This window comes from Paralichthys olivaceus, chromosome 21 (genome assembly GCF_024713975.1).
Source record: "Paralichthys olivaceus isolate ysfri-2021 chromosome 21, ASM2471397v2, whole genome shotgun sequence".
NCBI classification, from domain to species: Eukaryota; Metazoa; Chordata; class Actinopteri; order Pleuronectiformes; family Paralichthyidae; genus Paralichthys; species Paralichthys olivaceus.
This window is the reverse complement of record NC_091113.1, coordinates 9,738,262-9,992,431: the sequence shown is the minus strand read 5'-3', so window position 1 is coordinate 9,992,431 and position 254,170 is coordinate 9,738,262. Positions and strand designations below refer to the sequence as shown.

Genomic DNA, 254,170 nt, shown 5'->3' with positions numbered 1-254,170 from the left:
TGTCACTGGATAACGTGGGCTAATTATTACTTGGCATTAAAAAATAAAAAAACATATTTATATGTTACATATTTTTCTTCAAAGTATTTTTTTAAATGAACTATAGTTACCAGTTTCTAATAATGCATCATTTGAATGTTAAACATGACCATCATAAAGCATTTGTATAATCAATTGTATTAATCCTGAATAAGGTCATTTGTTACTACTAACAAAGATCTATAAAGGTTACCATATTATTATAGATTATTGTTATTATTATTATTATTAAGTGACAACAAGGCAAGATCACACTCAAATATTTCAAACCCTTTGTGATCTTACTACATGTAATTTTATAGTATTTTATGTAAAATGTGATCCCTACATTTTCTGTGTGTTAAGATGGATGCTGTCACCTACAAACACAAAATTTAACCTTCAAGTGATTAAGATTCATCCCAGAGGCTGATACCCAAACCCCACGTACACATACAGCCACATACACCTGACATCCGAGCTGCTGCTTCACAGGTACCTTCGCTCTCTGCCGGCTCCTGCTGATGCCCTTCAACTCACCACTGAAAACTACTGTGTCACTGTACAGAAATGTGAAACGTATCCATTTGCCTAAGTGGGCCAAACGCAGGGGCACGTTGGAGCCCAACCGACTGATAATTAATTGCTGCTGGCAAGAACCCCACGGAGAGTGGGTTTGCTGTTGTGGGAGAGGAGGGGGTGGTTAGTGGAGAAGGTTATAGCAGGGGAAAATGGGAAAAGGAGGCCAGAAGATAGAAAGGAGAGAGAGAGAGCACTGAGGGCACTTGAAATGACACTGAGGTCTCAGTAAAAATAAACAGCTTGAGCCCCTCTCAGCACACCCCCCCTGTTTATAGCGACAGCCGCTTGGGGAACCCCGCCTGTTTACTTTCCCTCTGCCGACTCATCTTAAGTCAAGATGGCATGTTGGCGTTATTGTATACATCCTCTCACACACTCACTCATCCAGGGCTCAGCTGCCACTCCACTTCAAAGACCCGGGGCCTGAGTGGGAACGGAAGAGATATTAATGGGTTTAATACCAGCATGTCCTTGTGCGACGCGTGCATGTGCATGTGTGTGTGTGTGTGCTGGCCTACACTCTCTCTCTGTCTCTCTGTGTCACACACTCACATTTCTTGGGGTGTGCGGTATCAACGTGTCAACATTAAGGAGAGAGAGCTATCAATAGCTCTTCTGCCAGTATTATGGTCCCATCCATCATTTTGACATCACCCCACTGAAGGTGGTCTCTTCCCGGCTCACACTGATGACTCAACCGCAGAGAGTTTTTAAACGAGGATACCTTGAGGCCACAGCGAGGAATCTGCTGTAACCCAATCTACACTCCTGAAGACGCAGAGGATGTGTGTCGGTCTCAGTGTGTGTGTGTTTGGGGGGTTACTGTTGACTTGCTGTGGGATTATTTTGGGGTTTAGCTGTCTACATTTGACAGCCTCGACTGTCCAAGATGATGGAAGGGAAATTGACCTTCCTAGTCAGTGTGTTGTGCATGCATGAGGAAAACGATTGCTTGGATGCATGTGTGTGTCCTCACATACATGTATGCATGTCTACTTGTAGAGAATGGGGGTTCAGGTAACTCTCTGGTGGTATTTGGGCCCTTCATTTGTGCGGAATCCAGCATCATTATCCCAAAGTGTTGCCAGCTGGAAGTGCTTGGGAGTTCCCATTTGAACTCAATGTGTGTTCTGAAGATGTAGCGGGCGCGGGAGAGTCGAACAACTCTAATGAAAGCTCGTGTCCTGGTTCTCATTCCGCCCTGACGTTCACGAGCAGCGGAATCTGGCACCGTCTTGCCGATTTGCTAATAAATTGTGCGGCTACAACAATGCCACCCAAGGCTACAGAGCTGCTTTATGAATTAGTTGTAATCCAGTGAGCTGGAAGTGGATGATGATGGAGGTTCGATTCAAGCACAGTGATAGTAAATAATGACCAAATAGATCTGTGATCAATTAGAAGAAAACCTTAAATGTTTCAATATTTCCCCCTTGCTTGTCGGAGCTCATCAGGATCAAAAATGGTAATTGTTACCAGTTTTACCAGCAGCATTGTTTCGTGACCTGTATTTTTTACCAGTTTTTTTCTCTTATGCCACCAGTGAGCAGATCAAAGTTTTCCCTTCTCAGTGAAATGTCCTATATTGGATGAACTGGAATAATATTTGACACAGACACAAACGTAAAGATGGACGATGCATCTCCACTTCCTTCCACTATCCAGAATTGAAGGAAATATTGTGGATATGACCACCGACCATCTTGTGCATTTAGAGCCAGTGTGTGCTTATACACAGTGCCTGGCACAGATGTGCTATGACTTCTCTTCTCACTCCACCATGATTTTTGACACTTTTAGTTATTCTTAAAATGTCTCAAGAACCATTGGATGAATTACCATGACATTTGGTGCAGGTCAAGCTCAAGTGTAATCATTTTGGTGATCCCCCTTTTTGATTTAGCAACATGACCAGTTACAATTTTAAAGTTTCCCATTGCTCTTGTTTCTCATGATATTACTGAAATTATTAGCATGCTAAACTTCTGTAAGATGGCGAGCATGGTCAGGCATTACTTGCGCTTAACATCAGGATACAAGCATGCACAGCTTCACAGAGTCATAACAGCTGTGTCCCAATTCAAGAGCCACTTTCTTCAGAGGACACGGTCTATGCAACCCACAAAGGAGGCAACCTCTTTAGGGTTTGCAGACAGTGAAGGCCCAAACAAAATAAGAGCGTCTGGTCTCCCGAGGATTTCCGTGATCTGCATCACCAGCTTGTCCCACCCTTACCGCTGTCACCTAGCAACAGAGCAGCAGTTGGACACCAGCAGAAAATTTGAATGTCCCCTTGGATTTTTTTAACAAGTGTACCATGAACTGTTCAGTTGAGTTGAAGCCTGACGGTTTGATTTAAAGATGTAAGCATTGGACGTTTCTTTACTTGCCACCACCATTATCTCCTGGAAAAACTGTGAATCAATGAATCCTGAGACGGGTTGTTCTGTGACGCATCCACCCGTCTGAGCCTTCTTTCCTCTGGGACGAAAGGATGCTTCTTTTGGAGGAACCTTTGAAATGCGACAGCCTAGTTGCACCATGGTGACGCAATCAGTTTTTCCTCCAAAGAATTGTGACACAGCTTGTCTGCAACTGTAGATTGTCTTCTTTAAGTAGAGCACCCTGAAAATTATCTTAGGTGAACTGCAGGATATTCAGCCTGAGTAACAAACTGTTGCAAAGTTTAACTGAGGAAAGGGTTGGAAAGAGTAAGAAACGATTTAGATAATCACATTATAAAGTGAACTGGGACTCTGAACAGACCAATAATGTTTAAGTTAACAAACCTTTAAACTGCTTAATTCCAACAACATGACATTAGCACAAAGGTCAGCTTCTTTATTTTTTTTACTGCTCATCTGGGATCATGAATATCTACACTGTGATCAAACAGGTCAGGGATAGTACAATCATTTAACCACTAGATGGCAGTGTTGTTCTAGTGTAAAGTGCCCTTCCACCTGTTGCAGGCATTCCCAAGCAGGTTAGAGTAGGAGTGTTCTAACCCAGAAAGTCAACATTTTCAAAAGTGAAATTGCCTCAGCGCTCTGATTTAAGCCTCTGTCATCAATGTAGGACTCCGCAGGTGTAAATCCTCAAAGAAGGAGAATTTAATTTAAGACCGTGTAAACCTGTATTAGTGATGAGAAACACAAAAAGTGAAGGGAGTCAATAAGAATGTGTGTACGACTTTGTATCCACCTTCACCAGGTATATTGATATTATCTAACCTTGTACATTTAGCCAATGTGGTGCTGGTGTTTTCTTCAGGTTTAAGTCTCAAGTATCTGGAGATAAAATGATTCATTGTTGGTGGTCAGCTTTCCGTAGTCATTTCCGTTCACAAAAGGGGTATTTACCTTCAATACGGTTTGCATAAGCTGTAAGTAGGGTCGGGCCGGGTCAGTAATTACAATGCAATTCAAAACCGGCCTTCGCCTCTTAAGAAAAGGATGTTTTGTTGAATATTATATTAACAGGTAGGATGACACAAAATTATACAATGTTGGCTATAAGAAACACAAGTTGAATTTTAATGTTTGGATTATGTTTCTGCTTTAGGGATTAGTGTGACATCACCATTTAATTTCATTCAGTTTCACCCAACAAGCGAGTGTGACACGTTGAGTTTTTCAGCGAACACTATGGGAAATTCACTCGCCAATTGTGCAGCCAATTACCATAGTATTACATTGTCTTGCTCAGTGTGGTCTCTTTCAGTGTAACATGAACTATTCCTAAATGAGACTAAATGCCCTCTGATTCAAACAAGTTCATAGCAGTGTTCCCATGGGGTCAGCCCTTGTGCACTTTGAGCTGAAAAGCATCCCATTTGGCTCTCGCTTTACATTCAGACCCTATTGACAAGTCCACACACTCACGCACACACACACACATGCACAGACTCTGTCTCACACTCACAGAAACCTGTCCCCTTTGAGTCTAAACCTCTATAGCCATATATGTGCATTCCCTAATTGGTGGTTCTTCTTTCAAAGGAGTGATTATGTGTGTATGTGTTTAGAGGCGTCCTCTCTGTCCAAGGCTTGATTCAGTCCATCTCCAGTGCCAGAGGGGACAAAAGAGACACCCGTTCCTCCTCTCAGGGCGAGGGGCCGTTGACACCAATAAATCCCCCCCATCCACTTCCTCCCCGGTGTGTTGGGGTTATGTCAGGAATGTCCTGGGTCCTATTGTCCCCCGGTGCTCTGTTTTTGGTAACCCATCACCAAGCATTCTCTGCCTCCTCCCTCCCCCTTACACACACACACACACACACACACACATACATGAACACATGCACACACGTATGTCCACACCCCCTGTGCTGTGTGTCCCCTGGTCCCTCACTCTGAATAGACCACCTCGGCTGAATACGACAGACAGGCAGGCGTCAGGACATCAGGTTCAGCAGCCCAAGTCGTGCATGGCGGCCCAGTGGGGAAAAATGAAAGCCAGTTATTTTCACCTGTTTGCTCCGCTCGCGCTCTTTGTCTAATGGGAGAAAGAAAATAAAACAATGGGCCGAGTGTTTTTAGACTCCAGACTTAAAGTCTGTTCTGTCCTTTCAGCAGAATCGAGCACACTGCCCCCTTCATCCCTTTTACAGTGGAAACATTAAGTTGTACATCAGAGCATGAACATTAAGTTAGCATGCTCTGATGTACACTTATTTTTTATTCATTGTTTAATTGTTATAACTTCTCACCCACACAAAAAGACAAAGCAAAAAGTAAAGTAATGTTATACTAGTTGGTTTCTAACATATATTTTAATTGAAGTCTACTGCATCCAGCTGTAATGTGTTGCACATCACCCATTGGAAGCAGCCACTTCACTCTTTATCAGAGCACTACCTTGTTAATGAAATCACCTGTTTGCATCAGCAACAATCAAATGATTTATATATATTTTTCATTTCTGGGTCCAACTTGTGTTCAAAACCCAGGGGTGGATCCAGGGGTAAGGCCATGGGGGGGCTCTGGCCCCACCTGGTATCTGGTTGGCCCTTGAAGTACCCTTGTCCTGTCAAAGGTCTTAAGTAACTTAATAACAATAATATTTGAAGTACACAATGTGCTTGAACAAGGAACAGTTTTCAAAATATATTCAATGATGTGTGGCTTTGCTCAAGCTATAGAGCTAACAGTAAACAAGGGATGACTTAAATGTGCACCTTACTGAATCAGGAGTTGTGCACATATGTTGGACATACAGTTTGATTGGCCCCTGTGTGTAAATTGGGGTCCCTTTATGGCCCCTGATTTAGAAAAACCCTAGATGCAGGCTGTCATGAGGAGACCAAGCCTCATAATTCACATGGCTCAGCAACTGACACCTGACTGAGCTCCCTGTCTGACACTAGAACATGTGGCGAGGAACAAAAACCACAGCAAAGAACAGAGCAGTCAATATCACAACATCAAAACACTGCGTTTTAGTATTAAAATACTGCGTCATTACACCCATTACTTCGTATCTGTTTCCTTTGTTCTGCCTTTAGTAACCATGAAGGCGACCGTCAATTGAAATAATCCCCATCTCTTTTAAAAATGTGACAAGCAAAGAGTCATCTGTCATCAGAATTCCTGCCCGGACTGTTTTCATCTGCATAATCTGTTTAATCTGAGTACACTTCATCAACTCCCTCACTCTCTGTCTCGCTCTCACAAACATGCTCACACACACATACCTGCACACGCATTCACAAATCTTTTCAGTTGCCTCATGTCACACACTGACAACCATTCAAGACATCGTGTGTCCATTCATTGCAAGCCCTTCGTGCATTCATTCAGCCTCTCATAGCACACATACACTTCTCCCTGGCCTTATTTTTAGCTTCATCTGATCCATTCACTCTCGTCACAGAAGGAGGTAACATCACATTCTCTTGGAGATGCTTCCTCGTGTCACCTGGCGGCATTGGAGCTGGCGCTGCTGCCAAAACCCCAAATACCAGAGGTTTGATTTGTTGTTTGGTGGGAGCAATGTATGTTTTCCGTGCGTGGGTGTGTGTGTGTGTGTGTGTGTGAGAGAGGGAGTAGGTGGGTTGTACACATGTTACGAAGCGAGGCGCCATTGCGGCCTAAAAAACTATTAGGCTCTGTAAATACACACTGTGGCGAAAGTAAACATTCTCAGCATGCCATCTAGGCGCACAGAGGGGTACTGGGAGACAGCCGCCCGACAGGCTGTGAGGGGGAGGTGTGTGCGTGTGTGTGTGTGTGTGTGTGTGTGTGTGTGTGTGTGTGTGTGGACAGTAATCAGTGAGCTGAGAGGGGATGGATATGGAAAATAGAAATTTTACTTGGGGGAAAACTCAAGTGTGTGTGTGTATAATCAAGCCAATCATGATCATGTTGAGTAAGTAAACAACTTAAAGATAGTTTACCTGTGTGTGTTGTTATGACGACCGGGGACCAATTATTCATCAGGAGCACTCCGGGAACACCTAGTGTTTGTGTGGGCCGCTGATGAGCGCTGTCAAACGCTAATGTCTATCTGGAGATTTTCTGTGTGCGTTACAGAAAGAGGGGAAAGTGTGTGTGTTTGTGCTGTGAGTTTACTCCTTGTTGCACCCGAGGGCCATGAGTTCAAAACAGTATCAACTTTGTGTCCCATTTGACAGATGAGCCAGGTTTCTGATTTAATGGTGAAGGTGAAGACAATAAAGTCAGTTGTGGTTAATGGCGTATTTGTATCCATGCATTTTTACACCCGGGCCTAACACTTCCACAATTCACAGTGTGTGACTCCAGCGTATGTTCCAAACATGCTCCACAAACTTTAACGCACACTTCATGCTGAGGAGAAATCGTGAGAAATAAAAGTAAAACTATGCTGTTCTTATAATAAAAACACGGCCATTGATGCAAAGGGACTATTTTCTGATTCTGAGACCCATGCATGCTGGCAATGGGAGAAAGTAACCATGGAAACAGAGCTCAGAATATGCACTATTCCCAGCACTGCGAGCGCCACGCTACCCACAGCTCTATTTATAGGCCTTACTTTGGGCTTACAATATCTGTTACATCGAACGAGAGTTAAGCTGAGTAATCAGCAAGCGTGACTATACAGAAATGTGACTCTGACACTATGCGTCTGATTGACGGCAGAAGAGTGCGTATGGCAGGAGCACGAGGCTCTTTCTGCAGCCTTTTGATTCTCTTGCTCCAAGGATGCGGCTTGAAACTAAAAGCATTCAGCTGGTTATTGCTTTTCAAACTGCACAAAACAGATGAGGGATACATAACCTGGTTTCAAGAGGATAAGAGAAGGCAGCAACAACAGCGAAAGTAATAACACAAATCATTATGTGCAGGGAGAAACGCAAGAGATGATTTCAAAGCTGAAGGAAGGCTGAGGATGTTGAAGTGGAGGCCAACTAGAGAAACTCAGGCTTGACATCACACGCCGCTCCTCACAGTCCACAGATTTACAGCATACTGAAGTTACCAGCCATGTGACGATTAATCCACAACACTAACTGTCAACCAGTGTCGAGAAAGTCACAGTAAAGTAATGCAGTCGTGTCAGTGATGACTGCACTCATGACTCTGTGTGCCTTTATATGCATTTCCTACTGCTTTGCTTCATCGTGCATAAAATGCAATGGTGGGGTTTGATTACAATCACCTGTCACTTGACAACGGTCACCTGTCGTTTGGCAGCAAAGATGGCCACCGTGTTGATGTAACGGCATGTTATAAATCATGGGGCCGCTCCTGCTGACTCCAGGTCAGGTTTGTCGGCGCTTGATGGGGATGGATGGTGTAGACCAGGATGATTTCGGATATTTAAAACACACATTTGAATTTCAGGTGGAGTTTGGTGAGAGAGGACTAGAATCAACCAATCGGGCCTTGTGTGTGTACTGTGTGTGTATGTGTGTGTGTGTGTGTGTGTGTGTGTGTGTGTGTGTGTGTGTGTGTGTGTGTGTGTGGAGTGACCAATCAACTGCACATTTCCATCAGCTGCATCTCTATGTCTCTCTCTCACGCACACACACACATACAATGGTTTGCATGTGTATACGATGTGCATAAACATGAACCTTGTCAGGACCAGCAGACCTCATGGAGACCAAAGCCTGGTCCTCATGAGGCGAAATGTAATTTCTGCGGTCCTGGATAAGGTTAGGGGTAATACATGAATTGTGGTTAGGATAGGGGCTAGGGGGTGGGCATGAATTGGTCATGGTTAGAGATGAAGTTCCGGTTAGGCCGTCCAAAATGAATGGAAGTCAATGCCAATGAAGTCCTGACAAGGACAGCTGCACACACACGGCACTTAACACATCTCTTGCTTCTTCTACAATTAGTAATATTGCTTGACGCCCACATCCACACACACACACACACACGCACACACACACACACACACACACACACTCTCTCTCTCTCTCTCTCTCACACAAACACACACATGTTTCCAGACACCACAAGCCGGGGCTGGTGGTCTGGCCGAGTATCATCTGTGGTGACTCCATTTGTGTGTGTGTGTGTGTGTGTGTGTGTGTGTGTGTGTCTGTGTGTGTGTGTGTGTATGTGTGTATGTGTGTGTGTATGAGTGTGTGTGTATGTGTGTGTGTGTCTGTGCATGCCCTCCCTCCCCTCAGTGCTCCATCTAATACCCTGTCATCATCAATAACCTCAGTAGTGCTGACTCATTGGCTTTTACAACCACGGGGTTTGGGCCTTACTTACAGCCACAGACCCATGTCTCCGTCTCTGTCTGTCTGTCGCCCGCCGCACACACGCCGGAGATTTTGCATGCGTGCACGTGTTTGCCTGAGCACGATTGTAAACTCACACTTGTACTTACGCTTTTATTCTTCAGTGTAGATGTGTCCACACAGGTACGAATGTGTCTTTCAAAGGGGTTCCTGCGATGAAAGTCACCCACTCGTTGGTGCGCCCCAATCATTCCCAGTACACAACCCAGGAAAAGAATTGACTCTCATCAGGAGACAAAGCCTCATCATAGTTTCTAAGCATGCCACCTCCTCCCCCTTCCCTCTATCCCATCATGCCTATCCTAATAGTATCCAGGCCTTTATTTAATTCTCCTTACAGGCATTAACCATGGGTTTTATCTCATATTCACAAGAGGGTGTAAATACATATAAGCTTCCAATTATACCCAGCAGTCTTTATCATTGTGGGGTTGTTGCAGTTGAGTTCGTCAAAGGTCCCTGATGATGAATGTGGAGACAGGCTGCGTCAGACAGTAATGACAGCGAGCATCACGACACCGTACATGCCCCCGGTTGTCTTGACATTTTTATGGACAGTATGTGAACGTGGGCTGTTCTGACGTGTCAACGCTTCACATGTGGCCCACTGATGGCGCTGATGGGGAGATGTTCTCTGTGCACCGTGTCACTCATAAGTCTGTGGCCACCAGGACTGTAAATCTGCCTCCAGGAGACGTTATGATGAAGTTTTGTGATTTTGTTTTTATTATATGAAAGTAAAGATTTTTTGAATGGTGCGAAGTCAACAAATACATTTTGCACAAAGTGAAGACAGAAGTGTCTGACAGTTGCTCATTTGAGGATTGGCATTTTTTTCCCCTTGCATGTAAAAAGGAAAAAAACAACAACCACATGGTCCACATTTAACTTCCAACCGTGTTTGAGGCTTCTATATTAACTCTGTATTCAAAAGCTTTCTATTTCTAGGTGGGATTAATTTAGTGGATGCAGAGTGGATTTGAAGCTGCGGGGCTGGATTTTGAACAAATAGCCAAAGTTAGAATTACTGGGAGCTTGTCCAATCAGACACACTTTCAGGACAGGGACATTGAAGGTTATGAAATAATAAATGATATAGAATTACACATATGTGCCCTAATCTTATTTTGTTTGAGAGACAGAGAACCCCCCCCCCCCTTATTATGTGTTTAATAAGCAGCACTGTGACTGATAATGAATACACAGTCAAAATTTGATTATTCCTACTGAATTAAGAACTTTGCTGAAATTGAACTATTCTTCATTTCAAGGAGGACCCCCTGGAATTCCCTCAAGGACGACCTGGAGGTCCCCGGACCCCACTTTGAGAACCGCTGATCTGACTGGCTGGCTGGCAGGGGTCTGATTCTAAAAGGTGCGCACCTAACTGGCTGGAGCCAGGGCGGCGTATTGCCTTTCACACGCTTCTAAAATACTCTCCGGGCAGAGCCTGAAAGGGTTACTGTTTCCCAAAGTGCCTCATTCTGCGCAGTCGAGAGGGGGCGGCTGAGTGGCGCCGTCGAGTCAGAGACGCAGTTTCTAAAAAACCCCGAGACATCATCAAGAAAGAAGCTGACAGTGAGGAAAGCAGCCCCCCTCCTGCTCCTTCTCCTCTTCCTCCTCCTCCTCCTCCTCCTCTGGCACGCTGCCGCTCCTCTCCTCTGCTTACCAAATCCCCTCAGCGGTTCTGTCACAATAACCGGGCGGCAAGTGTCAAATCCAAACTCTGCCCGCAAACGCGCAAATCACTTTAACGCACACAAGATGCGCTCAGTGGAATATACTACACGGGCTGCTTTGAGCTTTCAGACGTTTAGTCATGGCTCTGTTTAACTCGTTGATTGTATTTGAGGAAAAATATAAACACCATAAAAGCCCTACTTACAGAAAATCACTCCTCGCTTTGATTCCATTCCCCTGCGCGCGTCTCCAAGCGCGTTTAATTGGCCGTATCTCTTAAAGTTGCAGACAGCGCACCCCGGCTCTGCAATTAATAGTCTGCTAACGTCAAAAACAGTTGACCATTGTTTTATGGGCTTTGTGTTTCTCTCTCCCTCTCTTTCTCTCTCTCTCTCTCTCTCTGCAGGGCGGTCAGACTTGAATCGGCGCCGGTCTGCTCCAGTCCACCTCTATACAAATACCTCAGTGGAACTTTCTGTGGCGCTTCCAGCGTAAAAAAGCGCAGACCCCAGACGCCCCGGGCTTGCGCGTAAACGCAGGTCATTTCATCATCTGACACTGTTTGAAATGTCTGAATCATATTTTACCCATTATGTTAACACCTCGCAGCCCTGAGAGGGGAATGTGCGCAGACAGGGGGGGGAGATGAATGTGCGTGGCCTCTCTCCACTCTCTCTCTCTCTCTGGCTGAGACAAATGAATGCCAGTTCTGTGGAGGCGCTTGAGGTATGTGTTGCGCATTACGCAGCGTAGTAAATCAGCCCTTTCTAAAATCACTGTGACGGCGTGGAGCATCAGGCAGTCCACACACAGCCACTGAAGCCTGGACTCACTGTGCACTTTGTAACTCCACTCCGCCTCGGAGCCTACACTGCAAAAAATGTCAGTCTGGCACTATCTTATCCTGTTTTTGTCATAAAACGTGGCTGAATTTCACTTTGTTTCCAATAAAAAACTTATTTTAATTTAAAAAAAAATAAAACAACATAATAGAAATCCCTTTGAACATCAAAGCCCAAATGGAAACCAGTGGAATCACCATAGAGATCAGCAGACTTCTCTTGCGAAAAAAAATCTTAGTATTAGACAACGTGTTCAGATGATATTTTTTACAGTGTACACGCCCCCTGATATAGACACTCGTTGTAAGCAAATTGGCTTGAGACTAATACATGTTGAAAAGATAGACTTTATTGCTAAAACGTGTAACCATAACATGTACACTGATATGTTTTACTTTTTTATTCTTTTTTTTGTCATTTTAAAAAATATTCAAGTAGACATCTCCCATATTTTTTTCTGGTATACTCTGCTATTCTCTTTCCTTATGCTCTATACTCACAATCGTTAAAATAATAAATAAAACATACAGATTTGTTTATTTCTACAATACTATATATTCCAAAAAAAGCTGAGTTCACGCCTTTATATATATCTTTAACCTCAACTTTTTTTTTTACAATTTAATTATTATTGATATTAATATTATACAAAAACTCTAGGCAGCATTGCAGTGAAATAACAGTCAGCATCAATGTTCAGTTGAAAAAAAAAGAAGTTCACCTCTTGGAGAAGTGTAGCATATGCATTCCATCTTCAATGTCTCATAAAAATATCAACAAAAAAGCTCTTCCTTATGAAGTGCTCGTGTTCCCCCAAAAAGCAACGTTTCAGGGATGAGAATAAAATATGGTCCTGGTTCAATTAGAAAAAATAGCTGCATTTTTCTTAAATATGTACAATGTTGGTATTTCACTTAAAATGCTATATAAAAAAATAGATTTGCTATGGTGCCCATCTCTGTAGAGAGTTAACAGTGCAATAGTAACCGTATTTCCAGTCCACTTCCCCCTCGACCACCGCTACGTCCTTAGAGAAAATCAGCACGAACACTTGCACTCTGAGATGATTGGGTATTGCACCTGTATCCACGTACAGTATTTCTGTCTTAGAAAGCCCTGACAGTACCACCGCAGGAAAATCTTGTTGATTGACTTGACGGGCTTGCAGGACATCCCCTCTGGGAAGGAGCAAGAGCGCTCAGAGAAACAGTTTCCCTCCTTGATGTAACGTGGCCAGAATCTCACGCCCAAATCCTTCCAGGTGTACACCACCGGGCAGTGCGTATAGGTCCACAGCCACTGCAGAAATTTCCTGCGGGCTTTCTTCCCCACTTTTACCCGCTTTCCATAAGGGGTCTCTGTGAGGTCCAGCTTTTTAATCTCGTTGGGCATGGGCCCCTGCAGCTTCACCTGGTTGTCTGCCGCGGAGAGGTTCACCAGCATGGGTGAGCTGATGGACATGAAGTTGGGGTCGAAGTTGCTGCCGAGCTTTTTCCTCAGTGTCCTCTCGGCCAAGTCCTGTTCCCGGGGGTCGTACTCCGGGTCGGGGTCCTCCTTTAGGTCGGGCACAGGGAGGTTGTCACTGGGCGATGGACGGAGGCGAAGGTAATGCTGGGAAACTCCAAGGTGAACGCACACCAGCACGTAAACGAGAAGCGTTTGTGAGAGGCCCATTATTCCTGGCTGCTTTTACGCACAGGCACTTCTCGCGTAAATGATATTCAGTTCTTTTCCCGGTTACTGTGATCTCTGCAATGCCGAGCCCGGGGCTTCATAAATAGTAGAAGTTCAGTCACAAGCAAGGCGATACTTTTAATAGACCACGTCGGGTTTGAATGACATGGAAGCGGAGTGCTTTGCTGTTTTGGGCTCCTTCAACTTTGCAATTTGCCCGCTGGTACAACTCTGCAGCGCGCAGCGGTGGATCTGCTTTGCGCAAAGTGTTTTAGTCTAAACCAGAAGAAAAAAAAGCACAAAACAAATGGGGGGAAAACTCTAGTCACGCTCTCTCCGGCCTCACCCCGCTCCCTTTGGATTCACTTTGGGTTTCTTTCGGTTGTCATGGTTACCCCGGGGACTCGAAGCCACGACGAACTGTCTACACTGGATGACAGCGGCCGAGGCGAGAGCTGCATGGAATGAAGTGTTTTCTAAAGAGACAGAATAGATCCGCAGCGTCCCGAGAGAGAGAGAGAGGGAGAGAGAGGGAGCACAAAAGAGTAACTCACCAAGTTTTAAATGTCACGCGCCCGGCAATGAGGGCTGCCTCGGCCAATGTTATTTTTACGCACGGCTTTTATAAACGTGGCTTCTCTTAACTACGCCTGACGCGCGCAGGTTTGACAAGGTCCCAGGGCGCACAGTCCATGTACTGAGGAGTAAAGTCTTGTGCAGCCAGTCCCCTGTGGTATTCCAGCAGTCGATATGTACACCCTCTAGAAAATGTCCAAAAACTTGCGCAGGAGTGGCATGCAATCTCAATTTAGGAAACAACAGCCATTTATCTTTCCAGAGGATGTTCCAAATCGCAGTGGAGTGTTTTTTTTACATGAAAGTCTCAGGCTGTAATATTCCCTCAGAACTCTCTCTCTCAAAAAGCGGCTTCACAGCAAATTGCGCGCTGCAGAAAGCCAGAACACGTTGTTAGTTGAGAGTTCCCTTCACTGTGGCATCGCTGAATCCTCTCAGAAAAGCTCCAGTCGCTGCACGAAGAGACAGTCCGTACTATGGTGCTGTGTCTCCCGTCTGATCGGCGGTCAATTCCTGAGGGAGCGTTTCTCCTCCTTTGATAACTGCTACAGAAGCTCCTACTGAGTCGCTCCTACTTCAGGAGTCTGAGAGACTTGGCGCTGGAGCGTTTCTTTGCTTAGGCACACTGTGTGTGAGTGTGTCTGTAGCGAGCGGTGCTCAGTCCCAAGTTAAATATCCCCCTCCGACGGTACAAAGTGTCAGAGGGGCCTGCCCACCCCGGCCACTTTCACTATGATTGACACCCCCCCTCCGGGCCACCCCCTCCTCTCACAACGTGGAAAATATCAGCCACAATCAGGAGGATCAACTGGGTCCTAACGCACCAGATTTCCCCCTGTCTTACAGTGTAATACTCCACACCATGAATATTCTACACATCACAGAATAACAAATCACGCACTATAAGCACAATTCTTTCCCCCTGTGCTCCTCATCAGCACACTGTCTGTGATGCACTAATAGGTTCAATACGCTGTCAATACTCAGCTGAAGCCTTTAAGAGTTTCCTTGGCATGAACTTTCCCATGAAATTGATGGGAAACGTTTAGAAGCTTGTCTGCGGAAAAGGGGGCATCACATTCCACCTTTGTTCATCAGGATTTGGGTCCACACAGGAATTGGCCCGTTGAACTCAGGGGTCACTAAATAGGCGCGTAATTAAGGGGCTATAAATGGCCATGGATAACTAAGCGGTACCTTTCCCATGCTAAGCAGTCATTAGGCCACGCTGGATTTTTTTTTGCATCTTGGTCTTTTCATAAAGTTACTCTATAAAAGGATTCAGGTACAGTTAAGGCACAAAGAATCAATTTTACGCATTCTAATTTTAATGTGTAAAAACGGTGGTGGATTTGACTTTCACTCTGATCAAGCAGCAATTTAATTTTAACTAATTTAACAACTTTTAAAAACACACTTTTAAACACATTTTTCTCATGGTGTCATAAAAAATCAGTCACACCATGTGGTAAACATGTGTTTACACTGTTGTGAAATCTGTTGTATTTGTCCTTTGCGCACTATGTGCTGGCCGCTGTTAATGCATCCATCGACTTGTCATTGTGTTTTCTTTTGTAGTGGTCACTAGAGGGCGTCGATCCAGCACGGTGTGGACCTGCAGCCAGGGCCTCGCCACACTCTCTCCCTCAGTGTGACTATGTGCATGTGGAAGGAATGTGCGCTCATGGGTTTGCTCATGTGAAATTGCTCACCAGCATTTTTGTGATCAAAGATGAAATGTTGGAGCAATTTGACCAAAAATAAAGTAATAAACCTTAATAATCCTCACTATGAGTCTTATTAAAAAAACAATTCTCCTGTTGGAGGATGGTGCTCTAATTTCAGTGTCTGCCATGATTAAGAGAATTCATTAACTAAGCTTAACTGCCCAAACCACATGCAAAGAGCTGCCTCCTGCATCCTGTGTGTAGAGTCCTGCTGACCTGTCCAACATGCATGCAGATAAAAAAGTAATAATCTGGTTAATGATTAGGGTGCCCGTGCAGACGGAGCTCAGTGGGCAGCGGGGACAGTAAGGCTGAGCTGGCTACTGTAGAATTGGCCCTTTCCATTGTCTTCCTCCACGGGTCTTAAGGGTGGTGGGTGTGAGAGAGAAAACCCCATGCAGGGAGAGACACTTCCCTTCCTCCTAGTCCTGGTCTCAGGCACTAATACTGTCGAGCAACCCGGCAATGAGTCTACCCCCATCCCCTGGCTAATTACCTGAGATAAAAACAAGAAGAGGAGAGAGGAGGGGACCGATGAGCACAGTGGGGAGGGATAGCAGTGGTGGTGATGAAGATGGTGGTGGTTTCAGCAAAGAGAAGAGGATTGGGGGCGGGGGTGGGCTGTGGCGACGGTGGTGGTGGTGGTGCCGGATGGCAGTTTGCTGTGGAATGGCTAATTAAATAAAGCCATAAAAGGAGCCCGGCTCGCTTTAACGAAGCTCGTCAACCTCTGTTGAGTGGGGCCGGGGTGCTGGGGATGGGGGGTGGGATGCACCATGGAGGAGAGAGGTGGGGCTGGTGCTGAAAACTGGGCTTGTATAACAAGGGGACTTAGCTCTTTGGTTTTGCAGTGATTGTTCACGCTTCCTTAGGTCTGAATAGGGCGCATGGTGAGGGTGCTTTGGGGGGCAGCCCTTAGGCACAGATAGGACCCCCTTCTCCTTTTCTGCTGTGAATGCTTAGCACACATACACATCCACACGTAACACATACACAAACATATATACACACACACCATCACCCCCAAGGCTCTTCACAAAGGCCTCTACCCAAGGTCCAGGTAGGAGCTTATCCAGTGCAGGGGCACAGCAAGGGGCAGGCCTGGCCAGACTGGCTGACTGTGCCCACTGGGGACTGGTAGAATGGCTCAGGGGGGTGGATGGAGACGGACAGCTGGGAGAGGACAGAGGGGAGTAAAAAGGAGAGTCTCGGAAGGCCCAGACAGAGCAGAGCAAATTCAACATTGATTTCTGCATTTCACATCACTTTCTTGCACCATTAAATGAGCTTACGTCAGGAGATAAGGATGGTTGAGGAATTTGGCAAGGTGCTGCAGCCGTGTGGAAACAGTCCGGAGTGGCAGAGTGCAACTCTGAAACCCCAGAGCCTTCCTCCCCTTCCAATCAAACAGATATGTCTGGAGCACGTCTCCTAATTAGTTTTGTGTTGAGGTGTGTCCAGCAGAACACTCTCTGTCTTTGCCAGGACAACAGATTTCAGAACCAGCAGAGCCTTAACAGGTTTTTTGGAATCGTGAAAACCTGCGGACATATTTTTTAGTATTTCAAACCAAATACCTTTTCCAAGATTGGAACAACAGCGTGTTTGTTTCTGTTCCAAAATACAATAAGAAAGCCCACGTAAATATTTTTGTTGTAAAAGCTGCATGAACAAGACCGGCTTATTATATCTCTGGACTGGTAAGATACACACCAATTCTCTTTTACACACACACGTCATGTCACAACTATTCAGAAAAGAAAGGTTCGCAAAACAAATAAACAATGCATTGCCTGTCAATATTACCTTCCCTCTATTCCCTGCTGCCATTGCCATCTTCTCCAGTCTTACTCCCCTCTCCCCCCCCCCCCCCATATTCGACTCTGTCTCCGAGCCTTAACCCAAAGCAGATGGCTCGGGAGGCATGTCAAAAATCTGTCTCCCGTTAACACTACTTTTGAAGCCCCCCCTCTACATTTTTTTTCCACTCCCTTAAAAATCATCATAAAGCTATTTTTGCAAAAATACCCAGTAAACAGCATCAAAGCCATATTTTCCCCCGTTTCCCCCCCGATGACAAGAGGAAGAAAAGAAAATGGCACTAAGTGTATAGCTTGTCCTTGTTATTGAAAGAATGCCACACCATGCTGATGTGCAATCTGAAGTCAATCTGAGTATGGCGCTGCATCCTTTGTTTCTATTACAGCTTTGGAGAAAACGCCGCTCGATGCTCGTTCACAAGCTGTGATTAATGGTGATCATATCGGAGACGGGTCAGCGGCTTTATGATGTGATGGCGGGGGCCCACTTTGAACCGCGAAGGCTGATGAATTCAAGCGAGGCCAGGAAAACATCACTGTGGCAAACACACATGCAGTGAATATAAATGTTTCTTTTAGGTTTTGTTTGTGTTCAATCACTCATTACTGGAGTTGTACAATTTGACTCTTAAGAAGATCCTGCATAGTTGAGCTGAAGTAGAAACACTGTTATTTGCCTCAAAGCGTACTTTTGGATTCTTATGACTAAAGCTACATCCATACTATGTTTTCATTTGAAGATGTATTCACTCTGGATACGCCTGGCGTCCACACTACTCCAGAGTTTTAGAGACGTTTTAGTTTGAAAACTGCTGGGCTGTGTTATAGAGCCCACTTCATGTGGCGAGGCAAATCTCAGAGTGACTTCGCATGGAGTTCAACTTTGGTGAATTATGATCCACGTAATTCGCCTTGTAACGACGTATTTATGACCATGCCCCCAGTCCCGGTGCAGACAGAAAGGGAAAAGTTTTGCAATAATGCAGACACTCACATCTGCTTGCTGATTGGGTCCTTTCCTTTATGACTTATACCTTCGCTGATATGTCCGGCTCCTATCACATGACCCCCTTCTGGAAGAAAACAACCAGCACTAGCCTCGGCTTCTCGGTAGAACGCAACGTGATAGTGGTCACGTGATATGCATATTTTTCAAACAGAAAGGTAGAAGCATGCATGTAGGTGTTATAGGCACTAGATGTAAAGTTAAAAGATCATCCTGAGAGGTTAGAGCACTGTAGTTACATTTGGTCGGAGTGAAAAGTGCAAACACGTGCATCCACTTGGAATCAGTGATTTGGGCCGGTGGGGTTACTTGCAGTCAAGGATCATCAGTTTCCGTAAGCCGTTCCCCTTCTCTCTCCATGAATCACGACTATTCTTCTGTAATGACGCCTGGCTACTTTTAATTGGGAGGTCGGTGTGACCTCATCCAGGACAATTTGCCGTTTTCACTTCTTACATTGTTGAAATAAAAAAGGATCCCAACCACTCAGACCATCCCCATGCTCTACCTCTTTTTCTCTCCAGTCGTTTTATTTGATGCCCCCCATTTTTTTGATACAGCCAGCAAGTTCCCCATCCTCTTTCAATTCTTTGCATCTCCTCCCCCTCCTTATGCCCCCTCTCCTTAGGGGAGCGATGAGGGTGGAATTAAATTGATCACTGCCTTCCGGAAAACAACAGGAAAAAATAGTGCATTCCGAACGCCAGGAGGGCGTTCCCCCTGGTCTTCCCTATGGCAGGATGACATCATTGGCCCGCTGCCCAGTTCCCACCGTTCACAATAGGGTCACTGTTGCCTTCTCCACAGTGGCACATCAGCCAAGAGAGGCAGAGAGAGCAAGATGCACAGAGAGAGAGAGAGAGAGATAGAGAAAGAAAATGGAAAAGAAGGAAGGATGCCAGCCATGTTAAGACCTAAAGGCCTTTGCTGTACATTGTAAAATGCAAACACACAAACGTCTTCAGACAACTATGCGGACTGGTGCTCTGCATTCCTCTGGTCTGTTTAAGATGCCAAGCGGCGTTTGAACGGACGCCATGGCTGAGACATTAGAGCTGTGATAGTGGAACACACAGTAAATCACAGTTTATTTGGAGAGTTAAGTCATCTGTTTTCGCTGCATGTGAATCCTCAAGATCCAATCTGTCGTTTTAATCGACTTTCTAATCAATGAAATCATTGTTGGCATCACACTCTGTATGCTTGTTTTTATGAAATAACTTTGTACGCTCTTGGTTTACAAAGAGATGACAAATGGAAAAGTAGCCATGATGGAATAAAGATAGACTTCAGAAAAAGAATAATCCGACATGAGAACTCAACAGTTCCACCTGAAACACTGTGTCAAGATGAATCCATCACAACTTTTTTCTCTGTCGCAATTGAAAGAATAATTTGATGTAAAATTTTGACCACATGTCTTTCAGAAGCTCCGTCCAGCTTAGGTAAACCCTGACCACAGCACTGGCACCTCGGTCATCCTCCCAGCCACGAAGCCATTGTGTTGCCAGAGGCCATCCTGTCGAAATGAAACGGTTTTGCCCACAGCCACTGACCACAACAGATGTTCCCTCGCCCGACACTCTCCTCAGCATGTGTGTTCTGTTGAGTCTAGAGCCAAGATACTTTCATAGACTGGCAATGCGTAACAAAAACAAAGAGATGGGAATTCTACGATGGTGTCTTCGTCGGCCCGTGACAGGATTCAGATTGAGGTTGCCCTGTTAAACCTGGCAGCCTGTTAAACTGCATTTAAAAACTCCTGAATCCTGGATGGAATGCGAGTCATATAATCACTGCAGGTCGCACAGACAAGACGGGCCGCACCGGTGTCGCGACCTGAACGAGTCCTGCCGCGCCCCCCCAGCCCCAATCAAGCATGTCGACAAACGGGCAGCGCTGGCCCCCGCTGCCCTTTGGCCCTCTGGTATGTTTGTGGAACACGCAGGAGGGTAAGAAGGTGACAGCCTGTTGAGATGCCAGGAGGACTGGGAAGGCTTTGGGAAATGTCTCGCCAATGTGCAAGCGCGCACTGCCGCCCGGGGGGTGCCTGCCTGCTTGGGAAACGGACAGAGAAGGGGGACGGGGGTCTGACAACAGGCTGAGTGTGCGCTGAGGGAGATAGTTTGTCCAAGGGATGTACCAGATGTTGACTCACACTGGTTTACTAATCGGGAGCCACAAGCCCCTGGAGCCATGAGTAAACAGGAGCGTCTGCCTTTCTCTGTCACCGCAGGGAAATGGAACTGGGCCTCGGGGGTGTCCCTGGGCACACGTGAAAACTGAGAGAGAGTAATGACATGACAAAGTCATGAGGAATTAATGCGGTGCTGCGGTTGAAGAACAGCAGAACAATAAAGCTCCCTCAAACCTCAAGCCCAAACGTCTGATGTCTCAATCAAGGATTAAGGTGGTTTTTTAACTGAGACCTCAGTGGGAGTGGGGAACACCCATTCCCACCCACCTGTCATTGTAAATAAGAATCTCTTCTTAATTGACTGCCCGCTGAAATAAATGACCGACAGGGTTCCACTGCACAATGAACTTTAAATAACGATATCAAATTTAAGTCGAATGTCGTCTTTATTTACCGATAACGATACAGTGACTTTAGGAAAAATGGGTGTAACAAGGTTTAAACTGTGACTGTTACAGTATGTTGTTCAGTTAGAGAGATTCAATTATTCCATTTTAACAAATGAGTTCCTACAGCTCGACATATTGTTTCCCGAAACCTCATAAGCTCCTGACACAGATAAGTATGAAACAGGAGGCAGACAACCAAGAGCACTCACCCTACACAGAGCAGCAGACAGAGGCTGTTAAAGGCATTTACACTCCAATAACTTTCACAAGTCAGAGGGCCCACGGAGAGAGAGAGAGAGTGTGTGTGTGTGTGTGTGTGTGTGTGTGTGTGTGTGTGTGTGTGTGTGTGTGAGAGAGAGAGACGGGAAACTGCCTGGCCAAATAGATCAACAAGGAGCTATTGATACCAGAGATCTGTGCTGGTGTCAGTCTGAGAGCTAAACAGAATCACAATTGTGGTTTGTGCCAATAACCTTGTTGACCTTATTTAACCTTGGATTTGGCCGGTCGAGAGCCCAGACTACAAGTGTCCATTCACAAAGAGAATCGAGAAATCTGTGTTTGTGTAAGAGCACACTGAATCCGACCATCGATTTTTAATTCGAGGCCAAAATGTACGTGGCCTCGTCTTTCCAAGCTGACATCATCTTTGGCATTCTCTATATGACACCTATTTTTTATCCTGAGACATTTGTATTCTTTTTGTTTCATTTCAGCTTTGTGTCTCACGCCCACGTGCTCGTTGTGAATCCTCCAGACATTATCCTGCCCTATTCTCACATGGGTTTATCTGGACATTCCTCAGAGTTTTTACAAGGCCGGCAGGAGAGACTCAACAAAGCTCGAACATTTGCGTTCTCACATACAGCTCCTCATGATCAGAGGAGAATATCCAGAGTTCATTGCACGTCTGAAAGCATCTCAAGTTTGGTGTAGAAGAATATCCCTTGAGCCAGACTCCACCTCGCTAATGCTTTTGTTGCTTTTGTTCTCATTAATTGTGGACAGTGCCAGTGCAATATAAGGTATACAGGTAGTGATGTGCCTTTATGTGATAACGTCGAAAGTAAAGGTGAAGTTTTAGTGGTTGCCGAGCTCAGGCATTATTCTTCAAACTTTGTCCAATAATAGCATCCTCATCAGGTAACAGGGTGGGACTGAACTGGAGCAAATCAACAGCCAGCGTTCAAAAACTTGTGGAATTCTGTTCCAAAAGTTGAAGCTTTCATTTCAGGATGTCATTGTCCAATGTTTGTGACATGAGAAGTGCTGAAATTATCAAGTGACCATATACTTTGGTCATATTTGTATATACCTATATATGTTGTTATTACATTCATCTGAAGTGCAGTTAATGTAGCACATGTCTCTGCTTCTTTAATTGGGGGTAAATGTTGTTCTAAAGCTGTTCAGGTGTGTGATTGAAGATGTAATGACAGATATAAAAGTGTAATGAGACGGACGGACAGAAAGAGAGAGAGAGACAGACTTCAGGAGCCGGACACCTTTCTCAGGCTGTCTAGTAACTGTGCAGGCATGAGTGTGTGTGTGTGTGTGTGTGTGTGTGTGTGTGTGTGTGTGTGTGTGTGTGGTGTAATTACAGCCAGGTCCCCGGCGTGGAGCCCAGTAGAAGTATCGTCAGTCTGTCTGTGGCATGCGGTGGTGCTGACCTTCCCTCTCTCTTCTCCTCTCCTCAGGCCTGGTGACTCTCTGACTGGCTCTGGCTCCACCAGACGCCCCAGCGCACCGCTCACACTCAGGTGCTAACAGGGCGGGCAGTCCTGTGTGTAACATGTCCGGTGAAGTCTCCTCTATGCACATACAGTATATCATTAATAACACAAATCCTTATGTTTGTTGGATGTTGATGCGTCAGGTGGAATTTAATGGTAGAGTAGATATCCTCCTGATATGAGTTCAAAACATTTCAATATATATATATAACGATAAAAGTGTTTGTGAGACAGTCAGAGAAACCTGTGATTCCTGTCGGCTCCGCTCACTGTTTACTTCGGATTCAAATATTTGGTCAGTTGATGTAAACATTCAGCTCTTTACATCTTCATGCTGGGCTGTACACACACACACACACACACACACACACACAATGACTGAGTCTGGCATTAATCTGAGGGGTTTGGTCCTCAGCAGGGCAGCTCTCAAGGCCTTGATGATGAAGCTGAGATTGACACCACAGAAGAAGAACGGAGGAGGATTATGGGAAGTTCATCAAACCGTCTGGTCATGATAAGTCATGACGATCCTCGGACGTGTCTCAGTCATGCTCGTTTTTCTGCGTATCTTGAATGAGCGCTCGTTTATTTGCATGTGCGAGCGCGTTGCTCGCAGTGTTGAAAGCGTGTGTGTCAAAGAGCGTGTCTGTACAATTTTACATGTCTCTGTTTGTGTATGTGGTGTGTGGGTTTAAGTGTGTGGGTGCAATCAGCCGAGCCTGGAATGTCTCAAGACATCGTGAATCCGGATGATCAACATCGTGATCCTGTGTTACATGTGCTGCGTGCTTGGGGCGCGTTTACCATGGACTGTGTATACAGAGGCGTTATATATACAGAAGTGAGATGAAAGTACTGATACTTCACCAAGTGACGTTTCATAGGGAGGGGTTTTATTCTGTGGTTTTCATATCAAAAAACGTATTTATGACAAATGGAGTGGAAACATCTTAGGATTTGTCTGAACCACATAAAAAAGATTTCCATCATCTATATCGACGTTTCGTCAAATACCAGAATAGAGCATTGTGAGCAGTTCATTCTCCTGTCAACCATATAGCCGCCATTGTTGCTAATGTTTCTGGCGCATGCTCATTATACACAGTGAAGTAAGCTGTGACATCATCATTTACCGAACATTTACCAAGTTTTTTGAAAACCTGCACTTTTTAAGTTTTAGTGGCGTAAAGAGGATGAGAGGCTCAAACGCAAAGGAAAAGGTTGTTCGGCAAATATGTGCTTAAGCATGGACAGAGAAGTGTTGACTTCCTTTGTGTTTTTCAGTTTAACTGAATGAAACTTGTTGAAGAGCTAATCAAAGTGGAAGCTTTTATAGTCTGTGCAAATATGAAATGCCTGTCCCTATAGTTAAAAAAGTCCAAATTATAAAACGTACACTGCAGTGCAAAAAGCAAATCTCAACAATACAAACACACAATCGTGTCTCAAACTCCGGTCTGAAGATCAATCTGTTCATTTAAAACATGAGATAACTCAGGTACACATGTTCGGTGTGTGTGTGTGTGTGTGTGTGTGTGTGTGTGCCTGCAAACCTCCTCAACTCCACCACCACCCCCTCATCGCATCCAGGGGGATTTATTTGACCCCTTATTGCCAGCGGTGAGCCTGGGGCGGAGATGAAAGCATGCCTTCCCAGTGTGGCCCCAGTTTCTATAGCTATGGACACAAACTCACACTGGTCGGGGACAATGGACGGGGGGCCCTGCCACTCGCCCCTGCCAGAGCCCTCTCTTCCACCCCACCCCTCATCCGTCACCGCAATCATATTTTCAAAACAATAACACAGCCGGGGGGGCGGCGGCGGAGGCAATGGAGGGTGGGGGGGCATGATTGAAGTGTGTGCGTGTTTCAGTCGGTATGTGTGTGTGTGTCTTTGTGTATGTCCTTTGTGTGCGTGCATGTGTCGTTATTTTTAGGCACGCGTGTGTTTCATGTGAGTGTGAACATGCTCGTTTGACTTTTCGTCAGAGTGAGTGTCTGTGGGTTCGTACATGCAGCCTGTGTGCACGCATACTTTTGTGTGTGCACATGCGTGAGTGTGTGTGTGTGTGTGTGTTTGCTGTGAGCCGGGCCTTTGATGGCGTGGCCGGAGCGTGCCTAATGTGACTGCTGGCTGGGCCGGGGTGGGATGGAGGGAGGGGTGGCAGCGTTGAGCCTCCTGCCCTCGAACTGTCTACCCTGCCGTGGCCCAAGGCTCCTCCTGCAAACTTGAAAGGACCAAAGGAATCCCCCCCTAAACCCCCTCGACGCCGCCCCCCCACATGTTTTCAGAAGGCATGACATCATCCTCTCGCACAAAGGGGGCTGGAACTGGGGGTTAATATGTGTGTAGAGTACAAGCCCATCAGTCACAGCACTCAGGCGAAACCAAAGATTTGTCCGTTTGCTTATTTCCTCGTGTTTTCTGGATCTGAGGTACCTGAGTCCAAATCACACGTACACACACTCATGCACACAAATCAGGCCAAGCTGGTGTTTTTCTCTTCTCTCTTTCCTTTCTTTTTTGAGACCCTTTTATGTGAATGACTAACATGGATTCGATCCTAAATGTCTGGGGAAAGGAAATAAATTGCTTTCAGGTTGTTTGCCAGACGCAGGAGACATTGACAGTGAACACAGAATACCCTCGGCCGGCTGCTCCTCTCTGACCCGTCCTCCTCTCATCTTTGTCTACTTCTTGGAGGTTTTCTTCATTGGCACTCAATGGACCAACCCCTCCGACTCCTTTGCATGCAACCCGCTTTGAGTGCAGAAGACCCACAGTGTTGTTTTCCCCGCAGCATTCAAACATGGGGGTTGCGGGCGAGGGGAGTTTGGAACGCTTTCAAACAAACCAGTGGGGTTCATAACTGTGCATGATGACAAATGGCTGACACGGGAAGCATCGGGGGCTGCAGTCAGACTCCACGACGATGCTGAACTGTTTGTTCAGGCAGTGTCAACATGTGATTTCATTTTATAGCTCCTATAAAGGCCGGGGAATATAGTAATAGATTATAAGATGTCTCTGTTTCATGTCGGTAATTGTGGTTACATTAAGGAACATATTTTAAAACCTCAAAAATTCATAGAATTATTCTCAATTATCTCTGTGGTTTTCAGGAGCGACCTCGGCCTGATATGGTTAAACCACGTTAAATCACAAAAACAGCTGGAATTTAAACATAAAGAAGTAATTTAAAAGCCTTTACTGTCGTCTTTTACGAGAAATCAAACTAGTCTGAAGATGACTGAGGAGCTTTCCTGTCAGTGTCTTGATTAGAAGGTGAGAATACACACCTCTGTGACAATGAGGGCTGTCACAGTCAAAGCCACCAGCACGGCTAATGTCATGGTCAGTGAGATGTAACTGCCACTACACAGACACACACGTGCGCACGCACAGACACACACACAATCACACACACACAGAGGACTTGACTAACCCTAAACCCCAAACCTAACCATAAAACATGTCATCGCCTGAAGATTTATTGATTTTATGTTATGGGGACTTGATTTTTGAAGTCCCCATCATGTGACTGTAGTGAACAGGTTTAGGTCCCTACAACATGAGTAATACCTGGGCCACACACAAACACACAAACACACACACACACACACACTCACACACACACACACACACACACACACACACACACACACACACACACACACACACACACACAGAGTCTATATTTCTTGACTACTTTTATCTCCATCCCCTCTCTGTCACACACTCTGCTCAGAGGTGAGGGCTGGTTGCCCTCGCCTGTTTAATGGGCCGTCCGTTTGCCAACTGTTCCTTTGAGGGGGCTGGTGCGTCGGGCGTCGGAGCCGGGATTTGGGAAGGAGGGCCGGTGCCGCTGGATCAGACAGATGGAGGGGGGTCCGGCTCCATTCATTTAGCTCTATGAGAATAACAGAGCCCCACTTCAAACAACAAGGACACAACCTGCTGGCCCCATCGTCTGCGAACGCATACACAGGCATATGCAGACACACACACACACACACATATGCTGCAACACATGCATGCTTCTGTTCAAGCACACATGTATTAGAGCTTTCTGATCATGGATTTGATCAGATGTGTCTGAAAATACAAAGAGTTTGTGAATGCAACACCCATGGAGGAGGTTGTCAATTTGCATCTTCTGCAGCTCATCTGTCAGTGTACATACACACACACACACTCACACACACACACACACACACACACATTCATGCATCAAACAACACACATATGCATAGGGGGGCATAGAAACCCAGGCTCCACAGTGCCCACCCCCATTCCCAGCCCTTCCTTCCCTGGGACTCCCTCCTCTGCTACCACCCAGCTACCCCCCCCCTCCCCTCCTGAATTCACTGGCACTTCCAGAAAGCTCAGAGGCGCCAGCGGAGCGGGGCTCATCTCTTGGGAACAATAAAGCCAGATCTTCATAAAAACTTCAAAAAGGCCTCGCCAAGTGTTTTATAGGTGCTTTAAAGGTTTATGGGCCCTGGGGAGGGAGAGAGAGAGAGAGAGGGAGAGAGAGAGGGAAAGAGAGAGAGAGAAATGAGTGATGCAGTAGTGGCAGGCTTCACTTTTCCCACCCACTGCACACACACACTAACAAATGCCAGCATAGACACACATACAGTACGCCGCAGCTAAACCGCCAGTAAGTGCCAGGCCGAAATCGGCTGGTGGTCGGCAGGGTGGGGCAGGGGGTGTGAGGAGCTGGGGTGGGGGGGCAGAACAGGTGATCTGTATCTGCATGAGGACAATAGAATAAGACGATCGAGCGATGTCACTGTGACATCAGCAGCAGCTCACATTTGTGATGCGAACTTGTATTAGATTCAATGAAATTTGTGTTTTGTGTGAGTTGAGAAGCACATGTCATTTCCTCCAGAGTCACATGTTCAGGCATCCGTCCAGAGGAGAGAGTTGCTGGGTACGTTTCTAATTCATGTAAAGTGAGATAGAAGGTTGTGTATCTTTGGTGCGTGTGTGTGTGTAAGATTATCTGACCATGGTGCGGACCAACCCACCGGCCCCCTAATCCTCATCGACCTCAGGGAGGGTCAAGTCGAAGAGCACGGAGGTGGGGTGCTCTGAGAGACGGAGCTCGCTGCCCTGGGCCTGGAGCCCTGCTCACTTTCAAGACGCCCCCAGTTGCTGTTTCACAGGCGTATCAGTTTAGCTGCACACGAGCTGCAGAACAGGCTCACATGCAATTAACAGTTTGGATTCTCCCTTCTCCAACACGGCGGCTTAACAGCCACCGAATCCCACTCGTCTGCCAAAGTGCTGATGAAATCAACTATCAAATGATTCACTGCTTCGCTTTGTCGCTGATTGGCTGCAGGTATTTCTGATGAATCATGGGTTGCTGCGACCGAGCCGAGCCCTTGGCCCTTTTGAATCTCTTTTATGAGCATGAATAGCCACTATTCAGCCTGTTTTTTGGAATGTTTTCTTTATAGGCATTCAGATATATACCGGGGGTTATATTTAGCTCGGGTCCTCCTGGAGTCAGAAGGTTTAAAATTAGGAGGTGTCAAAATTCCAGTACAATTCTTAAGTTACTGTCAATAAACGGTAAAGGGCCGCTCTTAAAGGCGTAGTGTGCTGGCAGTGATGCATCGTGGCAGGATTTGCATGTGATAAGCTGCTTGGGAAAGCGCGTGTGGATCAGTCTTGATATAGTACAAAAGTGTAAATCTTCTACATGGTATACATGTGCATTTACACATCTATATATCAAGATTCCTGCATGTGTGCAGCTTGTGTGTGCCAGTGTGTGTCCGTCTGCACATTAGTGTTTGTAGGATCTGTTGACAGGGAAGCATGCAGCATTTTATTTGCTCAAGGGCTGAAAAAACACATGGCGCTGGTGAGGGAGCGCTGTGATATGAGCCCGCTGAAAGCAACCTGGCCGGTCAGAATTCAACACCAGGATCATGATTCAACTGAACATTTTAACACACTGTATAATAACAGAGCTGTGCAACATTAAGAATTATCCACGCACATGCAAAGATATACACTCCGCTGCTCACTGACAGCTCTGCAGTACGTAAAGGTTTTTTTTTTTTTTGCACCACCAAGCAGGTTATGCAGAGTTTGGATTTCAGAATTCACTGTGAAAAAGTACATCTTTCTTTTTGAGTCTTTATTTTGAGTCCAAGATTTTTGCACATTTAAAAATAAGTACAAGCTCACGTTGTGTAAATCTGGTTTATGCTTCGACTCCGAAACCTTTGAAACTTCATGTTATAAGGTTTTTGCTGACGGCTTCTCAGGATCGGATGGACCTAATGTTTACTCACTCCCTGACTCCATAAGTAGAGTGCATACAAACGCATACAAAAAAGACAGACTTAGTGAGCTGATGACTAACACACATCCCTCTGACACTGGTGGAGGGGATGTCATCATGTCAAGGATTTTACATAAAACCCATTCAGTGACATTGAAAGATCTACGTTAAAAACACTCCCTCAACATTTGTAATAGTGGATCATTGTTCATCTGTGCTGAGTGCACGCTGCAGGCTTCATGTGCACGCCCACCACTTACACTGTGATATTGTGTCTGCAGCTGCCCTCCGTTCAGTTTTCATCAACTGGTCGGCAAACACTGGTGAGGTCATTGCAATATAGAGTCTGTAGGAACAAGCGCCCTCTATTTGTCCTTCACTCTCATTCGTATCAGAACGATTCAACAGCTTCTGGGAGCAATTCATACGTGTAAACTAAAAGAACGATTCCCAGCTGATCTGCAAGGACTTGAAATAGACGATTGTAATGGTTCTTTATTGTGGATGAGTTGCGCTGAAATATTCTTGAGGAATCATCGGCCTAAACTAGGTGTGGGACACACAAGAAGGTTTGAAACTTCCTTCACTCATGTGCAGCAAATAAAAAGAGAAGAAAAGCCACACAAACAACCAAGGCTTTTATTTTGTAATATTCATTTATTGTTCAATAAAAATAGATTTTAAAAAAAGTGACGTGATGTCTCCTTCATGACTCGGCCTGATGGATCTGCCACCAGCTCCTTGTAAACATGGGGCTTAATGTTTTCGACTGGAAAGGGAATTTAAACCCCCTCTCTTCCCCCTCGTGCACAATCTAGAGACAGACTCCTGCCCTGTAGCTTCACCGACCTTTGACCCCTGTGGTGATATTACAGCCCCACATTCACTTTCACATTTTGGGCAGATACAGTACATTCAACCCCTGGTATCGTTTGTCTATTTACATGCTTCGGTTTGGGGTTGTGTGATTTGTTTTTTTTGCAGTCGGCCCTCGTAAAAAACCCTTTTAACAATGCAAATAAAGAAGACGTCTAAGCTCTAACACAAGTTCAAGCCATCAGTAAAACCAATTACAATTTAAAACATTAGTTTGTGTTAAGACATCTTTGTACAGTAGTTACACATAAACTCATTTCTGAAGGTGTGAGGAGAATAAACTCTGTAAACACTTTGAAAGACACTGTTGAATCGCTGTCACAGGTTCAACACCCTCCTGTGAGCCTGGAATGCTACGGAAACTGACGCCAGGTCCTCTGACTTCACCCATCATGCTCTCGTCTTCTGGACCTTCCTGGTGCTACATTTGGAAATGCTGCAGGTTATTATAGTGGTATGACATTGCTGAGCCTTGTTGGTTTTTTGGAGTAGGCAACATAATTAATCATAAACTGAAGGATGGAAAAAAGAAAACACAACTGCCCGAAGAGTCTGTTAGCGTGAGATGTGGAAATCAGTGGATTCAAAAAGGTAATGTTAGGAAGTTTCACAGACTCTTACGTGTAAGTGCAGTGTGAGGAGAGAAAGCAAAACGTGGCACAGGGTCCCAAAAAAAGAGCTAAAAAGGATGTTTAGATTGTTAAGAGGCCTGATTCATTGTGTAGTTAGAATGACTGCGTAGTATTTTTATCAGACTTGTGGTGACTGAGGTTACGACAGTGTCACAGGAAACTGTGCGGACTGCTACATCTTGCGAAGTGAGGGTCACAAAGCTGTTATTATTGCTAGCGAGTTAATTGGCTTGCATGTTTACTGCTAATAGAAAAAAGGCTCTGTTGTCTGTTATATGTCTGTCTGCCTCGCTTTCTTGCTCCTTGGACTGCAGCCTGCATTTATGGAGTTATCATACTGACTGTTTCAAAAAGTTTAGTTTTAAGTAGTTCTTTGATGCTATGAAAACAAGGCGAAGACAATTGGTTGAGCAGGAGCTCGCTACCACAGCTCAATCTGTGATTGCTCCTGCGCAGAATCCTAATGCGTAAAAAAGATGGCAGCATTCGTAACCTGGATATTTTGGCTTCGTTTCTGGATCATGGTATAAGATATATCGTCCATTTTTATTTACTGTCTTTGGCTGCTACAGAGAGACTGCACTATTTGGGTTTGATGGTTTTGGTGTTGGGAGGTAACACGGTGAATTTACTCAAGTACTGTACTTAAATGCAGAGTAACTTCAGGGGTAATTACAATCTAGTAATTAACTAGTCATATTTTAGATTTATATGATTCATACCGACCAGGATCAGTTTATGAATTAGAAAGCAGGGTTCTAGAGTTTTACGATTTTCCCAGGATAGTAAAATTAAATTCCCTTTGCTGTATATCTTCTTTTACAGCACAAGAACACACGCTAACAAGGCAAGAAAAAAACTGCAGACTGTCAGCTGGATGCATGACCCTCACCTAGCAGGTCATTGTGGTTTGTCAAGAGTCTTCCATGTGTCACTGGGGCTAAAATATTTTCTTCTGGTTAAGTCCTTTCTTATGTAAGTTATTTTGAAGCACTGTGGGAGACAGTGTGGAAAGTATAGTATGTGGCTTTGCTTACAAATGTCTGGCCTCCTAACAACTTAAGTCATCCCTTTCACACTTGAATCCCTCTGGGAGACCCGGCTCTAGACTGACAGGCACCGTTTTCTGGTGCTTCTGGGAATACCACTGAACCCAAACACAACAAAACACTAAACCGGTTAACTTTTAGTACAGCATGACTACAGTACTTCAGATGTACAATTCTGGAAGGTTTCACATGCATTTTCCACCAATTAGACAAACAACAAGAGGCGGGGTATTGCTTGTTTTTTTTTCCGTCTGTTGTGAAAATCCAAATGACCTGGTTTTTATTTTGTGGTACTTTCACAAGATGGCATGATCATATTAGAGAGCTACACTACGACTGAGTCTATACTATACAGAGGATTTGTTGCTGTAAAAGGGGGAAGAAGAGCTCAAGAGAGACGGTGCCAAGTTCTAAAAGATGCAGCCTCCTCCTCCTCTATTCTCTCTCTCTCGCTCTTTCTATCTCTCTCTAATTCTCTGTTAATCTCTCTCTCCCTCGCTTGGCTTCCTCGCTACCGGACAGCCTAAGTGGCCAAGAGCGGTTGAGTGACAGGCTAACAGGCCAAATCGTTGGGCTGATTGCGTCCCCAAGCGAAGACGCCAGCCCCCCTCTGTACTCCTGCCTTCCTTCCCACCCTCTGGTCCAGGTCCAGAGCCCACATCCTGGGAACAAGGGGCCGGGCGGCTGCAGCCGACAGCTCTCTGGGAATGACACAATGAGAGAGTTCACGTCCGTGTGTGGCGAAGATGCTGCCCACGTAATTTGGCAACGCACGTGGCCTGATGTGCTGGCGTGGATAATGCCAAAAGTCAAAGTGACGCTCCATTAATCCTGCTGCGCGTCACAATCTTTTTCCCAATGATTGCTGACAGCACGAGAAAACTATTTTCTCTTTGCTCCATTTTGTTATTGTTCATTTGGTGTCCATATGAGGCTCACTGATGTTCATAAAAAAGGTCTTCTGTACGGGAGAACACATTTCATGGAAACAGATTCTCAGAGTAGTGTTTTAAGATAACAAGAACACAGCAGAAGATATGACAACATGTTTCAGTCGTTGACAATAACACATTGAGGGAGAAAAAAGAGTAAAATGTAGGAGTCTGTGGACAGATTGTACAAATGTAACAGTTCCTTGATTTCAATATGCATTTATCAAAAGAGAATGTGAACTCTCTCTCTATCTCTCTTGGAAGCATCACACTGTGGTGGCCAGGCTGTGTTTCAGTGCTAGTGGTGAATACTCCTTAATGCGTACACATAGTTTGCCCCTCAGCCAGGGGTTTTGGAGCTCCAGTGGGCAGAAATCATCCTGAAGCCACTTTTCTCTGTTGCCAACAACCAGCACGAGTCCAAAGTGCTTTAACTGTTCGGGGCTGTAGTACACACACTGCTCCTGGTCACCGCTCCCTTTGCCGCTGCCAAGCAGGCGCCGAGACACGACGTTCATCTCCTGCACCACCAGGTGGACCATCTCCTGCGCCGACGTGCCTGATGTTACACAAAGCTGTCGCACAGGAGGAAAAGAATGAGGTCAGATTTTGCCGGCATATTAAAAGCACAAAAACAGAAATACTTTTTCAGATTAAAACACATTGATACCTTAACACTGGTCTCCTTAGGCAGGCCTGTGCGATACTGTGGGTACACTCTGAGCGTGGCGTGACAGCCTTTCCTGAGGGCAGCAGGTGATGGCGAGGAGAGTCTCTGGGTGCCACTGTCCTCTGATAATGTACGAGCTGGTGGAAGCTGTGGTAAGCAGTGCTCAGTGGAGCAACAGCGCTCAACTGATGATGGCCTATGCCACCTTCGCTGAGGTGATGTGGAGGGTGAGTGGCATGTAGTGTGGGAGGAGTAAGGCTGTTGGGGGGATGAGTTGTTGGACGGAAACTCCAGGCTGCTTGTCCTCACGCAGAATGCCTGCCTCTTCTCTGTGATGTGCAACAGCTCAATCTGTCGACTGGGCAGGATGAAGTCGCTGTCGAACAACTCCGGTGCCCCCCTCCGCCTGTCTCCTCCGCACCGGACTCCACCCCCCACTCCGCAACGATCACCTTCCCTCCCATGCGGTGGCTCCGAGGCCTGGAGGACATCTGGCGTGGAATCACTTAGCACGCCTCCTCCATGTCCACCCCCGCCAATACACATCCCTCCCCCAGAGCCGCTTCCATCGCTGCGCAAGTAGCCATGAGGCTCCAGGGGTGCAGAGGATGACAGTGGGGAGGGGGGCAGCAGGTCCAGCTCACGTGGGCTCTGGGCTCGACTGGAGTCATAGTCACTGTCAGTGGTGAGGAAGACCTCGGAAGAGCCTTCCTCATCTGATAGTCCAGCAAAATCTGCAGGATGCAAATCGCGTATTGATAAATGGACAATTTGAGCAAAATCATAGACGAACATGAGAATTTTGTATATTTTAATGTTTTTGTAACTTGTACAATCAAACATGTGTATGTTGCGTTGGCGGATTGAGATCAGACCTGAGTGCTTGCGGCAGGGTTCGGGTGAGGGCATCGGCGAGGGCATGAAGTCTGGCTGGGAGGAGGTGGAGGGAGGCTTGTCGGGCATCACTTCAGTGGAGAAGTCAATTATCCAGGTTATGGAGATGCCTCCTATTGGTTGCTTGTAGCGGGCGTACTGCAAGGCGTCCATAATCCACCTCGCATCCCGCCACACCTCCTCCATTTGCTGTAGTAAATTCATAGGATCATGAGAGTTTATCTCAGTAGTAGATAACAAACCATTCAATTCATTTGGTTTCAATGGTTTAAATTCAGAAAACAAAACTACAGCAGTGTTTCCCTATGTAATCTCTAGACGGTGGTATTGTAATTTGTCCTGCTATAGTTCCATAATGATCCCAATTTTTTTTTTACACTTTTATAATAATATAAGAGATCTCTCACTTGGTCTTTTGCTCAGTTACTGCATTGTATAGTTGTGAGCAGCACTATCATCCATAAAGTTTTTAATGTCCATGCAGACAGTCAGACCTCTGCTGCACGTACCCGCAAGTGGCATCAATGCAGTTCTCTCTCTCATGAGAACTTGTCTTTCACTTCACACATAAAGAAATGTAGCAGTGACGAACCTTCGCCTCCCGTTCACTTCCATTCTGTGTGAGTGAGGGGACAAATTAAATATTTGCTTGGCAAAGCAAATCTGCAGCGTGACTTCTCGTAGAGATCAGCTTTTGTGACCGTGACCTAAGTCTGTGTACCTGTCACTCATGCATGAGAGGCACCTTCATGGAATTAATTCCGTGGGAAACGCTGCCTGCAGCATACATACATAAATATAAGACGTCAGAGGAGTGTATCCTCGTCCTCACCGGCGGACTGGTCCTACCTGTATGTGTTCCTGGACCTGCTGGTGTTTCTTCTTCGCAACAAGGAGCTCGGCCTCAGAGAAGGCCTCCCTCAGTGACTGCTGGGACATGAGGGACTCCAGCTCCAGCAAAGCCGACACTCTGCAGTACTGGCCGATGAAACTGGGGCAGTAGGCATTGAAGTGGACTGTGGGAGAAAAGGAAATTCAAATGAGAAAAATCATATTGTGACAATTTTCCCATTTATGCTTTCAATGTTATCTACTGACCTAGCTCAAAGATCTGCAGGGGGAGGGTGAGGAAGCCAGAGCGTGGGGAGTACGGGTTGTTCTGACCAGGGGCTGTGCACACTTCATCTGATGGTGGCAGGAGGAGCAAGAAGGACACGTTCTCTCCAAACTCCACAACTTCCTGGCTGTAGATTCGGAAGTCCTGCGCCTACACACACACACAAACAGGCAGGTCATCTCAGTGGGCCTGTGTTAGTTAAAACCTTCAAGTAGAGGCAAAACCCCACTTTGTTTCCTTTGAGATCTCCCTATTTAGCTTGATATGTCTTTTTCATTATTTAAAAGTACATTTTTACACCACTTCTGCCTTTATTTTATAGATTGTAATAAAGATCGTAGTAAAGGTTGCACTCAGACCGCAGATGTCACATTTACAGCGTATGTATCAGACTTCTAGGCCACCATGAAGTCAGTTTTCACTCATTTAAGTATCTCGAAAGTAGAACCAGACGCCCAAAACTCCAATAGTGGAATGAAAAGAATATGCAACTGCATGGTTTGCTATAATTAGAGGTTATCCCATATCACTAATAGACTGTTGGGCTCTATTGTGGAACAAGTCAAGGGTAGAAGTCTCTTAGAGCTAAAGCGATATTTGTTGTTTTTAAGCTTTTTCAACGTCCATCTTTAAGCTTCCAGTTTAACATTGTGATGATAGTCGTATGTGTCGATACGTATGGACACACTCATGTTTATTTTCACGTCACTTTTCATTGTGCGTGGAAGCAGCGTCCCATAGGGGAAACCGTGGGTGGTAGAGGTTTAAAGCCAAATGGACGATGATTGCCTTTGTGCTGGAATTCAAACCGTGTTCTTTTACAGAAATCATGTAGAATTAGTGGTCTAACCAGAGCTGGCTGAATATCATTTGGAATCTTTTCAGTGCTTTGAGCTCTTGCTACTGCCTGCCTCTGGAACCTGGCGCCTTTCCACTGGTTCCATGGTATCAGTCAAAATGATTCTACACAAAGTATGACAATCTTGCATTCCAACTATAAAACCTTGTTTCGCTTATTGATGAAGTCATAAAGTTGGGCTTTATTTTTCAGTTTGCCTCTGACCTGATTGCCGGGGACGTTGATGTGGGACATCAGTCCCTTGATGGCGTTGCGTAGCTCCTGTAGGAGGCGATGTGGAGCACTCTGTATGTCGTTATCCATCTCCAGTGACTCCTCGAGACAGCTAAGGGCCTGCAGCCACTGCCACTCCTCTCTGGAACCATCAGTTGTGTTATAACACACTCAGAGCAATGCAACAAAGCTGCATGATTTCACGTACATTGCCTTTCATTGTTTCACCAGTTTATTCTGTTGTCAGGATAAAAATACTTTCAAACTGCACAGAAACAGCTTTTTCCCAAAAATACAAACACAACCCGCTGCACCACATGACTGGTTTCAGATATGCACTGAACTCCAAATGTTTTCTGAAACAGTGAGCCTATGATAAACAATACAAATATCTCAGGATAAAGAGGTCAAAGACTTAGAAGACGAAGAAGACGGCAACAAGATTCAAGAACTTTTGGAGATAATGGCTTATATTATGTAAACGGTACATTTCTGCAGCTAATTTTACACGTCATGTCCTGACTCCTGAATGCTCGATCCAATATGTTTTTGATATTTTCCTGTTCTTTCTTTACCTCGTTCATGTCTGAAAACAGCTTTAAGTCGGCCATTGTTACTCACCTGGACACGTTGCTGTTGTCCCGAATCTTCGTGTGACAGAGGACGTTGGGGAGTTTCTGAGGCACCAGCGCTCTGATCTGCTCCACTGATGTGCACAGCTTCAGGTATCCCAGGTATAAACCTGGAGACAATAACTTCCTGCTCCGCCTGTGATACGCCAGCTTCTCCTGAGAACAGCAGGTAGACAGAGACAAGGTGAGAAAGAAAAAAACTCACTAAGACTCGGCAGTGACGAGGGTTTGTCAGTTTTTGGTGCTTTTGTGACGTTGAACATGACTCACCGAGGAAAAACAGAAAGCGACTATATAATCCTTTTTAGGGGGTTTACCCACATTTAAAATAAAACAGCATAGCTTGTAATTTTGGTGTATTAGAGGTATAATCATGGGGTTCATTGTGTAAAGACAGATTTTAATTAGGGTACAATTCACTTTCTCCAGATTTTTTACGATGGATCTTGATGAAACACATCTGGCACATGACGGGAACTGATATCTATGAGTGTGTGAAATTTGTGCAGTTTGATTGAAGTGGAGGAGATTGTTGAGCATTGGCGGAGGTTTCTGATCTACTGAGTGTCATTCTAGTTTTGTCTGTGTAACAATTCCTCACATTCATAAAAAAATTTTCATGTTTTCCTGCTGTTCGTCCTTGAGAGATTTTGTCAAAAGTTGTTCCAACAGTGAAAGTCAGCACGGCATCAGCATGTTTTTATGTATTTCATCATACAATTTGTTCATAACTGGCCACTGAGCAAATATTTCAGTGAACTGTGGTTTTGCAAAAGTGAGTCTCCACCATTGTTTTCAAACCTCAAGGACAAACCAACTTACGCTGGAGACAAAGCAGCGTTGCAACAATGGTATCAGGTTCAGGGGGTAATATAGACAAAATCAACTTGTGGTTTGGTTCCGGATTGTGGCCGTCGTGAACAAAGCAGCCACACAGCATTGGTTACAAAACACAACAGCAACAATTAGCTAATTTATCATCATCATCATCATCATCCTCCTGCCCATCAAGCTGATATTTAAAATCAAAACACCAGTGTCTATATGAACAGCTGATTTACATTCATGGTGGAAATTCTAGATTTGACCAGAAATCTGGCATTTTAGTTGATGTAATGGATAGTCAGTTCAATACATGTCTTTACAGAGACAGTGATAAATGGGAGCAGACAGTGGTGATGATTAATGTTTGTCTAAATAAAGAGCAACTGCACATACAACGCTCCTTATTCCTAATTGGAAGCACATTTCAATTTAGAGTCCTATTGTTTAAGCCACGGAGTCTCTTGTGTACTGGTTTCCTGCAAATGAGAGTTTCAAAACATTATGGCAATTTCAATAAATCCAAGTTTTCCAGTGATTTGGGGCATTTTATCTTTTTTGTCAAAGCCTCTTACACTACGCTGTTTCATCTACAATCTCTGGGTAACACAAAAAAATGCAAAGAATGAGCCTGATGAAAACCACAACCACTGCGGACAAACCCTCCCACCATGTCTAACTGTTGGAAACAGCCTGTCTCCAAAACAAAAGCAGAAAATAACCAGTTTTCCAAAAGTGAACTTTCCATACGACTCACGTGCAGAGTGATGAGGAGCATGTCCAAGGCGGTGGGCTCGTCAGGGGAGGAGATGGACTTCCGTTGGAGCTGGAGTTTACAAAGCTGCGTCCAGCGGACCCCGTCCGGGTTGGGACAGGCGCTCATGTCCTTCAGGAGCACCAGCAGGGCATTACCGTGCTTGTCTTTAATTGGCTCAAGATACACCTGACCAAGGTCCTGGGTTCCAAGCATTCCCTGAGAAAGTAGTTGGTAGGAATAATTAAGGAAAAAGACCAGAGCAGATGACTAGGAAATTTGTGTTCTCATATCCAACACCTTTGCAAATTTCGGCGATAATGTCCGGGGTATGTGAGTCTATTGAGCGTTGTAGTACCTGTAGCAGGGAGACAGCCTGCAGCATTTTGAGGCGTGTCTGTAGAGTGCAGGAGCAGGATGACTGGGATGGACTGAGACACTGCTGCAGCCAGGGAATCTCCTCCCACAGATACGACACCTGTTGCAGGGAGCACACCAACGAAATTACACCATTATTACACATAGTTTGTAGTATTTTTTCTCTCCCTGCTCCCTTCAGTCAGTCTGTTTACCTTGGTAAACCAGAGGAAGTCCTGCATGAGTGAACTGGGGTACGAATCTTCAACCTCCACAATAGGAATCTGGTCCTCTGGGGTCACCAACACGTTGTCATCTCTGTAGAATATGGATGTCAGGTAGAGACCCCTGGAAAATAACAAAGTACAAGATAAATTCTCAATTAAAACATTGAGTGAATTGAGTATTTCAATTTGCACCCATATTTAGGTAAGTCAGTTTTATTTAAAAAGCACATGTCATACACAGAGGTTGATTCAACAGAGACAAAATTAAAAGAAATCAATGTAAAATCCCAAAGGCACAGTTTAAAACAATTTTTAAGGGTAAAGATTTAAAAGCAGTAGAACAATGAAAAAAGGTAAAAGATCTGTGTAAAAAGATTAATTTTTCCATTATATAATAATCATATTATTATATAATGGATGAAAGTTGCGACAGAAAGATGATCTACCTTTTCAAGCTTTTAACAAATTTGCTGGTTGGTTGGAAGAGGTGGCGCAGGCTCTTGGACACCGAGTGCTTCCTGGCCTGTGCTGGAGCTTTGCACTGTTCTGTGTCGACAAGACAGAGAGAGGAGGCAACAGATTCATTTATTTTGAAGTGAGTATAATGATGCTCTTGATGCAGCCATGACAAACCGACTTTCTCGCCATACCTCTGTCCTGACGAACTCTAGAAATATATTTTCCAGTGACAGGCCGTTACTTAATTGACAACAAACTTGACATGTCCAAAAACACGGTCGGAGGGGAATGTTTTTTGACATTTCGTGCGCTCCAGTGGCGCGGCACAGTCGTGCCGGCTGCCAAATGCAGACTATGGGCCTTGAGGGAACCACTAGCTCTCAAGTCCCAGAGGAACACTAACTGTGTATATATGCTTGTGTGTGTGTGTGTGTGTGTTTACCTGCACATACTATAGCTGCTGGAGCATGGCATGTCTTGAGCTACAGCCATACGAGTGGAGCCAAGGAGCTGTAGTAATTTGTGTGTGTGTGTGTGTGTGTGTGTCTAAACCTTTGCCACTCACTGACAGGGAGGTCAGTTAAGTCTGTGGGGACATGTTTATTTTTAGTGGGCCTGGAGGGGGTTGGAGGCGAGAGAGGGAGGTGTGGGTATATATGTATGTGTGTGTTTGTGTGGGCGCCTGTTGGTGAGATAACGCACCTCCCAACTCATTAGAAAGCTTGGGTCCCGAGCCCTTCGCAGATCCCCTCCCCTCTCCTCCCCTCCCAGGTGATCTTACTCCAGCCCCAGGCCACTTAAAGTCAATAAATCCCCCCATTCAGGGCCCGAGAAGAACTAATTTTCTCTTCAGGTGGAAGAGTCGAGGTGGCGTAACGAGAAAAAACAGCGCCCCTCGACCCCTCTCACCTCCCCAGCCTTCTCTCCACTCGCAAGTCTGTTCAGCTCCAGTCCTCCCGGCCTCGGCTCCTGCTTGACACTGAGTAAGACAGACAAGTCGGGCCGACTGCTGGGGTGCCTGTGTTAGTCAAGGCCTCTTTCAAAGTTTAATTAATAGTGTTTGGACAAGAGGGAGAAGGTGGCATGGGCTACAAGACGGACTGGGCTGCGAAGGGGGGGGGCGCATGGTCGTGTGGGAGAGGGGGCAGAGTTGAAAGTGAGCATGTACATGAATATTTGTGTGTGTTCGTGTACATGTGTATCTATGTGTGTGCCTGTCTATCTCTCTGGGTGTATATGTATGGACAGTAGACGGGATGACTGGCGGGCTGTTGGGGGATGGCGGCTGGGGGGGGAGGCGGCAGCAGTAGTCAGTGTTAATTTATGCCCTCTCCTGACTCTAGCCCAAGACTCGTCTCTTACAGGAATAACAAACATGACCCCGGGACACGCCACCTTGGCTACCGTGCCTGAACTCTCAAGCTCAATCAGTCGCCGTCTGACGGACCAAGGGCCACTCAATACTGACTATTATATTGCGTCTCACACAGTTGCAAATACGGTGTGGCCACAGTGGACAATGGTAAGTGGGTGAGTGTGTTTGGGCGACTAAGTTCGATGCTAAATGTAGTTTGCCGTCATGTAAGAGAGGCAGTGTGGACAGGTTTTGACACTTGTGGGAGCGACTTACAGCCGGCAGTGTTTGGAGATATAAACAGCTCGAGTGTGAGAGAGGTTGATCTGCATTTTGTCACAGAGAGAGAGAAGTTTTCAACAGAGGAAGGGCTGAGTCATGGAAAGACGCACGCTTAAGGGGGTGGCGGGTGTTGAGACAGAGGGGAGGGTATTATTTTTGAGGTGGCATGCCGTCTTGTGCATGGCCCCCGGAGTACTTGTCGTGCCTGAGATTGTAAAGTGTCTGTCAAGGTGAGATGGAACACAGCAGTTGGTGGGGACGTGTTACACCTGCAAGTCGAAACCGCCGGCCGCTCGTGTTTGTGTCTGTTTGCGCTGAGAGAATATTTCTGAAACGCGAACGAGACGGGGGCTAAAAATTCAGACGTGTTTGTTTAAAATGTGACAGGCGCAGTGAAAATGAAGCTCAGGTTAATGTCAGGAGCTCATACCGCGGTTCAGGGTCAGTTTCACTTCAACTGATACCAGCACTGACCCACGCTAGGGTCAAGTGTATTTGTAGTCATGTAGTCTCAAGTTGTTATTCTCCCCAAGAATTTACTGCATGTAATTCCATAGTTAAAGCCAATGGTGGTTTTAAACATATATTCTAGAAGGTATAATGTGTGCTCATATTTAGTTCAATGAGTGCGTCAAATCACTATCAGGTTTGTGGGGGTTCGGTTTCACTGGGGCTCAACGCGCTGTGACGCAAACCGCTAAAGCTCTCGTGTTTCTCTCGTAGGTGAACAGGTTCATCGGAACTGATCAGAAAGTTGTTGATACCGTGGCAGACGCAGTGGCGGTGAGCTTCTTTTATCTGTCCGAGCAGCTGGTCGAGTGCCTCCTTCTGGCCTCTCTGACGTGGAGCGCGGCCATCGATGTCCCTCCAACCTGCGGCCACAGGTAAAAAAGAAAATATAAGAACAGAGCAGGTATATAATCTCCAGACAAGCTGCGTCTGGGCTGTTATTATGCAAGACTCATTTTTAGCCATGAGAGTGTGAGAGCCCCACGTTGAATACTGCCAATCCTCTGTGTGCGTTTTGGAGACTTTTATTACAGCCAGGTTGCTACTGGAGGAACGATACAGTCTTTGGCTAAGATTGTGCTCACAGTGGAATGTTTGAATACATCACCATCATTCCGTTTATTTGAAATCGGCGAATCTGGATCTATGGACCGTGGAGCAATAACTTTGCAGGGATGAAAATAAACTTGACATCTTGTTTGAACTTTCATGGAAAACCTGCTCATTTGAGGCATGTGTCAGAATCTCACTACTCAGCAGCAACCTCCCAGAGACAAAAATGATTTCAGTGTTGAAAGACTCAAGCTAGTGATTTCATTGTAGTAAAAATAGCAGTGATGTAGATTATCCTTGGCTGATACGTTCACTGTTGTTTGGCTGTAGCGTGTTGATGCATACATCAGGGGGATCAGTCAGAGGGTTGGGAGGGGGTTAATCAAATTCTGCTCAGGACCTCAAAAAATATTATCGCCCTAGCTCATGTTTCTGAGGCCTCCAAATGAAACCAGACAGGGCAGATAAATGAAAATAAGACAAAAGGAGAATAAGAAAGGTGAGGTTGGCTGACAGACAGATCTCCTGAGCAACACTGCAACAGGCTGCCCAGAACATACTTGGGCTGAGATGTCAGCAGACACACACACACACACACACACACACACACACACACACACACAACCACACACACACACACACACACACACAGGTCTCTCTATAGTTGTGAGGACACTCATTGACATAATGCATTCCCTAGCCCCTAACCTTAACCATCAAAACTAAATACCTAACCCTAATCCTAAAACCAAGTCTTTGTGAGAACCAACCAAAATGTCCTCACAATGATGTCCCTAACAACTATAGATAGACTCACACGATCTCTAACACATGTAGAAACGAAAGTTATACACAATTGTGCTACTAACTCCAAAACAAAAAAAAACTCAAAATGTATGCAGCCTCAATCTTTGACTCCCTCTTTCTCATTGTGTGTCTTTGTCTAGTTTTGTGTTCTACTTTCCACATAAACACACAGACACAGGCTCATACACTTTCTCTTCTCGTACACGATCAGCTTTGCTGAAAACTAATCTTCAAAACACTCTGCCTTAGCAAGACCAGCATCCTTGCTTGCTCACTGAAGGATGTGTCAGCGATAACCCACCTCCCCCCTAACACCCTCATGCACCGCCCGCCCCACCCCATCGCCCCCATCCCAACCCCCTCTCCCGGAGCCCCCCGGAGGGCGCGCGGGGCTGAAACACGGTGAGCTCTATTCCCGGAAAGGTGCCTGTCCCGACAGGACAAGCGGGCCCTTTAATGGGCGTCCATGGGCCTGTATAAGGCCCCCACTGTTGGGACTGCGCCGCGCGCTACAGCACAGACATGCAAATATTTCCAGTGGTAGGCCCAAATGGAAAACACAAACACGCAACATCGAAATTAGCTCTGAGAGAGGGAGGGAGGTGGACAGTAGAGAAAAAAAGAGAGGGAAAGCCCAGTTTCTTAAAATGAAGACATACACACACACACACAAACACACACACACACACACACAAACACACACACACACAGACACACACACATATATATACACACACACACAAACACACACACACACACAGACACACACACATATATATACACACACACACACACACACACACACTTGCTGAAAAACACAGTGTGCTGATGAGGACAAACATGTCCATGTGTTCTCCAGATGTGCCATGAGTGTGCCAACACGCCCACAATCACAGCACCTATGTTCACTCACTCTCAATAGGTGTGTACTCACTCACTGTACAGACTTTACATCCTCCACACAAACAGCAACAGCATGAGAATCAAATATACATTGAATAAATGTTTATACATAAATAAATAAACTGACTCACAAACAAACCATTTATAGTATTTGGCATAAAACATGAATATAGCTATTATAATACAGCTATAGAATAAAAAAGAACACATTTTCTCAATCTGTTTCTTATTTTCCTTATTAAAATTCAACAGACAGACAGACAGACAGATAGATAGATAGATAGATAGATAGATAGATAGATAGACAGACAGATAGATAGATAGATAGATAGATAAGGGAGGAAGAGGGCCAGAGCTGCTGTGGTGAGTCAACACCTCAGCTGTTGCTGCACATGACTTCACGGTTAACTTCTTGGCTGAACCCCGGAAGGCTTCTTCTGCCAGCCAGCCCCAAACACCACCCTGAGGCTATGGTTACACTCACTGACGTCCGCAGCGGGGGTCCCAATACCCACCCAGCCTGCTGGCAGAGGAGAGCTGACCAGCTGTCACCCCCGTAATATCATCAAAGCAAACGTTGGAATGACGTCAGACGAACCAAATCAATTGAGCAAATGAATGTGAGGTGATGCAATGTCCAAGCGCCTTTTATGTGTGGGAAAGTTACGAGTGATTGAATAATTTATACATGACTGACACACACACACACACACGCACACACGCACACACACGGTGGTGTTAATTTAGTGGTCCCAGCCAGAAAGCCCTCAGGGAGGTACTTGTTTGCTTCTAATAGCTGGAAGTTTTATGTTTGTTCTTTGTGTAAAATTTTGGCACATGTGAACATACACATATGTATACGCACAAACATCAGAAACTTACTGGAAGGCGCAGCACAGACAGGGGTTGAGACTTGTGGAGGCCCCCAGCCCTTCATGTTGTAGGCCGAAACTTGGATGTAGTAATATGCCCCCTGGAAGGAGAGGACACATGACATATAACAGTTTACTCGAAATTCAGTTGCACATGGCTACGACCAACAAGCAAAGACCTACATAAAGATAAAATGTAAATGTTTTTTTCCCTGTCTTTATTGGAGAGCTTCATCTTGAGAGCAGGAGATACTGATTTTGAAATGCTCTCGCTCCCTAAGCTTCCACTCAAATATACCCTGCTTGCACTCAAGCTTCAACTATTGAAACTGGTGAAACGTCTGCTCTCGTATTTCTCTTCTGCTCTTGGATTTTTTCTTCTGCACTTGGAGAAGTGTCATGAAATTGAAAGTGTCCCACCGAGGAGGAAAAGCGTTAGGAGAAGAGCTGAAGCTGGTGCGCAGGAAGTCGAGCAGGGTATATTTGAGTGAGAGCATCACAAAATCTGAATGTGAAATCAACAAATCCTGCTCTCAAACTATTAGATGCTCTTGAATAAAGATGGAATAAAAACCTATATAAATGTACATTTAGGTATAAAATCACACACAGTATGTACAATATGTGTGGGTAAGTCCATCTGTTTGTCTTATTCTAGGTCCATTCTTGTTTTGACATTAGTGTGTGTGTGTGAGAAAGTTGAACGCTCTATCTAGAAGCTCCGTCTGTCTCCGTGTCATCCAGTGTGCAGACAGCAGGCCGATGTCTCTCCTTTCTCAGCCAGATCAATCAAACCAGACGCCGACACTTCCTGACCTCGCCTTGACCCCTGTCTTGTGACGGGAGCTAGCTCTGGCTGGCAGCGGGGGTCTTACATGGTGGTGGGGGAGAAGGCCTTTTTTCTCCCACACAATAACAAACAACCAACAGAGTGTCCATTTGTCTACATGCCCGCTTAAAAATGCCAAACATAAATCAGGTGGCAGGCAACCAAGCTGCTCTTTTTATCATTTTGGAGGCTGTTTTGCAACTGTTGTGTATGAATGGTCAGTGGCCAAATAAATTGTGTTTTGAGCAGGGCCATAAGTCTTTCACCCCCGTTGTTTGGGACTGATGGTGACTACAACTCGTGTGTGGTGTTTGATGTGTGTTATAAAGAAGAGTCACTAGGCAGATGCCTTCAAATGTCGCCAAAGCAAACACCTTCAGGCTCGCATGTAAATAAAATCAGGGGCCTTAATGTGGTAGAACCGCCTCTAAATGTTTTCAGTGGTCAGCACCAACAGCTGGAGAACCCAGAGTTCAGTGGTTCTTTGTGTTGCTATGTCACCTATAAACCTCGTTATAAATCAAGATAGTATGTTTTTATCTGAGTTGGGAAAAGAAGAAACTTGAATGGCAGCAGAGCACATACCTCCGCCAAGAGTCCCCTTGAATTCAATCAAGCTGCACAAAAGTTCATACACTCATCAGTTCACCTAAATGTGACTGATTTAAAAAGAAATTGTGGTGGAGACATATTCTGGCAGAACTTACAGAAGTGAGTCCAGTGATGCTGCAGTGGAGCAGATCAGTGTCCTCCACCACTGTCTCTCCCAGCAAAGGACTGAAGCATGGAGCAGAGCTCCAGCTCACTGCATAGACACACAAACACACACAGTCACAACAAATATACACTTTAAAACCTGTCCCATTCAATAACAAACATACAAAATGTATACATTTGTTTTGAAAAATGCTCAAATGGACCTTTTAAAAAGTTTTGACACCTCATTGTGCGCCATCATTCTTCATATTGTGATACTGAGCTCTAAATGAAGCAATGGGATGGGCACAGCAGCTGACCTTTGTACTTAGTAACCACAGCAGAGTTAACACAAAGAGGTTCCTGGAAGTCCACCGTCAGACTGGTGCTGCTGCTGACAGACAGGGAAACTGCACTGGGAGCGTCTGGAGGGCCTAAAGAGGCACAGCACATAAGCAGAGAGACAGATGGATAAACACAAGCAGACTGAGATGCTATGTTGCATATTATGACCATTATAATTGCGCGGTTTCAATTTCAGAGTTGGAAAAAGTTAAAAAGGTGTCAAGCAATTTACTGTCAAAATGACAGCAACGTCACATCTGCACTCTGCCATCTTCACAAATTAATGTCAACGCTGAGCGAGGATGTCACCGAATGTGATTGTGAATACCACTCCATAAACATCGTTTTGACATGTGGTGTGTAATTTCCATCGCTGTTCACACAACGTATCTCTCAAATGACACGAGAACGTGGAATTATAAAGTAAGGACAGATTTGTTTGGTTGGAAGAGGAGGAGGACTGTGTGCGTGTGAGTGTGTCTGGTGGCTGTCTACCATGCCACTAAGCGTGTCATGGAGCGACTATAAAAATTTAAAGCAGGAATACAGACGTACGCACACACACACTTGTCTGCTAGGCATCTCAGTGTGGAAGCATTTAACTCAACCCAGACAGAGAAAAAGGTGCAAAAATGAAAACCGAAAACGACTGCTGGTAGACTGCTGCTATGGTGTGAGCTGTGAACTTCTCTCAGCATGTGAAAAAAAAAACACATCAAAGTTTCCCTGCAGCCTTACTCGCATGCTCGAAGCCCGTCTGCATGCGTCTGAAGAGCCGCAGCCTCCACTCCCAGGCTTTTAGCTGCCTTTCCTGGTCAGATCCCTCACGCTCACAAGGGCCCTCGCTCCGCACTTGAGCCTGAAGCTCCGACACCTTCTGTTCAGCCTCCTGCACCAAGGTGGCCAAGTGCACCGCTCGGCCCTCCAGGCTCACAACTAGGAAACACAAGAGAGAGAGAGTGAGAATTTCAATACCTTTTGGCACATGTCAAAGTTACTACGACTGTAACACCAAGAAAAATACTTGTTGGTATTTTCCCTGACCTTCATGTCTGTGAAACTTCACGGATAAGTTGCTACACACTTACGACTGAATTCCCTTTGACTAGTAAGGGAGTATGAGGGGACTTGTAGGAAACCTGCATATCTTGTTGGTATGATACAGTTTGTGAAAACAGGTCAAAGGTTAGGAGAGCTGGAGTGCAAAATTGAAAGCACATTTGTAAAATAAAATTCTCAGGCTCAAGCATGATTTTTAAAAATAGACCCAATAAATCCAGAGGAGGTCAATAGCGTGTTTTGGGGGTTTTCTACTTTCATCAAGTGCATATAATATGCACATGGTTTTCCTGATATTGCAAAGAATCGCCTGCAATGTTGTAAATTGCTTTTGCAAGCCACTTGTTTTTTAATGTCTTTGTTTGTGGCAGATTCCCTCAATAAACTCCATTTAATGCATCTAGGCAGTCCCTCTTTGGAGATGACATCACCGAGAAAATGCCGCAGAAAATGGGGCAATGAAAGCGAGAGGAGCGGGAGAGGGAGGAGTGTCCTTCATATGTGGTTACGAGGGGACACAGAATGGTGGGAACGTGCACAGACATCGTTTTAAAACTGCCATTGTAAAAGTATTTTCCTCCAAAAGCCGTGGAAAAGTGTGTATCACCGATCTATTTTTATCGCAGCCTCACACAGCCTCCATCAGAGGAATGTTTTTCTCAAAGGTGGTGGGGGGGTTTACTAAAGCAATGTGAACAATGATGTTGACTTAAACAAAAAAACACATCACTGCAGTAGATGAGATGTAACACCCAATAAAAATATTTTAATCCCGACTTAGCGGTCAGCAGTCGTGGCTGGTGGTGGCAAAGGTCTGAGGGTTCAATCACCGCAAATGTAATTACAAGTGCATACAGATCAGTAAAACTGTAGCAGAGGTCATTTAAAGCTGTCCAGGTCACAAAGGACAGTAGCGCACTGTACTTCTTCATTGGTGGCTGGTCGTTCCTGGAGTGTTTGGGACTGGTGTGTGTCTGTGTTTAGTCTGTGTGGTCTGTGTTTGTTCGTCGTAGATTCCACCGTTGAGCGTTAGATTCCACTGTTGACAGTAAGTTTAAAGCTCCGTGTCAAAATGTCCATCTGGGTGTTTAATTCTGCGGCTCCCTCTGTGTCTCCTCAGTGGCGGAGTGCTCCTCTTTGAATCCCCAGTGTTGGTTTTGCTGTTCTACTCGGCCCCTTGTGTGAAGACTCCAAGGTCTTTTGTCACTTTTAGAGGAGGTAAAAGAGGAGAGTTGGGGGGTGGGGGTCTAGTTTGAAGGTTCAGGGTTGAAGTTAGGATTCTCAGGGAGGATTCCTGGATGTATAACTCCTGAGGGTCCACTTTGATTTACATTACCAGCCCTTTCCAGGCCAAGAAAGTGGTCCCAAGGCTGTCACTGGTGTGTATGTGTGTCTTGATTTGTCCTTATTTTACATCCAGGCCTGGATCCTAAACAGCACATTAAAGTGGTTATCCTATTGAGAGCTGTCAAGTGATTTATAATGTGAATATGAAGTTACTTCAATTTTCTTTCTCGTAAACACACTGTGAAGTCAAGCAGGGTGATATAAACAAGCATACAAATCAATAGGGTTTGAAACTTAAGGAAAAATCTGCAACACACACATGACTTTTCCTGGAGACTCACTCTGAGAACCATAACTTCTACTACCCTTAACCGTTATCCTTACCTTAATCTCTGTAAACTGATTCTACATGTGAATATGAAGTCTTCTGATTCTACTTTGACCAGTCACCTTTGAGCAGGCTTTTTCCGTGTGGAGAGCAGATGAGGCCGAGCACATTGGCTGATATGCAAACATCGTCTAGACTTAAAAAAAGACTTGAGCCGGATCTTCGCTGTCAACACTGGAAGCCCAAAATAATGGCCATTGCCCCCAGATGCTGATTCATCGTCAGACGATTGCCAATGGGCTCTGAGATTGTCCCAATTTTAACCAAAACCTTATCTTTCCACTAACTTTAATCATAGTTTCTACTGAGTAGCCTAGCCCTCACCCTTATCCTAATCTTAACCTAAGCCAAACCATAACCCAAACCATAACACAAACCATAAACATATCTTAAGCTTAAATTTGAATGATTACGTTATGGGGACTTGGTTTTTGTTCCCATAAGGAAGACAAGTCCCTATAATGCAACTGTGTAATTCATTTAGGTCCCCACAACATGAGTAATATTTGGACCACACACACATACACACAGACACACACGCTAACAGGACTCGTGAGCTATTTAGGTTGTGGAGAGAGAGCAAAAATCAAAGAGCAAACTTCAGTAAACACCACTTTCCATTCAAGTGTTTTCAATTTAATGATACCTTTATAAGACGTCTGGCTCAGCTCTAGTGAAGTGTGTGTGTGTGTGTGTGTGTGTGTGCGTGTGTGTGTGTGTGTGTTTGCCCAAGTACAAACACAAACAGTGTAGGAGCCTCGCTGGCGAGTTCTAATCATTAACAGAAGAAGGGAGCGGAGGCTCAGCAGATCACAGACAGTGAAAAAGTGCTTACAAAGATGACTAATATTGCATCATGGTTACCAGCCCTTCATCGCCTTTATGCGTTTTTGCTGCCAGCGGAAAACATGAAAGAAATGTGTGAGTTTGTTAACATGAATGTGTTACAGGTGTGTATGGTAGGAGAACATATTATTGAGATTTGTGTGTGTGGGTGTGTGTGTGGGTGGTGGTGGTGGGGTGGTTTGTTGCTTTAGGCAACACCTGTGGCAGCTTTGGTTGCAACTAATGCAGTTGTTATAGGAGCTAGATTCCCACAGAGCTGCTGCTGGAGCTGAAACAAACATTTTCTGGTAGCACATCTGAGCTATGCTAAATACTGAGATCTACAAAGGGAAAACAATGATTAAAGATCTGTCAGTCAGTGACAGATGTGGTTTTGGGCCTCACTCGCATCATTAGCTCGGAAAGGGAACAAGTTGTGTTAGGCAGAAGACAAGTTACTTAGGACTTTTTCTACAAATCACACAAGATTCAAATGACATCTGCTGTGGTGTGACTCACCTGTAGGGAAGCCAAAGTTATATAAACAAAAGTAAAGGTCTGTAAAAACTTAGATTAATAAATTAATAAAAAGACAGAACCATGGCTCTTATTAGTACAGAGTTTATGTGTTGGTGACCTGAGAAGAGATTTTAATTCATTTAATTAAGTTAATGTAATAATTGTGAACTTTATGTGACATCCTCACTAAATCTTTTAATCCTTAAGGGAAAACAAACAAAAAATACTTATTATTTCCATTGTGGTGAGAGAAAAAAAAGGAGTTTGTGAATCATCTCCGCTTGATCGACAAATCAGATCAGGGTTTCTGCAGGTTTCAACAAGTAAAGAAAGACTTTTAAGATCTTTCAGGAACCATAATGAATGAAATTTAAGAACTTGTGGAAGTCCGGCAGATCAGAATGTACCAGGTGAATTGTGATCCTCTACTCACAGTGGGGACTCTCCTTGGCACCGGCTCGCAGGAGCAGCTTGGCCATGGGCACGTTGTTGGTCATGATGGCGATATCGAGGGGCAGGAGGCCCTCGCTGTTCGGCGTGTTGAGGTCCAGCTCCTCCAGACTGTACTGGGAGAGAAGCAGCTGCACCAAGTCCAGCTCCTGGTGCTCCACTGCTTCAAACAGAGCTTCACTACTCTGGAACTGTGGCACAAAGATGGTTCACATTGAGTTATAACAGAGTAACAATGAATGGCTGATAATAATCTCATATTATATTTCTGACATTTTATCAGTGAATGCATACCCAGAATGCCTCTCTCCATATACTTATTCTACAACAGTTAGATAGATATGCGTGTGATGTTAATATCTGACGTTGTCTTACTGTCCAAGTCTATATGTTTCCTCAGACTATTTTTAGACTACAATGTTCCTGGGCTTATTATTTTTTCCTCGTCTCCCTCTCTGACTTACTATGGTGGTTTTGCGCAGCCTCTCCTTGTCTCCTCCCCGTCCTGACACCACGCTGTCCTCCAGGGCAGGGGGGTTTGTGCCCACACGGAACTTTCCAGACAAGTTGCGGTATAGGCGGCGAGCCGCGCTTGGCGAGGACAGGCTGGCTGCCTTGCGGGCTGGGGCTGGCTGGAGGGCCTGGTCGCCCCTCATGGGCTGCGTCATCTTGGCAGAGTCAGCCCTGGAGGAGAGACAGGTGGGTTAAAGAGTGAGTGGAACATGACATTTCGTACAGCATGTGGACCATGTGATCACTCCTCGTCCATTATGAGGGTTTGCAACTTTAGAAAAGATCACAAGGCTCATGTGGAAATGCTACAATGCAAGTTCAACAGAGCAAGTTATTATTAATTTATTAGCAATGTTATTATAAAGTTATTATTACTTATGAACTTTCAGACATTCTTTGTGACCTGATGCCCCAGTGATGGTCGGGCGAATGGAAATTTGGCATTTACCTCAAATTAGTATTCATGCTTTCCACTCGTCTCAAGTGTTTATAACTTGCCAGACTATAAAACAAACACAGAGCAGCCGAGGCTAATTAAATTTGAATATTTAGAATAAAAGTTTCTATAAGTCAAAGAGCATTTGTGCTTTATGATGAAAGGAAAACTAAAAAGAGCCTGAAGGGAAAGAAGGACCATTCCTGGGTTCAATTACACCTGTACTACAAATCTCAGTTTAAACCAAACTTAGTCTGGGTTTCAATTATAATCCATTCATGCAGGAAGTTGGAAAACAGACTAAGATTTGAGGAAAGTAGTTGAATTGTAATGACTTTACGCAGAGCAGCGTCCACTCATGGCTCATTATGATGCACTTTGTACAGAGAATGGTGAACAACTAATCTAAGGCTCTTTTAACCCTTTAAAGCTAGGGTTGGTAATCCTAGAAAAGCCAGCAAGAGCAGGCTACGCTTTGAAAAGATGGAACCAATACATCCCACTCCCTCCTTTTGGACTCGTTGTCAAAGCTACGGCCAAAAACACATGAACGTGTACTGTCTGACAACCGCTAGAAACTTTTCTTGGACTTGCTAACTAACTTCTGGCTGTCCTGTCTGCCTCACTGGTGTAAGTTTCTCCATCTGAAGACTCCAGTCAGTAATTCATCCAAATGAAATGATTGGTTGTGTTTGTTACTTTATGGATTTCAACAAATAAGATAATAACCAACCCTAAATTTAAAGTTGTATGTAATTATCCAAGTTAATAAAAGGGAGATACAAGTTTTCAGAGGAAAGATACATTAACATTGTTCAAAAATTATTAAATTAATCCCATTAATACCACAACCCACACCCAATCTTCAACCCAGACACATGGCGGGGAACCACAGGTCTACGGCATGGTGATAAATTACACTGACCTGCCAGATGGACACCATGTTGGCATTATCAGTTCTCAATCACAGGTGCCAAATGAGTCACCCTGCACTGTCAATGTCAGCCTGGTCACCACATCGCCAGGATTATTCTGTAACATCACATGTGCTTTTTTATGAGTTTTAAAGATCAGCGTCTTGTGTCACTGGTGTCTTGGCATCACTGGTATGATGACTATGCCGGCCCCTTCCGTTCCGCCATGGGAACTATGCAGATGATGGTGAGTTTCTGAGGGTGAGTCTGGTACGAGGTGTTCGCACACACTCGACTGCTGAAGGAAATGTCATCAGGACTCTAGAGGCGATGGTGACAGACTCGGTGACGGGTCCCACAAAACAGAGGCAGGGAGATAAATGAATTCCTAAAGGGTGGACATTTCAACACCTTTCCCTCCTTCTGTTCCTCTCTGCCCTCTTAACATCTTATGATCTTGTTTCTCTATTTATCATCCCCCTTGTCCCTCTGGTTTTCTTCTCTTCCTTCTATCGCTCCAGGGTTTTCACTCCTTCCCTTTATGTCCTTGTCACGTTCTTATTTCTTCTCCTCTGTCCCTAACACCTCTCTTCTGGCCTTGACTCAACTCTGAATCTGTATTCTATTGCTGTATGACTATAGACCTCCATATTCACAATTTCTTGAAAAGCGAAAAAGGTTATGCTGAGTTTTCCAAAAGAAAATAAGGTTTATCACATATTCAATATGAATGCAAGCTGTTACATCTTTTCGTAACCTAATGATTAAACAGCTACGCAGCAACATGAGGAATGATTTAAATCCGTGGCTGCAGCCATCAACCCGTTTGTCACACAGTCCTTAAGAAGCGCTCGCTTGTTATCGGTCACTCTGGAAAACATCATCAGCTACATACCACAAATGTAAATGTTGTTCTTCAAAAGTGAAGGTTTGAGCAGGGGCAGTGATGGGTTGAGCAAAGTAAATAAAGGTTGAGTTAGTTTGGGCCATCGTGCCATATGCCAAGAAGTATCACACAGGCCAAGAACAGATTTGTCAAGGTGAGAACATCTGTAGGAAAAATGTTATTTATACTCCCGCTCCGCTATGGACGTGTGAGCCCCCACGAGCATGCACGAACACACATATACACACACCCTCCCCCAGCACATGCAATTTGTACAACAGCTGACAGCGGCACACATTGTAGACTTTAAAGCAGCTCCAAGCCCCCGCAACAAGCCCTTTTTCACAGCGCAGATACACCTAAAATACCCCCCGATCCCCATCCCTTCCCGCTCTGTCCCCTCCATCTCCACTCCATCCCGTAATAGAGGCCTTATTTTAGACATCCTCGTGTTCCCGGCCGGGCCTAACCTATTCCAGGGTTCCAGATAAAGTGCGGCAGGTATTTGGAATAATTTTTCCATGGGCCTGGCCCGGAAGATAAAACAAGAGATATATTTGTAATGCGTGTGCCGGTTTCTCATTTCAAAGAGAAAGCCCATTGGAATCTCGCCCCGGGCTTATTGTTATTTGCCTGAGATGGAACAGACAACTTTTTTCTGTCGGCAGGACGGTGCCCCATCACTCTCTGACGACATTACATAGTGTGTAGCGCGGCGTGGTGTGTGTGTGCCTTCAAAGAGATGCTGCATCCTATCGGGATGTCACTCCCCAATGACATGCCCCCTACCCTATAATCAGTCCCCTAAACATGCCGGATTGTTTTCCCATCAAACTCCATGAATTATGTCAATGAATATGTCAATGAAAATGTCAGTGTCTCGCAATGTAAATGTTAAATAAAATCCCGGATACGCCCCTTGATGTAACACCATAATTTAATTTTTCTGTTCTTTCTTGGCCCATGTCTCATACGTAATCTTTGCTGACAAACAAACCAGCCAACAAACAAACGTCACAAAATCTCCCTCACTTTGACGAGTTTTTGGGAAGCAGGAAGCAGTTGTTCTGGGAAACCCAAGTCGCCAGGCTCCATGTGTAGCCCCTCAATAATCCCACATCAAATACACCCAGTCTGCTACAGTGAGCTCGCATCAGCCCGCTGTAACACTCAACACCCCCAAAACGCACACATGCAGTCACACGGCATCTGCTTTATTAGTTGTATCAGCCTGTTTACACAAACAGGCTGGTCCTCCAGACAGTGAGTCACATGTAAACAAAGGCTACATATTAAAAATGTGCAGAGAGAGTCTAGACGTTGACTTAGTGCTGGACTACAAGTCAAGATGGGAAAGACCCGTGATTTAAGAAAATGATGAATAATTGTCGGCATGGCAGAAATTGCCAGAAGTGGGATTTTTGTGCTAAAAGGCGGCCACAAGTATGCACATAAGAACAACTCAGAGACACTTCAAAGCTGAGCTGAAAAGTGGCAGCAGAGTGGAAAATGTTGCTTGGTCTGACAAATCCCATCTTATGTTGCAACATAAAGTACACTAACCGGTCAGAACTGTAAGAAAGAATGAATCCATCCAACCTGTTGCCAGCAGTGTGGGAGTTACCACACACACAAACCCATGGAAACACACACATACAGCATCTGACTCAATAGTATTAGATTCCAAAATTCAAATTTGAGCATCGTCATGGACTCTCTATGAAATCTCCAGCAGGAATTAGACACGTACGGTTCTGATGGTTGAATTTTGTCAGATGTGGGATCAGAGACATTTTTTCTTTCATGCTCATCAACACCACCATTTTATTTGTTGTTCTTATTATATCATGATAACATCTGCAACATTGCGAAATAACTACTAGCGCGACCGAATTAGCATTAACTGAACATTAACAGAAGACCAACTTAAAGATCTAGTTTGTAATATTTGAAATATTTAAGACAAATCAAAACCTATCTTATGTTATAACATAATACAAAATCAAACATGGAAATAATAAGAGCAACAGATGTCCCCACTAATGTAAAACACAGCAGAGATGAGATAACAATGAGACTGCATAGTTGTAGTTTTATATTTATTTGTTCTTTCCACCTGCTTGATGTAAGAATGTAACAAATAAACAGAAAAAATGCTTCTGGCTATCGCTTCATTAAATATAGATAATGTTAATCTTAAGTTTAAACTGTGAATGTTTCTTCAACAGAACAAAAGCACAAAGCTACACATAGCTTGTGTTGCATGTTGCATAGTGGGGTATTTACGGGCATGTGTTTATGTGTGTGTGTGTGTGTGTGTGTGTGTGGTGTACATGTGTGCGTAAGCATTCAGCTGCCAAATTAGATACATGAACACATGGGAAGTCATTTTATCAGTCAGTAATAACAATACAGTAATATCAAAGTGACAAAAGCACACAGTGCAACTATATGGTCAAATACAAAGCCATATTTGTCTCAAATCCATTCAATGCATTGAAGTAGAATATTTTACAACAATGTACTTTTACTACCAAAATAAGTGACATGCTTTTTGTTTTCTTCTCTCCTTCCTCTTTGTTCATATTCTAGGAAGGTAGAAAGATGGATAGAGACGCAGGAAAGGCAAAAAGCGGCACCAGAGGGACAGTGCTCGCTGAAAACATAGTGGTGGGGGTCAGATAGGCAGACAGTGAGAGGGGAAAGTTGCACAAAATCACTCACTCACACTCACACACACACACACACACACACACACACACACACACACACACACACACACACGCACACAGAGTACGCTGGCTGCTCTAAATGTGGCTTGTAGAAGGAAATTCTGAAATCTGAGTCTTGGCACCAGACAGGCTGGAAGCAGGCAGGCTGCTGGACGCACAGAGGGAGAGAGAGGGGGGAGAGAGAGAGGATGGGGGGGCAACATTGCTAGAATTTATATAGCTGTACCCTCTGTTTGGCTCTTATCAGCTTATAGGCAACATGAGGCCACGCCAACACTGGGACCTGTAGCCCCTCACTCGCGCTAGTTGGCATGGCAACACAACAAACTCAGGGATACACACTCTTGCACACACTGCAACGCATGCACGTGCACAGCACTGTTTTGGGGGCTTTCACGTGATTATATAACCAACAAAACAAATAGAGTGCTTCTAAAGGCTCTTCAGGATCGTATTTCACAGATAAGATTTCCCGAGAGACGTATCAGGTGTGTTCGTAAGAGTTTGTGAAAAACATCCTCTTTCGCTTTATTTCCCAAGGTAGTGAGATGCGGATGGATGATCCCAACAGATGTGCATTTGACAAGCAGCATACCTGATCAGCAAGTTATTCAACAAGGACTGTGGTATTCTAATTATGTTCTTTGGATTTTCCACCATCAAGACAATATTCTTCCGCTGTTGAGTCATCTAGTTTTTGGTAATCCACTCTCCTCTGTAGCCTCAACTTCCTCTTTTTGATTAGATGAGTGTGCTGAGATGGTTTTCTGTTGTCCTGAGGTGATTCACTTTGTCTGGCACTGTGATATGCTACAGTCTGCGCTAAGATCACTGGTGCCCAAGTTGTGCACATCTGTTAGAAGCCATCGTGTCAAAAAGTGAAAACCCCTGTCGGCATTCTGCTTTAAATATAAACACATCTCACTTTGAAGCTTAATCCGTGTGCATTATTGGACACCAGGTACAGACCATACCGCCTGCTGCCACATCAACACACTCGCCCTTTATCTCTCTCCTATTTACACAGTCCTTATTCTGTCTGCCCTTTTATCTTGTCCTCTTCTTCTCCCTTTCTCTGTCGCTCTCTCCCCCTTGGGAGAGTGGCAGAGAAAGAGTGGGCGGTCCGCTGTATGTTTAACCTTTGAAGTGGGCCTGCTGCGCCGAGCAAGGCCTGCCACCTGTTGGCTCTGTGTGTGTCCATGTGTTGTGTGTGCACGCAGAGGTAAATCTCTCTAATTTTGATGGTGGTAGCGTTGGAGGGGGGGTGCGCGCGATGTTCTCAGGAGGGGGGGGTGGTGCTTCCAAAGGTGGGGATCACACACACAAGCATACATACAACCCCTCCTCTGTCAGGGGCTTGGTGACACCATGTCTCCCACGGCGATCGTGGGCCCAGCCTGGGTGGCTCCAGGCCTTCTGTGTGTGTCTCTCTCTCTCAGAGTGTGTGTGTGTGTGTGTGCGTGTCACACCAAAGGGGTCCCTGTCTGGGCCGCCATATGCCACCCACCCAGCCAGTGAGAGGAGAGAGGCGGGGGCGACCCCTGGCCACTGAAGCCACCAGTTGGCCCATTCTCTCAGTCACACGCCGGTCGGGCGCCATGTTTATCTGGAATAGTGATGGAGGGAGTTGGTTGGCTGTGTGTGTGTGTGTGTGTGTGTGTGTGTCAGTTGGGGGGGGGGTGTTGACGACAGCCATTGATCATTTGTTGTGCAGTGCCCGTTTTAAACCTGCCTGTTTGGAATGGGCCTGTGATAATGCTGGTTGAAAACTGTAAAAGTGACCTGTAGACATTGAGCAGCAGAAAGTGAAAACTGGCTGTGGGACTCAGAACCTTGAAGCTGCGCCAACGCTGCTGCACAAGGAGCCGTTCACCTGTTTATTCTCGACTCAGTACGCAGAACTACGAATTGGTTGTCATGTCCGTTGATGCTTAGGTTGATGAGTCCCAGCTGCCACTGCCACAGAAAGCTGGTCACTTGTTTATTCATATTATCAATAGTAGTTATTAATATTAATACACATGCCAAGTTTGAGGCCAATAAGATGCACAGTTCTCAAGATATGTGAGCTACAGCAGACAGATTCCTGGTAAAGAAGACAATATTCATACTCTTACACAAACATACTGTATATACACATCCTCTTAAGTGGATGTATAGATGGATGATATTGGATGGTAACACATGCTCATTAGACATCAGTTTGTGTGTGTGTGTGTGGGTGTGTATGTGTGTGTGTGTGTGTGTGTGCTTGTCAGGCCATGAGCCACACAGGAACATCCACAGATGAAGTCAAGACATTGTAGTTGAGTCTTTTGATCTGGATGGAAACCTGGACTGTTTCCTAATGAACTCACCGGATCCTAAGCTGGACACACTTTAACTCTGACTGGCTGAAGTAAACCACTGTCAGTCAGCTGATGGGGGACGGTGGGGAACGAAGAGACGTTAAGTGAGAAACCGACATTAGTGCAACCTTTTACTGGCTCTCATGGTGCCTCTGTTACATTCCAGTGTTCAGTGACGCGGGGTGGACGTCTGTACTACCTGAGCTTCCTATCTCAATCTGTAAACCATTTTCCAAGACGAGTTTCAAACCACAATCCTCCTGGGTCCCCGACTGATTTTCCCTCTACCTCTGACCCTGAATGCAGTCCACAACCCACAACTCTCACAGAAAGTAGGCAGAGGGGGCACAGGTCCCCCAGCCTCAGTTTTCTTTTATCAGCTTATAAGCAACACATGGAGCCACGCTCACCCTCTGACCCACTGGCTCTGCACACGCACACACACGCACACACATGCACAAACACATACACACACAGACAGACACACACATGCACAAACACACACAGACAAACCACATTAACTGCACAGCTCATTTTCTCACGTGCTTCTTATTTCTAAACCTCTCCTTTTTTGCGCTTCAGCTTTCAAAACTCTTCGTCACCCTCTCTTTCTGTCTCTCTCCATCATCTTATCAATCTGTCTCTCCATCCACTTCAGTCTCAATCATTCTCACTCTTCCTCCTTCACCCCTCCTCTCCTCCTCTTCCACCTCTTTCTACCTATTTCAGGCTTCTCCGACGGACACACAAACATATCCTTTTCTCTTTCAGTCCTCCTTCCTCCCTCCATTCCCACTCCCTCCGTCTCCCTCTGTCTCTGTGCTGAGTTGAGGTTTGGAGTGGAAACCAGAGTATCAAGTCGGAGACACACAGGACAAGAGGGAGCCAGCCTCATAAATCTCCCTTAGTGCAGCAGCCCACAACATCCACAGTCAGGAACACTGTGTGTGTGCATGTGTGTGTGTGTGTGTGTGTGTGTAGATGAAGAGGTTTCTGTGTACATGTATTTGTGTGTGCAAATTATGCAAATTCAAGTGTGCATGTGTATTTGTAATCATCTGTAGTGTATTAATCTGTATGTGTGTGTGTGTTTGGCCTATCCAACAACAGAGAGGTAAGCAGACATTTTGCTCCCTCATGTGGACTGGAATCTATCGTCTCTCATCTCGCCAACAGTTCAGCTCCTACAAATTAATATCACAGGCAAAGAAGCAGCCGAGGTTAAAACTTGACAGAACAAACTGAAACTACGTCAATAAGCAGCTTAATTCTGAGGGAAATCTTTTCTGAATCCTTGTGAAGTTTTTAATAAAAGCTTAACTCTTATCTGAAAAGGTTCATTTAGTGGGCTACTGCAGCTTTTCTGGAGCTTTTGATCATGTTGCATGACCTTCATGGTAAATGAAGTAGCCCCAGTTGTACTGTAACATTTTGGTTTGACAAAAAATTAAGTTAAGAATACTGATAAGCTATTATGTCCCAACAAAAACAAGGTAATATATTAAAAGAAGACAATAATTTTCTAGCTTTGTATTGCATTGTACTCTAAATTGAACGTAGGTGTGAATGTGATAGTGAATGGTTCTTCGTCCCTGTATGTTGGCCCTCCTGTCCAGGGTGTATCCCTCCTCTCACCCAGTGTCAGCTGGGATTGCTCAAGCTTTCCCCTGCGACCCTCCAAGGATAAGCGGTACAGATAATGGATGGATGGATGGATGGATGGATGGCTTGCAGTTTGTATATCATATATCTAAATACAATTTGTATGTATTAATGATTTGCACCATTAGTTTTGGTGTTTAATACATTTTGGGGTTAGGATTGTAATGAATTAATGTCCCTGTTAATGCAGCTTCAAAGCAGAAATAACATGACGGAAAGGCATGAATCAGTCCTGTGACTTTAACTGTGTGTTCTGATTTCTAAAGAGAAAAATTGCAGGCTTCTATAACCTCCTCATTTGTCCGACTCGTTTGAACTGACAGATCCCAGCCACAGAAGAAAGAAGAAAACTGTAAAGAGAGAATGAAAAAGAAAGAGTGGGGGGAATATTAATTTAAATTAGAACCAAATGAGGCGAGTGCCTCACTGTCTAAAACCACTTTACACCCGGGCCCCTTGAGCATTGGCCGTCTTTTTCCAGTAAGACTTCAGTCATTTGTCTGTGTTCATTTGTATTCCCTTTGTGCACTGTTATTAAGGATTAACACTTGGTAACACCCATTCCTCAAAACACACCCAACCTAACATACTGTAGAGCTAACTATTACAATGTGTATTTGCTACTATATGTGTGTGAGCATGAATATCCATTCAGACCTGCAGGAACGAGTTTCTGTAACTCTGTATGTGATGTGGTAATATATTGACGATAGGAAGGAGAGGCTGGTTTCTTTCCCGACTTTGAAGTTAAGACATTATAACGCTTTCAGCTTCGACTTATTCTTGAAGACAGGGTGGCACCAGGCGGAGCAGAGAGATTGAAACCTTAACAATCAAAGACTTTCTGTGGTGGTACCAACTGGACATGCCTCTCTGCCACCATGTGAAGGTGTCCAGTCCATCCATCCAGTACCTACACTGCTTATTCTGTATGAATCATGGTGGGGAGAGGTGGGGTACCTTGCAGAGGTTGCCAGTATATCGCAGGGCGACATACAGTGACGAACATGTGCCCATGCAGACACAAGGAGAAAATGCTAACTGCATACATGGAGACCTTAGGAACCTTCTTGTTGTGAGGGCTAACTACTGCACCACACAGGAAAAGAACCATTGGCCCAAGTATTGACACCCAGACAATCTGGGTGTCTCCTGTGTTCAAGTCATGCACAGAAAACCAGGCAGCAAATAAAGTTGCCGGGGGAAACAAATCAATGTGGGAGTGAGTTTAGAAATCAAACAGTATTTTCTCACAATGTTAAGAATTCCCTTAGTGATGCTGAGGTAAAAGTATGCAGGTTTGAAGGATTTAAAGTGCTAGAAGTAGAAATTGGTTTCCATTTAGAATCTCATGAGGCATCCATGTTTACCCAAAGACGTCAATGATTTACATTATGATCATTAACATTGAAGTTTTCCAGGAAAAAAACCTCAGCAAACCTATAGCATAGCAAATACTCTTTTATTCCCCCTTTAACACTCCCTTAAACCCTTTACCCCCTACTACTCTTTTCACCAGACCTACCCCTAGAGCCCATTTACCATGATTACCAATAACAATAACTCTGCCATTATCTTTTATTATCGTGTTTTCCCAAGGTCCTGCCAGCTCACACACACTTTGATAAAGCTCCTGTTTCAGGCTTGTATATGTGGCTGCCTAAGCTCAGAATTCCCTTAATAGTCTCAGTTTGTTTGTTTATCTGATTTGAATCGACATTAATGTCAATGGTCCACTAAATAGATATAGTGTGAAGTGTGAAGCCACCTGAGATCGCTTTACTTTAATGTGCAGACTGCTTGGTACATGTCCGGCTTGGTGTTTTACATAATCTTTGACTCACATCAAAAGTTTTGATTCAAAGAGAGAAAGGTGGGGGGAGAGGGGGTATATAAACATAATTAAAACTTAATTTAAAAGTACTTATTGACGGATAGCATTACCACATTTCACTCTTATTACAGGCAAACACATTCCAGTTATTTTCTAAACATTTTACAGCCACTTTCTCAGGACTGAAAATTCTCTTAAGACCCAAGAAGTTCTTAGACAAAAGGGGCCGATATAGATCTGTCGAATCAGTACTTTAAATTCTGAGTCTTCACCATAAATGATATAGTAGTTTATGTATATATATATATATATATAGTTTATCACCACAGAAACAAATACTATTATCACTCATCAATCCAAATATAAAACAATTTTGACCAATTTGTCTTTACCAGCTCATAAAGCAGGGTCATGTCCAGATTTAAGAATCACATCACAACTCTATGTATGTCACAAGTACACTAAAAAGAAAAATATAGCTCAATTACTTCTGAAAAATGGTCTTAATCACTGAGAAAAACCATAGAGAATGATAAATGTAGAGCAATTCCAAAAATGCAGCTGACTCATGGGTCGGTATGAAGTGATGTCGCTGGCACATGTGTTTTCCTTCTGAGTGCATTGATGACAGTGCATTCCAGAGGAGCTGCGCTGGTCTTGTCAGGAGCTGAACTGACCTTGTTTCACCTCCCAGTCTCATGACTCAGCCTTTAACCTTGAGTCTCCCCTTCTGGGGTCGCTTGTTTATTATGTCACAAAAGGGCCGGTCGCACTCACGTAACAGAGGTTCGGCCCCGGAGAGAAAGTCAGAATCCAGCTGTAGCCGAGCCCACCCCCACCCCTCTCCACCCCCCCTGTAAATGAGCATGTCCAATCTACCCACTGTGTTTCATTAAAACCAGACCACATCAATCAGGGCTTGAACTTTAAAGGCCAGGTCCCCTCTCCAGCAACATAGCAGGAAAACATGGAGCTGTTAAAGCGAAGGACCTCACACTGCACATACAACACTCCAACCGTCATACACTTAACACCGCAATTTTTGCTGGCGGACCACACATCGCAAAGTCAGTCCGAGACCACACAGTAGGTCTCATAAGGCTGACAAAAGACCTCGTAAGACCTCACACCAGGCCCCGAGCATGATTCGATAGGACCTCAGAGATTCCAACACCTGTAACTCCCCAAACCACATAGTAACTCCCCTGAAAAGCTACTGTAGTCCCCACGCTGCAATTAGAAACCTGGGAACTGTTCAGACCCGTGACTGTTTGGACATTTTTTCACTTGACACAATTACGTGCAAAGGAAGTGTAAGATCCGCTTTAACCTGGTGCTATTTTCGCAATTGTGAGAGAAGTAAAAGAAAAAGGAAGAGCCAAGGGAACATAGCAGGAAGTTCAGGGGGGATGCCAGATGGACAGATGGCAGGATGGATGGGTAGATAAACGAGTGGAGGCCAGGCAACAAGAGGGGAGACTGGGAAGGATTCCCATGGGTGGAGATGGGAAGGCAGCCTTGTGATGGAAAGCTTTCAAACTCCTTTCATCGGCTGCCTGAGGACTGGAGCTTTACAAGAGCAAGATGAGCCGGCGCCACTGGAGCTGCTTGGCGCTCTTCAACGAAACCCAGACGCAGAGGCAGAGCAGGACCCTATCGCCACTCCACCCACTCTCTGCCCCCGCTTCGAAATCCAGCCCCCATTCCTCATCCTCAGCCTTAACTTTGTACACAGACACATCACAGCAAGGCTTACTCACAGTTGTAGTTGTGATGGGTAAAAAGAGAAATCTGCTCCTGATACCCATTGACTAAGTCTTATATCACCTCATAATGTCTATGTGTGGTCACTGCTTCCTGTCTTTTATCATAATTTATGAGAAAATGTAGTGAAGGCCAAGTACATTAACGTAACCTTCAATTTTATGGATTTTGAAGGAGTGTGATTAAGCAGATGTAGAGAAAGTATTTGGTCTTACCAGTCCACACTGAGAGATCGTCGCCTGTAGGACGGTGGTCTGTCCGATGAGGTCTTCTCTGTCTTGGCCGGACGTTCTTTGAGGGATAGACGATGGGTAAATTTGGTGATCCCCGACTCTAATCTGTGGAGCAGGACAAATACAAATGGTTATGACTGGTAAGGTTTAGGCCCATTTCTTGCAAAAGAGTTCAGGAGAAGTTCACATCCACTTGATCGTTTCTCAGTATAACTGTTAATAGAAAGCAAGTAGAGGGACTGACATACATTGGTTTTAATACTCAAAATGTTAATCCAAGGTTTGCTGTTCATCCATGTTTGCTTGAAAACAGAAATATATCAGTAAAAATAAGTTTCTCTTCTGCTTAAACCTACCTCAGAGCCTTGGAACTTGTGCTAACATCGCCTATGAAGTTGATAAACAGTGTAACAATACGGCAGTTCCCACAGGAAGCATTAGGATTCAGGGAAAGCCTCATACTTCCTGCCTAATTTTCTCTAAATCTTTTTCACAGGAAAAAAAGTGAAGTCACACACATTTTAATATCCTCGACTGGGCTGCCAATGTCCCAGTTCCACTTTTCTCTCAAAATTAAAAACAGGAAATGTAATATTTCTTCCATTCCAGCCCAGGACAGATTTAATGAGACTTAGCAATGCAATATTGCATTTTTAACTGTGGGGACTAATTAAGATTTTTTAGAATATTCTCTATCAAGGAGTCAGGTTCACAGGAACATGTATGTCATGTAAAATGCACAAGACTTGAAGGAATAAATAAATAAAATATGTAGCCCAACTGAATACAAATCTGTGGATGACTATAAGGCCATCCAAGCCATTGCAAAATTGAAGGAATATCCTAAGTGTTGCGATACACTTCTATAAAATGATGTCCATCAAAGGGCAATATTCCTTGCTCACCTAATGTCATTCACATGCTGTTTCGATTTCATAATGAAATGATAAAACATCCCTAATAATGACTCATACTTGCACACCAGATCTACTCTCAACCTGAGCCAAAAAGTGTTTTAGTCTCCATGGTGAGCTCTGTTGGAGACAAAGTGCAGGCACAGTTGGATTGAGGATAGCACAGACTACTGGGGTGCACACCGCCACTCAAAGACAAAGCTTCTAACTGCCATCTCTGCTGTAAGTTTATGTAAGATGCTCGAGAAATAACAGATGCCACATTGCTTTGATAAAACAGCATTGATGAGTTCCTCCACAATGGTTTGTGCCATTAATGTGATTTCCGAGTAGTGGTTGAATGGGAGTGTGGTGATGTGACGATTGTATCGTGTCCCATCATGTCAGGATCTTGCACGAGTGATTCATACATTCTTGTCACGGACACAGCTCCAGGACAGAATGTCTGAGAGTGTCCTGTCAAGGTTAATGCTTCTGTGAGAGACTGATCAGATCTGAGAAAATGATTAACCAAAAATATGAAATTGGATTAAGACCTTTATTGCATCATAGGCTTTTAAACTTTTCCATTGAGGTGAATAAAAGATTGACCTGATTTGGGAAATAAAAGAAAAGTTACATATTGATGCCAAGTGGGAATTCTGCTAACTTGCTCTGATTGCCCCTTTGAAACTGAAACAAAGTGAAATCGATTCAATATAAAAAAAAAGGAAATGTTTTACCACAAAAACATCGTACAAACACCAACTTATAAAGCAAAGATAAAAGTTGACAAATGAAGACTACATTTTACTATTACACAGAACATTAAGTGGACATTGAATAAATCAATCATCAATCTAAATCATAAACTACAAACAAACCCATAAACTATATGATCATACTTACAATATGATATAATAAGCTATAAAGAACTGGGATGTTTTTTTCCTCTGATGGAAATGAACCCCTGAAAATATTCTCTCATGCTGAACAACAGATTCCTCTGAACACCAGCTGTTTCTCTATAAAGACGTTTCTGAAAGCGCAGATGAAAATACATCAGCTCTCATTCAAAATGACCTCATACTATGGCTTATCTAGATGAACAACCCCCAACCCTGCTGCCTTGGTTCCCACTCCTACACCCTCAGCTACTGTTTCCTGACCCAGCGCCAGCTTCTCCCAAGAGTTGGTTGAGCTCGAAGACAAAGAGGCATATTTTCCTGTATGAATCACACAAATGGGGTGTGGGATTTTGATCAGATGGCAAAGTAACCCCTAATTGATGGTATTAAGCTTGGCTGTGCTTCTTCTTCAAGGGCTTCTAATTGAATTAGAACCACTGCCCTGTGCATGCCAGCCACTGCAATCCATTGATGTCCCTTTACATAAACTGCAGACCTGACGGGTCTAAGAAATACCAATTCTTTAATAGCTTACATGGATGATTTTTCATCATCAGTGGTTGAGAATAATTGCTTTTGTTTGTCCAGACTTAATATATTTGGCCTCTGACCAAACCTTACATGAAGAGTGCCCTGCAACATCAAACAAACTTTTGGATAAAACATGCGACACGACATGACCATAGGATAATGACTTCAATGCCATGAAAACACGTAGGATCATGACTTCAAAGACATGGGGGCCATTGGACACAGAAGAGGACTCAGGGAATCCCTTTGAGGGGTTTAGAGGAAAACTGGACATGCGAAGCAGGTGGGGTCTCTGTGGAGGGGATCTGCGGGCAACTGCTCAACCCTGGCTCCACCCCATGCAGCTGTCCCTGATAACATCATCACAGCAGGCACACTGTGATGACGCAGTCCCCTTAGAGGCCCAGTCAGGATATCCCCGTCCATTATCCTCTCATCAGAATCATGTGTTCTCTTTCTTTTCCCTGGTTTCAAGGAATCAGGCATTCGATTCATTGTTTTCCCTAAAAGAACTGAGGTTGGATGAGGTAACATTAGGTCAAATATGACCTTGAAGCCTTGTGATCCTTTTGACACAACCTATGAAGCATTTGACCTCAAGCATCGCGAGTCAAGTGCATACAAAAGAGCAAACTGGTGCTTAACCACCTGCTGAGCCGCCCTGCGCTGGTTCAGGCTACAAAGCCAGAGTACAAACACCTGTATGTGTCATTGTCTTGTCGCTTTCTATCTCACACCTCATCCACTTTGCTCTGTTCTCAATGAACACACACAAAAGCTATTAAGCCACTTCAGACCACATGCAGAATGGATGTGGATCACTTGCTGAGCGAAGCTGCAGAGCATGTGCACACAATGGAGAGCTGTCCTGGTGTGGGAGATTTCTGCTCCATCTATTTTCTGTAAGTAGTAGTAACAGAAATATAATGTAAAAGGCTTTTAGTCCGTGGGTGTTCAGACTTTACCAACTCACTTCTTATCCTCTTGACTGATTTTTGTTCAATGCCCTTTTATTTAGTTTATTATTTGTTTGTTTGTTATTTTACTGGAATCAGCTTTAACATTGTAATATCTATATATTTAACTTTTACACTGAATTTACCCTCAAGCCTTCACCTTTGAGGACTTGATGCCAGTCTATTATTTAGCTGGTAAAGTTATATAGAATTTATCAATATTTAATGGACTGAATTAAAAGGATGTGTTGTAATGACTTTGGTTATCCCTTGACTTTACCTATTTGTGTCCTACTATGTCCTAACTATTGGATTGACATAAATGTAGGTACAGACACATTTTTTTATGATTTAAAATATTTTGCTTATTTTGCTTGAATTAATATTTAGCAACAATTATCATGCTAAAACACTGTGGTATACATGGTCAACATTACCTGATGACCATGAGCATGTTAGCTTTGTTATTGTGAGCATTTAGGTTTTAGGAATGCTGTGTAATTTGGTGCAGCTTGATTGAATTTAAGGGGACTGAAGGGCCCTGGCAGAGAGCATTCTAGTTTTCTATTTAGCCTCATTTATCATCAAATCCCTTTTCCTCCCTCTTGTCGCCTGAGTGACTGCACAATATAATAAATGTTCCTAATACAGTATATCCCTTCGATGTGAAATCCCACAACTGCCTCGCTGCAATGTGCCTTAGATTATGATCTTGCCACAGCATTAGTAACTTTCCCCAATCCAGCAGCATAAGAGCGCTTCTGTCAACTCACAAGACACTTGTGTGGTGGTACAGAGAAAACTTTGACCTACCCTCACACATAGGCTGCCCCAATTTCAAGCCCCTGCACACACGTTCACACCGACACTGCAGAGAGTTGCTTTCTTGTAAACAACTCATCTAATGTCACCTTCCTTCCCTGTCCTGTTGTCATGGCAGCAATTAACGCCTCAGATGTATTAATGTGCTGAAGCTCCGCAAAAACATTGTTCTCACTTGCAGCACCTCGCTCATAGCCTCAGTAAGCCACAGCCACTAGACAGCCGAGTTGAGACTTGAGGGGAATTCTAGCAAAACCACTGCAGCTCAAAGACATTTAACAGCAAACTACAGCTTTTTTCCAAGTTGAAAATATTAATCTGTGTTATTACTGTTAGAACTAAATTATATGTATAAGTCATGAATAAATATTAACAAGCCTCTCACACTCCACGTGTTGTGGGTGTTAACTGTTCAGTTTATTGTTGTAGCAAAGTGCTTCCAAAGTCGTTAAAGTCATTTCTTTGTAAAATGAGTGATATCACTTTACATTATTATTATTATCATCATCCCATCATTAGCATTTTATATGACTGTAATTTGAATTCTGAATTAATGAGAAGCCTTGATATTTGGAGCTCTAAATGTCTTGTAATAATTGCATAACTTTGTTTAATATAGCATTCCACCTCTCCTAAATGTATGATACAATGCGTTCTATTTTTATTCATAATAAAAGGGAAATAATATGGCGAGCATACTCTAGTACTCAAATCATAAAGAGCTATTTGTATGAAACGTGTTCATAAACGGCATCCCAGTGCAACCAGCAGAACGCTATGCATTACACAATCTATGTGGTCTGTCTGAGGTCGGACTGCCCTGAACCACAGCTCTAATTTCAGATTACTGGGGCACAGACTCAATAGTAAATCATAAGCAAGTCAGACAAATACCTGACCTCGTTTCAGCAATTATGGGCAATGGCTGCCTACCTAAAACAACTATTTTGAAAAGGAGCGAAAACAAAGTGCTAGGATTTCTTTCATCTCTCTCTCCCTCTATGGCTTCTTGTCCCTGCCAGCGGAACTCTAATACGCCAAAAAGAATGTGGGCACTCGCCCATTTAATAGATACATGCAGATGCAGTGGACACGAGCTGCGTGTGCTCGCAAGCGTGTGCACACACACGTACACAAACACGGTTTAATTCAGGAACATACTCCTCAATGTGTTTCATTAGGCAAACAAAAAGGCTTTCAGTGGTCCAATCATAAAAGAGCTCAGCCAAGCTATGAACGTTGCTAATTAAAATCTGCTCAAAGAAACCCTTGTTTTCCACTCGCCATCGCCATCCAAACCCATGTCTGTGTGTGCGTCTCTCTACATGCTTTTATTTCACTTGGACCAACGTCTCACTAATGAAACATACTGATATTTCTTCAAGCGAACAAGTTTTTCCTTCAGTTGTGATATGATAGCATTATCTGATTTGCTCATGGTGTAATGTTTAATCGCTGGTAGCAGCGGGGGTCAATAAATGAAAAGCAATATCGCAGCAGTCGATTGCACAACACCTCATGCACTCTGGAGTCAAATGAATTCTGCTTGCTTCTTGTTGCTATAAAATAGTCTAATACAATGCATCGGAAGGCAAGGGGAGGCATTTCAAATCCAGATCATTGCCTTGATGAATAAAACTTAACAATAAATGCCCCAACTTCAAGTGCTAATGAACTGATCATTAAGCTACATACCCAAGGAAGGCACTCTGTTATCACTCTACATACATCTTTTCTTATGCTGCCCATCCACCCACTACAGTATACACACGTTTCCTTCTCTGCTCCTTTCCCGCAATCCCTTCATTTGCACGTCTGAGTCGGGCTCGTTTCATCTTCATCTTTTTTTCCACATGTCTCCCTTTTATTACTTTGCTCTCTCTCACTCCTGTTTTCCACAAAGTCGGCACATACAGAATTTGTCAGGGTGACAAAAATGAGGGAGGAATTTGATGCCTTCTCTTTTTCACTTTGGTCAGCTCCCTGCAGTGCTGGGTTTGATATCATTCCCTCTGTGTCGCCCTCTGCGTTTGATGTGTGGCATAAGGCTGAGTCGGCACAGTGAGATATACCGATGATGGATCTGCAGTCAAATTAATGTTGAATTGAGCTGACAAGACAAACGTATGGGAGCCAGAAAACTATCAGAGTCTGTAGTTGGAGTACCACAGTACAGAGAGAGAAGGGGCAAAGCGAGTGCCGCCACAGGCACTTTTCTCTTTCCACTCGCTGTCAGTTAGGTGGGATGAGATAATAACGTGAATGTGATTTGGCGGAAACCGATCTGAGGTAATTTAATAGCTATCACATTGGGGAGATGTGGTAACGCCAAACTTAAACAAACAGGAGTGCGTACGAGGCAGCACAACACACTTATATGAAGACACACATGCGCAATGAGGAATAGAGGCATTTACTCAAGCTGCTTTCAGACATGCATTGAAGTCCGGACATGTATGTGGAAAAACGCAGTTGCTCTGGATTTTCTGGAAAATATCTGAGTGAGCCCATGTGAGAATACAGCAGGCAATGGTTGTCAACTGGAAGAATATACAAATAACATACAAAGACATTTCAATGCCTAGAAAGACAAGAATATTGGAGAGATGGTGATGACAGCTAATGCCAGTGTCAATGTGCTGTGGACAAAAACACTTTCAGAATCAACAGGTAAGGGACATGATTTTGGGGCAGGAAGCCTTCTAGTTTCTGTTTCTAGTTTGACCAATCACGTTGAGCAGGCCGTGGTTGCCCCTTCGTTGGAGAGCGGTGGAACACATTGAGCGAAATCCATCGGTTATTGTCGTTTTCATTTGTTTCCATTCATATTCAGATAATTGTTGACTGAGAGGAGCCTAAATGACGCTAGTTGTGAAAAATCTAGTAGTAGATGTCATCTAGAGGTAGATGTCCCCTGAGGTTAATTCTGTCATCAGAATAGCCGATGGCCTCGTAGGTTTGGCTCTACCCAGACCCCAACCCCTTGTCTGAATGTTCTGGAAATATTCCTGTTGTTATTTCCCAGCATCAGTGATTTATTGGCGGGCTATGATGTTCAATGTTGTGTCTAGGGAGTGGGATTTCTCTGGGTAACCCTGAAAGCCTTATAACCGCTGACAGAAATCTACCCTAACCTGACAACAGTCACCAGATGGCACGTCACATCACATGACATTGTAACCCACTAATAATTCTGCACATAATCTCATAATTCACCACAGAATCTTCACATAAAACTCAGCATCAGGCTCCAGCTGCCCTCCTCTAGGACAGAGAAAAGCTGATAAAACCTTGTGGAGCCTGGATCTTAACCCCCTGTATCAGCGCACTCCGTATCGCAGCACTCTTCTGAGGGTGTTTGGTGTTTGGTTGGCTAAAGGAGCGAATGAGAGAGAGCGCATGTTTGCCAGTCTGAGTACATCTCTGTGTGATTTGAAGTAAATATGTTATCATTTAAGTCTGCTTATTGTGAGGCCATGGTTGTGCATCTGTGTGCCAGCCTTATTCTAAACTGAGGTTTTTAGAGGCCTGATCTAACAGAGGTGGACACTCCTCCGGTATTATGTTTATAGCCTTGAAACAGCTTCAAACATAGACACACACACACACACATGCAAAGGGCACCCCTCTTTCCCCCATCAGCCCACAATTGAGCACGGCGTCGAGATTCCAATCAGGGTTGAGCCAGCAGACTGAGGGGATTATTTATGCTGGAAAGGAGAAGGGAACCTCGAGGAGGGAGAGAGATGTGTGTGTGTGTTACTTGCACTTCTACACTTATGAGGACCACAGGGCTTACTTAACAAATGAGAGGAAAATTCCTTCAATGAGAGCATTAATTCTTCCAGTCACCATTTGAAAAGCTAATTTACAGTTAAACCTGGGGTTCGCACTTTAAGTTACAAGAATTAGGTTTAGGTTTGGGAAAGTGTTGAGGTTAAGTAGTTGGTGTAAGACATAGAAACCGGGAAACATACACTCACATCCCCATCCAGACAAAGTAACACACACAACAAAAAATAGGTGTCTTGGACACAGACTTTAATATTCAGAATGGGAATTCAAATCATATTACTGAGGAGGTCTTTACGTCATTTAAGGGAATATTAAAAATTGTACAATTCTGGTAAAAGGGAAATGTTTTACTTGAGGTGCAGGGAATGCATTTGTTTTGCTGAGGTTATAGGCAATAAATTACACTGATGCTGTTTTGAATCCTTTTCAGATTTAGCAGAGATGGGGGTTGATCCTGCAGGTTTCCATCCACCTTGCAAAAGAAAGGGAGAATGAATCTAAAGTTGCACAGGCACCATTAGGATCCTAATATCATCAGTAGAAGACAACATGGAATTATGTGCTGGAGGAAAACAACTTAAATCCAAAACGTCTTTTTGTGACCTTGGTGGTTGCAGTTTTAATGCTGAGTGGGCTTGTATGTACCGAATTGAACTTTCACCATGAAAAGATTTGCACTGTTGTAAGGCAGCAAACTCTAAAGTGTTTAGATGTTTTTTTGTGAAAACTAATCAAATTTTGATGTGTGGGCTCGAGCTGCAGGGAGCGGCTCAGTGAAGGATTCAACTTGTTGTGCAACAAAATAACAGAAACATTCCCCCTGAGAGCTCCCTCAGCTTGTGTGGTTGTGATGTGAAATGTTTGTATGTTCTGTTGTTACATGTGTGCATGTGTGTGTATGTGCGCGCAAGTTCTAGCATTTTAAGCCAGAATGGAAAAGGCTATGCTTCACGGAATAGCAGTGTTCAAGTACTCTGAATTATGCTCGCTTTGCATCTCTCTCTCTTTCTCTCTTTGTCTCTCTTTCTCTCTCACTCTCACACTCTCACAGACACACACAAACACACACACACACACACACACACACACACACCCACACACACACACACACACACACACACACACACACACACACACACACACACATGATTATGGCCAGGATGCCTTACCAAAACAATGGCTGTCTCTGCCTGCTCAGTTCTTTGGCCTGGCAGCTTGCTCTTGGGAAGTTCTCAAACAACTCAACATCTCTGCAGCCAAGCCACATCAAATAAGCGCGCGCGCACACACACACACACACACACACACAGACACACACACAGACACACACACAGACACAGACACACACACACACACACACACACACACACACACACACACACACACACACACACACACACACACACACACAGGTTTGCGCAGCTATCCTTTTTAAGACTTTACATTGATTTCCATTCATTGTGAACAGCCTGACCAAAACTCTATCCCTTAATGTAACCATAACAAATTCATGCCTAACACTAACCTTAACCTAACCACAATGCACATCTTACCATTACCCTTCACCATGATCTCAGAAATTAAGATTTGCCTCATTAGGATGGTCCCCATGAGGTCTACTGGTCCTGACAGGGCCAATGTTTACGCTGGAAAAGCTCCTAAAATGTAACAAAAACAAGTACACACACACACACAAATACAGACAGAGGGATAAATGCCGATGACACTCACAACCGTACGGCTACAACCACACACTTTGCAGTTGACAACATGCACGCGCTCACATACACACTAGAGCAACTGTACAAATATTCCCACTCAGATAGCGGAGCCAGCAGCAGTCTCCTCCGGCCCGCTGAGTTAGCTCCCTCCCCTACCACCATTACCACTATTGTAAATACTCCTCAATATGTATTTACACTGGGATTTCAGAGCCCTGGAAAGAAAGAAAATGAGGTGAAAAGAAAAAAATGGCTTGGAAAAATGAAGGAATGTTTAAGTCGGTCAGACAGCAGGAACCCTCAGTTCTTATTATCTTTCTGCTCGAATTTGCCTTGGATTGTACCTCTGGGGGATGAGAAATAGTGATGTGGTGGGTCGTCTCTCTGCGTCTGTGCACTCTTCTTTCTCTCGCTGCTTATTTCCAATTGATACAAAAGGCTGAGACAGAAAGACATGAGGCTTACAGTCTTACATCACTGTTTGGATTTGTTTGAAGGGGACAAATTTCATGTGTTGCATTCAATCAGCCCCGTTCAGGACCGTGTGTACTGTGCGCTGAATGAAAGAGATTAATAATGTCACATCATCAACACTGGGCCATAAATTAAATGCTGCAGGGGGCTCTGGCTCCTGTGCCACCTGTAACCACGGCAACAAACCAGCTTCTACTGGGAGGACAACTCCCTCAACTGTGGGGAGTGTGGCAGTCTGGGTGCGAAATGTGGCGGGGGGGCCAGGGGGTGTCTGGAACAAAATCTTTAAAAAATGATTTGTTATTTTGCTAATTATCATTAAAATGTATTTTTTAAATGTTCTTTGTCCATTTTGCACCGGCAACCCGTCTCTCCTTCAGACACACATTATAGATTATATTTCTAGTATCATTGTACTGTTCCGCATGTCCTCCCTCTTCACTACCCTGCTGCCCTGCCCTCAATTCATACATCAACCATAAAAAACACTAATCAGAAGTTATTAGGATCCGAACAGTACTGAAGTTGACTTTGTGTCTGTTTGATTTGCTCCAGAGAACACATTGCATAACACTGAAGCACTAGGTGGGGGGAGGGCACTGGGTATTTCGCACACGTAAAATAAAATAGCATCTGAAGGTTATCTCAGGAACACAGGGGACATGACCTTTAAGAGAAAGAGATGTTTCACTGTGATGACACGAGATTCTGAAGACTGTTTCTGTAAATGTTTTGAAAATGACAGATGTAATCTGTTTTCCTCTCTTGCATTATTTTTTTTTTTGCTGGTGAAAGTTACATTAGTGGATGGACAGCTCAACTGCCAGAGCCAGAGGGCGCAGAGCCCGGCCACAGCGCCACCAAGACCGGGGCAGACACCCAGGGAGCCATGCTCAGCTCCACCAAGTCAGCTTACAGTGTTATTATGGGTCTTTTCATACATGTTTTACAGTTTTTACTGGCTCTTTCAGTAATTGACTGCTCCTCTCTGTCTCTATCATTTGTTCTGCAGACTGCCAACTGAATCAAGCCAAACCCAGCGCGCCCGACCATCTCCTTCAGCTCTCCATACAATGCCTAAGTTCACAAATTCTGTTGTTTTTACCCAGGCTGGGTTAACAGTCTGATGACAAGTGTGTGTGTGTGTGTGTGTGTGTGTGTGTGTGAATGCAGTAAGCCGGCAAACTGCGGTGATATATTGCTTTATTGCAGCGGTGAGAAAAAAATCCATACCGTCACAGCACTATCTTCCGCTTATCCATGCTCAGGTCCCAGAGGTAGCTGGACGTCCCTCTCCCTAGCCGCAATTTCTAGCTCTGCCTGGAGCATCCTGAGGCGAGTTCTGGGTCTGCTGCATGGTCTCCACCAACTCAACTGCCCCCTTTGGACATAAAGGAGTTCAACTCCAAGCTTCAACCGGATGTCTCAACTAAGTCTCTGAGCCCAACTACCCAACGGAGAACTCATTTCGGCCACTTGTATTCGCAACCTCGTTCTTTCGATCACTAACCCGAGCTTGTGACCAAAAGTGAGGGTTGGAATGTTGATCGGCCATCAATCAAAAACTTTGTCTTCAAATCCTTCAAACCATTCCTTTGCATTTCTATAATCTATGTATTTTTCTTTTAAAAGTTGTGAAAATTATTCATCATCTACGCCAAAGTTTCTGAAGGTTAACTTGAGGAAACCCTTGTTCAAATCAAAAGAGAGTATAATATAGTGTGGAACAATTTCAATATGTGTGGGCTGCCAAATATTTTAAATCTTAACTAAAATGTGGTTTTATTATCTAAACAAAACTTTAAATCAGGCACATAGTTAGTGAACAAATATCTCCTCTTACCCACCTTAAGTTATTCCATCTCACACACACACACACACACACACACACACACACACACACACACACACACACACACACACACACACACACAGACACACACACACCTACGTCAACCCCATATGAGAACAATTACATGGCCCGCTCCTGTGAATAAGTTAGTCTAATCAAGTTCTCTCTTCCCTGACATCCGTACCTAAATCCCCTGCTCCATGAAAAAAAGCATCCCCTACTTTCCGAAGACACCCCGGCACCCCAACCTTCCATTATTCCTTCCTTCCTGTACTGTCTGCACCCAGCGCACGTAGGAAAGACAAGGTCAGAATGATGACAAAATTTTCAGAAAGAAAAAGTTAAAGCTTTGACTTAATTTCAAGTTTTAAATTTGCACAGGAGACATATAACTTAAGGGGTTTTTAGCTGCTTCTTAAAAGGTATCCACATAGAAAAAGAAATAGGAAAAAATTGAAAGAAGAGTTTGACAGCCGCGACTTAAAAAGTGCAGTTGGTTTTAAAGCTGGAGTAAAACTAAGCAGCTTAGGTTAACATACATATTTATTTAAACGATTAAAATTCTCATGATTTAAAGGTTCAGTGTGTAGAATCTAGTGATATCTAGTGGTGAATTTGCATGTTGCAGCTGAATACCCCTCACCACACCCGGCCCTTCCAAGCATGACAAAGGACCTGTGGTAGTCTTCGGTTGCCATAAAAACTCAAAACGTGCTTCATTTGTCCAGCTTGGACTACTGTAAAAAACATGGCTGACTCCATAGAGAGGACTCACTCCCGATGTAAATATAAACGGTAAAGAAAACAATTTGTACAATTTCGATGATTACACATCACTAGGATTATTTCATATTCAATTTCTGCCAATAGATCCCTTTCACCTAAATCTGACACACTGAATGTTCTACACAATCTCATACAAATATCCTCAATATGTACAGTCAAAAAAGCAATGATAGTTATGACAGTGATTTATTACCCAGTAAATATTATATATTAAATTCACTCTTGTTTTTAAAACTGTTGAGTTTGGTAAGATTACATAAAATGGAACTTTAAGTCCCAAGAATCTTTATTCAAGGAACTAAAAGGTTCCCATAGACCATTAATCACCTGCTTTCCACATCGGTCAAACGCCTGCTGACGTCTAACAAGTGACAGTTACAACGAGCTCTTCCACTCCAGTCCACTAGGAGGCTGTAATGCAGAATACTATAAAACAAAGGTGATACTAAATACACCAAACCACAGTATGATAACAGTAAACATGGAGGAGACTCCAACAATGCTGTGGTTGCTCATGATTTGTAAATGGGAATATTGAGTCGATGTTGAAAAAGAGACAAAATGCTTGACTTAAAGTAAGAAAACAAGTTTCAGGACATAGTACGCTGAGTCATAATCTGCAGGAAGAACTTCTCTCCTGTCTGCAGGAGTGTGTGGGACACTCGCTTCACACAAACTCACGATCACATTTATTTAGTTATAATCGATGATGTCGGATTATGAATCCAGGTGGATCCAATTTCAATTAATTGCCCAGCCCTACTGCAGAGGCTCATAGTTCCTGGGAAAGGTTCCTATGGTGGAAAGGCAGCAGACAGGTTGTAGCATAGCGCCTTTTAGTGCACCTGATAATAAGCTTCACAGTGACATTGTGAATCGCATTTTAATGATCCAGTGATCACCTGCTAAGTCACAAAAAAACGAACAGTGCAGTAGGACAAAATGGAACAAAGAGCCAGAGTTCAGCAATATTTCCTCGTTAATAACAAGTGGAGCAAATCAAATCCTTCAATGAGTGAAATAGCCTGACAGGGGCATGGGTGAGCAGTGTCTGGAGTTCACCTGCACTAGAATCCAGGAAATAACTGAATCATTTAAGTGATTGTATAAAATATTTATGTTGATTTTCTAAGGCTGAGTTTGATTACATGTATCTGACATAGTAAAGATAAAGATATACCTTCATAAAAACTACAAGTCTTCCCAACAGAGAGCAAAAGAGAAGGTAGAACAAAGAGGACGTGATAAAATATATAGTGGGAGTGGAGATAATAAAGATGGGATATTACAGAACATGCACTAATACTCAGTCATGAAATTCCTGTATTTTGTTGTTATTCTTCCGGTTAATGTTAATTTTCAGATGAAAAACGTGTACATGCATGTGTGTGTGTGTGTGTGTGTGTGTGTGTGTGTGTGTGTGTGTGTGTGTGTGTGTGTGTGTGTGCATCCTGTTTGCCAGTTACCCTGCTGTCTGTTTTCACCTCATGTACATTCACGTGTCTAGTGCCATAAATCAACATGTGACAGAGTGCAGCTAAAGCTCCCATGATTCCCTCATTCTAGGGCCAACTCTCGCTGCTCAACATCCCATGATGCCTCTACTGGGTCTTCAGTACAGCTGCTTGTCTCCTGGCAACCAATGTCTCCCATAATGGCACACTGAGTACTCACTGTGCCAGCACACATCGCGTGTGACAAAAAAGGGTAAAGGCTTCATTTAATTTGTGATGTGTCCAACTGTCAGTGACTTCCGGACCAAAGAGAGTTCAGACTCAAACACAGTACACACTTATGACTCAGACGGTGGTCATCGGCTGTGATTCATCAAAATTGGGAAACATTTTAATCGGAAGTCATCCTGATTACATTTCTCCATTTTGGATCCATGGCACAAAGACGTCACACACATCAGAGTCTCCTTGCACAAATTTAAACAATCCAATTCTTCTAAGAGAACCAAAAAAAAATCCAGTCTATCCTCAGTGAGGCTTTGATTCAAAGCAAAGTTGGGTATTAAAAATAAGACTGCTGAAGAAAATCTTCTAATTGGTTTATTGGTCCAAAGTTAAGCATCATGATATGTCTTGCAAAGAGACTAAAAAGGATAACGACCTTTTCGCTAACTTATGAACAATTCACACTGAGAAACCGTTGGTGCATTAACTGTATACTATAAGAATCAAACACAAGAAAGATACAGTATGTTGTGACAGGTGTCCATGGCTTTGGTTGCTGGGCAACTAAAATATACAGCTATTTTTGTAAGATTAAAGTTCAAGCTCTGCTTTAATTGTGTGCCAGTTGTGACATCACAGTGACATGTGCTGCTCAAAATGCAGAAACTACAGATTTTCCATTAAAAGGCTGTTTATTTGGTCCTGTCATTAGCCTGAACATAGTAGAATAAGGGACGTTAGTGGTAAGCAGAGGTTGCTTTAGACTTTGTAGTTACTCCTCAATATGACAGAGAGGGTTCGAGAAATGTCATTATAATATACAGTTATATATTTTTGTATAAAATTGAGATAGGAGGGTTATTCAAAAGCATTTAGTTTTCAAAACAATATGATCGTATTAATATTTAATATGAAGAACAAACAACAAACAGATTATGCATTTATGCAGTCAGAGACTTCAACTGTGTGCTCACTTTTCATTTCATTTCTCCATCAGCACATGAGGGATTTTTTCACAATGTCAGTGTAGGAAGAATAAACACAGCATCTGTGTACCAAAACAGGCAAGTATGACCAATTTACAAGAACTCAAATTGAACTCCAGCTGTAGCCGATCCTGAGCTCAAATCATCCTCATTGTTTGCATCCGACTTATTATGGATGTTTGCGAGTGCACTTTTAAACACGTCAAGGGAGATTTCTGCCTCTGCAGCTGTTTTTACGTCGGTCTCGAAAACAAGCAAAATGGTGTTTTCAAATTTGTGCTGAAGGCGATCAGATCAGAAAACAGGGCTCTCACTTATCTCAAATAATGCTATGATCCTCTCGCTGTTGTGTTCACTTAGCAATCTTCGTCTGACAGCGTAATTTGTTGAAATGAATACCCACACTGAGTGTCGTCACGCAGAAAAAAAAAGGTGTGACTCACAAATCCTTAGAAGGTGTCATTACATCAAGGAATCACTTGATGAGTTCCACAAAGCAACTCCTATTTACTTTCAACAGAAAGTAAATTTCCCTCCTTTCCAGTAGAACAAGGTCTGGAAGTGCTTTCGTTCCATGTGGCGAATGAAAGCAGATGGATTATGAGTCAAGCTTAGACAGACTTAACTTGCTTTTCAAACACATGCACACACATTGGAATTCATTGGCGTCTAAACACAGAGGAATCAGGTCAAATTCTTTAGGAGATTTTGTTACCTAGAAATAACTACTGAAAACGGAGCTACCTGCTGTTCTTTAACCACGATCATATGTAATCAGTTACGCTAATGAGTTCGCTAGGACAATTAATGAGGTCTCACGTAACTCAAGATTAAAAGGAAACCGTAATGTACGATATGGTATTACAGCAAAACAGAATATACCGTATTGAGCAAGAAGGAGTTTAGTTGTTGTTGGCACTACAATAAAAGACCATGAGTGATGTTATATAAAGTCTGGAAGCCAATGATTTTTGGTCTGTTTTCCTTAAATGAAATTAGGAGGGAAAATCAAATTTATACAAAGGAGAAGAATACAAGGATGGATGAACGAATGTACAGGCAGAGGAAGAGGTGGGACTTACTTCTTCTGCTGATTCTCCTTCCTGTCAGCAGAACCCAGACTCTGTAAATAAGAGAAGAAAAAATGGCATTAGATGCAACAGGCTGCACACATTGTACTTGCCTTCAATTCAAACATCAGCATGTTGATGAAACTGAACTAAATTCATTACAGTTACACAGAAACAGAGTTACCCTGCTTTCTCCCCTTATGGACTTTGATTTATTACAGTCAAGGTGAACAATATGACTCGGCTCACCCAGCAGTCTGGACATTTAACTTCAATAAAGCACAGAATGATCAATGTCACCATGTAAGAGCCAATTACATGGGTAATGACCTCGCCTTCTGTGGAAAATAATTAGCTCCTGGGCTGCAATTACAAACACTTATCCAGTCAATTTATTTTATTCACATGCATTTATCAAAAAATGTGAGCGCTCGTGAACACACAGAGAGATGAGCTTAAAAGCCTTTTCTCTGTCGATGAAACTGAAGTGTGAGAAAAAAAACGTCTGCCTGTTCTGATCGACAGGAGCCGATCACACATTTCCCCCCCCCCACCTCCTGTCCACATCATCTGGAGGTGTGTCACTCTCAGAGGTGACACATGCTATGACACACAGAAACACGCACATAAGACAGAAACACTCAATGCTTACAAGTGGCTGTGTTTGTCCAAACTATCGCCACCTCCTACACACCAGTAGCACCTTAGAGACTCACAGACGATCTGATGCAACTATTCTCAGCCATAGCGTAGGTAATTGTGTAGAGGTGTTGAGAGATGAATAAAATCTACTCAACCAAATAAAAAATATGTGATGCTCACACTAAAACAGCACAGACGAATAATATGTAAGAGGTCCAAATTAGAGATGTTCCAAAACCTATTTACTTTCCCGATACTGATGCGTGTATGTTGAGTATTGGCGGAAAAGATACCTATTATTTATAATAGGTATTTTAACAACTGTATGCTATTGTGTTTCACTAGCATACAGTATACGTTTAGGGTATCCGTCACCGTTTTACTTTCTGGGACATTCCAGTGTGAAATTTTGCCAAATTTCTGCTGAAATTTTAGCTCACTCTGGCTAATGCAACACTGCCCAAAGTAGAATAGGAGTAGAACGCAGTACAAAATCATACAGACCTTGTCAAGCCTATATTCATTGAGTAAACTGAACAAATGTTTGTGTCACAGAATGAATCAGATCAGACAAGTTGCTCATCATGCGATTACACCGTCAGGCTTCTATGCATCTATGTTCTTCTGAAGCTTGGAAAAATGCATCATCATTTCACAGCCTCTTGTGTTTCTGCCAAAAAGTTGTTGTGGGCCACCGCGTGTCACATGGCCTGCAACTGACTGTGGCCACAATGTCCACATTCCCTCTCATTTAGACACTGTTACTAACCATAACTCTACATTGTGAAACATCATATATAATTTTGCCTGAACGCGAAAGCCACTAATGGATATCCCTAAAAGTTCTTATGTGTGGACGAGGCATTCCCTCAATTAGAATCTCAAACTGCACATCAGTGAGAACTGTTGTGTTTCGAGTGTTCATTTAAATGAGCAGTGTAGTGATGTTTGGATCATTGAATGACTCCTCTAGTCTGCCGTTTTGAGCAAGTGCTTTTATTCATGCAGTGACATTTTGACCAGCGATCGACTTCACCGTGTGTACAGGGCTGCGGACGAGCATCATCCTCCTGGTGGGACAGGATGTGGCACACAAAGCGACTGACCTTTTTACCACCAGCTCCCCAGCAGAGCCCTCAGGTAATGTCAGTCCAAGACCATGACTATCGTTTATTATAACTATTGTAGAGTCGTCTAATAGGCTGAAATGACGCCATACGAGCATGACTCAGCATGACTCACTAGGAAATAGTAGGTGGTTTGATTTCTTGAAGGCAGACTTACTAAAATACTTTTACAACATAATTACATTAAAAAGACAATGAATTGAAGTCTGCTGAAATTACATTGACATTGAGTGATAAAAACAATATTTTCTGATCATTAACAAGATTATTATGCCAAAGAATCATCATATTAACTACCTGCTTGTTCAATTTTCTTATTCCCACTCAATAATGATTTGAAAACCCATTATATACAATAAATCAGTATATCGAAGTACACCCATTGAAATGAACCAGCATCATTTCATATCATCAAGGCAGATTTTGTGCAATTAGAGATTTGAATTTGATTTTCATTGTCAGTATTCATTGATGACATCTTTGATCACATGTACAACCAGCCACTAACTTGTATCATAGTGTTTTTGCAACTTGTCTTTTGCACTCACTCAACTTCACCCACAGAAAGCATCGCTAACCATCATCTCAGAACAGGAGGAGGATTTAAATCAGGATTAACGGCTCAAACCTTTCTCTTTTCACAAACTGTGTACCATGTCTTACTCAATCCCTAAACCCCCAAGATAAAAAGTAAAATATAAACACACCTCTCCATATCTAACCACAGTCGTACAGGCAACATCACACCTGACAACTAACAGATCCTCTCTTAACACCCCAAATAACTTGACAGATTTCCGTTCTAACAACAGACTTGTTTTCATGCGTGTGTGTGTGTGTGTGTGTGTGTGTGTGTGTGTGGGGGGGGGGGGGGGGGGGGGGGGGGTAAAGCATACCTTTACAGCAGGTGCCCCCCAATTAAGACATGTCATTCCCTGGCAGTGACATTCCTGACATGATTCTATATTCTGCAGTTTTTGCTGACACATAAGCAAACACACACACACTCATACACACAAAAACACCATCATATATGCTAAATACCATCAATTTGCTATTCCAACACACACACACACACACGCACATACCTGTGGAGTGCAACCCAGTAAACCCAGTCGCAGAACGTTACTCCACTCCCCTTGTATTCTTTCTCTCTCTGGTTTCCACAGCCCAAAGTGTTCACTTCAGTCACAGCTGTAAGTGCTGTTCACCTGTCAAACTCCACATCTGTAGCTCTCTCTCTTTTCTCCCTCCGTCTAAAGCTGTTGGTCACACGGAGGTTTGCGAATCTTTGCTCTGATGGTGGTTGCTACTGCCACTGACTTGTTGTACTTTAATTGTGGTTGCTAAGCGATAAGCTTCTCCAATTCTGCACACAGTGAGAAGGAGCGGACACGGGAGAGAGCGAGAGAGAAAGAGAGAGAGCGAGAGAAAGAGTGGGTGAGGGGTAGGATAGGTGGTGGGGAGGTAGGAGGAAATGCTCATTATAGACACAGTAGCCTGAAGAGAATGATCGGCAGTAGGAGGGGGGAAGGTTCACAGGAGTGAAGGTGCATGAATGAGAGACATGGATGGATGGAGGATAGGGGACCTCACATAGCAGGTGCACTACCTCTCTCTTGGGCAGCCTAATGCAACTTGAAACACTTAAGCCGAGGCAACCGCTCAGTTGGAGGATTTAACATAACTGCTTTAAATGGACAAGCATTTAGAAAATGTACGTTGAACATATTTCCTCCAAGCCCTGCCCTGGGTTTGGTAATGTTTTCCAATCAGGTTTTTAAGGACAATCCAGATGTGGAGTCAGCAGTAAATAAGCAGTGAGCTAATTAGGTATTTGTGCACTCTGCCACAGATCAGCGGTGCTAATTAACCATCTTTCATGTACACGTGTTTAAAGCTGATGAACTGCTCAAAGCGTGTATCTCTGCTATCAACAGCTGTGATGCCTCTTTTACTCAAAAATATGCAGGTTAAAGGAAAACAAGGGAACATTTCCCATTACCAGTAAAGGAATTTGCCTGTGTTTTTCATGAACGTTACAAAAACTGGGAAAGTCTCTCACTTCACTGTCTTGCCAATGTTACACATTGCATGATATGAAGAAAGGAAAGCTGTTGCACGTTGTTCCCATGATGATCGTTTATGTAAAGAACAAACAGTGCTTATTTACGCACCTGGGAGTTCAAAGAATGCATTAACGTTGCCCTGGAAAAAGTGCAGTGTCAGCATCTAGACTGCCAAAACAAAGAAGAAGAAATGCTTGTGTTCATCCACGTGTCATGTATCTATCACTGCCAATCGGCACCAGGGCCAATAAAAGCCTGTGTCTACTACAGAGTTATTTGATCAGGGATTGAATTCCTATTGAATACATTCCCAGACAAAAGACATTAGTGACCAGTGGGGAAAACAGGATCACTTGTCAGTGATGATGAGTGCTTTAGATGACATTTTTATTTAAAGTAAATAAGAATATAATTCGGCACAGTGTGTAATTACCAAAGTAAGGAATAGCATTTAGTAATCCGCAAACAAGGGGATATTTTAATAGATTTCCACTATGTCATTGTTTAAATTCAAAACTGAAAAGAGTTCTTCTAAAATGTAGTTTGGACCATCAAAGAGACCCCTCAAATTTCTATTAAGTAGAAACATGTCTTGTCTTTTTGCACAAACAAAAACAATCATCTCCCTTGGAGCAGGAGTAACAATGTAGTGCCAGACTACAGAGTCTGCCAGCCACTTTTACCTTTCAAAACCAGCTCTCACATGAAGCTCAGTCACATAGGACCTGTTGACGTATTCGTCAGGTAACCCCTTAAATGTAATTTAGGCTGACTGAGACCCTTAAACTGGCAGTCACCGTCTACTGTGCTTGTCTGATGTACCATCTGCATTCAATCTGACTAACGTCTAAATCTATTCTATTCTATTCATCCAGAATGAAAGAGGAGATGAATAAAAGCAAGTGCTATTACAGTAAATTGTGTATAAACGATGTGTTTTGTCTCATTTTGATCTTTCATGGATTTCTGGTAAGAGTGATAAATAATTTACAATTAATTTCATATCTCATTATGTTGTCTAGTGCACTGAAAAGAAACTAATAAAAGATGCATTCAGAAGAGCTGCAAATTCAGAAGAGCTGCAAATGAGTCACCTTTAAGTTGGTGACCTTTAGAATGACTGTGGCTAAGCTCCTGTGTGTGTGTATGTACTGTATCAGAGACTGCAGCAGTGGTTGTTTTCAGTGTCTGGCTGTGGACGCACAAACATATCAGCCACCTCATTGTCCGGTGAGGACTGTGTTGCATAAGGAACATTACTCACAGTTAAATGTCAAACATGCTGGCATTACTCTAAAAAAAGGATGCACAGGAAAAACTGTCATGCCATTCCTATATGTCCGTGTCTTCACCTGTGCACCAGTAGGTTTCCTCAACAATGAACTCCACCTGCCAATTCATGGGGCTGGGACTAGACGAGATGCAAATGCTCAGCGTGCACCAGTGAGGGGGCTCAGCAGGTTGTCCCAACACCTGTCAGTCAGGAGAAGCTTTTCTAATTATACCACCTACTCGCACACATGCACATCGCCACGTAACGTCCTTGAAGGTCTCTCAATGGGTTCCTAGTGGCCTTTCAGTGTATCCTTCCTGTACAGACTCCTGGGATACCACTGTGACAGCTGGCTTCAGGATACACACTGGCAAGGATACACCGGCAAGCCTCCAAATGAACTGCCACTGCTTATAATAATGACTACAACTACTAAGGTGAAGGTACAGTCATTAAACTACTGTCAGACCTAAATTGTGGTGCTAGTAATGAGTATTAGAAGTTTGAATGATATACTGTGGAAAATATATTGCTCTTAGTGGAACAGAAAAAATATGCCTGTGTCAAAAAGGACATTTATTCACATAAAATACAGCTTTAACAATAAAAAGTGAAACAGTTTTTGTGATGGATTCTCACAACATTTCGTCCAACAAGCATCATTGGCCAAATCGAACTAGCTATACTCTGACTTTTATGACATTTACAACTATAAAGCTTGTTGCAGTGGACTGAGGACCTATGCATCTGGGTGGCCAAAGAATAAAAGATGGGTGATGAGGTGAGAAGGGGGAGAGGGGATGAAGCTGGAGTCCGATGAGAGAAGGAAGGGGAAGGTTGGAAAATCCAAGCCAAATAGGTGAATTTATGTATGCATATAGAGTCAATGCAATAGTGAGGCCTAGACCTTGGAATATCATATGGTCAATATGAAAAATTTAGACTGTAGTTGAAAACTATTGTGATACCACAGAAGCATTTTTCCTCCAAGGAAGACATTTGCACTGGTCATACTATATTAATGTTACTGTTAATGATAACATTAGCGACGGCTCTTACCCGTGCCCCAGTGATTACTTTCATTATTAACAACATTATGTGTTTTTCCTCCTATCACATGTCACTGGATACGCTAATTAGCATGCTGATCAAGTCATCACAATGTATTTGCATGCTGCAAAGTGTCAGTCCATGTCAATCCTTTATCATTAGAGTACACATATTTATATCGACAGAGCCAGTAGGGTAAATTCTCCCAGTTCAACTGATTAGTGTTCACTCATGCAGCTCCACCAGTCCACTGTTATGAACTGCAGGTAATGTTTGGCCAAAAAGTCAAGAGAAGGGTTTCATAATAATTAAAATGAGCTGAGCACAAGTTCAGTCAGGAGGACTTTCTAGATGTCAGTCATTCACAATTCTCTTTCACACCCCCTGTCTCTCCAAATCAGCAGACTGTTGGATGTTTATGTTAATCAGATCTTGCTATGATCTCAATCAGCAAATTATGTTGTTGCTATCAAACGTTGAATCTGTTCTCCTCCCCCTCGCAGTCAGGTGTCATTTCAGTGATTTGCTGCGACCCTCCCATTTTCTATGATTCCATCAACCACCATTAGTGTCTAGACCCCGAGGGAAGGGAGTTCCTATACTACACATTTTTAGCATTGAGAAAAGCTGCATTTTGATCACATGATCCAGGTTGGTGACAGAGAGACTGTACCAATTTCAGAGACAGAGAGAAACCATGTTATAAGGTCTGATCACCATCCATGGGATTTCATTTTAAAAATTCAGCCTCCATCAGGCTTCCTGGGGCCATCCCGTAAATATCTGGGGTTTTTATTTTGAAAGTCCAGCCTTTATTAGGCTTCTTAGGAACATTCCGTAACTATCTGGGGATTTTATTTTGAAAACCCAGCATCTTTCAGGTTTCCTGGGAACATTCTGCAACTATTTGGGGGTTTTATTTTGAAAATTCAGTGTCTTTAAGGCTTCCTGGGAACATTCTGTAACTATTTGGGGTTTTTATTTTGAAAATCAACTCTTTTACCTAGGATCAGTAAATATAAAGAGGAGTCTCTTCCTCTGTGTGTGTATGGGGTTGCTATGGATACTCACTGATTGGATTAGGAACACCTGTCTCCCACTCTTTTTAGAGAGACGAAGAAGCTCCAGAGCAAATCTATAAGTCCTATCTGTGATATAAACACATCGTGAGAATCCCAAGACTTTGTCCGATGTACACATGTGTTTTTGAAATGAGACCATGAGAGCGAGGTAGAAATTTAGTTTTCTCATCCGGAATCAACTTCTGAGATCAACATTAGAGTCAGTGGGGAAGCCAGAGTGCTGTGCTCTAGTGCCAGTCTTCAAACAAATGCTTGTAACTCAAAAACTCAAAGTCCTGTCTGTGAAATGAAAACATCGTGAGAATCACAAGACTTCCCCGAACGTACAGATCGTGGGAACGCGGGAGCGAGTTAGAATTTTTTTTCTGTTTTTCTCCTTTCTGACTTTTTTTTCAAAAATTAACATGGCAGTCAATGGAGAAATGAAAACGGAAAAAATGTTCCAGCCTAAACTATAGTTCTGAGAGATGTCAGAGTGACATGTGTGCATAGGAAACAAACTCTATTTTAACCTGATGTAAAAATCATGTCTGTCGGACTCCGTTAGTGGTTTGGAGAAGTGCACAGGTACATGGGCAGGTGTACACAAGAGTGAACATCTACTTGGCATGACTCATGCATAAGTTCTGCTCCCTGATTTCACTGACCAATCAAAGCATGTCACCAGCACTGCATGATGAGTGAGTGACAGGGTGGGTCTCCTGTCCTTCTGTCATATTGTCTCCACTTTAACAATGTCATTATTTGTACAGGATTCCCCCTCCCAAGTCTGGGGACGAAAAAATCAACGCAGCAGAGAGAGAGAGACTATGGATATTTACCCATAAATCATTGTGGCGGAGCCACCTACAATCAGACTAATGGGGCTGGAAGACGTGCTGTCATCCAAGCCATGATGTCACCAAGGCTGAGCCTGTGGGTGTTGATGTTGGGGATGGATCCCTGATTCTGCATGTGTGTGTCTGTGTGTGTGTATTGGGGGGCTGCATATGTGGCTGTCGGTCTCATTGTACATATCTGTGTGTGTGTGTGTATGTGTGTGTGTGTGTGTGTGTGTGTGTGTGTGTGTGTGTGTGTGTGTGTGTGTAGGGGGGTGTCTGAGTATGTGGTGGTAGGTCTACGGCTGTGCTTGTGTAAGTGTCTGTGGTAAGTGTGTGTGGTGTATGTGGGAGGTAAGATGTCTGTTTATATGGGTTGGCAAATGTGTGTGTGTGTTTTAGTGTGCATTTGTCTGTCGATTTATACTTTCATCATGTCTCTGCTTCTATGTACATTTCACATTGGTCTATACATACTCACACACATTGTACATCTTAACACACATACAAAACACACACATTGTCATACAGACGCGTGCACAAACACACACACACACACACACACACACACACACACACACACATACACACACACACATTGGTCTTGCGGTTAGCACTGGCTTACAATGGGTGTGGGATTCCATAGAGAAAATCTAAACAAGTCGAGCGGTTAGCACGGGTCTGCCACGTTTCCACACAATGGTGCTCATTGACATAAATAACTGGGGACTTTGTGAAATGGGACACCCATTAACTTCTCCTCCACAGATAATTGCCCATTAGATCTTGGAAGAGCGCTGGATTGAGAAATAACTCAACTCTGACGCTAAATGCAACTTGTAATAATAAAAAAGTCACATTGTGAAAGGGGCCTGGAATCCGTTAAGATGCGTTGGCTTTTTATACTATCATCCAGCCAAGCACTTGGACGATCAACAAAGCAAACTATGGCTTGTTGTAGGCGCTCGGCAGCTTGTGCCTTTGCTTAAGCTGCGCTTTGAACATGGAAAAGATGATGACAACGAGGGAGAGAGAAGACAAAGAAGAAGAGAGCTACAAATTAGAAAGTGAGACGAAAGGCAAGACTAGATTACTGTGGAAGAAACTGAAGAATGTAGTAAAAGAAACAGAAGCAGGAGAGTGAAAACATGGAAGATTAGGGGAGAAAGTGAAGAAAAATAAGCAGCAATTGGTTTTTGAGTATGAGCTTCATTGTTGAAAAGTGAATGTAGGTAATTATGATGTTTAATATACGTCTGCACTGCGCCTGGTGCTGATGTCACTAGTGACTCACACAATTTACTTATAGAGATTCGGAACAACAACCTCCACCTTTTATGAATCACAACACATGGTTTTGTAGCCAGCTCCACACATTCTCTGTAAATTGATGTGCCCATGTCAACACTTCACTTCCACTTACTGTCGTCGCCTTACGCAGGGCGCATATTCCCGTCTGTGCCTCACAACAGCATGGGGAGAGGACAAAAGATCTGGACGTTCATGACTCATTCATAAAAATCAAATGCCTCCTGCCTACATCCTTCAGAGAGTACTGTGCCTCACACGATGTTTAAAAACAGCCACTCGCCGCCTCACAGGGTGAGTCAGTTCTGATGTAAAATATGACAACCGCCATCATCAGCACTCAGGTCTGTTTGAGAATAGATCTGCTGGCAGTGACACGTGAATCGCGAGGCTGATTCTCGCCCCTCTGCATCTTGTATCAGATTCGAGAAAATCTCAGTGAAACCTTTGAAACCAGGTACAATTCCACATAGTTCATTATAACACCACACTGTTTACCCTCAACACACTGCACCAGCAAGGTGTATAGATTGTTGCTTAATGACCGTCAGACTGACACAGATGGAAACAACCCACACACTCACATATATATTCACTCCACCTACACATGCCAATGGCCATGGCTCTATTTATTTTCCCTCATTAGTTTCAAATGGCCCATCCAGACATTACTGTGGCCCCTGCTTTTAATCATTGGAGAAAGCTACGCTCAGCACTGGCTTTGTCCTCTTTGATGTCCCCTTGTCAGTCCGCCAGCCAACCAGAAAGCCAACGTCTTTTTCTGACTTTCTGCTACTGCAAACAGCAGCACATTCTGCTGCACTTTGCACAGATCCTTTCAAATTTAGACGCACATTTATCAAAATACCACAGTAAGTATTTAGATCTCTTTTTAATTACTGGGAGTTGCTGTGTCTCTACAGTGCATATTGTACAAATTGTACAAACTGTGCAGCAACAGAGAGACACCAGGGATAAGACAGTTACTGTGCATATAAATAAAAATGCTAACCCTGACCCTTTTTGAGGTACCAAAAATATGAACTAGAAGGGCACAGCAAGAGCATATACTGTACCTCCGCCAGGGCTCATGCTCTATCAGCCATATGTCAAAACAATGTTTGCCATTAATTATCTAGACTTTAACTGTCCTGCCACAAATTCACAATGATCGAAATATTTTTTACACTTCTCATAAAAAAATAAGAGATCTCTAACGCTGTTAGAGGCTATCATCCATGAAGTTTTAACTGTCGTCAGACCTCATAGTTTCAGCTACAGTTGTGTGCATACCCGCAAGTGGCATGCAATGCAGTTCTATCTAATGTAAGAACATGTCTTTCCCTCTTTGTTCTGTGTACCTGTTGACGTTCATGTGAACACACATGCACCCCCACTACCAGCATAGATTGAGTGAATTCTGCTGCAGAAAAAGTGAAACAAAATTTCAGAATCTGCCGATTTTTTGGATCAGCACCAAAATCAAATAGGTTTTTTCTTGATCCATACCACATCCTTCCACCAAGATTCACGATAATCCATTCAGTAGTTTTTGCTATTACCAGACAAAGTGAAAACCTAGCTTCCTTGGTGGAGGTTGTAATGACAGTATTAGTTTAGCTGAGGCTCTTTACTTTCTTTTAGGTGATTAAGAGGGACACTTTAATGGCAAGGACCTACTGAGTGTAATAAGAGAAAGCTTCCATCAGCTTCTCATTTGAGCTCATTTATCAGTTGTTAAATAAGTTGCCACACAACAGTTCTATTTTAAGGACTTTGGCTTAATGTAATATCATTAAACCACAAGCGTAGAAACTGAGATGCAGCTAACGACTGAAGACGTCTTTGAGGAGACGTTAAAAAGTCAAACAAAACATTTATTTTCCGGGGAATATTGATTATGTCTGTGGTTTGCAGCTTTTAAACTAGACTGAGGTCAGACAAGTTGCGAAACAGATGATTTGACAGGTGAATTTAGTTTTTTAGATGATGTTCTTAATTATACCAGTATTACAGCTCGTGATGATGTCATCAGAGATGATCTAGCGACTGTTAACAACTCCAATAAACAGCATTTCCAACCTTTCCTTTCCTGCCAGAGAAAAGGCTTTGTTGAAAACTGTGTCCTGAAGCAACAAAAGATTCACAGAACTACGCAAGATAAAGATTTAACTGAACACTGAGAGGCTATACTTGCCGATGCAGCTCCGACTCCTCATTGTTTCCAGGCTGCTGCGTTAGATATTCCATTTATTCCAACTTTGCATGAAATTGTGGGAAATAATAATAGGAATGTTGCATTTTCGAAGTAAAAGAGGTTTACTGACAGCTGCTCACATAAATGTTAGGATTTGACATCATATTTGGATGGAGACCAAGCTTCTCTACTGCTCAAAAAATGTTTCCTCCACTCATGGACAAACAACACAAGTGTTAGACTAAGGTACACCCACACACATACAGAAAAATAGCTAAATAATCACGTTTGAAGTTTTCAACATCTGGCGATATATGAGATTAGTGCCTGTCTGTACAGTGTCTTCACAAATATAGAAAAACAACACCTCCATGTGAGTGTGTGTGCAAGCCCTGCATAATATCGGGAGGTCACACCACAGACACTCGTCCAACGACAAAGAAGAAAAACAAGCTTTTGATAAGAATGAGATCATCACAGCCTGACCTGTTTTGAATTTCTGACTGGAGGCCTAAACATACACTGCTGGCAAGAATAGCACTTTATTGTGGTGGGTGGCTGGGCTCCTGCCTTGATTTCATTACAAGCGAAACGCAGTCATAAAGACAAACTGGAGACTAATTGGAAATTACAGTCTGAAAATAGGTAACAATTCATTTCAGTTTAGCTCCACGTCATCACCACTTTCACTTCATTTCTCGAAGGAGAGAAAATATTATTTTTAAATAATAATGTTTAACCTGTCTTTTCAAATCAGGTGTTGAGAAATATGGAGTAGAGGGGCAGAGTTAAAACAGCAGGTACATTGGTGTGTTCGCTGCGATGCTACTGGGTGGCACGGCATTGCACCAGAGAGTGTGTGTTCTCTCCTGATTCCTGAAGTGATTTATTCCATTTTAATACTGCATGTTTGCTTTGGAGCATGATATGTATTTGGTCATGAGACATTAATAGAGTAGAAAACATGTTGAAAAATGAGCTCGCTGACGTGAGTGTTTGAGTACTGTATGTGCTTGAGTGTGTGTGTTTGCGTGCCTGTGTGAGTGTGTGTGAGTCTTGAGGCCCATGCTGTCACTCAGCCCAGCTCACAGGGTGGTCCAAACACTGAGCCCTCTTTACTCAGTCGCACACACACAAGCACATGCACGCAAACAAACAAACACTCACTGGTGTACATGTAATGACATACATAACAAAGTATATATAAATATATGGCCGTATATATGACCATAATGAAGCAATCATATAACCTCAGCGCTTCCCCTCTTCCTGTCCCAAACCGTACACCTAAATATACGGCCACAGACTCCATCACACAGAAACGAAGAGTCAAGAGGAGAGGCGCAGCGCTGTACACAGCAACCCTTTCATGCTTCACATTTTGGTGTGGCAGAGGGTTTCGCTGGAAGGATGCTGAGTTTGACAGGGCAGCGTATTACCCAGTTAGTGACTGTCATTTTGCAGTTTTATGGTGGTCCGCAGGGCAAATTAGCAGCACTGACGCAGAGGTAAAAAGGGGTAGACTTGCTAGGCCAAAAACTGCTCCACAAAAGCAGCATTGCTTTCCGATAAAAGCTCTCGTCAGTTAGAGAATTCCGTCTCAAAATGTGCGGGTCGCTAAATTTCCAAACGTCAATTAACACTTGTACTTCGGCTGTTTTTGTTTTTCAGTAAATTGGACCGGAGTGACATTGCTTTTGGCCTGCAAACACTAAGCTGGGCAAGAAATAATTCTGGTTCCTGCAGCCAGATACTTAACATGTGATCAGTCCCGAAGATTTCACAAATCTGAATATCTAAGATGACAGCATTTCTTGCATAAATAGAACACAGCCGTGACAGTTTGAAATTGAAATATTGACCTTGTTTAGCCTCAACACTCACCACCAAAAGACACACAGCGCTGTGATTACTTACAGAAACACTGCACTAACAAAAAGTAGGAGCGGTTGGAGAAAATGCTCTATTTGAGCGTGTGAGCAGCAGAGGAACGTGGAAGCTCGACTGGGACACAAAAGTCGACAATGTGCTGTTTGTTGACATGTAGAGAACCGAACCTTCATGTACACTGAAACATAAATCAGAGTTTATGCTTAGTAGTAACAAAGAGTCATTTTAAAGGAAGACCAGACCATGGCTTGATTTTCCATATCTGTTGCTCAAAAAGACAACAAGCCACAGAGCGAGCTTACCAGTGATTTATTTGGGCTATTAGCACTGATGTATCTGGATTAGCTCCACTCTCGTCTTCCAGGTGAGGGGGAAATGAGTCGTTAATATTTGCGCTACGCTACAGTTCTCCTGTAGTATCACAGCTCACGCAGCAGGAAGCACGGGGCTCCCTCCCCTTTGCCGCCATTAGACATTCACTGAACAAATACTGCAAATGAGCCCCGCTTCCCCCACAAAATGGTAATAAGGCATAATTGCCTGTAATCTGAATACATTAGTCCTAAGAGGGTCCTGTTGCTTTTGTGTGCAATCATGGTAGAGCTTGAAAACTAAAATATGGTGATGAGGAGGGTGTAAGACTCATGAGATACTGTATATATTAAATGTTTTTTCCACATAAACTGTATATAAAGATAAACCAAGCGTCGTCACTCCCAGGTACAAAGGCTGCCATCTTGGGAAGGAGCTGCGGTAGCGAGGGTCCTGCCTATACATGTGCTCGTCTAATCAGGGATAAGTCAGCTGATGTTTCAATCATGATGTTTCAACCCATTTAAAATGCATCAAATAACTAATTGAAACCAAACTTTTTGGGGAAAATTATCACCTGAACAAACATCAGTGTGATAAGAACCAACTAAAATAACAGAAAACATCTTTGAGAAAAATGTATTTGACATTGTTTTTTTTAGTTAAGACCATGTCCCATCAACTAACATCGAGGAGGCATTATTAATGATCAATACTGCAACCAGCAAACAGGTGGCGATCACGACCCTTTGACTTCACATTTGGGGAGAAGTCACGTCGCCTATGGCTTAAGACCACAGAAGGGATTTTTATATTAAAAAATAATTATACCTCCTCTTTGTGTGTACACAATGTATTAACATTGCTACTCCAAAAAATTGTATCTCACGATAATTATCATTTTATTGCACAACCCAAAACCAAAGCAATGTCAGTACAACTGCAGCACATTGAAACGCCTCAGAATACAGGAACATCAAATTAAAAATGAGCTGCAAATACAAAATGTGAAATGTACAGCACCGTTGTGAAATCAAAAGACATACTTGATAACAGTCAGGATGAAATTTGCATCACCCTCTGCAAACCTCTTTATTTTCCCCTGGGGAACAAATGTCTGTGTTATTTATTTTTGTTTGTTTTGTTGCGTGTTTTGCTAAGTGTGTCCTCCTCATCATGTCAGTCTGGAGGTTGCCACAATCACTCGTCTATTTTCTCATCGCACCCATTTCTCTCTGAGCTGCTAGAATTGGAGGCGCCATTGTGTGCTTGCGGCTTGTTTACGAGGAGCACTGATTCACCCAGTGAGGTTTGGCTTGCTCGCACAGGGAGGGGGGAGAAATATGAATGAATTCACAACACCCCCAACCCTCCACTTCTGCCCTCTATTCCCTAATTCTCCCATCATCTTTCTTCCTCTCTTCATGCTCCTCAGCCACCTCCAGTCACACTTTTCCACTGGTGTGTGCGTGTGTCAGCGAGAGTGTATTTGTGTAAAGCCAGAGGGGCGGCCAACACTGGCCAGAGGCTCATTTTTGTGGCCGGGCCAGTGTGTATCCCGACGGCTTGCAGGCGTCTCGGGGGCCAGCTCCTCCTTCCAGCTCCATTCCCTCACCCTAGGGCCTCTCCAGAGAGTCTGCTTAGTCATTTCTATATCCTCCAGGACAAAAACCAGTGCTTAGTTTCAAGCGTTTATTAATAATGACAGGCTGTGTTTGTGAGACCTGTCAAGGGGAGGAGGATGAGAAGGAGGGGAAGAGACGTGTATCCAAAACTGGAAAGAACACTCAGAGTGGGCTTCATAGCTGGGTTGGCTATGGGAAGTCTTGGACTAACTTGTAATGATATCCCTCCAAAAATGTCAAGGTTAAAAATGTCCACCTTCCCGTCTGCCTCTCTGACTGCTGGTGGCCATGTTCTCGCATGTACTGTATCTCTCATGTGCAAAGCCTGTGGTTGCCATAACGACCCAGAATACTGCCTATTCTGGTACACTGGCATATTATAAATACAGTAAACTTGCTGGAACTCAAACGCAAACATCCTGAATGGAGGACAGAATCTATATTTATCCGCAACCTGCAAGAAACATCTAAAACTATGGGACACAAGGTGAAATGTTGCAATTACAGAACGTGTATTAGCTTTATAATATCTACGACATGGAACTAGAGCCAGCAATTGGATGCTTTTGTGTGGTTAATGAGATCCCGAAAGGAATCGTCTTTTTTTAAGGGCCTCGTTCAGGCATGAGGAGCTGAGTGCAGCTTTTGGCTCACCTCAATCGTTCACGTGGCAAACAAATAAAACGGCACATGGTTTTCAGAAAGTTCATGAGTTCAGGACATCAGTGAAGGAAGGGGGTGGTATTTGATTTCTCGCTGACACAAGAGGAAAATGTTGGGGGCTGATGAGCGAGAGCATGAGGGAGAGTGAAGGGGAGAGACAGGGCATGGAGACAGCAGCATCCTCCGCCTCGCACCTCATCTTTCCCACGGTATTTGGTTTGTTTACAAGCAGGAGTCAGTGACAGGTTCATGCCTTGCGTCCTGGCTCCGACCAGCACCAGGTAGGAGGCAGCCAGGCTGGACTCGGAGGAGGCCTCCCCGCTGCTCGATGCCGCCACGCAGGCCGGCATGACCAACAGGCTGGGATTTCATGTCATAACATACCCCTCCCTCACCCCCAACTGACGCCAGGCCTTTCTCCTTCCTCTTTGCTGTCTCATTCTCCAGCCCCCCCCCCTTCCTTCCCCTTATTGCCATGTCTTCCTCTCTCCGGGGGGCTACAGTAGCTGCTAAACAGTGTGATCCACACTGGGAGGTTTCTCCACCCCCCCACCCCCCACCCCCCACCCCCACTCCCCCCTCTCTCTTTTCATTTAATCGTTTCTCCAGTTTGTGCTGTTTTGGCGTCTGTGTCCGGATGCTGATACCCTAGACCGCAAACCTAACCCCTGCTGACTCTACATTGCTCCACAGTCCCAAGAAACACCCCTCACTCAAATCCTTTCAACCCCTTCCTCTCCACAGCCCCCATTCTCTCCTTGACCCTTCTTGCCACCTGCAGGCCTCTAATTTACAGTGTTTGTGCGTGCTGAGATATCCGTGAACGGCTGGCTATTCTGGGCATGTGGAACACGGCATCAATGCCAGATCGCATCCATGCAATTGCTCCTATCTCTAGCCCACTTCCACACCAAACCCACCATCCCCTACAGTAGCTGGCTCAGGTGTCTTGCCCAGTAGCAGCCACAGAGTCTAGAGAACATTTTGCCTTGTCACAACAGGGTAGAGAAGTGATAGCAGCAGCTTTGGAAGCATTTGTATCTGGTGGTTAATGGGGGTGACCCCGGTCTAGATTGATGGAGTATGTCTCAGACAAGACTTATTGGGCTTATTTCTTTCGCTTCATATTAATCTCTGGACAGAAATTAAGTTGTTTACATAAAAGCTTGAGAGCATTTTAAGACAACAAACACGTGACATTGCATGAGTGACTCAGAGTGTGTCAATGTGGCTGAAAACAGAGTGAGAGAGCAACAGAGAGAGAGAGAAAGAGAGAGAGAGAGAGAAAAAAAGAGAAAGAGTCAATGAGAGTAGCGGGGCCTAAAAGATTCTGTGTTCCCCATAACATGCCTTTCCATCCCAGGCATTTGAAAGAAGAAATACCACAGTCTCTGCAGCGCTACAGCTCTTGTAAATAATCCGAGTCTGGGCGCCACCTCAGAATCCCCAGCCTGGTCCCCGGCCTGGTGGGTGCCGTGTCAGTTCAGGAGGAGGGATTTAAAAAGAGGGGGTGGGTTTGTTGAGAGAGGAGCGAGTCAGGAAAGGGAAGGGAGAGGAGGGAGAGGAGGGAGAGGGCCAAGCCCGCTCTTGCATCATCACTGTAGTAGTACTTTGTGCATACTACCTGTGGCAGGGAGAGGGGTACATGAGCACATTTATGTCTTTGTTTATGTATGATACAAAAATTATGAATTAGTGCAAATGACTGTATTTGTTGGGAATTTCATTTACTCATGTCTGGTTCATGAATTCCAAAACAAGGAATGTTTACAGGCTAGACAAGGGTCTGACTATGACTACGGAAAACAGGTTCTCGTTTATGGTTCTGCCATAATGGAAAGAGTGGGGCGTGAAAGAAAAAACTTGAAGGATGAGAGACAGGGGTAGATGAGGAGCAGAGGGAGACATATCCTTGGTTCCCGTCCAAGTGTGGTGCAAAATTTGAAATTATTTAACAGGAAATTGGCAAAACAAAATGCCTCTTAATGGCTGTTTCCATCTACGATTGCTGAGTGAATATAAGGAGTTGATTTGTTCAGATGAACAGTTGGTCGTGTTCATTTTTTTTGTTTGGAGCAATTAAACCATTGCTGAAAAAGAGGGGTGCAATCAGATGTAATAATTACGAGAGTCCCAGTCAAGCCAGTAAAAAGCAATGCAGAATATATTTGTATTAATGAGTTTCAAGTACTTGACAAATTGTACAGCTTTTATTCAACCAATCTGATGTTTTTGGTCTCCTGAGTGGAGCAGAAGCCTAAGTGGATGTTTAGTCCTCATGCTCATGTATTTCCAAAGTCTGTTTTCATTGCACCTAATCACATTTTGCTTTTATCAACACATCTACTTTTCCCCAGCCAAGCGGAAAAACTCTCTTGTTGTATTTCGGAAATTTTCTGGTCTTTCCTGTCAAGTTTTTTTATGCACAGATGAAAATCCACCGACTGGGGAGATTAGAGATTGTGTTTCTCTAGGGCTCAGGGCGAGAGTGAGAGATACATATTATACTTAATCGTACCAAAAGAAAGTCTTAGACGTCAATTTATAAGAGCACAGAACTCTTGAACTCAGTGCTCTTGTCTCAGTAAATGTGATACACACAAACACACACACACACACACACACACACACACACACACACACACACGTCGAATTCAGCTTCTGGAATGAGACGGCAATGACAACTGTGCATATGCTCTAAATTCCGCAGGGCTTGGAGCAGCAATCAGAAAGGCCAGACAAATACAGTACATAATACAGGGGAGGGGCTAAATGAGCTCCAGGCTGCAAAGGCCAGGGAAGCTAAACTTGACCTGCCCCTTGGCCCCAACATGAACACAGCTGCCAGGCATCCTGATTTCCAATGCATGGATAGGGGGCATTAACTTTCTTTCACTGTGGAATCCCATTTCCAATCCAGTTGAAAGCATGAGAGCTGGTTGTCCATATTCTCAATCTATCTTGCTGCTATATCTAATAGTTGACATTAAAACAAAAGGTTTTATACCATATCAGTAACAATGTGAAGGGAGTTAAGCAAGACTGGTAAATGTAGGAACTCAGGGATTTTAATTCTGTTTGGATGAGAACACTATTGTGCAGAAACAATGAAAGCTACAAAATAGCAAATAGAGCTAGCATTTAAAATTATTATCTTAACTGTGCATCTGTGCAAAAGGAAAACCTGGTAGCGACACAAACACGACAAATTCCAGACGTCACAGTCGAGTCAGTTCGAGTTTCCGTTTGTGCGTCTCTCTGTAGGTTTGACATCTAGCCACAGAGGAACCCAAAACAAGTTTCCTGCAGCTAGGTAGATGCAAATGAGAATGACTGAAGTGAAGTGTGTTCCAGGCAGCGGGCCTCTGCACCTCAGGCTTCCCGAACATACAGGTCGTCTGCTTGGCTCGTGGGCAGGGTGGCAGGTGAGAGCCCCAGATGGTTGGCACCACCACTGTCCCCTTGTACTGCGTCCAGCTTCTCAAATTCCATATTGGGCAAAGAGGTAGACACAACAACAATTATCCATTCATACTGGTATGATGCTGGCACTTCTTTGGCAGCACAGACATGAATGGAAGGTGAAAACTGAATAGAGGTCAGTTGTGGCTCGTGGCAGCTACCGCGGATAAGCAGGTTGATTTGATGAACGCAAACACTTTGCATCATATCTCTTTTAAGGAATCCAGAAAATGCTGTCAATTGTTGAGCTACACAGCTATACACATGTATCTGTGGGGGTATTTTGTCTTCCTCCGCAGAGTCAGACAAACCGATAAACCGAAACAATCAAATCAACCAGGTTGTGCAACAGCTTTTTTCCACAGGTCATAGACCAATAAGCACCTGATACGTTGCTCAGATCTCTGCTCTTTATATAGATTTTATTCCACAGATTGCAAATGTATCATATTTAGTAATACAATTTCTTTTTGTGTGCATATATGGGTGGGAATGACAATACAGCACCCTTAAACTGCAAGGCAACCTTGAAATGTGGAAATTTCACAGGCTCCTGGTTGAATCTAGTAAGAATGTTGCTTGCATGAAAAAGAATATGCAACTCTTAATATGAGTGATTTTGTTTTAAAGTTTGCTTTTAATTTGTGTGGCACTATGGCTGTGACAAACTGTGGTTGGTCACAGCAGTTTGTCAGCCTCTAGTGGTTACCTGTAGAACTATCAACACTCTTTACAAGTAATGCAGCATGCAACAGCTTTCTTCTCAACAACTGGAGCCTCTACATTACTATTGCATACATGCACAAATTACATATGATAGGTCATATGCTGTCCATTGTCCACTGTACACTAACATTTCAACTCATCATGACTACAGCTGAGATGGGCGGTCAATGATGAGGCACATCCTGTGTGGTTTTCGGCTTGTTTACGAGGAGCACTGATGCTGAGGCCCTGATGACTTTCTATTACTCAGCCTTTTAACTCATTTAAATACATTTTACGTGCAACTCATTCCTATTAGATGGCAGAGGAGCGGCACTAATATTCTAGTACCTGTTGAATAATACAGCACACCTCTGAGTTCAGTGACATTCTTCGTTGACAGCTTCGTCTTCAAGTGAAAATGTGTTATTGATTAACACGATACCCACAGAGGTACATCCAACTCCAGTCATGCATCGCGCACGTTGAAAGGCTGGAATGGTGAGATTCTGTTGCCTTTCACATTGTTTCATACATCAACTTCCATTCATCAAGCCATTCATCTTTCACACTCAACCCTCCTTCTGTTTCATACTTCTGTGTCACTGTCCCCAGTGGGTTAGTGTCTCGAAGTTCCATCTGTCAGCACCATCCAGGGGGGTGACAGAGCGGATGAGGCCCAGGGGAGAGACATCAAACGTGGGATGCTGGCCTTGGTCCCCCCCCCCACCCCATCCCATCTCTATTTGAGTTGCTGCCCCCCCCAATCTGTCTGCGCATGATTTAGAGCTGGCTGTCGCAGGAGAGAAAGAAAGGCCCACTGCCATTGACAAATGACAATCTCAGAATAAACACACAAGTGAGGGAGGGGAGGAGAAAAAGAGCTGAATCACTCTTTCATCATCCGTCAGCCTCTGCTGGTCTTCTCATTAACCTCTGATCTCTACCCCTCACTCTCTTCTGGTACCTGTCACTCATTTTCTTCCAAACTGGTAAAGATAGGAGGCTATTTTTTCTTTTACATTTATGGAATTGTTTTTCTTTATCATCTTTATCATTGCATGCAGTCACAAAAGTCTCAGTTCACTTTTTTTCAACCTTCACCGCAACTTAATAACATCACTTTAGCACACATGTGTGTGAGTTAAAAATGTGGCCCCTGGCTCTCCTGAGCTGTAAGTCAAACTTACAACATGCATGCATGTTAATGCTGGAGATATGGATACCACCGGCAGTGCAAATTGTGAGCGCATACCAAAAGTACGCCAACTCGCTCTCTGCACTAGCTCTCAGCACTGGCTAAAACCCGCAGCCAACAGCCGAGCTCTCCTGATCCCAATGCCGGCTCAACCAAACACACACATGACAGATGCCTCCTCTTCTGCAGCACAGGCATTCCGAGCATCTCCTCCGCCACCAAAGGCATATTCCTTTTATAACCAGCAGGGATTAGGGCCCATTGGAGGAAGCTAGCATGTGCGCTGGCCTCAGGCGGCTTGTAGATAAAAAAGCATCTCAAATTGAATCAATAACCACCAGCCGCCAACTAATCCTGGCTATCCCCCATAAACACCACTACAGCAGTCCCCCACAAACCCCTGCCAATGCCCTAGTCCAGCCCCACCCCACCCGAGCTCCAGACCCCTTCATCTTTTTATAACTGCACCCCAGGGCCACGCAGGGGTGCTCAGGTGAGGGCTTTAAGCCAGGGTAGGGTGAGCTGTATATTCAGAGCAAAAGGGGATGAAGGGGTACACTCATTCGCCCAGGTAATCCATCAGCAGACAGGCCAGCTTTGGATTGCACGGCGACTGGCAGCCAAGGAAAAGTGGACAGCTGATGTGGGACAAGCATAGCCACAGCACGCCAGACGGGATAAAGAGATATAAGCCCCCCCTCGCTCACTGCTCCCCTTCGTCCCCCAACCATAGACCCATGTCATCCCAAAGCTCTTTCATCTTCTAACCCAGTGGGTGCTAAAGCAAACTTTCCACTTTGGCTCTCGAGGGGCTGGGCATTGTGGCATTGCAGAGAGACCTGCTCTCTTCGCACGGTGCCTCAAAGAAGGGGTGCCACACCCCCTTGGTGGATTCAGAGAGCGGTGACATCTTAGCAGCATCAACAGGAGGCTGCAGGATCAGTCCCATATGATGACTGTATAAAGCTCACCAGGATGAAAGACACAGCTAATTCCAAATGGTGTTATGGAAAAGTAAGTGTTGTACCATTAACAGTTTACAATAGGAACTGCAAACCACCAGTCCCTTCAGTTATTTCCTGGTGTATGTCAAATGAAGATTATACTGTATATGAAAACTTCATAATTATTCATATGTTTTTACAGTGAAATCAAGTTCTCATCATCACTGCAGCTCACACAAATTCCTCTGAGCTCACTTCTGTCTCTCCCCAACATTAATATCATTTTCCTTTAAATTTTGGGTTGGGACAGAAGATGCAAGCTGAGACGAGGATCAAGCCATGGAGTGGTGGGATTTCCAAGCTGTCAGGAAAACTGAGCAAATCCTATCCCCAGGCCACTGGCTCCACACAGGAATGTGGGGCGTCCACTTTAATTGTGCTTTTCTCCCGATCCCCATCTCACAAAATCAAATTTCCCTTTTCCCACTTGTGGATTCCCTGTAGAGCTTGATGTAACATCTTTAAATGCAACTCAAAGCCACATATAAAAGTCACAGTGAGCTTAAAGGAGGAGGCTTGGATGGTTAGATAACTAAAAGCTTCAAAGTCAAAAGGACTATAAGAGACAGCCGGACAGTAAATCAGGGAGACACTTCAAAGCAAGCTATGCAGACAGCCGTGCAGATAGACGAATGGCAGAGAAAGACAGACGTTCAAATTCAAAGGGAAGGATCAGGGAGCAATTCAAGATGGCAGACAAAACAAACAAACATCACCATGCAGGGACAAAACAGACTAACAATGAGCTATGTAGACAAACTATCAAAGTAGAAAAAATATGACCACCGGTCACCCGCACAGCTGTTTAGCAGCCAGTCAGGCAGGATGACAGAAAGGCAGACAGACAAACAGAGTTAGAGATCCCTGTGTGAAAGACAAAGGAGGGTACAGTAGTGGGTAGCCGCAGCCAAGGGAGACTTCATTAGTGAGGTCAGTGCCCCTGGGTACTTAGTGTAACACTGGAGGCCTATGCAGCCACCCCCCCACACCCCCAAGCCCTATGCCGAGGTGGATATTGCATCTTTGCGATAACATCTCCCTACATAGGAGGGGGCCCCAGCATCACAGCATAAAGACCCCTGTTTTCGGCAAGTTTGAAATAAGGCTTTGTTCCCCCAAGGCCTCGGTCCCCTCCCCCCCACCACCTTCTCCTCCTACTCTTTCCTCTTGGGTGGGCCAGAGACTTTCCAAAAAACTGAGCAACTTGTGTCTGGGGATAGACCCCCCTTCTAGGCATATACAAACGTAAAACACACTCACACATGCATTTATATAGGCACATGCACACTTACACACACGCATACACACAAACATCTTCCACCACCCTCAACCCCTGATCCCCGTCAGTGGCGTCCCCTGGCTTTTGGCCACGTCTGTGTGGAGCGGTTGGTAAGAGAGGTGGAGATGCAGGGCTGCTGGGGGAACAGCTCTAGGAGGGGCCTTGGTGGGCTCATCTCACCCAAGGGAAAGTGGGGGGCACACAGAGAGAGATGTGTGTGTGTGTGTATGTGTAAGTGTGTGTGTGCGAAGGCCTGAGGGGGCCTAGTCCTGGTCAAAGGTGCCTGGCTGCCTGGGCACTCCAGGGAGCTCCAGAGACAGGCAACCTTTACATGGAGCCCTCCTCAGTACAGACGCTCCACAGTCACTTACATACAGCTTACTGTAAAAGCCCCCAGCACTCATCAATAGCCACACTCAAACACAGACAATAATAGCAACATTCATGAATCAGCACATTAATTTTCCTGACAAACATGCTTCACATTCGCGAACAAAAGCCCGGACAACTTGGACCATGACTTTCACTGCATTAAAGTAGGATCAAAGCAAGTCTGTTAGTTTCCTTGTCCATTCCTGACATGTGAAGGGTTTGTCAAGGTCTTAAAGTAGGATGGACAGTATAAATATCCCTGTTGTGATGGTGAGATGGGTTGCCAGGTAGGAAAGACATCTGTGCCCCCATTTATACCCACATCAGCTGGTGGATTTATAGGACCCTTAAAACAGATCAATCATTTTCCACTCCCAGGTCTCTACACCTCTCATCCCCTCTCTCCACACTTTCCTTTTTGATTGTACACCTGTGTTGCACGAGTGTATATGTTTAATGTATCTTTTTGCGTGCACATACATGCAGCAGTGATTGCATATGCGTGTATGCACAAGGCTGTATGTGCTTAGCGGCTCAGTCAACTACCAGCGCTGGGTGCTTTTCATGTTCATTATCACTTGTTTTATGGTGGAATATTAAAGTCGGGGGGCCTTGGCACGGCTGCAGCTATAGTTAGAGAACAAAGGAGAGCGCTGGGGGTGTCAGGAGGGTGTGGCATGCCGGAGCGCAGCACAGAGCTTTTCAGTAAGTGTTGCACCCCACACTTCATGGAAAGCCAGGGGGGCTGGCCAGGCCAGCCGTGCAGGCAGACGGAGCTAAATTCAACTCATTCCTGTATTAATGGGAGCTTATGTGCCATTCCACCTCACTGAAGAGGGCATTAGTCAGAGCGAGACAGCCAGGATACACCTCAAAATATCTCCTCTCTCTGGCCTTCTCTCGCTCTGTCTCTTTTATTCTGTACTTTTTTCCTTATACATAGGCCTATAGCTGTGTCTGTATTGACATGGTGTTTGATCGGTATATTTGATTTCTAAAATTCAGTAAATTCATTCCAATGTATGCACACCATGAGACCTACTTGGTATGTGAGTTAGTTGTCATAAACATTTATAAAACGTACTAAACAAAGACAGGGCATTCAGATTCTCAGACGGTGTGGAACTATAAGCTGACACCACCTGCTGAATAATATAATATATTGTTGAGACGGCTATTTTCGAGTCTTGTGGGCGAACTTGCCTGACCTCTGTGTAAGAAGTGCAGTTAACCTAGACTGTAGGAGATCTGACATTTCTCCACAAGAGAGGAGACTGCAGTTTGTACAGTTGCAGTGAAATCGCAGCAGACGTAAGCTGTGGCTCAGAATACATATGGGGGTGGCTGGCAGGAGTCATATATCAGAAAAGGTGCAAAATGTTGAACAGCACATCGAAAATTGAGGGGAAAAGAAGCAAAGTAATTTATAAAATAACTACAAAGAATATGGGAATCAGGGAAGTAACATTTTTCCTTCAGCCACTGTTTAAAAGGAACACCCACCCTCACAGGATGGATATTTCTATGCTGCTGTAACCCAGACGAATAGATGATGCAATGGCATAGGGCGTACGACAAGGTCAAGTTCTGACCATTTGTTCTATGGAGCTGCTATCCTCATTGGACACTATAACTATGTTATGGACAGTCGATATATAAAACCCTTCTATTGTATGGGTATGATTTTGTGCGAGCGTAGCACAGGGAATATGTCACCCTTTCCTTACGCATAATATATATATGTCTAACTGTTAAGCTTTTACATTGTGAGCTGTCAGGAATAGATCTGAAGTTTATTGTTCTGCTTTGTTGTTTCGCTGGCTGCGTTTTTCGCTTGGGATTTCTGTGTCCTAAAAACTTGGCACAAGTCGAGTGTATGTGTGTGTGTGCATGCGTGCATGTGTGCTGTGCGATGGAACGAGCAGAGCAGTTATTAGCTGGCAGGGATAATTGGACTCTATGTAGGTGGCATGACCCAGCTGTCTGCAGCAGGAAGGCCCAGAGCTGAGCGTGACCTCAACCGCTGACCTTACAAATGCAATACAGTGACCTTTGACCCTCCCCACATTAAAGAGACAGTGTTGTCTTTCTGCAGTCAGCCAGCAAATTAGAGCACAAGCGGGGCCAAAGAATCTTCTCCTATTCTGCTTGTTCAGACTGGTGTTGCGTCCTGTTGTATTGTCATTAAATTGCGACACAAAATAACTGGGGCACTTTTGACTTGTGGCAGGAAGCAGTGAGGTGCATTTTAAAAGTCACCTTCACTGTGACACTGCAGTTCCTGGGATGCAAAAGTCAATCTTGATCACATGCATTCCTAATGCTCATTTATGCTCAACGTTAAGAAACGTACAGAGCTTTCTGTTCATACTCTGCGTTAATTTTGTGCATGTTTTCTGAAAACTTACGGATACGGACGAAACAGATGAAACAGAGCAGCACCACTGGAAAACGTGGGGGCATTGTAGCCAATAGTTCAATTATAAGACAATAAGAAGATATTTAAATATGGCAGCACTTTTTGAGGAGAGATTTTTGTTGGTAAGTTGGAACAGTGCCATTTACAAAGCTGCCACTTTTCCTTCTTTCTCCTCCACCGTCGCCATGTTTGTTGTTGTCACAAACTCTGACTCTGGGCTGTGGCTTTTAGACTTCTGTTGTGAAATGAATAAACTGAATATTATAATGAATAATGATTGAATAATTCACTCTGAGGACTCTTTATTTTACTATGTTAACACTGCAGGAAACAATGATCTGATACCTCAGTAAATCCCCTATTGTGTAAAGCCATGTGGATTTAAAAAAACAGTGCAACTACTGTGATGTTTTTTTATCAAGGAAAAAAAAACTTAGATTTCATCCCATCTCTCACCAAGTAATTACAACCAGATTATCTAATGTTACAGAATGTTTTGATGGAAAAACAAACAAACCATGAATGTTTCTTAGGGACTAAACTGAGTGTGGCGTCAGCAGAACTGACTCTAGTCCAAGTCATGGACACACACACAGACACAGACACACATGCACACACACGCGCACACACACGCACACACACACAGAGCACAGAGCGCACAAACACAGAGCGCACAAACACAGAGGGATACACTTACATAGCATATGTGCATCTTGAATTTGTGGTACAGTCTTTCAGGAGATCCCTACATGTCCCTCTTGTCTCACTCTGTGCATCAGTCACCAAGAGGGCAGGTATGGCCTCTCTTGGGGGACATTAGCGGAGAGATATCTGTCAAGATGGAAGCAGTGCTCCTTTCGGCTGCTACTGAGCGACAAGCGTGTCCCTTTGCCTGCTCTCCTGTATCACAATACTGCTGTTGAGTGATCGTACAGCCCTAATGTCTGCAGGTATCTGCTGTTTGCCTGATCTTCTATACGATCCTTTGGCAAAAAAAAGAGATAAGGGGATACCTAAGGGGAGGGAGAGAGTGTGGGAGTCGTAATGTGTTTAAACGTAGGAGCTGCTTTGATGGGCAACTACGTCTGATTTGGTAGCTTGTTTGCTGGTGTAAAGAAAATATAATGAGGACATGTGTGGATGTGTGTTTAGAGAAAAGAGAAAGTAGGTGTACACATAAGTAAGTACAGGTGTGTGTTTGTGTTGTTAAGCGTGTGTCCAGTGTACACATATAAGTGTGTGTTAGGTCATTATTGCAGCTTTAAAGGCTTGGCATCCCTGCTGACAACTGCAATAAACCAGAGGAATTCAACAACTTACAAGTCATCACGGTGAAACGTTTACCCGCCAATTCATCATCTCCATGAATGTTTCTCAACCTTTTCAGCATGCAACCCAAACAAACACTGCATGTGGCGGGCTCCAGGACCAATCTCTCAATTTTCTAGGTTTTACTTGATTATTTATTTTAAAGTAGTATCTGTTGACCTATTGATTGTCGTTTCCAATAGCAACACAAATTACCATCACTGTCCTGTAATTCTCATTAATCTCCTCTGTACTGTATGTCCCTGCTAACAGATGCCATTAAAAAAGATTATCCTTTGGAACCAAATAAACCTTCTTTGAACATCAGAGCTAAAAATACTCTTGTTTATTTTTTCCAATTCTCAATGGTTTACCTCAAAGTCAATCATCATAAGAGTTTAAGGGTTCAGGCAATTCAGCTGTTTTCCCAAATGTTTCCATTGTGTAGAGAAACTGGGCGAAGTCTACAAGAGGTGCAAACTGTAGAAATGTTTTACATTCTGTAGCACCCAACAAAACCAACACCTCAAAACGGTTTTATAATCTTATTCTCTGGGTCTCATATGCTCACTCACATGGACCACCCTGATTCATCCCATCTTTCATTTCACCATCCAAATCCCTCTTTCCTCTTCACTTTATCCTTTCCTTATCCAGTCTCATTTCTTGCGCTCTTCTCTCTCTGGCCTTGCATTTTCTCCCCAACCTCTCCTTGCTCTCTCTCACTCACCTTCTCTCCCTGTTGTCTTTTTTCTAGTTTACTCCACTCATCCATCCGGCCTCTTGACCCACATGCTGTCTACAGACTGAATGAGCTATTGCCTAGCAACCCAACAGAGTATTTTTTAGAAAGAGACAAAATTCCAGCCACTTAAAGGTGAATGAAAAGTTAAATGATTGGGAAATGGCCAACGTTTCAGAATGTTGAGACATTTGGGATAGAAGAGGGTTGTGAAATAAAAGAGTTTCGAAGTGAAAGAAAATACCCTGAATATCAAATGTTGGACTTTTTGTTGTGGCACATGGGTGTTTAGAGGTCAAAAAGTCCCTAATGAAAGATGCTATTACTTTGTATTGTGGGAAAGTACATGGTAAGTGCTAATAAGGCATGTGAGGGTGATAGGGGTGTTCAGAGAGAGGGGGTGCTCTTAAAAGAGATGCGTCTAAAGAGGTTGTTTGGGGAAAAAAATCGCCCCTGCTCCGACAACATTTGGTTGTTGTTCCACGAGAACAGTCTGGACTGTGATTGCCTTATGTGCAACGATGGCAATGCCCGACGACATTCCTTGGAGGAACGCAATGGGGCTTTCGCTCCAATGACCTTCAATAAAAATAGTTTTCCAAGAAGGGGTGTGAGTTTGGGGAGGGGGGTATAGAGAGACAGGGAAGGAGAGAACAGGGGAGATGAGATAAGGAGAGAATGAATAGTAAATTGACAAAGACAGAAAATCAGCAAAGAAATAGAAAAGTTACAAGGGAATGTGAGGCAACAAAAAAAATACAGAGAAAATGAGATGGCGGAAAGATGTTGAAGGACATAGAAAATGGACAGATTGTAGATAGAGGCAGAGTGGATGGCGCGACCCTATTGTTTCAGGCTAATTTCATGGGATCAAACCAAAGCACAGCCCCAGACATAGACAGAGAGCAATCTGTTGGGAAATCTCCCCTCTAATTGGCCCCATGGAAAAGGCCACCACCAGCGCTCTGCAACTTTCTCGTGATTGCTTTACCTCCCCACATAACTGTACAAGTGCGGTACTGTACAAGCAGCTAGGCCTGCCAATCAATCACCACAATGGCAGCTTGTTGCAGCTTAGAAGGCACACAAGGTTAACAGTAAGGGATTATTTTATTGTGTTGGAACAATGTGTGCCAGTTTGCTAGAATAAAAGTGATAATTAGGGCTTTCTCTCTGAATCAGGCAGTGAACACACTCTCAAAGTGATGGAAAGGGTGTAAAACGTGTGCGTGTGTGACAATGTGACAATGTGGGAGAGTGACAAGCTTTTGTTTTGCGTTTGCTTCATAATGAGAGAGCACAGCAGCTGAAGGAGGAGACAACTGACAACTTCATACGATGCGTTTATAAGCATCCTCCCTCTTTGTATAACTCACCTGTCCGTCTGTACATCAGTGACAAAAACCTCCCTCTCCACACACACACACACACGCACTCACTGTGGGCAATGTCTGTCAGCATCACATATGATGAGGTCATGGTTCGAATATCTCTCCATTGGCGACAGCAAAGAACAATGCAGCTTACCCAATGATTGGTGACAGTGTGTTCGTGTTGGTGTGTATATTGCAGTACTGTACACCTATGCTACCTTCAAGGTTCTAGGAATGTATATATATATATATATATATATATGTACACACACACAGAGACACACACACACACACACACACATATGTATACAGGGGCCGTTGCTACTGGCCATCTGGTCCTTTCATAACCAAAGGTGAGAGCTGCGTCCAAATCCTCAGTGAAACATTCCCAGTAGGTGTTCGACTTAAGTGGATGTTGCTCCTTAAAATCAACTGTTTGTGATATTCATGGACAGTGTTTCAAAATGTAGCCACAGTGACGAGAGCGTCTGTTTTGGGAATCTCTGAATTGCATCCCAGCATTTTGCAGATGATGTATTTCTGTTAGCTGCATCCAGCTGTGACCTCCAGCATGCACTGTGGTGGTTTGCAGCCAAACGTGAAGTGGTCACGTTTGAGGCCATGGTTCTCTGCTGGAATACGGTGGATTGTTCTCTACAGGTTGGGGCTAGTTGCTTCCAGATTTGCTTTCAGATTTGAATGCCTCCTGGCCCATCAAGGAGACCCTGGGCGGACCCTTTACTTGCTGATGGGGACAACATATCCCATTTGGCCTGGGAACACCTCGGATTCGTCGAAGATGAGCTGGAAGACATTGCTGGAGAGAGGGACATCTGGAGCAACCTGCTTAGCCACGACCTTCAATACGTGGAAGAAAATGTATATACATATACAGTTGCATAATAACAAAGATGGGACCATCTTGCAGAGACAGGCTGTTGGGCCCAGATTGGGGCGACAGGACTGTTCAGGGGTGACTCATTGTTTCCAAGACCTCTCATGTGTGTCGCATTAGCAGGAGATGACAGAGCATAGCTCTCCCCTTGCTTCCTCCTCCACTTCCTGTTTTTTCCCTTTCTCCCTCATCTCTCAGCATTTTCCTCTTTCATTTCCTCGTCAATCGCTTTTTTTGTTTTATTTCTTTATTCATTGGTCTGCTCCTTTTCAGGTTTCATCCAGTTAATATCTGACAAATGCACGTATCACTGCTCTTATCTACCTTTCTCCCCTCTCTTCCATCCTTGTTTTCTTACCTACTATGTGTTTTGTTTCTGTTTTGGCAGCAAATTAATTTGTGTCTGGTATCTGCTTACCATCACCGTGTTTATAATTGGGCTCAGACAGCCTTGTGATCCTATCAACAAAACTTTTTCAGACCACAGGACAGACTTCATGTCTTTTTCTCTATTCAAAAAGATGGACCAGTGTTTAATACCTTGTCAGCTGAACTACAGGTATCCCTGCAAGCATGTGATCAAATCATAGGTCCCCCTTGTCCTGACAACACAAACATTGTAAAATACAGGTTTAAAATGAAGAAAAGATCAGTGAGGAGGTTAACTAGATGGCGGGATAAGGAAAAGTCCTGTCTGAGCTCAGACGGCCAATAACAAGCAGCTTTCCAACAAGACTGCCTCAGTTTGTGTGAATGTGTGTGTGTGTAATGATGCGTGCGTCCCTGGTGACAGGCACTCTTAGTGACTTACAGTATGTGTATGTGTGTGTTATGAGTGTGTATGGGAGATGGGAGGAGAAGGAGGGAGTAAGCTCTTCTAAATATGCATCTTAATGGCTGCTCTGTTCCCACCATTCACACCGTGTGATGGAGAGAGTGAGGGCGAGAGAGGCAGGGGACGAGGAGAAGTGGTGCTGCATGTTTTCAAGTGGGCAGCCAAGACAGCGACGCAGACAGAGAGACAGCGAGTTGAAAAGACAGAATGGTGCAAGCAAACGTCAACAAGAGACAAGCCATGTGAGGAGCTGCCATACCTGACTCCTTCAACCGTGGCCCCATTCCACAGTGAGACACACACGCACACACACACACACATGCACATGCACACACACACACACAGATGCACACACACACACACACACACACACAAACAGGCCTCAGCAGCAGTAGTATTGAGGAGCAGAGTGGAGAACTAGCCTCCTCAGGCAGTAGCTGTTTGTCGCTAAATGAAGGCCAGCATTCTTTGGTTTCCCAGGGAGCTGGGTGCCTGCCAGTCCCCCGGCCACTGAGTGCCATTTTATTAAGAACAAAATGGAGCCCCTATGAAAGGAGCCCAGCACTGAGCCTGCACAGGTCTCACTGAGCTGGGCCTCGGCATAAACAAACACCACCTTAAAGAGACAGGCTTGCAGAAAATGAGGGACAGCAGGGCCCCGCAAGAGCCGTCTAACAGATACAGACTACTTTGGGATTGGCGGTGGCTGTTATTGATAAGCAAGAATCACCTTACAGGGAAGAGGTGAGGGGTGAACTGAAGAATGCGATGATAAACAAGATAGATCCCCTGTCAAAAAACAAACTCACCATTTCGTTTCGCAACCATAGTGCTTGAAATGGGAAGATGATATAGACGAGATAATGACACAGAGGTAAGCCTCTGGAAAAACAAGTGCCGGTAAATAACCAACATCCACCTCGAAACTTGACAGTACAGAATCTATAGTCAACATGGGATTACAGCGAAGACAGTGAAATGAGACAACAGTGCTACACTAAAAACCACATATGCAAAGACATAGACAAACAAACAGAGGTCTCGAGTCTTGAGTGTTAAGTTCAATGTTTTGGAAGTTGGTACAGCAGGAAAGTTGGCAAATAAGAAAACACCTGTTTTTTTAGATCACACCTTCAACCCTTCTCCTATTCGTCCTCCTCCTCCTCACCTTTCTATACTCTCCCTTTTCCTGAGGCACACCACATCTCAAGAGCAGGAGAATTGATATTAAGGTAGATATTCACTCGAGATGAGTGTGAATATGCATGTCTTGTACTGCAGGTCCAATTCACTTTGTAACCAGGAGAGGTCAGTAACGCAGTATCTGATCACACCACTGTTGACGTGAGTGTGTGTGTGTGTGTGAGTAAGGGTCTTTGAGAATGTGTGTGTGGTGAGACTGAGAGAGAACCTCTTCTGTATGTGTACAAGCAAGTATAGAAATGTATGTGTGTGTGTTTGAGTGAGAAAGAAAAAACCTCTCTAGTCTGTGTATCCAAGCAGGAATGGATGTGTGTCTTAGTGTGTGTGTGCGCGTGTTTGAATATAAGGGTCTATAATTGTTGTTTTTTCTTATTCTTGGGAAATGACTCCGTTCATGTCTAATCTCTGAGCACAATATAAACTATATATTGAACTATGTACAATTTTTTTTAAATCAATAAAATTAGTGAATTGATTTGTCAGGTTTGGGACAAAAAAGAGCGATGGAGAGATGATTTAATCTCATAGAAACTAAACAATAAATAAAAAACACAAAACCCCACAAAATGACTGGTTCAATAAAAGAGACACTCTCGGCCAAATGCTAAAAGAGTTGAGGCTGAGTTATTTCGAATTTCTGCACATTTTTTAATGCAACAAATGAGCGACAATCATCTACGCATTTAAGAATTTCCAAGGAGACGTGTTCCCATGGATCTGCATATCAGTGCGCCCCTTTGGTTTCTTAATTACACACACACACGATAAAAACACACACGTACAAAGTAAGATGGGACCCGGGCCAACATCTGTCTTTGATATTATTTAACTAACCGCTTATTGTGGGAGCCCACCAGCACCACGGATGGCGTCTAGCGCTGTGTGTGTGTCAGTCTACTAGAGCGCTACGGCGTCCCTTCAGACGATTTGGCAAGCTGCTGTTGTGTTGTTACATCCTTTGGGGTGAGCGTTGTGTGTGTGTGTATGTGTGTGTGTGTGTGTGTGTGTGTGCGCACATTAGTTCAGTATGTGCGCCTGCATTTCTGAGAATGTGACTGCATACCAGCGCGCAATGTGTGTTTCCACAGACATGTGAGAACAGTGTGAGTGTGTGCGGTGGCTATCCCCCTCCATAGTGAAAGCCACAGCCTCTAACCACATCAGAGAGTGTGTGGGAGACAGAATGACAAGGCCAGGAACCAGCTAGCGTCTGCCTGAAGCCACACACAGACGCAGACACATGCTCACACACTCACACACACACACACACACACACACATACACACACATACACACACACACACACACACACACACACACACACACACACACACACACACACACACACATTGATACTTACATATTTATCACACTTACCAACCTAGTTATTGACACACGCTGACTCTCACTCTGTCTATTACTCTGCTGAACACACACACGCACATTCGTTTAACACCAACAGTCATTACACCACAAGTCCCATCCAGTGGTCAGTGTTCAGGCCAAGGATGCAGTCTGCAGCAGAGGGAGATGTTTGTGTTTGCATACTTTCTCACAGACACACATTGACGGAGCGGACGGCAAAATAGGCTTTCTACTGTGGATTTGTTTTAGCATCTTGTCATGTCACTGACTTGTGTGTGGGGTGACTGCAAATGAAAATATTTGAATTATTTTGTGAAGACCACCAAACAAGGTACAGAAATAAAAGGCCTATAAGCATAAAATAGGTTAACAATGCATTTAGTGTTAATTAATCCCAAGATGTGCTCACGTTCATATTAAGGAACACATGAAGGCGTTTCAGCAGCAGAGTGACGGAGTTAGGAGTAAGATGCGTTCTTTCCTTCTTACTCACAAATAAACAACAACAAAAAACTCACTGCTACTGCCAACGAAAGACCAATTTCTCACGCTGACACACACACATGCACACGCGGACAAAGACGCAGCGCAAGCGTGGGTCATCCATGGGTGAGTGAAAGCTAGAAGCTGTGTTTTTCCTTGCGGTGGACACACATCAATTTCAAGGAAATTGCTCGCCCCATTATTGGAAAGTGTTACCGGAATGTCAATTAAGGGGGAAGTTTTTAACCTCGCACCGCACAAATAAACACTGCACCCCGCTCCCCCCTTATTAAAGGCAGTGTCAGTGCAGACAGAGAGTCTGGAGGGGGCAGAGGGGAGGAAAGAGGGGACGGAGAGGGAGGCCGGGATGGAGGATGGGAGGCCCCGGGAAAGGGAGAAGAGGAGACAGGAGATTTGGTGCTCTTAAAGAAATGCTTTTGGCCTTTCCTTTTGTGCCCAAGGGTCCTAGACCCTGAGAACCACTCAAAACCCGGGCTCCGGCCCCGGCTCCGGCCCACTTAAGGTTAACCTCAACAGGCAGGGATCTGTTTGACAGCTGGTTGGATTCCGTAGGTGCAACTGCAGCGGAGCGATTAAGGGCAGGTCAGCGAAGGAGGAGGGGGAAGCTGGAAGGGGGGTGCATGGACATAGAGGTGGGAGACTGAGACGGGAGGATGGAGGGGCAGATGGCAAAGAGAAGGGCTGGAGCACAGAGAGGTGAAGGAGTGTAACGATGCGTGAGAGAAGGACCGACAAAGGTGGGAGGAACGACGGAAGGGAGGGAAGAACATACGTCGTGTGGGAAGGGATATGCAAAGAAGAGGTGGAGCGGGAGTCAGGAGCAATCCATAGTGTTTGTTCAATGCTGAATTACTTCAATAGTGGGCACTAAAGAAAATAAACCTTTAAAATTAAACATGTAGATACAGGAAAAGAGCCGATCTTCACAAATAACAAAAAATGTGATACAGACACATGAAAATCTATGAAGTACATATTGTGATCTTATTTCTTAGAGAAAACAAAGTTCTCCAATGAGCCTCAGGAGCATTTTTTTCCATGATTAAATAAAATGAATCAATTGCATGTGTGTGTGTGTGTGTGTGTGTGTGTGTGTGTGTGTGTGTGTGAGCCTGCTGGCTATGTCTGGATCATGATGATGAATCAGCTCATATCAAGTAAATGACCTTTGGAATTTGGCGACACAGTCAGACACCACCCGGGTGAGAAGGGAGGCTTCAGAAAACAAATGTCGGTGCAGTGCGGCAGCAGAGAGAAAGATGAAAAAAGAAAATGATTTGTGGCTGAAAAACTGCTTTTTTCCCCACAGAGGAGGAGGAGGAGGAGGAGGAGGACATGATGTGACAGCAGCCACTTACATGAGATCAGCTGAGCATCGGCATGAAACAGAGGCAAAGAGCAGCAACCCTCACACAGCCACCTGTTCAGCTGCCTCACCCTCACCTCTACTTTAGCCCAACATCTATACAGATGGCAGGTAGGTCACCAAAATAGCCATCGCAATAATTAATCTACAACCTTTTACCTATTTCTATATCTCTTTACCTATATCTACCTATTTCAATCATTCAGGCCAGGCACAGGAATGAATTCCCAGAGGAGGCTGATAAAATTGCAATGGGGCATTTCAAAAAAATAAAGTTAATTTATGAAACCACAGAAATCGAGGGCAGGGCATTGGAGCATTTGTGCAGTGAGTTAGGTGAAGCGTTTTGGGGGGTGGTCTGCGTTTGCATGCTCACAGGCACGTGAAATGCCTTCACATAGCCAATGTGCGAGCCTCTGTTTGGAAAAGGGCTCGCCAAGAGCCCCATCACCATGACAGATGAACAGCTGCTGGTCGGCTGCATGTTCCCTGAAGCTCACACACAGGACTCAAGTGACGCAGTCTCTCCTCTCACCCTGGAAGGAAAAGGTATAGAAGACGAGGCCTGCGTGTAGCACTGCTCTTGACTAGCTCATAAAAATAAAACTTTATTGTCCTGTGAGGTAGATTCCTCCCGGCCCAACCTATCCCAGAATTCATTGTGCTTTGGTGATGAACCATTTTTCAAAGAGATGAAATGACTAGACGTCCAATGCTCAATGAGTATCACGATTCTCAACCAAACAGCTAATGGTTAGCATGGTTAAAAACCAAGGGCATTAAAACTTTCTTGTCGTGTCCAACCTTGGCTGTTTCTGGACAACAGAAATAAGGGCGAGACGGTCTGTTGACACCGAAAGCCTCTGTCCCCCCAGACGGTCTCATTTTTTGTTTGGCCTTCCAAGGAGAAGATGGTCTTGGTGGACTGAGTAGACAGCGTCCTCCGAGGGATGCAGCCCCCGAATTGAGACACAGCTAATATAGAGTATATGGTGCTTTAATATGGAGAGAAAACTGTTGAATAAAGCTGTTATGAAGGGAAAACTTCCTATAAAGTTGAAAGCGAGGCTCTGAGAAGAAATCTCAGAGAGTCAGCTCCGTCAGCCTCCGCCACCTCACACCCTGCACGAAGCATTTAAGAAGACACTAGTCAAACACCAGGAAGTGTTAAGGGAAGAGGAGGTGACGTGATCTTTACCAACTGACGACAACTGGAAAGTCAGCTGAGGTTACCCGAGGATGCCCGAGGAAACGAGGTCCACATCATCAAGTTTGTCATCAGAAGCCACACGTCTCCAAGTATAGTCACAGCACCGGCGCTGTGCGAGTGCAGCAAACGCCCTGCAGCCACACCAACTGCTGTCGGAAGACAAGCATCTCTCACAACTGTGGGGAGAAAAGACGTGAAGAGCAGAGACAGAGAACGAGTGACAGAGAGCTGGAAGGAGAGACGGATCAAGAGAGGAGCAGTTCTGAATCTACATAGTTAATGAACACCATTTCACTGGTTTCCACCGGCAACTCAAGTGGCCGCAGAAAACATTCCCGTGCCATTCTCGGCCCGATTCGGTTGATCGCGTGTTCGTGCACATGTGTCAAAGAGACGGCTGAGTGAACAAGTGCATTTAAGTGAGTGGTATTTTTCTCACTGATTTTTACGAGTGTGGTTCTCCTCTTCAGCCAAACTCACATCCATCAAACCAGAGATTCAGTCTTTCAGGAACACGGGAGGGAGAGGATGGCAGAACATGGTGATGTATCATGTGCGATGATGTGAGTTGTGTGTTCGGGTGTTGAGGTGAGTGCTTAAGAGTGTGTACAAAAAAAAAATCCAGCCTTCACCAACCTGACCATAACTGCACTTTCCAAGCAAAACCATGAGAGTGGTGCACTCTCCTGAACCAAACTTTGAAATCGGAATATTTGGGCTCCTAAACAGCCACTGATGCCGTTAATGAAAAATGATGTGTGGAGTTTGCTCAGTTTAGTGGTTGCCTTTGTTTGTTTATTCACATTCATCTCTTTTTTTTACGGCCGTGTTTAACCATCTTACATCTGTGCTACAGGGCAGAGTGACAGGCACAGGAACATGAGAGAGGTGGCCATGCACAAAACTTTATGAACCAGACTCAAAGCTGTGATTTCAGTACTTTAAGAGCGTGAGCCTGCTGAGCCACCAGCTCACAGCCCTGATCGTCAAAAGCGGTGTTCAGCGTAGGAATGCTGAGCAAACAAAAATACCACTGTTTTATTTTTACAAAGCAGCCGAGGGTCTGGCTCCCCTCTCTCGCCTGTTTTTTTGCCCGCCACTGTGCCTTCCAATAAAAGTCTCCATAGATAATGAATGCTAGCGGGGCCATCCCGCAGCCGAAGCTTGGCTCCGATGGCAGTTATGACTGTCCACTGTGGTGTCTGTGTGTTAGTCATCTCAGGATGAATGAGTCACCAGAGAGAAACCTCAAGCACCACCCAGGTAACAGCTCAGCCACACACTCACTCACACACACACACACACACACACACACACACACACACACACACACACACACACACACACACACTCACACACACATACACACACATAGAGGGACGCTCTGAGACGAGCAAAGTGACAGGGCTCTGTTGAGTGGCATTATGCTGCCACCGTGTGGCCAGAATGAGAATGAACAGAGGCAGGCAGCTGCAGAGTTCAACAAATCTTCCATCCATCCATCCATGTAAGGGGTCGTGGGAAGGGGCTGTAGGAGCCAATCCATGAGGAGGTCGCCCATGTAAGATATAGAGACAACCATTCACTCCCATATTCACACCTATGGCCAATTTAAAGACTCTAATTAACCGACGTGTGGGAGGAAGCTGGAGTCCTGGGAAGCAACAGTGCTAACCACTGCAAAACCATGCCGCCCACAAAGAGATTAAATGAGTGACTGTTTCTTAGTCCAGTGGTGCTTTTCACCTTGGCCCGTTTGAGTCTGATGAGAAGGCGGAATTTAAAAATAAGTCGTAAGCGAGGAAGACATCACAGGAGGGACAAGCACTTGGAGGAGTTCCCATCACAATGTCCTCCCCTGACTCCACGTGGGCCACGTTTGTTGGACTAATTACCCAAGTAATTACTGCGCTAATGCTGCACAGGCCTCGAGGCTGCTGCACTCTCGTATCCTGTTTTGACTGAAGCCACTGGAAGCTGGGCAGCTACGGAGGGAAATAGCGGAGCGCTGAAACTCCTGCTGCATCATTCAGCATCCTCCATCCCTGGCCTTTCAGTAGATGTGTCAAACTAAAGAGTGGCGTACCTTTTGTTTTTTTCTTCTCATTTAATTGCAGTGGAATTCATTCTCAATCCAAAATGGGCAGAGCTGCTGTTGAAGCTCCATCAAGTAATGATTTTGATTTGAATACCGAATCAAATGACATTCTTTAATCTGAAATGGTTCAGTTTCTCGTATAATTTATACTCTACACATCCTCTCCCCTCCGACAAGCTACCTGATGATCACACTGGCCAGAATCCTAATAGAGAAAAAGCAATATAAAAGGAGCAAAGAGTGTAGACAGAAAAATATCTGGCATTTGACAGAGAACCAATTTTGCAGGCGGTTGTTAGACCGAACCAGATTTTTAACAAAGCAAATATTAGGCTTGAACTCTGTGGACAATTGGAAAATGGATGCCAGTTTCTGGTTCTGATTTAAGTGAGTGCAGTCTCTATAAGAATTGTTATTTGCATTTCTCTTTGTCAGTCTTTAAGTAGGATTACACAAAAACTACTGGACCGACTTTATTTAAACGTGTGTTTCAAAGTGTGAAGGTGGGATACGAGTCAAGGAGGAACGTATTATCCTTTGGAGAGGATCCAACTAAGGGAGAGGACTCTCTTTAACTTTGCAAGATGGTGTGTTTTTCAAAACCTTTATAATTTCTCAAGAAATAACAAATAGATATTGATAAAAAGAATGAGTCAAGTGTAAATGGCTTATCTATGGTGTTATCTATGGTGTAATAGGTGAGATTTGGTGCGGCTCCAGGTAATGAGCCAGACGTAGCTGAAAATGATGGTGGCCGAGACGTCTTACAGAAGCATGTTAACAGAAAAAGCAACTGCAAAAGCTACACAAACGGAAACACAACCACAACAGAGGTAAGTGAAAAGAGATGTTGACAATGAAACAAGAATGAAACTCACTTGACCAACGAAAGAAAAAATATTTAACACACAAAGTGTTGTTTGTTTCTGTCAAGACTCTGAGATCTGTGATCAAGAGGTTCTGGATTTTGTCGGACACTTTTCATTATGGACTTTTTGTTTGTGTTTGTATTTGGTTGGCTTTCCCCCTGAGTTCTCCACTTCCTGTTTGATTTTGAAATGATGCTCCTTGCGTGTCTGTAACTTTATTTCCTGTCTTTCTCCTGTTTCATCTTTGTGATCGTCTGCACCTGTTCCCTCATGTGTTTCACCTGTGTTCAATCGACCCTGCCTCTCGTGTGTGTATAAGTCTCTGTGCTTCCCTTTGTCAGTTTGGCGTCGTTCACTCATTACGTTTTTCACTTCGTGTATTTTTTGGATTTTTTTCTGCAATTGTTCAATTAAATTGCTTTTTGTTTTACTACCTGAACTTTGCTTCTGCATTTTTTGGGTCCACCTGCACACCTCACCCTGACAGTTTCATAGTCAATATCTGTTGTTGCTCACTTCCCTTTTAAATTTTGTTGACGATGTGTGGATTTTTGCATTTGTGTTTTCTGTTAATGTGCTTGTGTGTCTCTGCCACCGTACAAAATAGTGATGAAGTGGTCAATCAGCCGTAGTGGAGGTTTGCACTCTCTTGAAATTCAAATTAGGATTGCCTTTCTTGTTTTGTTGTTATCTTTCTGCCCACTATGTGACTAAATCACATAATGCATCTGTAGGTTTATCTGATTTGATCTGAAATCATGTCATTTCATCAACTTAGCGACTTCAGCTTTGCAATATTGTAAGTATGAGTATTTTGTCTGATTCTATCTTTCTAGATCTGGTGCATCTAAGTGCAAGGATAAACACCCGAGTGTAACTCGATGTCCATGAGGTTTGCATCAGATACATGTAAGGATGCATCAGCTGGTGACTAAGCCAATGAAAACAAATGGAAATCCCCATGATTCATAGTGAAAACAACAAGCTTCATCCAAAGAGAGCTCAAGTTATAAAACATAAAACTGGTGGAAACAGATGGGGGATAAACAACTTAGCTGTCAAGCACAGAGCCCGTTTGAAGCTGTAAAGATGCTGCTCTTTTGCTCTCTAATTCCCAAGACAACTAAAGAGGATCTTCCTTTCTAGGACACAATAGATTCTGCATTCTTGGATTAAAGAACCATTTTGTGAGCAGATGTTCATTCTGGTTAAAAACCATTAAAAATAATAATCTACAGTATCTGCTTTGCTGAGGCCTTGATGGAAATAATAAAAAATGACGTCAGTTAAGCACTTTGTGTTAGAGTGGCCATTGTGCTGATTTACAAACAGATCAGGGAGGTGAGATCCACTTTGAGAGTCTCCATTTAAAACCTCTCCAGCATCATTTCAGTATCTAATATCTGTATTACTGTACGCGCAGCAGATGTTCTCTGGCCATCTTTCATGTGTGTGCTGTGCGTGTTTAAGACTGATTATGTGTGAGCACATGCTGTGCCTGTTTCCTGACAGCATTAATGATTCAAAACAGAGACGGAGCTTAACCGCAGGGAAGACTGACATATTTCCAAAACCAATCCAGACAACCCTGAGCCTTTTGACCAAAAGCTATGAGCTGAATATCATTCGCCTCATTGGACTAACCGGCGACCACTGAGTTTTCCTCCGAAGACCCTCATGTTCGTCAGTATGTGTCCGCGTACGTGATCTGTGTGAGATTTGCCTTGTGGTGTTTCCCGTGGGTTTACAGTGAATCAGGAAATTGTGGCATTCGCTGGTTTATGAATAATTTGAGTTGCGTTGACTCCCCCTTGTTTCGTTTAATAGAGAAACTTGTGAGTCATCCGGCGAGCAGTGTGTTTCAGACTGAAGTGCTGCAAATAAGCACCAACAAAGCATTATGTAGTTACAGCTGCTCGATCAACAGAAATGATACGGTCTGTACTTTGATGATGTGGTTACTCAGGCCCTTAGCTTGCTGCTATTACGCTTTGAGTGCATTTGTACACTCAGACACATGTTTATATAAAAAACAAACACACAAAATAACAGATTATGTGGTTTTCTCACCCTAAAGAGTTACTCACTCTGGCACGCACATATCAAATAAATCAAATACAATTAAACTACAGTATTTCAAGAGATTAAACTCACAAATATTGAATGTATTTCAGCAGAATGAAAGAAAAAAGGTTCCCTGAGGTAACAGGGGTTTTGTCCCTATAGCTACCATCTTCCTTATTATTATTATTTTCAATGACAACCCCCTTCAGATATAATTTGTCTCCCTCTCAGGAAGCTTCCGGCAGCATGAAGGTGACTCTAGATCAGAGTCCAGATGTCAACTCACTGTACAGCTGCAGGAGATAAGAGGTGGGACTCAAATTTGACGCAAGTGATCATGGCGACAGATCCCGGCTGTTCTGCAGGCAGCATTTATTACAGTTCCACAACAGCAAGCAGATAAACCTGATATTTAAGTGACATAAAACCATGCACATACGCCACGTGCAGAGGAAGATAAATAACGACCACTTTCCAATCCAATCGAGATTCTGTCAGAAAGTGCATTTCCATTTATTATCATCAGAGATGAAGGTTCTCCTCGTTGCTGCCAGATGCAGCAGTAGCATTAACTACAATTTCTTTTAATGCTTTGTTGCAAGATTATTATTAAAGGAAGAGTTCAGCTGGTATCAGTTGGTCAATAAAATTGACCGATATGAGCCTTTCTTTTATTTTACAGAGTAAACAATACAGAAAAGATGTGCATTTACATTTAACGTTAAAAAAATCATGCTATATTCTCAATTCAAAATATACATATTTGCGTTTCCATTTTATTTATAGTTATTTATAATAATGTTTATGGTTAGAATTTAAGCCTCAATTTAAAGTCTTTGTGATAAAGGTTTAATAACGGCATCTTAGGAATCAATGGAATTTTCATGTATGAGACGATATTTCAGTGTTGGAAATGTTTTAATCTGCGATGTGATACATATCGGTCAGGCTCTAATCATCTGTTTATCTTTGGTCTGAAAATACAACTATGGTCAGAGTAAATGAGAGCAGCTGCTGAACACACAGGATTCTTGTCGAGCACTGGCAAGTGGACAAATAGTCTCCATCAGCTGAGCAAAGAATAAAGAGATGTGAATGATGTTGTAAAATCACATGTCGCTTCTCTTGTGAGTAATACACAGGGAATTATTGCTATTTTAACCTCAGACGTGAAAATGAAAATAACTTTATTGAAGTACGTGCTGCTGAACAGTAGAGGCGTGCCCTTGAGCACAGAAAATATGCGGCAGATTGATGAGTGTGATGTCAGAGAGGGGAAGTTGCTGCGGACGACATGACACTGCTGCTTCAGAACATAATTAACTTCCAGCGTAATGCACAGTTTGGCAGTGTTACAAGTGTAGGGACACCCCACCCCCACCCCCACCTCACCCCCTTATACTTTACAACACACTCACATTACACATCCTCTCTCACACAGACCGTATATAAAGATGGATGACATGCCAAATCCTCTCCATCACCACCTGGTGGCTCGCTGCAGTACAGGTCATAAACCCTGCCTCCTCCATGTTAGTGGATGGGACATGGACCAAACTGAAAATGGCAACGTACACGTCACATAAAGATGGTGTCTGTCATTATGGGTAGCTCTCATCACACCCATTGTTTAAGTGCTTATTTTCTATGGTAGGTTTGGTTTGAATTAGTTATTTGAAACTATATAAATTGGTTGAATCGTCATGACTGACAGCGGAGACTGATTGGTCGAGCACATGTATCGGTGGGATCTCGCTACCGTAGCGCCTAACTTCGTTTCTGGATAGTGGGAGGAAGTGGAGACACGTCCATCTTTATTTAGGGTCTATGGTTTCCCCCTCATATGTAAATACATTCTAAAGGTCTTCACACAAATCATAGAAGTGTACTTGGCAGACACCAGCAACAACTGTTCAGAATAACTAATGTGCTGCTGCATCATCGACCTGATAACGAAGCACCGTTGCCCTGCCGTGTCACCGTCAGCCTCCAAAAGTAAAATGCCACAGCTGCTGTTTGTTTGAGCCCACGGGCTGAGCCTCGGTTGTTTTCTTCGCTGTAATTTTCAAGAAGCAAGTGGTGCCCCGAAGAGCATGTAAGTGATGAGCGACAATGGGCCGCTCCAAATTTATTCTCCTCGCATCCATACCCAGCGTGCCGACACCGCTGGTTGGATTTTTGTTTAGAAAAGAAAGAGGGAAACAGAATGATTGAGACGGAGAGAGGACAGGCTACGTAAATGACTTTTTGTGGAAGACATAAGAAAAACACCCTTTTTGTGGAAGACATAAGAAAAACACCCTTACTGTGAAAACAGAAATCTTTCTTTCACTTTCTCACAAGTTTTTAAAATGATACTTGTCTCTTGCAGGGTGAGAGAAACTGAAAGACACAGACGTGGAGTGTTTATAAGAACAAAATAAGAGTTGAAACCTACAACCAAATATTATATAACCTGTCTATCTGGGCGGTCTGTTTATATATTTTAACATTTCTATCCGTTTCTTATTAGGCTGGCAGAAATGCACTCCCTGTGGAGCTGCACAAAAACGGTTGAAGAAATGGCATCCGCCAAATGTATTATGTTGCATAAGAGTGTAAACTCAGGGATGCAATGCTTTAGTTTGATATAAGAACACAGGAAGGATTCATTAATAAGGCATTTCTGATACGTCCTCTGATGCTGTGTGCTACTGCGAGACAAGACTGCGTGATATCTCACCCCGAAACACACGCGGCAGGTCATCAGATCCAGAGCTGTCCCCATTTCAAGTCGAGATGCTGCAGCTGTTAGTATGATGAACTCCTTTCCTTTTTGGCTCAGTGACGGATCTGCCGCTCTGACTTCGTTCTCTGACAGCTAACAGCGATCAGCGAGGTCTGCTTCATGAGCCCACGTGAGGATGAATAAAAAGTCCTTAATCCCTCATTTGAAGACCAGAAAGTTCTCTCATCTACTTATGATTAGATCCCGAGATGTGATTCCTTCACTACACCAAGCAATCAGAAACTTTATCACTGTAATATCTTCCTTCCTGACATGTTTTAGACAGCATCCATCGACAACCATTAGCAAAGCCAAAAACTCTAATCGTACACATTAGGCTCTTCCACCAGACTGTCCTCTCCTACAGTGTCCTGGTGTCCTGTTGCCCCTGTGACACTTGAGAATCAATTACAAAGCTTAGGCTGGTAATGAGGTCTCCAGTTACCTGATCCAGTGACAAAGGGACAATATAGAGGTCTTCAATCTTTAATGTAGGTTTCCTCCATTCTGCTGCTCACGCCTACCAACACTGCCCCTAAGTATCTGATGAAACTCACACACAGACTTTTGAATTCAGCAGAACATATCAGCAGAAAGAGAGGGGCTTTAATGCTTCCTTTATTGTGTCCTTAAAGATAGGAGACACCGATCCATTCTTTATGAAAGGGAAGGAGATAATAATTTCCCACTTTGCATTGCTCCATATAAACAAGATCTGCCCCTTACTTCTTTTCCTTATGAATTCTCCTCCATGTCATTCCTTTACCTCATTATATTCTACATCAAGGTCAAGGAGGAGTTATTAGGAAAGACCATGTTTTGCTAATGACCGGATGTAGTGAACCAAACTCTGAAGGGTCAACTTCATTCAACACAACGCTTCTGTCTAAACCAAAGCCAAGTTATGAACATTTTGTGAATCATTCAGCCTCACACACTTTTGGTAGATCGACAAACTCAAACTGGAAATGACAGATCCTACTTACAAACTTCCTCTTCAGCTTGCCCTTACTGCCATGGCTTGGTTTGTCCTCGACCACCGTCCCCGAGCAGTGGTCCACGCCCATGTCCAGGTGGTCGTCTGCTGAGACGCTCTTGCGGAGGTAGGCAGATCGCGCCCGGAAATGGGAAAAGGGTGACTGGGAGCGAGGGCGCGCCTCTGTGCACCCGCCATGCTCGGGCCCATCTTCGCAGTCCATGTCATCCTCCAAACGCCAGAGTTCCCCTTGAAGGTTAGAGAAGGAAAAAGGACACATTATTGGATAGGCTGCAGGAGACAGAAGACACATGAGAACAAGACAGGTTGGACAGATGATGAATATTTGTTTCTACAAAGCAATTAGCACAAACACACTCCACAAATTATTGACTGTCATCCGGTGATTGCTTCCATAAAATATTTCCTGATTGTAATTAAGCTTCTTTTTTAAGGTGACATTTCTTTCTCCGGGACATTTTTCTCAGCCTGCCTCTTAAACAACTTGATAATGACTCGAACGCTGGATAGAAATGTCTCATGTAAAAAACAAAAAAAGAAAAAGCGTAAGGAACAAATTTGCAATGATAATGACACGTGGAAAAGAACTGCAGCTCAGACATGATGGCGTAGCTTTCCACAGTCACACAGCAGAGATGGATGTGTGCTGACAGAACAGAGCTCCGCTGCACTAATCACAGCCGACTTCCATCACTCCGCGCTTGACATCCGTCAGACGTCCTGTCAGCGTTCGGCCGCCCGTCTAACAGCACTCATAAAGCGCTCGTTCATCTTTCAGTTACTTACAGAATCTGATGCATGCTGGGTAAGCTGCAGCAAGTCTGTCGATCAAGGCAAAGGACGCTGTCAAGTCATTAAAAAGACCAAGTTAAAGTCTAAATCAGGACTTTTTAGTCCATAAAATATAAATACTGCATTGATAGTCTCTGTAACGGTAAATGGACTGTATTTATGTAGCACTTCTCCAGACTTATCAACACTCAAAGCACTTGCAAGTAGCATTCACTCATTCATACAGCTCGTCAATACACAACACTTTTTTCTATCACACACAATTCACACACTTTCAGCACATCACGGGCACTTTGTGGTTCAGTATCTTGCTCAAAAACAATTCGGAATGCCTTCTCTACCATTCTGAGCCACATCTGCAATATCTATGGTCAATAATAATGATGCAAATAAAGTACTGCGAACATACAAACACTACAGATACTATAGTATTAGTAGTATTTAAACGACTTCTATTAAAAGATCTGTCAGTTGGATCAGTTGGATCATGTATTGCAGTGAATAGATCATACAAACTTATGTTTTCCTGCTCTACCTCTTTTACTTTGCCTCTCTAGAGTTTGCCTCTCTGTATTTTTTCCCCAGTGAGTCATGCCCGACGTCACAAACGTGCCAGGAACTGAGAATCTCTCTCACCTCGCTGTCTAGCCGGTGTTGCATTTTGCAAGATAAGAAGAGAAGAAAATTGCTGTTGTTCCCAAAATGTAAAACACAGCATGAACACAAACATTCAACGATGTGCATCATAATGTGGCACAGAAAAAGTGCAGCATCAACGTCTAGACTGCTACGATGAAGAAGAACAAATGCTGCATACACCCAGGTGTCATGTTTCCATCACTGCAGATCTGAGCTGGAGCCGATAAAAAACAATGTCTACTGCAGAGTCATTTGACCTGGGAGTGAATGCAGATTATATGGATTCCCATTGCAGACAAAAGCCAGATACCAGTGGGTGTTAGTGGGTTGTTTCAAATAATTTTGAGCCTTATCCACTCAAGTCTGAAGTTATATATTAAGAATAACCCTGTAGTGACATCTTTTATGATCTTTTTTTTGACAGCAGGTATTTTAGCAGAGGCTGCAGCTTATGAATGGTCTTGTGAGTGTGAAACATTACAGCATCTGTTCCACTGACCGAGCAGCAGTCAAAACACATCTGGCTCCACACGCTGAATGAAGTGTAGCTGGCTTATTTCACATCTTGATTTTTTTTTTCTTTCCTTTTTTGTTCCAAAGTTGTCTCAGGACTATACTAGAGAGATAAAGAGGGAGAGAGAGAGGTAGACATGGTCATTGACAGTGGTTGCTAAGCAACAAGGGGCCACGTTAGACTGAAGTCTCTCTCAATTTGATATTTGCAACAGAGCGGTGTAGGGCGAGGGGAAGCAGACACAGACGATGAGGCTGGGGTGGGTTAAGTCAGGACATAAAGAGAAAGCACTTGGGCAGAATAAACCAATCAGAGAGGATGCTTTTAAGTCCAGGATCATTAGACGTATAGTAACAGTAAAGACTGAGTGGATTAGAGCACCGAGGGCTCAGGTTGACTCAACGTTCATGTTTCCTTTTTTCACAGTTAAGGAGCAACATGTAAAATAAAAGCTCACTCTTGCTCTTGGTGTGTTGAAGTGGAAGATGTCCGGAGAGGTTTTTTTTTAGGTTGCCTCAATATATGATAATTTATATTGTAATTCAGGTCAAAACACATTTTAGAATTTGCTTGGTGACTCAGTGGTGAGTGCTGGGTCGAGGGAGTCTGAGAAAGAAGAGAAGCTGCAGCCAGAAAGAGGAAGCTACCGAGAAAGAAGGCAGGATCAGAAAAGGAGGAATGTGTTGCTATATGTCAGCTTCTAACATTATCCTAACTCAATCACCAACACTGAATGAATGCACAGTAGCTCCAGAGTTAGTAAGGATGGAACCCTAATAGTCTGAAATTGACTCAAAATGGGGCTTTAGTCTCATTCTACAGATGGAGGCGCTCAAATCTCACAGCCCATCGGCCACTGTCTGCTGATGAATTGGCCTCGGGGGCCAGCGATCAATATAGATTGTTTCTCGTATCACAAATCAAACATTATTCCTCACATAACACCAACAGGGATCATTTTTCTATGTGTGGATTTGGCTAATCTCTATAAACAGCTTTCTGCATAAATTGAAAAAGCTGTTAACAGATGCGTTTACCTACGAGTTTAATAATCAATTATTTAATTAAAAGTGACAATAAGACAAGTTCCCCTGACAATATTTTGCAGGATCCCCGCCGCTGCATGCAGGACGCAGGATTTTGACTGTGTTGTTTAATTATATTGTGAAAATGTTTGAGTCTGTTTGAGTTATTTTGGAAGTTGCTACCTCCTGTGTCTCTCTGTGAATCCAGTGGGACTTTGGTTTACTTCAAGAGGAAAGACTTTGCCTTATTTTAATAAGTTCCCCCTCTCTGATGTTTGCTGTTGCCTTTCTCTCTTTGTAGAGTTGCATATTTCTTTTCTGCTGCACAGAGGAGAGAATGGGAAGGGCTGTGTGTGTGTGTGTGTGCCTCCAGTGCAATCTTCCCTCTGTATTAAACATCGCAAATAAGGATGATGGCACAGCATATTCCCTCACCCCAACACTTGAAATGTGCCACTTCTCATGTAGTCGGCGGTGGCGGGGATCTGTGATCATGTCAAGCTGAACAACATCAATCAGAAGTGACAGACTGCTGCTGACTGTGAGTGTGTCTGTCATCGCATGTGAATGAGGAGAGGCGTAAGGTTGTCTCGCCTGAGGCATGTCCTGCTTTGACTCTACAGCGCTGAGCTCGGATGTGATTGCTGCTGGCAGCTCTAAATTTCATATTCACCAAACTACATTATTTGGACTAACCCGAAAATGATTGTCTCTATATTGTTGTTGGTTTTTCCTCATATTTTAATTTCTGTTCATTTGCGAATTCAATTATAGTTTGTTAATGAAGGAATTTCTCTGTTTATGCTTATGGATTGGACATCTGGGAATCGGTCGTTTTTGTAGAACAGCTGCTGTCGATCAGTATAAATCACACTTCTATAGTAATCCTCTACTACAACAGCACATAGGAGCACTTAAAGGGAAAAAGGAATCTGAGATTACGGGAAGAAAATCATTATGAGAAAAAAGTACATTAAAAGAATAAAGTTGTATTTTTATGTGAATTAAGTAAAATATGTAAGATACGTGTCATTGTAGAGGGGGATTATCAGAAGATCATCAACTTGTGTAATATTATAATAACATTATTCTTGTATGTTATGACTTTCTTCTTAGATGCAACTTTGTTAATGTAACTTTATGACCTTATTCTTGTAACATTACTACATCTTTCTCCACAGATTTAGTTTTTCTTCAAGGCCCAAATACTCCATCATACTCTACCACCGATAAATGTTTTCATCCTTAAAAACACCTCGTCTGTCATTAGAATAAAAACTCTCTCTGTCTGCAGGTTACAGCCTCAGTGACACACACAGTGATTCATAAGCAACGGAAGAAGGGAAAGAAAAACGAGATAATGGGGGTAGTGAATCTTTCTTCCCTGCACGTTCCTGCTGACACATCCAGCTGCAGTGTGCTCTCCATCAGGTGGAGGAAATAATAAAGGGAGCCAAGTGTTTTTAGAAGAGGAAATTAAAAAGGCCGACATGTCTGACATATCTAAGAAGACTGCAGTTTACGCTCTGGTGGCCTTTACACGCTTTTATCAGCAGTGTGAGGTACCTCCCTGATAGCCGAGCATTTGGCTCAGTAATACAGAGTTCAAGAGGGAGTCACATTACGGGCCAAGAGGTCTGAAAAAAACATTAGCTCATCTCCCAGAAGCCAAGTAAAGTCCAACAGTGCTGTTAAGAGCAAGAGGTATGTTTTACTTGGCCACTTAAAGGATTAAAGGATTATTAACTGTAAAATATCGTGGCTGTTTCATTGTCCCCTTACCTGCAGGAGGCAGAGTGCAGGCCTTTGGGTGGCTGGTCGCAGTCGACAGGTGCTTCCTGCGGGGGGGACTCCCACCAATGAGATCGGAGTGGTGGACCCTGGAGACCGTTGGTGACTGGGGAATGCTGGGAAGGGTGCGGGACTTCGCCAGTAGGGGTCTCTGCAGTTTCCTTTCCAGCGACCTGGCCGGAAAACATGAATCGACAATTACAAGGACGATTTTGTTTCACGTGATCATGAACACTTGGTCGTAAGCAAACCTGTGTGATGAAGAAATGTAAATTCAGCAATATTTTACAGCATATATTTTATTATAAATGATCATGAATAAAAGGGGGAAACACAAATACAACCAAATGAGTAAAGAAAACAAATAAAATGTCAACAGAAATCTTTCTGCAGTGTTTACCCTGGAGAATTACATTTCTATATCAGCACATATCTGCAAACAAAGGCTGACACCAACGCTTATATCGCTCGATTTTTATCTTCTAATCCATAAATCGATCAGGCTCTAATGACTTACACCATGAGTCAATTTATCTCGTTTGCATCTTGCAGGATTGATGATGATGATGCAGGATTCTGACTGGACATAATTAATCAGTCTGTTATGATTCACATAACTTGATGGAAGTGGATTATTCTTTAACAGCAATTCTGCATTAATATCTATATCATGTCAGGTGCATTTAAACAGAGCCTCTTATCTTTTCAGTTTATTTAACACTCACATGGAAATTAGATTCATTTCATTAAGAGACCAAAATTTTGTCTAATATACAATTAATTGATCAGTGTTGATGATGGTAGAGATTAATTGTCTCAGTGATAAAACGATACGTGTTTACTGAAGCAATCACAATACAATACCAGCACACGCACAAACACAGACGCACACGCTCACTTGAACACATTATGGTACACACACAGCGTACTGTTAATGAGCACAAACAGAGCAGCTGTACTGATCAATAGTGAAATTACCTCCACCTCAGCATAATCAAGATGAAGGCCATTCGGAGCACGACCAATAACAAATGCTTCCTTTTACATCTCCGGGGGGGGGCAATCAATGAGGACAATCACAAAATCCTCTTAAGAACAAATTGGTGACAATACACAACACGCAGTCAAGTAATCTGCAAATATAAATGGTGGGATGTGACGCACATGTTTAAAAGCTAATTTAAGTCATTTCTGTTTGTTTCTGAATGTCAGTGTATTTTTAGACAAAGACAGTTTTTACAGAGTTTTTATGCAAGTAGACGTCACAAAATACTGTGTAATAGAGCCGAGATCAGACTGAAAGGGAAAATGCAACTATAGTGAGTCACTGCAGTGAATCCCCACTCCAACACCACCTCTGATCTGCTTTATGTGATCAAACTCAAAGGGACATGGCCAGCAGAGGTGGAAGACGCTTGACCTCAGACTCGCGTGTGACAAGTACGGGTCAAGAACACATCATCCACCGGCTGAAGATCACTTGAGGACATTCCAGCTAAACTTGTGTCCTGGGGTTTTCAGCGAGATGGGGATCCGTGCAGGGATTGAGAGGCATTAAGATCTTTTGGTCTCATTGTGATTATAAAGCTCTGGGACGGTGCAGTTGCATAGAAAGGTATTCACAATGAATTCACATTGAGCGCCATTAAACACGCATACACTCTCTATTAACCCCAATCCCCACCTCAATTTTCCTCTAATTTTAAAGTAATTCGACATTTTGGGAGGAATTTGCTTCACTTCTTTTCTGGGAATTAGCTCAGGAGTTAATAACACTCTCAGGAGACAGTTATTTTCACATTAACACCTGAAACACAAGGAAAAAGCCAGACTGGCTGAGACAAAAGATTAGAAAAGTAATGCCTTTCAGCACCTCTAACGCTCGAAATTAAAACTGAAATGGAAAAGTAAGACTTTGTTGTTTTACTGGGAGTTAGATGCTGGTTTGCTTCTTAACTAGGAGTCTTCCCTTCAACTTAATGGTGTTGACAGGAGTCCAGTTTTACTCTGTGCCCAGTCTTTAAGCTTATATCTCATGGTTGTAAAGTCATATTTACCAGACAGATTGAGAACGGAAGCAACGCTTTCATCTATCTCAGCAAAAACTTTAACACACTCATTTTCACAGAAGTACAAAAAAAGCAGGATGTCATAATGGTCATATCACCTGTGGCACCTGCAAAAATCTGAATTCATGTGTAACAGAATGAGCATAATTCACCAAACATCACGCAAATAGATCCATTCCAGACAATTAAATAACCTTTGATATAAGAATGGGAACATATCTAATCAATTAGGTCAAAAGCAGATTATTAATCATTAATTAATTAGAGCAGAAATCAGTGGTTTACTTAATTCACAGGGAAGAGATGCCTCGGAGTAGTTTATGTCTTTATTGTTTATGTTTCTTTTAACATATCGTTTTACAGACAAGTGGTCTTGAGGTCAAACGCGCCTGTGTCTGTGTGAAACTTTAGTTCTCTTTTAACTCCCGTGGACACCCGGCTCAGGATGTATTTGCTGCTGCCTCTGAGCTGTTTATCACCTGGGAGCTATGAGGTAAACAGACACCAGGTTCCAAGTCAGCACATCCGCAGGCTGCAGGAGTAAAGCATTGACTGTCAGTTAGTAAACTGCTCCCCTGATGAAGGAGGTGGGTGGAGGAGATGTGAATATTTGACCTGGGATCAGAGAATCCCTGGATGTGATTCAAAGCAGAGACGTGGACGAGCCTGGGACGGTCTGATGATAAATAATGCTTTTGTGTTGGGGAATATCAGAGGAAGAGATGAGAGCGACTATAGACATGCAGGCACACACACACACACACACACACACACACATACACACACACACACACACACACACACACACACACACACATAAATATTTTGATGGTAATAGAAACAGGCAGGTCTCTCACTCCTCAGCAATCCATACTGACTTGCATGAAAAAGCATTTGCCTGAAGCGCACACTCACACTCACACTCACACTCACACACTCACACACACTCACACTCACACACACTCACACACACTCACACACACTCACACACAGACACTTCACCACATGTGCGTCTCCATCACTGCTGCTCATATAATACACATCTCATTGCATTGATGCGTTGCCAGCGATCCAGTACATTAAAGAAACATGAGGAGCATCAACTAATGTGATATGAAACACCCCGATCGCAATGCAGTGCAATTCAATGTGATACAATGCCATGCTAAAAAAAATATGATGCCATGCAATGTAATATGGTACACACAGTTTGGTTTTATTTCATTGGCTCTTCTGAAGCAGATCATAAAGTAAAGAACAGTTTGGTGTCACCGTACTGCAGCTCAGTCTGCATCTCATTATCTCTACCAAGAAGGTTTTGTTTTGGTGGGTCCAGGAATTGTTTATGACTTTCTTTACCATAGAAAGATTTGTACATTTTCACTGATTTCCCACGGTATAATTAATGGATCTTGATTTTTTTTTATTAAGGGGATTGATATGCATGAGTGTGAGTAATTTGTTGCAGCTTCATTGAACTTAAGAGGACTGCTGGGCTTTGGCGGAGGTACGCGCTCTACTGAGTGCCGTTCTCGTTGATGTTGTTTCTTTCTTTTCAGACTTCTGAAAACACTTTGCTCTTTGTAAAACAAGAACAAGAATGGGAATGTGCCTTAAACCAGTCATTCTTTTTCTCTTTTTATAACCTCACACACTTAGAGGACGCTCAGCAATGGCAAAGCGTGCTGAAGTGCTTTACTCATTCAGCAGGTAGCCTGACGCAGCAGTGAGCAGAAAGCAGTAGTGCTGTTTCTTTACTTTATAGCAGCATAGCATATTTTGCAAATTACATATTGTCAAATTGTCTGGCTCTGCCGAACAATCCAAATTGTTGCCAAATACTTGATTTGTCACAAGTCAAGTGGAACGTGTTGCTCTGGCTTCTCGATGATAATCTGTGACTCATTGTGAAAATTGACAAGATTCGGCGACAGCTGAGTAGATGAGGGAGCATGTTTGAGCAATAACAGAGGAGGAATTAGTCTAATCAGGAAATTGTCAATTGTACTATTGTACTTTAAAATAGACTGGCACTCAGTAGAGCACAGACCTCCACCAAGGCCCCTAAAAATTCAATCATGGGGCTCTAAATGTCACACTTCTATAGGATATCACTTCCTTAAATATGCCATATTTTCATCAAGATCCATTAATTATTCTCTGAGAAATAGTGAAAATGTTGATAAATGCCTTGTCTTGCAGTGTTTTCCTGAAATATGGAAAAGGTTTGTTCCTGACCCGTACGATATCCTTCCACCAAGTTCCGTAGAAATTCAAAAAAAAAAATCCGAACACACAAACGCACAAACAAAACAGGGTGAAAACATAACCTCCTTTGCAGAGACAATAATAAAGGCACAATCATGTACAATAAACATATATAAAGAACCCTGATTTTACAGATGTAAAGATGTTACATAATCATTCCATTGATGCACCATCAGTGAATCCTTCCATCCCCACTCCTTCCAACTGACGAAAGATAAAATAACCACCAGTAAACACACACATGCACTGTACACATTCAACCTCACACAGACACACGTGCACAAACACAGTAGTTTGCCTCCCACCATCAACACATCTTGATGATAACGCACTGAGCTGAACAGCTGGCCCAGGCTGTTCAGCCTCAAGAATAAGAAAAACAGGGGGGGAAGAGAGGAGAAGACAGGATTATTTGTGCTCCCCAGCAATCTGCATTTTCACAAAAACAATGTCTTGCCCTGACGTCTGAGCATCAACATGTGTTCTGCTGCCAACTGTGTTGTCTCCAGGGCTCCAGTCAAGAGAAACAACTCACTTTCTTTGTTAGTGCCTGTTTAGGCAGCCACAGTGCTATGCATGTGAAATTTGAAAAAATGACAGGAAGTGAATGCATATAAAAGAAATAAATAAGAATGGCAGACAAAAGGGGACTTAGTAAGAGCAGGTAAAAGAGAGAGCGCAAAATAATTATAGGATGATGGTGTGATGGTGATGTGTGAATTCATGTGTGCAAATACACACTAAAACACAATAGGGTTGTATCTGAGACACACTAGTGAACCACAAACACACTTTTCTCATCCTTCAGTTTCTTCCCACCATGTCTTCCTGTGCTTGACTGACAATGAGGAGAGAGAATAGTTTGCACAATACACATGATTTAGGAAGAAGTAGTACATAGGACTGTAAAGATCGAAATCCATGGTAACTCAGATTCAAGTTGTTGTATATGGTAAATAAAGTGCCGTTGTCTTCCTGAGCTGTTTGTTCTGCCGAGACAGGCGGCCTGGGATGAAGCAGGGAGATGAGATGATGTGGTGGTTTAGGGGTCTGGGTTCCATGTCGATTTGAAAATGTGCGCGACTTTCCAGATTCCCACTCACGAGGGGTCGCTGATGGCAGGGGGCCACCCACCTTTGATCAGAATGCGTTAACCTTTTCAAATATATATAAATGTCATGACATAGATACATCCCAAACAGCTGATGCTAGTAAGCATCCGCCCTGCAAGGTCCAAACGGTTTGAAACCGTTCTGAGCGACATTCAACCCATAAATATAAATAGTTTTTTAAAATAAATTTAGTAATAAATGTGATTTTAGTGGCATCACTTAGTGTCCAGCTTGAAAAACCCATTTAAAAGAGCAATGTCACTTTTAAGCTGTATGATTGTGAAGGGCACTGCTGGTGAGCTATCCATGGTGCTGAAGCGACTTCTAACACATGCACGCGCACAAACTCTTACTTCTAACACACACACACACACACCATTGTGTAACCGAGACAGATCAGTTCAGACCAATGATTAAATCCTTTTAAGATTCAACACAAACTGAAACAGTTAAGACTAATGAGTTCTATATATCTTTTTTTACCATCCTCACATAGCAGTTATATCAGGTCTAATGAATGTTCCTTTTATTATTATAATGACCTTAATTCAGTTCTTCGGCAGCCTGTTAAATAGCTCATGGTTACTCATTCATAAGCAAACTTACTGCTTGGTACTGAGCCATTCATTAAAAATCTTATTTAGTATTAATGTGCATGGGGTGAAGTTTTGTATCAGTGTGCTTTCTTTTCATCTCTTCTCTCTCTCTTTTTGTCATTCCTGCAGATCGCTCTATTTCTTGCCAGTTCGTTACATTTCAGATTAACTTCTCATATATTATCTTTTCCCTAAAACATTACCTTCTTGACTAAGGGATCCCTGGACACAGAAAACCTGTATCTCGGTGTGTTAATGAGAGAGGACTCAGGAGGGTGTGAGAAGGATAAGGCTGGATTAACCTCGGTCCTTATCTTTCAGTGATTTAGCGGACCCTGTTCGAGGAGTCACTAGATCGACTTGCCAGTCTTATCTCTACAACGCAGAATGATGGACATTAACTCATTTTATCATCAACAGTCATAATGAATGGTTTCACATCACTGACCCCGACTTGTCACTACTGATTAGGGCTGTGTCCCAGAGAGGGCACATTTAGTTCATGTAATCTGTATAAACTGTATATAAAGATGGACGACATGACTGCACCCCCCCAAACTACCTTGATCACCATCTGCTGGCTGTCCACAGTATAGTCATAAATCCTGCCTCCATGTTAATTGATGGGACATGGGCTAAATTAAAAAGTACTTGTCAAATCCATTTTTCTCAAAGACTGGTGTCTGTCATTTTAGGTAGTTGTTATCACACTGATGTAGTTATCTGATGCTATAAAAACAGGGCGACATCATCACATTCTATGGTGTTTCTTTTACTTTTACTGTAAAAAAAAACACAACTTATCGAAAAATAAAAAGAATAGCAGCAATTCCCAGTTCGGGGTTTTAAAAGGTTACAAATATCTGAGTGAAATCTGGTGGGGGTGGAGGTTTGATGGCTTTAAGTCCAGTGGGGGCAGGGTAAGTGTACAGAAGCAAATCTAAATTTAGACTCAAGGTCTAAGGAGAAGGTGGCAGGTGATACACAGCACTGTAATGTTGTATATAACACATAGATGCATATATGCACTAACTACGGCCAAGGACTGTTATATCTGGTGACTGGTTCTGCACTAGATCACACTTTTCTTCCCACCGCTATTCATTCAGTGACAAAGGAGACAGAGCTCAGCTGTGCCGGTCCAACGTCTACAAACAGACCTGTCGCAACTCCCGACACCTCTGATTCCCTCCGGCTCCTCCTGGGTTCATGTCAAAAAATGAAACAAAAAAAGAACAATAGAGATGAGGACAACAAAAGAGACCAAGCAAGAAAGACTGCAAGTCATGAGAGAAGATGGAAAAGATGGAAGGGCGTAGGAACAGGGAGGCCTGTGAGGAAGAGACAGCGAGTGGGAGAGATGCAGAGTGTGGGGATGAGAGCGGAGCTGGATTTGTAAGGCAGGGAATCTGAGAGCTTTTTTTAAACCTCATGTCCACCCACATTAACACTTGCACTGTGAGTGAATGATTCCAGCTTTGATGGACGTTATTTCAAAGTCTAGAGTGGTGTTGGTTTCTTTTACATTTGAGTTCTACTTTTATCCCAGTTGATGATTAAACCCTGGCTCGCAAGCTATTTAAACAGATTCTCATTAAGATTAGGATTTTTGAAGGTGCATCACTGTTTTCTATTTTTTCAGGGGGTCCAACTTTAACATCAAGAAAACCAGATTGCACTCTCTTTCTGAATTTTAGGACACTAATTGTGGTGCAGTGGCACGAAGCAGGAGGCTGTTAGAAACAACAAAGGCAAAAATATTACGTCTTGCAGGCTGCGAGCTGTGTGACACCTGGACATAAACAGTTTCAAATTCAATGTTAGAAGCAAGAATTAGGCTTTGTTATATAACTCCAGGTCCAAATCATAATGGTGAAATTTAGAAATGAGGCTCGAGGACAGGAGGAGACAGGTAGGCAAACACACACCTTTCAGATTCCTGGTTCAATGCCCTTGGTGTTAATTCACCCTTAAAATTGACCCTAAAATAAACTCTCTGCTGGAGCCACGGTTGGCTGCCACAGGGAAGCTCCCAATGTGAACATGTGAGGCAGCATGAACGTTAGTGCGAGCAAGACTCACAAATCTGTCTCTCCTTCTCCCCTATATGAGGCGTATCGACTTTATCCTCTTTATTTCTATCTATAGAAAAGCTTCTGTATTGAACTGTGCATCAGTGGGAAGGATCCATAGTATCCAGCACCATGCCTGACAGCACACATCCATGACACCTCCATACTTATGTAACACAAATCTTTGATCACACGTGCATTCTGACACATGCTTATATGCACACACACACGTTTGCAAACACCTGTAAGCCTGGCAGCCATGTTTGCATGCAGATACACTCACTTTTTAAAAGAATATTAACTTAACCTGTATTCTTATTCAGATCACTCCACTTTGTGCTTTGATTTAAAGGACCGCTCCTATGTTTTCTCTCATTAACGTGTAGTATTTGATGAATAAATGGGATTAAATCCTTAATTATCATTGAGACGCAGAGTGTGGTGTAATCACTATGATCTTCTGCAGACACAGCATGCAAACATGACTACTGCACACAGAAAAAGCAAAGACAGAGGGATGTGACATCGTCTGCCATGCACGCACACACCCCGACATACCTGTGCACAGACACAGACAAACACAGACAAACACAGACACACAGATTACCTGGCCTCTGCCACAGTGCAGCAGTAACTGCCACTGCGCCGCGAGCTCCTGCCCACCCGCAGCTCCTCTCGAGACTTACGGCGGTTAAAGTAGTCTGTGAGTTTCCCAAAACTCGCCATCTTTCCTCTCTCTTCGTTCACCTCCACCTGTGTCTTTCCTCTTTCACCCTCTGTCCCTTTGATCCGTGAATGGGGGAGGGAAAAAAAGGGGGAAGATGTTTCTGGTTCTGTTCTGTTCTGTCGCGGCTCGGCTTCAGCCGCAGGTCAGAGTCTCCCGGCCCCCCCTCATCCTGGATGTGCACGGCTCTTAGTGTGCAGAGGAACGAGCCAAACCCTGCTCTGCCTTTCTCTGCCTCACTCACCCCTCCAACCCTGCTCCGATCGTTTGCTACGGAGCGCATTCACCGACTCTCTCAAAATAGTAACGTGTGGAACTGCCTACCAATCGACACAGCAGGAGCAATGCCCCCCCAGTGGAGCACAAGCAAGAGAGATGGAGAGAGGGGGGGGGGAGAGGGAGAGGGAGAGAGGGAGAGAGAGAGAGAGAGAGAGTGAGCAGTCTGCCCCCTCTTGTAGAGAAAAGCAGAGCTGGGGGGAGAAAATGAGCTGCTATGATGCTTGTACCTAAGCCCACCCCCCTCTTTCTCTCCTTCTCTGTCTTTTTATCGCATATTTTCTGTGCTCCTCTCTCTCTCTCGCTCTCTCTCTCTCTCTCTCTCATGGATGCATGATTCTTTCACTCCACCATCAGACTCTTGGTGAGCACAAACGCAATAATTCAATAAAAGCTGGAGAGGAGGAGGTGATGGTTGGGATTTGAGTACGAATCACTGTCTCGCTCTCCATCTCTTTTCCTCCCTTCCTCCTCTCTCTATCTCTAGCACACACACACACACACACACACACACACACACACACACACACACACACACACACACACACACACACACACACACACACACACACACACACACACACTTGGACTCACATTCAACCTGAAGTGCACCTGCTCCAAGATTGTAACTTTCTGCTGCTTGTTTGTGTGTGTGTGTGTATGACCACCAGTTGGCCCTGTGTATTTATCTGAAGAAACAGTACTTGAGAAAAAAAAATAAAAGAAAAAGAAAAAGGATGATGGGAGGAGAATGGGGGCGGCAGGGGAATGAGGGAAGGACAGAAGGGAAGTGGATGTGGAAGAAGAAAAAGGAGGTATAGAGGGAAGGCTCGTTGTGAAGAGCTCATTAGTGACTGGGCGCCTCCCACATATCCAGACACCACAAATACAAGTGTTCCTCTGCCTATTCACCGTCTCGTTACCACCGTGTGTTATCATTTAAAAATAGGTGGCCACGTCCTTTTCTCCCTGTCTCTGCTCTCACTGTCAAAATCTCTGAGCTGCAGCCTCGTGCATCTCTCCATCCCTTCTATAGCTGTCTGCCTCTCTTCCCTTTCCATCCATCTCCTTCCACATGCCACCCCTTCCTATCTACATGTTCTCCCTCTCTTCTCCTTGTTTACACCTCAGAGGTGATTTGACAAGGTGCTGACCTCAGAAGGGATCACTTCAAATCTGTAAATATATATAATGCATATGCACTCACAGTGGCAACAGGCTTTCTGAATCCACCAGGACTCACACTTGAGATTACGTAACCTCCCAGAACGGTCTTCACCACATAGTGACAGCATTTTCATTTATCTATATTGTAAATTCTTTGTAATTATTTATTATAAACTAAGAAGATAAATGAGCTAAAACATCAATTTAAGCTAAAATCAGAGCTTTGAACATGACTAAACAATAATCAAATATCAAAATAATTACAGATTCTGTCTCTGTCGACTGACAAATCAATTAATCAACTAGATGCTGCAGATCTAATCATCATTAATTGCCTCCTCCAGGGAGGTGTTGTTTGTCTGTCTCTCAATAGCATAACGCAAAAATTACAAAACCGATTTCTGTCAAATTCTGTGAGAGTGAGGGGCATGAAGCAAGGATGAAACCATGAAATTTCGATTAACAGGTGGATCCAGGATTCCAGGTTTTTTTAACTGTAACATGGGGAGAAAGGGTACGCACTGTCGGAGCACGCTTCTAGTTTGTAATGAAATAATTTGTATCGTGTAAATTATTGGTGGGTATCATATTGATTTTCCCATTGAGCTGCTGCAAGTATCTGTGGGAAAGCATTCATTTTTATAAACCAACTGAGGAACATAAAGTGGATTACTAAGACAAATATAAATATATCAGAAATACAAACAAGAAAATCAATAAGATTTGAAATAATGAAGCAAATAAACCTACATTTAAAATGAATGGTGATAGATGGATGCATGATTAAGCACAAAGGATGCTCGCGGAGAATGGTGATAACACTTCGAGTTTCTCTTGCACTCTCAGAAGAGGAAGAAAAGTAGTAAAATATGATATTATACTCACTAGGAAAATATCTCCTTCCAGGTGCTGCAATTTTCCTCTTACACAGAGAGGTCATAAAGTGTGCAAGGTAGAGTACTTAGTCTGAAAGGAAGCTCAGTGCACTTTGTTGTAACCTAAAAAGAACAAGTCTGGAGAAGGTGACCATGTAACCACTGAAGATATGTGATCTCATGTTACTGGTAGTGACCTGTTAAACTACACTGCAGTCAGATCATGATCACATACAGTTCAGGAATCAAAATCATCTTTTGGCCCTTGTCTGCTCTACTGCCGGTATTTTCCCCTCCGGTTTACAAAGATAACAAAGATAGTAGAATAGATGTAATTAAATTGGCAAAATAAATATGTTATAGTATTTTATATTCTATATCCTGGTAACGCATTAAGTTGCATTTTAATAATTTTGCTGTGGAATTTGAAGCAATGCACAGAAGGAATTTGACTCTATATCACTGGGGCAGAGATTGAGTTTTCGGCTTTTCTCAGGTGATATGTCTATGTGCCACTGAGTGTTTTTGTGTGTCTGTGTGTGTGCGTTCTGCTCCCACGCTGCAGTTAACATCTTGAGAAAGGTGTGGGCCGTGCGAGCTTTGCAGGTCCCTGTGCTGAAGAGTTCAGCTGATTGATCGGCCTCTGGCCGTCTCCCTCCTTCCTGATCAAAATTATTTTCATCCCCCTCCCTTCAGTCTTGATTTGCACCATCCCCTCCCCCGACCGTCCATTGATCTGCGGAGCAGCGGGGTCTGACTATATTTCCCATGTAGCCACTGACATATTACAGTCCAGTAGAGAGAGCAGGGAGGAGAAAGACAGAGTATTTGGAAGAAACAGACGCAGAGAAATTACAGGAACAAAGTGCGATAAAAAAGACTGCTGCATTGCTCATCCTCGCTGAGAGCTGACACTAGAATAGTATTTTTCTAAATAGGTGCACATTCATATGCACTGTACATCCTGAGCTGCTGCTTCTTGTTAACACTGTGTTATCAAAACAAATTGTTGAGTGTCTGTAGAACAACATCCTGCGTTTTTCTTTTTTGGAAACATAAACTGGATTCTGGACACATTGATGAAAACATAAGGAATTATGTGCTTTTTCTCTGCAATAAACACAATAAAGCCAGTGATGACGTGCACAAAATCAGTGTGTGTCCATATAATATTGAGTTAAACTTTGAAGATTGCTATGAATCTTATTTTGAAAAGTTTGTATGAGTCTGCACCAGCCACAGCCTCACCCGCCAGCATCATGTTCTTGAGTTGTCCGTCCCACTCTTGTGAATTTCATACATCATGAACACCAACAGGAATGGTAAAAATGCTTCACATTAACCTAAAGAATGATGTGTTTCAGGGTCAAAGGTCGTGGTCACAAACTATGTTTCAGCGTTGTGAATGCAGTAGTATGACCTTGACCAGACATTTGCTTACAATGAAAAGAAGGAACTGATTTTGGTTCTCAAAGGTTTAAGGTTTCTTTGACTTCACAAAACACAGCACGTTATCTCAATAGTACAAGTACTACTGAAACTTTGGCTCAAAAGCTCACTTGGATTCATAGACAGAGATTGGAGGTCAAAGGTCAAATGTCAAAAGACCACTATGAGCTCACAAAGCACAAGCTGGGTCCCAAGCATTGTGTCTTTGTGGACTGCGTAGACTGCGAAGGCCAAATCAAAATGAGACGGTTGGTCTACAGAGGATTTCCGTGATCGGCGTTACCAGCCTGTCCCACCCTTACTGCTGTCGCCTGGCAACAGAGCTGGAGTTAGACACAACAAGACATTTTTAATGGCCCTTGGTTTTTCAAGATGTGTAGAGTTAGCTGTTAGGTTGAGTTGAAGCCTCATTCTTCCTCTCTACCAGGAAGGATCCGCCCTTTGGAGCCTTGTCGCTCGGGGATGAAAGGACGCATTTGGAGGAGCCTTTAAAATGGGACAGTCTTACTCATGCTGCTGTGACGCAATCGGTCTTGCAGCCTCCAAAGGATATGACCCTGAATTGAGACACAGCTGCGGGAATTATACAATCATTAGGAATTAAATCCATTAAACACAAATGTCTGATGTGGTAAAATGATGAGGTGATGAGGATCAAAGGTTAACTTCACTGTAACATCATAAGCACTTTTCTGGCCATTATAAAGCACCAGAACTCAGGCACAGTGGGAGAGATTGAGACCATATTTTCCAGCAACTTGCCACAAGGTGGTAATTCTAGTCTAGTGCTGTGATGCCTGTGTATAAAGTATTTCACAAGATTTCAGGGGGAAAATAAAACTTTGGCTGATAAATGAGGTTGTCTATTTTAAATAGCAGAAGAGCTGGAGAGAAACAGAGGGAGAGGCAGAGACAGAGAGAGAGAGGGAGTTGAAAGGATTGAGGGAGACACAGAGAAAGAGAGAAACTCTGGATACGGCAAGAGTGGAGGACACGAGGGAATTTAGAACCCCAGCAAGGAAGAGCTGAGCTCAAACTATTGACAGCCCGGGCTTCTTCTCCTTTTGCCTTTAGTCTGCATTTGGCTGTAAAATGTTTTTGGCTGATGAATAAATCATATACCACTATTTTCTCAGGGCTATTCTCAGTAAACACAAGAGACATTCTCACTTTGGAAACATCCATTTGAGGTCACAAAACTTCACCTGAGAAAAGTATTTCTACAGAACTCAAAGTGGACATGAGGTCATCTGGACACTGGACAGTCACTATAACTTGCAAACTGAAAGAAAGAGCCTGGCCAAACTAGGACCCGAACCAGGAAACTTATTGCTGTGAGTCAACAGATAAAGATGAGCAGCGTGACGATTCTCCAAAAGCACCTTGATCACCCCCTGGTGGCTGACTGAAGTATAAGTCATGAATTGTTTTAGGTGGTTCTTATTATTTGATGCTATAAAAACAGAGTGAGAAGTCATGATTGACAGCTGACGTTGACTTGAAATTGGTCGAGCATGTGTATTAGTTGGATGACAGTACAATGGCCCCACCCCCTGATCGCTCTCGATGTCATGAGATGGCAGCGTTCGTATCCCAGGTATTTCGGTTTCATTCTTGGAAAGGAAAGAGTTATTTACAGTGTGTGGTCAAAACACACAGTGTGAAGTTACTTATTTCAATCAGGATTCAAGCCCCAAATCTTGATTTTCACTAATAAAAAATAAGCTATCACAATATATGTAGTTAATTTCTTGCATATTTCCGTCACTGCTGCAAAAAGACCTTGACACATGTCCTGCATCACCTGCTGTTGCCGTCTGTCCTATGAGAGTCCTGAGTTTCACAGAACAGGAGCAGCTTGTGCAGTCACCACAACACCATGCTTTAAGGATTCAACACACCGACACTGCTAAGACACAGCTGTCAGGAACTGAAGCGGGTCCCTCCAGTGGCGGGCGAGGGTTTTACCTTTCTACCACACAAACGTCACTTTCATGTGTGTGTCTGTGTGAGTTCATGATGTTTCAACTTGATATTATTGTATTACAGATGTATTCAAATGAAATATGTTTAGATGAAGTGCCTCTATTCCATAACTGGTCCACCAGACTGCACTTTATGAATAACAGTTGTCATCAGACGAGTCAGAATCATAATCAAATGTCAACGCCTCTGCAGTGGCCTGGGTTCGATTCCAGTCTGCAGCCCTTTGCTGCACGTCATCCCCCATTCTCTTTGCCCCCCTTTCACCACTAACTCTCTCTCTGTCCTATCAAATTAAAGCCCAAATAAAATATACATATAAAATAAAATATGGCCTCAAACATCCTGTATCTGTCGAGCTATGATGTAAATGTGAGGCATGAATGTAGTCACACCTGTGAAATCAATATGGGCCTGTGATACACTGAAGAGTGACAGTTCAGTGCTGGGCCTGCAGACACCTTGATACATGACTCCACTCTACAGCTCATTTAACCAGAGAGAAAACAGGCAGCCATGAAAAAAGTAAAAGGCATTTTTAAAGAATAGCTTCTTCTGGTAATTACACAGACATGGACCTTTCACCTGATACAACAAACAGAAAAAGTTATTTACAGTGAAACACACAACATCAGAAAAAAATCTTAATGGGATGATTTGCAGGCTCTAAAGAAAGACACACGCACACGCACACGCACACGCACACACACACACACCCACATATCACATGCAGAGGATGAGCAGTACTAACATATATGAGTCATCAGTAAAGGGTGCTGCAAAGAGGCCCCAGGATTATCTCACATTTGAATAATGTGAGTACACGAGTCAACAAAATATACAGTATAACATAGGACTAGTCCTTTTCAGGCATTTTAATGAATTAATTGTTATAATCCAAAATGGAGGGTGATTTAACAGTTTTTCTCCTTGGAAAAGTCTCCTGTGGTTGGCACTGCTGATGGTTAGCTATATAAAACCCCTCAGAGAAATTATGTAATTCTATTAATCTCCAGTCGGTGCCTCACGCTATCAAAGTGTCGGCCTCTGCCACTTTATTATGCAAAGCCGAGAAAAAGACTCCTCTCGACTCTTCTTCTCTGTGGAAGAGGAGCTGGTGAAAGTGAAACGTCTCCACGGTGATGTCAGCGAACACGCACACGCTCAGGCAGAAAGTCCTGAGGTCCGGGACGAAGACACAAAAGGCGATAATGATTTTTGACAGTGATTTGTGTTCTGTGTGCCCTCAAACTGAAATCCTGGGGTCTATGAATTACAATGAAAACATTTCCTGCAAGCTCATCCAGTCTGTTTGGTTGTGGATCATGCATTCTGTACCTAATCCTACAATATACTTGACATGTTCACGGATAATGCTTTAAGAATTATTGACATGTGTCCATGAATGTGTGTGTGTGTGTGTGTGCATGTCTGGTACACTCTGTATCCAGCTCAAGGGCTGATCGGAGAGGAACAAACAACAGCTGGGTACCTTGTGATTCATATCCCCTACTGGCATCCTATGTATTTGCAAAGGGGAAACTTCAGAGATCTCTCATTCATACTTTACATGCATGTGTGCATACGTGCAGAGCGTTCGTCAGACAGGAGGAATCCCTCTTTAGAAAAGCTAGCTTAGCCTGACAATGGGTTATAAATCGCGTTGAGCCAGAACTGAGATGAAATGTTTTCTACACGATAAATAAAGTTAGTATATTGCTTATTCCCCTTGTGTACAGATCTAAAGACAGAGACACACAGCTTCCTGTCTCATTTGTTTGTTGGTTGGTTTGTCGACACAAAACCTGCTTAAAAACGTATCTTCATGATCTTGCTTTGAATTCAAATGTCCTTTCTTGTAATCTTAATCCTGCTTTAACTCTTTTACCATCTTAATACGTTCTGTTCTGTTTTCAAGCTTTTGTTATTCCGTTTTATGTCATTTAAACTTCAAGTAATGATAATGAAAAGTGCAATAAGTTTATTATTATTGTTGTTATTATTTATACGATTTGTAGATTTTGATTAATCAATCAAACCTACAGGGTCTGATATCTATGAGTGTGTGCAATTAGGTGGAAGTCTATCTTACTCTGGTTCATATGGGTGCACGTATACACATGCACACAAATTGCAAGAAAACATATGATGATGTTAAAACATATAATTCAGTATACTTTAAAATTACTGGCATCGACTTTACATTCAATTAATAAATTCCACCTTCAACTTAAGGGTCTAAATATTGTTGGGGATGATTCTCAGTCGGCATCTCACATGTTTGAGGGAAATCCCTCAGGCAGAAACTACACTGCTTTGTTTTAAACGTGAGAGGTTTTAAAATAAGTACATTCCTCGAGGCTGTTTGACTCTTGAGCAGCGAACGTTTGGCACTTCAAGGTATATTTTTAGCTTGTTGTCTTCTTTTGTGTGCTTGCAGAAGTTTGTTTATTTGGTGGTTGGATTCATCAGTATGCTGTGATGTGTTCTTTAAAAGGACTAAACGAGCACTGCTCTATAAATACAGTCACACACTGACACAAACACACAAGTATGAACACACAGTACATATACACTCATGTGCAATGCTACTTGTCTCTATAGTAATCATTATATAGAGAGGCAGATGGAAATGTTCTGCCTGAAGGATGGGGAACCAGGTGCTTCTTTCTCTCTCTTGCTCTCCCCTGTCTTGTCTATCCAGCTCTCTCTCCTCTACACAACGCCACTCCAACATACCGCAATCTAGACGGCTCCTGGTCTGAATAAAACATGAGGCGATAAAGTACTGACTGCTGACTTTGAACTTCTCTTTAACTCCCACAACCTTTGAACTGTAAAGCTGCTGATCCACCATCACTTCCAGGACGCAGGCTCAACCGGTTTCTTCAGGTTCAAACCGCTCTCATGTCCAATTAAAGGCCGAACACAGAAATGAGAAGGTGAGAGGGACTGTGAGGGGAAGATGTTTGAACCCAGGGAAACAACTCAAAGAAGCGGGTCTCTGAGTCCTACGTTAAAAAATCATTATTCAATGTTTTGAAGGATGATCTGTTAATATTTCATATGTATGTATATATATATATATATATATATTCACAGCATACTGTGGTGTCTTTTTGTGTTTTCTCTCAAGGAGCCACAGAATTCTGCAATGCAATGATGACAATCATTTTGATAATTAAGTACGTGCAGCAGAGTAGTTGTACCTGCAACTTCTGCTGCCACTAGAGGGCAGCCCTACCTTCATGAAAATACACTGTCTCCTTCTCATTTCCTTCTTTTTGTGTCTCTTCCTTTTAATCAAGTCTCACACAATCACACAGCTCCTATAAATGTTCACTGCTGTCTCTGTTTTGCTCACGATTACTCTCACACACACACACACACACACACACACACACACACACACACACACACACACACACACACACACACACACACACACACACACACACACACACACACACACACACACACACACACACACACACACACACACTGCTTATAATGGAAGCCGGCCACTGTTTCTGTTTTTGCTAATGACTGATGTCCAGCCGACCTCCATGCTTGATTCATTATGCCGCAGTTCACTTTCATTTGAACTACACTGAGCGCTCAGCAGCACCGCAACAACTTGAGGAGTTTTTTTAATTTTTTTTTTATTAACAAAACTCAATCTGATAGTACATACACGTAACTAGAAAGAGATAACTGGGATGTATAAAGACAATAAAGGGATCCGAGATGTTTGTAGATATGCATACATGTGAGCGTTTGCTGAAGGATTTGACAGCGTGCAGGAATCCTCGGCTGCCTGTAGACACATTAGACATCCTGTTCACACAGCCTCCACGAGTCACAAACATACACAGACACATGCAAATAAGCAGGAGCACACAAATACACAGCCATTCCCTGGGTTTTCTCATCTGAACCCAAATGTAGGAAGCAGCCAGACGCTCAGCATTAGGGGTGCAATGATTCTCAAAATGTCCCCTCAGAATGGATAGGTTGCAGGTATTTTAACAAAGCACTAAATGTGCTGTGTTGTTGTTGTTTAAATTACAAAAGGAGGCAACGAGAGCTGGAGCAGCCATGAATCGAAATCGATCCACATTAATTAAGGCAGTGTAACGGCTAAAAGTATTAACACCGATTTGTTTGAGAACCAATGAATCCTGCACTGTTACAGCTCAGCACCAAATGACCAATTACAGGGCCTTCCTGTATTTACCTGCTCACTGCCCCAGATTTAGCTCGTCAGAGGGAAGATTAAGAAAGAAACACCGCTCCTCCACCTCTCCGGTTGTAAACTTCTTAACTGTTTACTTGCACAATCGGTGTAATAGCTTAGACCTAAATTTCTCTTCACTAATTTCTTCATATGTCGTGTGAACAAATGAACCCCTGAGCCGACAGCAGCCGGCTTTACCTCAGCACAAGTAATTCAATCCCAGGAAAGTGGAACTTGTCAATTTTGCTCTGGACAGTTGTTACTGACAAATGATAGTGATGTGAGCAGAGACAAAGAGGAAAAGTAATGAGCTATTAAAAGCTTGGAAACACTGCAGCTCTATGGACAGCTTCCTTCTGTGTTGCCCGACAAGGCCACATTAAAAGCTTGGATTAGGCTGTAATAATGGGCTTTGTGTTGGTTTGGACTCATGGAGTTTTTATTTTAATTTTCACTGCCATGAGTATCAAGTGAGGAATGAGCCCAACTGTGATGCCACAGCAACTCCATCTGTCACATGAAACCAAGTAATGTATTGAGTGCACATTTATAGTCCCTTAAGGAGCATTAATCATCTATAGGCAAACAGTTTACATATATTTCTGAAGAAAATGAGAAGACACAATACATCCAGAACATGAAAAGGATTAACTTTACATCTACACTGAAAAGGGAAATTGAAACTGACTGGGTATTGGATATATGATACTTGTGTTTTGGGGCATTGCTATATTTTTTTCTGAATGCCATTTAGTACAGGAATACTGTTGCACCCAGTTGTTTTGCTAAAATATAAGTTTATGTATAAATTAAGCATCATATCTACTCCTACAGTGAAACATGATGTTGAATCCAATTCACATGAAGAATATGATATTCACTTAAATTAGAGAATAGTGATTTTGTCGCCCTCTAGTGGCTGAACACCTCAACCTAATTTACCACTAAAATCTGAGCTGCCCTCATAATTATGCTTAGCCTTATTTTATCAGAGCTGAGTCAACACCACCGTAATTGGAATCCACCAAGTGTCAAATAATTATTAGTTTTTCTTTTTGGATTTGCAAAATACTAATTGTTTTCTGTGTGTGTGTGTGTGTGTGTGTGTATGTGTGAGTGTGTGTGTGCGTGTGCGTGTGTGTGCGTGTGTGCGTGCGTGTGTGCGTGTGTGTGTGCGTGTGTGCGCTCAGGCAGTAAAAGAGAAAGGAAGGGGCAGGCGTTTGACGTCATAGATGCACACACCACTTTTAACTTTCTAAACACACACGCTCAAATGAAAATCAGCACCGGTGACTCCATCAGTATGTAGCCTACATCGATGTGCTGAAGGGCAAACATCAGTGTATGTGTGTGTGCACTTGCATGGGGGTGCATTGATAACCCCTTTCCCTGTTGCCATGACTCACCAGTGAGTCACAGGCCGGCGAGGAGTGAGGAGAGTTGCGCAAGTGAGGAGCCCCTCTCTGTCACTGGCTGAAGGTTGATGGTGCAACCTCGTAATGAAGAGGAAGCTAGTCACGTTGGTTCGGGGGCCACGGGGTGTCAGATAATGATGGTGAGTCAACAATTACTGATATGTCACAATCAATATGAGGCATGAGGAGGGTGCCAGCATGGACATAAATGAATGGCTTCATTTGACAGGCTGGGTTGTAGCAAGAAGCACGGAAAGCGTGTAGGCACGCATCCCTTCCTACGCACGTCACAGGTATGAATTATACATGCTGCATCTATTTGTGAGAGATGGGTCTAATAAAATGACAAGGAGTGTGTGATTCACCCAGAACTCACTATATGTGCTCATACCCCAGAGACACTGTGCCAATCCTGTTTCTGCTATCTGCAGAATGTGTTGAGAAGAAGGGGAAGGAGACGTGCAATACAGCCGAGGAGATTAAACTCCCCTGGCTGTTATCACACTGTGCTCAGCCACAGCCGCACTGACAAAGAAGGGAAAGGAAACATTTGAATAAGAAGCTACGATGAAGTGAAGCAGGTTTTGGAGGCGAATAACAACACGTGATAAGAGCTGAGCACAACACAGATAGATAGACTTGTGTCAGAATGTCTCATTCACAAAGGAGGAGCGGAGGAACTGTATGTGCAGTGGGGGGTTAGATAGGGGGCCAAGTTATTGCTCCGCTGTGGCATCATTTCCACTCTTTTTCTCATCTTTTGTGCTGACTCGCTGCTTAAAAATGAGAAACAGGGTGAGAGGATGTTTGTGTTTGTGTGCTGTGGAGTTTATAGATAATTGGGTGCAACTCCCACCAAAGTTCATTCATGATTATACATGTGTCTTCCCTGCTTCACGGGGGCCTGTGTACCTCACCCAGGAAACTCCAGTCACCACATCAAACTCTAACCTTTTGCATACTGGATGAGGATGAGTCCCGTTTTGCTGCAAATAGAAAATAACAGGCTCTCAAAATGCCCAGACATGTTGGGCCGTAAACCTCCGAGCACCTCATCAACATGTCCCACTAAAACAGCGAGAGACAAGTCGGAGAAACACAGAGCATCTGTTTAGACCAATGACTGTACACAGTCGTCCTCAGCTGCCAAGAGAGTTGTCCATAAAGAACGGTGCGGCTCAGCTTGTTTTTAGCTGCTGTCAAAATGTTGTTTTAACACAGACAGACACTTAGAATGAGCGTCACACTCTCCTTTAAATGTCTTCAACTTGGCTCATGCAAACACTTAAATCGAATCCTTGAGGCCAGTGCTGTTAAATCAGAGTGTTTGTCTTCCAAATGGCTTTTTAAAAGCCATCATCTTCGTGTTAGGATACACAGTATTGTTGAAACTACTGGGCAGAAGGACAACTCATATTTTACAGTATCCAAGACACAGTAATCTACAATCTGCCTCTTTATGTGGCTCAAAAGCTTCTCCGGTCCCAATGCCTTGCCTGCAGCTGAAGCGTGGGCAACAACAGTTCCAGGAAGCCCCGAAATAGAGACAGGAAGTTCATTTAGTAAACACAATAAAACACGTTAAATAACTCGTGTAAAGCTAACTGTCAAGTGAGACAAATGAAGACTGAATCGCTCTTACTCTATCAGTTGCTCCATTCCAGCACCCTGGGGCCCCAATGGCTCCCCAGGTTTGGGTTTGGTCCTCCTCCTCTAACAGTGTGACTCCGGGCTTTTACCTGGGAACAAAATATTTGTTAGCTGGGGAAAACTTTGCAAAAAGAAGGGAACGAAATAAGCAGAGGGGTTATGCTCCAAGTCACTCATTCATCAAAATTGTCACTTTGTTTAAAAAAAAGAGGTTTCCCTCGGTGTTTCAGAGAAAAAAAAAGGAAACACAACCTTGTCTTTTGTCTGTCTTTTGTGTTTGTCGCCCTCTGTCTCTTTAAGGGCCTCTATAGGCCTCTCAGGTCTCGAGGTGTTGAGTTACACAGTTGTCCTCATACTGTGTGATTTATGATGAAGACAGGGCTCACCTCGGTTTCTCTGCCGTCTCAGACTTCCCTGTGTACACGTACATTCACAATCACTATCCAGTATCCTGTCCCTCCGCTTAGACATCTGAAGAATTTCAAGAAGCGCTGAGGCAGATAAACACGGTCAGGATTATGGAGCTCTATACATCTTTGTCAACTCACTGACAAAGGATCCAGTTCAACTACCACTGGTTTATGTCTGATGTTTGACATTTGGAGCACACTTGAACATCTGTTGTCTAGATTAATACTTTTTTAAGCATACTGCATGGTGTATATACAAATATATGTATATGTATATATTTTACAGATCTTCATATTTGCACACATACACAGTTAAATTTGATTTATTGAAATATGCATGAAAGTTGACGCTCATAGGGTTTCCCTTGTATCAGTACAGGCCTGGTGGGACACGAATGCGAGCCCCAAGATTCAGTAAATGATTCAATTTATATATACAAGCAACACGCTTGACGAGTAATAAAACAAATTCAGTTTCATTTTATGGACAACATTGCCAATATAAACCTCATTGTAGATAAACCAGGGAGGATGAATACAAACCTCACTCTGCACCATAGACTGGTGACATAGACAATCAACCTTTCTCTCTGCTGTCACATTTCCAACTCAGGAAAACACACCACCAATCGAATTCATATTATTCATGTTAATATGAGGTAAGTATGCAGAGCCGCAGCATCTGGATAAACTGAGTATGGGAGGTGACACCTCAACGCCCAAAGCCTGTATATGTTGATTAGGTGGAACATCTGGCGGGAGGGGAAACATGCTGTTGAGTTGAGCCGAGGGGATGCTCTGTTGATCCAAAGTGCTGAATGTTTTGGAAGGTGAACCTCAGTTAAATCTGGGAAGTGCACATCCTCCTGTGCCAAGATCTGCTCCGGTCAAAATTGATAAGCAGCCAAACCCAGCTTTCATTGATTTGCTCCAAAAATCCTGCCAAAGCAAAGACGCTGGATGTTGACAGTGCTGCATTGTGTTGTTGCGGCAGAAAATGTAAACTAACTTACATCCTCCTTCATTTGATATGCTCTGTCTTGCACAATGACACTGACTGATGTTACCAAGAGGGGATTATGTTGAGCTAATAACCCATAACTAATTAATTAGTCACACTATATTTACATGTGTCATTTATTTGTATTTTTTAAAACCTCTGATATTTGAAGATTGCTTACTTTTCTCTATTCATATCATTGAAATGTAATTCCTTTGTTTTTTAAGACAAAAAAAGAAATCTTCAAGGAATTATCAATATAAATTTTGAATCATTAACTTGGGGGTATGGATGTTTGGATGGCAAACATAGAATTTAGAAACATGGAATACAGCTATACACAGATTGATATGCCCTGGAAAGCTCCTTTAACTCAATGAAAAATCGACAATTATAATTGGAGACACCCACTGACCGGTCTCCTAAATGTCCTTGGACTGGGCTTAGTCCTTGTCTGGGAAACCAGCTCACTCCTTTTTTGTAACTGTGTCCCAGATCGGGGACAGTTTGGGCAACAGACTTGACAACCAGACAAAGGGACTTATACCAGCTGCTCACAGCTAAAAGGCCAACAGTACATCAAACAGTGGGGACAAAAGGCAACTGCACAGCAGAGGAAAGAGTTATAAGGTCATAAGAGTCCCAGCTTTATGATACGTGGCAGTTCTATCCAAATCTCACCTCAGATAGCCTTAGCACAGCCTACGTTTTGGACAGTGTTCCTTTTGGTCAGCCTGCTTTTGAGCTGCTCTCAAGCCAAATGGGTCAAATATCAAATAATGAAAAACAGACAAGAAGCATCAAACACCTTACTTGTGTATGAGCTCTTTCTCTGTAGTGTACACATCTTTTCCTCACTATATCCTTCCACATGTACGGCTTTGCAGCTAGTCATGCATAATAATCTGTGCAGTAATGGGGAGCAGTGGCCAGCCAATGCCTGCCTGTCCCATCAAACATGCATAAGAAACAGATGTATCTTTGAAGTAGACTTGTTCATGTTGCCTTTTGAATGTGTGTGTGTGTGTGTGTGTGTGTGTGTGTGTGTGTGTGTGTGTGTGTGTGTGTGTGTGTGTGTGTGTGTGTGTGTGTGTGTGTGTGTTTGTGTGTGTGTGTGTGTGTGTGTCTGTGTCTTTGTCAGTGTGCTCCCAGGCCCTGCGGGTGCAAGCCAGACGCGGGAGATGCGGCTGCATGCCCCGACACACACAAAGACAAGGAGGACTGACATAGATCTTCGGCAGGACATATAATCAACGGAGCAATATATTGTCCAACATGTGTCCATCAGTTCATATATATAAGATTGTGTTTGAAAATATTGCAACAGAAATTAAACAAATATGTTCTGTGCTATGGAACCGGATCGAGGGCAGATCCATAATTTGTAAAACATTGTTTTTACATTTTCACTGATTTTCCATGGAATAATTCATGGATCTAGATGAAAATACATGGAGCGTATTCAGGGGACTGATATCCAAGTGTGTGCAATTTGCTGCAACTCAAGGGAATTTAAGGGAACTGTCGGGCCTTGGCGTAGGTATAGATTTGTAATATAGTTTACAATAACTTAACAGGAAGATTCTGAAGTTTATACCGGTCTCTCTGTAGTGTTTTGGCCATTCAGTGTTTGACGATATTTTGCTATCACAGCTCATGGTCCATTGGATCGTCATCTTTTAGCACCTGTTGTGAAAACATCCTTTGCCACAAAAATATAAGCAATCATGAGTCATCAGAGCAGAGGATTTATCCTGCTCGTCATCATGCCAGCAGCTGACTGATTTGCCCGGAGCACATCAAACTGTATGGCGTGTGGCTACATCTGTACCCATGTGCACCCTTCAGTCAATGACCATGAGTAGTGACCTCTGACCCCCCATCTTCCTGCCATCCACACGCCCGATGAAACATACAACGACACTCATCCCGTGGGCAAGAACCCCCTCCGCTCGCCCACACGCACATCTTTTTCCTTTTCCCCCTTAGACGATTGTGTTGCTCACTCTCTATTGTGGAAGCCGGTCATTTCCACATATGTGCTGAGACATAAAACGACTAAAAGCATCCCTTTCCTGGCCAGCAGAGTCACAATTTGTCTCATATAAACACAGGACACACCACATTTCAACAGTTTTTCTCATATCCTACAACTGAACCCCCCCTCTTCCTCCAAATCCACACAAAGTTCCTCTTTCTACAGGCACAGCACATAAATGACTAAACCCCTTGAGACTATCTCTCCTCCTTTGATTTATTCCACGGAGAAGAGTTGAAAGACAAAGACGTGGATTTATTTCACACTTTGAGGGAACTTTTCCAGAAACTTTTTTCCCTCTCGTGAAAAGCTGAACACTGAACGCTGGTGTCTTTTGTGCCTCCCAACGTGCCTCGCGCTGGGTTTCCCTAGCATTGTCATGACAACAGTGTGTACGCAGCGACACTGGCCTTTTGAAAACAATACATCCAGCGAAATGTTGACGCAAGTAAGCTAGCAGGGCTAAAGGTATGCAACCTGAAAACACATAAGAAGAATCGTCGCGGTTGAATTTCCCTTCTTGCTCTGTCTTTTCTAGAATGAAGCAAGTGCACAAGTTTCTAATGGAGAGTTTGAAAAAAACAGAAGATGCGTTCAATCTCGTACCTTCTTTGCGAAGAAACTCCTTTCAAAGTTCTTCCCGGGTCGTGTCGGAGGGTTAGCTTCCGTCACTGCTCAGCTTTACTCCACAAAGTTTGTTACACCGGTACGAACTTTATACTGCGCATGTTTTCCTCGCTACGAGCACCACAGGAACATGTGTGTGTGTGTGTGTGTGTGTGTGGATCAACTTCCAGCTGCAACTTTCTCCGCCCAGACTCATTCTCCTGCTCCTCTGCTTCTCTCATCGGATGCTTTGCTCCGCCTCACAAGTGACTATGATCCCACAAAGGATTTTACAGTCTCTCTCATGGCTCATGGCTGATTGGCATTTTTGCGCCCCCGAGGATTGTCTTAATTCACCAAAACAAGATTATAGCGCCACAATGTCATTTCCTTCCCTGTATTTTCCACAGTCCAGGTCAATTCTGGTGATTGATTGCACACGGTCCAATTACCTTAACGAGACATTAATGGGTTTTTAGCCTTGGTCCACCCCCCACGTAATTAAAGTACACCGACCCCGGTTGATATTGGCCGTAATCCTCTGAATTTCTCCGGTTCAAACGACTTGGCTGACACCGGCATTAACAGACATAATCCAGACCCACCCAGTGTTTCACATGCTATTCCTTAACTCATTTTCACTCGTGGGGTTTTAAAGCAACAGCACAAAACTTAACAGTGGTAAACAAAACAATACAGGGTGGTTCAATTCCCAAACGATTCTGTAGATTGTGGGTTATGTGTGAAATTCAAAATATTAGTTATAACTTATCTGAGGTCAGGCAATAACACATTCAATCATTCAATACACATTGGATTTGACTTACTGTATAAGCATGCACAGTGATGTGAATGGATTTGGAAGGCATGCAATCGTAGCTGCAGTAACAGAGCTCAGTATGATTGTATTTTATTTCCACTGAGGTCCTTCTGCAAGAACAGACAGAGACATACAGGCAGACAAGCAATCAGTAGTAGTATACTTCATGATGCGGTGTGACATAATGTGATATATTCTAGATTCAAGATTCAACACTTGACAAGACAACTCAGTTAACACATAACAAGAAAATAAACAAAACACATACGCCCCTCCCCATAAAAACACAACATACATCTGTTGATGTAAAATATAGAATAAATCCAGAATAAAATTAAATACAGTAAAAACTAGTGCAATTGGAAATACCCTAAAATACAATAAAATTCAAAGTTATTGCGTTGCCTTTGTTATGTGCTAATGCAGGATTAAGGAGCCATTTAGTGATTTGATGGTTCTACAGTAGGTGCTGTTCAGGAAACAGGAAATCTTAGTTTTGATGGCCCTGAGTCGCTTCCCTGAGGGCAGAGTTATTAAGAGAGGCTTGGCAGGGTGCATGGAGTCCTGTAGTATGTTTACACCTCTGGGCTGAACGGAAGTTTCGTTCATGTCAGAGATGGGGTGAGTCTGCATATATGAGATATGTCACAATACAATACAATAGATACGATACAAACCAAAAAAAATATGATATGGGAGATCCTGAATGGGCTTTCTCTGAACAAGGGCACAATAGAATAATGTACTAGCAGCAACAGAAGTCCTTGGATCATAAGCATTTTATATGTGGCCAAAATTACAAATTTTGTTTGGTGTCTGGACTTTCATATCATTCACATCCCTGTGCCCGAAGTCATGAGACACTCACCTTCCATAGTAGCTCAATGTGATTTCTGTTTCCATCTCCAGTCTGAAACCAAGTGGCTGATGCAAAACAGAGGCTGCTGGATAAAAAAAACCATCCATGGAAATCACCATTGTTGGATGCCTTAGATAACTGCCTTTTATAGAAACATATTTAATGAAACATGTGGAGGACAGGGACATTTTCAAGATGTGAAATGATCTGTTTAATTGCATCTGTACCCAGTCCCAAACATAGCTGAACCTAATGGCTCAAATCAAGCAGTCGATGGTTCAATTTCTGTGCCACTAGATGTCACTAGATTTCCATTATCGAACCCTGGGCTGCAAGTAGAGGCCGATTTAAAACTCAATATTTTTAGTTAGTTATAACATGGGTACTTGTGCATTATATGCTCACGTAAGGAAATTAAATGACTTAAAATGTCCATATGATAATAATATTAATAGTTATAATTTATAAAAATAACTTTATTCATATGGTACATTTTAAGGCAGCCATTACACAAGGCTTCAAAAACAAGATTACAAAACATCACAAACAAGAGTCACACTCATACAATATCATAACAGACAGCAAATTATATAATATAATATTTTCAAATAAGATAAAATAATACAATATAATTTAAAAGTAATGGCTAAATAAAGGATAAAAGAAACATTAGTAATAGCAAAAAAAACAATCAAGTCAAAGCGATATTAAACTATTTTATTGAAGAGAACTTCCGTTTTTTTTTTGTTTTGTTATTTATGCTCGTCAGTGGTGACGACACTCGTACCCCAGATATCCGGGTTGCTAATGTCCGCGTTGAGCATGGGAGGTGTAGTTCTCTACGCTGGAATTCTGGAATGGATTTTACGCATATTCCTTGCGCTGACACACCGTAGTGAGCCTCTCGCTGCGTATTTAACGCACGGCCGCTCCGCGCTAGCTCCTTGGAGATTCCCCCGTCTTCCTTCCTGGGCTGTTTGAGGTAAACCTTCACGGTCGCATCAGTGTCGCTAACACCCGGCAGAGTGAAACTCCACGTACCGCGCGTTTGGCACCGATGCTGGGGACATGGAGCCGCCGCGGGCAGCGCGAAGCTAGCGCCGGGGGAAGGTGACGTTAGCCACAGCACAACCCCCGGGAAGAACTTAGCCGTCTCCATGGCTGTGGAAAGTTAACGCGCAAGACGAACTGGGGGAAAGAAAAGCCACCGAATTGCTCTCCCTCGTCCGCCGACTCGAGGTAAGGAGAACCGGGCTGGGAGTGCGGGGTTTAAACGGGGGCCACGACTGTCGAGAGCGTCTTTGTTTACGCGGAGCTCCGGCGTCTTTCTCCCCCCGCTGCGTGTCTTCTCAATGGGATTGTTGAGTGTTCATGTGGCTACACTGTGTGGCTAATGTTAGTGTCAGGCTTTTTCCACACAGGGGTTGATTATGTGACAGTGGTTAGCGGTGGCAGCTCACTTAAGAACAGGGTAATACAGCAATAACAAGACGGAGCTCCTCTCTAATGGGAGCCGGGGTCATGAAGGTGTATATGCATGTAAAGACACCACAGGAGCACATGAATACTTCAGCAGGGTGGATGATACTGTCTGTGTCCCCTGACACGTGAACTCAGCTCATTCAGTTGAAGGTTTGGCATCAAATAAAACCCAGGCTGGTGTGTTTACACTGAAGTTGTTAGGTTCTTCAGGGTATAGTCTCATCCCAATGCTTTCAGCCTGTCCACTGGAGAGGGGGAGGTAAAGAAACGACAGAAGCATGTGACAGTCAGGACATTTTGGGTGGTGCAGAAATGACAACTTACAATCTACCGTGAAATCAGCTCACATCCTCCCTTTCCCTTTTTCCCTCCTTTGTGTCCCTGGAGACCAGAAATGAAATCCAATATCTCTCTCTCCCTCCCTCCCTGCTTCTCCCCCCTTTTCTCTCTGGCACTGACTGTGTCAGCTGCTGTATCCCAGGGGTGCTGACTTGCATCAGGACAGGTGGCACTTGGACAGGTGGCACCCTGAACAAAGGCCTGCAGTCCTCAGACTTCTGGCTCGGTTTATTAACCTCCACCAAGGAGGTTTTGTTTTCAGTATCACCCTTTTCTGCTTGGTTGTTGTTTTTTTGTTGTTTTCCGATGTTTATTTGTTTGTTTGTGACCGGAAGAGACCATAGAATTTTAATGTCGATCCAGGAATCACTTTCTTTAACTTTAAATAGGGTGTTTGTTGACATTTTCAATTATGGAATAATTCATGGATGTTGATTTTTTTTTTTAAATCAGACAAATCAGGGGAATGATTTTTGTACATGTGTGCGACTAGGTTGAATTTAAGGGGACTATTGGGCCTGGGCAGAGCTATATGCTCTGAGTGTTAATCTAGTGTTTACCTAGTTGTATTTATCTTATCGTTTGCATGTTATAGTTTCCCCATAACACAGCTGCAGTATGTAGAACTTCAGCTTTATCTGCATATATGGATTTCTTGGTAATTGTATGATTTCTGAGTCAATCTGATATGGTTTTCATTAAAATGGAAAAAAAACTCCTGCATGACACAATGTTGAAGAGTTTCAAACATGCACAAGTAAGTGTTCCTCTTTCTGCATGACACAGACATTCTTGACAGCTCCAGTCATTCTCTCTGGTACAGAGGTTAGACCAATACAGTACGTCCACATCAGCTACTATGTCGCACGCTAGAGGCTGTTCTCTTTAAGTCAAGTTCACCAGACAAACCAGTTTCACTCTGAAACCTGTGCACTGGAAACACACCCTTGCAGCCACTGTGCACCTGGTTAGGCAGAGTTCCAGACAAAATGACTGGGCACACAGTCAAGCCTGCTTGAGCTGCAGTAGCATGTGTTAGTGGTGAAAAGACAACCCAGTGATTTCTAAACAACAAAGGATTCAGAGGAGAAATACACAGTCAATATGAGTTTTAGTTGCTTTATGCTGTTATACTGTTCAATGAACCTATTTCAGTAATTATCACAATATAATTTAATCAATAGCGATACAACAAAGGTTCAGTGTACAGTATGCTGACATTATGTTTATGCATTGTACAAGCATGGTGAGGAGGTACAACACATAAGTGATCTACCTCAAATTTATGTGTCATTCTCCGCAATGAATATTTAAAACTAAAGAAATAATAATTTGACATTTATCGATGTCGACTGATGTGAAAATCTTCGTCTTGATATAATTTTCGGCACATATAGTTTTTTGGGTGAACAGTGCAAAGTCAGTGGGAGGAGATCAGGAATGAGGTCAGCAAAGTGATATGAAGTGGAAGAGAGTGGAAAGGGGGAAGTTTGAAGGCTAATCTCAGTAATGGGCAGGGACAGTTGAGCAATGATGAGTGTTGCAGTCACCACTGTCTTCTGCTTAACCCTTCACTGCCTCCTCTGGCAGTGGCTCTTATCAGGGAACCAGCAGATAAACACGAGGACATGTCAGCTATTAGATAAGAGTGTGACATGAGAACTGGTTTGATTCCCAACACTGAATCCCCCTCATCCTGTCCGACCTGTTTCTGACATGCACTGCTACTCATTACCCCGGGATACCATTCTCATTAATGAGTAAGACCTCCACCACTCCTCTCGGACTCTTGCGAGGCAGAAACCCAGCTCTCCTCTTCTCGCCAGGGCCAGTGCGCATGCGTTCTGCTGACACTCCAGTAATCCGCTGTTAGGAGGAGATTGCATCCCCCGTCCACTGCGCTCAGGCTACCAGCGAGGACGAATGAAAGCCCCCCTCCCCTCATCCAGGAGAACATATCACGGGGGGGAAATGGGAGAATTAGAGAACATATCGGGAGCATAACGCGCCCGGGATGGAACGAGTTATCAGTGCGCGCACCGGGATGGAGCAGTTCTGACACGGAGAGCGGACTCATATCCGAGGCGACAACGGGACTGGGGCGAGGATGTCTCCTCGTGTAAGACAACCAGGCTCAACACATACAGCACAAAACGCTGGGAACACGACATGAAGCCGGCGGAAGATGGTGAAATCCGCGATTGAGTGCTGCCTCTCCTGGATTAGACCTCCTCGGCTATTTCCACGTTTCCTCAACCTGCATGTCGCCTTCTTGCACGGTGCTCCCCCTGGCCTCTGTGTGGAAACGGACACAAGCCAGCTTTTTTATCCGAGATACGTGCTGTTCACAAGCGAAATTTAAAGCACACATGCGCATCTGTTCTCTGTGATGAGTACGCATGTAACATTTGCAGAACCTTCAAAGCCTTAGTATAGTTTTAAACCCATGTGATCTATGCGTTGGTTCCATGATAATCAGATGATACTAAATGTAAAACAAACCACTGGATGTTGCTGCGCAGACTTCAGCCTCAGGGTTTCTTACAAGCTATCCACACACGTCAAAGTGCTTGCAAATGTTCCCTCTCTCCACTCGCAGGAATGATACTTGTCTCCATCGCCTGCGCAGACTTGCTGTGACAGGCTCTCGAGTCCACATTGATCCAAGCGCAAGTTGATGAACTCGATTGACTGCTCGTCGGGATCAGACAGAAATTAAGCTGCGTCTCTCACACAGCGGAAACTGGGATCATCTCCTCGTCCTTGCTTTTGGCAGAGCAGCGCGAAAAGGGACATTCCTCTCGGGTATTCTGTCGGATGTTGCACGGACCTTGAAGATGAGCTGTAAACATTTTGATGTTGTGGCAACAGTCTAAGTTTAGAGAGTGTAGCTCCTTTTTAGAGCTCCACTTGTATCTACAGTTTCTCCAGCGTCACTTCTGGAGTTCATGTGAGTTGAAATCCGAAATTCTGCAAACACCAGAAGTGGCCTCATCGCAAGGGTTTTTCAAACATGATTTTTTTCTTCTATCCAGTGGGAGAAATGCAGCTGGGCTGTTTTACTGGTAAACCTCCACAGCAGCTGTTAGTCGGACTGGATGTCTGAAAGATGAGACTTGGACATTAGCATACTTGTAGGTTTGCCAACACCCTCCCAAGGAAATGCAGTGCATTGATTTTTCTCCTTTGCCCACATCGTAAATAACTCTGTGAATATATTTTGTGTGACTGCTAGTTCCATGCCTCTATTGATCTGGATCAGCTGTGTTTATGGACCTTGATGTAACTGGGATTTCCTGGATGCCCCCCAGCCCCTTGTTTCTTAAACCTTGAGTTTTCCCCAGGTGAACTGTTTGACTGCTGAGATGCTGAAAGACGTTGGACACACACAGTGTTCTTATGTGTGCACCATCCCCTGCTTTTGTTGAGCTTCTGAGCATGTGCAAAGGATAAAGGAACCAGGCATGAGAGCACACAGACTGGGGACATGTGTCGGAGGCAACGCGGGAGGAATTATGAGTGGCACTGTAGAAGATGTGTTGCAGAGTGGTACAGGCTTAGCGTCGACAAGAGACAGAATTATGAGCCTTTGCTGTGACAAAACTGTATTTTCTCCTCTCTGAGACCAACCGCTGAAGTGGATTCAGTCCTCGACACATGAAATTACTTTTTTAATTGAGACCGTCTTCCTCCGTGCACTGTAGGAAATCCACCCTGCTCTGCACACTTGGCTACCTGCAAGTAACTCTAATTTTATTGAGTACCCTCATCTTTGATTTCCTGTTGCGATGGGTTTTATTTGCTTTTACTCTAACACCCTCAGAGTTCAGGGGGAAATTTGCTAACAGGAAGTTTGCGGCAAATAGAAACACATGATTAGTCTCGCTGGTGTAGACCAAACAACCCCTTTAGTATCTTCCTTATCAGTGTCTCACACTGGAAACAACTGTGGAACGTTGTCAACCTTTTGTGCCCTAGGGGCAACGAAACAAGCAGATCTATTCATCAGACTAATTTCCAATCGCTGTGCCGATGGGGAGCTCAGCCTCATCCCTCACGGCGGAGACTGAGTCGGACCATGGCTTCCGCAGCACCCCCTACCCGTCGTCACCCCCTGTGGGCTGGCTCAGGAACAGCCACAGCAGCCCGGTGTGGGGCACCACCTTCATCACACGTCAGCAGCAGCACCCACTGCCTCATCGGGAGCGCAGGTAGGAGCCTGCCCTGTTAGCAGCTGGGTGCCAGCCAACACGTCTCTGTCCATTGGGGGCAACTGAGGCAGGAGTGGCCTGGTTTGACTGGTTGAGTCACAGGGGGAATGAGCAGTGGGGTTGTATTACACAGAATTGCAGTGAGCGTTAGGGTACAACTGGCATTATTTTAGGATCATGTGCCGATGTTGTCATTGGCTTCAGTGTTTAGGTGATGTGCATTACAGGACACTGTTAATCACTGTTGTTCATTTGAGAAACTTCCCACTTTCTGTTTCACAGACTTTTAGAAACGTTCACTGAATATTCAGTAAGGTCACAGCTATGGATCCAATCCACTGTCTCATCAAAGCTTATCTAATCAAGGCCCACATTTTGATGTTTTTTCTATGATGCACCCAAAATCTTGCTAAGCTGGATTTGCAAACCAAAATCCCACCCTATTGGTTCCTGCCAGTGGAGCTGCACAGTATGTGCTACATTTTAGTGCTGTGCAGCGCTGAGTGGATTGCCTGGACAGATAGATTGACCTGACCTCTGTGAGCCCAATGAAAAGCAGCCCAAGGGTAATTAGAATATCAGTTCTTCTGTTATGCTTTTAATCAGACTTCATGAGGCGCTTTGATTCACTTGTGTTCATTTTGAAAATGATTAAAAACAGAGTGGATGCATTCTCTTAAGAGTCTTGTTAAGTGATGCAGCACAGTGGTTTTGTTTTATCCAGGCAACTCACATCTATTTTCTACCCACAGAAAACGTAACAGCAACTTGAGGCGGCTTAGTTTGATTGTCTGAAATTGGTGAGGGGTTTCAGACTATATCATCTATTTAGAGTTTCTCCAAGAACAAAGTGTTTTCTAGGCAACAGCAACCGTGTAACTGAGCAAGATTTATGTCCAACAGGGCAAAGTGTTGGTGGAAGAGAGGTGCTTTTTGTTTTGTTCAGTATTGACAGAGTGCCAGAAATGTATTGAGTTACTATATCTAGAATGACTGTGCTGCAAAAAATACATTTTCCCCAATCATTGTACTGTCATCATAGTGAAATGCCCATCAGCAGTATGCAAGAAGCTCAGTTTGAATATGGAGCTCGACCGGCAGCATTGACTGACTTTTTCTTCTGAAAGATTATCTTCTCAGCCGCCCTCACAAAAACTTGTTTAGAAGTGTCTCCAGTTTTTCTTCCGCTCTTTGGGTCATGTCTCCGGAACAATAACAGGTTGATATCGACCGCTTAGTGTATTGAAGTTGTTGCTGAGTCACTCAGGGCATCATGGTCTGGTTGTTAGTTATTGATTTTCAGAGAGACCGATCACATTTCCCCACAATAGATGCCATTATTTATTCAGCATCGGTCTCCAGTTGGGCTTTCATCTTTCTTGATTCCTGCCCACTGCTGTCAATGCTTTCCTTGCAGTTGCTCTATGTTTAACAGCTAAAGCTGACATGGCTTCCTCTGTTTAGTCTTATAAGACTTCTAAACTATAGACAGGGCCAAGTTAAGCTCATGCTGAAACATGGTTCCATCAACCATACCTCTACGCATGAATGAAACTCAAGTGTGTCTCATACTGTTGGTGTAGTTTTGTGTCATAACTTGTCTTTTATTCAACAGATTCCTCTTTTGTGTTTGTGCCTCCTGTAGCAACAAGCCTCTATCTCCATCACTCACCAATCAGACTACACCCTCAGTCAGCTACGCACATAAACAAAGGCAAACATGCACAAAGACAACTCACGCACCGTCTCTGTTTGATGCTGCCAGGCAGAGAGGGACGCACACACACATGATCTGACGAAAAACGTTTTAGAAAGACTACGCAGCAGCACTCTGAACATGCTCTCTTATCTACCCCCACTCCCCCTCTCTTTCGTGAACGCACTCACAGTTGTATGCACTTAGACACACTGCTGCGTGAGCCTAACAACGTTGGGCAAGCTTTGCTGAGCTGTGACAGAGCATGAAAAATAGAAACAACAGAACACTATGAGCCCAGCTTTACTTCAGTCATTTGCATACAGTTTATTCTACAACTTTTTCTGAGACCATGTGAACACCCTTGTTCTTGGCTATTTCCAATTTGTTTTCATCCCGCAGTGACCCATTGACTTTGGGAAGCGTTTGTGTGCTCTGAGTCAGTACTGTCAGTGTGATGATTCCCTCATGATAAAAAAAAAAAACACCCTCAGCAGACACATTTCTGCTGCAGAGGTGTAGTTGTTTGACCAGCAATATTTGTGGAAGCAACTGTGGAATCTCGCTCTTCTCTTTTTTAATTAATAGCAGCACAACACTGTTTTATCCCAATGGTATTATTGTTTGTGCTGTATCTCATCTCGGTCCCACACTTCCAGTGTGTTACATTACACATTGCCTTGGGAGTCTTGAACCTTTAAAGTCAGAGTCTGCTCTCCCCAGAGTCAATCCCAGTGTCTCTACTGTCCCAGTGTGATGGATGACGCTGTTTATTCCAGCTCCATTCCACTGGCTCTCCTCCCTTTAATTGGATTAAACTGGGTCCACTTGGATTCAACCAGCATGGTCACTGGCCGTGTTTATGTCTGAATGATTTCAGCGCGTTCCCCTGCTAACGCCTGTCTGGCAAAGACAGGGCCGCGCCAGGACAGTCCGCACGCATGCAGAATAGATTTGGCATGCAGGCTTTGTCTCACAGCGTGGCTTTCTTGGAGACAACGCAGGATGGGCGCTGCAAAATAAAATAGCCTATTGACACTGAAACTGACATGCATCCAGATTCCCCCACTCCTGTTGCCATGGAAATGTGTTGCATATGTTCAGTAACCTAATTTCAATGGGCCCTAGATAACCACACATGGTAGTCTGGCAGTCACACACAGAAAGGAACATGTGCTGGCTTATTACACCTGTGTAGGATTACAATAACCTGCTAATTACTCATGGCACTGTTTAGAGACGTTAGATACATTTAGCTTAGTGAACCCTATGGTAAACAGTTTTTTTATTGCCTTATAGGGTTACATTTTTGTCTTGGTGACAGTAAAACTCTACATTGGGCTGTCTGTGTTTGAAGTTCTCTCTCGGACTGAAGGCATCACTGTGTCAGCAGTGCTCCTGCCCTCCAGCTTTGTGCGCATGCAGGAACTTGAGATTAATGGCAGCAGCACCATACCCTTGATGCCCCTGCCATCTCTTCCCCTTCTTCCTCCCTGGTTTCTGAGCGTCCTGGCAGCTTCCTGTTAGCGCTTGTTTTGCACCAAGCCACCGATGTGCTGCTGAAACCCAGTCAGAGGGTTTCCTCTGTTAAAAGATTCAACTGTCTGAAGCTGTCTCCACCGCTGACAGATTCACTCGTCAAAAATGAGCACTGGTCGTGAAATATTCACAGAGGGCATAGCTAGAGGTCAGAAGCTACTGGTAGTCTTTCTATTTCTCAGCCAGCATTTGCATTCTTAGCATCTTCAGTCTTTTATTCAGGAGTAGTGATTGTTAAATCATATGTACATAATAGTTCTGGGTTATGAGGTCTCATGTGTGGTCATGTGTGTCAGGCTTGCATAAAAACAACATAAAAACTAAAAGTGATGAACTTGCTTGAACTGAAAAACATAAAAAAGCACAACCAGACCCAGTTATTCTCATGCTCATGGCGCTGACCTGGCACATAATATTTATAAAACGCCTCTCTTGTTTCTACAGAATCACACCCTTCTTGTAAGATTCCATTTTCTTGATAGAGGACTATTAATTCAGCTTTTAAAATTGATTTTATTGTAAAGCTTCAGCGGTGCTCATTGTAGGATCGTCTTAGCCTGAGGTAACGTTTTTCAAAGGAGCCTTTGTCTAAGTTGCTCTGTTACTCAGCGTCAGCATCATAACATTTTATAAACCTATTCAGTCTTAATGGTCTGTCTCAGAAAAGTCTCTCTTGTCATTAAAGAAACGTCCTACTCATTGTCAGTTGAGCATAACTTCCCCAATTATCTTGTTGTGTTGTCTTTTGTGACTAAGACTTGACGTCACCAATCCCCCGTACTGTTTCACATAATCTCAGGGTGGTAGAGTCGAAACTCTTTATCTGCTGCTAAAGTTTGGGTTCGAGACACTTGTCTAAAATAAATGTATAAGTCAGTGACTCGGCTCCATAGTGTTTGTCGTAACAAATGAATTCAGGAGACCTGTCAGGGTTGATTAATGAGTCGTATTTATCATGCCACGGTGCATGAGCTGGCAGGTAGAAAGGAGGCTCTTACAGTTAATCTGACCCTGACTCATCAGCTCCTTTTGAAACACGAAGAGGAATATTTGCTCAGGGAAAATGACTTTTAAGTGAAAGACTTGCTCTGATCTCGCAGGCAAGAAAAATGCCATAATGAAGTGATAAACACATTTTTTTGCCATCAAACGACAGACTGACTACAGGGCTGAAATATATTCTACAAAGTCAGTTTTCTCAAGTGTGTGTGTACAGATGCAGCAAAAATGTTTTAATAACAAGCTCACTGTTAAACAGAATCACCAGTTCACCAATTTACAATATTGATATATTGGCAGATAAAAATTGGCAATAATCCCTGAGATGTTTTTAACTAACCCTCATGACAAAGAAATGTAATCTAGCTTGACATTTTAAACATATACAGATACTTAGATGTGTGTGAAAGGCTCATAACAAGTCTACAAAAAGCACTAGCAGAAAGGCCAGGTGCAGATTACTCCCTGCATCTCTGTCACTTCTAGAGCTGTTAAACAGGATCATTGTCCAGTGCACAATCACCAAGGCATTTTTCCGACATAAACATTTTATAATCTCCAGATCTGCGCCTCCAGTTCTCTCCCTGCGTTCAAATAAAACCGAGCCTGTAAATATTTATCCCGAGAGTGACTCACTTTATTTGAGCGTGTTTGTGTGTGGAGCGGCTCTATCTGGAGTGTGTCTCGCAGTGTGAGTGCACCAGTCAGCCTACCTAGAGTTATCCAACTCCACGCACCCTCTTAGTAATCCCAGATAACGAATGTAGAAAAGCCTTTTGTCAGGGAATTCAAATGACCCAAATTAATTGCAAAAATTGTAAATGCATTATCAATAGATCAAGTGTAGGTTAATCTCAATGAATCTATTAGAATATAACATTAGATGAACTTGTGGATTCCTCAGGGAAATTAGTTTATGGTCATAAAAACAAATAGCTTATTAAGAGATAGTATAGGAGGAAGCAATAGACGCTGAAGAAAATTGCTAAATTATTTAAAATGATAAAAGCCTTATTATATTGTATTATAATTTCTTGTACTATTATCTATTAAGTACATTGTAAAATTTGGATGACTGAATGAAAATGTGTTTTGCCACTCTTGCATAAAGGCAAGTTGATATGGCTCTGACTAATTGCAGTATTGATTAATTCATTGATAATTCATCAGGCTTAATTGACCCCATGTGAGTATTTTAGAATCGCTCCAACCTGGTGTCTGAGACACCCCAAATATTTAATGACTAATGATCTAACTTGTGAAGCTGTGAACATATTAGCTTTCTCTTCAAATTAGAACAGGTGAATTCATGAGCCAGTTGTTTCAGTACTGATTTTTAGCCATTTTAGCCGGTCTTTTAATGTGATACAGTTTATAGTCTCATGAATTGCGGGACGCATATTTTCTTTCAGTATTTCCCTGCTGTCAGCAAGTTACAGTACAATTCCCTTTCAAAGAGTCATATGAGATGTACGGACAAGCCTGACCCAGCTCAGCATGGCTTGGTTACATTATTAATTAGGAGCGGCCCCCATGCGGACAAGTTCACTTCACCACATCCTGTGACTGTTGAACCATTTAGCTCAAGTTTGATTTACTAGGAAAAAGACTTTTTATCATACAAGTGCACACCTTGTGGTCGCCTTGGGGTTTAGCTTGCAGCTGATTCTTCTTGGCATGTACTCTATGTGGTTTTCAGTATAACACACACTCGAGCTATAATGTGTGTGTACCAGCACCGAGTAACAGATGGGATCCTGCTTTTTATCTCTCAGGTATGGTGTCACATGAAGGAAGTTGATTTGCATACGCTTGATAAGAAATGGATTTGTAATTTAATTGTTACTAATTATTTGTCTAATGGATAATTAGAGTATATGATAAAAGTATGTTGGGATTATCAAGACCTTGTTTGGGCATGATGGTGTTACTTGTTACCATCCTCCATTTTCATAGCAAAGCAATGTAACATCACTGGCTCACTTTACTGAAAGGTCAGAGGTCATACCATAGGTCAAACTGAAAGCAAACTACTTCAAATGGGGGAAGGGTGTTAAGGCTCAGCCATTGTGTTTTACAAATTTCATAAGCACAGCCAGACACAAGATGAACTGTCATGGAAACCCTGTGTGGCACACTAGTGTAATTCATTAGTCATTCAACAGGGGTTTTCCTGCATAAGGAAGCCGCCTCTGTCAAATTTCGTGCCACCTCCGCCTCCCAACAACATTCTGGTATGTGGAAACCGCTTATATCAGATCAGGTTTGTCCTGGGCCAAATTCATCACTCAGCTTGATGGCTATAAACAAAAAGTGTAGCTTCTGTATGATAGTCCCAGATCTTGAGGGTAAGGTGCCACACACATACACACTGACTCTGCTACTCACATCTCTCTTTCTCCCTCACACAAATTCAGCTGACGTCTCTGACCCGCTTCAGTTAACTTAAATTCTCTTTCGCTCTTGCTCGATTTGGTTGGCAGAGAATGATAGAGACGCAGTGAGGAACAGTAAATTACTGACAGAGCCAGAAAACAAATACATTTTTACAGTCCATGTAACATGTATGAAAAGACCCAAAATGAACACTGTAAGCGGACTTAGCAGAACTGTGCATGGCTCACTGGGTGTCTGCCCCAGGCTTGGGGGCACTGTGGCCGAGCTATGCGCCCTCTGGCTTGGGCAGTGCAGCTGAGACTCTGTGCACTCTGCCCCGGGCCTGGTGGCACTGTGGCAAGGGTGTGCTCACTCTGGCCCGGGCAATGGAGCTGTCCGCCCCCGAGGCTGACGGCTCAGTACCACCCCGGCCTAATTTTACTGGACTGGTTAAGAAAATGCACTGTCAACAATATCATCTTGTTGATACTTGTTTTTTTGTGTGGAATGAGTAAAACAGAAACTCTGTGCCCCTGATGGCCAAGGAGGGTACCACACTTTCCCCTCGGGCCCTGGGCTCAGAGCCAACCTTGGAAAGGCAGTGCTAATGACTGTCGTACAAAGGCCAAATGTCTCACAGCGAGGCAGGGAGAAACTGGCGAGACTCAGCTCACTTGATCTTGCAACCGAGTTCAGTATGTGGAGTGAATTCAAGTAGCCAGCCGAAGGTGGCTTCTAGACTACCAAGGTTTAGCTTAGTCTTTTAATTTCTTACAGTCTTACTGACCCATCTTATATCTAGGTTTATCTATATACCTCTTTATGCTCTCTACCTTTTATCAGCACCCATTTTTTCTTAAGCCTAAAGACTTCCTTTGCAATATCTCGGTTGTTTACTATAATGGTGCTGACTTGCTCATTTTTACTGAGCGTTTTAGAGATCACGCTCCGTGTAATGGTCTGCCGAAGTGCTCCATGATTATCTTACACTCAGTGAAGCATTGAAAAATTAGCCAGGGGTCACTGATGCTCTTGCTTAAGTGAATTTAGAACTAGGAGCAGGTTCTTTATTGGCAGCAATCTGCATTGAGGACCTCATTGCAAAAATATGTTTTTTGTAGAGGTGAGGTCTCTCTCTCTCTCTCTCTCTCTCTCTCTCTCTCTCTCTCTCTCTCTCTCTCTCTCTCTCTGTCCGTCTCTCTCTGTCTCTCTCTCTCTGTCTCTCTGTCCCTCTCTCTCTTCACTGTAAGCTGCTGGCCTGCTTCCCAGGTCTGCGACACTGAGGAGCAGAGGAGCTGAAGTGGGCACTTTTAGAACAGCTCCATCGAACACAGGGCCAAGGACAAAAGGTGTGTGTGTGTACTTGTGTGGATATGTGTGTAGCTCTGTGTATGTTTGTGTGACTATGTATGCACTCCTATGACTAAGTGGAGCATGTGCACAGAAAGCATCCTTTTAAGTAGGGTCCAGGGATCAAAGGCTATAGTGGGTCATCCTCTGCTGCAGGCATGTACTGTACGTACAAAGGTCTGTGTCTGTGTGTGTCTGTGTGTGTCTGTGTGTGTGTCTGTGTGTGTGTGTGTGTGTGTGTGTGTGTGTGTGTGTCTGTGTGTGTGTGTGTGTGTTTACCATAGACTGTATATAAAGATGGCTGACGCGTCTATACTTCCTCCCACTATCCAGAAATGGAGGCACTCAAGATATTTTGGTTTCTCTTTCTTGTTTTGTCTTATCTGTTTATACAGTCTGTGGTGTGTGCTCAAGTTGCATTCAGATTGCATACATTTAATTAAAGGGCCTGGACTGTGGTTGTATGTCCATCCTGTGTTGCTTTCATTTGATAGGTGTGATGCCTACAACAGATTATAATGAGATAATTAAGCCAGGTATTAAAAATTTCCTTGAGAGGCCGATCATTTCATTGAGAAGCTCTTAGAACGGCTGCTGCAGACAGAAACATAATGAATTTACAATCCCCAGTGCTCCAGCGAGAACCAAATCAATTGCTGTAACAAAGTCTATGTGTGCCTGACACCATGACTTTGCTCTCTGGCTGGAGATGAAAGAGGCCTGACAGTTATGAAAATGGCCACAGGGAAGTACCTGTCATCAAACATGAGGTGTTGACACTTGTTGTTGTTGACGTTTCTGTTTGCAGGCCTTTGAAGACCCAGCACAGTGTGAACATGTGCAATCAACGCCATTGCTGTCACTCAATTCAAACACATTTAGCTAAACCACTGAGTGGGTGGAGTTTGTGTTTTAGTCTGAGGCAGCAGTATAGGATTTTGAAGATAGATTAAATATTTTCAGTGCATAATGAAAATATTTTTTGGCAAACAATGTTGATGCACTTCATATTCTCACACAGTGACTGATGCTGCATCGACAGCCCCTCTATGGTAATTTTTAAGGTTAAGAACCCTTCAAATTTGAACACTACCATGGGGACATGACAGCTATTGCTGTGGGATGAAAGCAAAACAAAGCGCTAAGTACTGATCTCTCTGTTTGTGTGTCTTCATGAAAATTATGTTTTCCTCATTATTATCATTGGAGAGCTTAGTTTCCTCCTCACTCTATAGGGCCCTGGTTTATGTTGGAGTGGTTACTTCAGCCCGAGGGAATTTATGAAGCGCTAATGGCTCTTGACATAAATCACTGGGATTGCTATTTCCATACTTTTCTACGCTGTGGTAGAGGACAAATAAAAACTGTGGCACAAATGTAGTTGGACAATAAACCAAGCAACTATGTTGGTCTGCCTTCAAGGAAATATAGCTACAATCCTGCAAACACTCTCAGTGGTAAGAACCTACAGACTTAAAGAGACCCAAAGAGACACATTAGAGTCCCTTCCTGCTGCCATTCTCCTCCTTACCTTAGGGAGGAGAGTTGAAGTGAGTAGTGGAGCTGGAAGCAAGAGCTTTTCTGTAAGAGGTCCCCCTGGGTTCTGAGGATTGGCCTGGTTTTAAAAGGTTTAATGGAGTTGAACTATTGGGCAATCAGTTGGTCTGGACACATGGTGCTGCAGTGAAAAAGAGCAACTGGGCCACACAACCAGCAAGTCTCTCCTCCACTGTGGAAGAAATCTGTGTCCTAATGTGCCAAACAACAAAGGTTCATCAGAACATGTTTCTCATAGAAAAATAAACTTGTTTTCACAGCACTTACAGACATTTTACAAATAACCACAAACCACTGCTTCCCCCATAAAAGCCTTTGTCGAAGCACCCTTGCATGTGGGCATAGTTCTCTAACCATAGAATAGAGACAGATAAATGTGACCAGATCCACATGCCCTGTGGGTAGCGTCTTCACCACTGGGATCGATGAAAAGAGCATCGTGGTATTCTAGCTCTTAGCACCTTTCCCTCTGCTACCCTACAGTCCCCACAGTAACTTCCCTGTGTTGGTGGTCACACATGAGCAGCTTGAGTGACTGTGACATTTTTATGGGTTTGTCCAGACAGCAACCACATCCGTCCCTTGGGGCCAACCCTCTTCAAACCCACCCTCCCACCCCCTTGTACTTTGGAGGTATCCAACTGTGCTGTTTCCCCCCCAAAAGGCTTAAATATACCCACTATCGATATGTTAGATTGACTGAACTGCAGGCACATGGAATGAACTACATACAAGTTAATTAAAAACAACCCTGTTGTAGGTTATTATGTCTCAGGAAAAATCCTTACTAGATCACGGTTCCCTCTACACTGTTTACATTGCTGTAGATCTGAGGTGTTAATAGTTGTTTTTGGATTACTTTAAATTCATCAGTATCAATGGTTTGTAATTTCAATAACTACAAAGTTCTGCTTATTCAATACACCCATCCATTCAAACTTAATTTGAAAATCCGTTGGGCATTGGGTTGACATGACCTTAAATAGCTTCCATCTACCCTGCATTAACATTCACTAAAAAAAAGGGAGATGGGTGCTTAAGTGAAGTGGAGGAGATCCTGGGTTTTTTTCAGTCTAATAAGTGTCAGTCAGGAGTACTCAATGTACTCTTGCAGCCTCTCCTCTCCTCTCCTCTCCTCTCCTCTCCTCTCCTCTCCTCTCCATGTGCTGTCTTCCTAGCTCTAATCATGTAGCCATTGTGTATGGATTTACAGCCCTCACTGCCCCCAGGAGGGAGATTTGATTTTTCCCCTGCACTGGCTAATCTTTCCCTCTCACACTCTATTTTTCTTTTCTAATTCTGTCTTTCTCCCCCCCCTTGCAGTCCCAGAGATGTTTTTGCTGTCTTCTGTTCCGATTATCACCATGATTTGACTGGAAGTATTCATCCTCAGGGTTCTTCATAATTTTAAATTTCTCACTCTTCTTGATGCCATCTTACTTCTTTTTTTACTTTGCTCCTACTTTTCTCCACCGGCACTTGAAACAGAATACTGACTGAAATTTCTGAAATGATTGAATAGTGCCACACTCAATATGCATGTATTATTGATGTGCAAAATTAGGTAAAACCTTTATGAATTTGTTTTGACTCATTGTTTACTTTTTTTCAGCCACTCTCACTCTCCTGGCTCCATGGCAGCAGCGGTGCGAGGCAGTGAGTGGTCATGTGGACGCTGTACATTCTTGAATGCTGGCGCAGCACCTCGCTGTTCCATTTGTGAGGCCCCACGCCAAAAACCTGACCTTAACCAGATCCTGCGACTGAGCAGCACTGAGGAGCATCGCTGGGCCTGCCCCCGCTGTACCCTTAACAATCCCCAGGGATCTGGAGCCTGCTCAGTCTGTGGCTTTGGACCATCCCCTGCCACTCACACACCCCCTACCACCACCATAGCTGCCACCGCCAATGGCCTGCCGTCTGCTCTGACCGAAACTCCAACACCAACTCTCCTTCCCACAGTCCTGCTTGAGCCTCACGGGCAGCATCCAGCTAAAGAGGAAGTGCTACGACGGTCCGAGAGCAATGGAGAGGTGGGCAGCCTGGAGGTGCAGCAGTCAGGGTGGGCTTGCCCTCGTTGCACACTCCACAACACTCCCGTGGCTCTGTCGTGCTCAGCCTGTGGTGGCCCCAGAAAACTGTCTTTGCCTAAAATCCCCCCAGAGGCACTGGTGGTGCCTGAGGTGCGCACGCCTGTGCTGGGATTTCCAGTTCACACAGCAGGGGCTGCCCCACTTCTCATAGACCTAACAGATGACTCTCCTCCACCCCCTCCCTGTGATCCTCAAGAACCTCCCCATGTGTCCTCACAGTCCCTCTCCTCCCCTTTTACTTCTTTCTCTTCCCTCCAGAATAACCCAGTGCCCAGAAGCAGGAGAGAGGTGCCCCCTTCAGGGCGCCCACCAAACGCAGGCACCAACACTCCCAGTCCCACTTCACCATCAACGGCCACTGTGCCACCCCAACCAGGCCCACAGCGACCAGCCAAGCCCAAACATGCCCAACCCCAGGAACCCTCATACCCCAACAAGCGACTCAGTATCTTGGAGGAAGAAGACCCTCAGCACCACCCACTGACCCCACACCTCCCTGTTGCTTCCACAGCTGCCCCTACCTGGAAGTGCCCTAGTTGTTCTTTGCCCAATCCAGGTAACTCATCTAAGTGTGAGGCCTGTCGATCATCTCGGGCAGGTGCTGACCTTATTGACCTTGTTGGCTGCGAAACGGTACGATTTACACCGGCTAGCCCCTCCAGCCCGGACTTCAGCACCTGGGCCTGTTCCAAGTGCACCCTGCGCAATCCTACAGGTGCACCTAAGTGCTCAGCCTGTGGTTCTTCCAAGCTGCATGGCTTCCAGGAACAGCAAGCGCCCCTGCCTCGCTGCTGTGCACACTGTGGCCTCCCACCGGGGTCTGGTACGACATCATGTTCTTGCACACCTTCCTCGTCTTCAGGTCATAAAACACGTAAACAAGCCCGGGGCTACCCCTCCTCCTCCCCTGCTATTGGTCCTTCCAATTCCTCTTCCTCCTCCACCTTATCAAGCCTTCAAGAGAAGATAGGACAGTGGAGCTGCCCAGCATGTACGCTGCTCAACGACATCAAGGCCAAGAACTGTGCAGCGTGCCATACACCCCAGCAGTACCTCACCCTTCGCAAAGTGATGAAGCCTCTGAAGAGGAGGGAGAGCATGCATGTCGAGGCGCGTCGACGAAATGATGAAGGCGAGGCCAAGGAGCTTTGGGAGAACATTGTCAGCTTCTGCAGAGAGGTAAGAGTAACTAAACTACTAATGACAAGTAGCTCACATATATATTATAAGGGTTTCAGACTATCTATGTTGAGATCTGTTTTACTACTTTAATTTTTATCACCTAATAAGATCTTGCTTAAAGCTGGTTGGTTTTACTTTTGCACTGAACTTGTTATCTAAGGGTGACTAGACTAAACCCTTCTCCGACTAGGTCATTTGTTGTCCTGCAACTATGAGTGCTTGACATGTCAGTATTACCTTTTGTTTGTATTGAGTTTTCCTTGATGTCTTTGATTAATCTGCTTATTTCAATGTGTAATGTGTCACAGGGTGCACATTGCCTTGCACAGTACAGCTCTCTCATTTTAATTTCTCTTTTTTGTTACGACTCTGGCTTTGTTCCCACTCCCTCAATATTTGTAATTTCACAGAAATGCTAATAGGCTTTGTCATTGCCTCTGCACTTGCTTTGTTAGCTGGTTTTAAAACGAGCAGTGGGTGAATGTTGGCCACCTAAATGAGCTGCAGATACTGAGTGTCTCATTTCTATCGCCAGACTATAGCCTGCCCTGAGTCTGAAAGAAGTCACTTCACAAAATACTTGGTTGCAGAACTTTAACTCCTGTCTTAGGAGTCCAGCTTTATTTGGTTTGTTTTTTTTTCAATCCTGACAGCTTAGTTTGAGTCAGATGCTCTATTTCCTGTCCTCAGTTGACTCCCACCAAAACCTGGAGTTCTTATTGAGGAAGACATTGGGCGGCTTAATGAAATACATTTCTCTGTATCAGCAGACCTGCCTGTTAGACATAAAAACATTTTTGATCATTCTGAATGTAATTTCCCTTTAATGTTAACTTCACTATTTAAATTTGGGAAGTTATTAAACCATCAGAACTGTGGTTCTCCTTTTTATATTAATATACACCCTGAAACACAACATTTTCATTATGTTGAATAATAAAACTAGATCTTAGTATTGAAAAAGCTAATGATGCTATGCTTTTGTAATTCCAGACTTGTCTGTTGTCATAACGACCCTAATGAACGATCATAATGCTCCAAAGATGACAAAAGGTCATTTGTGGCGTTCATCCTTCACCACTGTTTGGAGACATAGAGCCGACTCGCCTAGCTACTGTAGTTATGATGGGACAACCTTTATTTTGCTTCACACCACTTCATGCTCACTTTGTTTGTGTAGACCTTTGATAAGCCTCTAGTTTGTTGTCATGGATATGCTACTCAGAGCTGTCACAAGGGCTCATTTGTTAAGACCTATGCTAATGAGACAAATCTGATTGGTCGAGTTAAACCTCAGAAAAATGTAGGAATTGCAGAATCCAGAAATTAGATTCAGCTAATTTTTTGTGCAGCAGCAGATTTATTTTTCTGAATTTTTTCGGGTGATGCATACCCATTTACTGCACCGCCATTGCACCTATCATGCTATGTTTACAATAGCATGGGGTGAGCTTTAGAATGCATAATTTATGTCTTCTTTGAAAGTCGCAGCTAGGGCTCACTGCTGTTAGCGTGGGAGGGAAGTTGGCTTAGTAGGAAGGAAGGATATCGGAGATCTCTCATCCCCACCTTTCCTTTCCTTTTTCCTAATTTGAGACCGACATTTAAGCTACTCGTTCTTTTAACATCTTTTTTTCTTTTTTTCTCCAAATATTTCAAGCCTCCTTCTCTCCATCTCTTCCCCCTCTGCTCTCTTCAAAGTACTTTCCCCCTTTCATCTCCTTTTTATCCCATCTCCTTCATCACATCTATCCCCACATGCTCATCCTGTGTTTTTTCTCATCCTCTCTGCTAATATCTCAAAATATGCTTTTCCCCTTGCCACCCACTGTACCCTCTCCGCCCCCAACCCACCCTCTCCACATGACTGCACTCAATTCACCACTGTATCAGATAATGTGTGTGTTTGTGTGTGTGTGTGTGTGTGTGTGTGTGCTAAGGTGAACACAGGGCTCTTCTATTTTTAGCAGCAGAGCTAGAGAGGAGAAGAGCAGAAACGATCCCTATAGTGAATGCAATCTCTAACAGCATCAACTGCTCCAGCATAGTTTTAGGGGTCAGAGAGCTGAAGGGGGCTAAAATTGTTAAGTAAGAGGCTCTAGTCGGTTGTATCCATCTCTGTCAAAGCATTAACACTTGGCAAGCACTGAAAACACCAGCGGTGAAAATGTAATTACGATAAAAGCTTTCGGTTTACCCTGTTAAGGCATGTGGGCAGTTCATTCACACAAACACAGCGAGTGTGTCCGAGCGTACGTTTCTATTTGTTTAGTTTGGGTTTTCCTCCTAGACTTGTTGCATTATAGCAGATGGTGTTGCTGATGAAATTGACTGTAGAAGTTACAGGAGGGTTTGTCCAGATTGCAACAATCAATAAGGAGCAAAAAAATGAAGCTGGAGTTGTGCTGGAAGAAATATTATTCTCTCTTCACCTGAGGGCCTTGTTGCTTTTCTACTCGCCTTGATTGGTTTTGAAAGCAAGAGGTGTGTGCTTGATGCCAGTGCCCCAGAGCATGTCCTCTTACTCATGGTGCCAAGCGAGTAAATGCTACTAAGAGCCATCAGCACCGCTTGTGAACTGTAAAACCCAGCATGGCTGGAACTCGTGCCTCTGTTCTCTCTCCATGTCACCATCAGAGGGAGCAACAAGAAGATGGCACATGGTAACAGATTAACTTTGATTTGTTTTATTTATCTCCTCAACACTGCTCTCTGTAACCACTCATCATTTGATTTGGTGCCACACTTTGGATTGTATCTGGGGTTTTGGGTTACATGTTTGGATTGTAAGTTGTGACTGCCTGCAGTGACAGGTTTTCACAGCCTGTGACAGTCATGTACGTGCCAGGCTGTTCTGGGATGCCTTTGTTTTGGGTTTAATAAGTGTAGCACTGTGAAATCCAGCTCTATGGTTCCTTGTCACCACGGTTTTTTTGAGACCAGGATGTTGTCTGTGAGATGTAGATGTCTAGCTACAAGCTTACTCTCCTCAAAAAAGCATTGTATGGCTGCCAGTTGTGCGTATTCTGGGAGATGGCATGGAGGCAGCAGGTTTTCTTAGCTCAGCAGTGAATTGGCTGATTACTGTCTTGGGTTTGCGTGCTGGCATGTGCCCAGTGAAAGACTCAGAGTTGGCAGCGCCAGGTTCTCGGTCAGCTAGATTTACACTGACATCACATTGCAAGCTCAATAACTGTTTTTGTGTACGTATTTCATTAAAACTCCTTACACAATCAAAAGCTGATAATGCCATAGCTTATATATATGTTATATGTTAATTAAATGCTTAGAAATCCATATTCTTACATACTAACTCATATGTTTTTAACATTTTATCATTTTTATTTATCGTATAAAAAAGATTTCAGGAAAACGACAAGAATTCAGTTACATAGCAGCTTATGATGGACATTAGATTGAAGTGTATTCTCTGTTTGTTGCCACCTTTGATAGCAATGCCTCCTCCTCTACCTCTGTGGAAAATCCCTGAGACCATACAATAACAGCAGGCACAAGGGTCAAACTTAAGCCAGTGAGCTACAGACTCTGTAAGCTACACGGAGACCTTGGAGGGTCAGGGTGGCCGGGCTGCATTGAAGTGATTCTGCCTGGTAGCTAATGCTGCATCCCGGGCAGCAGAATTGGATTGTGTGGGATGGCGATTAATCAATTCGCCGCACTGTGAGCCACCAGTGAGGAGCCCACATGACATCCCCTGCCTGCCACGCAGAATGACTGGCAGAGCTCACTTCTCATGCCACAAATGGGAAACCGGATAGGGTTGGGTATGTGGTTGTTTGCCCTCTCAGGTTGTACAGGAGAGTTTTAGATGAGCAGATAGTGTGACGGATAAGGTGTCGTGATCTGTTAATGTATTAATGTAGTCCAGGTCCTGTGTAGAGAGGCAGTGTTTAAATCCAGTGTGTCTTCTTAAACTCTTGGTGCTCTGCAGGGAATGCTTCAGAAAGTGAAGTGCTTTGAATGTTTGGAAGGGATGTGCACATGTGTGATGCCACGCTCACAGTGGAAGTAAGACCTCCTGTCACATGAATCCATTTGGAACTTTGTCCTGGTTCAACCCAGAATCCAGCTCTCATGTGTCATGTAGAGCCCTGCATTAATCCTCTTCCACCTGCAGACTTTGTCATACCAGAAATGCAGGGTTGAGATTAACCATCACTCTTTCAAGGCTGCATTAGCCATTTAAGAAGCTTTTTTAAAATTATCTCACCTTTGGAAATCGATTTTGTTTTTTAGATAAGCTGTCTTCTTCTAACAACCTAAATAACTTTTTTTACTTTTATTTTTTCCCTCCCCTCTACCCCATCTCTACCCCTTGTCCCCTTTTTTAGAACTCTGTGAACTTTGTGGATGACAGTTTCCCCCCCGGACCTCGCTCCGTGGGCTTCCCAGAAGGCGACAGCGTCCAGCAGCGAATCAAAAAGTGGCTGCGCCCCCACGAGATCAACTGCAGCAACTTCAAAGACCGGAACGTCAAATGGTCCGTCTTCCGCACGCCGCGGCCCTCTGACATCCTGCAAGGCTTGCTGGGAAACTGCTGGTGAGCCGCCACAAAGTGACACTAATGAACCTAGATAACTAGAATGATCTAGAGACAGACCAAGGAAATATGTCCTGATTAATGCTTTGACCCAGGACAAATGAGAATAGCCGAAAATCCCCAAAGTTAAAGGCGATTTCTCATTCCCCCTCAGCCTCTTTGAAAGGTCAGAGGAATTTAAAACAGACGACAGAGACCACTTCAAGTCCATGTGGGTTTTGTCTTAGTCTGTTTTCGATGAACACTGCAGCCTGAAGCCAGGAGACGGAGTGAGATGGAGACAGTGACAAAGAGGCAGTGAAACAATAAGTTGTGAAAGAAAAAAATGAAGCATTTGGAAGCAGAGAAAAATAAAGGGGTCACAGATTAAATGGCAGTGTTGGAGTTGGACAGATGTACAGATACACCTGACAGGGAGATTATTCACGGGAGCGTGGGTCCGGACACATGCTTTATCTCCCTGCCCTTGTTCTGTGTCTCCTTCGGGGGGTGTGTGAGCGTGTGTATATGTGTTACCATCTTCCTCCGTGCACACAACAAAGAACAGTCAATCACAAAGTTGTCCCAATACAACTTTTCGCTTCATCACCAGCACACACATCTCAAAAATAACCCTCCCGAGAGCCGAATCCTCTCATTCTCGACAGGATGTAACCCAAATTCTTCCTTTCAGACTGTGTCTCCCTCACTCTTACTCTCTCGAATACACACACTTGTCCTAATAAACCAGCCGACATCCCGGCTCCCATCAGCCAGCCAGTCAATGACAGCAGAAAGAAAAATAGTGCCAGTCACCCATGTCCTTGACTGCGTCTGCAATACAAGCTGATATTAAGAGTCCCATTATGACACATATAATTGGATTTTCATTGGTTTCTGTGGCGACGAATGGGGTTTTCATCTGCAGCAGAATGGGCCTCCACTTAAACAGATATTGATAGCAGCATATTGATAACAGATATTGCTTTGATAGTACACATTTCCAGCCTCGCACAAAAAGAGTTTCTGCCTTAAAATGACTGCTGGACAAACTCACAGTGACAAGTGGATGGAAAGAGATATTATTTTCATCTGTAAATACAGTGTTTCCAGGGGCAGACGTAGCTCATCTAAAGTTTATCTGTGTTGCTAATAAAGGAGTCAAAATTAGCAATAGGTCAGCAGCACGCAAAAACATCCTTCAGTTCATCGTCCCAAACCCTCCACGGTTTCATCAGTGCTGTATTATACCTTCTACATTTTAAAGGTAAAATAATGTTCAATTTAAAAATATATTCCTTTTAAGTGGGATCCTTGTGTCCCCAGCTGTGTTTCTTCTTTTCTGTGAAGGAATTAGCATTTTCTGATGTTGCTGTATTTTTGATTAACTAATTTCTCATGCAAGCTCATTAGGCAAGCCGTTTTTTCTTTGCTGCAGGGTGAATTAACAGTAATGGTGGAGGTAACTAGAAGGCACCAAAGCTTGACTCATCAAATGAAATGGATTTTCAATAAGGGAAATTTATGTTAAAAAACAAATTCATAATGGCTCAAGGTGCCTTACGAAGAAGGATGTTTTTAATCTGCATTCAGACGCCGCTAGTCTAAATTAGCCTAACCCCTGCTTGTCTTTTTGACAAAACAGGGCATCCAATCACCCATCCAACTGTCTGCCACGATCAGCTGATCATTGATGTCTTTTCTTCTCCATCTGTCTCACTGCTTAATTCAAGTCATCTTTGTCTCACTCGCACATCCTCTCATTTATCCATCTGTCCGTCCTCAGCCAACTTTTCAGTTTCCAGTTCATTGAGTATTTTTCTCTCTCTCCAGGTTCCTGAGTGCACTGGCAGTGCTGGCGGAGCGCCCAGAGCTGGTGGAGAGGGTAATGATCACCAGGACCATCTGCCCAGAGGGGGCCTACCAGGTTCGGTTATGTAAAGACGGGACGTGGACGACGGTGCTGGTGGATGACATGCTGCCCTGTGACGATTATGGCTACCTCCTCTTCTCCCAGGTCAGAATTGAAGAGGGTTGTGATGAATCTTGTAAGGCGGCAAACGCTATTAATGTCAGAAAGGTTGCATGGACGCTAGGAATAGAGGGAAAAAGAAGTCTGAGAGAGTAGCAAACAGGACCAGAGGAACATACTCATGCATACAGACATGCACTGTAAATTTTTTATGCACTATTGTGACCCTTCAAGGAAACAAAACAGGAATAGGACGCTTGATCAATCATCAAGATTTGCTTTTTCTGCAAGCAGGGCACTATGAAGCCGCAAGATAATGCATATTAACTCCTTAATATGAGTTCAAGCTAGTTAATTATCTGGCTTTTTATCACAAAAATGTCTCAGAGGACTCCTCAAAAAAGGAATGCAAACACAGCTTCCTGTGATAAGTTCACCTCTATCAGTGAACCACATTTTGGCTTGTGGATGACTAAATGTTTCCTATTTCCCATCCCTGCAGGCCCAAAGGAAGCAGCTATGGGTGGCGCTGATCGAGAAGGCCCTGGCCAAGCTCCACGGCTCCTACTTTGCCCTGCAGGCAGGGCGCGCCATCGAGGGCCTAGCCACGCTGACTGGAGCTCCATGCGACTCGCTCATGCTTCAGGTCAGCTCCACCAACCCCCGGGAGGAACCAATCGACACGGACCTCATCTGGGCCAAGATGCTCAGCTCCAAAGAGGCTGGGTAAGAGAGGGGAACATTTTCTTTGCTGGTGTTGCTTTTCACATAATCACCTTCCTTTTTTCAAAGCAACTTTAAAAACAGAATACAAAGCACATATACAATAACCGCTGAAACAATAAACAATCAATTTGAAAAAGACTCAGCTTTCATAATCACAACTATGATCAGTGAAGTACTACAAAGCTCATTTGCAGCATATGTCAGTAATGAAAGAGGTCTGTTGATCAGGACTTTGATATGTGAGCTCTCAAAGCAACAAGACACGAGCTGAAAAGAGGCCAAATCATCTGTAGCCAAACAACCATCTGTCAGAAAACCTGCAGTGTTTTATGTATCAATGGAGAACAGTCTGAAATACAATTCCCAGACACATATATTAATGATATTTTTTCTAAGCTAATATTGTTTGTCTCTGACTTAGTGTATTGCTGCCTACAGTATATATGCTCATGACATTGCAGTAAAACCTTTGTCTTACACAATGTGTTCTTGTCTGGTAGATTTCTGATGGGTGCATCCTGTGGAGGAGGCAACATGAAGGTAGACGATGTTGTCTATGAGTCTCTGGGTCTGCGGCCTCGACATGCCTATTCCATCTTAGACGTACGAGATGTCCAGGGTTACAGGTATGGATGGGCTGGTTTTTACTCAATGAGTTCTTCTGCTTTCTTTTGATCTATGTTTATTCCCATCCTGATCACAAATATAGTAAAAGATGCATTGCAGCTGCGATAACATGAATCAAATATTTGTCAAAAAATATTCAGCTTGCAGGAAACTGCTTTATTACCTTTCTTACATCTGTTTTTATTTGTAACAGACAATATTAAAGATGTTAAAGGGAAACTTAAAATTAAAAGAAATTTAAACCAATCACAATTATCTGAGGCAGAGCTGAGCTCAGGAATGTGGCGATGGTTCCCCTGAAAAATAGTATAATGCACTGGCAAAGAAATGTCACACAAACAGCAAGAGGTATTTTGACTGCAATTCAAATTTTCAGCATGTAGGTTGCAACATGGTGGTTGTTTTAATTTTGAAGGGGAGGAGAGGATAATGTTGGCTTATATCCACAGTCTATATCGAGAGAGTCAGACTAGTCTACATATGACCTTGATGTATACAGCTCATTCACTTAAACAGAACACTGTGGTCAGCTTTTAGTACAGAGGAAGAGCTATTCAGTAATTATGCTCTTTCCCCGTTTATTACCAGGACTTTGGCAGCCTGCCATAGTCCAATTTGTCCCACTACACTTTCCTAATGATCCCAAAAAAATGTACACTTCTCATAATAATATATAAGGTCTCGTACTTTGTGCAGTTGCTTCATTGCTGTGTGTGGAGCTCACTCACTCCCTCCTCTCACAAACATAGTAGACAGAGTTACCATCAGCTGCACAGGCAGAGATCCTGGTGCGTCATTGAACATTCAAAACATCCATTAAGTTTTTACTGTCCTCAGCATGCAGACAGACCTCAGCCTAACACCTGCCCTCGCAGTGTACCTGGTTGTGCATCACAGGGTACTGCATGAATGTTCACGTAATCAGCCCACATCAGCCTGACACCAACTGGGTGGGGGGCCTGCCTCAGCTACTGCCACTGATATAATCTAATTCTCTGGGAATAACTGTTTTATTTAAATCAGTTGACTCTAAAACTGTAAAGTCAGCATTTATGATGGTAATGAAATGAATTTGCTCCACCTCTGATTCGTGCCTTTGGCTGTTTCTTCATAGCAACAGTGATTTGTTATATAATTTCAGAGTCATACGATTTCTCTGAGACAAGATTAAGATTATGAAAACTGATGGCCATAACATAAGTCTGCAAATCATATAACATTAACTGGGAGAGTTGTGTGTTTCAGTGTTAAGTAACTGAGGATGTTGTTTAAGGAAATTAACTGAAATGAGAATACAAAATGGTGAAAATACACATTTATTAGTTATCTAAGATGAAACATCAACTTTAATTCCCCCCTTTTCTTCAGCTACAGCTCCCATTCAGGTCTGATGTAGATTTTATAGCCAGAACCATGAATCATCCAATCTGTTGCACTGGCATCGGCTTGCAGGAGTATTTATCAAAAGAGCCTCACTTGTTTAAAAATGCATATTCTCAAACACAGCTTGCCTCAAATTTAAAGTTGTGTGCTATATATTATGGATACTATGAAAAGTTCACTTATGTTTAGAATTGATAGAACAGATGCATTGTTTTTTGAACATATTTCTTGATCCATAGGTAAATGAGGACAGAGGCTTGATGCCAGTAGAGAACAGGGACACACCACCTCACTTTGATCACTTTGATCAGGGCAGCATTGTGAGTTCACACAATGGAGGCTTCTTCTGTCCCGACTGCAGGAGGAAGTTGAGAGTAGCCATAAATCCCAGATGCAATTTGCTCAAGAGCCAGAGCCGCACACACAGCCACTTTAATTTGCTGCCATAAAGCAATCGCAGCGGAAGCGGCTGATCTAAAATGAGTTGGAGACCTCGTGCTAGGAGCCCGAGAAGATGAAAAGCAGCTTGAAAACAGTGATTCACCTGCATTTTTTTTTTTTTTTTTTTTTTAAGTTGTGGCTCTCCAATATGGCTTCCTGTAGCACCTTTGCACTGTAGGGAGGAGGCAGTAAAATGAAATGGGTTGTTAAAAAGTGGGCAACCATCCATGAGAGGAGCTGCAGAGATGAGGATGCTGTGTTGACCAAAGCTGCAGTCGCTTAAATTGGATCTCGTATTTGGCTCCCTGTGGCTGTCACTCTTTGCTTTAGGCTGCTGCGGCTGCGGAACCCGTGGGGCCGCTTCTCGTGGAACGGCAGCTGGTCGGACGAGTGGACGGACTGGCCACAGCACCTTCGTCATGAGCTGATGGCCCATGGCAGCAGTGAGGGTGTCTTCTGGATGGAGTACACCGACTTCATAAAGTAAGAGTCACATTTACACAAAAAAGTACGATCCAGTAAGACCAGTGATTTTTTGTTGTTGTCTATAGCATCTACAAAACTACATTAACCTTTCACGCCTTTTTTCACAAAGAACAGTTAAACTACAATGGAATCAAAAGGTGAATCACCCATTCTGCCTGCCTGCAGAGTCGTGGCAGCAGCTGTAACTGACACTGAGGATGTTTTGTCAACCTAAGTTATCATAGCTCTGATATGACTTTTCTGTTGATATCTGATTCCATTGGTATGATGGACTATGAATTTGAGCCATGGTGGCTGCGGCCCGCTAACGCTACACTTACCCACATCCCTTTGTTTATTCCAGACACACAACTGTCAGAAATGTAAAATGCATGACTTCCTAAGAGGGTTTATCCCAGGGAAGATGTGCTCAGCACCAGCTGTTCAGAGCAGCGAATGCTAAAGCTTTTATTAAGTGAGAGCAGGTGAAACAATTCTCCAAATGTCCTTCAATTGTGTCCTGGTGGAAGTACAGAACGTGTGATGGATGGCTTAGTAATCTCTTGGGCCTGTGGAATTTACTGACCATCTGGTATTGACACCAAACTGAGTGACTGCGTTGTTGTTTTCAGTACATTCAGTTTGTTGACAAGCGCATCACACAGTGTTTCCCACACCATGGTGTTCATATGGAATTGTTTGTAATTTTGTTTTCGTGTTGTTGTTGCTTTGGTTGCCAGGGATTTGGCAGGCGAAGTCTCAGACTTGTCACGTCTCAGTGTTTTGTCATATTAGATTAATCCTGTCATTTAGTCACGCAGCATCAAGGATGTGAAGTGTTTTTTTGTCTTTCTGTCCTTCTTTTACATAAAATGTCCATGTCTTGAGCCCATAGACTATAAATAAGTGAAACACATAAAACCACCTTTGAGAAAAATTTATAGAACATGTACCTTGACTCTTCACTTCGGTCCATGTCCAATCAACTAACATGGATGAGGCGGGATATATGACCTATGCTGCAGTCAGGCACGGGGGGGGGGTGATCAGAACACTTTGGCTTTGCTTTTGGAGGGCTGTCATGTCGTCCATCTTTATATACACACTGGGGTTGGGCAGGTAGAGGTCATTAAACACTGTTTCCTGTACAAGTACCATTGACATTATACCTGAAAGTAAGGTGATATGAAGAAGTCTGTGAAGAACAACACAAGCAAAACCCTAATGTGACCAAAAAAAAGACAACTAAAACGAATTACTGCCCTGAAATCATCCAAAAGCCAAAAAACAATCTCAAATTTCAAAAATTAATTTTGAAAAGAATCAGTGTAACTGTTGCATAAACATTTCCGCAAGTGTTATGCTTGTGTAACTAACCTGATTTCACACTGCCAAGAAGTGAGCCCACAGACAGGCACACTCTTGCCTAGAAAAAGTTTTTTTCCCCCACTGTCAGCAAATCATCCGATCAATGCATGTCGGCACAAAGTCCAGCAGGTCATTGGGTCCACCTGAAGATGAATTATGTGTTTGTCAGTGTGTTACTCATGTCGCTCCTGTCTAACAAAATGAGAGCAATAAGTTTGCAATAAGTTCAGAGGAACCAGTGTGGCTGTCCTCCTTGGAAAAACTCCAACCTGAAAAATGTGTTCGGCCCAGACGAAAATCTCATCTGTCTTCTGGCTCTTTATTGGTTTCTGTGACAGTAAAATTATCTCTCAGATTTGCACTAAATGACAAACCCGCAGCCTGCGACTGCCCAAACCTGTTTCAGTGAAGAAAAAGAATGAGGTATGTATTGACTGTTATGCATCAACTGGGTCAAGTAGTACGGATGCTGAGTATTAATAAGGTTTCAAAAACGATAATTACACTAAACACACTAAAGTACAAAACATAAAGACACAAAAGAAGCAGACTTGTTTGCCTCTAGTTATCAAAACCCGACTGTAAAATTTCAACATACCTTCTCATTCTGTTTTGTCAGGAAGACAAAAGGAGGCTCTGAGACAGTTGTCAGAGTGAGATTAGGAAGTGATGAAATAATAGAAAAGACTGAACTTGAGAAAGAAAATGTCTCTTCGGGGCTCCGTCTTTGAAAAAGGAGCTCTGATGTGTAAGCACTAAAACTGTGTTTGTACAGTAGCACCTACAGAGGCTGTGATAATGTTTAGGATTTGATTGTGATGCATTCACATGACAGGAAGAGAGCAGACGGTCAAATTCTTGGTGGATCACAGAATCTGGAAACATGCCGACTTTTTTAATTGAAGCCATACTGTTTATAGGAGAGTCTCACTCAGGCTACAATTTTCTGTCAGAGCCTGAGAGAAAATTAACCGAACCCGACAGGCATTCGTTTTTTTTTTGCGTCTGAGCCCAACCCGAGCCGGATGTATTCCTTGATTACAGGCACATGCAGTGTAAAAAATCAATTATGTAGCACAACCAACGATAAAAACAAAGCAAAAAAATGCTAGAGTCCTTTTGCTCTGAATCAGGTATATATGTTTGTGATATATTTGACAGATAGACTGTGTTGAAATACCTTTTCCAGAGACCGCATGTGCTGGAGATGTACGGCTCACATTGGCAGTGTGGCCTCTCTAACCTGATAACATGGGGTCCGAAATGAAAAGCAAGAAGTTCTGGGACAATCACGCATCCTGATGTGGCCTGGGCATAACCTTTGTGCCCTCTCCTCCCTCAGGTACTTTGACTCCGTGGACATCTGTAAGATCCACTCGGACTGGCAGGAGGTGAGGCTACAGGGATGCTTCCCCAGCAAGGCCAGTGGCCCGGTGACCGTCACAGCCCTTACTGTGCTGGAAAGGACGGCGCTGGAGTTCGCTCTCTTCCAGGAGGGAAGCAGGTATGGTTAAGCTACTTTTTATTCCACCCCTGCACCTCCTTTCCTCCCCCTGTTGTGTTCCCTCCCCTCCTGTTTGTGCTCTAACCTCTTCATCCCTCTCTCCCTCCCCAGGCGTTCAGACACAGCTGACAGCCACCTGCTGGACCTGTGCATCATGGTGTTTCGCGCCTCCTTTGGCAGCGGCAACAAGCTGACCCTGGGCCGCCTGTTGGCCCACAGCAAGCGAGCCGTGAAGAAGTTTGTGGGCTGTGATGTGATGCTGGAGCCGGGGGAGTACGCTGTCGTCTGCTGTGCCTTTAACCACTGGCAGATGAATGTCAGCGGGACGGGAGGTCCAGCCACACCCAGTAGGTGTAAACATGCAGTGTGCGCTGCATGATTGTTTGTATACTCCACATAAACAGAAACTTTCAGTTGACTTTGAACACACAGTACCTGTCATCTTTTCCAAAAGTCTCCAGCCCAACCAGTGGAGCAGCACGGCGGCCCAGCCAGGACTTCCCTGGCTACATACTCGCCATCTATAGCTCCAGACAGGTGATGGTGGAGCAGGTGGAGGCCAACGCCACCACGCTGGCCGACGCCATCATCCTCCTCACGGAAAACAAAGGGGAAAGACACGAGGTGAGAGCAAGAGAACAAGAATTGTATCTGTTTAATATGTTTTACAATATCCTCACTCTCCAGCTTTTGCTTACACTGTCATCCCATCTCCCATCTCCCATCTCACACACACACACACACACACACACACACACACACCTCTTTGAATACATATATGCTTGTGAAGCAGGAGATTGCATGAATCTCTGTAAGCCACTTTGTGATAACACTTGAGATTTCCTCAGCAGAGTCCTGCCTTCTCACATGCACGTGTGTGCACATTATCTAACACACACACACACACACACACACCCGCTCATACTGAAGGAAACAAATTATTCTGGCACTCCTGAACAGCACTTTCCTAGAAGTGCTGTCACATTTGCTGGTATTTTAGAGGATGACAGGGCTTTTTAAACACTTGAGATCGTCTTTGTTAAATCATTCAGCTCCTCGGCTCTCTAGGAATTCACCACACACAGTGGGTGGGCCAAGCACTCCGCAGTGAGAGGCAGGCAATGCACTTCTTGTGATTCACAATATGATTAAAAAATAAGATTTTAAGGGGGGCATAATAGATAAATGATTTGACCAATTCTGGGTCATGAAAAAAAGAGTTTGGGATTCTGAGCCACAAACATGCGCTGCTGACAGATAACCATAGATTCATGGTTTAACTGAGATTAATTTGACATCAGCTAAATATGTTCTGCTGCATTTGTTTGAACTTAATGACAATGACAGGCCCCAAAAGAGAAATCAGCAGACACATCATGAGAGGGGAGAGTCATCACTCCATCAGAGAGTTGTATTGTGAATTCAACATCTGTCCATCCATTATCTATACTGCTTATTATCCATTAAGAGGGGCTGGAGCCAATCCCTGCTTTGAGGGCGAGAGGGAGGGAACACCCTGGACAGGTTACCGGGGAATCACAGGGACAACACACAGAGACAAATAATTCACGCTCATATTCACACCTAGTTTAGTGTCTCCAATTGACCTGACCCCATTCTGCATGTCTTTGGACTGTGGGAGGGAGCTGGAGAAGACACGGGAATAACATGAGAACTAACACATAAAAAAACACAATCTGGAACTTTCTTTTTGTTGTGATGTGCCTTTTTCACAGTGGATTGCAGTTAGAAAAGTGCCACTTTCTATATAGGCCAAGGTCACACTGACAGAAATATCGACAATATAGCTCTTATTGGATCTACAGACTCTGACACCTGCAACATCACCTTTACCACTTCCTTGCTGCTATTCCACCACCTGCTTTCAGCTACTTTAACTCCTCTCACCTCTTTTACTCTTTGTGTCTATTAGCATTTAGAATGAGTGAAATTTTGTCTGTAGCAGACTCTAGGGGGCCTAAGAAGATGATTTACTGAACTTTATACATTAATGGATTGGACGGGGCCAGTGTGTCTTGTAAATATCACGTGCTGTGTACATGCATCTTCAGCTGTCTCTTCTCCTCAGGGACGTGAAGGCATGACATGCTACTACCTGACCCATGGCTGGGCGGGGCTCATCGTGGTGGTGGAGAACCGCCACCCCAAATACTACCTCCACGTCTCCTGTGACTGCACTGACAGCTTCAACGTGGTGTCCACGCGTGGGAGCCTCAAGACCATCGACAGCGTCCCACCTCTGCACAGGTACACTGTCCTCTCTCTCTTTGTCACATACACACAACTCTTATGGGGCTTTTCTTTAATCACATTATATTTTGGTGTGTTTAACCTGAATAGATGATGAGGAGATTAAACACTCTGGTTCGGTACATTCGTCACAGGTGCAGCAAACATCCACCCACTATAGATGATTATATTTGTGTAAACTTAAATGAACGCAGTTATCCTAGATGATAAGCGCTCTATATTTCTTGATAATCTTCCCTTAACTGCTTTTGTTTTGCCTGTCAATCTCAATTGTTGTGTGCCCTTTAGAGACGTGAGAAATATAATGTCTGATAAACACCTGCAGAATCGAGCATGGTGTCGCTGCTCATACTTCATTAGGTTTCTCTGAGTTTAGCTTCTTTGGACATCCACTGTATGAATGCTGCCGTCGTACGGACGCATTACTGCACACATTAGCACAAATTTACAACCTCATCATCTGGAAGTTATGTCCCGCATAATAGGAAACTGTAAAGAGTCCCCATGCATGAGGACCATGTCTTTTAATGTCGTTTCCTCTCGTCTAACAAGAAGATTATGTCAATTCACTTGATAAAAACACTCAACGCTGCAGTATCACTCTGTTTTTACTCACTCGTTATTATACAGTGTTTATAGAAGGTGAAAGCATTAAGCTGCAAGGCAATTATATTCAGGATGAAATATGTCACTGGAGTGTAGTCGGAGGATCCAAGGAAAATATGAATTAAGCAGAGGAAGCCAATATAGAATTCAGACCACCTTCCTCATACCAATTTCCCAAATACACCGCCTTATTATTGTTGTTCACATAATCATCATCATATTTGTGTTCAGAATGCTCAATGATGGCCTCAGCAGCTTGATGTCCCTGTTGCAATGTCTCCCTCTGCAGGCAGGTGCTGGTCGTGCTGTCGCAGCTCGAAGGAAACGCCGGCTTCTCCATCACACACCGCCTCGCTCACCGCAAGGCAGCCCAGGCCTCTCTAGGAGACTGGACCCCCACGAAAGCCACCCACAGCCCGCAGCTCACGCCAGACATCGACGGCCTGCACCGGCCCAGGCCGCTATGACCACCGCCCACTGTTCCCCTGTACATTTACACAGACTCCACATCAATGAACTGTCAAGACCACTGGAAAACCAGACTGGGGTGGGCAAGTGGTGTGTGCAGCCCTGAAACACAGAGAAAGATGTGTATTTGTGTGTCCATTTTTTTGAATGAACACACACATGAATGTATAGCATGAATGGGCAGCATTTATGTGCCCCCCCCCCCCCCCCCCCCCAATGCTCCATAAATGCTGAAATCGTCATCCGGCCCTCATGCACTCTGTCCCTTGCCAAGTGGATGTGCCATGTCAGGATTAAATTAGGGCAGCGGGCTACGTGGAGTGACAGGGATGTACTCGCAGGACGATTAATCACCAAGTCATCTGAGAGGATCTACTTTGAATTCTGGAGGTATTTTGTACAAGCGCTGTATGTGGAACAGATGTCAGCCCAGGTTTTCGTACGCTCGGAGATGACCCAGCTTCACAAAAAGCCAGGGTGGAGCGCTGTTACTACTGAGCCGTATGCCTGCAACGATCGGACACCCCACCCCCATGTCATGCACAGGGACAGCAAACAAAGTGGGATACGTCAGTGGGGTTTATCTCGCCCTGTCCTTGATGCGGTACTTAATGAGCCAAACCCAACTTCTAGTAACTCATAGTTACACGTTTTTTTGTTTGTTTTTTTAATATACACAATATCAGTCTTACTTCTTTAATACATGAGCTTTGTCGCCGTTTTGTCCATATTTGTGTTTTTGAGATCGTAGAACAAGCCATCATTCATATCAGTACTGTGAGTCCACACTCTCCATCACCGCAGTGCTGTCAAAGCGCTCTGTAGCTCAGGACCAAACTCACATCTTTACAGTTGGCTGGAGTCGAGCAGAAACCTCAGGCCGATTCAGTGACAGGTGTGTGGTAGCTGGAATAGCGTCTCTCTTTATCTCTGTTTGTTCGTAAAAGAAACGCTCACTGGGAAGGATGTGGTGTAGATGGCGCTGTTATGTTTTTAGGAGGTATTGTTTTGTGGAGAACTGACACACAAACCGTTTTTAGACATTAATCCCGTAATTTTTCCGCACAGTGGGGTCCAGATTTTGCCTTTCACATATGAAGAATGCCACAGGAGATTCTCTGGTCAAAAAGTGTTCAGGTGAGGGGGGGGCAAAGCATGCAAGAGTCAGGACGCAACGTAGAGATTTTTTGTTTACAGTACATCAACACTGGCGTTGGCCTGTGTCACCAAATGTTCTTCGAATCTCGTTGTCTTTCCAAGTTTACATATTTGTCATTGTCCTCAATGTGTATGGCTTCTCTTTTTTTCCTGACATATTTGTTTTTTTAATTTTTGCATCTGTCGCTTGTTACAAATCGTGCCCACTGAATCCTCCAGAGAATCTCCTGCACTATTGTCACATGGGCCCACTCGGACATTAGCCAGAGTTTTTACCAGGAGGTTGGCAGGAGAACACATGAAGTGTTTGCAGCAACTGACTCGGACATTTGCATTCTCACGTGAACCTCCTCCAGATAATTACAGGAGTTCAGTGCATGTCAGTAAACAGCTATAATGAAATCCATACGTTTGCGCTCCAGAGTAAAAAAAACAAACCTACATCTTAGCCTTCACCCTCTAAAATTAATTTACTCTCAGCCTCATATTTGAACACACATCCTACAGAGTGATTTCATGCTGAATCTTCTGGATTGTGACACCTCTCACCTCTTTGTGTCTGGTCCTTTCTAGTACAGAAGGTCAGTGAGCATTTTGTCAGTACTTTGGGAGCACTGGAGAAGCTGCTGTTTGAACAGTCAGTCTGCCACAGGGGAGCTTTTAAGAAGAGTTGCCGAGTTTACTCTGGGAGGTCAGGGACCACATTTTTTGTTTGCTCGGGTGCAGTGCCAGCATCTGGGCCATCCTCCCGCAAGATTACACTGACAGCACATTAGCGACAGCACGGATTCCTCGTGTAATAACAAATCTCCATTTTTGTCAGACTGCATGCACACGCAATAAGAGAGACGAGGGGACCCCCGAGACGTGTTGTGACACAGAAAACGGTTTAGTTCTCTCTGAGTTTCGTCTGCGTCGTTTCTCAGGATGTGTTCCCCCCCAGCTGTTTCAAGCACGCCCCACCCAGTTGTTCGTTCCAATTTAACCGACGTCGTAGCCGTTAGTCATCTTTCACTGAGGATCTTTCAGTCGTCACCATGGCAACATAGATATAGAGGGAGGACTAATAAGGAACTATGACAAGTAACAAGTTGATTTCTTACTATTATCATCGTGAAATGAGAAAAAAATCCCTGGAGGACTTTGATGGGACGATGATTGTTTTGGTAGAAGAAACATTTTTATGTCGATATTTTCTGAGTCTGAAAAGATCCTCCGTGAGATGATTTGCCTCACGACTTTGTGACCTTGAATTGAACAAGCGCTGAAACGTGCATCGTCTCGTGAGTTGTTCCTGTTGTCACCACACGGTCTCGTCTTGTCCTCGCCGGTAGACATCGCTTCACGACACCTTCAGGGTGTTTTGTAAGAGAACTACTACAGCAGTGTAACGTTTCTTTAAAGAAACCTGAAGCTGAAGTGACTGTAAATAAGTTTTTCCAAAGAAACAGGATGTGTAACGACCACTTCCAGATGTCCCTACGAGTGTGAGTGTGCGCGCGTGCGACCCAGCAGCTGTGGAACGTCTAATTTATTAGTATAAGTGATTTGCAGGCCTGTTGTCTAATGAATACTGTTGATTACTGCGTCGATGAATGACAGATAAAGGAATGTGATAATTTAAGGCTTTACATTGAGCCCAGGGGGATGAGCTTGAGGAGAACGTGCACTGAAACACCTGCAAAGACGAGGCACCTCATAATTCAGTGTCGCTGCTCAATCACTTTACATTAACATGAGATTGATTTTTGTTTTTACTTTTGATTTTTTTGTCATTATCGTCACTGTTGCTCTTGCTTGTGTCCCATGAACCCACTCCTCTCCTGTTTAAGATGTGGTGGGCACTCTTCTGTGCTTCAGGGGCGCCCCCTGCTGCTGAAGAGGCTGCGGCCAGCTGGGAAAAAGCTGGAGTGGCAGACACTACGCATTTCTCTCTCTCTCTCCTCCCATGTCTGGTTTCCTCCTTGTAAATTGTACAGACTGCAAATATAAGCCACACAAAAATATTTAAAAAAAATATTTGAATAAAAAATCAACTGACCCTTTTAAACTTGTAAAATAAAAGACGAAAGTATAATAGTAGAAATTAAAAAAAGAAACCTAATGCTGAAAAATTGGATCTCTGATGAATATGAGATATATTTTAACGATCTTTTCTGTGGGATGGATATGTGTATATGTGTACAAAACTTATGTATGTTTAATTTTCAATCTCAGGTTCCGATGGACCAAATAAATTTTTTTAAATTAAAAGGCAACATTTGTCATCATTGCAATCGTAGAACATAAGATGGTTAACATCCCTTGTATCTTTGAAGGTCTTCCGCTCTAGTTTGAAGATAAAATGCCGACCTGCAGCAGATGTCAGGGGATCACCAGTATATTTGGGACCACCAGCAAATTTTCGGGACAAATAGCAGCTATGTATCTTAGCTTCACCAGGTGTTTTTGACCCACAACAGGCTGATCAGACCTGGGTGTGTCCCAAAACATCTGGGGTCTTCCTCTCATTCGCTTCATCCACAGCAGCATCCCAGGGTACTTTTGATTCTACAGCATGCAGGGTGTTGGACCAGAGCACCAGTTCGGGCCTTAGTGTGGTGTTGACTATTAGGCTACATAGTGTTTCCCTCATCCATTCAAATGTATTACACACTAACAGAGAGGCTGTGTTTGCTTGTGATTCATAGAAATGACCTGACGAGCTGCAGATCACACGTTCCGACTGTTGCACTTGAAGAATAATGAGAGGAAGTCAAAGCTTTCACGCTGCAGATACTTAAAAACTGTTTTTCATTCACTCACACACTTGTTTACTGAACATTTACTGATTCCAGAAATCCACTTTCTGATGTGTCTTATCACTTACTCATCTCTCCCCTCATCCCAGCCCAGTGTGTGTGACATCTGAGGAATATATTTTATCCTTGTGTGTGTGTCCCTCTCGAGTCTCCACCTCTTCTCCCTTCACTCCACCCCACCCAACTTTTTCTCAGAATGTCCATCTGTCCTGCTCTCCGCTCCTCTTGACAGGCCCCCACTTTCCTTGAAGGCCAAACCCACCTCCCCTAACTCATCCAGCTCCCTCTCTCCCACCCTCTAATCTCAGATGCCAGGAGCACTCTGCAGTCCCCAACCCCAGCCCCCCCCCCCAACTTTGGCTCTGTTGGGGGTTGGTTTTGCAAGACTCCAGCAGAGGAGGCACGGTGAGGGCTCCACGACGTGCTCACATCCAGCATAAGGAGCTGTCAATCACTTGTCCTCTTCTTTCCTCTGCTGGGAAAACTCACAGAATCATCTAGAAGCCACACCGCCCGTCTGGAATCACAGGTACAAACTAACACTAGACTTCTTGGTGTGTACTGACCATGCTCTGGTCAGATCATCAGCTGTGGGACTTTATCAGTCGTGGTCAGATGTGTGAGGACAGAAAGATCTGCCCTCTCGTGGGAAATCTGTTCAGTCCTAACCCTTTGCATGCATTACCCAGACACTCTGCAGATACCAGGCAACTAATTAGATAAAAGGCCTTTCTGAAGACGTGACGAAGCAAAATCTTACCCCAGCGACGTTGATGTGAAATTGAAAAGATGCAGAGTTCCTGAAAAGTGGAAGAAACGCAGTTGTGTTTTCAACAAGGAGCGTTGAGATGGCAAAACAGTGTCTTGATGTGATGAAGTATTTATTGTGCTGTTGTCAAGCCAAGTCAAGGGTTTTATGGCTGCAAGATGCTTGGAGGTAAATGCAGTTCACAATAACACAATAAACAGGAAGAAAAATTGTAATAAAGGCTCTTCATCCTAAACAAAAAGAAATAAAGTAAAGCAGTTGCAGACATGCATGATTCTAAACAACCTCCAGCTAAATCTAAAGACAGGCGGAAGGAGGCGTGTGAGTTACAGAGATGTGTGTGAACCTGTATTTATATCTTTGTGAGGACCATTTTAAGCATAGACCTGAGAGTGAGGACATCTTTGGAAAGTGAGGACATTTAGAGAGGATTTTATAGTTTTTGTTTTCTTTTGTCAAGAGCATGACGAACAGTGACGCAAAGAACATGCCCTCCGCTTGTCTGAGGTTTTGAAGTGAGCCTCTGGTCGTGTGTGTGTGTGTGGGGGGGGGGGGCTCTTTTCACTGTTGTTTGGGGGACATAAAAAAATATCACATATCCTGGAGAACCTTATTTGTATTCCTTGAAAAATCTTATCCTCGGTTCTGAAATAGCTTTTTTGTGGGGCTCCTGGCGGCAGTGGTGCATTATCAAGAGAAGCATTTCTCACCCTGTCTGGAGTCATCATCTATAAAAGCAGAGGAAATCTTTCTGGGTGCATTTAGATAACTTGCGTGTGAGGGTGAACTCTAAGAATACATCTGTGTGTCCAGGCTGCTCTGCTTTCTCTCATTTGTCAGTCTGACCTGTGTCCATTCACACAAGTCCCTCACTCCTGCGTATCTGTCACACAAAGCCATGAAAACTAATGGACGTGATATTTCAGAGTGTCAGAGGGCCCTGCTGTTGTTGAGGGTGGGGGTGTGTGTGTTGTCTTTCCTGGTACCAGGCCCAGTTTGACTGAATGACCCATGACAGGCACCAAACCGTTGCATAACATTTGATAATACTCTGAGACAGGGTTTAGCGACACTGAAGAGTTATCACCCTGTGGTTATTTTATCTTTTGTTGTCATGATCACGGGGTGAACTTAAAAAAAAAACATGGCACACAAAGTAAACTAGAACTGACGTGTACTTATCTGACTGGACCGTGCAGCGTCAACAAACCACAAACAACAAGATGTTTATCATTAGTTCTGATACTGTTAAATATCTCTCCACGTTCGGAAACAGGCCAATGTTTTTTTGTCTGATACGTTCCTCATATTTTCCTTCCAGAATCCACTTGTAGAAATGTCATATTAATGGCTAATAAAATAATACATGTATTTATTATGGTGGCATGGTGATTAAGTGGGTAGTACTGTTGCTGCAGCAAGTAGGTTGCAAGTTTGGATCCCGGTTCAGCCGTGGCCTTCCTGTGTGGAGTTTGCATGTTCTCGCAGATGTAGATTAGGTTCAGTTGAATTGGAGATCGGCTGTGGTTCGCTGGTGACCTGTACAGGATGTACTCCACCTCATGCCTAACATCAGCTGGGATTGGCTCCAGCTCAAGGCGTTATCCAAGGACCGGGCTGATTGTTCCAGTCTCATAGTAAATTTAATGTAAATGTGTTTTTCTATCTTTTGAATATATGATTCTTCTCGTAGTGGAAAGCCAAGGCCTCAACATGGCATCTCAGATCCCAGCCCTCCCTCAGTCCTACGCTCCTGGGACCGATAGCGTCTTTTCTGATCAGTCTGGCTTTTACTCTCTGGACTCCAACGTGCCCGGGCTCTCCAAGGTGATTCTCAATAAGCTCAACATGAAGGACTATGGAGAGTACAGGTAAAAACAGACTCTGATTTGTTAATGTGGACACTCATGTTAGAAATAATGAATTTCATTTCCTCATTGCTTCAAATGTTTTGTGCCAACCAGGGCTGCCCTTGAGGGAAAAGCTAAAGGAATCTCCTTCCGCAACTATAAGGAGATGTTCCAGAAGATGGAGGAGACCTTTAAGTTCTGCACCGGCTGCAACAAACTGCCGGAGCATCTCGGCGAGGGCCAGACCCTGAAGCGTTGTGTGAAGTGAGTGCAAAGCCCCAAGTGATGGCTGACTCTTGAGCTTGCCAGTGTGCTCCTTTTAGTAAAGGCTCTTAGCGGCGCACTGCAATACCCTGGCATTAACACTGATTAACATTAATCATTGTTGACCATCAGAGTATTTTAGGGCCACTGAAACCCACAGCGTTCTCTGCTCAGCTCCATCATAACCTGGCCAGGACATTGTTTTGACATCATTGCCCTGATAGTTGTCATGTGTGAAGCGTTACCCTATGATGACCGACCGTCAAGGTGCGGGCAGCTCCACAAAGGTGGACTATGGCCAGTGGCAAATATAACTAAGTCCCATGACTGTGATTCATTTCTCTGCAGTCTTGCAGCTTATTATGAGCAGCTTACTTTAGTTTGTACTGTCACAGCACCGCAGATATTTCAAGGAGCGTACTGAGAGTAAGGGATATTGTGTTACTTATACACAAGGGCCTCGTTGTTTTTTGTATGTCACCTTTCTCCAGCAGATTCAGACACACTCTCTTGCTCTCTCTGTCTCTCACACACACACAAATGCACACACACTCCCTCATGCATGTGGGTTCCCTTGACATTCTCAGCTGCTACTGCCTCTCTCAGAAAAGTTACCGGGAGCAGCAGACATTTAGGGGGACGAAAACCCAGAGTTGCTGACGAATAAAAACCCTCCGGACGTTTGACATTTGAGAATTACCACTAACAGTCCAACAGAGCCTCTACATGCTTTCCTAAATCTGTATCTCTGAAAAACACGTATATATATATATTTTTTTTATCTTTTGTCACAGCAACCTCTGTTTCCTCACATTGTTTTGCCTCCTTTGTCCACTTGTAAGCCTCTTTTTGGAGGATTAGTGTGCCCGGTGTGCACTGTGTCACAATTCATTGGCTGATAAATTGTTTTATGTAAATTCAGGCGCCTCCAAGGCAGCAAATGATTGCAAGGTAAAGTAATATCTCCCTCAAAGCGCCAACTGGCCTTCACATTCCTAATCACACATTACCTCACCACACCACCTGAACTGTGCGACAACACACACACTAACACACACACACACACACACACACACACACACACACACACAAGTCATATGATCATGATTTAAATTGCAGCATGTGACCAGCATGAATGTTTTGGTCGTCTAAAACAGGACAGAATCCACCTTAAGAGTCACGAGTATACAGTAGAAGAAGGTCAAATGTTGATTCTTCTAAGAGAATGCAAGATGCTATTTACATCCTGGCACAAGATGTTCTTACAATAAATCTTAATGATTATACTTAGGCATAGCAGTGCAAAGCTAAATAATACTAACAGGAAGAAATTAACACGCTCACATTTCATTGCTAATATCTCTGCAGTTAGCAGGTATAATGTTCACCATGCAGGGGCGGAACCATGGGCAGGGCCATGAAATCTGATTGGCCCCTGAGGTGCCCCTTTCCTGTCAGTAGTCTTAAAAATAAACTTGTCACTTACCAAGAATACCAACAGTAGATAATTTAATTTGTAAAGGATTTTTATCTTCTAAACATGGGAGAAGTACATAATTTGTTTGAGTGTGGAATAATTTTCAAAACATATTCAATGCTCAAAGCTGTAGAGCTAACAAGTAAACAAGAAATGATCAAATGTGCAGCTCACTGAATAAGGACACATTATTGGCCCCTTTGTGTGGCCCCTGATTTACAAATATCCTAGATCTGCCACTGTTGGCAACATTTGGTAACAGTAGAGAACATTACCCTGTCCCTGTAGTTTGAATATTTCAGTCTTCCTATACATGCTACTACACTGAATTTATCCTGTTTACATTGTAAATGTTATTGTTATGTGTTGCTATTATATGTATTATTTCTTCTTATATTTATATATGGCCCTTATTTTTATATTTAATTATATTAACAATGCAAATATTGGTATTATTTTATGATGATGCTTCTATTGTGATACAGCAAATTTATGGGACTGGATGAAATATCTAAACTTAATCATCTTAATTAAAGTACAACAGTTAAAGCTTTAGACAATGCAGCTTTCTGTAATGAAGCAACTAATTGAGCAAACTGCACATTTGAACCTGATGACGGCTCGAGATGAAATGTCGGCGGTTCACTGGAGCAATGGAGGATTTAGTTTGTGAAACTTTTTAGTAAAGATGGTTATTTTCAAATAATTCCCATGATTTCCCTCACAGGTGCTTGAATGTGTACTATTGCACCAAGGACTGTCAGAGAAAAGACTGGCCTCTGCATAAAAAGGTCTGCAAAACGCTGCGTCTGGTGGCCATTGACAGACTGGTGGAGTGGCTGATGTTCACTGGTGAGCAATAAAAAGAATATGCTGTTCAGATTGAAAAGGCCTTAATAACTGTTTGAGTTTAGAAAAATGCGATGTTGCATTAATGAGGTAGTCGGCTGTATTTTAAAGCTGAGCTGCAGAAACTGTGACACAGTCGCAGTGGAATATCTTTGTGATTTAGAAGTTTTAATGAAAGTTCCTTTGAATTTCTCTTATTGCTTTTTCGAGCTTTTCTGTAAACTTGACAGGTAGAGTCAACATGTGTTGGTGTCCTCATCATTAATGTTCTACCACACACAGGAGCCCTCCCATTCCCCACTGAGGAGTGGTCCAAGTCAGCCGCTGAGGTGAAGAACTGGGACGACTGGCTGCCAATGCAGGGTGACCTCACGCCACGCCTGGATGCCATTTTGTCCGGTGCCGACATGGCGACCCTTTGGAAGAACGCCAGCAGGACACAGCCGGATGACGCTGACCTGCGACAGTCTTTGTGGCGTCTTCAGAGCGAGTTCCTCTCTCGAGTTCTCACAGTTGGGATGGCGGTTCAACACTTTGGCCTGGATTCGTGCGCCAAACCCCTGACCATTCACGTGGCAGGGGCGTCCCACAATGAGACCATGAGAGCGAGGCTGACAGACTATGATGAACTCAACCACATGTTCCCCGGACACCAGGGCATAGAGATCGTCATGGTGGGACCGGAAGTGGTGGACGGCCCGATCATGAGGCCCCCTCTCAGGGTGTTTGGACCCAAGCAGAGGGTCTTTATCAGCGCCTATAAGGGGCTGTACCATCAATTCTGGGAGGAGTTGGTGGAGAAAGAGGAAGCAGCCAAGCCAGACCTGGTGGTTGGATTTCATCCTGGTATGTAAACACAACAATGAGCCATCGTGGAGATGTGATCGTACAAACTCTATAATCTTGAAATAGGTTTGGTTTAGAGGTTTAGAAGTGAACCAGGAGAGAGAACTAATGACCTCTCTCGATAAACAGAGCATGGAGGAGATGACTAACATACTACATCTGGCCTATTCATTACTGCCAGGCTTTTATTGGGGATTAGGGTAATTAATAGGAGCAGCTGGGAAAGATTTTGACTTCGGATTGCTGGACTCAGCAAAATGTCGATAAGCTGCCCTTTTGAAAGGGGAGTCTCAGTTCACTCCCTCGGAGTATTCACTCAGGCGGACATTTGGTTTCTGTAGAAACAGTGGAAGTCTTCTATGTCTTCAGATAAACCACAGCAGCGGTCGGCAACTGGGTCAAAACCAGATCATTTGGATAATTTGATTATTTAATTTAACAATATCAGACTGACACAGACACACAACACAGATGCTGATCTCCATCATGGCAACAACATTCACAGAATCACTTTTCCTTGAGCTAGGGTAGGGTTAACAGAAGGTTTTACTACCATAGACTGCTCTGCACACAACGTCCAGCACAAACGATACAGTATAATTTAGAAATGTTTGAGGAGGACTCACTGATGACAAGGAATAACTGTGAAATAGCTCTGGAGCATTAACACAGGACAAGAGAAGAGCCCATTCCAAACAGACAGGTTTAGAATGGGCAAAAGCAACTTCACATATTTCATAAAAAACAGAATCTCAGACTAAAACTTATCCCAATTCTCCCCCTCATAGACAACCACCTCATTAAAGTGGCACCATACAACCCGACACCTCCTTAAGCTCTGGCACTGACTCTGCCCCTCTGACCCTTTAACCTGCAAATCACCAGTAAAGCCCAGACCCCTCCGCACCCATAACCCCCGGCTCAGCAGTCACTGCAGGCTCCCACATCGAGCTAAATATACAGTGAATCAGTCGTCCTGTGAGCAAAGTGCCTGAGAGGCTGGCTGCATTTCATACTGCAAAGCTGGCAGAGCGCTGCATTATAACGCTGTTTATGTGATAGGGGAGCAGGCGGCGTGACACGAGGAATAGAAGACGTGTGTGTGTGTGAAAGTCAGAAGGAGAGAGAGAATGAGAGAGAGAGGGGGGAGGCGAAAAGAAAGCTGTGAAAAATTGATAAACAGAGGATGCTTGACCTTATAGAACAGGAGAGGCTGTCGCCTCTCAATAAGGAGACGGATGTGGCCGTAGTTAAGTCGTCCTCCATGACACGTCCTGAGAAATCACGTTTTTCCGTTTTCACAGAGGAAACATCTAACCATCAGTTATTCACAGGAAGAAAAACAACAAATTCAAACAACAGGACTGAAATGATGAAATGATTTAATAATGTCAGGGATGCACATGGAGAAAAGGATTTATGTGTGCATTCCACAATTGGGGGATTGAAATGACTTTTATATTTGTAATTAGTTCTGATGCTTGACATGATAGCAGTCATTAACAGTCACAGTGCAACATTTCTGTTACACCTCATCTCTTGAATGTCTAAATGCCGTCACGTTTATACTCCCTCTGATGAGACGTGTAACCTCTGTGATGTTTGCGTCGTAGCGTGCATTATTCAAATTAGAATCCCTGGAAAGATCAGTGGATAGCACAATACCATCTGTGCAGCAGTATCATGGGCCTTACAGCTCTCTGGCCTCTGTGGCAAACTCTTAACCAGTACACACACACACACACACACACACACACACACACACACACACACACACACACACACTGTTACAGAACAGCTGATGCTTTAAAAAATGCATCACTTGCTTTCATATTTCTCACATGCATAGTTTTTAATATATCTGTCTGTTGGACAAACTAATAATGTGAGATTTTATTTCTCTGCTCCTCCTGGTTTTGTTTGATTCAAGGACATTTTATGCTGGATGGATTTACAGCATTTGCCGCCACAATGACTTGAACCTCAGTTATCAGGCTGAAGGGCGAGATATTCACCACAACTACCCTGCTGCTCAGAAAAAAAACCCATAATACCACTGATGTAAACCAGAATCAGGGGAAAGAGACATCTGTCAGTTAATATGCTGCAGAGATTATGAAGCCAAACAGCTTACATATAGCAGATCCACCCCCAAAATATTTTTCGCTTTCTCTAACATTGTGAGATTAGACTGTTTGAAGGGCCTTGGCGGAGGTATTGCTCCACTGAGTGCTTTTCTAGTCTAATATAACTTTAATGGCCCTGATACACTGTCATACATATGCTCCTACATGGCAACTCTGAAACCCCCACATTATAAATCTTAATTTCATAGTAGTATCGTTTAAGTTCCATGCATAAACCAAATTCAAAAAGATTTACATGGAAATCTGATCACAAGTGTGCAGTTATTGTGTTTTGAATGTTTTTACTCAGGGTTCCATGCTAACCAGGGTTTGGTGGAAGGCTGGCTGCCAACTCTTCTGCTGCTCAGAGACTGCAACATCCCATCCTTCTTCACCATGTACAGGTTAGTCACATGACTGTATGGAAAAAACGTCTTTTATAACAGGAATAATAACCCTGAACAGTATCGAATATATGAATGTCTTTGTGCCAGAGGGCCTCATTAACACACAGCGTAAACCATCTGCTCCCCTAAACTCTCGCAGAAAGAAACGTCATAACTGATTAATGTCGACTCTGTTCAGATGCTGCACCTCCTCTGTGGAGGAGTTTTATTGGTTCACCCACAAATCATGTCTGGTGTCCCTGCTCCTCACCCACCTGACCTCATCACCACAGTCCTCCATCTGAGCTCAGTTGTTGTTGCCCACGTCACACCACTGCTTCCACACCTCAGCGTCACTAACCCTCCGGTGGCCAATGCCTGTTCCCTGTTTGTTTCCTCTGCTGCAGGCGGTCGCAAACAAACTCCCCCCGGTAGCAACTGTAACTCGAAGATATAGCAAAGTTATTGATGTTGTTCTCTTTCTCCCCTAATCCTGCCGTTCCTCAATAATTTCTCTCAAACCCTTTTCTTGAACAGGTGTTTCATCTTCTCACCTGTCTCTCACAAGGACCATGAAACCGAGCTCACTTGATTAATTGATCCTCCACTGTCTCTTTGTCCCCCCCCCCACACACAGTGAGATGGAGCTCAAGTACTCGATGCAGATCCTGCTGGAGCTGGAGATGAACATCAGGGACAGCGGCTGCAATCCGTTCGCCTCGCAGAAGCCGGAGCAGGTCCAGGCCTGTCCCAACAAAACGCCGGTCCACTGCAACTCGCATTACATCTGCTTCCAGGGACTGCTGCCAAGAGACGACTTTGGTCCAGACAACTAAGAGGATCAGATGTTGTTTGTCAGAGGTCCCTCCTCTTTAAAGATGGGGAACATGGGAACGTCGTGGACTGTGAGGTTTCCCGCAGATTTAGTTTAGTGAATTCTAGCGCTTAGTATTAGGTCCATCTCCGTCAAGGTCCACAAGTCGCCTTAGATTCAGTCTAGCTGCACCAAATTGAACTCACTCATAGATGCCAGAATTTTTTCATTGCAATCCATGAATTATTCCCTTGGAAATCGATGAAAACATCAAAAAGCACCCTTTTTTGTAATGTAAAAGAAACTGTAATCCATCTGGTAATTTTTTAATAATCTTGTTCACAATCAAACCAACAAACAAACAAATGGACAGAGGTGAAAACATAACCTCTTTAGTGGAGGTAATAAAGTTCATTGTGAAGGACGATGGCAATGAGGGGACCAGCAGGACACAGAAGGTTTGTACTTCATCTGTGCCCTCGGGTGCATCATGGGTTCTGTCCTTATTTGATAGTTGTCTATAATTTGCTTCGCAGCTGAATTACTTCCTAGATCTCACATTAGATGCAAGACACGGGCCACATGAAGTAAAATTACACTGAAATAAATCATGAGTCTCGCATTGTTATTTTTCTCCTTCATCTTTGTGATTTTCTGTGATTTTCTGTTGACTTTATCCAAACCTGCTTTTATTCACAGCTCAGTCCTGAACACTCCTTTTCTTCAATAGACAATGTAATAGTATTTTCTGAGTGGAGTGGAGACAATTTCATCTTTGATAAAAAAGTACAAAAAGTCAAGCAGCAGTTGGTTAATGGCTATTTTCAGTTTTAATCAGAGTAAATTATACAGAATGGCATTTTATTATAATATAAAACACAGCGTGAGCTACAGGGTTAAATATTAATGATTAGATAAGTGCTCATCAATTCCACAGCCTTTTATATGGAAAATTATTGCATTATAATACTGTACATGGACAAATCATAGAATTTTGGCACTATAGCATAAAATTATAATCTTGGAATGTGGAGAAAAAAAAGTGAAAAAAGCTCTGACTCTCGCTGGATCATTTGAAAATAATATAATAATAATGTTCAATCATGACACTGATTCCACACTGTGTTAAACATAACCATTAGGAAAATAATGGCATGTGTTTCTTGTTTCGATTCATAAAAGAGGAATAGTCTTGAGATCTCTTTTGGAACAGTGACCTCTAGTGGAGAAAAGGTGGTAAAACAATTATTGTATATTGTAGGTTATGTTGTAGTGGTGAAGCTCTGGAGCAGCAGTGGTCACAGACTATTTCCTGGTGATTTGACAAAAGAAACCTAATCAAATTAACCCAAACTAATTAAAAGCAATGAGTTGTTGTCCTGCAGGAATATAACAATAAAATAATGGGTTCATGTAAAAACCTGTGTGTGTCGATATAAATGTGTTTTATATATAATGGATCATATGTCGTCTCCTTGTAAAGTCACGAATGGTCTGGAGTTGTCAGATCTTTCCAGAAGGAAAGGCACAGGTGTTAAATCTGGCAGCAGCAGCAGCAGCAGCCCCCGACAGGCTGCTCAGATAACAAACCTGAGGAGAAGCAGAGGAGGAAACACAGGAGCCAGTGAGAGTCCCACAAAATGACAGAAACTCAGGGGTAAGTAGCTTTTAACCCTCTTTGCTTTCCTTTCCCTGTCACTTTAATTTGAGAGAGCATGTCTAAATCATTCACCACTTCACGACCCCATTAAAATCCTGGTTGTGTGAGGACACGCACAGTGTGAGCAGACGCCTGGTGCTTGTTACCAGTAACAACGTGACATTTGAATGGCATTTTGTGACACTGGCCCGCCACCACAACCTGTTTCATTACTTTTGCTCCCTGCTGTTGCTCGCTGCTTCTCTCCTGCAACATTTTTCACATGTGAATCTATGCAAACCCTCTCTACTCCACATGCCTTTTGTCCCAGTCTAATAATAGAAGAGATCTGGCCTCACTGGTGGTTGGTGAGAATAGAGTTCAAACATATTCTGACATGTTGGACTCTTGCAGTGTGAAGTTGAAGTTACTGATCTTTTCATTTCCGTCCTCAGCGCTGCTCCGGACACTGGGGGTAAACCCATGGCCTTCCACTCTCAGAAGGAGATGTTTGAGAAGATGGAGGAATCCTTTCAAGTGTGTGCACATTGTGAGAAGAGGCCACATCAACTCTCAAACCCACAGAACCTGAAGCGCTGTGCGAGGTAAAAAGAGACAGGAAGAGATTTCATCAAATGAAACTATACCTCCAAGTTAATTTGTTATCGTGTGTGTGTGTGTACATATGTCATTGTAATTATAAATATAGTAATATGATAGATAGAAACATATAGAAGGTTAATGAATAGTGTATAGTATAATGTAGTGTAGTGTACTATAGTATAGAGCTGTGCAGTATAGTACAGTTTAATATGGTAGTATAATATTGCATAGTGTAGTGTAGTATAGTGTAGCAAAGTACATTAATATAGTAACCTTTGCAGAAAGTATTTTATGAGTATTAATTTTCTGTTTTTAATTTCATAGTTGTTTTTCTGACTGACGTCATGTATGTGTTTTGATATTTTGTCCGATCCCCAGGAAGAAGAGCAGCAGCTGCTCGATCTTAATAAAATCATGAATCCTGAATCCAGGTTGGGAATGTCAGAGAAAATAGGTGTTTGATATTTTGTCCTCTCTCTGCACAGATGTGTAAATGTTTACTACTGCTGCAAAGACTGTCAGAAGCAGGACTGGCCCAAACACAAGAAGCTCTGCCCACTGCTGCGTCTCGCTGCCATCGACAGAGTTGTGGAGTGGCTCGTGTTCAAAGGTAAATACATCCTCATAAACTGTCAAAGAAAGAAGTCAGGTAGATTCTTCTTCTTTATGCATTTATTCATCTTCCATCACCAGGAGAGCTTCCATTCTCCACAGGGCAGTGGTCGAAACCGCAGTCAGAGGTTAAAGGTTGGGACGACTGGCTGGCGATGCAGGGAGATCTCACAGCTCGCCTCGATCCCATTTTAAACGGAGCCAACATGACAGAGCTGTGGGTCAACTCGTGCAGACCTCGACCTGATGTCCAAGACCTCAAGCAGTCGCTGTGGCGGGTCTGCAGCGAGTTCTTCTCCCGGCCCCTTACCATCGCCTGGGGGATGAGGCTGTTTGGCCTGAACCCTTTTTCCAAACCTGTCACCATTCACCTGGTGGGAGCAGGCCACAGTGAGACTCTGGCAGCCAGACTGACGGACTATGATGAGCTAAACAACATGTTCCCCGGGCACCAGGGGATCGAGATCGTCATGGTGGGACCAGAGGTGGTGGACGGCCCCGTCGTGAGACCTCCTCTCAGGGCGTTCGGCCCCAAGCACATGGTCTTCATCAGTGCCTACAAGGGTCTCTACCACGAGTTCTGGGAGGAGCTGGTGGAGAAAGAGGAAGCAGCAAAGCCGGACCTGGTGGTTGGATTTCATCCTGGTGAGAACATCTTTCATTTCACCAAAAATAGAGTATCAGTGATTTACCATGAAATACTAAGATTCCAGCCTGGTTTACTGAAGAGAAGATGTCTGTTCATTGACTCTTAGACAATATTTATATCCAAACTGATATTCACATTTTATTTTTGATGTTTATAGGGTTTGATGCCAGTCAGGGTCTGGACCAGGGTTGGCTTCCAACTCTTCTGCTCCTCAGGGATTATGAGATTCCTTCTCTTTTCACTGCTCTCAAGTGAGTGTTACACACATTATCATAAAATGCCTTGAGAGAATCTTTTCCAATTTCTTGCAAATGTTTACTTAGACTCGACTATTTAGGTTTTGGAACACAAAGGTCAAAGGTTAAGGTCCCTGTGGCCTCAAAACACATGATTTGACCTCTTGAACATGATTTCTCAAATCTGCAAATCTGGGAGATTCTCCAAAATTTGGAAAACAAAAATAGTTCAAATGTTAAAAATCAATATTTGAAATTGATTGGATGATTTAATTACCTTTACTCCTCAACCTGCAGATCCTTTAATTGGTTTAATCATGAATACAGACATTGATGCATATTATAATCAATATCTGATGAATACTGCCCCTGTAATCCAGGCTCACTCTCTATCAATCTATTATTATGAAAAGTGAACAAATCCATTACAAATGATTCCCCTGCTTCCTGTCCTCCATCTGCAGCGAGACGGAGATGACCTACTCGCTGCAGATCCTGCTGGAGCTGGAGATGGACATGAGGGGGAGCGGTGCCAACCCGTTCTCCTCGCTGAAACCAGAGGTGGTGGGCTCGAGTCCGGACAAGGCCCCCGTCTACTGCAACTCCCACTACTTCTGTTTCCAGGGTCTGCTGGAGACGGCAGAGTTTGAGGAACCGGAGGAGGCCTGAAGGAGCTGAGTGCTGCACTGATGACTTTCACATGTGGAAAATGAAGCCATTTTTATTTGACTTAATGTTATTATATTGTTAAAACATGTGTAGATTTTAAGTTGGCTCTGACATTTACATTCACTATCTCAGTTAACTGTCATGCAACTGCCAAAGTGGTGAGATTTGAATATGCCCTCAGTGAACTATTGTGGTGTTTGCAGAGGTGATAAAATATTGTAGAAATAGTTAAATTTATGATGATATCTAAGTAGATAGTACAGAAAGGACTCTATTGTTCATTCTCGTTAAACCACCACTTTTCCCTTCTTTATTTTAAACAGGGACATTTTATACAAAAGGTTACATTTATCTATTTATAGCTCTTGAAGGAAGTATATGATTTAGTTTCAATCAACAATACTGTCACCTCCTGACTTGAATACGCAAGACTTTATGTTATTGAATTGAAAAAATAAATAAAGCTAATGTTTCACTCAGATTTGGGCTTTAAATCAATTATAACATTGCAGCAATTAATACATAACACACCACACACTGCTAAGTAGCCTGAGGAGATAACAAGATCTAATAAGAGCAAATACATTTTCATGTTCGTGCGTCTAGCGAGATTTGAAGGATAAAACCAGGTCGACCAGGTAAAGCACCAGGTTGATGAAGGCTCCGACGATGACAGTGATAAAGTCTCTGTAGGAGCAGTGCTCACAGAAGTAAGGGTTGTTGTTGTAGTGTTTGGAACCAAAGACAATCCAGAGAATGATGGCGAGCATGTACGACAGCACCACCACGATGTTGAACACAAACTCCATCAAGCCGAGGTTAAGCGAGAGGAGGCCTTGCAGGAGCCTGAGCAGATAGAGGATGATGATGAGCACGGTGACCAGGAGGCAAAGGGCAAACACAGCGACGCTGCATATCATCCCAAAAGGAGGATCAGACCAATTCTGATTCACAAAGTAGTCGGAGGCAGCGGTGAGAATGATACAAGCAATGAAGGCCTCTGACATGCGAAGGAGGCCTCTCAGACGGGAGAGGTAGCCGTTTGGACATTTGAGCTTCTGCTTTACAGTGTCGACCAGGAAAACAACGGTGGCGACCAGGGAGAAGATGAGACACAGGATGTTGATGATGCAGGAGAGGCAGAGGTACACGACTGCAAAGATGATTGTGGCAGAGGTGATCATGGCGGCACACAGCATGGTCAGCCCGCAGCTCAGGTCGGCCCAGTCGGGGAGGCAGGTGGCCAGGAGTATGTGCCACGACATTGCCTCCATCACCAACAGCACCAGAGGCACGATGATGCAGAAAATCCAGACAAACTCGCACCAGACTCCCCATGGATGCACCATCCCGCCACGGGACGTGACGATGATGAAGGCCAAAGCGGTGAAGATGATTTCCAAGAGGCGTAAAATGGCCTGGCAGCTTTTAAATGGGCCACACATGATGCTTGGTTTGGTTCTTCCTGATGCTGAAGTCGAATCCTCCAGCTCCTGCACTCAAGGTGACCTGATCCTGTTTCTACTTGTTTCCACTGCTGCTCTTTTCTTACACTGACGTGAGACCTTGTATTATAAGGCAAACATTTCCCTGTATTCAAATTTCTTGGGCAAGGAATTGTTCTGTAGACTATGTAAGTGGTTTTCTGTGGATGTCCGTTGAGGAGAAAAAACTGCTTTTCAGCTATTTTCAAGTTATCTATCTAGTTTTAAAAATGATTTCAAATTCAATATCATCATTTTGTAAGATTTATTCCCTCAGGTGCTAAAATTACAAAAACGATTCCCCACAGTGTCTTTCATCTCTGTTTCTTTTCTATGTATCTGAAATTAAATGAACTCAGGTCTTTATTGAATAGATTGTCAGGAAAATGAACACACTTGCGTTCTGTTTTCAACATTTGTGTTGAAAAACGAGCACCAATTCACCATGTAATTATGTGTTAGTTCACTTGAGTGTGTCTGGGTCATTTTTTCACCTAAATTATATATGAAGCCTATTGACAAATTGTAATTTAACTTTTAGATCCGTGGTTGTTGTGCAGCTACAGTTCTGAAGCTGGAGGCGGTGGGTTCAAGTCCCAACAAGCCTCCCGTCGACTTCAACTCCCACTTCTTCTGTTTCCAGGGTCTGTGGAGACGGTGGAGTCTGGGGAACCAGAGGAGGCCTGAAGGAGCTGAGTGCTGCAGTGTGCTCTCACTCACTCACTCATTATCACGGTTTCCTGGTGTTCGACTGTCAGAGTGGTGAGATTTGAATATTCTGTCTCTGTTGTGCTCGAGATAAAACTTTATAGAAATAGTCAAATGTCAACTGTTATTACATCTACAATTAAAAGAATCCAAATGATAAAATAAAGGGAAGAATGAAGTGTCCACTGCTTTTCTTTTCTGTATTTTAAAGACATCATTTCACCCAGGAATTTTTTTTACATGAGGTTACATTTATCTGTTCATAACTTTAGATTTAAATCAAGTATATGATTTAGTTACAGTATGAAATATCGCATAATGTTGTGAATTTCTGACTTATATTCTATACATATGGATATATGAAATGTACTTTAAACAGATCTCAGGAACGTCAGGTATTTTCATTGAAGTGTAATCTCATTTTCAGACAGAATTGAAACATTCAGGTTACACAAATTAAGCTACACAACATTTACCTGATATTCATTGGTAATAAATAGATTCAATTTAATTTATATACTGAATACACACCAATGCATAATGGAGTAACAAATGGAAAACTGAAAATTACACAAGGAGCCGATGTGTTATTTTACGTTTCATCAAACATTACACTGTACATTAACTGAAAAAAAACAAGACAACACAATACTTAATTATTTATACATATTATAGTATTCATATTAAATATTTGATACAGAGTATAAATAATTGATATGGAGGACTCTGTTTAAAAGACGGCAACTAAATGCTCAAAAATACTTTTAAAACATTTGTGTTCAGTCTGATTGTCCATTTGAAAAAGTATAATTTCTCAAATTAATAACATCGTGTCATATTACAAGTTTAAAAAAAAAAAGATTATAGAATCCACCACAATATTTATCCACGTTTAAAGCCACAGATACCAAGCAAGGTAAAAATGAGGTCCAGTGTAAAGAGAATGAGATTCACATAGGTCATGACTGCAACCACTAACTGAATGGCCCAGATGCAAAAGCTGGGCGGACAGTCGCTGGGACGAGGGTTGTTTCTGAACATAAAAATTGGCCAAACTATAGCAGCGAAGATGTACAGCACAACAGAGATGACCAGGAATATAAACACAAACCTGTCCAAGTTAAAAGACAAACACATCTTAAGCTTCTTCAGGATGTTGGTGGCTATGATGACTGGGAGGATGGGGAAGGGAATGGCGTACGCAATAATGCAGGCGATCAGAGCCGGCTTGTTACTGTAGCCGGTCAGTGATATGAATATCATGCAGCTCACAAAGGCCTCCATGACTTTGAAGAATCCGGGCAGAATGGCGAGGTAGCTCCCTTTCTTCTTGTCCAGGATTTTGTCCTTTATCACTTCAAGGGTGTAAACAAAACAGCACAAAAAAGCAAACACACTCACTATCCAGCCGTACAGACATTTCAGGCAGGCGTAGAAGTTGGCGTAGGTAATGGCGACAGAAACAGTCATGAGCGTGGAGGACATGGCCATGCCTGTGGTGAAGTCAGGCCAGTCCATGCAAAACATGTTGAGTGCAATATCGAGTTTAAACATTTCGATGATAGTGATGATGAGGGTCATGATGGGGCAGAAGGCCCAAGTGAACATGGCGTAGCTCCAGTAGGTATGGCTGCTCGCTCCTCTGAAGATAGCCAGGATAAAGGTAACCAGAGACAGGATGATCTGAGCCATGTGCAGCCCGCCGCGTCCAGACAACAGCGTACCAGGAGAAAACACTGCTTTGGATAGTGTCTCCTTGATATCATCAATTATCCCCATCTCTCTGGATGAGCTGAAATATTCTCGTAATGTCCCAGAGAGTTTTCAGTTGTTTCACTGCCTCCCAACTCAGCTTTTCTTACACTGAGTTCTTGCCTTTCTGGTTTGCATAATAGTAATGAAACAGATAGAGATAAATGTCTGCTGCACCTGATATGAAATAACTGACGTGTTTTATTATGCTTGTTGCACCAGTTATTTATATGGAGACTAGTTACAGACAGGTAATCAACCTGGCTATTAGTCACACAATAAAAAAAACATTATACATTATATTACACTATTGTATTATATTATATTAAATGATATTCAGTTATTATCATTAGTAGCATCATTATTGTTTTTATGTTAATGTATTTATTTTTTTTATTTCATTAGTATGATATTTATCCTCAAGTGGGAAACATGGTGCAAACACTCCTATATATTTAATTATGTAACATAGTCTTAGTAATTTAATATATTTGATGGGCAAATGTTTGCTGAAGGAAAAAAGGAAGCAAGGAATTAAACTTTTCTTTAACCAATACATTTTGATGTAGTTATAAATACACGTTTCCAAACGGATATATTTATTTGTGACACAACTTCAAAACAACCAATATATGTGTTCCCATAGACATGTTTGTGCATTGGTGTGTCTTCCTCTGTCAGAGATACATTAAGAAACACACTATTTATTAAATGTTGTTGTATAAAATCTCTGAATTATAATATATATTTAATGTTTATTTAGCAGGTCCATTGTTGCTGCTGGTCCTTGTTTCCGCGGAGGGTAAATAGAGCGCACAAACAGGAAGTTGTTGTCAAGTGTCAGTAGCGCAAACCTTCCCCAACACAGAAACATGTCTGTGTTTTTATCTCAGTAAAACCCGTGGACACTTCAAAATAACTCTGGAGGAAGCCGTCGCATTGTTGGAACTTTATTTGGTTGTGATGATCATTTCTTTTTCTTGGGCCATTTACTTTATATTCGTGTCGAAGCCGTTGTTTGGGAAGAACTAGCTAGCGGCTAACGTTAGCCATGGGTCGATGACACACACTGCAGCAGCAGCAGCAGCAGGAGAAGAGTTGACGGACTGAAGACAGTGTCTCTCTCCTCTGGTGGAGGGGTGGAGAGGCCATGATGGATTTCTCCAAGTTCCTGGACGAGGACTTCGACGTGAAGGACTGGGTGAACGGAGCCTTCACGGTGGTGCAGAGGGACGCGCCGGGGAAAGCGGACACACACGCAGCCACACTGGTCATGAAGCTGCAGTTGTTCATCCAGGAGGTTAACAACGCCATCGAGGGTCAGTCCTCTGTTGTCCCTGCTGCCTGTTATATATCTGCCACTCTGCTTAGACCATGGTTTACTTCTGCCAGTCAGTTTACATGTAGGATGACTAAACACTTGATCCACGAATACAACACAACAGCACCACAAACTGAGGGCGTGTCCTTGTTTAAGACACACCGGTGTCTACAGTCCATCTACAGGGTTAAATATTTGAACAATCAACTTGAGCTTCCAGCTTTATTTGTTCCCAAAGGGCAATTTGTTTTTACTACACCTAAGATGTAAAACATAAAACTCTACATGATCAGATTTCTCAAGTGGAAGTTAAGATGGGCTCATTCAAGGGCAACATTGTTTATATGAATCCAGTTTAATAGGTTCACTTTTAGGTACAATTACAATAATGATCCTAAATTCTATGTTGAACTCTTGTGAAGGTCACTGTATGGATTTATCGGTCGTCCACAGGGCCACTGAACCAGCATGACAATTGTCCACAGTCTAGACAATTGAATAAAAACACTGCATTGGTATTAAGGGGGTGAATAAAAGGTAGGATTTAATTCAGAGCTGTTGTATTAGACTGCTTTAGTTTAAGTTGGGTGTACCTAATAAAATGGTAAATATGTGTTAAGTGTGTGATTAGCCTTTAATGTGCAGTCTTTGTTTGAATAATGTAAACTGTATTAGTGGTTGAGATGGACAACACTCTTATGTCTTGTATAGTAAATTTAAACACACCAGAGAATTCCCATCAGTCTAGATAAGTCACAGTAGTGAGGTTGGTTAGAATTTATTTAATTTTTTCCAGTTTCTTCTTTGTGGCAGCAGCTCTGATGATGTTCTGAAAGTTCACATTTTCTTGTCATGTCCGTCAATAACTGAACGACTGCTGTATGTCTGTTTGTAGAGAGCAGTAATCAGGCCCTCCAGAATATGCCCAGAGTGCTGCGAGATGTGGAGGCTGTGAAGCAGGAGGCTTCTTTCCTCAAGGAGCAAATGGTCCTGGTCAAAGAGGACATCAAGAAGTTTGAGCAGGACACTGTGCAGTCGATGCAGGTGACAAACAAATTTAGCATTTGCATTCTTGAAGTATAGTCACAGCTCACAAGTAAAATATTGCAGGTAAAATCAAGATGCATAAGTACATTCACTGTTAAATTATTAAAGTCATGAACTTGATAAATCATTTCTGTGATAATAATCAGTGTAATATTCTAAACCTGGCAGCAGTTTAAAATGCACAGTGTGAAGTGATAATTCAGGCTGACCTGTATTTTTGTGGATCCTATTTTCCAGGTTCTGGTGGAGATAGATCAGGTGAAGAGCCGCATGCAGCTGGCAGCTGAGGCTCTGCAGGAGGCAGACAAATGGACCACACTGAGTGCAGACATTGAGGAGACCTTCAAAACACAGGTATAAACTGTCACAGTTTGTGTAGAGGTTGTTGTACCTTTTTATATTCTTAAAACTGTACATATAACAATTCATTTTACTGAGAAAAGGATGAGTCCAAACCCTCTAAAGTGTAAACACAACTCAATCCTGTAAATTGGCCCCTCTTGGATCCGAGACTTATCTCAGTGTGTCATGTGAAGTCATTCTATTTAGTCATCAAAATCTTTTGTTTTATATATGCATCAAATTATTTACAGTAAAACACACAGATTTTATATTGTGGACTTTTTGTTCTTCCAGGACCTTGCAGTGATCTCCTCCAAACTGACCAGCATGCAGAACAGCCTGGCCATGCTGGTGGACACGCCAGACTTCTCTGAAAAGTGTGTCCACCTGGAGGCACTGAAAAACAGGCTGGAGGCTCTGGCCAGCCCACAAATAGTAGCGACGTTTAACTCCATGTCTATAGGTAACAACCTGTGAGAAGTGTTTTTGTCTATTTGTTCCTAATTCCATATCTGTGTACACAACATATTCTCCCGTCTTCTCTCTGCAGACCAGGCCAAGCTGTTTGTTAAAGTCTTTACAGAGATAGACAGAATGCCACAGCTTCTTGCCTACTACTATAAATGTCATAAGGTAGGTGTGACAGGCCCCTCCCTCACATGAATATAAGCAATTACAAAATCCTAGTCTCATCTTTTTTTCTTTGTATGGTGGAGACATGCACGTATTTGTGAATGAATGTTTGTTTTGGCCCCTCCAGGGTCAGTTGGTGAGTATTTGGCAGGATCTCTCTCAGAGCGAGCTCACACTGAACCAGCAGCTGTCTGAATTCTATGACACCTTGCTCTCCACGTGGCACACTCAGCTCCAGTGGAGCAGCCAGGTCAGAAACACTAACACAGTTTGTGAATTGCCAGACAGCAAACAGCCAGAGAAAGTGCAATACAAATACATTACATGTGACTGTCAACAGGTGTTCAAGAACCCATATGAGGTGGTGACAGTGCTGCTGATCCAGACTCTAGGGGCCATGGTGCCATCCATCGCTGTTTGCCTGAGCACGGCCATGGAGCGGGCAGCCCAAGAGCAGTGTCTCCACACCCTGCTGGAACTCCATCAAACTACGTCCACGTTCGGGCACAGCCTGGAGGCCGCCATGCTTCCACACCTGGGTGCGTGCGCTGTCAAGAAATGATGAAGGCAAAACAAAAACACTGAATTAATCATATTTGTGGAGAGTTTGGTCCTTATGTTGTGTTTGTATTTCGTCTCCAGGAGAGAATAACCTGCTGAAGGTGAACGAGCTGGTCTGTGTGCTGTATGACCCCTATAAATCTTATCAACTGCAGTATGGAGATCTGGAGGAAGCGCACCTCCTCATCCAGATCAGTGCAGTACCTTTGGTAACTCACCCCACAAATATACCCACATAATAGATAGTAGAATTGTCATTTTTGTCTAATTTCTTCTCTGAGTTTGTGTCACCTCTTGTTTCACACACTGCACATTCCTTCCTCTCTTTAGGAGCACGGCGAGGTCATTGATTGTGTAGAAGAGTTGAGCCACTCTGTCGGCAAGTTGTTCGGCCTGGCCAGTGCTGCTGTGGACCGGTGTGTCAAACTGACGGACGGCCTGGCCGTGTGTGGCCTCCTCAAAGCTCTCAAAGCCCTTTTTACCAAGTAAAGAGTCTTAACATTTTAACTGTTATAAATACTTTTTTCGATTTACATGTATTTTGCCAGTTTTAACTTGTTGCTTTTTTCGCAGGTATGTGTCTGACTTCTCCACAACGCTGCAGTCCATCAGGAAGAAGTGTAAACTGGAGGATACGCCAAGTTCATCTGGTTTCCAGGAGGATTGGACAGCCTTCCAGAACTCAGTCAGGTCAGAGCTCTCTTTCAGTTCGAGATCTGAAGAGCAAATAATTTAAATTTTAATATAGGCATTTTCCTCATTGGAAAGACTTATCTCTTTTCAAAACTGCCCTTTTGTTAGGTTTTTTGTAACTAAGAGATTTTGCTAATGCTTTCGGATTTTTGTATTTTGCAGGATTATTGCCACTTGTGGGGAGTTACTTCGACAATGTGGAGCGTTTGAGCAGCAGCTGTCAAACAAGTATTGGAAAACTTTATTAACTGTTGTGTGCTCGCTGTAATTGAAGCACTTTAATTTAAAATAATTTCATAAATTTTTTTATTAATTCCTCCTATAGGATCCTGGTTTCAGCAGGTAAGTACTTGTCCGAGTCTTACAGCCCCCGCAGTCTGGCAGGCATCCAGGAGGTCAGCTCCACAGAGAGGAGGAGCACCACCAAGAACCCCTGGCAGGAGTATAACTACCTTCAGAGGGGCAATCTGGCTGAATATAACAGCCTGATGGAAGTCCTCTACTCATTAAAGGTATGAAGTCTATCACTTTCTTCTTATCAGAGCTCCCTGCTGCTGTTTTTTAATGCATACTATCCCACAGGAGAAGGGCACAGGTAACTCCAGCCTGTTAGCCAAGTCCAGAGCCGCTCTGACCAGACTCAACCAGCAGGCCAATCAGCTGGCGTTCGACTCCGTCTTCCTGCAGATTAAACACCAGCTCTGCCTCGTCTCCAAGATGGAGGTGATTAAGTGTCAGGTTTCTAGATTATTTGATTTCAACTGCTGACAGAATCAAGTCGAGTGCACGCCCGAGAGCTTTTGAATTGTCTGTGTGAGTGCTCTGTTTGCATCTATTTTAGTCTCACCTCAAGCATTTTGATTTGTGCTACTTATTTTTGGTCAGAATAAAGAAGCTGGCTTCGGAGAGAGCTACACGGACGATCTACCCACTTACAGCCTGTCACCGCAAGAATACATAACAAATGTCAGTGAGGTTTTCAAGTAAATACAATCTTAAATCATACAATCTGGACAGACGTAGTAAACTATTTTCTATTTTATGTTCCTCCCCCACCAGATAGGACAGTACTTGATGTCTCTGCCACTGCACTTGGAGCCGTTTGTGACACAGGAGGACCCGGCGTTAGAAATGGCTTTACATGCTGGGAAGCTGCCGTTCCCTCCAGAACAAGGTTACACACTAACAGTTAATATCTCTAATCTCTCTATCTTATACAGGTTTTTTAATCATCTCTTTTCCTCCTTCCATCACGTTTTGGAAATCTGTTCAGTAGTTTTTGTGTGAACCTGCCAACACACAAACAAACAAAAAAATAAATAACCTAACCCTTAAAATATCACCTTCCCTTTGTTTCAGGTGACGATCTTCCCGAGCTGGACAACACAGCAGACTACTGGCTTGGCTCCATTGCCCGGGCAACAATGCAGACTTACTGTGACGCCATCCTGCTCATCCCACAACTCGGTACCCATTCCACGAAACAGCTGGCCACAGATATAGGTACAGTTACCATAACGCTGGGAGGACACATGGAGCCAACATTGCTTTTTGATAACTAAACCGTGATATGTAATCACATTGTTATTAATAGTCACAGGGGATATGGCATTGAAATTGTGGCTCTCGGTTATTATTCAATCATTTGGGTTGATGATCCCTTCTCCTGCTCCACAGACTATCTGAGCAACGTGATGGACGCTCTGGGCCTGCAGCCCTCCCGCTCCCTGCAGCACATCGTCACCCTGCTGAGGGCCAAACCAGAAATCTACAGACAAACCGCCAAGCTGCTGCCTCGGCGACTGGCCTCCACCATCGCCGCCCTGCGGTGCATCGACTACTAACAGTAAGGGAGAGGGGCAAGGACTCTGTAGGTTAAGTGTAGGTGCAGTGTCAGAGAGGCGCTGGGGGACTTGTGGATGGTCGACCTGTTCCTGGGTTGTTTGGGGCTGCAGCATTTTAGGTTTCTTGTCCTGTTAAGAGATTAAAATCATGGTGGTTTCGACTTGTTTTTTCAAAATACTGATTCATTTTGAACTAAGTGTGACTAAGTGACTTCTCACTGGTGAAAATGCCTTTAACTCAAGTCAAAGTGAAAGTGTCTTGACTATAAGTCTTTAGTTTCTGCATTTACTTGTTGCTGAAGCGTCTGAGTAAGTAACAAAATGTTCATCAGGGAATGTGTGAGAGCATTTGAAATCTATATGATCCATATATTTGTTTTTCAGTACTTGTCATACTAAGATAATTCATCGATTATAATCAATTGTATTAAGGTAATGATTTTGATATGAGCTGCATTGTTTTCTGTTTAAGGACCTTCACATTCAGCAGTTGACCTAAAAAGTAAAGATGGAGGGCATCTGTCTCTTTTGTTATAGCCAGGGCTGGATAAATAATATGAATGAATTGATGATGTAACAGATCTAGTTTAATAAATGTTTGATCTTTTTCATAGTTGATCAAATACAGATTGTGTCCAATGTCTGTTGAATGTATTTTTTACTCTGACGCCATGAGAATCGTCACATCTGCCATAAATATGAGACTTCACAGCAACACACAGGTAAGACTCCAGACTGAGAGGAATTCACTATATGGTTTTTGCACAAGGGGTAAATCTCATTTTGAGATAGTGGTGATAATGTTTATTTAATTGACTGGTGGAACGTTGATCATCTTTATTGTTACAGTTATCTCAGGCAACATTCAAAACACAACCCAAACCTGAGCCTACACACACAAACTGACTCATACATACACAAATACACCTGGGAAATGAGACCATAGCAAATAAAACAAAAGTTAATTTTACTGTAAACTGAATATCTTTGTGGTTTGTCTATCAAATTAAAAATCTCAAATGACACTCAGTAGAGCTGAACCAAATTACACACACTCAAACATTTCACTCCCCTAAATGTGTAAAAAATGTCTTTATAGATTCATAAAGAATTTTAGATGTTCAAGAAAAAATTTAATCCTGGATCTGCCCCAAATTGTTACAGGTTCTTGCCTGAGTTTTGCGGAAATGTATTTAAACTTATTTTTGTGTTATCTTGCTGACAAACGAACAAATACACTTAATACAAACAAGTGATGAAAACTACCTCCTGGACGCAGCTATCAAACATCACCAGACTAAATAATAAAAATAATTAGTAATACACAAAACAACATGGAAACACCCAAAACAATCACATGATCCAATGGTTTGGATTTGTTTGACGGGTGCTATATAAATAAAGTTTATCATTCGTATCCCTCCATTTATCCCTCCATCATCCTTCCATTCATCCTTCCATCTATCCAAACCTGCCTCCATCCATCCATCAATCCATCCATTCATCCATCTGACCGTCAAACATGCCTCCATCATCTCTACCACTTATGAGGGTCAAGGTTGGAGCTTTATTATTATTATTATGATTATGATTATTATTATATCATCTAATATTAAGACTTGGACTAATTATACTGGTTAATCCCTTCCTGCACTGACTTGTAGTGTGGAGCATTATTAAATTGAGTTTTTAATTTTCTATAAACAATGCTCTTATTTGTTGCCATGATAATCATCAGTTCGTGAGTGTCCGTGCTGTCCAGAGACTCGGAGCATCACCCAGCAGCAGCATCATCACTCGCCGCTGTACCTGCGCTCCTCTCCTCCGACATGGACCAGTGTCGGGGCCCTGACGTCAGCCGTCACCGCCCTGCCTGCAGTGTCGGTGCCTACAGATGATGCTGATGGAGACAGGGGGAAGCGGCCTCGCCGTGAATCCCGTCCGGACGGCGGAGGCGCTGGATTATTTGAGGCGCAGCTGAAGACTTTGGGGGGGAAAAATAGCAACAACAGCTTCCAAGAGTTTCTGATGGGGACAGAGAAACGCGCACATCTGGCCCACGAACAGATACTCCACGGCGGAGAGGCGCGGGGGAGCGGCGGGCTGTGTCGCTCAGGTCGCGGGGTTGCTCGGTTTGGCAGAGCGATGGTTTAGGGGGAAGACATCCACAATACTCGGGCTGAACATCAGCATCGCCGTGGATTTGATCGCTAGAGACGGGTGAAGGAATACCTTTAAAAGGGTGGAGCTGCGGTTTGTTTAATAAATGATGAGGGATCCCGATCATCGCTTCTTCCACTTGTGAGAGGTTGATGTCCGTGTCTCTGATCGTCAGCATCCTTGTTGTGTTGTGATATTTCACCGGACCCGCTGTTAGGGAGGATGGCTTCAGGCGGGCGCGGGACCACCGCAGGCATTTACGCACGGCGCCCTGACTCTCCATGTTTATGCAATCCGACGCAGTGTTGCCAGTGGGCTGATCTGATCCTGCTCTGCCGTCTCCATATGATGTGATATGATCCCCACAAGCGCCAGGCCCCAGTGTTTCTGTGAAATATGCCCAGGCCTCGTGTTCCAGTGAGGGTGCTTTCATCGCACAGGCTCCGGGCCATGCGCTAAACGGAGAGACGAAGGGGGGGATCTCTGGGTTTTTACGCTGTTATAATTGGGGGGGACACCATCTGAGGGACCATGTCGAAAGTTGTGACCAACAAGGAGAAGAAATCCTTCAGCAAGAAGCTGTTCCGGAGGAGCTCGGTGCGCTCCGTGGGCAGCTTCATGAACAGAGTCCTCCGGACCCTGTCCACTCTGTCCCACTTCAGCACCGACGAGCAGGCCGCCGAGGACGAGAAGGACGACGCGACCCTCCTCCCGAGCACCACCGGGGGGTCGCTGCCGTCCGACGACAGCGACTGCGGGGGATTCCCCTTCGGTGACAAGGTGCCAGGGGTGGCCGGGCTCAAGAACCACGGCAACACCTGCTTCATGAACGCGATCCTCCAGTGCCTGAGCAACACGGAGCTGTTCGCAGAGTACCTGGCGCTGGAGCAGTTCAAAGGTGCGGAGACGAGCAGCAACAGCGGCGAGAAGGCCAAGTCCAACGGGGTGCTGGTGCTGAGGAGGGCCGGCCAGCAGCAGCACGAGTCCGGGGAGGTGACGGAGCAGCTGTCCGGCTTGGTGCGGGCGCTCTGGACCTTTGAGTACACACCTCAGCACAGCAGAGACTTCAAGGTAGGACGTGTGTAGAGGTGTCCCTGTCAAAACAGTGGCGGATCTAGGATGTTTCTGAATCAGGGGCCACAATTTGGACAGTAGCACTGTTCCCTCACAGCAAGAAGGTTCCCGGTTCGAATCCAAGTCCAGCCAGTGTCTCCCCCCCGTGTGTGGTTTGCATGTTCTCACCGTGTTTGTGTTGGTTTTCGCCTTCTTCCTGTCACTGTCCAACAACATGCATGCTAGGGTTAGGTTGATGGAGACTCTAATTGTGAGTCTGAGACAAGCTGGTACAGGGTGTCCCCTGCCTCTCACCTGATGTCAGCTCCCCCTGCAACCCTCAAATATGTATATATATATATATATATGTATATATATATGTATATATATAGGATGGATGGCCCAGACACGAACTCCAGGGAATGTCCGCAGAGTGGGGTCAGGACTTTCTCCGGAGTTCGACCAGTGCACCGGGAGATCCTCTGCTCAGCGGCACCGTTCTTCATCCTAAGATATATTTCTAAACATTTTTTTGTTTTTTTAAGTTTTGCATCATTTTTGAGAATGTTCACTGGTTCATGGTGAATCCTCTGGAGAATCTCCTGCTGTCTGGCATGGTCTGGAGAATGTCCTGACATTATCTGGGGTTCGGTGCATATCTGAAAGCGGTTTAAGTGCACATTTAAGTCTTTTAAGATTTGTTTATTAAAACAAAAAGATATTATACTGACAGGATGGGGGCAGCTCAGGGGGCGATCAGATTTCATCTGGTGCCCCCCTGCCCCCACCCCTGGATCTGCCCCTGTCCCAAAAACTACAAAGTATATGCAGTACAGGATACTAGGATCAGTGACTGATAGACTCAAATTGCACAGTGCTTTATTCTCATTTACTGATGTTTGTCACCATCAGGATCCAGATATCCAGGTCTGTTTAATCCATCGTCTCAGTTGAAAGTCAATGTAAAAACAAGTGAGGCGATCAAAGTGAGCTATTTAGCACAAATATTCTAGAAAAGTATTTTCTTCTGACGGCACTGACAAAACCAAATGCAGATAAATATGAACACTAGAGTCTGTTTATCATCACATTCTTCCTTCATTTGTCAGAATAATTGCAGACGGGGTAAAATGAAGTGAACCTTGACTGACTGGTTCAACAACAAGCTTCTATTTACTTTTATTGTTTTACATTAAATGTAAAAAACCCAGAGAAGGTTTCTGTCTTCTGTCAGTTTCTATGGAGTCACAGCTCATCTCCAGCTTATGTAATGTCTGTGCTTATCATCGAGCTTTTTATAGGAGAATAAATCCAAGAGGAAAAGACAAAGTCAGTTTTTTTAGACCAAACACTCATTTATTTAAAATTCTCTTTGAGCTCTTGTTATTTACTGTTTGAAATGTCTGTCAGACGCTCGTCAGCTTCTGCTCCAGCCTCATTTCACCTCTTCAGCCTGAAAACTTTGCTCGTCACGATCACAAAAGGGAACTTTTTTGTGCCTGTGTCTTTTTCTGTCTCCTTCAGAAGCTCAAAATACATAATGGAGAGCAACTAAATTGGACAGGGCCGCATTTCTGGTTCTTCACTGTGTTTCTATTTTGGTCCATTTTTTTTTTCCTGCCTTGGTTTCCAGCCAGAGAACAAACTGTCTGATTGGATATAGATTGTTCTGTTCACAGTGAGGGGCCTTGAATATGTTAAACTGAGTGGGGAAACAAAGTGCACATGCAGTCTATTTCAGGTACACTATTCAATTTAGAAACGAGGAATTGTAAGTAGTTTGTGAGAGTGTGCAGCTGAATATTTACTGACGTTATCTCTATTTCACAAACAACACAGATGGACTGAAAATGATTACTTTTTCAATCTGCAAAGATTAGATGTGTCTTTCCATCGTCTACATCAAAACCATAAATGCAGCTATTTGAACGTTTTCCTGCTTTTCCTGTTCTCTGCACATCACAGCTCCGCATTTGTATTTGACCATTTTGTGCCTCTTGCCTCTGACCACAATCTGAGCTTAAACTGAGAGCACTCAAAGATCATTAGGAAGATGTTTCCGGAATAAGAATAACAACAACAACACTGTGTCTCAAAATCCATTTTCTCTCCCAAGAAATTGCTCCGAGCGACAAGCTGTAGTGCAACATCCAATCTGCCTCAGAACAGGATCCACACAAACTCTTGCAGATTTGTGATCCTTAATTTTGTGTTGAAAAAATGATGGTAAAACAAATCCAACAACACAACTGAACTCCATGTTTGATAAAAACAACTCTGTAGATTGTTTTATTGGAGGCTTAATAAGGGATAAACTTATTGCGTTTATGGAAATGACCTTTTATCCCACTTTAAGAATGGTGGAGTGGATTAAAATCACCATGAATGTGTTCATTCTAAATCTTACACACTGGAATTTTAAAGTTGACCTTAATTTAATTTCCCATCTTCATATTTTTACATCAGTGTAGATTTTCTTATTTATTTACTGTCAATTGCCTGGTTATCCCTCCCTAGACACAATAATCCCATGAAAACACATTGAATTATAAACTATATGTAAGAGAACACACATGTCTTCTTATTTATTGTTTACTATACTGTTGAGAAAAATGCTACACTGCAAACTCTGCAAAAATCAATTTTAAATATAGAGGATATATTGATATCTGATACCATTCTTTCTATAAACACTTCATCTCTATTTTGTCACTTCATCTGAGTTAATGCCATAAATATTGTCTCATGAATCTGGAACATCATCTTTTGTTGTCACTTACACTGATTGTATTAATTATACATCTTTTATTCATCAGAAACATTGAGAGGATAATTTACCGCATGACAATTCTTAGGATGGCTTATTTTTCTCAAGGTGTTTCAAAGAGATGCAGACATTTAAAGCAATACATTATTAATATCTGTTGTGTTTTGCCTTAAAATCGTCCCTCAAAACACAGCGTCTGTGGTCGAGCCTCAGACGGAAGGCTCGGTCTTTGTTTGCATCACAGTTTGTCAGAAATGCTGAGGCTGCTTCTGTGATGCCTTGAGAGGAGAAAGAATGACCCCTGGGAGAAGCTGGGAAGACACACACAGAACTTGTATGTTTGACCTTGTGTGACATTTGATATCCGGTGACTTTTTTATCTGCCAGCCAGGGAGGCTCTGCGGAGCACACACTGTTTTTACTGTTGCTAATTGTCAGTGAGGCGGTTAATCTGTCGATTTCCAGCCCTGCGCCCTGGTTTTAAAAAGCTTCTGGTTTTAAAACAGCCCCACCACCTCCGCTGACCTTTAGGATTGTGCTGATCGTCAACCCGGTCAAACGCACTGAATATTTTATGATCAGGAGATGTCGAGAAAAGACTCGGCTGCACTGTGTGAAATCGTCTCTGTGTTTCGGAGCGATGTGCTGAATTTTCTTTTTTATTGTGCTGCAGAATGTTGTGTCCAAGAGTGCCCTTCAGTTCAGAGGTAACTCCCAGCACGACGCCCAGGAATTCCTCCTTTGGTTGCTGGACAGAGTTCACGAAGACCTCAACCATATAGTCCACCCTGACATCAGACCTCCCCGGAAGGTAAACAGCAACACAGGGCAGTGTAGGGTGCTGTATACTGAGTTATAGAAAAATAAAATCTAAATTTGTGGATGTTTCTTTCATGTTTTGACCAGATGTTTCCCCTTTTGGGTTTTCCACTGACACGTTACAATATTCTGAATGCTGCTGTAATTTAACATGCGTTATATTCTGTGTGTTTGCCAACTAACCGTTCTGTTATATGTGCAGCCTCCAGTAGAAGAAGAAAATCCCCCTGAAGGATCTCCACTACCAGCACCTGGCTCTTTTGTACAGGAGTTGTTTCAGGCACAATACAGGTGACAGAATTCATATATTTTGTCCAAATTTAAATACACATTTATTGCCAGTGCCCATAAATGTTTATTATGTGAAAATCATCATTTATATGGAATAATCTTCCAAGACAAGAGGATTAACACTTAAAACACACCCTAATGAAATATTCTAAACCTTCCAAAGGTTCACTTACTAGTTTTTGTCCTTCTTCCGATCATTTCCTATGGTCTTCTTCAAACAACATGAAATTTTATCCACTGCATGTACTAATGTATAGCACCAATAACATTACTCCATTATTTATTTATTTCCACTAATTGAAAATCGTCCGACATCTTGGTTCATGTGCTACTTGTTGCTAGTTTTAAAAAGGTTGATATCACTTTGATGTAAATAGATTTATATACATTCTGAGTCTATTCAATTAATTAACAATCAAAAATCAATTTGATACATATCAAATTTTATTCATTCAACTTTGTTATTACACAATTCTTTATTTCTTTAATATAAATAATTTAGTATTATGTTTATCATAATTTATGCATACCAATGTAATTTTCTGTAGGTACATATATATCATAGGTGTCAATGTTCTCTAACTTTCAGCAAGACAATGATGAAGTGCACTTTCCAATTAATCCTTAAAACTGGATCAGTAACAGTTCTCTAACATGTCTCTGTGCAGGTCGTCCCTGACCTGCCCTCACTGCCAGAAACAGAGCAACACCTTCGATCCTTTCCTCTGCATCTCACTGCCAATCCCGGTACCTCACACACGGTAAGCTGGCTCTGCATCCACTTTATATGAGTAGGAAAATAACTATCAGACGAAAAACAAACATCCAAATATGCGATGAGACGTGATGTCTTCTGGACGTGGCGTTAAAAAAAAGTGTCATCCCTGGATAAGAAAAACACCAGGAGAGATCTGACAGGAGAGAGCTAAAATTAGAACATGTCATGTACCTGTGAAACATCAGTCCTGCCGTGGTTATGAAACAGCCAATTTATTCCAATATGTCTGTGTTGCAGGCCGCTGTATGTGACAGTGGTGTACCAAGGAAAGTGCTCCCACTGTATGAGAGTTGGGGTGGCGGTGCCGCTCTCCGGTACCGTGTCCAGGCTGAGACAAGCTGTGGCCCAAGAGACCAAAATCCCAGCGCAACAGGTGCTGCCATCTTCTGAAAACTTTTCTGCTGAAGACTGTTAATGCATTAAAATTAAGAGGATTAAAGTTCTTTGAGGAAATTGGATGGAGGAGTTTGCCATGAGAGAATTAGGAGGTTTGATTTGTTTTTTAATGGGAGACCAGAATTATCTCAGATGATTTTAGCACCATTTTATAATTAACACTTTGTAAACATATACATCTCTTATGTTTCAGAATCTGAAGTCTCTTCATTAAAAAACTTTAACTGGCACTAATTCTTATCACATGAATGAATCCTAATGTCTCTGTTCAGATCGCCCTCACTGAAATGTACTTTGACGGCTTTCATCGCTCCTTCTGTGATGACGACGACGACCTCGAGATCATTCAGGAGAGCGACTCCATCTTTGCCTTTGAGACACCTGAGCTGTTCAGACCGGAGCAGATCCGTTCCAAGCGAAGCGGTACAACATCCTGTTTACCCCCCCCATCCCCAATTACAAATCAGTTTAGCTCTCTGTCTCATTACGGCAGTGGGAGTGGAGATTAGATTAGAAATGGACCAATGTTGGAGAAACGCCCGGTTCAGGAAGCTGCCACACACACACACTGACCTGCAATTCACCAAGCAGTGTGTGGTTTTCACATTTTATTTCAATTTTGGAAAGTTTGTAACTTTAACTTCCATGTTTTCTTTTTAGGGAGTCCACATGCAAATCTCAACCAGAACAACTTGAAGTACAGCACAGACAACAACAGGATTCCCACGCAAATACAAGAGCCGACGACACCACCGGCGAGTCCTAATAAGAACAGCGGGCAGGCTGAGAAGATCGTCCTGCTGGTGTGTAATAGAGCCTGCGCTGGACAGCAAGGACGCAGGTAGGATCTAATATCAGGGGCTGATACTGACCTAATTCACTGATGGGATATTGCGCTGACATCACTGGAGTCTACTGGCAGATGTTTTTATGAATCATAAACATGTTATAATGCAATTATAACCCCATTGCCAAAATGCTGGAGTACAAATTAAATAGATAGTAATCAAAACATCTAGTAGCCCCCCCTTATTACTTTTGGACTCATGTATAGAAATCTAGAACAAACAAATACACACAAACAAACACACAAAGTAATAAATTGCTTTGGAACACAAATTTATATTGAATGGATTTTATATAATAATAATAATAATAGGGATTTAATTTATCGTATTCAGAACTGAATACAAGTGGATTGGTACGTTGCAACTTTATCGAGCAACAGTTATCATTCATATCATCAACTATTGTAATCAACTATCCCAAAGAAATCTTTAAAACCTCACTGCTTTTGTTCCCTGCAGGTTTGGTAATCCATTCATTCTGTATTTGGAGCGAACAGTGACCTGGGACGTTCTTCAGAAAGAGATCCTGGAGAAGATGCGTCACATTTTGCGCCCTGGAGCCTTTGTGCAGGTTCAAACTCCCAACCTGCTTTTCACACCCTTTGCTTATTTTATTTTTTTGCAATCTTGTTAATGTGTTATATTTGATATTGTCTCATTCCTGGTGGTCTTCAGGTAGGGCCCTTCACGTTACGTGTGGTGGGCGTGGTTGGAATCACGTATCTCTTGCCTCAGGAGGAACAGCCACTCTGCCATCCCTCTGTGGAGAGGTAATACCACTTTTTACCACAAGGAGGAAGTGTTGCCTCAGTTGAGAAGTTGTTACATAAATCCTGCAGCATGTTCAAACCATTTAAAATGGATTTAATAGTAACAGTATGTAGTTCTTCTCTTATTCTATTAATAAACATGTATATGAATGTAATGTAATTCTCTTAATGTAATATTATTTAATAGGGCGTACAAGTCCAGCGGTCCTGGAGGACCACCTCATGTCAAAATTGTGGTTGAATGGGACAAGGAGACAAAAGACTAGTAAGTGAGATCTTGCAAAACACACACACTTCATTAAGCTCCTGGCAGATGTTTGATGCGATGTGTGGTTTCTCCCTCTGTGACTTGTGCCGCACTGTATCCGCAGTCTCTTCAAAAGAACTGAGGACGAATACATCCCAGATGCTGAAAGTGTGCGTCAGGTGAAAGAGCAGCACCTGCAGCCTCAGACGTGCTCGCTCGCCCAGTGCTTTCAACTCTACACCAAAGAGGAACAGGTAGCCTGAGACATGGTGCCGTGGGGTTTTTAGTACAGACAGGGAATAAATATGTGGCTTGATTAAGGTTTCACTGAAAGATTCAGCTCAGAGTTTTTTGAAATCCTGGTCAAAGGGAGTGAGGGGGAAAGGGAAGGGTAAATTGTGGATGACTCTATATCTTGTGAAAAGAGTCGGGTTCACAGAAGATCTAGTGTTGTAGAAGATCAATGTAGGAGCGCCTGCTCTACCAAGTGTGCAGAGATTGTATGTATTCCAAAAATTTAAAATAAAAACATCGATTCTTAGCTTTCACGACACAAAAACAAGACGAGAACATGAGGTAGACTTTAAAATAGTTACTCTTTAAAAACTGATGTTTTCCACATTTCAGCTGGCTCCGGATGACGCATGGCGTTGTCCACACTGTAAGCAGCTTCAGCAGGGCAGCATCAAGCTCAGTCTTTGGACCCTGCCAGACATCCTCATACTCCACCTGAAGCGCTTCAGACAGGTAGTGAGAGACAATGGATTTTACATTACTGTGAACGAGGTGCTCGTAAAAAAACTTGCTCTCAAGTTTAAGGCTGTGAACGTTGTTGTGTCCCTCAGGATGCAGATCGACGGATGAAGATGCAGAACATGGTGAAGTTCCCGCTCACCGGTATGGACATGGCACCGCACATGGTAAAGAGGAGCCAGAGCAGCTGGAGTCTCCCCTCCCACTGGTCACCATGGAGACGGCCCTATGGGATGGGCCGTGATCCGGAGGACTACCTCTATGACCTGTACGCGGTGTGTAACCACCACGGAACCATGCAGGGAGGTCATTACACAGGTAACAGAGCACCATGACACAACCGATGACTGACGCCCCTATTAGGTTATTGTATGAAAGATATAACATGCAACAATTCTTCATTAAGAAGACTAGAACTAATTTATATATTTTTTTGACATCTGTACTTACCCAACGAAATTCCCAATTTTATTCAAAGTAACAGGACGTTTCATCTCAGTCACCTTTTAAATACCACAAATCCACTTTACCTGTTATGCCCGTCTCTGCTATAACGCCCAGGTCAAATGATGAATGATATAGGACAAGCACAGTTAGCCAGTTAGCTAGTTAGCCAATAGGCTCACTGGGCTGGTTTTCCTTCCTCTGTTTATCTTGGTCATTTGTAATAGATCACAAATTTTCATCACTGTTTACTGCGCGTTCCGTCACCGAAACTCTTCTATAAAAGCACAAATGCACAGGGGAACCAAGTATCCTGAGAAGATTATGGAACAAGAAATGTTGGTGAAGACATCAACTCCCATGATCCCACGCTGCTTCATCATCAAACTCTGTCTTTTTTTGTTGTTTTTATTGAGAACCCTAGAAGCCCAAGTTACATATTGTGCATTTAACTGTTTATTTTTATTTTTATTTTTATAAAAGCTTCACAAGTTATTTATAATATCTTATTTCATTGTGTCTCGCAGCCCACTGTAAGAACTCCATTGACGGACAGTGGTACTGCTTTGATGATAGTGATGTTCATCCTATGTCTGAAGATGAGGTCTGCAAGCAGACTGCTTACATCTTGTTTTATCAAAGACGAGCCACTATTCCATCCTGGTCTGCCAACAGCTCTGTGGGAGGTAACTTTTATTATGAGCCTCTATACTGCCCCTCATACTGTATATGTTTGGGTTTTGTCAATGGGATGAATTGCAGATGCTCAGCCACTCTCTGTTTGGACCTTTAGGTTCCACCAGTTCTTCTTTGTGTGAGCACTGGATTAGTCGGCTGATGGGCAGCCGTCCACCCAGCCAAGCCTCATCTGGTTCCTCCAGACGTACCTCATTGGCCTCCCTCTCTGAGTCCGCTGAGTTTGCTGCTGAACGGAGCGAGGACGATGGTAAGGGAGACTTATGCCATTGAGGATTTCGTCAATGTTTTCTTGGAGAGTCTAACATTTCTGTGTGTCCCTCTACAAAGCAGGCCTATCGAGCCGCCCAGCGGTGAGAGGCATGCAAAGACAAACCTTCTCCTCGAGATCTTCCATCGCCAGTCCTTTGGTTCTCAGTGAAAATGGCACTAAACCATCCTGGTCCCACTCTGCTAAGCTCCAGCTCCGTTCCAACTCTCCCTCTCGCTTCTCCCTGGAATCCCACTCTTCCTCCCCGACTCTGGAGAGAATAGGAGAGGTTGTTGATAACCAGCTGGCAACCCCCTGCTTCACTGGGTCGCCTAAGCCAGACAGACTGTCAGGGTGTAAGTTGGCCCTTGCAGCTTCGGATAGTAATCCTGGCAGTAAAAGGCTGATAGAGCAGCTTCACTCCAAGGCTGTGGCGCAAGCGGAGCAAAGGAGCTCTATCCAGGCTGGGGATAACAACAACATAGTCACTCCTGCTGAGCAAGTTAGTCCTCGACATGGGGCAGCTGCTAAAGAGCAGAAACAAAGAAACGGGGCTGCAGATAGCACAGGTGTTAAAAGGACCTCAGCAAAGACTGGGTTAGAGAGTGAAAGGAGTCCCAAGAAGCGTCCTACCACCTCCTCAACTTCGTCCAGCTCCCTCTCTCCTGCGTCCCCAGCCATTGACAAGTCACCGTCTCGAACACAGACAAAGGGTGCAGCATCAGCATCAAACCCCAAGGACAAGTGTGATGGACCTCCTAAAACTAGCAAGGCTGGTTCCTCGAAAACAGCAACGCCTTCCAAAAAAGGGTCCCCTCAAACCTCAGAGGCATTACATCCAGACTCTGCCCAACAGAGGAAGAGTGGTCCTCCAGGAGCACAAATCTCACATCCTCAGAGAAAGGCATCACCTAGAGGTGGAGGCGAGAAAAGCTCAGCCTCTGGAAGGACTAGAGCAGCAGAAAGGAGTGCAAGCCGTGATTCCTCAGGGGCCAATGTGGTTTCGGAGAGAAAGGTCAGCCAGGGAGGACCTCCCTCCAGGTCAAGTGCTGCTAGTAGAGCAGAGGGCAGGCCGGGTCGGGCTTCGGAGAACAGGGAGGTGGCCCGTAACTCTAGCAGTAGCTCCTCCGTGACTAGTCTCCGATCTTCGAGCGTTGGCGTCTCGTCTTCGAGTGCAGCACCACCATCAAGGGGACCTCGTAGGAACAGTAAGACGGAGGACAAAGGTTTGTCCTTCTTCAAAACTGCTCTGAGGCCCAAAGAGACCCGTAAGTCAGCTGATGGTGGAAAATCAGGGACGGGGGAAGCTAAAGGAAGTCCAGAGGATAGTGCTGGGGATGCAGCTAAAGAAGGAAGCCAGAAATCAGCAAGCAGGAAAACCCAGAATGGGGCTTCAGAAGCCCAGACTAACGTGACCACAGCCAAAGACAAAGAATCCTCGAAGGCATCTGCTGCAGCCAAGCATTCACTGCTGGCCTCCACAAAGTCCAAGCTTTCTGGAGTGGAAACGACAACCCAGTCCTCCGCCAATGCAAAGGACCTTTCAAAGAAGGAGCCTGCTAAAAAGACAATGCAGTCCAGGAAGATCCCCATCAACTCTACACAATCCAGCCAGAGGTCCAAGTGATAATATGTCGAAGACTCGATAACAATTTCTCAAGTGCAGCTCCGAGGTGCTTTAACCATCAAACTAGACCTAAGTGTCTGACCAACATCTTTAAAGCACCTGTAGCTTTTCAGTGGTTACTGAATACCAGCTGCCATACTGGACGCTTACTGTCCACATTGTTAAATAGCTATTTAGGAATGGATTTTAACAAAGCACTTTGTATGGATTGCATTGATTTTGAGGGATATTCTACTGTATTGTAAATAAGCATGGACTCCACATGTATTGAAATGATTGCCTTGTTCTGTCCGTAGCATAGTTGGGAGACGTACATCTCAGTAGGGGGTGAAAATAAAGGTGACTTTGCACAAGATGGAAAGCAAATATTCTGTAAATGGTGGAGAGATACTTTTGAGATCTATCAAACATGGACCACTCAGTCACCAAAGGACGTTTACTGGCAATTTTTAACATGCGGATGCAGTGAAATGCTGAATTATTTCCCAAAAAACGTACAGCTCTCTTTCAATATCGAGAGTCATATGTCGACAACAAACATCAGTGCCTCAGATAATCATAGTGAAGTATTTAATCTAAATTCTATAACTGCAGGTGTTGGACGATTTATAATTCAATTTTAATATTTACTAAGCACTGAAAATGTAATTTCAAGTAAAACACAATTTAGCCTATTTAACCTGAACTGCTGTTTACATATGCTCCTCAGTGTAGAATTTGTGCAACAGCCTTTAAGGAGAAGAGGAAGGAGTCTGTCACGGAGGTGCAGGAATGAAGCATGTGTCGTTGGTGTTAATTGTCTGGAGACCTTGGTTTTGTAATGATTCTTAAATGTTTTGTGTTTGATTTAGCAGTGATAACCTGTTGCCCCCACTTCCCCACCCCCCATCCCCAGATGACCTCCCCCACCAGTCACCACTTCTGCCCTCCAGCTGCTGATGCCAACACGTTCCTGCGGTGCCCATGTTCCTCATGGGGAGCAGCATCTTCAGACTGCCAGACATCTCCAAACATTCCTCTCAGATGAACACAGGGTTTATGTAAGAACAAAAACAACAACAAAAAAAGCCACGACACGCTAAGACGACATATTCAAACACAGCTGGGTTTGCCTTCGTTGAACACCATACATGTAGGTAGAGCTTTTATGGTGCGTTTGAGTCAGCCCCCTCCCCAGTTCTCTGTCTTTCACGTGTGACATTGCAGCTTGTGCACATTTCTACCTTGCATTGAACGCATAGATTAACACTAAATGCACTGAGAAAAAAAAGAAAACCCCCATCACGAAGTATACGACAGTTTTTGCATGATAAAATTGCTTATGCATGCACTTAACTATGCAAGCAGATTCTTGCTGATGCCCACACTGAGTATGTAGACGTGCTACTCTTGGATGTGTATATATTTCTAACTGTATATTTTTCCAAATGCCAGCATCGGAGAGCATGTTGAGGCATACTTTATTAAAGCTTTGTTTGCACATTTCTTCAAAACGTAATATACATTTTTGTATGAATGATAAGTATTGCTCATTCACCCTCTCAAAGTAAATCAACGCATTTGCAAAGTAATGTTTTCTGTATTGTGTTAATTCGTCTCATGTTTTTACCTAACAACTTTAAACAGGTTTTAAAAGGCAATTTTTTAAAATGGTTCTTGCTGCAATTTAACGACTTGTGGTGTAACTTTAATTTCCCGTCTTTAAGAGCTGGGAAACTAAAATGATACGTTCAAATGACACCAGTGTGCATGACCTAATGTGCGGCTTGTGTTTATATATATATATATGTTTATATATATATATATATATATATATATATATATATATATATATATATATATATATATATATATATGTATATAACATGTTTTTTTCAATTTAGGCCGAGACAATTTAAAACAAAATGCTGCCATTTTAATCTTAATCTTCTGTTTTTGTCTTAGAAATCCTCCAAATTTATGATGTGCAATATTCTTGATTTTCATTTTTGTACTATCAAACCTCAAACCTACTTACAATTTAACGATAGACAGATGTTAATACCTTGACTGAAGTACTGTAAATCACAATATCTTGAGTTTTTCACTGTGAAGAAATTGCACTGTAAGGCGTCATCCAATGATTTTGTCCCACAGATATGGAGTCACACGTAATAGCTATCGTTATATAAATATCACAGTTATAGATCAACTGAATGTCACATTCAAGGAGGAGTGTGCGATGCTAAGCCAGAGCAGCTGGACTGTAAACTGCTTTATAGAGCCTTCTGGCACATGGTGCAGAATAAATCTAAATGTTAACTTCAGTGCCTGGTGGCTACAGTGAGTTGAAACTGTGCTATTACAGCCAATACATGCAGTATATGAACTGACTTATGTATGTCACATCAACTTTAAGTGAAACCTTGCGGGTGTTGGTCATAAGAGAGGGATGTATAAATATAGTGAGATACTATGAGGAATTATTTATTTTCACAAATGCATGAGAGCAAGTAAACCCTTTTTTTTTTTTTCATTCATATTCTGTGATATAATGTAATTTTGACATGTAGTGTGTTCATCTTGTTTTCGGGGAGTAGCAGCGTGTGTTGGCATTGATTTGGCAACGCAAGACAAACAACAGCAGAATCAAATAATGTCATTAAATAAAATGTTGTTGACATAAGTATGTAGTTCTGGGTGATTTGAAGTGTTTTTGCACGACAGTTTTTTTGTGCAGCTACTTTTTGTTCCACTTGGTGGCGCTCAGTGTTTGCCCGAGAAGCCCCAGATGAAACAGAAATCAAAGAATTGTGGGAATGAGGCAAAGCTCAACATAAATTAGCAGTTCAATTCTCTTCAGTTAGAACTTGTGGGTTAACTGAGATATATAGTTGATGCTATATATCTCAGTTAACCCTCAGATCTACGGTGACACTGAGGGAGATGATTTAATATTAAACTACCAGCACCATCATTTATTTAGAGCTGATTCAATTGTGCTTTTATTAGTTTGGCCCAAGGCTGAGCGTATTAAGAATTAATGCTGCCTCTTTGTCTTTCTGTTCTTGTAATTTTGAATAACAGTCATCAGTTTTGGGAATTGCATTTTCACCCTCTCACTTCTCAACTGCCGTATTGTGAAAATCACCTTTGGTGTGATGGGGCTGCAACAGAAGACTCAGTGTTTATTTTATTAGGATTTGGGCATTTGTCTTGTATTCGACAGTAGAATGCATGGTTGTGTAGTCAAAATGCATGTATGAGTGTGATTAGAAAATTTGCAGACCTCATGATTGTGTGAGGATGCCAGGCTTCTCCACTGCTCAAATCAATAATCATTTGCCAGTTGTATCAGTTCCGAAAGAACATAATTATCAAGACGTCAGTGGAGAATTCAGCAACTTTTGTGACATTGCCCTCCTTGACTCCTCAACACAATGCATCTGACATGCTGAATTTGTTTACTCTTTTCGCTTTTGCTACATCGATGTGTTCGATGCATTGCAGAAAGGCAATCTAATCTTATTGATCAATCCAACCGTGGCATCTCCTGCGGCCAAATTCGATCCTTGATGCTGCGACTACGTCTCCATTTTGAGAAACTCCTGTCCCTCGGTGGAGGAGAGACGACGTGCAGGATCTTCATGATTAGCTTTCACTTTTTCACCACTTGCTGTTTGGGTGGATCGATGCGTGCACTGCTTTGGTAAATGGGACACACATAGGGGGGTGGCCACAATGTGAGAAACACCTGTAACACAATAGAATCCAATAGCCCTGCAACACAGTGAGCGTCAGAATGTTTCTGCGGCGATTATGACAAAGATTGTTCATCTAACTTGTATAATTAATGTTTCTTGGGGAATGATCCTGTAATGTAACATTGTTTTACATTATAACAGTTTCCTGTTGTATCACAATGCAACACAGTTCAAATTACAATCAATGATATAGAAGCAGTTCAAATACACCACTAAAATACAAATGCATTATAAAAGTACTTGTTTAAGTGCTATTGAACTGAATTGAATTACACTTATTGCATCTTTTGATATGTTCAGTTATATGTATTGCAGTTCATTATGTTGACAGGCCTGAACTGCACAGCACAGGCATATTTAGAAAACCCAAAGCAATGGACCATTTGAAAGCATGTCATAAAGACAGTACTGTCTCACACTGATTGTAAACATGTCATGTGTTTTTTCTGTTGTTTTTTTTATGTTTGAACAAGAATTTGGCTGCAACGCTGTTTACCCCTGAAAAGTGTTTATGGACTGAAACACTTCACCCACCCCTGAATCGGCATAGTGGTGAGTAGATAATATTGTGTCTCCACTTCCACCCATTTCACAAAACTGAATCCAAAACATCCCAAACACAGATGCCGCCATGTTTGAAGCCAGTCCATTGCTTTGCGTGCAGCCGCAATAGTGAGGTTCTGCTAATAATAGGGCTCGACCAACCAGGAGTCAGTCTCAGCTGTCAATCATGAAGTTTCACCCTGTTTTTATAGAATCAAATAATAAAAGAAAAACGATTGAAGTGTGATAAGACCAAACTAAAATGACAGAAACTGTCAAAATAAAATTATTCAGTGTGTGCTTTGACCAGTTGGTCCACTAACATGGACGAGGTGGAGCACATCCTCTTAAATGGAGTCCGCCATGTTGCAATGCCATGTTTCTATAGTAACCCACACAAACCAAACACTGGCTCGAGAGATGTCTTTTCTGTTAAAGTTCTCCCATACAAGCTGTGAAGAGGAGGGTGAGGCAAGGGGTATTCAGCTGATTGCAATCTCGACCATCACAGCCAGATGGCATTAGATAGCAAAAACTCTTTGTAATAAAACAGTAAAAACAGGCAACACCTTTTTGTTTTTTACTTCTCAGTCAGAGTTGCAAAAAAATAATAGACCAATTCTCTTCTCCTATTCATTTTATCATTTTATCTTTGCACTAAGCAACAACCTACACAAGACTAAATGTATTCTCAATGTGAGACTTCTCTCCCCCTGCTGGATGGCAAACAAATTCAATTATTTAGTCGTCTCAGGAGCGAGCGTGTCAGTTATTTCTCTTCTTCCGAGTCCAGTGAAGCAGTACTTTAGTCCCCTTTTAATTGGAGATGAAAAATCTAGCAAGCTTTGAGTGCAGTTGGAGAGAGAGCGCGCAGCTTTTTAGGCGATGCAATATACATAACGTGTCATGTGGGACATCCGAGGCTGAATTACATAACCCAGAGTGGTGCCTTGAAAACAACACCCAAGGAAACCGTGTTCTTGTTGGCGGACCAGAGGCAACTCCCATGAACTATCAGGATTAGTCCTCACTGTACCTTTAAGAGTCATTTGTGACCACAAAAGGGTTTTTTATACCACAGAACCATCACACAGGATCCAATCTCCATTATTTCTCTGCTGAGCATTTTATCTTCATGCAGCTTTAAGATGGTTTTAATATTAGCGTCATTTTCTATAAATTCCTTTGATATATTGAAGGCAACTGCAGGCTCTCCCTGCTTAAAATGCCAGAAAACCTTCACCTGTGAAATGTCTGAGACCCAGCAGCCGTATTCCTCCCACATGCGGCACCCTCACTTCTCCTACATGAAGCACAGCAGCGAGTGGCTGGAATCCCAAGAACTCGCCAATAACAGAGGACTCATCAGGATGCTAGAGAGCGAGGTGTGAAGTGTCAAAGTTGGACATACAGTCAGCGCATGTCTGCCACGCTTCCTCTGACACTCATCCTACACCATTGGCTGTGCGAGGAATGATTGACTGAGAGGTTGATTATGCTTCTTCCAGCCAGGTGGTTGGCAGGCAGAGCGGCGCATATCACCAGATTGCTGCATCAGCCAAAGTGTGAGGCCACAGTTTCTGGCATCAGTGTGTCTGGACGAACATCACAGGAATAATAAAAAGATGCGGGGATGTCAATCATCACCTAAAATGTGTCTGTTCAGTTGTTGATCCATTTTTTTTTCTCTTTCCGCCCCGTTTTGTTGGCAGCAGTCTCTCCATCTTGTATCTTGTATCATTAGAGGCGTTTGAGCGGTGCTGAGGTGGGAGACAGACGAGCAAAAAATTCGAGGTTCCTGGGTTCTTGTGGGAGAGAGAGAAAGTCTTTGATGTTGTGGAGTTTCACAGAGGCAAATAACACACTTTGATATTTCATAAGCCATCTCTGCAAAAAAAATCAAGCAGGCACAAACACATATACACACACATCTGCATGCGTGCTCTGTCAGAGACGAGGTTTGAATTACCACCCAGCTGAAAGATTTGGACTTATTTTAGCTGCAGATATTTGTCTTACACACGGCGCAGCTTTTGAAAAGTTCCAATTTTCTCGAGGACCGCTGAGTGAATGTCTGTCCCGTTTGATTTTGAGAGGAAGATAAATTAGTGTTTGGATGAACATAAAAGGTAATGTATTCATAAAAGCTGTGATGAGTGCAGCTGTCTCCAGCATCTGACATCCAATCTGAGACGAGCCGCCTGGGAGGTTGGACCATCCTCCACTGTGGGTGTGTGTGTGTGTGTGTGTGTGTGTGTGTGTGTGTGTGTGTGTGTGTGTGTGTGTGTGCGTACGTGCGTGTGCCTGTGTGTGTATGCGTGTGTGTGTGTGTGTGTGTGTGTGCCTGCGTGCCTGTGTGTGCATGCGTGTGTTAGTGCTGTGATGTTTGAGCACAACAATGAATCAATCATTTGATTGAATACAATTTATTTTTATGTGAGGAAACACGGTTTTGTTTTGATAATAATTTAATCCCAGAATAGATAAATCAATAGTAAATATTGCTCAATAATTACATTTATTATTTATTATTGATAACTGTTAAAGATAAATTATTGTAGGAATAGGAATTAGTGAATTAACAATTTTGGGCCTCTTGATTTCTAATAATTTGAGTTAATGTGAAATAATAATGGTGGTAATGATCCAATTATAATAATAATAATTATTATTATTATTGTTTCCCATTATTTACTGATTGTTTGAACAGCCTTAATCTGTAAGTAAAGCATTTAGTCTTTCTCTCGAGTCCCTGGTGACATTTTAAATCTAATTCTTCAGCCTCCTCTCACACTTTCCCATGAGTCAATTGGTTTTATAGCATTCATTTGTATGTATAATATGTGTCAAGGCTTTTGCACAGCAAATCAAGACTGATGTGTAATTAAAAGTATCGTCACACACTGGAGGCAGGCTCCCAAATCACACACACATCACCCAGGTTGAGTGTGTCCATCCTTTCAGACTGCTCATCATATTAAAACACATCCCCCTCTCTGTGGTTAAAGAAAATTTTGCCCCCAGTGTTATCATTTCACATTTGTTAATTATTTGATTGAGTTGTGTGGTCAACTGAAAAACCTGTTTGGGTGTAAAAACCTGCACGGAGAGCCTCTTTCTGTCTCTTGCTGGCTTTTACATTATTGTTGCTCCGGCTCTGTGAGGCCTCCTGCTTTGAGAAACGCTGCCACACAGCCCAAACCGCCCCCTTCCTCCCCGTCAAAATCCTAATGCACCGCATGTCGACTCAGGTGTGGTCTCGAGCCCAGGGGTTGCTGATACATCAGATGTGTTTTGGTTTGCCGCGGATGTGAGGTTCATCTGGAGGCAGCCTTGGGATGAGGCTTGTTATTCTCCTCGGTGAGACATGAGCCACACACTCTAATTAGAACACATCTCCTGGTGGGAGAGATGCCTCCAATCTAATCAGCCCTGTACCTCACTTTAGCTGCTCCACAGAAAACACAGCCGCTCGTCTGACAGACACAGACGACAACAAGGAGATGGCACTGAACAACTGTTTCTAATTTGGAGGACTTTACAGAATTTCACAGATCTAAATCTTGAAAGGGCATACGCCCAACTGATTCTCACGTCTCTGCCATCTTCCTCTCACTTGGAGACGAGTTAAGAAGAGGTGGGCATGCGGCTCAGGCTGTTGACATGTACAAAATCTGAATGCAAATAAAAAAATCTTTTAAGCTGCTTTTAAAACCATCAGTGATTAAAATGAACTAAGACTACAGCTTCCATTTCACCTGGAAATTAAGTCAGTTATAGTTCCCTACTAACTTGAATAGAGTACGTCACATGCACACACTCTTGTTAAGTCTCATCCCCACAGACAGCAGTTCTAACATTGGTCTGCAAATAGCTGCAGAACATGTATCATTACGTAGTTGAGACTGTGCCACACTTGTCAGCACTTCACTTTAATTTGGCTCCAAAGCCACTGGTGATTTCGACCGCTGGGACATCCCGTCGGCCGCTGCACAAGTTAAAGTATTCTGAGGCATTAGGAGTGAAGGAGGTGCACGCGGCTGAATCGCAGCCTCTGCAGTGTCAGCTGCTGTCTCACTCGGATACCAGGGAACCTCATTCTATCTCATGTGAACAGCAGAGCGCAGGACAAGGCCGTGTGAATGTGCGTTTTAATTCAGTGCAGCTTAAATAGAGCATGCATGTAAAATGCATGTTCCTGTAGGCTTGATTTTTCTTTCTCTTGTTTTTGCCATAATAGCATTGTTAACAGTTAAATACATTTCAGGGGACATGTTCCTTTTTAAAAAAATATTCTTCTGCCACTGCTTCCATCTTACTTCAGCGCTCATTAAAAATCCAAGAGATTGAATGTTTGAAGCTGCATTAACCAAGTGGGATTCTGTGGGAGATGAACTACATTATGTGCATGAAGAGCATCACTGTGACATTTAAACACTTAAAGTCTGTCCTCAGCCACCGCACTCCATTTTATTTAGTTATTTATTTTTTGCTGCTTTGGATGAAAGTACAATTTCTTTCTGTTTTGATTTTCATCCCTCCAGTAAAAAGAAAAAAAAAAAAGAAGAAATATTGCGGCTTTAAGCATTAATCAATATGAGATCACAACGTTCAAATGTGACTATCAAGAATGCTCTAAGCCTCTTTCTGAAACTCTCTGCGGAGTGTGAGAGATAAAATGAACAATATGTGTCTGCTCTCCGTCCTTGAAGTTTCATTATTAGTCTCAGCAATAACTATTGCTTATCACCAGCACACTAACTGATCCCTTCAGCTCCTTCAGGTATTTTGAGCATTCAATAATTACCAAAGCTCTATGGGGACGAAATAATGTTGCACGATATATGAAAATCCCTTAATTAAAACATAACCTTGTGTGGGGAATAGTTTGAAGTGAATCATTTAGCCCTGATGTTTTCACAACAACAACAAGACGAAAAGATATATTCATCAACACATTAGTCTTAACAAATGCTCATTAAGCTTAACAAGCACCTCATTAGCTGGAGTGCAAATAGGTCACATCATGGTGCTGTGAAACGCAAAGGTTTGCATGATTTGCTTGGGTTTTGCTCCTGAGGGAATTCATATTTGAAAAGAAAGTGTGTGTATGTGTGCATGTGTGTGTGTGTGTGTGTGAGAAAAGAGAAAGAGAGATTTGACCCGCAAGCAATCTCTGGAGAGCCGTCCACTTGCAGAGTCTAATCAGACTCTGGCTGATGCTTGTTCTCGGGGATCGCTCCTCTCCAGCCCTCAGGCCTAATTAGGACCCATGTGTACCGTATAGAGCTGCTGCTGCTCCACTGTGACGACTGGATAGACGCTCACCTGTGTGTGTGTGTGTGTGTGTGTGTGTGTGTGTGTGTGTGTGTGTGTGTGTGTGTGTGTGCCCAGCAAGCAACAGAAATGAGCTGCTGGCGAGTGTGTTGGCGAGAAGGCCGTGAGAGGTGCTGGAGCCACGCCGCCTCCACGGCCCCCACCTGGAGGTCGTGTGAGTTTAATGAATGTTAGGATGAGGAGAGAGTGAAGGAGAAGCTGCGTGGAGAGAGAAAGTGGGAAAAAGAAAATACTCAGACGTCTGAGCTGAGAAAGGGTCACACAGAGTGGAACATCTTTTATGACTTTTTTTTTCCTTTCCTTAACAATGCAGTGTAACCATTTGCAGACGAGGGGGAAGAGCAAGGAGCCTGAACACGCGAGTGGCTTTTCAGACTTCCTGCGGCTCGGCTCCCTAATATCACTGTCAAACACCAACACTTCTTCAAAGCCCAGTGTACTCTGTTACATGCAAATTTCAAGAGAGCTTCAGATGAAGTAACATTGGAACAGATAAAAGTGGCAGCAGACTTCTGAGGTACGGAGATAACAGCGAGAGGAGCGACGTGTCCTACATTTTCACTGCGAGCGGAAATCACAATTAATGAGCATTATTACTTAAGAAAACAGATCCTAGCAGTCACAGTGTTTTCACAGAAGATGAAGATGCTGAGTAACTCTCTGCTCCTCTGTCTCTTTCAGGGAATATCTAATCAATATGTACTGTCCATGCATCAGCTCACCCTTATGTACGATCTCAGTTTCTTGTTATTGATTTATTTATTTCTTGCTGCTGTTTGTTAAGAGCGACAATTTTATCTTGGAACTGCAAAGAATAGTTACAGAGTAAATATTTTGTGCTAAGAGGCTTCGATTGAATACTTACTGGGAATAGGAGGCAATTATGTTTGGATGGGACGGTGAACTAAAGGTTACTCACAATATATTGAATACAGCCCATTACAGCCCCCGTACTCTGTAAGTATAACCACTTTATTTTACTGCCCCTGGCCTAACAATGTAATACTATTTTCAGTGTCTGGATCAAAGTGGTGTCACCGAAAAATAGTTTCCATTAGAACGTTATTTCCCAAAGTATTTGATTTTGTAAATTTAATCATGTCTAATCTAATTTCAAAATAAATCATATGTAAGGTAAATCATTCCGGCTCCAGCCACCTAAGTCACATGCACAGTTCCAGCTATCTCTAGGCCCCACCAGCTCGTTTTCACTTCTCACCCAGTCACAGCCAGAGACGCTCGCCCGGAGCCAATCATCTGTAGGCTGTCAATGTTTGAAATGTTCTCTCTCACCCTCCTGTCTTGCTGCTGTCAGTTCAGTTCTGTGATCAGTCTCCACTTCCACCTCTGCACCACCTCAACTCTGGAAACTTGGTCATCTCCATCCAGAAGCGGCCATGAGACGTCCCATCTTCGTCCTCTGTCACTCTTTTCTATAAAAGTGTCCCTTAAAGGGTGAGTAGTATAAATAATGTATTATCATGTCATTTCAATATCAACACCTCTTCCCATAATTCTTTAGTTTTATAACTTAAATTATGACTTAACCAGAAACTCAGAAAATACTTTCCCTTTTTTCTAAGTCTTAAACACAAAGTCATTTCATCTTATTTTCCAAGCAATTGTCTCTAAACTGCTCCTTTTTTAATCTTGCTTTTAATTCATCTTAAGTCTGTTTTGGAGCCCTGCTAATATACCTTTCATTATTTCTAACTTATCTTCTTTCCTGCAAATCTTCTTTCTTAGATTGAACTCTTTAATCCATTGCTTTCCTTTCTCATGATTGTAAAGCGCTCAACTCCCGTTTCTTTTATTGTGCTTTATTAATACATCTGACTTGCCTTGCATAACCCCTACACTGTGCACCAAACCCTGCATGATAATTGGCATCCCATATCATAAATGTAATAAATCCTTAAGTTCCAAAGTCTTAACCATCTTATCAAATTGTGCGATATTGAATTTGAGGGGCTAATTGCTCACCACACACTGCCTCAGTTCATAAAATCTACTATAATATCTCCTTCATACATCACAGAAGGTTTTTCCTGTCTTCCTGCAGCCGTGCATCAGTCTTGCTGGAGCTCAGACGCTCTCCCTTTAGTATTCACACCATGTCGCCAAATCCAAACTTTTGCAGCAATCGTGCGACGCACAGTCCCAGAATCTGTTTGATAACCTGCCACGACGAGGTGTTCCCTGCTTTGTCTTTGAAAAAGTGATTGGAATTCCTCACGCCTACACCCACTCGTCGGCCAACTGCAAGCGAGGCGTCGCAAAAAACCTTACACAGGATGCAATAAACCTCGGAGGTTTTCACTGGCGACGCAGGTGACAGATATAAAAAGTGTCACAGCAGTCTAATCTGTCAAGAAGCACATTTTTTGCTGCTGAGGAGGACGGTACAGCACAAATTGAGCCACTTTCCAGGAGGTTGAGTAATGATGTCAATTTGTCAGTTCCATGAAACATTCTTTGATTTTTGGAAATTCAAGCAAAATCAGGACTTAAAGGATTAAAAAAAAAAAAAAATGGAATGAGCATGAATGTAAGACTTCACATGAGACAGACTCATTGTTTCATAATTGCATTTGTGCATCTCTTTCATTTAATTACGTTTATGGACGAGCATTGTGGGTAAGGCAGTGATACCTTTTGTAACAAAAATATAAACATGGATTTCTGCAGACATAAGCACAGAATACAAAGTGAGGTTCCGCTCGTAATAGCATGTATGAAAAAAAAAACCCCCAGATCTTTCACTCCGTATAGAAACTGATGAGACCAACGGTTAGGAACGTTAGGTGGGTCACACTTGTGTTATGGCTTTACACTTTGGATTTACCACCACAGTGCTGCAGCTTAATTCTACTCTCCCTGAAGACTTCGCTGACATTTTCCAAGGTCTTGCTTTCAAACCCCTGCCTTGATTAGTGAAGCAGGTTTTTCGAGAGGAACTAATCCCATTCCCTGGAATTTTCTCTCTCTCTCTTTCTTTCTTTCTTTTTTTACAAACGAGTCAGCAAACGGGGGAATCTAGTCAGCAGCAATCCACAGTAACAGGAGGAGAAATCATGTGATCCTGAAGCTGAAATGATTTCTATATCTAGCAACAAACAGGACGCTGAGGATGGCGGCTGGCAACCGATCGTGCAAGTGCAAAAGCAATGTCATCTTGGATTTTTCTTATTGGTGTTGAAAGAATAATACTGCGTCTGCTGTTTTGCACAAATTGTGTGGAGACTGCTGAGAGTTAGCCGTGATATATTACTATATTTTTCTTGCAGTATTTAAATACAAACTGTTACTCCCACTTAAAATCATGACCCACCATTTCATAAAACTTGACATTATAAGGTCTATAGAAGTCTCGCAGTTGCTCAATAGCATCTCTGTCTATCTGTACATGAGTCCTGCCCTTGGACTTGCCCAGGCAGCGCGGCGAGCCGCTGCTCTCAGGCTTCTTAAGGCAGGGGAAACCCTTGGTGCGGTTGAAATAGAAGTGTTTGTCCGTGACTATGCGCTTTAACCCGAGGAAGTCTTGCACCCGAGCCAGCTCCCCTGCCGGGTCTGTGATAAGACGCTCCCCACTCACAAAGTGGATCTGAGCCAGAGGGAAGTAGCGGAGCCAGTTTTCAAGGTGCAGAGCGTACAGGCCGATGCGGATGGCATTCCAGGACGTGTCTACTATGCCCAGGCACTGGTTCCTGAAGGCCAGATCCTGGAAGGTCGGCAGGTCGGGGGTTTTGGATAACGTCTGAGTGTAATCGGATATTGCACGAGTGACGGGGTCCCTCACCACCACGATGAGTTTGGTACTCTGGGACATGGCAGAGATCCGGCGTGGTGTTTCTTTAGTCACAAAGTAGCTCGGCGTCTTCTCCATTGTGATTTGGCTTTCAAGAGTCCTTGGCATTAAACCTCTGAATGAGAGATGGAAACACAAAATGAAAGTTCCAGTGAGATGAAGATTCCTCACTCACATTGACATTACTTTAAATGTTTTAATTACCGCAAATACTAAGAGACTCAGAGACAGAGGACATAATGTCCTTGTATTAAAAAGAGTGTATTAGATGCCTGCTGAATAGAGAAGAAGAATAACACATCATAATGAGAAGCTCCAGTTTGGCTGTGAACCTAGTTTCTCCATGGAAATGATAATAGCAGCAGTGAAGCAGTGTCACAGTGGTCTGTTGTCACTGGAGACTTGCAGACAGCTCTCCTCTGCATCAGCCCTGCATGGTTCAAGAGCAATAAATCACTCTGAAATGCAACAGAACACATATAGCGGAGTGACTCCGCTAGGTTACTTCTGGGTCTTCAAAGTAGGCCACTGTGCTCTTTGATAATAAAAGATTTGAACAGGTACGCCTTCACACAGTCTCAAGTTTGAATGGAAACCATCAAAGAACAAGGACAGACTTTAAAAAGAGACGGTAAATAGGGCTGTGAAATTAAAGATTAATTCATTTGATTAACCGCTGAATTAATTTGTTTATCATTTGGTTTAGATAACATCAGAAAACTGGAAATTCAAATTTTCTAAGTCCCACGGTGATGTGAAATGTTTTGCTTTGTCTGACCAGCAGCTTAGAATAATACGTTTAATTTGAACACAAGGAAAACAAGCTTTGATTTGGATTTTAGATATTAGGCGCTGATTAATTTTGGCAGCTATTATAATAACAAATTATTCAACAATATAATGCAGCTCTGTCTGTGAATCAACACTCCCGTGTGTTTTAAAGCATCGTAAATTGTGTTTTGAAAAACCCTTGATCTGCCACTGGTTCGTCGCTGACTCGTTTAGTCTATCTGCTGCTTTTACCCAGCTTGTCCCCAGGCTCTGTTGAAACTACCACTAGGGGGCACCACTTCAGGAATGCACACAAAGAATTTAATTACGCTGCGCTAAATTGAAAATAAATACTGTTGCATAAAAAAGGACACAGGTCATTTGAGAGGGGTGAGATTCAATTTCTGTGTTTACATTCTTGAAACATGTGGAATAACTGTGTTTGTGTGTTTTCCTCAGGAGAGCACGTCCACAGCCCACCTCGCTGCTCAGACTTATTGAACCGTTATTGCAATTCTTCTCGTTTGTTCTCTTCAGTCCGGTCACTATCTAATGTGTCCACGATCAGGAACTTCAGTGGTCTTTCATCACGTCTCTGTTCTCTTTTCTTTAAGCATGAAACTAAACATCGGCACATTGTGAATCGAAGCATGAACCATAATCTGGCCTTCACCGATGACTGTTTACATGTGTTTTAGAGAAGCAGCAGTTTATTTTGAAGGCATTCCTCCAAAAGTCAGCAGCTTGGCGTTCGACCTCTGCGGCTTTGACAGCTGCCAGTGAAGTTATGGTAATGGACGCAGGGTCCACGTCTGCGGGACGCAGCTCTGAGATAAAAGAGCTCCAGCCTCCGAGCGTCCTGAGGAGCACCAATTAGTGGAGATATTTCACTCCATAATTATTTTATGATACCACTGATACACGTACCTCCTGCAGGGTACATGACGGCCGATCATTAACATGAAATGTATTTGGAAATGGAGTGTGTTGTGTATTTGTGTGCATGTGTACACAATACTTCTAAGTCTGCTTTTTATTTGTAATAATGATCTAGATGCTTTATGTGTGTGACAGATACTTGATTATCTGTCCAACAAGGCAATTTTACAAGGATGACTTTGTTAAAAGTGCATCATTAAAGGTTTTAGAATCAATACATCATTCATTTTAATAGTCATTTCGAGATAACTAGCTATAACAGCCACAAACAAATGACACAGTGTCTCAGAGGCCTTGCAGCCGGAGGAGCCCTGTACGCTGCAGTTTACACTGTTTGTCTGCAGAGGTTGGATTTTATGAGAAATCGGATGAATTGCTCCACAGTACATATTGGAAAGAAAAAGAGAGGGCCACTGTTCTGCTGCTGCGAACAAAGCCCAGGATCCCAAAGTTTCTGGCGATAAGAACATAAAAGGAGTCAGAAAACTGCGGAAAAAACGAGCATGTTTTCCCTCCTCCAAACACAGCGAACTGTACACAGAGCGGCAGAGGGGGGGGGGCGCGAGGACTGTGCGAGGCCGACAGTGAGAAGATGGTTTAACATGAATCTCAGCTGCATTTACACCGATTACTTTAGTCTCAGGTTTCATGTCAATAATTAGAAGGCTACAGTAACAACGTCATGATTAGATGATAGATAGACTGAAAATAACCTCTTTAATACTAGTATGTTTATATCATCATCTACAACTTGAATCAATTCACTTCAAATTCCAGTTGTAGAAATTTAGAATTAATGAAAAATGCTAAGAATAAATTAGACGCTGGTTTACATTAATTAGATGTTTATATTGGCTAAATATCAGAATCTTCTATATCAAGGGTTCCCAAACTTTTTAACCCCAAAAACACATGATGTTAAGTACGCTGTGTACTCTAAAAGGGTACAAGTTTCAAGATACATTCAATATTGTGTGGCAACAATGAATTACTTAAGTGTTAAGGAGTTGTGCATGGAGGTTGGAATGTAATTGGAGCCTTTGCTTAAAGTGTGGCCCCTGGTTTAGAAAAACCCTAGATCCGTCAACATCTTAATTTAGCTTGTTAGCATGTTGACATTTGTTTACAGTGCAGAACAAGGTCCCTGTCTGTGTAACTGCAATATTTCAATAATACTTTGTGCAATATTTATACTCTATTTATCATGTTTACCTGTAATTATCATCATTGCTGTTTTTTATATTTTCATATTGCCCATATTTATCTATTTCATATTTTATAATGAATGTTCAATTATTATTTTGCTATCACCTTTGAAATGTGGCAAATTTCCCTCATTAGGAGACTGATAAAGGAAAATCTTATTTTAATTATCACACAAAAAACTTCAATTAAGGCTGATGTCATTTTCATTAACTTTCCAGGTATTTTGATGCTGAAGCAACAAACTGCACATTTGACCCGATGACCCTGGACTCTGAAGTGGACACACACCAGGTGAGCTCTTACCTGTACCACTCCAGGCCTCTGTCGTAGTTCCTGTCGAAGAAGTGCGTCTCTGTGCCAGCTGCTCGCACATCTGGATGGATCCTGATGAACTCCAGCACGGCTCTCGTCCCTCCCTTTTTCACACCAACAATGATGGCGTTCGGCAACTTTTTATTCCCAAACTTTGAATTCCCCATCAGAGGACTGGGAGTGTCGCTCCTGACGGTGAGGAGGTGGCTGGAGGAGGATGAAGCGCGCTGCTCGGGTTTCTTCTCCCGGGGCTGCACCTCGGCGCTGCTCGGTCTCGCCTCCAACTGCAAGACGCAGGAGAGGGAGGTTTTCTGGAGCCGCCTTTTGGCTCCATCGGCCGGGACGAGTTGACAGCTCGGCGGCGCATCACCTGACCTGTGCATGATGGTGCCGACCGGGAAGAGTGCGCAGTAGCACAGGTACGACAGGAACAGGGAGAGCAGGCAGATGGAGGTTCTCGTGAGCCGGTGCGAGAAGGGGAGAAGTCGACTGAGGAGGAGCACGCATGCCATCTCTCCATGGATATGAACAGTGCATGGTTTTCT

The 254,170-nt window shown here is 43.4% G+C and overlaps 10 protein-coding genes and 1 long non-coding RNA gene across 16 annotated transcripts in view; 6 read left to right on the top strand and 5 right to left on the bottom strand.

The window, feature by feature from the left end:
- Nucleotides 1-12,194: 12,194 nt before the first annotated feature.
- On the bottom strand, nucleotides 12,195-14,808 carry nog2 (noggin 2). Its single transcript, XM_020111989.2, has one exon. It carries the CDS (start codon nucleotides 13,537-13,539, stop codon nucleotides 12,904-12,906), a length of 636 nt encoding a protein of 211 aa, XP_019967548.1. The 5' UTR covers nucleotides 13,540-14,808; the 3' UTR covers nucleotides 12,195-12,903.
- A 15,124-nt stretch (nucleotides 14,809-29,932) lies between these two features.
- ankfn1b (ankyrin repeat and fibronectin type III domain containing 1b) lies at nucleotides 29,933-158,201 on the bottom strand. Of its 4 annotated transcripts, none has more exons than XM_069518107.1 (24): nucleotides 158,061-158,201; nucleotides 153,999-154,095; nucleotides 132,105-132,286; nucleotides 127,342-127,580; nucleotides 81,274-81,314; nucleotides 64,771-64,893; nucleotides 51,931-52,150; nucleotides 51,450-51,657; nucleotides 47,677-47,874; nucleotides 46,914-47,027; nucleotides 46,605-46,702; nucleotides 45,079-45,169; nucleotides 42,189-42,296; nucleotides 39,776-39,875; nucleotides 39,318-39,450; nucleotides 39,104-39,223; nucleotides 38,749-38,964; nucleotides 37,159-37,325; nucleotides 36,529-36,679; nucleotides 35,447-35,615; nucleotides 35,198-35,364; nucleotides 34,330-34,537; nucleotides 33,455-34,188; nucleotides 29,933-33,359 (listed from the first exon to the last, which is right to left on the bottom strand). In XM_069518107.1, exons 2-24 carry the CDS (start codon nucleotides 154,013-154,015, stop codon nucleotides 33,051-33,053), a joined length of 4,113 nt encoding a protein of 1,370 aa, XP_069374208.1. In that variant the 5' UTR covers nucleotides 154,016-154,095; nucleotides 158,061-158,201; the 3' UTR covers nucleotides 29,933-33,050. The 4 variants fall into 4 exon arrangements, with proteins under 4 accessions (XP_069374208.1, XP_069374209.1, XP_069374207.1 ...); XM_069518108.1 differs by lacking the exon at nucleotides 158,061-158,201 and adding an exon at nucleotides 154,259-154,378; XM_069518106.1 differs by lacking the exons at nucleotides 153,999-154,095; nucleotides 158,061-158,201 and adding an exon at nucleotides 140,838-141,092.
- Nucleotides 67,896-76,022, top strand: LOC138406187 (uncharacterized). The gene is made up of 3 exons (XR_011239787.1): nucleotides 67,896-68,022; nucleotides 75,684-75,794; nucleotides 75,901-76,022. It is a non-coding gene; the product is annotated as an uncharacterized lncRNA (long non-coding RNA).
- A 2,324-nt stretch (nucleotides 158,202-160,525) lies between the features above and the next one.
- capn15 (calpain 15) lies at nucleotides 160,526-198,345 on the top strand. Of its 2 annotated transcripts, none has more exons than XM_069518111.1 (12): nucleotides 160,526-160,978; nucleotides 176,901-178,560; nucleotides 182,916-183,124; nucleotides 184,937-185,120; nucleotides 185,578-185,801; nucleotides 186,302-186,427; nucleotides 188,583-188,735; nucleotides 191,428-191,589; nucleotides 191,701-191,936; nucleotides 192,044-192,213; nucleotides 193,679-193,857; nucleotides 194,756-198,345. In XM_069518111.1, exons 2-12 carry the CDS (start codon nucleotides 176,923-176,925, stop codon nucleotides 194,931-194,933), a joined length of 3,459 nt encoding a protein of 1,152 aa, XP_069374212.1. In that variant the 5' UTR covers nucleotides 160,526-160,978; nucleotides 176,901-176,922; the 3' UTR covers nucleotides 194,934-198,345. The 2 variants fall into 2 exon arrangements, with proteins under 2 accessions (XP_069374212.1, XP_069374211.1); XM_069518110.1 differs by lacking the exon at nucleotides 160,526-160,978 and adding an exon at nucleotides 164,818-165,771.
- Nucleotides 198,346-198,474: 129 nt separating this feature from the next.
- LOC109626658 (putative protein MSS51 homolog, mitochondrial) lies at nucleotides 198,475-208,902 on the top strand. The gene is made up of 7 exons (XM_020082783.2): nucleotides 198,475-199,422; nucleotides 201,356-201,533; nucleotides 201,627-201,776; nucleotides 203,981-204,105; nucleotides 204,385-204,948; nucleotides 207,385-207,478; nucleotides 208,098-208,902. Exons 2-7 carry the CDS (start codon nucleotides 201,376-201,378, stop codon nucleotides 208,294-208,296), a joined length of 1,290 nt encoding a protein of 429 aa, XP_019938342.1. The 5' UTR covers nucleotides 198,475-199,422; nucleotides 201,356-201,375; the 3' UTR covers nucleotides 208,297-208,902.
- An 890-nt stretch (nucleotides 208,903-209,792) lies between these two features.
- LOC109626654 (putative protein MSS51 homolog, mitochondrial) lies at nucleotides 209,793-213,163 on the top strand. Its single transcript, XM_020082773.2, has 6 exons — nucleotides 209,793-209,931; nucleotides 210,369-210,518; nucleotides 211,002-211,126; nucleotides 211,210-211,773; nucleotides 211,935-212,028; nucleotides 212,478-213,163. Exons 1-6 carry the CDS (start codon nucleotides 209,915-209,917, stop codon nucleotides 212,680-212,682), a joined length of 1,155 nt encoding a protein of 384 aa, XP_019938332.1. The 5' UTR covers nucleotides 209,793-209,914; the 3' UTR covers nucleotides 212,683-213,163.
- Nucleotides 213,143-214,270, bottom strand: LOC109626655 (myeloid-associated differentiation marker-like protein 2). Its single transcript, XM_020082774.2, has one exon. The coding sequence runs from the start codon at nucleotides 214,125-214,127 to the stop codon at nucleotides 213,285-213,287; it is 843 nt and encodes a 280-aa protein (XP_019938333.1). The 5' UTR covers nucleotides 214,128-214,270; the 3' UTR covers nucleotides 213,143-213,284.
- A 1,331-nt stretch (nucleotides 214,271-215,601) lies between these two features.
- LOC109626712 (myeloid-associated differentiation marker-like protein 2) lies at nucleotides 215,602-216,694 on the bottom strand. Its single transcript, XM_020082845.2, has one exon. It carries the CDS (start codon nucleotides 216,651-216,653, stop codon nucleotides 215,757-215,759), a length of 897 nt encoding a protein of 298 aa, XP_019938404.2. The 5' UTR covers nucleotides 216,654-216,694; the 3' UTR covers nucleotides 215,602-215,756.
- A 730-nt stretch (nucleotides 216,695-217,424) lies between these two features.
- On the top strand, nucleotides 217,425-223,694 carry cog7 (component of oligomeric golgi complex 7). Its single transcript, XM_020083521.2, has 17 exons — nucleotides 217,425-217,945; nucleotides 218,843-218,991; nucleotides 219,232-219,348; nucleotides 219,631-219,799; nucleotides 219,887-219,969; nucleotides 220,097-220,219; nucleotides 220,310-220,508; nucleotides 220,612-220,739; nucleotides 220,861-221,015; nucleotides 221,104-221,220; nucleotides 221,386-221,451; nucleotides 221,549-221,735; nucleotides 221,806-221,946; nucleotides 222,109-222,189; nucleotides 222,283-222,397; nucleotides 222,583-222,726; nucleotides 222,901-223,694. The coding sequence occupies exons 1-17, from the start codon at nucleotides 217,777-217,779 to the stop codon at nucleotides 223,065-223,067; spliced, it is 2,310 nt and encodes a 769-aa protein (XP_019939080.2). The 5' UTR covers nucleotides 217,425-217,776; the 3' UTR covers nucleotides 223,068-223,694.
- A 1,064-nt stretch (nucleotides 223,695-224,758) lies between these two features.
- On the top strand, nucleotides 224,759-239,631 carry LOC109626641 (ubiquitin carboxyl-terminal hydrolase 31-like). 2 transcript variants are annotated; one of them, XM_069517487.1, is made up of 16 exons: nucleotides 224,759-226,298; nucleotides 229,721-229,858; nucleotides 230,069-230,157; nucleotides 230,826-230,918; nucleotides 231,173-231,308; nucleotides 231,604-231,754; nucleotides 231,992-232,172; nucleotides 232,639-232,750; nucleotides 232,855-232,949; nucleotides 233,137-233,214; nucleotides 233,321-233,450; nucleotides 233,824-233,943; nucleotides 234,042-234,267; nucleotides 234,921-235,079; nucleotides 235,187-235,339; nucleotides 235,423-239,631. In XM_069517487.1, exons 1-16 carry the CDS (start codon nucleotides 225,759-225,761, stop codon nucleotides 236,964-236,966), a joined length of 3,945 nt encoding a protein of 1,314 aa, XP_069373588.1. In that variant the 5' UTR covers nucleotides 224,759-225,758; the 3' UTR covers nucleotides 236,967-239,631. The 2 variants fall into 2 exon arrangements, with proteins under 2 accessions (XP_069373588.1, XP_019938302.2); XM_020082743.2 differs by having other exon boundaries at nucleotides 224,760-226,298; nucleotides 235,420-239,631.
- A 9,532-nt stretch (nucleotides 239,632-249,163) lies between these two features.
- The window catches only part of LOC109626785 (heparan sulfate glucosamine 3-O-sulfotransferase 2-like), a 5,841-nt gene continuing 834 nt past the window's right edge, over nucleotides 249,164-254,170 (bottom strand). The window contains exons 1-2 of the mRNA XM_020082946.2: nucleotides 253,617-254,170; nucleotides 249,164-250,512 (exon numbers count right to left, since the gene is read on the bottom strand). The exon at nucleotides 253,617-254,170 is cut by the window's right edge and continues 834 nt beyond it. Of these exons, the coding sequence (XP_019938505.1) occupies nucleotides 249,894-250,512; nucleotides 253,617-254,137 (1,140 nt within the window). The 5' untranslated portion in view covers nucleotides 254,138-254,170 and the 3' untranslated portion in view covers nucleotides 249,164-249,893. The remainder of the gene's footprint in view (nucleotides 250,513-253,616) is intronic.

Coding starts and splice junctions, on each gene's coding strand:
- cog7 (XM_020083521.2), top strand. CDS start 217,777: ATGATGGATTTCTCCAAGTTCCTGGACGAGGACTTCGACGTGAAGGAC. Junction 220,740..220,860: donor AGATCAGTGCAGTACCTTTG/GTAACTCACCCC, acceptor TCCTCTCTTTAG/GAGCACGGCGAGGTCATTGA. Junction 222,190..222,282: donor CGCAAGAATACATAACAAAT/GTCAGTGAGGTT, acceptor CTCCCCCACCAG/ATAGGACAGTACTTGATGTC.
- LOC109626712 (XM_020082845.2), bottom strand. CDS start 216,653: ATGGGGATAATTGATGATATCAAGGAGACACTATCCAAAGCAGTGTTT.
- nog2 (XM_020111989.2), bottom strand. CDS start 13,539: ATGGGCCTCTCACAAACGCTTCTCGTTTACGTGCTGGTGTGCGTTCAC.
- ankfn1b (XM_069518106.1), bottom strand. CDS start 140,956: ATGGCGAGTTTTGGGAAACTCACAGACTACTTTAACCGCCGTAAGTCT. Junction 64,894..81,273: donor AAGGAGAATCAGCAGAAGAA/GTAAGTCCCACC, acceptor CCTGCTCCACAG/ATTAGAGTCGGGGATCACCA. Junction 45,170..46,604: donor GCATCACTGGACTCACTTCT/GTAAGTTCTGCC, acceptor CTCTCCTTCCAG/GGGGCATATTACTACATCCA.
- LOC109626641 (XM_020082743.2), top strand. CDS start 225,759: ATGTCGAAAGTTGTGACCAACAAGGAGAAGAAATCCTTCAGCAAGAAG. Junction 230,158..230,825: donor TTGTTTCAGGCACAATACAG/GTGACAGAATTC, acceptor GTCTCTGTGCAG/GTCGTCCCTGACCTGCCCTC. Junction 232,751..232,854: donor GCCCTGGAGCCTTTGTGCAG/GTTCAAACTCCC, acceptor GGTGGTCTTCAG/GTAGGGCCCTTCACGTTACG.
- LOC109626655 (XM_020082774.2), bottom strand. CDS start 214,127: ATGTGTGGCCCATTTAAAAGCTGCCAGGCCATTTTACGCCTCTTGGAA.
- LOC109626654 (XM_020082773.2), top strand. Junction 211,127..211,209: donor GGAGTGGCTCGTGTTCAAAG/GTAAATACATCC, acceptor TTCCATCACCAG/GAGAGCTTCCATTCTCCACA. Junction 212,029..212,477: donor TCTCTTTTCACTGCTCTCAA/GTGAGTGTTACA, acceptor CTCCATCTGCAG/CGAGACGGAGATGACCTACT.
- capn15 (XM_069518110.1), top strand. CDS start 165,593: ATGGGGAGCTCAGCCTCATCCCTCACGGCGGAGACTGAGTCGGACCAT. Junction 188,736..191,427: donor GAGTACACCGACTTCATAAA/GTAAGAGTCACA, acceptor CTCCTCCCTCAG/GTACTTTGACTCCGTGGACA. Junction 193,858..194,755: donor AGCGTCCCACCTCTGCACAG/GTACACTGTCCT, acceptor CTCCCTCTGCAG/GCAGGTGCTGGTCGTGCTGT.
- LOC109626658 (XM_020082783.2), top strand. CDS start 201,376: ATGGCATCTCAGATCCCAGCCCTCCCTCAGTCCTACGCTCCTGGGACC. Junction 201,534..201,626: donor AAGGACTATGGAGAGTACAG/GTAAAAACAGAC, acceptor TGTGCCAACCAG/GGCTGCCCTTGAGGGAAAAG. Junction 204,949..207,384: donor GGTGGTTGGATTTCATCCTG/GTATGTAAACAC, acceptor GTTTTTACTCAG/GGTTCCATGCTAACCAGGGT.